Raw genomic sequence first — 288358 nt, 5'->3', positions numbered from 1 at the left:
TGCTGAGACATGTTTGTTTAAAGTATTGCCTGTCTGTTCTTCCTCCCCCAGGTCGTCTGATGTTCCACCTCCTCCATATCAAGATTTCACGGATGTGTTCAGTAAAGCTTCTGCTGATATCCTTCCTCCTCATAGAGAATGGGACTGTCCGATTGATCTCGTTCCAGGGAAGGTTCCACCTCGAGGCCGAACTTATCCGTTGTCTCTGCCTGAGACGCATTCTATGGAGGAATATATTAAAGAGAACCTAGCAAAGGGGTTCATTCGACCTTCTTCTTCTCCAGCCGGCGCAGGCTTCTTTTTTGTAAAAAAGAAAGATGGTGGTCTGCGGCCGTGCATCGACTACAGAGGTTTGAACGACATTACCATCAAGAACCGTTATCCTTTACCCCTGATTACTGAGCTCTTTGACAGAGTTAGCGGAGCTACCATCTTTACAAAGCTGGACTTGCGAGGTGCATACAATCTCATCCGGATCCGTGAGGGTGACGAGTGGAAGACCGCCTTTAACACCCGTGACGGACATTATGAGTACCTCGTCATGCCCTTCGGATTGAGCAATGCTCCAGCTGTCTTCCAGCATTTTGTCAATGAGATCTTCAGAGACATTCTATACCGTCATGTCGTGGTCTATCTAGACGATATCCTCATTTTTGCCAACGATTTAGAGGAACATCGTTTTTGGGTTAAAGAGGTTCTGTCCCGTCTCCGTGTCAATCATCTCTATTGCAAATTAGAAAAATGCGTCTTTGAAGTCAAGTCCATTCCGTTTCTAGGGTACATTGTGTCCGGTTCCGGACTAGAGATGGATCCTGAGAAACTACAAGCAATCCAAAATTGGCCGGTACCCTTAACCCTCAAAGGGGTCCAGAGGTTCTTAGGGTTCACCAACTATTACCGAAAGTTTATACGAGACTTTTCCACCATTGTGGCGCCTATTACTGCTTTCACTAAGAAGGGTGCTAACCCGTCCAAGTGGTCTGAAGAAGCCATGCAAGCATTTCATCTTTTAAAACAAAGGTTCATCTCTGCGCCTGTTCTGAAACAGCCTGACATCGACTCTCCTTTCATCTTAGAGGTGGATGCCTCCTCCGTTGGAGTAGGAGCGGTGTTATCTCAGAGGGCTAAAGATGGCCATTTACACCCTTGCAGTTTCTTCTCCCGGAAGTTCTCCCCAGCTGAGCGCAACTATGCCATTGGCGACCAGGAGTTGCTAGCCATCAAGCTCGCTCTAGAAGAGTGGAGGTATCTGTTGGAGGGAGCTTCTCATTCAATCACCATAGTTACAGACCACAAGAACCTTTTATACCTGAAGGGCGCACAATGTCTCAACCCTCGTCAGGCCAGATGGGCACTTTTCTTTTCCAGGTTCGACTTTAAACTCCAGTTCTGTCCGGGCTCTCAGAATCGCAAGGCCGATGCCCTTTCCCGCTCATGGGAGCAAGAAAATGAGTCAGAGTCTTCAGACAAGCATCCTATTATAAATCCGTTGGCATTCTCCACGGTAGGGATGGACTCTACGCCCCCATCAGGGAAAAGTTTTGTGAAGCCGATGCTAAGGAAGAAGCTCATGCATTGGGCCCATGCTTCCCGTTTTGCCGGACATACAGGTATCCAAAAAACCCTGGAGTTTATCTCTAGGTCCTATTGGTGGCCAACTCTGAAAAAGGACGTCTTGGAGTTTATTGCATCTTGCCCAAAGTGTGCCCAACATAAAGTATCCCGCCAGTCGCCTGCGGGGCAACTGGTTCCACTATCCGTTCCCCGTCGACCATGGACCCACTTGTCGATGGATTTCATTACAGACTTACCCATGTGCAACAAGTTCAATACCATCTGGGTGGTAGTTGACCGGTTCACCAAGATGGCACACTTCATTCCTCTCACCGGTCTTCCGTCAGCTTCCAAGTTGGCTCAAGTATTCATACAAGAGATCTTCCGACTCCACGGTCTTCCTGAAGAAATTATCTCAGATCGAGGAGTTCAATTCACAGCCAAATTCTGGCGAAGTTTATGTCAAGTCCTCCAAGTCAAGCTAAAGTTTTCCACGGCTTACCATCCTCAGACCAATGGTCAAACCGAGAGGGTGAATCAGGACTTGGAGGCCTTCCTCCGCATCTATGTGTCCTCCTCTCAAGATGACTGGGTTCAATTACTTCCCTGGGCCGAGTTCTGTCATAACAACCAGTATCATTCTTCATCTGCTTCAACCCCATTCTTCACTAACTTTGGATTCCACCCTAAAGTCCCTGAGTTCCAACCGCTTCCAGCAACTTCTGTTCCCGCAGTGGATATCACCTTGCATCAGTTTGCCAATATCTGGAAGAGCGTACGATCAGCTCTGCTCAAGGCATCGTTCAGGTACAAGAAGTTTGCGGATAAGAAGCGTCGAGCAGTTCCTGCTCTCAAGGTGGGTGATCGGGTATGGTTACCCACGAAGAATTTGAGGTTAAGAGTTCCCAGTATGAAGTTTGCACCTCGCTATATCGGTCCTTTCAAGATTGAACAAGTCATCAATCCTGTTGCTTACAGACTCCAGTTGCCTCCCTTCTTAAAAATACCCAGGACATTCCATGTTTCCCTGTTGAAACCGCTGATCTTGAATCGGTTTCATTCCTCACTTCCTCCAACTCCGAAAGTCCAAACTCAACGAGGCGTTGAGTATGAAGTGGCCAAGATCCTGGACTCACGTCACCGTTACGGTCAACTACAATATCTTATTGACTGGAAGGGTTATGGTCCTGAGGAACGTTCATGGACCAATGCTTCTGATGTCCATGCTCCTGCCTTGGTCCGGAGATTCCATTCCAAGTTTCCTCAAAAGCCAAAGAAGTGTCCTGGGGCCACTCCTAAAGGGGGGGGGGTGCTGTCACGATCCGGGTATCTGGACGCCATTTCTTACCCATCAGATGCCTCCTAAGGCTGGCTCAGCGCTCCAGGACCGGATCCCATCTGTTATCCTGATGTGTACATTCCTGTATCCTCTCCTGTCACTCTGGGACGCTGTAACAGTAAACGCCATATTACACCTGGCATGGCGTCTCCCGCGGCCTCCGCCGCCGTCCCTGAACTTCTGCATGCAGAGTGTCTGAGTGGCGATTACGTCAGCCGCGGCCTCCGCTGTGTCCGCGTGGTTGGATGTGCATCTGTCAGCCTGGCGCCTCCTGTCTCCGGTGGCCGGCGCCGCCATTACTGTTTTCATTACCACATGGATTACAAACCAAACTTCCCTCCAAGTGTCTGCATGGGCGCAGCCATCTTGGATTCTGTCAGCTGATCATTTCCACCAATCTGTTCTCAGTATTGATAATCTGCATAATTGCCTAGCCAATCCCTTCCTTGCTGCAGGTATAAATACACTGTGCCTGAGCAAGGAAGGCGTCAGTGCTTTGGTTGTCAAACCTAGTTCCTGTTTGTCTCTCTCCTGTGATTGTCTTCCAGGTTCCAGCTCCTGTCTCAAGACTTCCACCATAGAGACCCGCACTAGCATTCCACCTGCGGTGTAGCCTGACTCTCCAATCCATTGTGGATTCATCTGTTTCCAGCTACAACATTACCTGCTTCCAGCTCAGCTTCCAGCAGAGTACAGCTTCCCTTAAAGGGCCGGTGTCCTTTCTACACTTTACCACTCTCCACCGGTATTATTATTTCTCCGCTCTCAAGTTCTACATTTCAGTTCATATTTCATCGCTCCCAAGTTCATTTATTATTTAACTGGTTCCAGCCAGTATCCACTCCGTGCTAACAACAGTCTGGTTCCAGCCAGTATCCACAGCAGCTGTTTTATCTTCAGCAACCCAGCTTTTCCTGGAACACCAGCTGGCACAATCCTGGGTTATCTCCATTGCTACAGTCGGGCCTGGTAAGGACTTTCCATCTAGAAGATCATAAGAACTATCTCACACTACCAGTGCCCTGTGGCTCCTGCCATCCTGTAGTACCCAGGAACTGTATTTATTCTTTGCTGACTTTTACGTTTTCTTTTACTGCTGCTGTGTTGCGGAGTTGTCATAATAAACATCATTGACTTTTATCCAAGTTGACGTGGTCACGCCTTCGGGCAGTTATTATTCATGTTACTTACATGTCCAGGGGTCTGATACAACCTCCCAGGTTCCGGTACATCTCAGCCCCTACAACTGAGGCTGCCTCCCGTCAGCTCAGGCCCTCAGTTGTGACAGACTTCAAGGAGTAGGTGAGTTAAACCTTTTAAATCCCAACCTTTACGTATATGCAGTTACCAGGACACCTGCCGGAAAGTGAGTATGCCTGTGTGACTTCAAGGAGTAGGTGAGTTTAACCTTTGAAATCCCAGAGGTCAGGTAATTAAAGTTGCCAAGACCCCCACCGGAAGGTGATTATGCTTGTCTGACTTTAAGAAATAGGTGAGTTAAACCTTTTAAATCCCATCCTTTAGCTATATGCAGTTACCAGGATGCCCGCACCGGAAGATAAGTATGCATGTCTGACTTCAAAGAGTAGGTGAATTAAACCTTTTGAATTCCAGCCTCCAGGTAAGTGGAGGTGCCAAAATCCCCACCAGAAGGTGAGTATTCCTGTGGGACTTCAAGTAGTAGGTGAGTATAATATTTCAAATCCCAGATTTAAGGTATATGCAGCTACTAGGACCCCTGTCGGATGGTGAGAATGCCTGTCTGTCTTTAAGGAGTAGTTGAGATAAACCTTTTAAATCTCAGCCTTTAGGTATATGCAGTTACCAGGAGATGCACCAGAACTTGACTATTCCTGTGTGACTTCAAGGAATAGGTGAGTTTAACCTTTTAAATTCCAGCCTACAGGTAAGTGAAGTTGACAGGAACCCCGCCGGAAGGTAAGTATGCATGCCTGACTTCAAGGAGTAGGTGAGTTAAACCTTTTAAATTCCAGCCTTTATGTATATGCAGTTACTAGGACCCCTGCCGGAGCGTGAGTATGCATTTCTGACTTCAAGGAGTAGGTGAGTTTAACCTTTTAAAGTCCAGCTGTCAGGTAAGTGAAGTTCTCAAGACCCCGGACGGACGGCGAGTATGCATGCCTGACTTCAAGGAGTAGGTGAGTTAAACCTTTTAAGTACCAACCTTAAGGTACTGTATATGCAGTTACCAGGAAACCCGCCGTAAGGTGAGTGTTGATGTGTGACTTCAAGGAGTAGGTGAGTTTAACCTTTTAAATTCCAGCCGTTAGTTAAGTGAAGTTGCCGTGACCCTCGCCGGAAGATGAGTATTCTTGTCTGACTTTAAGCAGTAGGTGAGTTAAAGCTTTTAAATCCCAGCCTTTAGGTATATGCAGTTACAAGGACGCCCTCCAGAAGGTGAGTATTCCTGTCTGACTTCATGGACAAGTTAAACCTTTTAAATCTCAGGCCGGATTGATGGTGGGTATCCCCTATCATCAGAGGTACTTCCCTCACCACCCTCCTTTTTGGATGACAACACTCCCTTTATCTTTGGTGCATCAGAGAGGAGAGTGATCTGCATCAATAAGATCTGGTCTCTAGGGTCCTCACTCTCCCTCCCCAACACTATATTCCCTGGGAACTTCACTTCCATCACCTCTGGTGCATCTGGACAGTGGCTTACCTCCCCCTCCCCCAATTTGAGTGACATAAGTCCCTCTACTTCTGAGATATCACTGGTTAACACAATCTGCATCACCAGGCATGCATCAGGAAACCTGGCAGGGCTAGTCAGTGGCTGGGGCTCATCTTCTACACTTAACCACTGGACCGAATTTGGCTGCAGGGGAGCAGTGAGTATCTGTAATTCTTCTCCATGTGCTCCCCCCGCAAAAGCCTCTACCCCCTCCCTTGGGTCTGAAATGTCTTCTACACCCTCAATTGATAATTGCTGGGCCTGCACTAGCATAGTAAACTGGACAGCTGGTTCAGGTACCACTGGCAGACTAGACCTCACCTGCAGTGGTGAGTCCTCAGCCCTTATCAGCTCCTTGGTACCCTTGACACCAACATCTTCTTGGTACTGGCATTCATTCACCAGTTCCTCATCTTCCATCTCTGAAAATGGAAAGCTTGGAAGCTGCACTTCTCCCAGGTCTATTGCTGTATTAAGCAGATCATGACTCTGGGTCTTGTCCTCTGTGTGTGTGTGGTGCATGGAGCACTCCCACCACAGGCACCTTAGCTGACTGGTTAGTCCTTTGTAAAGGAAAGCTATAACTCAGCTGTTCCTGATATATTCCTTGCATAGGGTAGCACAGGGTAGCATTCACTGCACTTACCCGCACTGTATGGTCCAGACTCAATGTACACCTATCTGCCTCCTGGAGTGATCCAACACACCTTGCTCCCTGGTCTGTTCACGCCACTTTATAGTGGATTCCATCAACCGACTGCTCGAGCTCTCCATCCTCTGACCCAGTCGCTGGCTTGGCAAATCTCCTCCATGCAAAATGTCAGACACCAGGTTGCGTTGCTGGCCCATTTCCTGGGGCACATCCTGATAGGACAGGGGAGTCTGTAGAGTATTGGACACTGTAGGATTGTTTTCTGGTAATCCCAGCATCTCCTTTATTACCTGCATCCGATCCTCGGGTGTCGCGCCATCTCCCAGCGCTTCTAGATGGGCCTGTAATACCTCCGGTGTCCTTTCAAACTTTTCTCCAACCATCCCCTCTCCAAGGGCTTTCAGACGGGGTTGTACTAACCCTTGGGATCCCACCTCCAATCCTCTGCTCTCCCTGCGGTTACTGGCATCGAATGTCCCAGCTGAAGGTCTCAACCATTTCGTCACTTGTTTCTCCTCATCTTACTCCTCCGAATCCTTCTCCTCATCACAAGGGTGTTCTGGATCCCATTGCAGCAATTTTGCAATTAGGGATTTCTTTACATCTGTTGTGGTCACCTTAATACCTCGCGCTCGACAGACCATATTCAGGAATCTCTTGTTGAGGTTTTTGTACACCTCTGTTTCTGCCTCCATACTGCTGACTTTCCAAATGTACCAACAACTTTTCAGCAAGATACCTGGCTACTGTGTGCCAAACTGTTTACAAGGCTCTTAGGTGCCCTCCGCTGACACCTCTCGCAGCCTTACCCAGGGTAAACTGGGACTGAGTGACCCCACTGCTTGCCACCAATTGTGAGGATACGGATTCTCAGATCACTCAGGTAAACAGTTTAGTAAAGTGGCAAATGCCCTTTATTGTAAATATACACACACAGTACACAATAACATTATTAATTACAAGCCAGGATGGTATCTTACTTACTAAGTCCCCACAGTAGTTCAGAATTACAGTTTCCTGAGGATACCTACCAGCAGTAGTTCTGTGTCCATAATGCATCCAGACATAATCCTTACTCAGCACACTGGAAGCACTATCCTACCAGTTACTTTCAGAAGCAATACACCTCATTCCTCTCAGGTCAAAAACTCCACTCCACTGTCCCAATAGCCCCTGTTTGCTATTATAAGACCTTTGTCTTTTCTAAGATAAGGCGACACCCCCAGAACAGTTTCAGATCAGACCTACTTTCACATGTCCAGGCATGTTCCCTAGGCCACAATAGATGTTAACTAAATGAACCTTACTTAATTAATCTGATTGTGTGGCCTGGAATCCATAGTGTGGGGAAGAATGAGGGGGGTGTATGGCCTGACATCTGAGACTGGCTGTATCTACCCTACAGCAAACACACAGGTTATCTGAGCCGTCACATGGGGGGAACATTATTTTACAAACTATAACACAGTAACCAATACATTCATATATATATATATATATACACACACACACACACACACACACACACACACACACACACACACACACACACACACGTCTTGTACATTCTGTACAAAACATCAGGATAGAGATATTATTCCCTGATAAACACAAACACATATAACAGAGGGATTATGTTTCACAATAATATGTGATGTCCATTTCTACAGTTCTATTGGGAATCCAGGCAGCATGCTGTGTGGGTGATAAGAGAGTTCTTTCCTGCCCCTTTGCACTTACGCACTGAATCCAGAAACAGGCTGGCAAAAAGTACTCCTCATGAGCCAGCTGAGTCTGTTACAGCCAAGACCCTCTCCGGAAGGTGAGTATGCTTGTCTGACTTCAAGGAGTAGGTGAGTTAAACCTTTTAAATCCCAGCCTTTATGTATATGCAGTTAAAAGGAAGCCTGCCAGAAGGTGAGTATGCCTGTGTGACATCAAGGAGTAGGTGAGTTTAACCTTTTATTTCCCAGCCTTCAGGTAAGTAAAGTTGGCAAGACCACAGCTGGAAGGTGAGTATGCTTTAAGGAGTTGGTGAGTTCTAACCTTTTAATTGCCTGCCTTTGGGTAAGTGTGTTAGTGAAGTTCTAAATCAAAGCCGAAAGTGAGTATGCCCATTTTACTTCAAGGAGTAGGTGAGTTAAACCTTTTAATTCCAGCCTTTACGTACATGCAGTTACCAGGACGCCCTTCTGGAAGATGAGTATTCCTGTGTGACTTCAAGGATTAGGTGAGTTAAACCTTTTAAATTCCAGCCTTCATGTAAGTGAAGATGCCAAAACCTCCATCAGAAGTTAAGTAAGCCTGTCTGACTTGAAGAAGTAGGTAAGTTAAACCTTTAAAATCACAGCCTTTAGATATATGCAGTTACCAGGATGCCCGTCCTGGAAGATAAGTATTCCTGTGTGACTTCAAGGAGTAGGTGAGTTAAACCTTTTAAATTCCAGCTTTTAGGTATATGCAGTTACCAGGACGCTCGACGGAATGTGACTATTCCTCTGTGACTTCAAGGAATAGGTGAGTTTAACCTTCTAAATTCCAATGTACAGGTAAGTGAAGTTGCCAAGAACACCACCGGAAGGTGAGTATATATGCCTGACTTCAAGGAGTTGGTGAGATAAACCTTTTAAATTCCAGCCTTTAGGTATATGCAGTTACCAGGACCCCTGCTGGAAGGTGAGTATGCATGCCTGACTTCAAGGAGTAGGTGAGTTTAACCTTTTAAATTGCAGCCTTCAGCTAAGTGAAGTTCTCAAGACCCCAGCCTTCAGGTAAGTGATGTTGCCAGGACCCCCACCAGAAGTGCGAATGCATGCCTTACTTCAAGAAGTAGGTGAAATAAACCTTTTAAATTCCAGCCTCCAGGTAAGTGGGTTTGCCAAGATCCCCTCCAGAAGGTGAGAATGCATGCCTAACTTCAATGAGTTGATGAATTAAAACTTTTAAATTCCAGCCCTCAGGTAAGTGAAGTTGCCAAGACCACCACCGTAAGGTGAGTATGCCTGTCTGACTTCAAGGAGTAGGTGAGTTAAAACTTTTAAATCCCAGTTTTTAGGTATATGCAGTTACCAGGAAGCCCGCCAGAAGGTGAGTTTTCCTGTGTGTCTTCAAGGAGTAGGTGATTTAAACTTTTTAAATTCAAGCCTTCAGGTAAGTGAAGTTGCCAAGACCATCGTCGTAAGGTGAGTATGCCTGTCTGACTTCAAGGAGTAGGTGAATTAAACCTTTTAAGTACAAACCTTTAGGTATATGCAGTTCCCTGGAAGCCCGCCGGAAGGTGAGTATTCCTATGTGACTTCAAGGAGTGGGAGAGTTTAACCTTTTAAATTCCAGCCTCCAGATAAGTGGAGTTGCCAAGTTCCCCACTGGAAGGTGAGTATTCCTGTGTGACTTCAAGGAGTAGGTGAGTTAAACCTTTTAAATCCCAGCCTTTAGGTATATGCAGTTACCAGGATGCTCAACGGAATGTGACTATTCCTCTATGACTTCAAGGAATAGGTGAGTTTAACCTTCCTAATTCCAACGTACAGGTAAGTGAAGTTGCCAAGAACCCCGCCAGAAGGTGAGTATACATGCATGACTTTAAGAAGTAGGTGAGTTTAACCTTTTAAATCCCAGCATTCAGGTAATTAAAGTTGCCAAGACCCCCACTAGAAGGTGAGTATGCTTGTATGACTTTAAGAAGTACATAAGTTAAACCTTTTAAATCCCAGCCTTTAGGTATATGCAGTTACCAGGATGCTCACACTGGATGATATGTAAGCATGTCTGACTTCAAAGAGTAGGTGAATTACATTTTTAAACTTCCAGCCTCCAGGTAAGTGGAGTTTTTTATACTTTTTTTTAATATGTTTTATACTTCCTTAACTTTTTGTATTTTAAACACTTAACATGACACTTTTTTTCAAGTATTGATTTAAATCATAAATTTTTTTTCTTGTAATCTCAACTATATGATCCAGAACTGTGAGCTTCCAGTCAGAAGTGTCCATGTGGGGGCATGGCCAAACATTCTAAGGTGCTGGACTTAGGCTCTAGTCTCTCTTGAGGCATGGGATTGATTCCCACTGCTGCAATTATGATTTTGCTTATAAAACATCAGTCAGAGATGGCAAAGTGATTTTCTCCACTAATAAGAAAATCAATAATAATGTCCTTTCTCCTCAATATCTGGTCGATATGATCCAGAAGCATGAAATAAAATTCAATACACAAAGTGGAAAGCTGCTCAATCAGATTGTAATGTCACTCAGGTGCTAAAAGGGGAGGGGTAATTCTGTGTAGGAAAAAAACTGTGTTCCCTAATGCACACCGAGTGAATAATATTTCTACATAATAATAGTCAGATAATACGGAGATCTTAGTTGCGTATATCTGCAGATATAGGGTTAAGCCCCCAGGCCGATCGACAAGGCTTCTCCGTCACTGGGGGTCCCTAATACTAGGTATGGGCCGGGGGTGCAGGACCCCACGATGTCGGCACAGGTCGGCCACCCCAGGTCAGCACACAGGTGAAAATTAATAGGGGTTAATAAGAAGCACAGAAGTGCTATGTAAGTGGTGTGATTAAAATAATATATACAAAGTGATAGGAAAAATAATAAGTGTTAATAAAGTGTTAGGGTGTGCCGACCTGAAGCAGCCCAGCCATACCGACACAGGGGCCACCGCACCCCACACCCACCCCATAAATAATTACAAATATATCTGGGTTAAATTCCCAGTGTAAGGCCACATGGTAATGGCACCTACAGCATCTGAGAGCCAGCTTACCTGGGGATACCCCTGGCTTCCCCTATGGCACTTCTGGAGTCAGCAATCCCTCCTAATGCTGACCCATTTATGCCTCTCTCATTTTAGCACCTGAGTGACATTACAATCTGATTGAGCAGCTTTCCACTTTGTGTATTGTATATAGAGAGGCATGGATTCAAGGAAAAGGGGAGAAGGGAACACAATCCTCCGCACTGGACTCTAATTCAATTAGTAATGCTAATGATAATCTAATATGATTCCCCAATTTTATTATTATAAATCAATTGACAATGATATGTGGGGGTGCCGCCATAGACAATGGGCTAGAAGAGAAACAATGGAAAGAAAAGGATTGTCTCTTTGTTGGCGCACTATAAGAAGAAGAATGAGTATTTAAAATTTAACTTTTAATTCCATATGGATAAAATACCTGACAATGTGAAAAATCATGAGACAAAATTACAAACATTACACAACAATAATAAAAGAATAACAGATCCTACTATGTGTCTTTATTGTGTCCATATAATTTATAATGCTTGACTGTGTGCAACTATAGTCAGAGCCTGACCACACGTAAATAACTGCTCATGTAAACCCTCATTCATTCAGGTATCTTTATTAATTACAATTTAAAAGGAGGGGTATAATACTGTGATCAGCAGTCCTTACTCATTAAGGTTTAAGGCTTTATTCCATGCTCATATTTATGCATGTGTGAAAGGAACCAAGTTATGTCAACTCTACATACAGTGATACTCAGTAGTTATTGCTCAAAATCCCGCAATTATGGCTCATGTATGGCTTTATCGTATAATTATTAGGTTGCTGTCTTATAGCATTACAGTGAATCGTGATTATAGTGATACAATCCTAGGGCTGCTTCTCTGTCTATTGGTTACACTCAGTGACCTGACAAGAGTATTTATGTATCAAAGATGTATTTCCACCATAAAGATAAATATAAGTGTCAGCTATCCGCTGTGTCTATTTATAACACAGAATTCCCACAGTCTAAGTACTATGCTGGCTAAATTTCAGGGGGATTCATTTGTATCTCCCACTTGTGGCTGTTCTATTGGTGTCTCAAAAGATAGCACCAGTAGTTAATTTTATAGCCTAGCCACATTCATTACAACAGTTATCACTTAGACTGCAGGTTTCCATACACTTTGTTAAGTCGTCACCAGTAGACCATCATGTCTATTTATTATATATAATATCCTGCTATAATATGATCCTGAAGCTGCTCCTCTGTATATCGATTACACTCTGTAGCCTAATCAGAGATACGCTTCCTACCTTAAGGATAAGTGTCAGCTGTCCGCTGTATATATATAACACAAAATTTCACACAGCCTGAATGTTCTACTAACTCGATTTATCTAGGTGGTTCAATGGTATCTTTCTCTTATGGTTGTGCTATTGCCCTCTCATAAAATAGCAGTAATAAATAATTTTCATAGCATCACTACATTCATTGTAACAGTTGTCACTTGAACTGCAGGTCTCTATTCGATTTATTAAGATGTCCCTGATTATCCTGCTATAATGCAATCCTAAAGCTACCCCTCTGTCTGGTGGTTACACTCAGTAACCTGATCAGAGGTGTGCTTCCACCATGAAGATAAATATCAGTTGTCCGCTGTGTATACTTATGGCACAAAATTTCCCACAGTCTGAATGTTCTGCTAACCAATTTTATCGGGTTGGTTAACTTGTATCTTACCCTTGTGGTTGTTCTATTGCTCTCTCACAGAATAGCAACAGTATCTTTCATATTATTGTTACATACATTGTAACAGTTGCCACTTAAACTGCAGGTCTCTATTCACTTTATTGAGATGTCCCTGGTAAACTGCCGTATTTATTTATTATGTATGGTATCCTGCAAAAAATATACACAGCCGCGTTTGAAGATAATATCCGACAATTGGGCCACACTAGCTCTCACTGTTGAGTAGGTATAAATGATCTGCTGTGTGCATTAATTACACACCTTCCCCATAGTATATGACATAATGTGCTTGCGTGCTATGCTGGTCTAATTTGACCACATGCGTTCTTGCTAATCAGCTCAGGATTGAAATTCTACCTCTAGGGTAATGTAGCTATTCAGTTAATGACTCAGTATATCTGTGTGTATATTATTTATTTCCAAGTTTTATTGCTCATATAATATACACCTTATAGCTCACCTCACCTCTATCTCAGAGGATCTGACTGCTATTGAGTGAGCGTGAGCTGTTCACTATATTTGCTGATCATACAGAGTTCCCTCAGTCATTAAAAAAACTATATCTGCCTGATGGACTGATTGAATTGGATCAGGTTTGTTCTATCTGATAAGCTTCAGGTCCAGTTCTATCATATACTGAGCACAATGGCCCCCCTATTAAATGAACGTAAACCTGTAATCACCTATCAGTGATCTTTCATCCCATCCATGAGCTTGATTATATCATATACACACTGCACCTAATGGCTAAGAATTCTTATGGTAGATTTAGCTCTATGCACACATTTTTTAAAAACATTCATTAAACTATTATTGACACATAGCAAGTGAGCTGGCGTCCTGGCGCCGCTCTGAAACGCCCACGTGCACGTTTCACTTTCGCTTCATCAGGGCCCTGATGAAGCGAAAGTGAAACGTGCACGTGGGCGTTTCAGAGCGGCGCCAGGACGCCAGCTCACTTGCTATGTGTCAATAATAGTTTAATGAATGTTTTTAAAAAATGTGTGCATAGAGCTAAATCTACCATAAGAATTCTTAGCCATTAGGTGCAGTGTGTATATGATATAATCAAGCTCATGGATGGGATGAAAGATCACTGATAGGTGATTACAGGTTTACGTTCATTTAATAGGGGGGCCATTGTGCTCAGTATATGATAGAACTGGACCTGAAGCTTATCAGATAGAACAAACCTGATCCAATTCAATCAGTCCATCAGGCAGATATAGTTTTTTTAATGACTGAGGGAACTCTGTATGATCAGCAAATATAGTGAACAGCTCACGCTCACTCAATAGCAGTCAGATCCTCTGAGATAGAGGTGAGGTGAGCTATAAGGTGTATATTATATGAGCAATAAAACTTGGAAATAAATAATATACACACAGATATACTGAGTCATTAACTGAATAGCTACATTACCCTAGAGGTAGAATTTCAATCCTGAGCTGATTAGCAAGAACGCATGTGGTCAAATTAGACCAGCATAGCACGCAAGCACATTATGTCATATACTATGGGGAAGGTGTGTAATTAATGCACACAGCAGATCATTTATACCTACTCAACAGTGAGAGCTAGTGTGGCCCAATTGTCGGATATTATCTTCAAACGCGGCTGTGTATATTTTTTGCAGGATACCATACATAATAAATAAATACGGCAGTTTACCAGGGACATCTCAATAAAGTGAATAGAGACCTGCAGTTTAAGTGGCAACTGTTACAATGTATGTAACAATAATATGAAAGATACTGTTGCTATTCTGTGAGAGAGCAATAGAACAACCACAAGGGTAAGATACAAGTTAACCAACCCAATAAAATTGGTTAGCAGAACATTCAGACTGTGGGAAATTTTGTGCCATAAGTATACACAGCGGACAACTGATATTTATCTTCATGGTGGAAGCACACCTCTGATCAGGTTACTGAGTGTAACCACCAGACAGAGGGGTAGCTTTAGGATTGCATTATAGCAGGATAATCAGGGACATCTTAATAAATCGAATAGAGACCTGCAGTTCAAGTGACAACTGTTACAATGAATGTAGTGATGCTATGAAAATTATTTATTACTGCTATTTTATGAGAGGGCAATAGCACAACCATAAGAGAAAGATACCATTGAACCACCTAGATAAATCGAGTTAGTAGAACATTCAGGCTGTGTGAAATTTTGTGTTATATATATACAGCGGACAGCTGACACTTATCCTTAAGGTAGGAAGCGTATCTCTGATTAGGCTACAGAGTGTAATCGATATACAGAGGAGCAGCTTCAGGATCATATTATAGCAGGATATTATATATAATAAATAGACATGATGGTCTACTGGTGACGACTTAACAAAGTGTATGGAAACCTGCAGTCTAAGTGATAACTGTTGTAATGAATGTGGCTAGGCTATAAAATTAACTACTGGTGCTATCTTTTGAGACACCAATAGAACAGCCACAAGTGGGAGATACAAATGAATCCCCCTGAAATTTAGCCAGCATAGTACTTAGACTGTGGGAATTCTGTGTTATAAATAGACACAGCGGATAGCTGACACTTATATTTATCTTTATGGTGGAAATACATCTTTGATACATAAATACTCTTGTCAGGTCACTGAGTGTAACCAATAGACAGAGAAGCAGCCCTAGGATTGTATCACTATAATCACGATTCACTGTAATGCTATAAGACAGCAACCTAATAATTATACGATAAAGCCATACATGAGCCATAATTGCGGGATTTTGAGCAATAACTACTGAGTATCACTGTATGTAGAGTTGACATAACTTGGTTCCTTTCACACATGCATAAATATGAGCATGGAATAAAGCCTTAAACCTTAATGAGTAAGGACTGCTGATCACAGTATTATACCCCTCCTTTTAAATTGTAATTAATAAAGATACCTGAATGAATGAGGGTTTACATGAGCAGTTATTTACGTGTGGTCAGGCTCTGACTATAGTTGCACACAGTCAAGCATTATAAATTATATGGACACAATAAAGACACATAGTAGGATCTGTTATTCTTTTATTATTGTTGTGTAATGTTTGTAATTTTGTCTCATGATTTTTCACATTGTCAGGTATTTTATCCATATGGAATTAAAAGTTAAATTTTAAATACTCATTCTTCTTCTTATAGTGCGCCAACAAAGAGACAATCCTTTTCTTTCCATTGTTTCTCTATATAGAGAGGCATAAATGGGTCAGCATTAGGAGGGATTGCTGACTCCAGAAGTGCCATAGGGGAAGCCAGGGGTATCCCCAGGTAAGCTGGCTCTCAGATGCTGTAGGTGCCATTACCATGTGGCCTTACACTGGGAATTTAACCCAGATATATTTGTAATTATTTATGGGGTGGGTGTGGGGTGTGGTGGCCCCTGTGTCGGTATGGCTGGGCTGCTTCAGGTCGGCACACCCTAACACTTTATTAACACTTATTATTTTTCCTATCACTTTGTATATATTATTTTAATCACACCACTTACATAGCACTTCTGTGCTTCTTATTAACCCCTATTAATTTTCACCTGTGTGCTGACCTGGGGTGGCCGACCTGTGCCGACATCGTGGGGTCCTGTACCCCCGGCCCATACCTAGTATTAGGGACCCCCAGTGACGGAGAAGCCTTGTCGATCGGCCTGGGGGCTTAACCCTATATCTGCATATATATACGCAACTAAGATCTCCGTATTATCTGACTATTATTATGTAGAAATATTATTCACTCGGTGTGCATTAGGGAACACAGTTTTTTTCCTACACAGAATTACCCCTCCCCTTTTAGCACCTGAGTGACATTACAATCTGATTGAGCAGCTTTCCACTTTGTGTATTGTATATAGAGAGGCATAAATGGGTCAGCATTAGGAGGGATTGCTGACTCCAGAAGTGCCATAGGGGAAGCCAGGGGTATCCCCAGGTAAGCTGGCTCTCAGATGCTGTAGGTGCCATTACCATGTGGCCTTACACTGGGAATTTAACCCAGATATATTTGTAATTATTTATGGGGTGGGTGTGGGGTGCGGTGGCCCCTGTGTCGGTATGGCTGGGCTGCTTCAGGTCGGCACACCCTTTCACTTTATTAACACTTATTATTTTTCCTATCACTTTGTATATATTATTTTAATCACACCACTTACATAGCACTTCTGTGCTTCTTATTAACCCCTATTAATTTTCACCTGTGTGCTGACCTGGGGTGGCCGACCTGTGCCGACATCGTGGGGTCCTGCACCCCCGGCCCATACCTAGTATTAGGGACCCCCAGTGACGGAGAAGCCTTGTCGATCGGCCTGGGGGCTTAACCCTATATCTGCAGATATACGCAACTAAGATCTCCGTATTATCTGACTATTATTATGTAGAAATATTATTCACTCGGTGTGCATTAGGGAACACAGTTTTTTTCCTACACAGAATTACCCCTCCCCTTTTAGCACCTGAGTGACATTACAATCTGATTGAGCAGCTTTCCACTTTGTGTATTGTATATAGAGAGGCATAAATGGGTCAGCATTAGGAGGGATTGCTGACTCCAGGAGTGCCATAGGGGAAGCCAGGGGTATCCCCAGGTAAGCTGGCTCTCAGATGCTGTAGGTGCCATTACCATGTGGCCTTACACTGGGAATTTAACCCAGATATATTTGTAATTATTTAAGGGGTGGGTGTGGGGTGCGGTGGCCCCTGTGTCGGTATGGCTGGGCTGCTTCAGGTCGGCACACCCTAATACTTTATTAACACTTATTATTTTTCCTATCACTTTGTATATATTATTTTAATCACACCACTTACATAGCACTTCTGTGCTTCTTATTAACCCCTATTAATTTTCACCTGTGTGCTGACCTGGGGTGGCCGACCTGTGCCGACATCATGGGGTCCTGCACCCCCGGCCCATACCTAGTATTAGGGACCCCCAGTGACGGAGAAGCCTTGTCGATTGGCCTGGGGGCTTAACCCTATATCTGCAGATATACGCAACTAAGATCTCCGTATTATCTGACTATTATTATGTAGAAATATTATTCACTCGGTGTGCATTAGGGAACACAGTTTTTTTCCTACACAGAATTACCCCTCCCCTTTTAGCACCTGAGTGACATTACAATCTGATTGAGCAGCTTTCCACTTTGTGTATTGTATATAGAGAGGCATAAATGGGTCAGCATTAGGAGGGATTGCTGACTCCAGAAGTGCCATAGGGGAAGCCAGGGGTATCCCCAGGTAAGCTGGCTCTCAGATGCTGTAGGTGCCATTACCATGTGGCCTTACACTGGGAATTTAACCCAGATATATTTGTAATTATTTATGGGGTGGGTGTGGGGTGCGGTGGCCCCTGTGTCGGTATGGCTGGGCTGCTTCAGGTCGGCACACCCTAACACTTTATTAACACTTATTATTTTTCCTATCACTTTGTATATATTATTTTAATCACACCACTTACATAGCACTTCTGTGCTTCTTATTAACCCCTATTAATTTTCACCTGTGTGCTGACCTGGGGTGGCCGACCTGTGCCGACATCATGGGGTCCTGCACCCCCGGCCCATACCTAGTATTAGGGACCCCCAGTGACGGAGAAGCCTTGTCGATCGGCCTGGGGGCTTAACCCTATATCTGCAGATATACGCAACTAAGATCTCCGTATTATCTGACTATTATTATGTAGAAATATTATTCACTCGGTGTGCATTAGGGAACACAGTTTTTTTCCTACACAGAATTACCCCTCCCCTTTTAGCACCTGAGTGACATTACAATCTGATTGAGCAGCTTTCCACTTTGTGTATTGTATATAGAGAGGCATAAATGGGTCAGCATTAGGAGGGATTGCTGACTCCAGAAGTGCCATAGGGGAAGCCAGGGGTATCCCCAGGTAAGCTGGCTCTCAGATGCTGTAGGTGTGTCAGATTGTGTTTTGGCTGTGTCCCCGGAGGGGGCGCTAGTGGGTCAGTGGAGGCAGCTGGGAGAAAACAAGGAGGCTGGATAACGTTCCTGCGCATGAGCGCAATGATATTTATTAGCAGATGATATAAACAGAATGGCAGCAGAAATAATAATAACAAATGGAAATGTCAATCACACAGCGTAATAGCTGAAAGTCTATGGCAACAGGATGACAGATGACTGGAGAAATAATAACCGGTAATATGATAAACAGAAGAACAGGTGCTTGTAAAGATGATTCTGGTTTGGAAACCAGTGCAGGTTTAAAACAGGAAACTTTGGCAGTAAGGTGTTGAATGGCAAACCTGGTAGCAGAGGCAGGAGTCTGACTATCCACAGTGCAGGTGGTGAAGCACTGACAGCAGCAAGCTGTATCACAGGTGGAGGAATGGAACACACCTGGAGTCAGTCTCAACTGCAAGGCTGAAGCACACAAGGTGGTGATGAGTGTGAAGCCTGTTTGAAGTTGCAGGTATTGCTGGGCCTTGAAGTTCCACGGAGCTGTGCAGAGTAACCAGGAGTACAAGTCTTTCAGTAGAGAGCCAGGAACACGGAAGGAACAGGTACAGATCCTTTCACATGGGTCGCAGGAGTGACACAAAGTCCAGGATGCCTGCAGACTGATCCTGCAGTCTCTTATGTACCCCTTGGTGCACAGGCATTGGATGAGTGAGGGAAAGTGGGTGCGGCCAAGCACCGGATTGGCCGCTGTATGCTGGTTGTTGTGAACTGTCATGGCGGCGCCCATGCCGCGGCCTAGCGGGAACGCGGCGTGCTACACGCCTGCTGTCTCAGGAGCGCTCCCAGGCCCGTGATGGCGTCCAGAGGCAGGGACACGGACGACAGGTGACCGCAGGGAGCCAGGACGGAGTCCGCAGCGGCGGACGGATGTCAGCTTGGTGAGTCGATTCCTGACAGTACCCCCCCCTTTAAGGGTGGACACCGAACACCCACGTGGCTTAGATGGATGAGTGCTGTGGAAGACACGGACCAACCTTGGAGCATGGACATCCGATGAATTTACCCAACTTCTCTCCTCTGGGCCATAACCGGACCAATCGACCAGGTACTGGAGACGTCCATACCGGCAACGAGAGTCCAGAATTTTGCCAATCTCGAATTCCACGCCCCGCTGAGTTCGAATTTTGGGGCCAACTGGAAGAGCACTCTGAAAACGGTTCAGGACTAGAGGTCTGAGGAGAGAAACATGAAAAGCGTTAGGTATTCGAAGAGAAGATGGTAACTTCAGTTTGTAGGCCACAGGGTTGATGACTCTTTCAACAGGGAAAGGACCAATGAAACGGGGTGCAAACTTCATGGACGGAACCCTAAGACGGAGGTTACGGGTTGACAGCCAAACCTTGTCCCCAGGTTTCAGATTAGGAACCGCACGTCTCTTGCGGTCGGCAAAGTACTTGTACCGGCTGGAAGCCTTTTTGAGAGACACGTGAATCTTCCTCCAAATTAATGAGAACTGAGTCAGAGCAGTAGTGGCAGCAGGAACATCCATATGAGGGAGTTCTTGGAAGTCTGGAACACGGGGATGTTGCCCATATACTGCGAAGAATGGTGTTGTTTCAGTAGCAGTATGATAGCGGAAGTTGTGGGCAAACTCGGCCCATGGGAGCAGATCGAACCAGTCATCCTGGGAAGATGAAACATACAATCTTAAAAACGTCTCAAGTTCTTGATTAACCCTCTCTGTCTGCCCATTCGTCTGAGGATGGTACGATGACGAAAACTTCAGCTTGACTTGCATGGCAGAACAGAGGGCCCTCCAAAACCTCGCTACAAACTGTACCCCCCGGTCGGATATTATTTCCGAGGGTAGACCATGTAAGCGGAAAATCTCCCGTAGGAAGATTTGGGCAAGTTTCGGGGCAGAAGGGAGACCCTGGAGAGGAACAAAATGAGCCATCTTGGTGAATCTGTCCACTACAACCCAGATGGTATTGTATCCTTGAGAAGGAGGAAGGTCGGTGATAAAATCCATGGACAGGTGTGACCAGGGACGACTAGGAACAGACAATGGTTGTAACTGACCTGCTGGAGACTGACGAGGAGTCTTATGCTGCACACACTTAGGACAGGATGCCACGAAATCCTTGATGTCAGCCTTCATCTTAGGCCACCAGTACGTCTCGGAGAGAAACTTGAAGGTCTTCAGGACACCAGGATGACCGGTGAACTTGGATTGATGAGCCCAAGATAGCAACTTGGGACGGAGTTCTGGGGAAACAAAAGTCTTACCAGGAGGAGGAGCTGGGGAGACTTGAGATGCAGCGAACACCACTGGACTCAGGATGGAATGAGGCACTGAGTCAGGCGTTTCCTCTTCGGATTCCATAGATCGGGATAAAGCGTCAGCTTTAACATTCTGCGAACCTGGGCGGAAATGAAGCTTAAAATTAAAACGTGAGAAAAACATAGCCCACCTGGACTGGCGAGGATTAAGGCACTGAGCTGCCTTTAAGTATAGCAGGTTTTTATGATCCGTGTAGATGTTGAACGGATGTTTGGCCCCTTCTAGGAGGTATCTCCATTCCTCGAGAGCCAGCTTGATCGCCAGTAGTTCTTGGTCTCCAACGGAGTAGTTAGCTTCTGCAGGAAGGAATTTGCGAGAATAAAATCCACAAGGGTGGACTTTCCCATCGGTTCCCTTCTGGGAGAGAACAGCTCCAACCCCAACTGTAGAGGCGTCCACCTCCAACTCGAACGGTCTGTTTACATCTGGCTGAGACAGAACTGGAGCAGACATAAAGGCCAGTTTGATCTTCTGGAAGGCTGCTAAGGCTTCTTCTGACCAGTTGGAATGGTTTGCCCCTTTCCGAGTCAGGTTGGTAATAGGAGCGATGAGAGTGGAGAATCCCCGAATAAATTTCCTATAGTAGTTGGCAAAACCCAGGAACCGCTGGATAGACTTGAGAGAATTTGGAATGGACCAATTGGCAATAGCTTCCAATTTTGTCGGGTCCATCTGAAGATCCGATCCGGAAATTATATAACCCAGGAAGGGTATAGAGGGAACTTCAAAGGTGCATTTAGAAAGTTTACCGTAGAGCCGGTTCTCACGAAGACGTTGGAGGACTTCACGGACTTGTAGACGATGAGATGGCAGGTCTTGGGAGAAGATGAGGATATCATCCAAGTAAACAACGAGGTACTTATACAGGACATCACGAAAGATTTCGTTCACAAAGTGTTGGAACACTGCTGGAGCATTACTCAACCCAAATGGCATTACCAGGTATTCGTAATGGCCATCTCGAGTGTTAAAAGCTGTCTTCCACTCGTCACCACTCCGGATTCTGATGAGATTGTAGGCACCGCGGAGATCTAACTTGGTGAAGATGCGGGCTCCTTTAACTCTGTCAAATAATTCGGTAATGAGTGGTAATGGATAACTATTTTTAATGGTAATGTCATTGAGACCCCGGTAGTCAATGCATGGACGCAGTCCTCCATCCTTCTTTTTAACAAAGAAGAAACCTGCACCAGCGGGTGATGATGAAGGGCGGATGAATCCCTTTTGTAGATTCTCCCTGATATATTCACTCATCGCCTCGGTTTCAGGAACAGACAACGGGTAGGTGCGCCCCCTAGGTGGCTTCTTGCCAGGAAGGAGATCGATGGGACAATCCCACTCCCTATGGGGCGGTAGGACGTCAGCGGCCTTCTCACTGAAGACATCTGAGAAATCTTGATAAACTGCTGGGAGACTTGACTGTGTCTTAACTTCGGTAGACTTTATGGGACACACTTGGGCTAAACAGGACTGATGGCAATGTGAACCCCATGAGGTAAGCTGCAACGTTGACCAGTCAAACTGTGGATTATGTAGCTGGAGCCAGGGCATGCCCAAGACGATCTCCTGGGTGGCTTGAGGGATGACTAAGAACTTAATCAGTTCAGAGTGTAGGAATCCAACTCCCAGAACCACTGGGGCAGTTTGATGAGAAATATTCCCCTTGGAGATTCGACTACCATCCACAGCGGTAATATAAACTGGACAGGAAAGTTCACATATAGGTAAGCAAAATTTATTTACCGCAGCTTGGGTGATGAAGTTACCTGCAGCTCCACAGTCCACTAATGCTGATGCGGACTGGAGCCCAACTGAAGTCTCTAACGTCACAGGAAGGATAAGGTCTTGATTAGAAGGAGCTTGACTAAAAGATCCCAACTTGACTCCTCCTTTACAAGTCAGGATCTGGCGTTTCCCGAACGCACTGTGCAGGAGTTAATCTGATGGCCCGCAGCCGCACAGTACAGACAGAGTCTCTCACGCATTCTTCTTGCCCGCTCTTCAGGAGTTAGGCAGGACCTATTTACCTGCATAGGCTCGTCAGAAGAAGGAGACTGGAACTGTACTGAAGGTATCATCCTTGATCTGCGTGGCTCACTCCGAGCGCGTTCATTATTGCGTTCGCGGATGCGAGAGTCCAACTTAATGCACAAGGAAATCAATTCAGACAATTGTACAGGAAGGTCGCGGGTCGCCAGTTCATCTTTGATCCGGTCAGAAAGTCCATGCCAGAAAGCTGCTACCAGGGCCTGATTATTCCACTGAATCTCTGCGGCCAACGTCTGGAACTGAATGACATATTGTCCCATGCTTCGGGTACCTTGACGAAGTTGAATCAGGTCAGCGGAAGCTGATGTTGCACGACCCGGCTCGTCAAAGATCCGTCTGAAGGTTGACACGAAGTCTGTGTAGTTGTTAATCAGAGGGTCAGCACGTTCCCACAGAGGAGACACCCAGCTCAGAGCAGATCCAGAAAGTAAGGAGATGATGTAGGCAACCTTGGATCTTGGCGTGGGGAAATTATGTGGCAACAACTCAAACTGGATTTCACATTGGTTGAGAAACCCGCGACATAACTTTGGACTGCCATCATACTTGCTTGGCACGGGCAGGTGCAGACGTGACACTGGAGCTGATGCAGCCGGCATAGAGGAACTCACAGCACTGGCAGGTGCTGGAGTAACAGGAACAGTAGGAGTGAGTACACTAGGCAGGGATTGCTGTAGTGTATCTATCCGGGAGGACATCCCTTGCAGGAATTGAAACATCTGCTGCTGCGCAGCCTCTTGACCATCCAGACGGGAGACCAGATTTTGCAAGGCCTCTGACCCCACACTCCGTCCACCATCCGAGTCCATCGATCCTGGACTTACTGTCAGATTGTGTTTTGGCTGTGTCCCCGGAGGGGGCGCTAGTGGGTCAGTGGAGGCAGCTGGGAGAAAACAAGGAGGCTGGATAACGTTCCTGCGCATGAGCGCAATGATATTTATTAGCAGATGATATAAACAGAATGGCAGCAGAAATAATAATAACAAATGGAAATGTCAATCACACAGCGTAATAGCTGAAAGTCTATGGCAACAGGATGACAGATGACTGGAGAAATAATAACCGGTAATATGATAAACAGAAGAACAGGTGCTTGTAAAGATGATTCTGGTTTGGAAACCAGTGCAGGTTTAAAACAGGAAACTTTGGCAGTAAGGTGTTGAATGGCAAACCTGGTAGCAGAGGCAGGAGTCTGACTATCCACAGTGCAGGTGGTGAAGCACTGACAGCAGCAAGCTGTATCACAGGTGGAGGAATGGAACACACCTGGAGTCAGTCTCAACTGCAAGGCTGAAGCACACAAGGTGGTGATGAGTGTGAAGCCTGTTTGAAGTTGCAGGTATTGCTGGGCCTTGAAGTTCCACGGAGCTGTGCAGAGTAACCAGGAGTACAAGTCTTTCAGTAGAGAGCCAGGAACACGGAAGGAACAGGTACAGATCCTTTCACATGGGTCGCAGGAGTGACACAAAGTCCAGGATGCCTGCAGACTGATCCTGCAGTCTCTTATGTACCCCTTGGTGCACAGGCATTGGATGAGTGAGGGAAAGTGGGTGCGGCCAAGCACCGGATTGGCCGCTGTATGCTGGTTGTTGTGAACTGTCATGGCGGCGCCCATGCCGCGGCCTAGCGGGAACGCGGCGTGCTACACGCCTGCTGTCTCAGGAGCGCTCCCAGGCCCGTGATGGCGTCCAGAGGCAGGGACACGGACGACAGGTGACCGCAGGGAGCCAGGACGGAGTCCGCAGCGGCGGACGGATGTCAGCTTGGTGAGTCGATTCCTGACAAGGTGCCATTACCATGTGGCCTTACACTGGGAATTTAACCCAGATATATTTGTAATTATTTATGGGGTGGGTGTGGGGTGCGGTGGCCCCTGTGTCGGTATGGCTGGGCTGCTTCAGGTCGGCACACCCTAATACTTTATTAACACTTATTATTTTTCCTATCACTTTGTATATATTATTTTAATCACACCACTTACATAGCACTTCTGTGCTTCTTATTAACCCCTATTAATTTTCACCTGTGTGCTGACCTGGGGTGGCCGACCTGTGCCGACATTGTGGGGTCCTGCACCCCCGGCCCATACCTAGTATTAGGGACCCCTAGTGACGGAGAAGCCTTGTCGATCGGCCTGGGGGCTTAACCCTATATCTGCAGATATACGCAACTAAGATCTCCGTATTATCTGACTATTATTATGTAGAAATATTATTCACTCGGTGTGCATTAGGGAACACAGTTTTTTTCCTACATGAAATAAAATTCAGCAGTGTCTAAGGTGCTGGATTAAGGTTCCAGATACTTTGGAGGTATTGGTTCAAAACCTACTGCCGCCATAATTATTTTTCCTAAGAAAAAATAAGTCATTGCTGTCAAAGTGTTTTTCTCTACTAAACAGCAAATCAATAATAAAAAAATCCTTTCTCATTAATATTTTATGTCAATTAATGTACTTTTTTAACCTTCCAAAACGTTTTGTACATAATTTAAACACTTTTGGTATGACACTTTTTTTTAAGTATTGATTTAAAAAAATGTTTTTACTGTAATCTGAGCTATATGACCAAGATCTGTGAGCTAAGAGTGTCCATGTGGTACAATGGCCGAGCGGTCTAAGGCCACTAAGCTGCTAAAATAAAATATTGGTAGGTTGAAAAGTTCATCATCTGCCCTAGATTTTAAAAGATTTTATTATAATTTCAAAAGTATTCTCAAACTTTAAAAATAATATGTATAATAATAAACTATGAGTTACAGAGTCAAGATAGTCATGTGGTAGCATGGCAGAGCTGTCTAAGGCGCTGGATTAAGGCTTCAGTCTCTGTGGAGGGGTTGTTTCGAATCCCACTGCTACCATAATTATTTTCAAGAGAAAACGACAGTCATTGATGTCAAAGTCGTTTTTCTCCACTAAACTGCAAATCAATAATAAAAAATTCTTTCTTATTAATATTGTCTGGTAATTTTGTACTTTTTTATACTTCCTTAACTTTTTGTATTTTAAACACTTAACATGACACTTTTTTCAAGTATTGATTTAAAACAACAATTTTTTTTACCTGTAATCTCAACTATATGATCCAGAACTGTGAGCTTTCAGTGAGAAGTGTCCATGTGTTGGCATGGCCAAGCATTATGAGGTGCTGGACTTAGGCTTCATTATTTCCTGAGGCATGGAATTGATTCCCACTGCTGCAATAATGATTTTGCTTTTAAAATATCAGTCAGAGATGGCAAAGTGATTTTCTCCACTAATAAGAAAATCAATAATAATGAAGTCCTTTCTCCTCAATATCTGGTCGATATGATCCAGATGCATGAGCTAAAATTCAGCAGTGTCTAAGGTGCTGGATTAAGGTTCCAGTTTCTTTGGAGGCATTGGTTAAAAACCTACTGCCGCCTTAATTATTTTTCCTAAGAAAAAATAAGTCATTGATGTCAAAGTCTACTAAACAGAAATTCAATAATAAAAAAATCCTTTCTCATTAATATTTTATGTCAATGTATGTACTTTTTTAACCTTCCAAAACGTTTTGTACATAATTTAAACACTTTTGGTATGACACTTCTTTTTAAGTATTGATTTATAATTTTTTTACTGTAATCTGAGCTATATGACCCAGATCTCTGGGCTAAGAGTGTCCATGTGGTACCATGGCCGAGAGGTCTACGGCCACTAAACTGCTAAAATAATATATTGGTAGGTTGAAAAGTTCATCATCTGCCCATGATTTTAAAACAGTTTATTATAATTTCAAGAGTCTTCTCAAAACGTAAAAATAATATGTATAATAATAAACTATGAGCTACGGAGTCAATTTAGACATGTGGTAACATGGCCGAGCGGTCTAAGGTGCTGGATTAAGGCTCCAGTCTCTTTGGTGGCGTGGTATCAAATCCCACTGCTGCCATAATTATTTTCAAGAGAAAACAACAGTCATTGATGTCAAAGTCATTTTTCTCCACTGAACAGCAAATCAATAATAAAAAAATATTTCTTATTAATATTGTCTGCTAATTTTGTACCTTTTTATACTTCCTTAACTTTTTGTATTTTAAACACTTAACATGACACTTTTATCAAGTACTGATTTAAAACAACAATTTTTTCCCTGTACTCTCAAATATATGATCCAAAACTGTGAGCTTTCAGTCAGAAGTGTCCATGTGTTGGCATGGCCAAGCATTCTGAGGTGCTGGACTTAGGCTTCATTATTTCCTGAGGCATGGAATTGATTCCCACTGCTGCAATAATGATTTTGCTTTTAAAATATCAGTCAGAGATGGCAAAGTGATTTTCTCCACTAATAAGAAAATCAATAATAATAAAGTCCTTTCTCCTCAATATCTGGTCGATATGATCCAGATGCATGAGCTAAAATTCAGCAGTGTCTAAGGTGCTGGATTAAGGTTCCAGATTCTTTGGAGGCATCGGTTCAAAACCTGCTGCCGCCATAATTATTTTCAAGAGAAAACGACAGTCATTGATGTCAAAGTCGTTTTTCTCCACTAAACAGCAAATCCAAAATAAAAAATCTTTCTTATTAATATTGTCTGCTAATGTTTGTACATTTTTATACATCCTTAACTTTTTGTATTTTAAACACTTAACATGACACTTTTTTTCAAGTATTGATTTAAATCAACAATTTTTTTCCTGTAATCTTAACTATATGATCCAGAACTGTGAGCTTTCAGTCAGAAGTGTCCATATGGTGGCATGGCCAAGCATTCTAAGGTGCTGGACTTAGGCTTCATTCTATCCTGAGGCATGGGATTGATTCCCACTGCTGCAATAATGATTTTGCTAATAAAACATCAGTCAGAGATGGCAAAGTGATTTTCTCCACTAATAAGAAAATCAATAATAATAAAGTCCTTTCTCCTCAATATCTGGTCGATATGATCCAGATGCATGAGCTAAAATTCAGCAGTGTCTATGGTGCTGAATTAAGGTTCCAGTTTCTTTGGAGGCATTGTTTCAAAACCTACTGCCACCATAATTATTTTTCCTAAGAAAAAATATGTCATTGATGTCAAAGTGTTTTTCTCTACTAAACACCAAATCAATAATAAAAAAAAAATCCTTACTCATTAATATTTTATGTCAATTTTTGTACTTTTTTAACCTTCCAAAACGTTTTGTACATAATTTAAAAACTTTTGGTATGATACTTCTTTTGAAGTATTGATTTAAAAAAAATGTTTTTACTGTAATCTGAGCTATATAACCCAGATCTGTGAGCTAAGAGTGTCCATGTGGTAACATGGCCAAGCGGTCTAAGGCCACTAAGCTGGTAAAATAAAATATTGTTAGGTTGAAAAGTTCATCATCTGCCCTAGATTTTAAAACAGTTTATTATAATTTCAAGAGTCTTCTCAAACTTTTAAAATAATATGTATAATAATAAACTATGAGTTACAGAGCCAAGTTAAACATGTGGTAGCATGGCAGAGTAGTCTAAAGCACTGGATTAATGCTTCAGTCTCTTCGGAGGTGTGGGTTCAAATCCCATTGCTGCTATAACTATTTTCAAGAGAAAACGACAGTAATCGATGTCAAAGTCGTTTTTCTCCTCTAAACAGCAGATCAATAATAAAAAAATACTTCTTATTAATATTGTCTTCTAATTTTGTACCTTTTTATACTTCCTTAACTTTTTGTATTTTAAACACTTAACATGACACTTTTTTCAAGTATTGATTTAAAACAAAAATTTTTCCCCTGTACTCTCAACTATATGATCCAGAACTGTGAGCTTTCAGTCAGAAGTGTCCATGTGGTGGCATGGCCAAGCATTCTGAGGTGCTGGACTTAGGCTTCATTCTTTCCTGAGGCATGGAATTGATTCCCACTGCTGCAATAATGATTTTGCTTTTAAAATATCAGTCAGAGATGGCAAAGTGATTTTCTCCACTAATAAGAAAATCAATAATAATAAAGTCCTTTCTCCTCAATATCTGGTCGATATGATCCAGATGCATGAGCTAAAATTCAGCAGTGTCTAAGGTGCTGGATTAAGGTTCCAGATTCTTTGGAGGCATCGTTTCAAAACCTGCTACCGCCATAATTATTTTCAAGAGAAAACGACAGTCATTGATGTCAAAGTCGTTTTTCTCCACTAAACAGCAAATCCAAAATAAAAAATCTTTCTTATTAATATTGTCTGCTAATTTTTGTACATTTTTATACATCCTTAACTTTTTGTATTTTAAACACTTAACATGACACTTTTTTTCAAGTATTGATTTAAATCAACAATTTTTTTCTTGTAATCTCAACTATATGATCCAGAACTGTGAGCTTTCAGTCAGAAGTGTCCATATGGTGGCATGGCCAAGCATTCTAAGGTGCTGGACTTAGGCTTCATTCTTTCCTGAGGCATGGGATTGATTCCCACTGCTGCAATATTGATTTTGCTAATAAAACATCAGTCAGAGATGGAAAAGTGATTTTCTCCAATAATAAGAAAATCAATAATAATAAAGTCCTTTCTCCTCAATATCTGGTCGATATGATCCAGATGCATGAGCTAAAATTCAGCAGTGTCTATGGTGCTGGAGTAAGGTTCCAGTTTCTTTGGAGGCATTGTTTCAAAACCTACTGCCACCATAATTATTTTTCCTAAGAAAAAATATGTCATTGATGTCAAAGTGTTTTTCTCTACTAAACAGCAAATCAATAATAAAAAAAATCCTTACTCATTAATATTTTATGTCAATTTATGTACTTTTTTAACCTTCCAAAACGTTTTGTACATAATTTAAAAACTTTTGGTATGACACTTCTTTTGAAGTATTGATTTAAAAAAAATGTTTTTACTGTAATCTGAGCTATATGACCCAGATCTGTGAGCTAAGAGTGTCCATGTGGTAACATGGCCGAGCGGTCTAAGGCCACTAAGCTGGTAAAATAAAATATTGTTAGGTTGAAAAGTTCATCATCTGCCCTAGATTTTAAAACAGTTTATTATAATTTCAAGAGTCTTCTCAAACTTTTAAAATAATATATATAATAATAAACTATGAGTTACAGAGCCAAGTTAAACATGTGGTAGCATGGCAGAGCAGTCTAAAGCACTGGATTAATGCTTCAGTCTCTTCGGAGGTGTGGGTTCAAATCCCATTGCTGCTATAACTATTTTCAAGAGAAAACGACAGTAATCGATGTCAAAGTCGTTTTTTCTCCTCTAAACAGCAGATCAATAATAAAAAAAATACTTCTTATTAATATTGTCTTCTAATTTTGTAGCTTTTTATACTTCCTTAACTTTTTGTATTTTAAACACTTAACATGACACTTTTTTCAAGTATTGATTTAAAACAAAAAAAATTTCCCTGTACTCTCAACTATATGATCCAGAACTGTGTGCTTTCAGTCAGAAGTGTCCATGTGGTGGCATGGCCAAGCATTCTGAGGTGCTGGACTTAGGCTTCATTATTTCCTGAGGCATGGAATTGATTCCCACTGCTGCAATAATGATTTTGCTTTTAAAATATCATTCAGAGATGGCAAAGTGATTTTCTCCACTAATAAGAAAATCAATAATAATAAAGTCCTTTCTCCTCAATATCTGGTCGATATGATCCAGATGCATGAGCTAAAATTCAGCAGTGTCTAAGGTGCTGGATTAAGGTTCCAGATTCTTTGGAGGCATCGTTTCAAAACCTGCTGCCGCCATAATTATTTTCAAGAGAAAACGACAGTCATTGATGTCAAAGTCGTTTTTCTCCACTAAACAGCAAATCCAAAATAAAAAATCTTTCTTATTAATATTGTCTGCTAATTTTTGTACATTTTTATACATCCTTAACTTTTTGTATTTTAAACACTTAACATGACACTCTTTTTCAAGTATTGATTTAAATCAACAATTTTTTTCTTGTAATCTCAACTATATGATCCAGAACTGTGAGCTTTCAGTCAGAAGTGTCCATATGGTGGCATGGCCAAGCATTCTAAGGTGCTGGACTTAGGCTTCATTCTTTCCTGAGGCATGGGATTGATTCCCACTGCTGCAATATTGATTTTGCTAATAAAACATCAGTCAGAGATGGAAAAGTGATTTTCTCCAATAATAAGAAAATCAATAATAATAAAGTCCTTTCTCCTCAATATCTGGTCGATATGATCCAGATGCATGAGCTAAAATTCAGCAGTGTCTATGGTGCTGGATTAAGGTTCCAGTTTCTTTGGAGGCATTGTTTCAAAACCTACTGCCACCATAATTATTTTTCCTAAGAAAAAATATGTCATTGATGTCAAAGTGTTTTTCTCTACTAAACAGCAAATCAAAATAAAAAAATCCTTACTCATTAATATTTTATGTCAATTTATGTACTTTTTTAACCTTCCAAAACGTTTTGTACATAATTTAAAAACTTTTGGTATGACACTTCTTTTTAAGTATTGATTTAAAAAAAATGTTTTTACTGTAAGCTGAGCTATATGACCCAGATCTGTGAGCTAAGAGTGTCCATGTGGTAACATGGCCGAGCGGTCTAAGGCCACTAAGCTGCTAAAATAAAATATTGGTAGGTTGAAAAGTTCATCATCTGCCCTAGATTTTAAAACAGTTTATTATCATTTCAAGAGTCTTCTCAAACTTTTAAAATAATATGTATAATAATAAACTATGAGTTACAGAGCCAAGTTAAACATGTGGTAGCATGGCAGAGCGGTCTAAAGCACTGGATTAAAGCTTCCGTCTCTTTGGAGTTGTGGGTTCAAATCCCATTGCTGCTATAACTATTTTCAAGAGGAAACGACAGTCATTGATGTCAAAGTCGTTTTTCTCCACTAAACAGCATATCCAAAATAAAAAAAATCTTTCTTATTAATATTGTCTGCTAATTTTTGTACATTTTTATACATCCTTAACTTTTTGTATTTTAAACACTTAACATGACACTTTTTTTCAAGTATTGATTTAAATCAACAATTTTTTTCTTGTAATCTCAACTATATGATCCAGAACTGTGAGCTTTCAGTCAGAAGTGTCCATATGGTGGCATGGCCAAGCATTCTAAGGTGCTGGACTTAGGCTTCATTCTTTCCTGAGGCATGGGAGTGATTCCCACTGCTGCAATATTGATTTTGCTAATAAAACATCAGTCAGAGATGGAAAAGTGATTTTCTCCAATAATAAGAAAATCAATAATAATAAAGTCCTTTCTCCTCAATATCTGGTCGATATGATCCAGATGCATGAGCTAAAATTCAGCAGTGTCTATGGTGCTGGATTAAGGTTCCAGTTTCTTTGGAGGCATTGTTTCAAAACCTACTGCCACCATAATTATTTTTCCTAAGAAAAAATATGTCATTGATGTCAAAGTGTTTTTCTCTACTAAACAGCAAATCAATAATAAAAAAAATCCTTACTCATTAATATTTTATGTCAATTTATGTACTTTTTTAACCTTCCAAAACATTTTGTACATAATTTAAAAACTTTTGGTATGACACTTCTTTTGAAGTATTGATTTAAAAAAAATGTTTTTACTGTAATCTGAGCTATATGACCCAGATCTGTGAGCTAAGAGTGTCCATGTGGTAACATGGCCGAGCGGTCTAAGGCCACTAAGCTGGTAAAATAAAATATTGTTAGGTTGAAAAGTTCATCATCTGCCCTAGATTTTAAAACAGTTTATTATAATTTCAAGAGTCTTCTCAAACTTTTAAAATAATATATATAATAATAAACTATGAGTTACAGAGCCAAGTTAAACATGTGGTAGCATGGCAGAGCAGTCTAAAGCACTGGATTAATGCTTCAGTCTCTTCGGAGGTGTGGGTTCAAATCCCATTGCTGCTATAACTATTTTCAAGAGAAAACGACAGTAATCGATGTCAAAGTCGTTTTTCTCCTCTAAACAGCAGATCAATAATAAAAAAATACTTCTTATTAATATTGTCTTCTAATTTTGTAGCTTTTTATACTTCCTTAACTTTTTGTATTTTAAACACTTAACATGACACTTTTTTCAAGTATTGATTTAAAACAAAAAAATTTTCCCTGTACTCTCAACTATATGATCCAGAACTGTGAGCTTTCAGTCAGAAGTGTCCATGTGGTGGCATGGCCAAGCATTCTGAGGTGCTGGACTTAGGCTTCATTATTTCCTGAGGCATGGAATTGATTCCCACTGCTGCAATAATGATTTTGCTTTTAAAATATCATTCAGAGATGGCAAAGTGATTTTCTCCACTAATAAGAAAATCAATAATAATAAAGTCCTTTCTCCTCAATATCTGGTCGATATGATCCAGATGCATGAGCTAAAATTCAGCAGTGTCTAAGGTGCTGGATTAAGGTTCCAGATTCTTTGGAGGCATCGGTTCAAAACCTGCTGCCGCCATAATTATTTTCAAGAGAAAACGTCAGTCATTGATGTCAAAGTCGTTTTTCTCCACTAAACAGCAAATCCAAAATAAAAAATCTTTCTTATTAATATTGTCTGCTAATTTTTGTACATTTTTATACATCCTTAACTTTTTGTATTTTAAACACTTAACATGACACTCTTTTTCAAGTATTGATTTAAATCAACAATTTTTTTCTTGTAATCTCAACTATATGATCCAGAACTGTGAGCTTTCAGTCAGAAGTGTCCATATGGTGGCATGGCCAAGCATTCTAAGGTGCTGGACTTAGGCTTCATTCTTTCCTGAGGCATGGGATTGATTCCCACTGCTGCAATATTGATTTTGCTAATAAAACATCAGTCAGAGATGGCAAAGTGATTTTCTCCAATAATAAGAAAATCAATAATAATAAAGTCCTTTCTCCTCAATATCTGGTCGATATGATCCAGATGCATGAGCTAAAATTCAGCAGTGTCTATGGTGCTGGATTAAGGTTCCAGTTTCTTTGGAGGCATTGTTTCAAAACCTACTGCCACCATAATTATTTTTCCTAAGAAAAAATATGTCATTGATGTCAAAGTGTTTTTCTCTACTAAACAGCAAATCAAAATAAAAAAATCCTTACTCATTAATATTTTATGTCAATTTATGTACTTTTTTAACCTTCCAAAACGTTTTGTACATAATTTAAAAACTTTTGGTATGACACTTCTTTTTAAGTATTGATTTAAAAAAAATGTTTTTACTGTAAGCTGAGCTATATGACCCAGATCTGTGAGCTAAGAGTGTCCATGTGGTAACATGGCCGAGCGGTCTAAGGCCACTAAGCTGCTAAAATAAAATATTGGTAGGTTGAAAAGTTCATCATCTGCCCTAGATTTTAAAACAGTTTATTATCATTTCAAGAGTCTTCTCAAACTTTTAAAATAATATGTATAATAATAAACTATGAGTTACAGAGCCAAGTTAAACATGTGGTAGCATGGCAGAGCGGTCTAAAGCACTGGATTAAAGCTTCCGTCTCTTTGGAGTTGTGGGTTCAAATCCCATTGCTGCTATAACTATTTTCAAGAGGAAACAACAGTCATTGATGTCAAAGTCGTTTTTCTCCACTAAACAGCATATCCAAAATAAAAAAAATCTTTCTTATTAATATTGTCTGCTAATTTTGTACCTTTTTATACTTCCTTAACTTTTTGTATTTTAAACACTTAACATGACACTTTTTTCAAGTATTGATTTAAAACAACATTTTTTCCCCCTGTACTCTCAACTATATGATCCAGAACTGTGAGCTTTCAGTCAGAAGTGTCCATGTGGTGGCATGGCCAAGCATTCTGAGGTGCTGGACTTAGGCTTCATTATTTCCTGAGGCATGGAATTGATTCCCACTGCTGCAATAATGATTTTGCTTTTAAAATATCAGTCAGAGATGGCAAAGTGATTTTCTCCACTAATAAGAAAATCAATAATAAAGTCCTTTCTCCTCAATATCTGGTAGATATGATCCAGATGCATGAGCTAAAATTCAACACTGTCTAAGGTGCTGGATTAAGGTTCCAGATTCTTTGGAGGCATCGGTTCAAAACCTGCTGCCGCCATAATTATTTTCAAGAGAAAACGACAGTCATTGATGTCAAAGTTGTTTTTCTCCACTAAACAGCAAATCCAAAATAAAAAATCTTTCTTATTAATATTGTCTGCTAATTTTTGTACATTTTTATACATCCTTAACTTTTTGTATTTTAAACACTTAACATGACACTTTTTTCAAGTATTGATTTAAATCAACAATTTTTTTCTTGTAATCTCAACTATATGATCCAGAACTGTGAGCTTTCAGTCAGAAGTGTCCATGTGGTGACATGGTCAAGCACTCTAAGGTGCTGGGCTTAGGCTCCAGTCTCTTCTGAGGCATGGGATCAATTACCACTGCTGCAATCATGATTTTGCTAATAAAACATCAGTCAGAGATGGCAAAGTGATTTTCTCCAGTAATAAGAAAATCAATAATAATAAAGTCCTTTCTCCTCAATATCTGGTCGATATGATCCAGATGCATGAGCTAAAATTCAGCAGTGTCTAAGGTGCTGGATTAAGGTTCCAGTTTCTTTGGAGGCATTGGTTCAAAACCTACTGCCGCCATAATTATTTTTCCTAAGAAAAAATATGTCATTGATGTCAAAGTGTTTTTCTCTACTAAACAGCAAATCAATAATAAAAAAAATCCTTTCTCATTAATATTTTATGTCAATTTATTTACTTTTTTAACCTTCCAAAACATTTTGTACATAATTTATAAACACTTTTGGTATGACACTTCTTTTTAAGTATTGATTTAACAAAATGTTTTTACTGTAATCTGTGCTATATGACCCAGATCTGTGAGCTAAGAGTGTCCTTGTGGTACCATGGCTGAGCGGTCTAAGGCCACTAAACTGCTAAAATGAAATATTGGTAGGTTGAAAAGTTCATCATCTGCCCTAGATTTTAAAACAGTTTATTATAATTTCAAGAGTCTTCTCAAACTTTAAAAATAATATGTATAATAATAAAATATGAGCTACAGAGACAAGTTAGACATGTGGTAGCATGGTTGATCGGTCTAAGGTGCTGGATTAAGGCCCCAGTCTCTTCGGAGGCGTAGGTTCAAATCCCAGTGCTGCCATAATTATTTTCAAGAGAAAACGACAGTAATCGATGTCAAAGTCGTTTTTCTAATCTAAAAAGCAGATCAATAATAAAAAATACTTCTTATTAATATTGTCTGCTAATTTTGTACCTTTTTATACTTCCTTAACTTTGTGTATTTTAAACACTTAACATGACACTTTTTTCAAGTATTGATTTAAAACAACATTTTTTCCCCTGTACTCTCAACTATATGATCCAGAACTGTGAGCTTTCAGTTAGAAGTGTCCATGTGGTGGCATGGCCAAGCATTCTGAGGTGCTGGACTTAGGCTTCATTATTTCCTGAGGCATGGAATTGATTCCCACTGCTGCAATAATGATTTTGCTTTTAAAATATCAGTCAGAGATGGCAAAGTGATTTTCTCCACTAATAAGAAAATCAATAATAATAAAGTCCTTTCTCCTCAATATCTGGTCGATATGATCCAGATGCATGAGCTAAAATTCAGCAGTGTCTAAGGTGCTGGATTAAGGTTCCAGATTCTTTGGAGGCATCGGTTCAAAACCTGCTGCCGCCATAATTATTTTCAAGAGAAAACGACAGTCATTGATGTCAAAGTCGTTTTTCTCCACTAAACAGCAAATCCAAAATAAAAAATCTTTCTTATTAATATTGTCTGCTAATTTTTGTACATTTTTATACATCCTTAACTTTTTGTATTTTAAACACTTAACATGATACTTTTTTTCAAGTATTGATTTAAATCAACAATTTTTTTCTTGTAATCTCAACTATATGATCCAGAACTGTGAGCTTTCAGTCAGAAGTGTCCATGTGGTGGCATGGCCAAGCATTCTAAGGTGCTGGACTTAGGCTTCATTCTTTCCTGAGGCATGGGATTGATTCCCACTGCTGCAATATTGATTTTGCTAATAAAACATCAGTCAGAGATGGAAAAGTGATTTTCTCCAATAATAAGAAAATCAATAATAATAAAGTCCTTTCTCCTCAATATCTGGTCGATATGATCCAGATGCATGAGCTAAAATTCAGCAGTGTCTATGGTGCTGGATTAAGGTTCCAGTTTCTTTGGAGGCATTGTTTCAAAACCTACTGCCACCATAATTATTTTTCCTAAGAAAAAATATGTCATTGATGTCAAAGTGTTTTTCTCTACTAAACAGCAAATCAATAATAAAAAAAATCCTTACTCATTAATATTTTATGTCAATTTATGTACTTTTTTAACCTTCCAAAACGTTTTGTACATAATTTAAAAACTTTTGGTATGACACTTCTTTTGAAGTATTGATTTAAAAAAAATGTTTTTACTGTAATCTGAGCTATATGACCCAGATCTGTGAGCTAAGAGTGTCCATGTGGTAACATGGCCGAGCGGTCTAAGGCCACTAAGCTGGTAAAATAAAATATTGGTAGGTTGAAAAGTTCATCATCTGCCCTAGATTTTAAAACAGTTTATTATAATTTCAAGAGTCTTCTCAAACTTTAAAAATAATATGTATAATAATAAACTATGAGTTACAGAGCCAAGTTAAACATCTGGTAGCATGGCAGAGCAGTCTAAAGCACTGGATTAATGCTTCAGTCTCTTCGGAGGTGTGGGTTCAAATCCCATTGCTGCTATAACTATTTTCAAGAGGAAACGACAGTCATTGATGTCAAAGTTGTTTTTCTCCACAAAACAGCATATCCAAAATAAAAAAAAATATTTCTTATTAATATTGTCTGCTAATTTTGTACCTTTTTATACTTCCTTAACTTTTTGTATTTGAAACACTTAACATGACACTTTTTTCAAGTATTGATTTAAAACAACATTTTTTCCCCTGTACTCTCAACTATATGATCCAGAACTGTGAGCTTTCAGTTAGAAGTGTCCATGTGGTGGCATGGCCAAGCATTCTGAGGTGCTGGACTTAGGCTTCATTATTTCCTGAGGCATGGAATTGATTCCCACTGCTGCAATAATGATTTTGCTTTTAAAATATCAGTCAGAGATGGCAAAGTGATTTTCTCCACTAATAAGAAAATCAATAATAATAAAGTCCTTTCTCCTCAATATCTGGTTGATATGATCCAGATGCATGAGCTAAAATTCAGCAGTGTCTAAGGTGCTGGATTAAGGTTCCAGTTTCTTTGGAGGCATTGGTTCAAAACCTGCTGCCGCCATAATTATATTCAAGAGAAAACGACAGTCATTGATGTCAAAGTCGTTTTTCTCCACTAAACAGCAAATCCAAAATAAAAAATCTTTCTTATTAATATTGTATGCTAATTTTTGTACCTTTTTATACATCCTTGACTCTTTGTATTTTAAACACTTAACATGACACTTTTTTCCAGTATTGATTTAAATCAACTATTTTTTTCCTTGTAATCTCAACTATATGATCCAGAACTGTGAGCTTTCAGTCAGAAGTGTCCATGTGGTGACATGGCCAATCATTCTAAAGTGTTGGACTTTTGGCTCCAGTCTCTCCTGAGGCATGGGGTCGATTCCCACTGCTGCAATTATGATTTTGCTAATAAAACATCAGTCAGAGATGGCAAAGTGATTTTCTCCACTAATAAGAAAATCAATAATAATAAAGTAATTTCTCCTCAATATCTGGACGATATGATCCAGATGCATGAAATAAAATTCAACACTGTCTAAGGTGCTGGATTAAGGTTCCAGTTTCTTTGGAGGCATTGGTTCAAAACCTACTGCCGCCATAATTATTTTTCCTAAGAAAAAATAAGTAATTGATGTCAAAGTGTTTTTCTCTACTAAACAGCAAATCAATAATAAAAAAATCCTTTCTCATTAATATTTTCTGTCAATTAATGTACTTTTTTAACCTTCCAAAACATTTTGTACATAATTTAAACACTTTTGGTATGACACTTCTTTTTAAGTATTGATTTAAAAAATGTTTTTACTGTAGTCTGAGCTATATGACCCAGATCTGAGAGCTAAGAGTGTCTATGTGGTACCATGGCCGAGCGGTCTAAGGCCACTAAGCTGCTAAAATAAAATATTGGTAGGTTGAAAAGTTCATCATCTTCCCTAGATTTTAAAACAGTTTATTATAATTTCAAGAGTCTTCATAAACTTTTAAAATAATATTATAATAATAAACTATGAGTTACACAGTCAAGTTAGATATGTGGTAGCATGGCTGAGCAGTCTAAGGCACTGGATTAAGGCTCCAGTCTCTTTGGTGGCTTGGGTTTCAAATCCCACTGCTGCCATAATTATTTTCAAGAGAAAACGACAGTCATTGATGTCAAAGTCGTTTTTCTCCACTAAACAGCAAATCCAAAATAAAAAATCTTTCTTATTAATATTGTATGCTAATTTTTGTACCTTTTTATACATCCTTGACTTTTTGTATTTTAAACACTTAATATGACACTTTTTTCCAGTATTGATTTAAATCATCAATTTTTTTTCTTGTAATCTCAACTATATGATCCAGAACTGTGAGCTTTAAGTCAGAAGTGTCCATGTGGTGAGATGGCCAAGCATTCTAAGGTGTTGGACTTAAGCTCCAGTCTCTTTTGAGTCATGTGATCGATTCCCACTGCTGCAATAATGATTTTGCTAATAAAACATCAGTAAGAGATGGCAAAGTGATTTTCTCCACTAATAAGAAAATCAATAATAATAAAGTCCTTTCTCCTCAATATCTGGTCGATATGATCCGGATGCATGAGCTAAAATTCAGCAGTGTCTATGGAGCTGGATTAAGGTTCCAGTTTCTTTGGAGGCATTGTTTCAATTCCTACTGCCGCCATAATTATTTTTCCTAAGAAAAAATAAGTCATTGATGTCAAAGTATTTTTCTATACTAAACAGCAAATCAATAATAAAAAAAATCCTTTCTCATTAATATTTTATGTCAATTTATTTACTTTTTTAACCTTCCAAAACATTTTGTACATAATTTATAAATACTTTTGGTATGACACTTCTTTTTAAGTATTGATTTAACAAAATGTTTTTACTGTAATCTGTGCTATATGACCCAGATCTGTGAGCTAAGAGTGTCCTTGTGGTACCATGGCTGAGCGGTCTAAGGCCACTAAGCTGCTAAAATAAAATATTGGTAGGTTGAAAAGTTCATCATCTGCCCTAGATTTTAAAACAGTTTATTATAATTTCAAGAGTCTTCTCAAACTTTAAAAATAATGTGTATAATAAGAAAATATGAGCTACAGAGACAAGTTAGACATGTGGTAGCATGGTTGATCGGTCTAAGGTGCTAGATTAAGGCCCCAGTCTCTTCGGAGGTGTAGGTTCAAATCCCAGTGCTGCCATAATTATTTTCAAGAGAAAACAACAGTAATCGATGTCAAAGTCGTTTTTCTCCTCTAAACAGCAGATCAATAATAAAAAAATACTTCTTATTAATAATGTCTGCTAATTTTGTACCTTTTTATACTTCCTTAACTTTTTGTATTTTAAACACTTAACATGACACTTTTTTCAAGTATTGATTTAAAACAAAAAATTTTTCCCTGTACTCTCAACTATATGATCAAGAACTGTGAGCTTTCAGTCAGAAGTGTCCATGTGGTGGCATGGCCAAGCATTCTGAGGTGCTGGACTTAGGCTTCATTATTTCCTGAGGCATGGAATTGATTCCCACTGCTGCAATAATGATTTTGCTTTTAAAATATCAGTCAGAGATGGCAAAGTGATTTTCTCCACTAATAAGAAAATCAATAATAAAGTCCTTTCTCCTCAATATCTGGTAGATATGATCCAGATGCATGAGCTAAAATTCAACACTGTCTAAGGTGCTGGATTAAGGTTCCAGATTCTTTGGAGGCATCGGTTCAAAACCTGCTGCCGCCATAATTATTTTCAAGAGAAAACGACAGTCATTGATGTCAAAGTTGTTTTTCTCCACTAAACAGCAAATCCAAAATAAAAAATCTTTCTTATTAATATTGTCTGCTAATTTTTGTACATTTTTATACATCCTTAACTTTTTGTATTTTAAACACTTAACATGACACTTTTTTCAAGTATTGATTTAAATCAACAATTTTTTTCTTGTAATCTCAACTATATGATCCAGAACTGTGAGCTTTCAGTCAGAAGTGTCCATGTGGTGACATGGTCAAGCACTCTAAGGTGCTGGGCTTAGGCTCCAGTCTCTTCTGAGGCATGGGATCAATTACCACTGCTGCAATCATGATTTTGCTAATAAAACATCAGTCAGAGATGGCAAAGTGATTTTCTCCAGTAATAAGAAAATCAATAATAATAAAGTCCTTTCTCCTCAATATCTGGTCGATATGATCCAGATGCATGAGCTAAAATTCAGCAGTGTCTAAGGTGCTGGATTAAGGTTCCAGTTTCTTTGGAGGCATTGGTTCAAAACCTACTGCCGCCATAATTATTTTTCCTAAGAAAAAATATGTCATTGATGTCAAAGTGTTTTTCTCTACTAAACAGCAAATCAATAATAAAAAAAATCCTTTCTCATTAATATTTTATGTCAATTTATTTACTTTTTTAACCTTCCAAAACATTTTGTACATAATTTATAAACACTTTTGGTATGACACTTCTTTTTAAGTATTGATTTAACAAAATGTTTTTACTGTAATCTGTGCTATATGACCCAGATCTGTGAGCTAAGAGTGTCCTTGTGGTACCATGGCTGAGCGGTCTAAGGCCACTAAACTGCTAAAATGAAATATTGGTAGGTTGAAAAGTTCATCATCTGCCCTAGATTTTAAAACAGTTTATTATCATTTCAAGAGTCTTCTCAAACTTTAAAAATAATATGTATAATAATAAAATATGAGCTACAGAGACAAGTTAGACATGTGGTAGCATGGTTGATCGGTCTAAGGTGCTGGATTAAGGCCCCAGTCTCTTCGGAGGCGTAGGTTCAAATCCCAGTGCTGCCATAATTATTTTCAAGAGAAAACGACAGTAATCGATGTCAAAGTCGTTTTTCTAATCTAAAAAGCAGATCAATAATAAAAAATACTTCTTATTAATATTGTCTGCTAATTTTGTACCTTTTTATACTTCCTTAACTTTGTGTATTTTAAACACTTAACATGACACTTTTTTCAAGTATTGATTTAAAACAACAATTTTTTCCCTGTACTCTCAACTATATGATCCAGAACTGTGAGCTTTCAGTCAGAAGTGTCCATGTGGTGGCATGGCCAAGCATTTTGAGGTGCTGGACTTAGGCTTCATTATTTCCTGAGGCATGGAATTGATTCCCACTGCTGCAATAATGATTTTGCTTTTAAAATATCAGTCAGAGATGGCAAAGTGATTTTCTCCACTAATAAGAAAATCAATAATAATAAAGTCCTTTCTCCTCAATATCTGGTCGATATGATCCAGATGCATGAGCTAAAATTCAGCAGTGTCTAAGGTGCTGGATTAAGGTTCCAGATTCTTTGGAGGCATCGGTTCAAAACCTGCTGCCGCCATAATTATTTTCAAGAGAAAACGACAGTCATTGATGTCAAAGTCGTTTTTCTCCACTAAACAGCAAATCCAAAATAAAAAATCTTTCTTATTAATATTGTCTGCTAATTTTTGTACATTTTTATACATCCTTAACTTTTTGTATTTTAAACACTTAACATGATACTTTTTTTCAAGTATTGATTTAAATCAACAATTTTTTTCTTGTAATCTCAACTATATGATCCAGAACTGTGAGCTTTCAGTCAGAAGTGTCCATGTGGTGGCATGGCCAAACATTCTAAGGTGCTGGACTTAGGCTTCATTCTTTCCTGAGGCATGGGATTGATTCCCACTGCTGCAATATTGATTTTGCTAATAAAACATCAGTCAGAGATGGAAAAGTGATTTTCTCCAATAATAAGAAAATCAATAATAATAAAGTCCTTTCTCCTCAATATCTGGTCGATATGATCCAGATGCATGAGCTAAAATTCAGCAGTGTCTATGGTGCTGGATTAAGGTTCCAGTTTCTTTGGAGGCATTGTTTCAAAACCTACTGCCACCATAATTATTTTTCCTAAGAAAAAATATGTCATTGATGTCAAAGTGTTTTTCTCTACTAAACAGCAAATCAATAATAAAAAAAATCCTTACTCATTAATATTTTATGTCAATTTATGTACTTTTTTAACCTTCCAAAACGTTTTGTACATAATTTAAAAACTTTTGGTATGACACTTCTTTTGAAGTATTGATTTAAAAAAAATGTTTTTACTGTAATCTGAGCTATATGACCCAGATCTGTGAGCTAAGAGTGTCCATGTGGTAACATGGCCGAGCGGTCTAAGGCCACTAAGCTGGTAAAATAAAATATTGGTAGGTTGAAAAGTTCATCATCTGCCCTAGATTTTAAAACAGTTTATTATAATTTCAAGAGTCTTCTCAAACTTTTAAAATAATATGTATAATAATAAACTATGAGTTACAGAGCCAAGTTAAACATCTGGTAGCATGGCAGAGCAGTCTAAAGCACTGGATTAATGCTTCAGTCTCTTCGGAGGTGTGGGTTCAAATCCCATTGCTGCTATAACTATTTTCAAGAGGAAACGACAGTCATTGATGTCAAAGTTGTTTTTCTCCACAAAACAGCATATCCAAAATAAAAAAAAATATTTCTTATTAATATTGTCTGCTAATTTTGTACCTTTTTATACTTCCTTAACTTTTTGTATTTGAAACACTTAACATGACACTTTTTTCAAGTATTGATTTAAAACAACATTTTTTCCCCTGTACTCTCAACTATATGATCCAGAACTGTGAGCTTTCAGTTAGAAGTGTCCATGTGGTGGCATGGCCAAGCATTCTGAGGTGCTGGACTTAGGCTTCATTATTTCCTGAGGCATGGAATTGATTCCCACTGCTGCAATAATGATTTTGCTTTTAAAATATCAGTCAGAGATGGCAAAGTGATTTTCTCCACTAATAAGAAAATCAATAATAATAAAGTCCTTTCTCCTCAATATCTGGTTGATATGATCCAGATGCATGAGCTAAAATTCAGCAGTGTCTAAGGTGCTGGATTAAGGTTCCAGTTTCTTTGGAGGCATTGGTTCAAAACCTGCTGCCGCCATAATTATATTCAAGAGAAAACGACAGTCATTGATGTCAAAGTCGTTTTTCTCCACTAAACAGCAAATCCAAAATAAAAAATCTTTCTTATTAATATTGTATGCTAATTTTTGTACCTTTTTATACATCCTTGACTCTTTGTATTTTAAACACTTAACATGACACTTTTTTCCAGTATTGATTTAAATCAACTATTTTTTTCCTTGTAATCTCAACTATATGATCCAGAACTGTGAGCTTTCAGTCAGAAGTGTCCATGTGGTGACATGGCCAATCATTCTAAAGTGTTGGACTTTTGGCTCCAGTCTCTCCTGAGGCATGGGGTCGATTCCCACTGCTGCAATTATGATTTTGCTAATAAAACATCAGTCAGAGATGGCAAAGTGATTTTCTCCACTAATAAGAAAATCAATAATAATAAAGTAATTTCTCCTCAATATCTGGACGATATGATCCAGATGCATGAAATAAAATTCAACACTGTCTAAGGTGCTGGATTAAGGTTCCAGTTTCTTTGGAGGCATTGGTTCAAAACCTACTGCCGCCATAATTATTTTTCCTAAGAAAAAATAAGTAATTGATGTCAAAGTGTTTTTCTCTACTAAACAGCAAATCAATAATAAAAAAATCCTTTCTCATTAATATTTTCTGTCAATTAATGTACTTTTTTAACCTTCCAAAACATTTTGTACATAATTTAAACACTTTTGGTATGACACTTCTTTTTAAGTATTGATTTAAAAAATGTTTTTACTGTAGTCTGAGCTATATGACCCAGATCTGAGAGCTAAGAGTGTCTATGTGGTACCATGGCCGAGCGGTCTAAGGCCACTAAGCTGCTAAAATAAAATATTGGTAGGTTGAAAAGTTCATCATCTTCCCTAGATTTTAAAACAGTTTATTATAATTTCAAGAGTCTTCATAAACTTTTAAAATAATATTATAATAATAAACTATGAGTTACACAGTCAAGTTAGCTATGTGGTAGCATGGCTGAGCAGTCTAAGGCACTGGATTAAGGCTCCAGTCTCTTTGGTGGCTTGGGTTTCAAATCCCACTGCTGCCATAATTATTTTCAAGAGAAAACGACAGTCATTGATGTCAAAGTCGTTTTTCTCCACTAAACAGCAAATCCAAAATAAAAAATCTTTCTTATTAATATTGTATGCTAATTTTTGTACCTTTTTATACATCCTTGACTTTTTGTATTTTAAACACTTAATATGACACTTTTTTCCAGTATTGATTTAAATCATCAATTTTTTTTCTTGTAATCTCAACTATATGATCCAGAACTGTGAGCTTTAAGTCAGAAGTGTCCATGTGGTGAGATGGCCAAGCATTCTAAGGTGTTGGACTTAAGCTCCAGTCTCTTTTGAGTCATGTGATCGATTCCCACTGCTGCAATAATGATTTTGCTAATAAAACATCAGTAAGAGATGGCAAAGTGATTTTCTCCACTAATAAGAAAATCAATAATAATAAAGTCCTTTCTCCTCAATATCTGGTCGATATGATCCGGATGCATGAGCTAAAATTCAGCAGTGTCTATGGAGCTGGATTAAGGTTCCAGTTTCTTTGGAGGCATTGTTTCAATTCCTACTGCCGCCATAATTATTTTTCCTAAGAAAAAATAAGTCATTGATGTCAAAGTATTTTTCTATACTAAACAGCAAATCAATAATAAAAAAAATCCTTTCTCATTAATATTTTATGTCAATTTATTTACTTTTTTAACCTTCCAAAACATTTTGTACATAATTTATAAATACTTTTGGTATGACACTTCTTTTTAAGTATTGATTTAACAAAATGTTTTTACTGTAATCTGTGCTATATGACCCAGATCTGTGAGCTAAGAGTGTCCTTGTGGTACCATGGCTGAGCGGTCTAAGGCCACTAAGCTGCTAAAATAAAATATTGGTAGGTTGAAAAGTTCATCATCTGCCCTAGATTTTAAAACAGTTTATTATAATTTCAAGAGTCTTCTCAAACTTTAAAAATAATGTGTATAATAAGAAAATATGAGCTACAGAGACAAGTTAGACATGTGGTAGCATGGTTGATCGGTCTAAGGTGCTAGATTAAGGCCCCAGTCTCTTCGGAGGTGTAGGTTCAAATCCCAGTGCTGCCATAATTATTTTCAAGAGAAAACAACAGTAATCGATGTCAAAGTCGTTTTTCTCCTCTAAACAGCAGATCAATAATAAAAAAATACTTCTTATTAATAATGTCTGCTAATTTTGTACCTTTTATACTTCCTTAACTTTTTGTATTTTAAACACTTAACATGACACTTTTTTCAAGTATTGATTTAAAACAAAAAATTTTTCCCTGTACTCTCAACTATATGATCAAGAACTGTGAGCTTTCAGTCAGAAGTGTCCATGTGGTGGCATGGCCAAGCATTCTGAGGTGCTGGACTTAGGCTTCATTATTTCCTGAGGCATGGAATTGATTCCCACTGCTGCAATAATGATTTTGCTTTTAAAATATCAGTCAGAGATGGCAAAGTGATTTTCTCCACTAATAAGAAAATCAATAATAAAGTCCTTTCTCCTCAATATCTGGTAGATATGATCCAGATGCATGAGCTAAAATTCAACACTGTCTAAGGTGCTGGATTAAGGTTCCAGATTCTTTGGAGGCATCGGTTCAAAACCTGCTGCCGCCATAATTATTTTCAAGAGAAAACGACAGTCATTGATGTCAAAGTTGTTTTTCTCCACTAAACAGCAAATCCAAAATAAAAAATCTTTCTTATTAATATTGTCTGCTAATTTTTGTACATTTTTATACATCCTTAACTTTTTGTATTTTAAACACTTAACATGACACTTTTTTCAAGTATTGATTTAAATCAACAATTTTTTTCTTGTAATCTCAACTATATGATCCAGAACTGTGAGCTTTCAGTCAGAAGTGTCCATGTGGTGACATGGTCAAGCACTCTAAGGTGCTGGGCTTAGGCTCCAGTCTCTTCTGAGGCATGGGATCAATTACCACTGCTGCAATCATGATTTTGCTAATAAAACATCAGTCAGAGATGGCAAAGTGATTTTCTCCAGTAATAAGAAAATCAATAATAATAAAGTCCTTTCTCCTCAATATCTGGTCGATATGATCCAGATGCATGAGCTAAAATTCAGCAGTCTAAGGTGCTGGATTAAGGTTCCAGTTTCTTTGGAGGCATTGGTTCAAAACCTACTGCCGCCATAATTATTTTTCCTAAGAAAAAATATGTCATTGATGTCAAAGTGTTTTTCTCTACTAAACAGCAAATCAATAATAAAAAAAATCCTTTCTCATTAATATTTTATGTCAATTTATTTACTTTTTTAACCTTCCAAAACATTTTGTACATAATTTATAAACACTTTTGGTATGACACTTCTTTTTAAGTATTGATTTAACAAAATGTTTTTACTGTAATCTGTGCTATATGACCCAGATCTGTGAGCTAAGAGTGTCCTTGTGGTACCATGGCTGAGCGGTCTAAGGCCACTAAACTGCTAAAATGAAATATTGGTAGGTTGAAAAGTTCATCATCTGCCCTAGATTTTAAAACAGTTTATTATAATTTCAAGAGTCTTCTCAAACTTTAAAAATAATATGTATAATAATAAAATATGAGCTACAGAGACAAGTTAGACATGTGGTAGCATGGTTGATCGGTCTAAGGTGCTGGATTAAGGCCCCAGTCTCTTCGGAGGCGTAGGTTCAAATCCCAGTGCTGCCATAATTATTTTCAAGAGAAAACGACAGTAATCGATGTCAAAGTCGTTTTTCTAATCTAAAAAGCAGATCAATAATAAAAAATACTTCTTATTAATATTGTCTGCTAATTTTGTACCTTTTTATACTTCCTTAACTTTGTGTATTTTAAACACTTAACATGACACTTTTTTCAAGTATTGATTTAAAACAACAATTTTTTCCCTGTACTCTCAACTATATGATCCAGAACTGTGAGCTTTCAGTCAGAAGTGTCCATGTGGTGGCATGGCCAAGCATTCTGAGGTGCTGGACTTAGGCTTCATTATTTCCTGAGGCATGGAATTGATTCCCACTGCTGCAATAATGATTTTGCTTTTAAAATATCAGTCAGAGATGGCAAAGTGATTTTCTCCACTAATAAGAAAATCAATAATAATAAAGTCCTTTCTCCTCAATATCTGGTCGATATGATCCAGATGCATGAGCTAAAATTCAGCAGTGTCTAAGGTGCTGGATTAAGGTTCCAGATTCTTTGGAGGCATCGGTTCAAAACCTGCTGCCGCCATAATTATTTTCAAGAGAAAACGACAGTCATTGATGTCAAAGTCGTTTTTCTCCACTAAACAGCAAATCCAAAATAAAAAATCTTTCTTATTAATATTGTCTGCTAATTTTTGTACATTTTTATACATCCTTAACTTTTTGTATTTTAAACACTTAACATGATACTTTTTTTCAAGTATTGATTTAAATCAACAATTTTTTTCTTGTAATCTCAACTATATGATCCAGAACTGTGAGCTTTCAGTCAGAAGTGTCCATGTGGTGGCATGGCCAAGCATTCTAAGGTGCTGGACTTAGGCTTCATTCTTTCCTGAGGCATGGGATTGATTCCCACTGCTGCAATATTGATTTTGCTAATAAAACATCAGTCAGAGATGGAAAAGTGATTTTCTCCAATAATAAGAAAATCAATAATAATAAAGTCCTTTCTCCTCAATATCTGGTCGATATGATCCAGATGCATGAGCTAAAATTCAGCAGTGTCTATGGTGCTGGATTAAGGTTCCAGTTTCTTTGGAGGCATTGTTTCAAAACCTACTGCCACCATAATTATTTTTCCTAAGAAAAAATATGTCATTGATGTCAAAGTGTTTTTCTCTACTAAACAGCAAATCAATAATAAAAAAAATCCTTACTCATTAATATTTTATGTCAATTTATGTACTTTTTTAACCTTCCAAAACGTTTTGTACATAATTTAAAAACTTTTGGTATGACACTTCTTTTGAAGTATTGATTTAAAAAAAATGTTTTTACTGTAATCTGAGCTATATGACCCAGATCTGTGAGCTAAGAGTGTCCATGTGGTAACATGGCCGAGCGGTCTAAGGCCACTAAGCTGGTAAAATAAAATATTGGTAGGTTGAAAAGTTCATCATCTGCCCTAGATTTTAAAACAGTTTATTATAATTTCAAGAGTCTTCTCAAACTTTTAAAATAATATGTATAATAATAAACTATGAGTTACAGAGCCAAGTTAAACATCTGGTAGCATGGCAGAGCAGTCTAAAGCACTGGATTAATGCTTCAGTCTCTTCGGAGGTGTGGGTTCAAATCCCATTGCTGCTATAACTATTTTCAAGAGGAAACGACAGTTATTGATGTCAAAGTTGTTTTTCTCCACAAAACAGCATATCCAAAATAAAAAAAAATATTTCTTATTAATATTGTCTGCTAATTTTGTACCTTTTTATACTTCCTTAACTTTTTGTATTTGAAACACTTAACATGACACTTTTTTCAAGTATTGATTTAAAACAACATTTTTTCCCCTGTACTCTCAACTATATGATCCAGAACTGTGAGCTTTCAGTTAGAAGTGTCCATGTGGTGGCATGGCCAAGCATTCTGAGGTGCTGGACTTAGGCTTCATTATTTCCTGAGGCATGGAATTGATTCCCACTGCTGCAATAATGATTTTGCTTTTAAAATATCAGTCAGAGATGGCAAAGTGATTTTCTCCACTAATAAGAAAATCAATAATAATAAAGTCCTTTCTCCTCAATATCTGGTTGATATGATCCAGATGCATGAGCTAAAATTCAGCAGTGTCTAAGGTGCTGGATTAAGGTTCCAGTTTCTTTGGAGGCATTGGTTCAAAACCTGCTGCCGCCATAATTATATTCAAGAGAAAACGACAGTCATTGATGTCAAAGTCGTTTTTCTCCACTAAACAGCAAATCCAAAATAAAAAATCTTTCTTATTAATATTGTATGCTAATTTTTGTACCTTTTTATACATCCTTGACTCTTTGTATTTTAAACACTTAACATGACACTTTTTTCCAGTATTGATTTAAATCAACTATTTTTTTCCTTGTAATCTCAACTATATGATCCAGAACTGTGAGCTTTCAGTCAGAAGTGTCCATGTGGTGACATGGCCAATCATTCTAAAGTGTTGGACTTTTGGCTCCAGTCTCTCCTGAGGCATGGGGTCGATTCCCACTGCTGCAATTATGATTTTGCTAATAAAACATCAGTCAGAGATGGCAAAGTGATTTTCTCCACTAATAAGAAAATCAATAATAATAAAGTAATTTCTCCTCAATATCTGGACGATATGATCCAGATGCATGAAATAAAATTCAACACTGTCTAAGGTGCTGGATTAAGGTTCCAGTTTCTTTGGAGGCATTGGTTCAAAACCTACTGCCGCCATAATTATTTTTCCTAATAAAAAATAAGTAATTGATGTCAAAGTGTTTTTCTCTACTAAACAGCAAATCAATAATAAAAAAATCCTTTCTCATTAATATTTTCTGTCAATTAATGTACTTTTTTAACCTTCCAAAACATTTTGTACATAATTTAAACACTTTTGGTATGACACTTCTTTTTAAGTATTGATTTAAAAAATGTTTTTACTGTAGTCTGAGCTATATGACCCAGATCTGAGAGCTAAGAGTGTCTATGTGGTACCATGGCCGAGCGGTCTAAGGCCACTAAGCTGCTAAAATAAAATATTGGTAGGTTGAAAAGTTCATCATCTTCCCTAGATTTTAAAACAGTTTATTATAATTTCAAGAGTCTTCATAAACTTTTAAAATAATATTATAATAATAAACTATGAGTTACACAGTCAAGTTAGATATGTGGTAGCATGGCTGAGCAGTCTAAGGCACTGGATTAAGGCTCCAGTCTCTTTGGTGGCTTGGGTTTCAAATCCCACTGCTGCCATAATTATTTTCAAGAGAAAACGACAGTCATTGATGTCAAAGTCGTTTTTCTCCACTAAACAGCAAATCCAAAATAAAAAATCTTTCTTATTAATATTGTATGCTAATTTTTGAACCTTTTTATACATCCTTGACTTTTTGTATTTTAAACACTTAATATGACACTTTTTTCCAGTATTGATTTAAATCATCAATTTTTTTTCTTGTAATCTCAACTATATGATCCAGAACTGTGAGCTTTAAGTCAGAAGTGTCCATGTGGTGAGATGGCCAAGCATTCTAAGGTGTTGGACTTAAGCTCCAGTCTCTTTTGAGTCATGTGATCGATTCCCACTGCTGCAATAATGATTTTGCTAATAAAACATCAGTAAGAGATGGCAAAGTGATTTTCTCCACTAATAAGAAAATCAATAATAATAAAGTCCTTTCTCCTCAATATCTGGTCGATATGATCCGGATGCATGAGCTAAAATTCAGCAGTGTCTATGGTGCTGGATTAAGGTTCCAGTTTCTTTGGAGGCATTGTTTCAATACCTACTGCCGCCATAATTATTTTTCCTAAGAAAAAATAAGTCATTGATGTCAAAGTATTTTTCTATACTAAACAGCAAATCAATAATAAAAAAAATCCTTTCTCATTAATATTTTATGTCAATTTATTTACTTTTTTAACCTTCCAAAACATTTTGTACATAATTTATAAATACTTTTGGTATGACACTTCTTTTTAAGTATTGATTTAACAAAATGTTTTTACTGTAATCTGTGCTATATGACCCAGATCTGTGAGCTAAGAGTGTCCTTGTGGTACCATGGCCGAGCGGTCTAAGGCCACTAAGCTGCTAAAATAAAATATTGGTAGGTTGAAAAGTTCATCATCTGCCCTAGATTTTAAAACAGTTTATTATAATTTCAAGAGTCTTCTCAAACTTTAAAAATAATGTGTATAATAAGAAAATATGAGCTACAGAGACAAGTTAGACATGTGGTAGCATGGTTGAACGGTCTAAGGTGCTAGATTAAGGCCCCAGTCTCTTCGGAGGTGTAGGTTCAAATCCCAGTGCTGCCATAATTATTTTCAAGAGAAAACAACAGTAATCGATGTCAAAGTCGTTTTTCTCCTCTAAACAGCAGATCAATAATAAAAAAATACTTCTTATTAATAATGTCTGCTAATTTTGTACCTTTTTATACTTCCTTAACTTTTTGTATTTTAAACACTTAACATGACACTTTTTTCAAGTATTGATTTAAAACAAAAAATTTTTCCCTGTACTCTCAACTATATGATCAAGAACTGTGAGCTTTCAGTCAGAAGTGTCCATGTGGTGGCATGGCCAAGCATTCTGAGGTGCTGGACTTAGGCTTCATTATTTCCTGAGGCATGGAATTGATTCCCACTGCTGCAATAATGATTTTGCTTTTAAAATATCAGTCAGAGATGGCAAAGTGATTTTCTCCACTAATAAGAAAATCAATAATAATAAAGTCCTTTCTCCTCAATATCTGGTCGTTATGATCCAGATGTATGAACTAAAATTCAGCACTGTCTAAGGTGCTGGATTAAGGTTCCAGTTTCTTTGGAGGCATTGTTTCAAAACCTACTGCCACCATAATTATTTTTCCTAAGAAAAAATATGTCATTGATGTCAAAGTGTTTTTCTCTACTAAACAGCAAATCAATAATAAAAAAATCCTTACTCATTAATATTTTATGTCAATTTATGTACTTCTTTAACCTTCCAAAACGTTTTGTACATAATTTAAAAACTTTTGGTATGACACTTCTTTTTAAGTATTGATTTTAAAAAATTGTTTTTACTGTAAGCTGAGCTATATGACCCAGATCTGTGAGCTAAGAGTGTCATTGTGGTAACATGGCCAAGCGGTCTAAGGCCACTAAGCTGCTAAAATAAAATATTGGTAGGTTGAAAAGTTCATCATCTGCCCTAGATTTTAAAACAGTTTATTATCATTTTAAGAGTCTTCTCAAACCTTTAAAATAATATGTATAATAATAAACTATGAGTTACAGTGCCAAGTTAAATATGTGGTAGCATGGCAGAGCGGTCTAAAGCACTGGATTAAAGCTTCCGTCTCTTCGGAGTTGTGGGTTCAAATCCCATTGCTGCTATAACTATTTTCAAGAGGAAACGACAGTCATTGATGTCAAAGTCGTTTTTCTCCACTAAACAGCATATCCAAAATAAAAAAAATATTTCTTATTAATATTGTCTGCTAATTTTGTACCTTTTTATACTTCCTTAACTTTTTGTATTTTAAACACTTAACATGACACTTTTTTCAAGTATTGATTTAAAACAACAATTTTTTTTACCTGTACTCTCAACTATATGAGCCAGAACTGTGAGCTTTCAGTTAGAAGTGTCCATGTGGTGGCATGGCCAAGCATTCTGAGGTGCTGGACTTAGGCTTCATTATTTCCTGAGGCATGGAATTGATTCCCACTGCTGCAATAATGATTTTGCTTTTAAAATATCAGTCAGAGATGGCAAAGTGATTTTCTCCACTAATAAGAAAATCAATAATAATAAAGTCCTTTCTCCTCAATATCTGGTTGATATGATCCAGATGCATGAGCTAAAATTCAGCAGTGTCTAAGGTGCTAGATTAAGGTTCCAGTTTCTTTGGAGGCATTGGTTCAAAACCTGCTGCCGCCATAATTATTTTCAAGAGAAAATGACAGTGATTGATGTCAAAGTCGTTTTTCTCCACTAAACAGCAAATCCAAAATAAAAAATATTTCTTATTAATATTGTCTGCTAATTTTTGTACCTTTTTATACATCCTTGACTTTTTGTATTTTAAACACTTAACATGACACTTTTTTCCAGTATTGATTTAAATCAACAATTTTTTTCTTGTAATCTCAACTATATGATCCAGAACTGTGAGCTTTCAGTCAGAAGTGTCCATGTGGTAACATGGCCAATCATTCTAAAGTGTTGGACTTTGGCTCCAGTCTCTCCTGAGGCATGGTATCGATTCCCACTGCTGCAATTATGATTTTGCTAATAAAACATCAGTCAGAGATGGCAAAGTGATTTTCTCCAGTAATAAGAAAATCAATAATAATAAAGTCCTTTCTCCTCAATATCTGGTCGATATGATCCAGATGCATGAAATAAAATTCAACACTGTCTAAGGTGCTGGATTAAGGTTCCAGTTTCTTTGGAGGCATTGGTTCAAAACCTACTGCCGCCATAATTATTTTTCCTAAGAAAAAATAAGTAATTGATGTCAAAGTGTTTTTCTCTACTAAACAGCAAATCAATAATAAAAAAAATCCTTTCTCATTAATATTTTCTGTCAATTTATGTACTTTTTTAACCTTCCAAAACATTTTGTACATAATTTAAACACTTTTGGTATGACACTTCTTTTTAAGTATTGATTTAAAAAATGTTTTTACTGTAAGCTGAGCTATATGACCCTGATCTGAGAGCTAAGAGTGTATATGTGGTACCATGGCCGAGCAGTCTAAGGCCACTAAGCTGCTAAAATAAAATATTGGTAGGTTGAAAAGTTCATCATCTTCCCTAGATTTTAAAACAGTTTATTATAATTTCAAGAGTCTTCTTAAACTTTAAAAATAATATTATAATAATAAACTATGAGTTACAGAGTCAAGTTAGATATGTGGTAGCATGGCTGAGCGGTCTAAGGCACTGGATTAAGGCTCCAGTCTCTTTGGTGGCTTGGGTTTCAAATCCCACTGCTGCCATAATTATTTTCAAGAGAAAACGACAGTCATTGATGTCAAAGTCGTTTTTCTCCACTAAACAGCAAATCCAAAATAAAAAAATCTTTCTTATTAATATTGTCTGCTAATTTTGTACCTTTTTATACTTCCTTAACTGTTTGTATTTTAAACACTTAATATGACACTTTTTTCCAGTATTGATTTAAATCAACAAATTTTTTCTTGTAATCTCAACTATATGATCCAGAACTGTGAGCTTTCAGCCAGAGGTGTCCATGTGGTGACATGGTAAAGCATTCTAAGGTGCTGGGCTTAGGCTCCAGTCTCTTTTGAGTCATGTGATCGATTCCCACTGCTGCAATAATGATTTTGCTAATAAAACATCAGTCAGAGATGGCAAAGTGATTTTCTCCACTAATAAGAAAATCAATAATAATAAAGTCCTTTCTCCTCAATATCTGGTCGATATGATCCAGATGCATGAGCTAAAATTCAGCAGTGTCTAAGGTGCTGGATTAAGGTTCCAGTTTCTTTGGAGGCATTGGTTCAAAACCTACTGCCGCCATAATTATTTTTCCTAAGAAAAAATAAGTCATTGATGTCAAAGTGCTTTTCTCTACTAAACAGCAAATCAATAATAAAAAAAATCCTTTCTCATTAATATTTTATGTCAATTTATTTACTTTTTTAACCTTCCAAAACGTTTTGTACATAATTTATAAACACTTTTGGTATGACACTTCTTTTTAAGTATTGATTTAACAAAATGTTTTTACTGTAATCTGTGCTATATGACCCAGATCTGTGAGCTAAGAGTGTCATTGTGGTACCATGGCTGAGCGGTCTAAGGCCACTAAGCTGCTAAAATAAAATATTGGTAGGTTGAAAAGTTCATCATCTGCCCTAGATTTTAAAACAGTTTATTATAATTTCAAGAGTCTTCTCAAACTTTAAAAATAATGTGTATAATAATAAAATATGAGCTACAGAGACAAGTTAGACATGTGGTAGCATGGTTGATCGGTCTAAGGTGCTAGATTAAGGCCCCAGTCTCTTCGGAGGCGTAGGTTCAAATCACAGTGCTGCCATAATTATTTTCAAGAGAAAACAACAGTATTCGATGTCAAAGTCGTTTTTCTCCTCTAAACAGCAGATCAATAATAATAAAATACTTCTTAATAATATTGTCTGCTAATTTTGTACCTTTTTATACATCCTTAACTTTTTGTATTTTAAACACTTAACATGACACTTTTTTCAAGTATTAATTTAAAACAACAATTTTTTTCCTGTAATCTTTTCTATATGATCCAGAACTGTGAGCTTTTAGTCAGAAGTGTCCATATGGTGGAATGGCCAAGCATTCTAAGGTGCTGGACTTAGGCTTCATTCTATCCTGAGGCATGGGATTGATTCCCACTGCTGCAATAATGAATTTGCTAATAAAACATCAGTCAGAGATGGCAAAGTGATTTTCTCCACTAATAAGAAAATCAATAATAATGAAGTCCTTTCTCCTCAATATCTGGTCGATATGATCCAGATGCATGAGCTAAAATTCAGCAGTGTCTATGATGCTGGATTAAGGTTCCAGTTTCTTTGGAGGCATTGTTTCAAAACCTACTGCCACCATAATTATTTTTCCTAAGAAAAAATATGTCATTGATGTCAAAGTGTTTTTCTCTACTAAACAGCAAATCAATAATAAAAAAAAAATCCTTACTCATTAATATTTTATGTCAATTTATGTACTTTTTTAACCTTCCAAAACGTTTTGTACATCATTTTAAAACTTTTGGTATGACCCTTCTATTTAAGTATTGATTTAACAAAATGTTTTTACTGTAATCTGTGCTATATGACCCAGATCTGTGAGCTAAGAGTGTCATTGTGGTACCATGGCCGAGCGGTCTAAGGCCACTAAGCTGCTAAAATAAAATATTGGTAGGTTGAAAAGTTCATCATCTGCCCTAGATTTTAAAACAGTTTATTATAATTTCAAGAGTCTTCTCAAACTTTTAAAATAATATGTATAATAATAAACTATGAGTTACAGAGCCAAGTTAAACATGTGGTAGCATGGCAGAGCGGTCTAAAGCACTGGATTAAAGCTTCAGTCTCTTTGGATGTGTGGGTTCAAATCCCATTGCTGCTATAACTATTTTCAAGAGGAAACGACAGTCATTGATGTCAAAGTTGTTTTTCTCCACTAAACAGCATATCCAAAATAAAAAAAATATTTCTTATTAATATTGTCTGCTAATTTTGTACCTTTTTATACTTCCTTAACTTTTTGTATTTTAAACACTTAACATGACACTTTTTTCAAGTATTGATTTAAAACAACAATTTTTTCCCCTGTACTCGCAACTATATGATCCAGAACTGTGAGCTTTTAGTCAGAAGTGTCCATGTGGTGGCATGGGCAAGCATTCTGAGGTGCTGGACTTAGGCTTCATTATTTCCTGAGGCATGGAATTGATTCCCACTGCTGCAATAATGATTTTGCTTTTAAAATATCAGTCAGAGATGGCAAAGTGATTTTCTCCACTAATAAGAAAATCAATAATAATAAAGTCCTTTCTCCTCAATATCTGGTCGATATGATCCAGATGCATGAGCTAAAATTCAGCACTGTCTAAGGTCCTGGATTAAGGTTCCAGTTTCTTTGGAGGCATTGGTTCAAAACCTGCTGCCGCCATAATTATTTTCAAGAGAAAACGACAGTCATTGATGTCAAAGTCGTTATTCTCCACTAAACAGCAAATCCAAAATAAAAAATATTTCTTATTAATATTGTCTGCTAATTTTTGTACCTTTTTATACATCCTTAACTTTTTGTATTTTAAACACTTAACATGACACTTTTTTCAAGTATTGATTTAAATCAACAAATTTTTTCTTGTAATCTCAACTATATGATCCAGAACTGTGAGCTTTCAGCCAGAGGTGTCCATGTGGTGACATGGTAAAGCATTCTAAGGTGCTGGGCTTAGGCTCCAGTCTCTTTTGAGTCATGTGATCGATTCCCACTGCTGCAATAATGATTTTGCTAATAAAACATCAGTCAGAGATGGCAAAGTGATTTTCTCCACTAATAAGAAAATCAATAATAATAAAGTCCTTTCTCCTCAATATCGTGTCGATATGATCCAGATGCATGAGCTAAAATTCAGCAGTGTCTAAGGTGCTGGATTAAGGTTCCAGTTTCTTTGGAGGCATTGGTTCAAAACCTACTGCCGCCATAATTATTTTTCCTAATAAAAAATAAGTCATTGATGTCAAAGTGCTTTTCTCTACTAAACAGCAAATCAATAATAAAAAAAATCCTTTCTCATTAATATTTTATGTCAATTTATTTACTTTTTTAACCTTCCAAAACGTTTTGTACATAATTTATAAACACTTTTGGTATGACACTTCTTTTTAAGTATTGATTTAACAAAATGTTTTTACTGTAATCTGTGCTATATGACCCAGATCTGTGAGCTAAGCGTGTCATTGTGGTACCATGGCTGAGCGGTCTAAGGCCACTAAGCTGCTAAAATAAAATATTGGTAGGTTGAAAAGTTCATCATCTGCCCTAGATTTTAAAACAGTTTATTATAATTTCAAGAGTCTTCTCAAACTTTAAAAATAATGTGTGTAATAATAAAATATGAGCTACAGAGACAAGTTAGACATGTGGTAGCATGGTTGATCGGTCTAAGGTGCTAGATTAAGGCCCCAGTCTCTTCGGAGGCGTAGGTTCAAATCACAGTGCTGCCATAATTATTTTCAAGAGAAAACAACAGTATTCGATGTCAAAGTCGTTTTTCTCCTCTAAACAGCAGATCAATAATAATAAAATACTTCTTAATAATATTGTCTGCTAATTTTGTACCTTTTTATACATCCTTAACTTTTTGTATTTTAAACACTTAACATGACACTTTTTTCAAGTATTAATTTAAAACAACAATTTTTTTCCTGTAATCTTTTCTATATGATCCAGAACTGTGAGCTTTTAGTCAGAAGTGTCCATATGGTGGAATGGCCAAGCATTCTAAGGTGCTGGACTTAGGCTTCATTCTATCCTGAGGCATGGGATTGATTCCCACTGCTGCAATAATGAATTTGCTAATAAAACATCAGTCAGAGATGGCAAAGTGATTTTCTCCACTAATAAGAAAATCAATAATAATGAAGTCCTTTCTCCTCAATATCTGGTCGATATGATCCAGATGCATGAGCTAAAATTCAGCAGTGTCTATGATGCTGGATTAAGGTTCCAGTTTCTTTGGAGGCATTGTTTCAAAACCTACTGCCACCATAATTATTTTTCCTAAGAAAAAATATGTCATTGATGTCAAAGTGTTTTTCTCTACTAAACAGCAAATCAATAATAAAAAAAAATCCTTACTCATTAATATTTTATGTCAATTTATGTACTTTTTTAACCTTCCAAAACGTTTTGTACATCATTTTAAAACTTTTGGTATGACCCTTCTATTTAAGTATTGATTTAACAAAATGTTTTTACTGTAATCTGTGCTATATGACCCAGATCTGTGAGCTAAGAGTGTCATTGTGGTACCATGGCCGAGCGGTCTAAGGCCACTAAGCTGCTAAAATAAAATATTGGTAGGTTGAAAAGTTCATCATCTGCCCTAGATTTTAAAACAGTTTATTATAATTTCAAGAGTCTTCTCAAACTTTTAAAATAATATGTATAATAATAAACTATGAGTTACAGAGCCAAGTTAAACATGTGGTAGCATGGCAGAGCGGTCTAAAGCACTGGATTAAAGCTTCAGTCTCTTTGGATGTGTGGGTTCAAATCCCATTGCTGCTATAACTATTTTCAAGAGGAAACGACAGTCATTGATGTCAAAGTTGTTTTTCTCCACTAAACAGCATATCCAAAATAAAAAAAATATTTCTTATTAATATTGTCTGCTAATTTTGTACCTTTTTATACTTCCTTAACTTTTTGTATTTTAAACACTTAACATGACACTTTTTTCAAGTATTGATTTAAAACAACAATTTTTCCCCCTGTACTCGCAACTATATGATCCAGAACTGTGAGCTTTTAGTCAGAAGTGTCCATGTGGTGGCATGGGCAAGCATTCTGAGGTGCTGGACTTAGGCTTCATTATTTCCTGAGGCATGGAATTGATTCCCACTGCTGCAATAATGATTTTGCTTTTAAAATATCAGTCAGAGATGGCAAAGTGATTTTCTCCACTAATAAGAAAATCAATAATAATAAAGTCCTTTCTCCTCAATATCTGGTCGATATGATCCAGATGCATGAGCTAAAATTCAGCACTGTCTAAGGTCCTGGATTAAGGTTCCAGTTTCTTTGGAGGCATTGGTTCAAAACCTGCTGCCGCCATAATTATTTTCAAGAGAAAACGACAGTCATTGATGTCAAAGTCGTTTTTCTCCACTAAACAGCAAATCCAAAATAAAAAATATTTCTTATTAATATTGTCTGCTAATTTTTGTACCTTTTTATACTTCCTTAACTTTTTGTATTTTAAACACTTAACATGACACTTTTTTCAAGTATTGATTTAAATCAACAATTTTTTTCTTGTAATCTCAACTATATGATCCAGAACTGTGAGTTTTCAGCCAGAAGTGTCCATGTGGTGACATGGTAAAGCATTCTAAGGTGCTGGGCTTAGGCTCCAGTCTCTTTTGAGTCATGTGATCGATTCCCACTGCTGCAATAATGATTTTGCTAATAAAACATCAGTCAGAGATGGCAAAGTGATTTTCTCCACTAATAAGAAAATCAATAATAATAAAGTCCTTTCTCCTCAATATCTGGTCGATATGATCCAGATGCATGAGCTAAAATTCAGCAGTGTCTAAGGTGCTGGATTAAGGTTCCAGTTTCTTTGGAGGCATTGGTTCAAAACCTACTGCCGCCATAATTATTTTTCCTAAGAAAAAATAAGTCATTGATGTCAAAGTGTTTTTCTCTACTAAACAGCAAATCAATAATAAAAAAAATCCTTTCTCATTAATATTTTATGTCAATTTATTTACTTTTTTAACCTTCCAAAACGTTTTGTACATAATTTATAAACACTTTTGGTATGACACTTCTTTTTAAATATTGATTTAACAAAATGTTTTTACTGTAATCTGTGCTATATGACCCAGATCTGTGAGCTAAGAGTGTCCTTGTGGTACCATGGCTGAGCGGTCTAAGGCCACTAAGCTGCTAAAATAAAATATTGTTAGGTTGAAAAGTTCATCATCTGCCCTAGATTTTAAAACAGTTTATTATAATTTCAAGAGTCTTCTCAAACTTTAAAAATAATGTGTATAATAATAAAATATGAGCTACAGAGACAAGTTAGACATGTGGTAGCATGGTTGATCGGTCTAAGGTGCTGGATTAAGGCCCCAGTCTCTTCGGAGGCGTAGGTTCAAATCCCAGTGCTGCCATAATTATTTTCAAGAGAAAACGACAGTATTCGATGTAAAAGTCGTTTTTCTCCTCTAAACAGCAGATCAATAATAATAATAAAATACTTCTTAATAATATTGTCTGCTAATTTTGTACCTTTTTATACATCCTTAACTTTTTGTATTTTAAACACTTAACATGACACTTTTTTCAAGTATTAATTTAAAACAACAATTTTTTTCCTGTAATCTTAACTATATGACCCAGAACTGTGAGCTTTTAGTCAGAAGTGTCCATATGGTGGCATGGCCAAGCATTCTAAGGTGCTGGACTTAGGCTTCATTCTATCCTGAGGCATGGGATTGATTCCCACTGCTGCAATAATGATTTTGCTAATAAAACATCAGTCAGAGATGGCAAAGTGATTTTCTCCACTAATAAGAAAATCAATAATAATGAAGTCCTTTCTCCTCAATATCTGGTCGATATGATCCAGATGCATGAGCTAAAATTCAGCAGTGTCTATGATGCTGGATTAAGGTTCCAGTTTCTTTGGAGGCATTGTTTCAAAACCTACTGCCACCATAATTATTTTTCCTAAGAAAAAATATGTCATTGATGTCAAAGTGTTTTTCTCTACTAAACAGCAAATCAATAATAAAAAAAAATCCTTACTCATTAATATTTTATGTCAATTTATGTACTTTTTTAACCTTCCAAAACGTTTTGTACATAATTTAAAAACTTTTGGTATGACCCTTCTTTTTAAGTATTGATTTAAAAAAAAAGTTTTTTCTGTAATCTGAGCTATATGACCCAGATCTGTGAGCTAAGAGTGTCCATGTGGTAACATGGCCGAGCGGTCTAAGGCCACTAAGCTGCTAAAATAAAATATTGGTAGGTTGAAAAGTTCATCATCTGCCCTAGATTTTAAAACAGTTTATTATAATTTCAAGAGTCTTCTCAAACTTATAAAATAATATGTATAATAATAAACTATGAGTTACAGAGCCAAGTTAAACATGTGGTAGCATGGCAGAGCGGTCTAAAGCACTGGATTAAAGCTTCAGTCTCTTTGGAGGTGTGGGTTCAAATCCCATTGCTTCTATAACTATTTTCAAGAGGAAATGACAGTCATTGATGTCAAAGTCGTTTTTCTCCACTAAACAGCATATCCAAAAAAAAAAATATATATATTTCTTATTAATATTGTCTGCTAATTTTGTACCTTTTTATACTTCCTTAACTTTTTGTATTTTAAACACTTAACATGACACTTTTTTCAAGTATTGATTTAAAACAACAATTTTTTCCCCTGTACTCTCAACTATATGATCCAGAACTGTGAGCTTTCAGTCAGAAGTGTCCATGTGGTGGCATGGGCAAGCATTCTGAGGTGCTGGACTTAGGCTTCATTATTTCCTGAGGCATGGAATTGATTCCCACTGCTGCAATAATGATTTTGCTTTTAAAATATCAGTCAGAGATGGCAAAGTGATTTTCTCCACTAATAAGAAAATCAATAATAATAAAGTCCTTTCTCCTCAATATCTGGTCGATATGATCCAGATGCATGAGCTAAAATTCAGCAGTGTCTAATGTGCTGGATTAAGGTTTCAGTTTCTTTGGAGGCATTGGTTCAAATCCTGCTGCCGCCATAATTATTTTCAAGAGAAAACGACAGTCATTGATGTCATAGTCATTTTTCTCCACTAAACAGCAAATCCAAAATAAAAAATATTTCTTATTAATATTGTCTGCTAATTTTTGTACCTTTTTATACATCCTTAACTTTTTGTATTTTAAACACTTAACATGACACTTTTTTCAAGTATTGATTTAAATCAACAATTTTTTTTCTTGTAATCTTAACTATATGATCCAGAACTGTGAGCTTTCAGTCAGAAGTGTCCATGTGGTGACATGGTCAAGCATTCTAAGGTGCTGGGCTTAGGCTCCAGTCTCTTTTGAGTCATGTGATCTATTCCCACTGCTGCAATAATGATTTTGCTAATAAAACATCAGTCAGAGATGGCAAAGTGATTTTCTCCACTAATAAGAAAATCAATAATAATAAATCAATAATAATAAAGTCCTTTCTCCTCAATATCTGGTCGATGAGCTAAAATTCAGCAGTGTCTAAGGTGCTGGATTAAGGTTCCAGTTTCTTTGGAGGCATTGGTTCAAAACCTACTGCCGCCATAATTATTTTTCCTAAGAAAAAATAAGTCATTGATGTCAAAGTGTTTTTCTATACTAAACAGCAAATCAATAAAAAAAAAATCCTTTCTCATTAATATTTTATGTCAATTTATTTACTTTTTTAACCTTCCAAAACATTTTGTACATAATTTATAAACACTTTTGGTATGACACTTCTTTTTAAGTATTGATTTAACAAAATGTTTTTACTGTAATCTGAGCTATATGACCCAGATCTCTGAGCTAAGAGTGTCCTTGTGGTACCATGGCTGAGCGGTCTAAGGCCACTAAGCTGCTAAAATAAAATATTGGTAGGTTGAAAAGTTCATCATCTGCCCTAGATTTTAAAACAGTTTATTATAATTTCAAGAGTCTTCTCAAACTTAAAAAATAATATGTATAATAATAAAATATGAGCTACAGAGACAAGTTAGACATGTGGTAGCATGGTTGATCGGTCTAAGGTGCTGGATTAAGGCCCCAGTCTCTTCGGAGGCGTAGGTTCAAATCCCAGTGCTGCCATAATTATTTTCAAGAGAAAACAACAGTAATCGATGTCAAAGTCGTTTTTCTCCTCTAAACAGTAGATCAATAATAAAAAAATACTTCTTATTAATATTGTCTGCTAATTTTGTACCTTTTTATACTTCCTTAACTTTTTGTATTTTAAACACTTAACATGACACTTTTTTCAAGTATTAATTTAAAACAACAATTTTTTTCCTGTAATCTTAACTATATGATCCAGAACTGTGAGCTTTCAGTCAGAAGTGTCCATGTGGTGACATGGCCAAGCATTCTAAGATGTTGGACTTAGACTCCAGTCTCTCCTGAGGCATGGGATCAATTCCCACTGCTGCAATTATGATTTTGCTAATAAAACATCAGTCAGAGATGGCAAAGTGATTTTCTCCACTAATAAGAAAATCAATAATAATAAAGTCCTTTCTCCTCAATATCTGGTCGATATGATCCAGATGCATGAGCTAAAATTCAGCAGTGTCTAAGGTGCTGGATTAAGGTTCCAGTTTCTTTGGAGGCATTGGTTCAAAACCTACTGCCGCCATAATTATTTTTCCTAAGAAAAAATATGTCATTGATGTCAAAGTGTTTTTCTCTACTAAACAGCAAATCAATAATAAAAAAAATCCTTTCTCATTAATATTTTATGTCAATTTATTTACTTTTTTAACCTTCCAAAACATTTTGTACATAATTTATAAACACTTTTGGTATGACACTTCTTTTTAAGTATTGATTTAACAAAATGTTTTTACTGTAATCTGTGCTATATGACCCAGATCTGTGAGCTAAGAGTGTCCTTGTGGTACCATGGCTGAGCGGTCTAAGGCCACTAAACTGCTAAAATGAAATATTGGTAGGTTGAAAAGTTCATCATCTGCCCTAGATTTTAAAACAGTTTATTATAATTTCAAGAGTCTTCTCAAACTTTAAAAATAATATGTATAATAATAAAATATGAGCTACAGAGACAAGTTAGACATGTGGTAGCATGGTTGATCGGTCTAAGGTGCTGGATTAAGGCCCCAGTCTCTTCGGAGGCGTAGGTTCAAATCCCAGTGCTGCCATAATTATTTTCAAGAGAAAACGACAGTTTTCGATGTCAAAGTCGTTTTTCTCCTCTAAACAGCAGATCAATAATAATAAAATACTTCTTAATAATATTGTCTGCTAATTTTGTACCTTTTTATACATCCTTAACTTTTTGTATTTTGAACACTTAACATGACACTTTTTTCAAGTATTAATTTAAAACAACAATTTTTTTCCTGTAATCTTAACTATATGATCCAGAACTGTGAGCTTTCAGTCAGAAGTGTCCATATGGTGGCATGGCCAAGCATTCTAAGGTGCTGGACTTAGGCTTCATTCTATCCTGAGGCATGGGATTGATTCCCACTGCTGCAATAATGATTTTGCTAATAAAACATCAGTCAGAGATGGCAAAGTGATTTTCTCCACTAATAAGAAAATCAATAATAATGAAGTCCTTTCTCCTCAATATCTGGTCGATATGATCCAGATGCATGAGCTAAAATTCAGCAGTGTCTATGATGCTGGATTAAGGTTCCAGTTTCTTTGGAGGCATTGTTTCAAAACCTACTGCCACCATAATTATTTTTCCTAAGAAAAAATATGTCATTGATGTCAAAGTGTTTTTCTCTACTAAACAGCAAATCAATAATAAAAAAAAATCCTTACTCATTAATATTTTATGTCAATTTATGTACTTTTTTAACCTTCCAAAACGTTTTGTACATAATTTAAAAACTTTTGGTATGACCCTTCTTTTTAAGTATTGATTTAAAAAAAATGTTTTTTTTCTGTAATCTGAGCTATATGACCCAGATCTGTGAGCTAAGAGTGTCCATGTGGTAACATGGCCGAGCGGTCTAAGGCCACTAAGCTGCTAAAATAAAATATTGGTAGGTTGAAAAGTTCATCATCTGCCCTAGATTTTAAAACAGTTTATTATAATTTCAAGAGTCTTCTCAAACTGTTAAAATAATATGTATAATAATAAACTATGAGTTACAGAGCCAAGTTAAACATGTGGTAGCATGGCAGAGCGGTCTAAAGCACTGGATTAAAGCTTCAGTCTCTTTGGAGGTGTGGGTTCAAATCCCATTGCTGCTATAACTATTTTCAAGAGGAAACGACAGTCATTGATGTCAAAGTCGTTTTTCTCCACAAAACAGCATATCCAAAAAAAAAAAAATTCTTATTAATATTGTCTGCTAATTTTGTACCTTTTTATACTTCCTTAACTTTTTGTATTTTAAACACTAAACATGACACTTTTTTCAAGTATTGATTTAAAACAACAATTTTTTCCGCTGTACTCTCAACTATATGATCCAGAACTGTGAGCTTTCAGTCAGAAGTGTCCATGTGGTGGCATGGGCAAGCATTCTGAGGTGCTGGACTTAGGCTTCATTATTTCCTGAGGCATGGAATTGATTCCCACTGCTGCAATAATGATTTTGCTTTTAAAATATCAGTCAGAGATGGCAAAGTGATTTTCTCCACTAATAAGAAAATCAATAATAATAAAGTCCTTTCTCCTCAATATCTGGTCGATATGATCCAGATGCATGAGCTAAAATTCAGCAGTGTCTAAGGTGCTGGATTAAGGTTTCAGTTTCTTTGGAGGCATTGGTTCAAATCCTGCTGCCGCCATAATTATTTTCAAGAGAAAACGACAGTCATTGATGTCAAAGTCGTTTTTCTCCACTAAACAGCAAATCCAAAATAAAACATCTTTCTTATTAATATTGTCTGCTAATTTTTGTACCTTTTTATACATCCTTCACTTTTTGTATTTTAAACACTTAACATGACACTTTTTTCAAGTATTGATTTAAATCAACAATTTTTTTTCTTGTAATCTCAACTATATGATCCAGAACTGTGAGCTTTCAGTCAGAAGTGTCCATGTGGTGAAATGGTCAAGCATTCTAAGGTGCTGGACTTAGGCTCCAGTCTCTTTTGAGTCATGTGATCTATTCCCACTGCTGCAATAATGATTTTGCTAATAAAACATCAGTCAGAGATGGCAAAGTGATTTTCTCCACTAATAAGAAAATCAATAATAATAAAGTCCTTTCTCCTCAATATCTGGTCGATATGATCCAGATGCATGAGCTAAAATTCAGCAGTGTCTAAGGTGCTGGATTAAAGTTCCAGTTTCTTTGGAGGCATTGGTTCAAAACCTACTGCCGCCATAATTATTTTTCCTAAGAAAAAATAAGTAATTGATGTCAAAGTGTTTTTCTATACTAAACAGCAAATCAATAATAAAAAAAATCCTTTCTCATTAATATTTTATGTCAATTTATTTACTTTTTTAACCTTCCAAAACATTTTGTACATAATTTATAAACACTTTTGGTATGACACTTCTTTTTAAGTATTGATTTAACAAAATGTTTTTACTGTAATCTGAGCTATATGACCCAGATCTCTGAGCTAAGAGTGTCCTTGTGGTACCATGGCTGAGCGGTCTAAGGCCACTAAGCTGCTAAAATAAAATATTGGTAGGTTTAAAAGTTCATCATCTGCCCTAGATTTTAAAACAGTTTATTATAATTTCAAGTCTTCTCAAACTTTTAAAATAATATGTATAATAATAAACTATGAGTTACAGAGACAAGTTAAACATGTGGTAGCATGGCAGAGTGGTCGAAAGCACTGGATTAATGCTTCAGTCTCTTCGGAGGTGTGGGTTCAAATCCCATTGCTGCTATAACTATTTTCAAGAGAAAACGACAGTAATCGATGTCAAAGTCTTTTTTCTCCTCTAAACAGCAGATCAATAATAAAAAAATACTTCTTATTTATATTGTCTTCTAATTTTGTACCTTTTTATACTTCCTTAACTTTTTGTATTTTAAACACTTAACATGACACTATTTTCAAGTATTGATTTAAAACAACATTTTTTTCCCTGTACTCTCAACTATATGATCCAGAACTGTGAGCTTTCAGTCAGAAGTGTCCATGTGGTGGCATGGCCAAGCATTCTGAGGTGCTGGACTCAGGCTTCATTATTTCCTGAGCCATGGAATTGATTACCACTGCTGCAATAATGATTTTGCTTTTAAAATATCAGTCAGAGATGGCAAAGTGATTTTCTCCACTAATAAGAAAATCAATAATAATAAAGTCCTTTCTCCTCAATATCTGGTCGATATGATCTAAATGCAAGAGCTAAAATTCAGCAGTGTCTATGGTGCTAGATTAAGGTTCCAGTTTCTTTGGGGGCATTGTTTCAAAACCTACTGCCACCATAATTATTTTTCCTAAGAAAAAATATGTCATTGATGTCAAAGTGTTTTTCTCTACTAAACAGCAAATCAATAATAAAAAAAATCCTTACTCATTAATATTTTATGTCAATTTATGTACTTTTTTTACCATCCAAAACATTTTGTACATAATTTAAACACTTTTGGTATGACACTTCTTTTGAAGTATTGATTTAACAAAATGTTTTTACTGTAATCTGAGCTATATGACCCAGATCTGAGAGCTAAGAGTGTCCATGTGGTACCATGGCCGAGCAGTCTAAGGCCACTAAGCTGCTAAAATAAAATATTGGTAGGTTGAAAAGTTCATCATCTGCCCTAGATTTTAATACAGTTTATTATAATTTCAAGAGTTTTCTCAAACTTTAAAAAAAATATGTATAATAATAAACTATGAGTTACAGAGACAAGTTAGAAATGTGGTAGCATGGCAGAGCGGTCTAAAGCACTGAATTAAAGCTTCAGTCTCTTCGGAGGTGTGGGTTCAAATCCCATTGCTGTCATAATTATTTTCAAGAGAAAACGACAGTCATTGATGTCAAAGTCGTTTTTCTCCACTAAACAGCAAAACCAAAATAAAAAATGATTTCTTATTAATATTGTCTGCTAATTTTGTACCTTTTTATACTTACTCAACTTTTTGTATTTTAAACACTTAACATGACACTTTTTTCAAGTATTGATTTAAAACAACAATTTTTTTCTTGTAATCTCAACTATATGATCCAGAACTGTGAGCTTTCAGTCAGCAGTCAGAGATGGCAAAGTGATTTTCTCCACTAATAAGAAAATCAATAATAATAAAGTCCTTTCTCCTCAATATCTGGTCGATATGATCCAGATGCATGAGCTAAAATTCAGCAGTGTCTAAGGTCCTGGATTAAGGTTCCAGTTTCTTTGGAGGCATTGGTTCAAAACCTGCTGCCGCCATAATTATTTTCAAGAGAAAACGACAGTCATTGATGTCAAAGTCGTTTTTCTCCACTAAACAGCAAATCCAAAATAAAAAATATTTCTTATTAATATTGTCTGCTAATTTTTGTACCTTTTTATACATCCTTAACTTTTTGTATTTTAAACACTTAACATGACACTTTTTTCAAGTATTGATTTAAATCAACACATTTTTTCTTGTAATCTCAACTATATGATCCAGAACTGTGAGCTTTCAGTCAGAAGTGTCCATGTGGTGACATGGTCAAGCATTCTAAGGTGCTGGGCTTAGGCTCCAGTCTCTTTTGAGTCATGTGATCGATTCCCACTGCTGCAATAATGATTTTGCTAATAAAACATCAGTCAGATATGGCAAAGTGATTTTCTCCACTAATAAGAAAATCAATAATAATAAAGTCCTTTCTCCTCAATATCTGGTCGATATGATCCAGATGCATGAGCTAAAATTCAGCAGTGTCTAAGGTGCTGGATTAAGGTTCCAGTTTCTTTGGAGGCATTGGTTCAAAACCTACTGCCGCCATAATTATTTTTCCTAAGAAAAAAGAAGTCATTGATGTCAAAGTGTTTTTCTCTACTAAACAGCAAATCAATAATAAAAAAAAATCCTTTCTCATTAATATTTAATGTCAATATATTTACTTTTTTAACCTTCCAAAACGTTTTGTACATAATTTATAAACACTTTTGGTATGACACTTCTTTTTAAGTATTGATTTAACAAAATGTTTTTACTGTAATCTGTGCTATATGACCCAGATCTGTGAGCTAAGAGTGTCCTTGTGGTACCATGGCTGAGCGGTCTAAGGCCACTAAGCTGCTAAAATAAAATATTGGTAGGTTGAAAAGTTCATCATCTGCCCTAGATTTTAAAACAGTTTATTATAATTTCAAGAGTCTTCTCAAACTTTAAAAATAATGTGTATAATAATAAAATATGAGCTACAGAGACAAGTTAGACATGTGGTAGCATGGTTGATCGGTCTAAGGTGCTGGATTAAGGCCCCAGTCTCTTCGGAGGCGTAGGTTCAAATCCCAGTGCTGCCATAATTATTTTCAAGAGAAAACGACAGTATTCGATGTCAAAGTCGTTTTTCTCCTCTAAACAGCAGATCAATAATAATAAAATACTTCTTAATAATATTGTCTGCTAATTTTGTACCTTTTTATACATCCTTAACTTTTTGTATTTTAAACACTTAACATGACACTTTTTTCAAGTATTAATTTAAAACAACAGTTTTTTTCCTGTAATCTTAACTATATGATCCAGAACTGTGAGCTTTTAGTCAGAAGTGTCCATATGGTGGCATGGCCAAGCATTCTAAGGTGCTGGACTTAGGCTTCATTCTATCCTGAGGCATGGATTGATTCCCACTGCTGCAATAATGATTTTGCTAATAAAACATCAGTCAGAGATGGCAAAGTGATTTTCTCCACTAATAAGAAAATCAATAATAATAAAGTCCTTTCTCCTCAATATCTGGTCGATATGATCCAGATGCATGAGCTAAAATTCAGCAGTGTCTATGATGCTGGATTAAGGTTCCAGTTTCTTTGGAGGCATTGTTTCAAAACCTACTGCCACCATAATTATTTTTCCTAAGAAAAAATATGTCATTGATGTCAAAGTGTTTTTCTCTACTAAACAGCAAATCAATAATAAAAAAAATCCTTACTCATTAATATTTTATGTCAATCTATGTACTTTTTTTACCATCCAAAACATTTTGTACATAATTTAAACACTTTTGGTATGACACTTCTTTTGAAGTATTGATTTAACAAAATGTTTTTACTGTAATCTGAGCTATATGACCCAGATCTGAGAGCTAAGAGTGTCCATGTGGTACCATGGCCGAGCGGTCTAAGGCCACTAAGCTGCTAAAATAAAATATTGGTAGGTTGAAAAGTTCATCATCTGCCCTAGATTTTAATACAGTTTATTATAATTTCAAGAGTTTTCTCAAACTTTAAAAATAATATGTATAATAATAAACTATGAGTTACAGAGACAAGTTAGAAATGTGGTAGCATGGCAGAGCGGTCTAAAGCACTGGATTAAAGCTTCAGTCTCTTCGGAGGTGTGGGTTCAAATCCCATTGCTGCCATAATTATTTTCAAGAGAAAACGACAGTCATTGATGTCAAAGTCGTTTTTCTCCACTAAACAGCAAAACCAAAATAAAAAATGATTTCTTATTAATATTGTCTGCTAATTTTGTAACTTTTTATACTTACTCAACTTTTTGTATTTTAAACACTTAACATGACACTTTTTTCAAGTATTGATTTAAAACAACAATTTTTTTCTTGTAATCTCAACTATATGATCCAGAACTGTGAGCTTTCAGTTAGCAGTCAGAGATGGCAAAGTGATTTTCTCCACTAATAAGAAAATCAATAATAATAAAGTCCTTTCTCCTCAATATCTGGTCGATATGATCCAGATGCATGAGCTAAAATTCAGCAGTGTCTAAGGTCCTGGATTAAGGTTCCAGTTTCTTTGGAGGCATTGGTTCAAAACCTGCTGCCGCCATAATTATTTTCAAGAGAAAACGACAGTCATTGATGTCAAAGTCGTTTTTCTCCACTAAACAGCAAATCCAAAATAAAAAATATTTCTTATTAATATTGTCTGCTAATTTTTGTACCTTTTTATACATCCTTAACTTTTTGTATTTTAAACACTTAACATGACACTTTTTTCAAGTATTGATTTAAATCAACAAATTTTTACTTGTAATCTCAACTATATGATCCAGAACTGTGAGCTTTCAGTCAGAAGTGTCCATGTGGTGACATGGTCAAGCATTCTAAGGTGCTGGGCTTAGGCCCCAGTCTCTTTTGAGTCATGTGATCGATTCCCACTGCTGCAATAATGATTTTGCTAATAAAACATCAGTCAGAGATGGCAAAGTGATTTTCTCCACTAATAAGAAAATCAATAATAATAAAGTCCTATCTCCTCAATATCTGGTCGATATGATCCAGATGCATGAGCTAAAATTCAGCAGTGTCTAAGGTGCTGGATTAAGGTTCCAGTTTCTTTGGAGGCATTGGTTCAAAACCTACTGCCGCCATAATTATTTTTCCTAAGAAAAAAGAAGTCATTGATGTCAAAGTGTTTTTCTCTACTAAACAGCAAATCAATAATAAAAAAAATCCTTTCTCATTAATATTTAATGTCAATATATTTACTTTTTTAACCTTCCAAAACGTTTTGTACATAATTTATAAACACTTTTGGTATGACACTTCTTTCTAAGTATTGATTTAACAAAATGTTTTTACTGTAATCTGTGCTATATGACCCAGATCTGTGAGCTAAGAGTGTCCTTGTGGTACCATGGCTGAGCGGTCTAAGGCCACTAAGCTGCTAAAATAAAATATTGGTAGGTTGAAAAGTTCATCATCTGCCCTAGATTTTAAAACAGTTTATTATAATTTCAAGAGTCTTCTCAAACTTTAAAAATAATGTGTATAATAATAAAATATGAGCTACAGAGACAAGTTAGACATGTGGTAGCATGGTTGATCGGTCTAAGGTGCTGGATTAAGGCCCCAGTCTCTTTGGAGGCGTAGGTTCAAATCCCAGTGCTGCCATAATTATTTTCAAGAGAAAACGACAGTATTCGATGTCAAAGTCGTTTTTCTCCTCTAAACAGCAGATCAATAATAATAAAATACTTCTTAATAATATTGTCTGCTAATTTTGTACCTTTTTATACATCCTTAACTTTTTGTATTTTAAACACTTAACATGACACTTTTTTCAAGTATTAATTTAAAACAACAATTTTTTTCCTGTAATCTTAACTATATGATCCAGAACTGTGAGCTTTTAGTCAGAAGTGTCCATATGGTGGCATGGCCAAGCATTCTAAGGTGCTGGACTTAGGCTTCATTCTATCCTGAGGCATGGATTGATTCCCACTGCTGCAATAATGATTTTGCTAATAAAACATCAGTCAGAGATGGCAAAGTGATTTTCTCCACTAATAAGAAAATCAATAATAATAAAGTCCTTTCTCCTCAATATCTGGTCGATATGATCCAGATGCATGAGCTAAAATTCAGCAGTGTCTATGATGCTGGATTAAGGTTCCAGTTTCTTTGGAGGCATTGTTTCAAAACCTACTGCCACCATAATTATTTTTCCTAAGAAAAAATATGTCATTGATGTCAAAGTGTTTTTCTCTACTAAACAGCAAATCAATAATTAAAAAAAATCCTTACTCATTAATATTTTATGTCAATTTATGTACTTTTTTAACCTTCCAAAACGTTTTGTACATAATTTAAAAACTTTTGGTATGACCCTTCTTTTTAAGTATTGATTTAAAAAAATGTTTTTTCTGTAATCTGAGCTATATGACCCAGATCTGTGAGCTAAGAGTGTCCATGTGGTAACATGGCCGAGCGGTCTAAGGCCACTAAGCTGCTAAAATAAAATATTGGTAGGTTGAAAAGTTCATAATCTGCCCTAGATTTTAAAACAGTTTATTATAATTTCAAGAGTCTTCTCAAACTTTTAAAATAATATGTATAATAATAAACTATGAGTTACAGAGCCAAGTTAAACATGTGGTAGCATGGCAGAGCGGTCTAAAGCACTGGATTAAAGCTTCAGTCTCTTTGGAGGTGTGGGTTCAAATCCCATTGCTGCTATAACTATTTTCAAGAGGAAACGACAGTCATTGATGTCAAAGTCGTTTTTCTCCACTAAACAGCATATCCAAAAAAAAAAAAAAATCTTATTAATATTGTCTGCTAATTTTGTACCTTTTTATACTTCCTTAACTTTTTGTATTTTAAACACTTAACATGACACTTTTTTCAAGTATTGATTCAAAACAACAATTTTTTCCCCTGTACTCTCAACTATATGATCCAGAACTGTGAGCTTTCAGTCAGAAGTGTCCATATGGTGGCATGGGCAAGCATTCTGAGGTGCTGGACTTAGGCTTCATTATTTCCTGAGGCATGAAATTGATTCCCACTGCTGCAATAATGATTTTGCTTTTAAAATATCAGTCAGAGATGGCAAAGTGATTTTCTCCACTAATAAGAAAATCAATAATAATAAAGTCCTTTCTCCTCAATATCTGGTCGATATGATCCAGATGCATGAGCTAAAATTCAGCAGTGTCTAAGGTGCTGGATTAAGGTTTCAGTTTCTTTGGAGGCATTGGTTCAAATCCTGCTGCCGCCATAATTATTTTCAAGAGAAAACGACAGTCATTGATGTCATAGTCGTTTTTCTCCACTAAACAGCAAATCCAAAATAAAAAATCTTTCTCATTAATATTGTCTGCTAATTTTGTACCTTTTTATACATCCTTAACTTTTTGTATTTTTAACACTTAACATGACACTTTTTTCAAGTATTAATTTAAAACAACAATTTTTTCCCTGTAATCTTAACTATATGATCCAGAACTGTGAGCTTTCAGTCAGAAGTGTTCATATGGTGGCATGGCCAAGCATTCTAAGGTGCTGGACTTAGGCTTCATTCTATCCTGAGGCATGGCATTGATTCCCACTGCTGCAATAATGATTTTGCTAATAAAACATCAGTCAAAGATGGCAAAGTGATTTTCTCCACTAATAAGAAAATCAATAATAATGAAGTCCTTTCTCCTCAATATCTGGTCGATATGATCCAGATGCATGAGCTAAAATTCAGCAGTGTCTATGATGCTGGATTAAGGTTCCAGTTTCTTTGGAGGCATTGTTTCAAAACCTACTGCCACCATAATTATTTTTCCTAAGAAAAAATATGTCATTGATGTCAAAGTGTTTTTCTCTACTAAACAGCAAATCAATAATAATAAAAATCCTTTCTCATTAATATTTTATGTCAATTTATGTACTTTTTTAACCTTCCAAAACGTTTTGTACATAATTTAAAAACTTTTGGTATGACCCTTCTTTTTAAGTATTGATTTAAAAAAATGTTTTTTCTGTAATCTGAGCTATATGACCCAGATCTGTGAGCTAAGAGTGTCCATGTGGTAACATGGCCGAGCGGTCTAAGGCCACTAAGCTGCTAAAATAAAATATTGGTAGGTTGAAAAGTTCATCATCTGCCCTAGATTTTAAAACAGTTTATTATAATTTCAAGAGTCTTCTCAAACTTTTAAAATAATATGTATAATAATAAACTATGAGTTACAGAGCCAAGTTAAACATGTGGTAGCATGGCAGAGCGGTCTAAAGCACTGGATTAAAGCCTCAGTCTCTTTGGAGGTGTTGGTTCAAATCCCATTGCTGCTATAACTATTTTCAAGAGGAAACGACAGTCATTGATGTCAAAGTCGTTTTTCTCCACTAAACAGCATATCCAAAAAAAAAAAATTCTTATTAATATTGTCTGCTAATTTTCAAGTATTGATTTAAAACAACAATTTTTTCCCCTGTACTCTCAACTATATGATCCAGAACTGTGAGCTTTCAGTCAGAAGTGTCCATGTGGTGGCATGGGCAAGCATTCTGAGGTGCTGGACTTATGCTTCATTATTTCCTGAGGCATGGAATTGATTCCCACTGCTGCAATAATGATTTTGCTTTTAAAATATCAGTCAGAGATGGCAAAGTGATTTTCTCCACTAATAAGAAAATCAATAATAATAAAGTCCTTTCTCCTCAATATCTGGTCGATATGATCCAGATGCATGAGCTAAAATTCAGCAGTGTCTAAGGTCCTGGATTAAGGTTCCAGTTTCTTTGGAGGCATTGGTTCAAAACCTGCTGCCGCCATAATTATTTTCAAGAGAAAACGACAGTCATTGATGTCAAAGTCGTTTTTCTCCACTAAACAGCAAATCCAAAATAAAAAATATTTCTTATTAATATTGTCTGCTAATTTTTGTACCTTTTTATACATCCTTAACTTTTTGTATTTTAAACACTTAACATGACACTTTTTTCAAGTATTGATTTAAATCAACAATTTTTTTTCTTGTAATCTCAACTATATGATCCAGAACTGTGAGCTTTCAGTCAGAAGTGTCCATGTGGTGACATGGTAAAGCATTCTAAGGTGCAGCGCTTAGGCTCCAGTCTCTTTTGAGTCATGTGATCGATTCCCACTGCTGCAATAATGATTTTGCTAATAAAACATCAGTCAGAGATGGCAAAGTGATTTTCTCCACTAATAAGAAAATCAATAATAATAAAGTCCTTTCTCCTCAATATCTGGTCGATATGATCCAGATGCATGAGCTAAAATTCAGCAGTGTCTAAGGTGCTGGATTAAGGTTCCAGTTTCTTTGGAGGCATTGTTTCAAAACCTACTGCCACCATAATTATTTTTCCTAAGAAAAAATATGTCATTGATGTCAAAGTGTTTTTCTCTACTAAACAGCAAATCAATAATAAAAAAAAATCCTTACTCATTAATATTTTATGTCAATTTATGTACTTTTTTAACCTTCCAAAACGTTTTGTACATAATTTATAAACACTTTTGGTATGACACTTCTTTTTAAGTATTGTTTTAACAATAATGTTTTTACTGTAATCTGTGCTATATGACCCAGATCTGTGAGCTAAGAGTGTCCATGTGATACCATGGCTGAGCGGTCTAAGGCCACTAAGCTGCTAAAATAAAATATTGGTAGGTTGAAAAGTTCATCATCTGCCCTAGATTTTAAAACAGTTTATTATAATTTCAAGAGTCTTCTCAAACTTTAAAAATAATGTGTATAATAATAAAATATGAGCTACAGAGACAAGTTAGACATGTGGTAGCATGGTTGATCGGTCTAAGGTGCTGGATTAAGGCCCCAGTCTCTTCGGAGGCGTAGGTTCAAATCCCAGTGCTGCCATAATTATTTTCAAGAGAAAACGACAGTATTCGATGTCAAAGTCGTTTTTCTCCTCTAAACAGCAGATCAATAATAATAAAATACTTCTTAATAATATTGTCTGCTAATTTTGTACCTTTTTATACATCCTTCACTTTTTGTATTTTAAACACTTAACATGACACTTTTTTCAAGTATTAATTTAAAACAACAATTTTTTTCCTGTAATCTTAACTATATGATCCAGAACTGTGAGCTTTCAGTCAGAAGTGTTCATATGGTGGCATGGCCAAGCATTCTAAGGTGCTGGATTTAGGCTTCATTCTATCCTGAGGCATGGGATTGATTCCCACTGCTGCAATAATGATTTTGCTAATAAAACATCAGTCAGAGATGGCAAAGTGATTTTCTCCACTAATAAGAAAATCAATAATAATGAAGTCCTTTCTCCTCAATATCTGGTCGATATGATCCAGATGCATGAGCTAAAATTCAGCAGTGTCTATGATGCTGGATTAAGGTTCCAGTTTCTTTGGAGGCATTGTTTCAAAACCTACTGCCACCATAATTATTTTTCCTAAGAAAAAATATGTCATTGATGTCAAAGTGTTTTTCTCTACTAAACAGCAAATCAATAATAAAAAAAAATCCTTACTCATTAATATTTTATGTCAATTTATGTACTTTTTTAACCTTCCAAAACGTTTTGTACATAATTTAAAAACTTTTGGTATGACCCTTCTTTTTAAGTATTGATTTAAAAAAAATGTTTTTTTCTGTAATCTGAGCTATATGACCCAGATCTGTGAGCTAAGAGTGTCCATGTGGTAACATGGCCGAGCGGTCTAAGGCCACTAAGCTGCTAAAATAAAATATTGGTAGGTTGAAAAGTTCATCATCTGCCCTAGATTTTAAAACAGTTTATTATAATTTCAAGAGTCTTCTCAAACTTTTAAAATAATATGTATAATAATAAACTATGAGTTACAGAGCCAAGTTAAACATGTGGTAGCATGGCAGAGCGGTCTAAAGCACTGGATTAAAGCTTCAGTCTCTTTGGAGGTGTGGGTTCAAATCCCATTGCTGCTATAACTATTTTCAAGAGGAAACGACAGTCATTGATGTCAAAGTCGTTTTTCTCCACTAAACAGCATATCCAAAAAAAAAAAATTCTTATTAATATTGTCTGCTAATTTTGTACCTTTTTATACTTCCTTAACTTTTTGTATTTTAAACACTTAACTTGACACTTTTTTCAAGTATTGATTTAAAACAACAATTTTTTCCCCTGTACTCTCAACTATATGATCCAGAACAGTGAGCTTTCAGTCAGAAGTGTCCATGTGGTGGCATGGGCAAGCATTCTGAGGTGCTGGACTTAGGCTTCATTATTTCCTGAGGCATGGAATTGATTCCCACTGCTGCAATAATGATTTTGCTTTTAAAATATCAGTCAGAGATGGCAAAGTGATTTTCTCCACTAATAAGAAAATCAATAATAATAAAGTCCTTTCTCCTCAATATCTGGTCGATATGATCCAGATGCATGAGCTAAAATTCAGCAGTGTCTAAGGTGCTGGATTAAGGTTTCAGTTTCTTTGGAGGCATTGGTTCAAATCCTGCTGCCGCCATAATTATTTTCAAGAGAAAACGACAGTCATTGATGTCATAGTCGTTTTTCTCCACTAAACAGCAAATCCAAAATAAAAAATCTTTCTTATTAATATTGTCTGCTAATTTTTGTACATTTTTATACATCCTTAACTTTTTGTATTTTAAACACTTAACATGACACTTTTTTCAAGTATTGATTTAAATCAACAATTTTTTTTCTTGTAATCTCAACTATATGATCCAGAACTGTGAGCTTTCAGTCAGAAGTGTCCATGTGGTGACATGGTCAAGCATTCTAAGGTGCTGGGCTTAGGCTCCAGTCTCTTTTGAGTCATGTGATCGATTCACGCTGCTGCAATAATGATTTTGCTAATAAAACATCAGTCAGAGATGGCAAAGTGATTTTCTCCACTAATAATAAAATCAATAATAATAAAGTCCTTTCTCCTCAATATCTGGTCGATATGATCCAGATGCATGAGCTAAAATTCAGCAGTGTCTAAGGTGCTGGATTAAGGTTCCAGTTTCTTTGGAGGCATTGGTTCAAAACCTACTGCCGCCATAATTATTTTTCCTAAGAAAAAATAAGTCATTGATGTCAAAGTGTTTTTCTCTACTAAACAGCAAATCAATAATAAAAAAAATCCTTTCTCATTAATATTTTATGTCAATTTATTTACTTTTTTAACCTTCCAAAACGTTTTGTACATAATTTATAAACACTTTTGGTATGACACTTCTTTTTAAGTATTGTTTTAACAATAATGTTTTTACTGTAATCTGTGCTATATGACCCAGATCTGTGAGCTAAGAGTGTCCTTGTGGTACCATGGCTGAGCGGTCTAAGGCCACTAAGCTGCTAAAATAAAATATTGGTAGGTTGAAAAGTTCATCATCTGCCCTAGATTTTAAAAAAGTTTATTATAATTTCAAGAGTCTTCTCAAACTTTAAAAATAATGTGTATAATAATAAAATATGAGCTACAGAGACAAGTTAGACATGTGATAGCATGGTTGATCGGTCTAAGGTGCTGGATTAAGGCCCCAGTCTCTTCGGAGGTGTAGGTTCAAATCCCAGTGCTGCCATAATTATTTTCAAGAGAAAACGACAGTATTCGATGTCAAAGTCGTTTTTCTCCTCTAAACAGCAGATCAATAATAATAAAATACTTCTTAATAATATTGTCTGCTAATTTTGTACCTTTTTATACATCCTTAACTTTTTGTATTTTTAACACTTAACATGACACTTTTTTCAAGTATTAATTTAAAACAACAATTTTTTTCCTGTAATCTTAACTATATGATCCAGAACTGTGAGCTTTCAGTCAGAAGTGTTCATATGGTGGCATGGCCAAGCATTCTAAGGTGCTGGACTTAGGCTTCATTCTATCCTGAGGCATGGGATTGATTCCCACTGCTGCAATAATGATTTTGCTAATAAAACATCAGTCAAAGATGGCAAAGTGATTTTCTCCACTAATAAGAAAATCAATAATAATGAAGTCCTTTCTCCTCAATATCTGGTCGATATGATCCAGATGCATGAGCTAAAATTCAGCAGTGTCTATGATGCTGGATTAAGGTTCCAGTTTCTTTGGAGGCATTGTTTCAAAACCTACTGCCACCATAATTATTTTTCCTAAGAAAAAATATGTCATTGATGTCAAAGTGTTTTTCTCTACTAAACAGCAAATCAATAATAAAAAAAATCCTTTCTCATTAATATTTTATGTCAATTTATGTACTTTTTTAACCTTCCAAAACGTTTTGTACATAATTTAAAAACTTTTGGTATGACCCTTCTTTTTAAGTATTGATTTAAAAAAATGTTTTTTCTGTAATCTGAGCTATATGACCCAGATCTGTGAGCTAAGAGTGTCCATGTGGTAACATGGCCGAGCGGTCTAAGGCCACTAAGCTGCTAAAATAAAATATTGGTAGGTTGAAAAGTTCATCATCTGCCCTAGATTTTAAAACAGTTTATTATAATTTCAAGAGTCTTCTCAAACTTTTAAAATAATATGTATAATAATAAACTATGAGTTACAGAGCCAAGTTAAACATGTGGTAGCATGGCAGAGCGGTCTAAAGCACTGGATTAAAGCTTCAGTCTCTTTGGAGGTGTTGGTTCAAATCCCATTGCTGCTATAACTATTTTCAAGAGGAAACGACAGTCATTGATGTCAAAGTCGTTTTTCTCCACTAAACAGCATATCCAAAAAAAAAAAATTCTTATTAATATTGTCTGCTAATTTTCAAGTATTGATTTAAAACAACAATTTTTTCCCCTGTACTCTCAACTATATGATCCAGAACTGTGAGCTTTCAGTCAGAAGTGTCCATGTGGTGACATGGTCAAGCATTCTAAGGTGCAGCGCTTAGGCTCCAGTCTCTTTTGAGTCATGTGATCGATTCCCACTGCTGCAATAATGATTTTGCTAATAAAACATCAGTCAGAGATGGCAAAGTGATTTTCTCCACTAATAAGAAAATCAATAATAATAAAGTCCTTTCTCCTCAATATCTGGTCGATATGATCCAGATGCATGAGCTAAAATTCAGCAGTGTCTAAGGTGCTGGATTAAGGTTCCAGTTTCTTTGGAGGCATTGTTTCAAAACCTACTGCCACCATAATTATTTTTCCTAAGAAAAAATATGTCATTGATGTCAAAGTGTTTTTCTCTACTAAACAGCAAATCAATAATAAAAAAAAATCCTTACTCATTAATATTTTATGTCAATTTATGTACTTTTTTAACCTTCCAAAACGTTTTGTACATAATTTAAAAACTTTTGGTATGACCCTTCTTTTTAAGTATTGATTTAAAAAAAATGTTTTTTTTTCTGTAATCTGAGCTATATGACCCAGATCTGTGAGCTAAGAGTGTCCATGTGGTAACATGGCCGAGCGGTCTAAGGCCACTAAGCTGCTAAAATAAAATATTGGTAGGTTGAAAAGTTCATCATCTGCCCTAGATTTTAAAACAGTTTATTATAATTTCAAGAGTCTTCTCAAACTTTTAAAATAATATGTATAATAATAAACTATGAGTTACAGAGCCAAGTTAAACATGTGGTAGCATGGCAGAGCGGTCTAAAGCACTGGATTAAAGCTTCAGTCTCTTTGGAGGTGTGGGTTCAAATCCCATTGCTGCTATAACTATTTTCAAGAGGAAACGACAGTCATTGATGTCAAAGTCGTTTTTCTCCACTAAACAGCATATCCAAAAAAAAAAAAATTCTTATTAATATTGTCTGCTAATTTTGTACCTTTTTATACTTCCTTAACTTTTTGTATTTTAAACACTTAACTTGACACTTTTTTCAAGTATTGATTTAAAACAACAATTTTTTCCCCTGTACTCTCAACTATATGATCCAGAACTGTGAGCTTTCAGTCAGAAGTGTCCATGTGGTGGCATGGGCAAGCATTCTGAGGTGCTGGACTTAGGCTTCATTATTTCCTGAGGCATGGAATTGATTCCCACTGCTGCAATAATGATTTTGCTTTTAAAATATCAGTCAGAGATGGCAAAGTGATTTTCTCCACTAATAAGAAAATCAATAATAATAAAGTCCTTTCTCCTCAATATCTGGTCGATATGATCCAGATGCATGAGCTAAAATTCAGCAGTGTCTAAGGTGCTGGATTAAGGTTTCAGTTTCTTTGGAGGCATTGGTTCAAATCCTGCTGCCGCCATAATTATTTTCAAGAGAAAACGACAGTCATTGATGTCATAGTCGTTTTTCTCCACTAAACAGCAAATCCAAAATAAAAAATCTTTCTTATTAATATTGTCTGCTAATTTTTGTACATTTTTATACATCCTTAACTTTTTGTATTTTAAACACTTAACATGACACTTTTTTCAAGTATTGATTTAAATCAACAATTTTTTTTCTTGTAATCTCAACTATATGATCCAGAACTGTGAGCTTTCAGTCAGAAGTGTCCATGTGGTGACATGGTCAAGCATTCTAAGGTGCTGGGCTTAGGCTCCAGTCTCTTTTGAGTCATGTGATCGATTCACGCTGCTGCAATAATGATTTTGCTAATAAAACATCAGTCAGAGATGGCAAAGTGATTTTCTCCACTAATAATAAAATCAATAATAATAAAGTCCTTTCTCCTCAATATCTGGTCGATATGATCCAGATGCATGAGCTAAAATTCAGCAGTGTCTAAGGTGCTGGATTAAGGTTCCAGTTTCTTTGGAGGCATTGGTTCAAAACCTACTGCCGCCATAATTATTTTTCCTAAGAAAAAATAAGTCATTGATGTCAAAGTGTTTTTCTCTACTAAACAGCAAATCAATAATAAAAAAAATCCTTTCTCATTAATATTTTATGTCAATTTATTTACTTTTTTAACCTTCCAAAACGTTTTGTACATAATTTATAAACACTTTTGGTATGACACTTCTTTTTAAGTATTGTTTTAACAATAATGTTTTTACTGTAATCTGTGCTATATGACCCAGATCTGTGAGCTAAGAGTGTCCTTGTGGTACCATGGCTGAGCGGTCTAAGGCCACTAAGCTGCTAAAATAAAATATTGGTAGGTTGAAAAGTTCATCATCTGCCCTAGATTTTAAAACAGTTTATTATAATTTCAAGAGTCTTCTCAAACTTTAAAAATAATGTGTATAATAATAAAATATGAGCTACAGAGACAAGTTAGACATGTGGTAGCATGGTTGATCGGTCTAAGGTGCTGGATTAAGGCCCCAGTCTCTTCGGAGGCGTAGGTTCAAATCCCAGTGCTGCCATAACTATTTTCAAGAGAAAACGACAGTATTCGATGTCAAAGTCGTTTTTCTCCTCTAAACAGCAGATCAATAATAATAAAATACTTCTTAATAATATTGTCTGCTAATTTTGTACCTTTTTATACATCCTTAACTTTTTGTATTTTTAACACTTAACATGACACTTTTTTCAAGTATTAATTTAAAACAACAATTTTTTTCCTGTAATCTTAACTATATGATCCAGAACTGTGAGCTTTCAGTCAGAAGTGTTCATATGGTGGCATGGCCAAGCATTCTAAGGTGCTGGACTTAGGCTTCATTCTATCCTGAGGCATGGGATTGATTCCCACTGCTGCAATAATGATTTTGCTAATAAAACATCAGTCAAAGATGGCAAAGTGATTTTCTCCACTAATAAGAAAATCAATAATAATGAAGTCCTTTCTCCTCAATATCTGGTCGATATGATCCAGATGCATGAGCTAAAATTCAGCAGTGTCTATGATGCTGGATTAAGGTTCCAGTTTCTTTGGAGGCATTGTTTCAAAACCTACTGCCACCATAATTATTTTTCCTAAGAAAAAATATGTCATTGATGTCAAAGTGTTTTTCTCTACTAAACAGCAAATCAATAATAAAAAAAATCCTTTCTCATTAATATTTTATGTCAATTTATGTACTTTTTTAACCTTCCAAAACGTTTTGTACATAATTTAAAAACTTTTGGTATGACCCTTCTTTTTAAGTATTGATTTAAAAAAATGTTTTTTCTGTAATCTGAGCTATATGACCCAGATCTGTGAGCTAAGAGTGTCCATGTGGTAACATGGCCGAGCGGTCTAAGGCCACTAAGCTGCTAAAATAAAATATTGGTAGGTTGAAAAGTTCATCATCTGCCCTAGATTTTAAAACAGTTTATTATAATTTCAAGAGTCTTCTCAAACTTTTAAAATAATATGTATAATAATAAACTATGAGTTACAGAGCCAAGTTAAACATGTGGTAGCATGGCAGAGCGGTCTAAAGCACTGGATTAAAGCTTCAGTCTCTTTGGAGGTGTTGGTTCAAATCCCATTGCTGCTATAACTATTTTCAAGAGGAAACGACAGTCATTGATGTCAAAGTCGTTTTTCTCCACTAAACAGCATATCCAAAAAAAAAAAATTCTTATTAATATTGTCTGCTAATTTTCAAGTATTGATTTAAAACAACAATTTTTTCCCCTGTACTCTCAACTATATGATCCAGAACTGTGAGCTTTCAGTCAGAAGTGTCCATGTGGTGACATGGTCAAGCATTCTAAGGTGCAGCGCTTAGGCTCCAGTCTCTTTTGAGTCATGTGATCGATTCCCACTGCTGCAATAATGATTTTGCTAATAAAACATCAGTCAGAGATGGCAAAGTGATTTTCTCCACTAATAAGAAAATCAATAATAATAAAGTCCTTTCTCCTCAATATCTGGTCGATATGATCCAGATGCATGAGCTAAAATTCAGCAGTGTCTAAGGTGCTGGATTAAGGTTCCAGTTTCTTTGGAGGCATTGTTTCAAAACCTACTGCCACCATAATTATTTTTCCTAAGAAAAAATATGTCATTGATGTCAAAGTGTTTTTCTCTACTAAACAGCAAATCAATAATAAAAAAAAATCCTTACTCATTAATATTTTATGTCAATTTATGTACTTTTTTAACCTTCCAAAACGTTTTGTACATAATTTATAAACACTTTTGGTATGACACTTCTTTTTAAGTATTGTTTTAACAATAATGTTTTTACTGTAATCTGTGCTATATGACCCAGATCTGTGAGCTAAGAGTGTCCATGTGATACCATGGCTGAGCGGTCTAAGGCCACTAAGCTGCTAAAATAAAATATTGGTAGGTTGAAAAGTTCATCATCTGCCCTAGATTTTAAAAAAGTTTATTTTAATTTCAAGAGTCTTCTCAAACTTTAAAAATAATGTGTATAATAATAAAATATGAGCTACAGAGACAAGTTAGACATGTGGTAGCATGGTTGATCGGTCTAAGGTGCTGGATTAAGGCCCCAGTCTCTTCGGAGGCGTAGGTTCAAATCCCAGTGCTGCCATAATTATTTTCAAGAGAAAACGACAGTATTCGATGTCAAAGTCGTTTTTCTCCTCTAAACAGCAGATCAATAATAATAAAATACTTCTTAATAATATTGTCTGCTAATTTTGTACCTTTTTATACATCCTTCACTTTTTGTATTTTAAACACTTAACATGACACTTTTTTCAAGTATTAATTTAAAACAACAATTTTTTTCCTGTAATCTTAACTATATGATCCAGAACTGTGAGCTTTCAGTCAGAAGTGTTCATATGGTGGCATGGCCAAGCATTCTAAGGTGCTGGATTTAGGCTTCATTCTATCCTGAGGCATGGGATTGATTCCCACTGCTGCAATAATGATTTTGCTAATAAAACATCAGTCAGAGATGGCAAAGTGATTTTCTCCACTAATAAGAAAATCAATAATAATGAAGTCCTTTCTCCTCAATATCTGGTCGATATGATCCAGATGCATGAGCTAAAATTCAGCAGTGTCTATGATGCTGGATTAAGGTTCCAGTTTCTTTGGAGGCATTGTTTCAAAACCTACTGCCACCATAATTATTTTTCCTAAGAAAAAATATGTCATTGATGTCAAAGTGTTTTTCTCTACTAAACAGCAAATCAATAATAAAAAAAAATCCTTACTCAATAATATTTTATGTCAATTTATGTACTTTTTTAACCTTCCAAAACGTTTTGTACATAATTTAAAAACTTTTGGTATGACCCTTCTTTTTAAGTATTGATTTAAAAAAAATGTTTTTTTCTGTAATCTGAGCTATATGACCCAGATCTGTGAGCTAAGAGTGTCCATGTGGTAACATGGCCGAGCGGTCTAAGGCCACTAAGCTGCTAAAATAAAATATTGGTAGGTTGAAAAGTTCATCATCTGCCCTAGATTTTAAAACAGTTTATTATAATTTCAAGAGTCTTCTCAAACTTTTAAAATAATATGTATAATAATAAACTATGAGTTACAGAGCCAAGTTAAACATGTGGTAGCATGGCAGAGCGGTCTAAAGCACTGGATTAAAGCTTCAGTCTCTTTGGAGGTGTGGGTTCAAATCCCATTGGTGCTATAACTATTTTCAAGAGGAAACGACAGTCATTGATGTCAAAGTCGTTTTTCTCCACTAAACAGCATATCCAAAAAAAAATAATTCTTATTAATATTGTCTGCTAATTTTGTACCTTTTTATACTTCCTTAACTTTTTGTATTTTAAACACTTAACATGACACTTTTTTCAAGTATTGATTTAAAACAACAATTTTTTCCCCTGTACTCTCAACTATATGATCCAGAACTGTGAGCTTTCAGTCAGAAGTGTCCATGTGGTGGCATGGGCAAGCATTCTGAGGGGCTGGACTTAGGCTTCATTATTTCCTGAGGCATGGAATTGATTCCCACTGCTGCAATAATGATTTTGCTTTTAAAATATCAGTCAGAGATGGCAAAGTGATTTTCTCCACTAATAAGAAAATCAATAATAATAAAGTCATTTCTCCTCAATATCTGGTCGATATGATCCAGATGCATGAGCTAAAATTCAGCAGTGTCTAAGGTGCTGGATTAAGGTTTCAGTTTCTTTGGAGGCATTGGTTCAAATCCTGCTGCCGCCATAATTATTTTCAAGAGAAAACGACAGTCATTGATGTCATAGTCGTTTTTCTCCACTAAACAGCAAATCCAAAATAAAAAATCTTTCTTATTAATATTGTCTGCTAATTTTTGTACATTTTTATACATCCTTAACTTTTTGTATTTTAAACACTTAACATGACACTTTTTTCAAGTATTGATTTAAATCAACAATTTTTTTTCTTGTAATCTCAACTATATGATCCAGAACTGTGAGCTTTCAGTCAGAAGTGTCCATGTGGTGACATGGTCAAGCATTCTAAGGTGCTGGGCTTAGGCTCCAGTCTCTTTTGAGTCATGTGATCAATTCACGCTGCTGCAATAATGATTTTGCTAATAAAACATCAGTCAGAGATGGCAAAGTGATTTTCTCCACTAATAATAAAATCAATAACAATAAAGTCCTTTCTCCTCAATATCTGGTCGATATGATCCAGATGCATGAGCTAAAATTCAGCAGTGTCTAAGGTGCTGGATTAAGGTTCCAGTTTCTTTGGAGGCATTGGTTCAAAACCTACTGCCGCCATAATTATTTTTCCTAAGAAAAAATAAGTCATTGATGTCAAAGTGTTTTTCTCTACTAAACAGCAAATCAATAATAAAAAAAATCCTTTCTCATTAATATTTTATGTCAATTTATTAACTTTTTTAACTTTCCAAAACGTTTTGTACATAATTTATAAACACTTTTGGTATGACCCTTCTTTTTAAGTATTGATTTAACAAAATGTTTTTACTGTAATCTGTGCTATATGACCCAGATCTGTGAGCTAAGAGTGTCCTTGTGGTACCATGGCTGAGCGGTCTAAGGCCACTAAGCTGCTAAAATAAAATATTGGTAGGTTGAAAAGTTCATCATCTGCCCTAGATTTTAAAACAGTTTATTATAATTTCAAGAGTCTTCTCAAACTTTAAAAATAATGTGTATAATAATAAAATATGAGCTACAGAGACAAGTTAGACATGTGGTAGCATGGTTGATCGGTCTAAGGTGCTGGATTAAGGCCACAGTCTCTTCGGAGGCGTAGGTTCAAATCCCAGTGCTGCCATAATTATTTTCAAGAGAAAACGACAGTATTCGATGTCAAAGTCGTTTTTCTCCTCTAAACAGCAGATCAATAATAATAAAATACTTCTTAATAATATTGTCTGCTAATTTTGTACCTTTTTATACATCCTTAACTTTTTGTATTTTAAACACTTAACATGACACTTTTTTCAAGTATTAATTTAAAACAACAATTTTTTTCCTGTAATCTTAACTATATGATCCAGAACTGTGAGCTTTCAGTCAGAAGTGTTCATATGGTGGCATGGCCAAGCATTCTAAGGTGCTGGACTTAGGCTTCATTCTATCCTGAGGCATGGGATTGATTCCCACTGCTGCAATAATGATTTTGCTAATAAAACATCAGTCAGAGATGGCAAAGTGATTTTCTCCACTAATAAGAAAATCAATAATAATAAAGTCCTTTCTCCTCAATATCTGGTCGATATGATCCAGATGCATGAGCTAAAATTCAGCAGTGTCTATGATGCTGGATTAAGGTTCCAGTTTCTTTGGAGGCATTGTTTCAAAACCTACTGCCACCATAATTATTTTTCCTAAGAAAAAATATGTCATTGATGTCAAAGTGTTTTTCTCTACTAAACAGCAAATCAATAATAAAAAAAAATCCTTACTCATTAATATTTTATGTCAATTTATTTACTTTTTTAACCTTCCAAAACGTTTTGTACATAATTTAAAAACTTTTGGTATGACCCTTCTTTTTAAGTATTGATTTAAAAAAAAATTTTTTTTTCTGTAATCTGAGCTATATGACCCAGATCTGTGAGCTAAGAGTGTCCATGTGGTAACATGGCCGAGCGGTCTAAGGCCACTAAGCTGCTAAAATAAAATATTGGTAGGTTGAAAAGTTCATCATCTGTCCTAGATTTTAAAACAGTTTATTATAATTTCAAGAGTCTTCTCAAACTTTTAAAATAATATGTATAATAATAAACTATGAGTTACAGAGCCAAGTTAAACATGTGGTACAGTAGCATGGCAGAGCGGTCTAAAGCACTGGATTAAAGCTTCAGTCTCTTTGGAGGTGTGGGTTCAAATCCCATTGCTGCTATAACTATTTTCAAGAGGAAACGACAGTCATTGATGTCAAAGTCGTTTTTCTCCACTAAACAGCATATCCAAAAAAAAAAAAAAATTCTTATTAATATTGTCTGCTAATTTTGTACCTTTTTATACTTCCTTAACTTTTTGTATTTTAAACACTTAACATGACACTTTTTTCAAGTATTGATTTAAAACAACAATTATTTTCCCTGTACTCTCAACTATATGATCCAGAACTGTGAGCTTTCAGTCAGAAGTGTCCATGTGGTGGCATGGGCAAGCATTCTGAGGTGCTGGACTTAGGCTTCATTATTTCCTGAGGCATGGAATTGATTCCCACTGCTGCAATAATGATTTTGCTTTTAAAATATCAGTCAGAGATGGCAAAGTGATTTTCTCCACTAATAAGAAAATCAATAATAATAAAGTCCTTTCTCCTCAATATCTGGTCGATATGATCCAGATGCATGAGCTAAAATTCAGCAGTGTCTAAGGTGCTGGATTAAGGTTTCAGTTTCTTTGGAGGCATTGGTTCAAATCCTGCTGCCGCCATAATTATTTTCAAGAGAAAACGACAGTCATTGATGTCAAAGTTGTTTTTCTCCACTAAACAGCAAATCCAAAATAAAAAATCTTTCTTATTAATATTGTCTGCTAATTTTTGTACATTTTTATACATCCTTCCCTTTTTGTATTTTAAACACTTAACATGACACTTTTTTCAAGTATTGATTTAAATCAACAATTTTTTTTCTTGTAATCTCAACTATATGATCCAGAACTGTGAGCTTTCAGTCAGAAGTGTCCATGTGGTGAAATGGTCAAGCATTCTAAGGTGCTGGGCTTAGGCTCCAGTCTCTTTTGAGTCATGTGATCTATTCCCACTGCTGCAATAATGATTTTGCTAATAAAACATCAGTCAGAGATGGCAAAGTGATTTTCTCCACTAATAAGAAAATCAATAATAATAAAGTCCATTCTCCTCAATATCTGGTCGATATGATCCAGATGCATGAGCTAAAATTCAGCAGTGTCTAAAGTGCTGGATTAAGGTTCCAGTTTCTTTGGAGGCATTGGTTCAAAACCTACTGCCGCCATAATTATTTTTCCTAAGAAAAAATAAGTCATTGATGTCAAAGTGTTTTTCTATACTAAACAGCAAATCAATAATAAAAAAAATCCTTTCTCATTAATATTTTATGTCAATTTATTTACTTTTTTAACCTTCCAAAACATTTTGTACATAATTTATAAACACTTTTGGTATGACACTTCTTTTTAAGTATTGATTTAACAAAATGTTTTTACTGTAATCTGAGCTATATGACCCAGATCTCTGAGCTAAGAGTGTCCTTGTGGTACCATGGCTGAGCGGTCTAAGGCCACTAAGCTGCTAAAATAAAATATTGGTTGGTTGAAAAGTTCATCATCTGCCCTAGATTTTAAAACAGTTTATTATAATTTCAAGAGTCTTCTCAAACTTAAAAAACAATATGTATAATAATAAAATATGAGCTACAGAGACAAGTTAGACATGTGGTAGTATGGTTGATCGGTCTAAGGTGCTGGATTAAGGCCCCAGTCTCTTTGGAGGCGTAGGTTCAAATCCCAGTGCTGCCACAATTATTTTCAAGAGAAAACAACAGTAATCGATGTCAAAGTCATTTTTCTACTCTAAACAGCAGATCAATAATAAAAAAATACTTCTTATTAATATTGTCTGCTAATTTTGTACCTTTTTATACTTCCTTAACTTTTTGTATTTTAAACACTTAACATGACACTTTTTTCAAGTATTAATTTAAAACAACAATTTTTTTCCTGTAATCTTAACTATATGATCCAGAACTGTGAGCTTTCAGTCAGAAGTGTCCATGTGGTGACATGGCCAAGCATTCTAAGATGTTGGACTTAGGCTCCAGTCTCTCCTGAGGCATGGGATCAATTCCCACTGCTGCAATTATGATTTTGCTAATAAAACATCAGTCAGAGATGGCAAAGTGATTTTCTTCACTAATAAGAAAATCAATAATAAAGTCCTTTCTCCTCAATATCTGGTCGATATGATCCAGATGCATGAGCTAAAATTCAGCAGTGTCTATGGTGCTGGATTAAGGTTCCTGTTTCTTTGGAGGCATTGTTTCAAAACCTACTGCCACCATAATTATTTTTCCTAAGAAAAAATATGTCATTGATGTCAAAGTGTTTTTCTCTACTAAACAGCAAATCAATAATAAAAAAATTCTTACTCATTAATATTTTATGTCAATTTATGTACTTTTTTAACCTTCCAAAACGTTTTGTACATAATTTAAAAACTTTTGGTATGACACTTCTTTTTAAGTATTGATTTAAAAAAATTTTTTTAACTGTAATCTGAGCTATATGACCCAGATCTGTGAGCTAAGAGTGTCCATGTGGTAACATGGCCGAGCGGTCTAAGGCCACTAAGCTGCTAAAATAAAATATTGGTAGGTTTAAAAGTTCATCATCTGCCCTAGATTTTAAAACAGTTTATTATAATTTCAAGTCTTCTCAAACTTTTAAAATAATATGTATAATAATAAACTATGAGTTACAGAGACAAGTTAAACATGTGGTAGCATGGCAGAGCGGTCTAAAGCACTGAATTAATGCTTCAGTCTCTTTGGAGGTGTGGGTTCAAATCCCATTGCTGCTCTAACTATTTTCAAGAGAAAACGGCAGTAATCGATGTCAAAGTCTTTTTTCTCCTCTAAACAGCAGATTAATAATAAAAAAATACTTCTTATTAATATTGTCTTCTAATTTTGTACCTTTTTATACTTCCTTAACTTTTTGTATTTTAAACACTTAACATGACACTATTTTCAAGTATTGATTTAAAACAACATTTTTTCCCTGTACTCTCAACTATATGATCTAGAACTGTGAGCTTTCAGTCAGAAGTGTCCATGTGGTGGCATGGCCAAGCATTCTGAGGTGCTGGACTCAGGCTTCATTATTTCCTGAGGCATGTTATTGATTCCCACTGCTGCAATAATGATTTTGCTTTTAAAATATCAGTCAGAGATGGCAAAGTGATTTTCTCCACTAATAAGAAAATCAATAATAATAAAGTCCTTTCTCCTCAATATCTGGTCGATATGATCTAGATGCATGAGCTAAAATTCAGCAGTGTCTATGGTGCTAGATTAAGGTTCCAGTTTCTTTGGGGGCATTGTTTCAAAACCTACTGCCACCATAATTATTTTTCCTAAGAAAAAATATGTCATTGATGTCAAAGTGTTTTTCTCTACTAAACAGCAAATCAATAATAAAAAAAATCCTTACTCATTAATATTTTATGTCAATTTATGTACTTTTTTAACCATCCAAAACATTTTGTACATAATTTAAACACTTTTGGTATGACACTTCTTTTGAAGTATTGATTTAAAAAAATGTTTTTACTGTAATCTGAGCTATATGACCCAGATCTGAGAGCTAAGAGTGTACATGTGGTACCATGGCCGAGCGGTCTAAGGCCACTAAGCTGCTAAAATAAAATATTGGTAGGTTGAAAAGTTCATCATCTGCCCTAGATTTTAATACAGTTTATTATTATTTCAAGAGTCTTCTCAAACTTTAAAAATAATATGTATAATAATAAACTATGAGTTACAGAGACAAGTTAGAAATGTGGTAGCATGGCAGAGCGGTCTAAAGCACTGGATTAAAGCTTCAGTCTCTTCGGAGGTGTGGGTTCAAATCCCATTGCTGCCATAATTATTTTCAAGAGAAAACAACAGTCATTGATGTCAAAGTCGTTTTTCTCCACTAAACAGCAAAACCAAAATAAAAAATGATTTCTTATTAATATTGTCTGCTAATTTTGTACCTTTTTATACTTACTCAACTTTTTGTATTTTAAACACTTAACATGACACTTTTTTCAAGTATTGATTTAAAACAACAATTTTTTTCTTGTAATCTCAACTATATGATCCAGAACTGTGAGCTTTCAGTCAGCAGTCAGAGATGGCAAAGTGATTTTCTCCACTAATAAGAAAATCAATAATAATAAAGTCCTTTCTCCTCAATATCTAGTTGATATGATGCAGATGCATGAGCTAAAATTCAGCAGTGTCTAAGGTGCTGGATTAAGGTTCCAGTTTCTTAGGAGGCATTGATTCAAAACCTACTGTGGCCATAATTACTTTTCCTAAGAAAAAAGAAGTCATTGATGTCAAAGTGTTTTTCTCTGCTAAACAGCAAATCAATAATTAAAAAAATCCTATCTCATTAATATTTTATGTCAATTTATGTACTTTTTTTAACCTTCCAAAACGTTTTGTACATAATTTAAACACTTTTGGTATGACACTTCTTTTTAAGTATTGATTTAAAAAAATGTTTTTACTGTAATCTGAGCTGTATGACCCAGATCTGTGAGCTAAGAGTGTCCATGGAGTACCATGGCCGAGCGGTCTAAGGCCACTAAGATGCTAAAATAAAATATTGGTAAGTTGAAAAGTTCATCATCTGCCCTAGATTTTAAAACAGTTTATTATAATTTCAAAAGTCTTCTCAAACTTTAAAAATAATATGTATAATAATAAACTATGATCTACGGAGTCAAGTTAGACATGTGGTAGCATGGCCGAGTGGTCTAAAGCGCTGGATTAAGGCTTCAGTCTCTTCAGAGTCGTGGGTTCAAATCCTACTGCTCCCATAATTCTTTTCAAGAGAAAACGACAGTCGTTGATGTCAAATTTGTTTTTCTCCACTAAACAGCAAATCAAATGTAAAAAAAATATTTCTTATTAATATTGTCTGCTAATTTTGTACCTTTTTATAATTTCTTAACTTTTTGTATTTTAAACACTTAACATGACACTTTTTTTCAAGTATTGATTTAAAACAACGTTTTTTTCCCTATAATCTCAACTATATGATCCAGAACAGTGAGCTTTCAGTCAGAGGTGTCCATGTGGTGGCATGGCCAAGCATTCTAAAGTGCTGGAATTAAGCTCCAGTCTCTGCTGAGGCATGGGATCGATTCCCACTGCTGCAATTATGATTTTGCTAATAAAACATCAGTCAGAGATGGCAAAGTGATTTTCCCCACTAATAAAAAAATCAATAATAATAAAGTCCTTTCTCCTCAATATCTGGTCGATATGATCCAGATGCATGAACTAAAATTCAGCACTGTCTAAGGTGCTGGATTAAGGTTCCAGTTTCTTTGGATGCATTGGTACAAAACCTACTGCCGCCATAATTATTTTTCCTAAGAAAAAATAAGTCATTGATGTCAAAGTGTTTTTCTCTGCTAAACAGCAAATCAATAAATAAAAAAATCCTTACTCATTAATATTTTATGTCAATTAATGAACTTTTTTAACCTTCCAAAACGTTTTGTACATAATTTAAACACTTTTGGTATGACACTTCTTTTTAAGTATTGATTTAACAAAATGTTTTTACTGTAATCTGAGCTATATGACCCAGATCTCTGAGCTAAGAGTGTCCTTGTGGTACCATGGCTGAGCGGTCTAAGGCCACTAAGCTGCTAAAATAAAATATTGGTTGGTTGAAAAGTTCATCATCTGCCCTAGATTTTAAAACAGTTTATTATAATTTCAAGAGTCTTCTCAAACTTTTAAAATAATATGTATAATAATAAACTATGAGTTACAGAGCCAAGTTAAACATGTGGTAGCATGGCAGAGCGGTCTAAAGCACTGGATTAAAGCTTCAGTCTCTTTGGAGGTGTTGGTTCAAATCCCATTGCTGCTATAACTATTTTCAAGAGGAAACGACAGTCATTGATGTCAAAGTCGTTTTTCTCCACTAAACAGCATATCCAAAAAAAAAAAATTCTTATTAATATTGTCTGCTAATTTTCAAGTATTGATTTAAAACAACAATTTTTTCCCCTGTACTCTCAACTATATGATCCAGAACTGTGAGCTTTCAGTCAGAAGTGTCCATGTGGTGACATGGTCAAGCATTCTAAGGTGCAGCGCTTAGGCTCCAGTCTCTTTTGAGTCATGTGATCGATTCCCACTGCTGCAATAATGATTTTGCTAATAAAACATCAGTCAGAGATGGCAAAGTGATTTTCTCCACTAATAAGAAAATCAATAATAATAAAGTCCTTTCTCCTCAATATCTGGTCGATATGATCCAGATGCATGAGCTAAAATTCAGCAGTGTCTAAGGTGCTGGATTAAGGTTCCAGTTTCTTTGGAGGCATTGTTTCAAAACCTACTGCCACCATAATTATTTTTCCTAAGAAAAAATATGTCATTGATGTCAAAGTGTTTTTCTCTACTAAACAGCAAATCAATAATAAAAAAAAATCCTTACTCATTAATATTTTATGTCAATTTATGTACTTTTTTAACCTTCCAAAACGTTTTGTACATAATTTATAAACACTTTTGGTATGACACTTCTTTTTAAGTATTGTTTTAACAATAATGTTTTTACTGTAATCTGTGCTATATGACCCAGATCTGTGAGCTAAGAGTGTCCATGTGATACCATGGCTGAGCGGTCTAAGGCCACTAAGCTGCTAAAATAAAATATTGGTAGGTTGAAAAGTTCATCATCTGCCCTAGATTTTAAAAAAGTTTATTTTAATTTCAAGAGTCTTCTCAAACTTTAAAAATAATGTGTATAATAATAAAATATGAGCTACAGAGACAAGTTAGACATGTGGTAGCATGGTTGATCGGTCTAAGGTGCTGGATTAAGGCCCCAGTCTCTTCGGAGGCGTAGGTTCAAATCCCAGTGCTGCCATAATTATTTTCAAGAGAAAACGACAGTATTCGATGTCAAAGTCGTTTTTCTCCTCTAAACAGCAGATCAATAATAATAAAATACTTCTTAATAATATTGTCTGCTAATTTTGTACCTTTTTATACATCCTTCACTTTTTGTATTTTAAACACTTAACATGACACTTTTTTCAAGTATTAATTTAAAACAACAATTTTTTTCCTGTAATCTTAACTATATGATCCAGAACTGTGAGCTTTCAGTCAGAAGTGTTCATATGGTGGCATGGCCAAGCATTCTAAGGTGCTGGATTTAGGCTTCATTCTATCCTGAGGCATGGGATTGATTCCCACTGCTGCAATAATGATTTTGCTAATAAAACATCAGTCAGAGATGGCAAAGTGATTTTCTCCACTAATAAGAAAATCAATAATAATGAAGTCCTTTCTCCTCAATATCTGGTCGATATGATCCAGATGCATGAGCTAAAATTCAGCAGTGTCTATGATGCTGGATTAAGGTTCCAGTTTCTTTGGAGGCATTGTTTCAAAACCTACTGCCACCATAATTATTTTTCCTAAGAAAAAATATGTCATTGATGTCAAAGTGTTTTTCTCTACTAAACAGCAAATCAATAATAAAAAAAAATCCTTACTCAATAATATTTTATGTCAATTTATGTACTTTTTTAACCTTCCAAAACGTTTTGTACATAATTTAAAAACTTTTGGTATGACCCTTCTTTTTAAGTATTGATTTAAAAAAAATGTTTTTTTCTGTAATCTGAGCTATATGACCCAGATCTGTGAGCTAAGAGTGTCCATGTGGTAACATGGCCGAGCGGTCTAAGGCCACTAAGCTGCTAAAATAAAATATTGGTAGGTTGAAAAGTTCATCATCTGCCCTAGATTTTAAAACAGTTTATTATAATTTCAAGAGTCTTCTCAAACTTTTAAAATAATATGTATAATAATAAACTATGAGTTACAGAGCCAAGTTAAACATGTGGTAGCATGGCAGAGCGGTCTAAAGCACTGGATTAAAGCTTCAGTCTCTTTGGAGGTGTGGGTTCAAATCCCATTGGTGCTATAACTATTTTCAAGAGGAAACGACAGTCATTGATGTCAAAGTCGTTTTTCTCCACTAAACAGCATATCCAAAAAAAAAAAATTCTTATTAATATTGTCTGCTAATTTTGTACCTTTTTATACTTCCTTAACTTTTTGTATTTTAAACACTTAACATGACACTTTTTTCAAGTATTGATTTAAAACAACAATTTTTTCCCCTGTACTCTCAACTATATGATCCAGAACTGTGAGCTTTCAGTCAGAAGTGTCCATGTGGTGGCATGGGCAAGCATTCTGAGGGGCTGGACTTAGGCTTCATTATTTCCTGAGGCATGGAATTGATTCCCACTGCTGCAATAATGATTTTGCTTTTAAAATATCAGTCAGAGATGGCAAAGTGATTTTCTCCACTAATAAGAAAATCAATAATAATAAAGTCATTTCTCCTCAATATCTGGTCGATATGATCCAGATGCATGAGCTAAAATTCAGCAGTGTCTAAGGTGCTGGATTAAGGTTTCAGTTTCTTTGGAGGCATTGGTTCAAATCCTGCTGCCGCCATAATTATTTTCAAGAGAAAACGACAGTCATTGATGTCATAGTCGTTTTTCTCCACTAAACAGCAAATCCAAAATAAAAAATCTTTCTTATTAATATTGTCTGCTAATTTTTGTACATTTTTATACATCCTTAACTTTTTGTATTTTAAACACTTAACATGACACTTTTTTCAAGTATTGATTTAAATCAACAATTTTTTTTCTTGTAATCTCAACTATATGATCCAGAACTGTGAGCTTTCAGTCAGAAGTGTCCATGTGGTGACATGGTCAAGCATTCTAAGGTGCTGGGCTTAGGCTCCAGTCTCTTTTGAGTCATGTGATCAATTCACGCTGCTGCAATAATGATTTTGCTAATAAAACATCAGTCAGAGATGGCAAAGTGATTTTCTCCACTAATAATAAAATCAATAACAATAAAGTCCTTTCTCCTCAATATCTGGTCGATATGATCCAGATGCATGAGCTAAAATTCAGCAGTGTCTAAGGTGCTGGATTAAGGTTCCAGTTTCTTTGGAGGCATTGGTTCAAAACCTACTGCCGCCATAATTATTTTTCCTAAGAAAAAATAAGTCATTGATGTCAAAGTGTTTTTCTCTACTAAACAGCAAATCAATAATAAAAAAAATCCTTTCTCATTAATATTTTATGTCAATTTATTAACTTTTTTAACTTTCCAAAACGTTTTGTACATAATTTATAAACACTTTTGGTATGACCCTTCTTTTTAAGTATTGATTTAACAAAATGTTTTTACTGTAATCTGTGCTATATGACCCAGATCTGTGAGCTAAGAGTGTCCTTGTGGTACCATGGCTGAGCGGTCTAAGGCCACTAAGCTGCTAAAATAAAATATTGGTAGGTTGAAAAGTTCATCATCTGCCCTAGATTTTAAAACAGTTTATTATAATTTCAAGAGTCTTCTCAAACTTTAAAAATAATGTGTATAATAATAAAATATGAGCTACAGAGACAAGTTAGACATGTGGTAGCATGGTTGATCGGTCTAAGGTGCTGGATTAAGGCCACAGTCTCTTCGGAGGCGTAGGTTCAAATCCCAGTGCTGCCATAATTATTTTCAAGAGAAAACGACAGTATTCGATGTCAAAGTCGTTTTTCTCCTCTAAACAGCAGATCAATAATAATAAAATACTTCTTAATAATATTGTCTGCTAATTTTGTACCTTTTTATACATCCTTAACTTTTTGTATTTTAAACACTTAACATGACACTTTTTTCAAGTATTAATTTAAAACAACAATTTTTTTCCTGTAATCTTAACTATATGATCCAGAACTGTGAGCTTTCAGTCAGAAGTGTTCATATGGTGGCATGGCCAAGCATTCTAAGGTGCTGGACTTAGGCTTCATTCTATCCTGAGGCATGGGATTGATTCCCACTGCTGCAATAATGATTTTGCTAATAAAACATCAGTCAGAGATGGCAAAGTGATTTTCTCCACTAATAAGAAAATCAATAATAATAAAGTACTTTCTCCTCAATATCTGGTCGATATGATCCAGATGCATGAGCTAAAATTCAGCAGTGTCTATGATGCTGGATTAAGGTTCCAGTTTCTTTGGAGGCATTGTTTCAAAACCTACTGCCACCATAATTATTTTTCCTAAGAAAAAATATGTCATTGATGTCAAAGTGTTTTTCTCTACTAAACAGCAAATCAATAATAAAAAAAAATCCTTACTCATTAATATTTTATGTCAATTTATGTACTTTTTTAACCTTCCAAAACGTTTTGTACATAATTTAAAAACTTTTGGTATGACCCTTCTTTTTAAGTATTGATTTAAAAAAAAAATTTTTTTTCTGTAATCTGAGCTATATGACCCAGATCTGTGAGCTAAGAGTGTCCATGTGGTAACATGGCCGAGCGGTCTAAGGCCACTAAGCTGCTAAAATAAAATATTGGTAGGTTGAAAAGTTCATCATCTGTCCTAGATTTTAAAACAGTTTATTATAATTTCAAGAGTCTTCTCAAACTTTTAAAATAATATGTATAATAATAAACTATGAGTTACAGAGCCAAGTTAAACATGTGGTACAGTAGCATGGCAGAGCGGTCTAAAGCACTGGATTAAAGCTTCAGTCTCTTTGGAGGTGTGGGTTCAAATCCCATTGCTGCTATAACTATTTTCAAGAGGAAACGACAGTCATTGATGTCAAAGTCGTTTTTCTCCACTAAACAGCATATCCAAAAAAAAAAAAAAAATTCTTATTAATATTGTCTGCTAATTTTGTACCTTTTTATACTTCCTTAACTTTTTGTATTTTAAACACTTAACATGACACTTTTTTCAAGTATTGATTTAAAACAACAATTATTTTCCCTGTACTCTCAACTATATGATCCAGAACTGTGAGCTTTCAGTCAGAAGTGTCCATGTGGTGGCATGGGCAAGCATTCTGAGGTGCTGGACTTAGGCTTCATTATTTCCTGAGGCATGGAATTGATTCCCACTGCTGCAATAATGATTTTGCTTTTAAAATATCAGTCAGAGATGGCAAAGTGATTTTCTCCACTAATAAGAAAATCAATAATAATAAAGTCCTTTCTCCTCAATATCTGGTCGATATGATCCAGATGCATGAGCTAAAATTCAGCAGTGTCTAAGGTGCTGGATTAAGGTTTCAGTTTCTTTGGAGGCATTGGTTCAAATCCTGCTGCCGCCATAATTATTTTCAAGAGAAAACGACAGTCATTGATGTCAAAGTTGTTTTTCTCCACTAAACAGCAAATCCAAAATAAAAAATCTTTCTTATTAATATTGTCTGCTAATTTTTGTACATTTTTATACATCCTTCCCTTTTTGTATTTTAAACACTTAACATGACACTTTTTTCAAGTATTGATTTAAATCAACAATTTTTTTTCTTGTAATCTCAACTATATGATCCAGAACTGTGAGCTTTCAGTCAGAAGTGTCCATGTGGTGACATGGCCAAGCATTCTAAGATGTTGGACTTAGGCTCCAGTCTCTCCTGAGGCATGGGATCAATTCCCACTGCTGCAATTATGATTTTGCTAATAAAACATCAGTCAGAGATGGCAAAGTGATTTTCTTCACTAATAAGAAAATCAATAATAAAGTCCTTTCTCCTCAATATCTGGTCGATATGATCCAGATGCATGAGCTAAAATTCAGCAGTGTCTATGGTGCTGGATTAAGGTTCCTGTTTCTTTGGAGGCATTGTTTCAAAACCTACTGCCACCATAATTATTTTTCCTAAGAAAAAATATGTCATTGATGTCAAAGTGTTTTTCTCTACTAAACAGCAAATCAATAATAAAAAAATTCTTACTCATTAATATTTTATGTCAATTTATGTACTTTTTTAACCTTCCAAAACGTTTTGTACATAATTTAAAAACTTTTGGTATGACACTTCTTTTTAAGTATTGATTTAAAAAATTTTTTTTAACTGTAATCTGAGCTATATGACCCAGATCTGTGAGCTAAGAGTGTCCATGTGGTAACATGGCCGAGCGGTCTAAGGCCACTAAGCTGCTAAAATAAAATATTGGTAGGTTTAAAAGTTCATCATCTGCCCTAGATTTTAAAACAGTTTATTATAATTTCAAGTCTTCTCAAACTTTTAAAATAATATGTATAATAATAAACTATGAGTTACAGAGACAAGTTAAACATGTGGTAGCATGGCAGAGCGGTCTAAAGCACTGAATTAATGCTTCAGTCTCTTTGGAGGTGTGGGTTCAAATCCCATTGCTGCTCTAACTATTTTCAAGAGAAAATGACAGTAATCGATGTCAAAGTCTTTTTTCTCCTCTAAACAGCAGATTAATAATAAAAAAATACTTCTTATTAATATTGTCTTCTAATTTTGTACCTTTTTATACTTCCTTAACTTTTTGTATTTTAAACACTTAACATGACACTATTTTCAAGTATTGATTTAAAACAACATTTTTTCCCTGTACTCTCAACTATATGATCTAGAACTGTGAGCTTTCAGTCAGAAGTGTCCATGTGGTGGCATGGCCAAGCATTCTGAGGTGCTGGACTCAGGCTTCATTATTTCCTGAGGCATGTTATTGATTCCCACTGCTGCAATAATGATTTTGCTTTTAAAATATCAGTCAGAGATGGCAAAGTGATTTTCTCCACTAATAAGAAAATCAATAATAATAAAGTCCTTTCTCCTCAATATCTGGTCGATATGATCTAGATGCATGAGCTAAAATTCAGCAGTGTCTATGGTGCTAGATTAAGGTTCCAGTTTCTTTGGGGGCATTGTTTCAAAACCTACTGCCACCATAATTATTTTTCCTAAGAAAAAATATGTCATTGATGTCAAAGTGTTTTTCTCTACTAAACAGCAAATCAATAATAAAAAAAATCCTTACTCATTAATATTTTATGTCAATTTATGTACTTTTTTAACCATCCAAAACATTTTGTACATAATTTAAACACTTTTGGTATGACACTTCTTTTGAAGTATTGATTTAAAAAAATGTTTTTACTGTAATCTGAGCTATATGACCCAGATCTGAGAGCTAAGAGTGTACATGTGGTACCATGGCCGAGCGGTCTAAGGCCACTAAGCTGCTAAAATAAAATATTGGTAGGTTGAAAAGTTCATCATCTGCCCTAGATTTTAATACAGTTTATTATTATTTCAAGAGTCTTCTCAAACTTTAAAAATAATATGTATAATAATAAACTATGAGTTACAGAGACAAGTTAGAAATGTGGTAGCATGGCAGAGCGGTCTAAAGCACTGGATTAAAGCTTCAGTCTCTTCGGAGGTGTGGGTTCAAATCCCATTGCTGCCATAATTATTTTCAAGAGAAAACAACAGTCATTGATGTCAAAGTCGTTTTTCTCCACTAAACAGCAAAACCAAAATAAAAAATGATTTCTTATTAATATTGTCTGCTAATTTTGTACCTTTTTATACTTACTCAACTTTTTGTATTTTAAACACTTAACATGACACTTTTTTCAAGTATTGATTTAAAACAACAATTTTTTTCTTGTAATCTCAACTATATGATCCAGAACTGTGAGCTTTCAGTCAGCAGTCAGAGATGGCAAAGTGATTTTCTCCACTAATAAGAAAATCAATAATAATAAAGTCCTTTCTCCTCAATATCTAGTTGATATGATGCAGATGCATGAGCTAAAATTCAGCAGTGTCTAAGGTGCTGGATTAAGGTTCCAGTTTCTTAGGAGGCATTGATTCAAAACCTACTGTGGCCATAATTACTTTTCCTAAGAAAAAAGAAGTCATTGATGTCAAAGTGTTTTTCTCTGCTAAACAGCAAATCAATAATTAAAAAAATCCTATCTCATTAATATTTTATGTCAATTTATGTACTTTTTTTAACCTTCCAAAACGTTTTGTACATAATTTAAACACTTTTGGTATGACACTTCTTTTTAAGTATTGATTTAAAAAAATGTTTTTACTGTAATCTGAGCTGTATGACCCAGATCTGTGAGCTAAGAGTGTCCATGGAGTACCATGGCCGAGCGGTCTAAGGCCACTAAGATGCTAAAATAAAATATTGGTAAGTTGAAAAGTTCATCATCTGCCCTAGATTTTAAAACAGTTTATTATAATTTCAAAAGTCTTCTCAAACTTTAAAAATAATATGTATAATAATAAACTATGATCTACGGAGTCAAGTTAGACATGTGGTAGCATGGCCGAGTGGTCTAAAGCGCTGGATTAAGGCTCCAGTCTCTTCAGAGTCGTGGGTTCAAATCCTACTGCTCCCATAATTCTTTTCAAGAGAAAACGACAGTCGTTGATGTCAAATTTGTTTTTCTCCACTAAACAGCAAATCAAATGTAAAAAAAATATTTCTTATTAATATTGTCTGCTAATTTTGTACCTTTTTATAATTTCTTAACTTTTTGTATTTTAAACACTTAACATGACACTTTTTTTCAAGTATTGTTTTAAAACAACGTTTTTTTCCCTATAATCTCAACTATATGATCCAGAACAGTGAGCTTTCAGTCAGAGGTGTCCATGTGGTGGCATGGCCAAGCATTCTAAAGTGCTGGAATTAAGCTCCAGTCTCTGCTGAGGCATGGGATCGATTCCCACTGCTGCAATTATGATTTTGCTAATAAAACATCAGTCAGAGATGGCAAAGTGATTTTCCCCACTAATAAAAAAATCAATAATAATAAAGTCCTTTCTCCTCAATATCTGGTCGATATGATCCAGATGCATGAACTAAAATTCAGCACTGTCTAAGGTGCTGGATTAAGGTTCCAGTTTCTTTGGATGCATTGGTACAAAACCTACTGCCGCCATAATTATTTTTCCTAAGAAAAAATAAGTCATTGATGTCAAAGTGTTTTTCTCTGCTAAACAGCAAATCAATAAATAAAAAAATCCTTACTCATTAATATTTTATGTCAATTAATGAACTTTTTTAACCTTCCAAAACGTTTTGTACATAATTTAAACACTTTTGGTATGACACTTCTTTTTAAGTATTGATTTAAAAAAAATGTTTTTACTGTAATCTGAGCTATATGACCCAGATCTGTGAGCTAAGAGTGTCTATGTGGTACCATGGCCGAGCGGTCTAAGGCCACTAAACTGCTAGAATAAAATAATGGTAAGTTGAACAGTTCATCATCTGCCTTAGATTTTAAAACAGTTTCTTATAATTTCAAGTCTTCTCAAACTTTAAATATGATATGTATAATAATAAACTATAATCTACGGAGTCAAGTTAGACATGTGGTAGCATGGCTGAGCGGTCTAAGGCGCTGGATTAAGGCACTAGTCTCTTCGGAGGCGTTGGTTCAAATCCCATTGCTGCAATAATTCTTTTAAGAGAAAACGACAGTCATTGATGTCATAGTCGTTTTTCTCCACTAAACAGTAATTCAATAATACAAAATTCTTTCTTATTAATATTGTCTGCTAATTTTGTACCTTTTTACACTTCCTTAACTTTTTGTATTTTAAAGACATGACATGACACTTTTTTTCAAGTATTGATTTAAAACAATTTTTTTTTCTATAATCTCAACTATATGATCCAGAAAAGTGAGCTTTCAGTCAGAAGTGTCCATGTGGTGGCATGGCCAAGCAATCTGGGGTGCTAGACTTAGGCTCCAGTCTCTGCTGAGGCATGGAATTGATTCCCACTGCTGCAATCATGGTTTTGCTAATAAAACATGAGTCAGAGATGGCAAAGTGATTTTCTCCACTTTTAAGAAAATCAATAATAATAAAGTCCTTTCTCCTCAATATCTGGTCGATATGGTCCAGATGCATGAGCTAAAATTCAGCACTGTCTAAGGTGCTGGATTAAGGTTCCAGTTTCTTTGGAGACATTGGTACAAAACCTACTGCCGCCATAATTATTTTTCCTAAGAAAAAATAAGTCATTGACGTCAAAGTGTTTTTCTCTGCTAAACAGTAAATCAATAATTAAAAAAATCCTTTCTCATTAATAATTTATGTTAATTTATGTACTTTTTTTAACCTTCCAAAACGTTTTGTACATAATTTAAAAACTTTTGGTAAAACACTTCTTTTTAAGTATTGATTTAAAAAAATGTTTTTACTGTAATCTGAGCTTTATGACCCAGATCTGTGAGCTAAGAGTGTCCATGGAGTACCATGGCCGAGCGGTCTAAGGCCACTAAGATGCTAAAATAAAATATTGGTAAGTTGAAAAGTTAATCATCTGCCCTAGATTTTAAAACAGTTTATTATAATTTCAAGAGTCTTCTCAAACTTTAAAAATAATATGTATAATAATAAACTATGATCTACAGAGTCAAATTATACATGTGGTAGCATGGCCGAGCGGTCTAATACGCTGGATTAAATCTCCAGTCTCTTTGGAGGCGTGGGTTCAAATCCCACTGCTGCCATAATTCTTTTCAAGAGAAAACGACAGTCATTGATGTCAAATTCGTTTTTCTCCACTAAACAGCAAATCAAATATAAAAAATGATTTCTTATTAATATTGTCTGCTAATTTTGTACCTTTTTATACTTCCTTAACTTTTTGTATTTTAACACTTAACATGACACTTTTTTTCAAGTATTGTTTTAAAACAATTTTTTTCCTATAATCTCAACTATTTGATCCAGAACAGTGAGCTTTCAGTCAGAAGTGTCCATGTGGTGACATGGCCAAGCATTCTAAGGTGCTGGACTTAGGCTCCAGTCTCTGCTGAGGCATGGGATCGATTCCCACTGCTGCAATTATGATTTCGCTAATAAAACATCAGTCAGAGATGGCAAAGTGATTTTCTCCACTAATAAGAAAATCAATAATAATAAAGTCCTTTCTCCTCAATATCTGGTCGATATGGTCCAGATGCATGAGCTAAAATTCAGCACTGTCTAAGGTGCTGGATTAAGGTTCCAGTTTCTTTGGAGACATTGGTACAAAACCTACTGCCGCCATAATTATTTTTCCTAAGAAAAAATAAGTCATTGACGTCAAAGTGTTTTTCTCTGCTAAACAGCAAATCAATAATTAAAAAAATCCTTTCTCATTAATAATTTATGTTAATTTATGTACTTTTTTTAACCTTCCAAAACGTTTTGTACATAATTTAAACACTTTTGGTATGACTCTTCTTTTTAAGTATTGATTTAAAAAAATGTTTTTACTGTAATCTGAGCTATATGACCCAGATCTGTGAGCTAAGTGTGTCCATGTGGTACTATGGCCGAACGGTCTAAGGCCACTAAGCTGCTTTAATAAAATATTGGTAAATTGAAATGTTTATCATCTGCCCTAGATTTTAAAACAGTTTATTAAAATTTCAAGAGTCTTCTCAAACTTTAAAAATAATATGTATAATAATAAACTATGATCTACGGAGTCAAGTTAGGCATGTGGTAGCAAGGCTGAGCAGTCTAAGGCACTGGATTAAGGCTCCAGTCTCTTCAGAGGCGTGTGTTCAAATCCCATTGCTGCCATAATTCTTTTCAAGAGAAAACGACAGTCATTGATGTCAAATTTCATTTTTCTCCACTTAAACAGCAAATCAAATATAAAAAATTATTTCTTTTTAATATTGTCTGCTAATTTTGTACCTTTTTATACTTCCTTAACTTTTTGTATTTTAAACACTTAACATGACACTTTTTTTCAAGTATTGATTTAAAACAATTTTTTTCCCTATAATCTCAACTATATGATCCAGAACAGTGAGCTTTCAGTCAGAAGTGTCCATGTGGTGGCATGGCCAAGCATTCTAAGGTGCTGAAATTAGGCTCCAGGTTTTGCTGAGGCATGGGATCAATTCCCACTGCTGCAATTATGATTTTGCTAATAAAACATCAGTCAGAGATGGCAAAGTGATTTTATTCACTAAATAAGAAAATCAATAATAATAAAGTCCTTTCTCCTCAATATCTGGTCGATATGATCCAGATGCATGAACTAAAATTCAGCACTGTCTAAGGTGCTAGATTATGGTTCCAGTTTCTTTGGAGGCATTGGTAAAAAACCTACTGCCACCATAATTATTTTTCCTAAGAAAAAAATAAGTCATTGATGTCAATGTGTTTTTCTCTGCTAAACAGCAAATCAATAATTAAAAAAATCCTTTCTCATTAATATTTTATGTCAATTTATGTACTTTTTTTAACCTTCCAAAACGTTTTGTTAATAATTTAAATACTTTTGGTATGACACTTCTTTCTAAGTATTGATTTAAAAAAAATGTTTTTACTGTAATCTGAGCTATATGACCCAGATCTGTGAGCTAAGAGTGTCCATGGGGTAGCATGGCTGAGCGGTATAAGGCCACTAAGCTGCTAAAATAAAATATTGGTAACTTGAAAAGTTCATCATCTGCCCTAGATTTTAAAACAGTTTATTATAATATCAAGAGTCTTCTCAAACTTTAAAAATAATATGTATAATAATAAACTATGATCTACTGAGTCAAGTTAGCCTTGTGGTAGCAAGGCCGAGCGGTCTAAGGCACTGGATTAAAGCTCCAGTCTCTTCGGAGGCGTGGGTTCAAATCCTACTGTTGCCATAATTCTTTTCAAGAGAAAACGACAGTCGTTGATGTCAAATTTGTTTTTCTCCACTAAACAGCAAATCAAATATAAAAAAATTCTTTCTTATTAATATTGTCTGCTAATTTTGTACCTTTTTATACTTTCTTAACTTTTTGTATTTTAAACACTTAACATGACACTTTTTTTCAAGTATTGATTTAAAAAAAACGTTTTTTTCCCTATAATCTCAACTATATGATCCAGAACAGTGAGCTTTCAGTCAGAAGTGTCCATGTGGTGGCATGGCCAAGCATTCTAAGGTGCTGGTATTAAGCTCCAGTCTCTGCTGAGGCATGGGATCGATTCCCACTGCTGCAATCATGGTTTTGCTAATAAAACATCAGTCAGAGATGGCAAAGTGATTTTCTCTACTAATAAGAAAATCAATAATAATAAAGTCCTTTCTCCTCAATATCTGGTAGATATGATCCTAAATTTCTAATTCTAATTTCTAATTCCTAAATGAACTAAAATTCAGCACTGTCTAATGTGCTGGATTAAGGTTCCAGTTTCTTTGGAGGCATTGGTACAAAACCTACTGCCGCCATAATTATTTTTCCTAAGAAAAAATAAGTCATTGATGTCAAAGTGTTTTTCTCTGCTAAACAGCAAATCAATAATTAAAAAAATCCTTTCTCATTAATATTTTATGTCAATTTATGTACTTTTTTAACCTTCCAAAATGTTTTGTACATAATTTAAACACTTTTGATATGACACTTCTTTTTAAGTATTGATTTAAAAAAAATGTTTTTACTGTAATCTGAGCTATATGACCCAGATCTGTGAGCTAAGAGTGTCCATGTGGTACCATGGCCGAGCGGTCTAAGGCCACTAAGCTGCTAAAATAAAATATTGGTAAATTGAACAGTTCATCATCTGCCCTAGATTTTAAATCTGTTTCTTAAAATTTCAAGTGTCTTCTCAAACTTTAAAAATGATATGTATAATAATAAACTATGATCTACGGAGGAAAGATAGACATGTGGTAGCATGGCTGAGCGGTCTAAGGTGCTGGATTAAGGCTCTAGTCTCTTCAGAGTCATGTGTTCAAATCCCACTGCTGCCATAATTGTTTTCAAGAGAAAGCGACAGTCATTGATGTCAAATTCGTTTTTCTCCACTAAACAGCCAATCATATATAAAAAATTATTTCTTATTAATATTGTCTGCTAATTTTGTACCTTTTTATACTTCCTTAACTTTTTGTATTTTAAACACTTAACATGACACTTTTTTTCAAGTATTGATTTAAAACAAAATTTTGTTTCCTATAATCTCAACTATATGATCCAGAACAGTGAGCTTTCAGTCAGAAGTGTCCATGTGGTGGCATGGCCAAGCATTCTAAGGTGCTGAAATTAGGCTCCAGGTTTTGCTGAGGCATGGGATCAATTCCCACTGCTGCAATTATGATTTTGCTAATAAAACATCAGTCAGAGATGGCAAAGTGATTTTATTCACTAAATAAGAAAATCAATAATAATAAAGTCCTTTCTCCTTAATATCTGGTCGATATGATCCAGATGCATGAACTAAAATTCAGCACTGTCTAAGGTGCTAGATTATGGTTCCAGTTTCTTTGGAGGCATTGGTAAAAAACCTACTGCCACCATAATTATTTTTCCTAAGAAAAAAATAAGTCATTGATGTCAATGTGTTTTTCTCTGCTAAACAGCAAATCAATATTTAAAAAAATCCTTTCTCATTAATATTTTATGTCAATTTATGTACTTTTTTTTAACCTTCCAAAACGTTTTGTACATAATTTTAAATACTTTTGGTATGACACATCTTTCTAAGTATTGATTTAAAAAAAATGTTTTTACTGTAATCTGAGCTATATGACCCAGATCTGTGAGCTAAGAGTGTCCATGGGGTACCATGGCTGAGCGGTATAAGGCCACTAAGCTGCTAAAATAAAATATTGGTAACTTGAAAAGTTCATCATCTGCCCTAGATTTTAAAACAGTTTATTATAATATCAAGAGTCTTCTCAAACTTTAAAAATAATATGTATAATAATAAACTATGATCTACTGAGTCAAGTTATCCTTGTGGTAGCAAGGCCGAGCGGTCTAAGGCACTGGATTAAGGCTCCAGTCTCTTCGGAGGCGTGGGTTCAAATCCTACTGTTGCCATAATTCTTTTCAAGAGAAAACGACAGTCGTTGATGTCAAATTTGTTTTTCTCCACTAAACAGCAAATCAAATAAAAAAATATTCTTTCTTATTAATATTGTCTGCTAATTTTGTACCTTTTTATACTTTCTTAACTTTTTGTATTTTAAACACTTAACATGACACTTTTTTCAAGTATTGATTTAAAAAAACGTTTTTTCCCTATAATCTCAACTATATGATCCAGAACAGTGAGCTTTCAGTCAGAAGTGTCCATGTGGTGGCATGGCCAAGCATTCTAAGGTGCTGGAATTAAGCTCCAGTCTCTGCTGAGGCATGGGATCAATTCCCACTGCTGCAATTATGATTTTGCTAATAAAACATCAGTCAGAGATGGCAAAGTGATTTTCTCCACTAATAAAAAAATCAATAATAATAAAGTCCTTTCTCCTCAATATCTGGTCGATATGATCCAGATGCATGAACTAAAATTCAGCACTGCCTAAGGTGCTGGATTAAGGTTCCAGTTTCTTTGGATGCATTGGTACAAAACCTACTGCAGCCATAATTATTTTTCCTAAGAAAAAATAAGTCATTGATGTCAAAGTGTTTTTCTCTGCTAAACAGCAAATCAATAATTAAAAAAATCCTTTCTCATTAATATTTTATGTCAATTTATGTACTTTTTTAACCTTCCAAAATGTTTTGTACATAATTTAAACACTTTTGATATGACACTTCTTTTTAAGTATTGATTTAAAAAAAATGTTTTTACTGTAATCTGAGCTATATGACCCAGATCTGTGAGCTAAGAGTGTCCATGTGGTACCATGGCCGAGCGGTCTAAGGCCACTAAGCTGCTAAAATAAAATATTGGTAAATTGAACAGTTCATCATCTGCCCTAGATTTTAAAACAGTTTCTTAAAATTTCAAGTGTCTTCTCAAACTTTAAAAATGATATGTATAATAATAAACTATGATCTACGGAGACAAGATAGGCATGTGGTAGCATGGCTGAGCGGTCTAAGGTGCTGTATTAAGGCTCTAGTCTCTTCAGAGGCATGTGTTCAAATCCCACTGCTGCCATAATTGTTTTCAAGAGAAAGCGACAGTCATTGATGTCAAATTCGTTTTTCTCCACTAAACAGCAAATCATATATAAAAAATTATTTCTTATTAATATTGTCTGCTAATTTTGTACCTTTTTATACTTCCTTAACTTTTTGTATTTTAAACACTTAACATGACACTTTTTTTCAAGTATTGATTTAAAACAAAATTTTGTTTCCTATAATCTCAACTATATGATCCAGAACAGTGAGCTTTCAGTCAGAAGTGTCCATGTGGTGGCATGGCCAAGCATTCTAAGGTGCTGAAGTTAGGCTCCAGGTTTTGCTGAGGCATGGGATCAATTCCCACTGCTGCAATTATGATTTTGCTAATAAAACATCAGTCAGAGATGGCAAAGTGATTTTATTCACTAAATAAGAAAATCAATTATAATAAAGTCCTTTCTCCTCAATATCTGGTCGATATGATCCAGATGCATGAACTAAAATTCAGCACTGTCTAAGGTGCTAGATTATGGTTCCAGTTTCTTTGGAGGCATTGGTAAAAAACCTACTGCCACCATAATTATTTTTCCTAAGAAAAAAATAAGTCATTGATGTCAATGTGTTTTTCTCTGCTAAACAGCAAATCAATAATTAAAAAAATCCTTTCTCATTAATATTTTATGTCAATTTATGTACTTTTTTTAACCTTCCAAAACGTTTTGTTAATAATTTAAATACTTTTGGTATGACACTTCTTTCTAAGTATTGATTTAAAAAAATGTTTTTACTGTAATCTGAGCTATATGACCCAGATCTGTGAGCTAAGAGTGTCCATGTGGTACCATGGCCGAGCGGTCTAAGGCCACTAAGCTGCTAAAATAAAATATTGGTAAATTGAACAGTTCATCATCTGCCCTAGATTTTAAAACAGTTTCTTAAAATTTCAAGTGTCTTCTCAAACTTTAAAAATGATATGTATAATAATAAACTATGATCTACGGAGACAAGATAGGCATGTGGTAGCATGGCTGAGCGGTCTAAGGTGCTGTATTAAGGCTCTAGTCTCTTCAGAGGCATGTGTTCAAATCCCACTGCTGCCATAATTGTTTTCAAGAGAAAGCGACAGTCATTGATGTCAAATTCGTTTTTCTCCACTAAACAGCCAATCATAAATAAAAAATTATTTCTTATTAATATTGTCTGCTAATTTTGTACCTTTTTATACTTCCTTAACTTTTTGTATTTTAAACACTTAACATGACACTTTTTTTCAAGTATTGATTTAAAACAAAATTTTGTTTCCTATAATCTCAACTATATGATCCAGAACAGTGAGCTTTCAGTCAGAAGTGTCCATGTGGTGGCATGGCCAAGCATTCTAAGGTGCTGAAATTAGGCTCCAGGTTTTGCTGAGGCATGGGATCAATTCCCACTGCTGCAATTATGATTTTGCTAATAAAACATCAGTCAGAGATGGCAAAGTGATTTTATTCACTAAATAAGAAAATCAATTATAATAAAGTCCTTTCTCCTCAATATCTGGTCGATATGATCCAGATGCATGAACTAAAATTCAGCACTGTCTAGGTGCTAGATTATGGTTCCAGTTTCTTTGGAGGCATTGGTAAAAAACCTACTGCCACCATAATTATTTTTCCTAAGAAAAAAATAAGTCATTGATGTCAATGTGTTTTTCTCTGCTAAACAGCAAATCAATAATTAAAAAAATCCTTTCTCATTAATATTTTATGTCAATTTATGTACTTTTTTTAACCTTCCAAAACGTTTTGTTAATAATTTAAATACTTTTGGTATGACACTTCTTTCTAAGTATTGATTTAAAAAAATGTTTTTACTGTAATCTGAGCTATATGACCCAGATCTGTGAGCTAAGAGTGTCCATGGGGTACCATGGCTGAGCGGTATAAGGCCACTAAGCTGCTAAAATAAAATATTGGTAACTTGAAAAGTTCATCATCTGCCCTAGATTTTAAAACAGTTTATTATAATATCAAGAGTCTTCTCAAACTTTAAAAATAATATGTATAATAATAAACTATGATCTACTGAGTCAAGTTAGCCTTGTGGTAGCAAGGCCGAGCGGTCTAAGGCACTGGATTAAAGCTCCAGTCTCTTCGGAGGCATGGGTTCAAATCCTACTGTTGCCATAATTCTTTTCAAGAGAAAACGACAGTCGTTGATGTCAAATTTGTTTTTCTCCACTAAACAGCAAATCAAATATAAAAAAATTCTTTCTTATTAATATTGTCTGCTAATTTTGTACCTTTTTATACTTTCTTAACTTTTTTTATTTTAAACACTTAACATGACACTTTTTTTCAAGTATTGATTTAAAAAAACGTTTTTTTCCCTATAATCTCAACTATATGATCCAGAACAGTGAGCTTTCAGTCAGAAGAGTCCATGTGGTGGCATGGCCAAGCATTCTAAGGTGCTGGAATTAAGCTCCAGTCTCTGCTGAGGCATGTGATCGATTCCTACTGCTGCAATCATGGTTTTGCTAATAAAACATCAGTCAGAGATGGCTAAGTGATTTTCTCTACTAATAAGAAAATCAATAATAATAAAGTCCTTTCTCCTCAATATCTGGTAGATATGATCCAGATGCATGAACTAAAATTCAGCACTGTCTAAGGTGCTGGATTAAGGTTCCAGTTTCTTTGGAGGCATTGGTACAAAACCTACTGCCGCCATAATTATTTTTCCTAAGAAAAAATAAGTCATTGATGTCAAAGTGTTTTTCTCTGCTAAACAGCAAATTAATAATTAAAAAAATCCTTTCTCATTAATATTTTATGTCAATTTATGTACTTTTTTAAACTTCCAAAATGTTTTGTACATAATTTAAACACTTTTGATATGACACTGCTTTTTAAGTATTGATTTAAAAAAAATGTTTTTACTGTAATCTGAGCTATATGACCCAGATCTGTGAGCTAAGAGTGTCCATGTGGTACCATGGCCGAGCGGTCTAAGGCCACTAAGCTGCTAAAATAAAATATTGGTAAATTGAACAGTTCATCATCTGCCCTAGATTTTAAAACAGTTTCTTAAAATTTCAAGTGTCTTCTCAAACTTTAAAAATGATATGTATAATAATAAACTATGATCTACGGAAGCAAGAGAGGCATGTGGTAGCATGGCTGAGCGGTCTAAGGTGCTGGATTAAGGCTCTAGTCTCTTCAGAGTCATGTGTTCAAATCCCACTGCTGCCATAATTGTTTTCAAGAGAAAGCGACAGTCATTGATGTCAAATTCATTTTTCTCCACTAAACAGCAAATCATATATAAAAAAATTATTTCTTATTAATATTGTCTGCTAATTTTGTACCTTTTTATACTTCCTTAACTTTTTGTATTTTAAACACTTAACATGACACTTTTTTTCAAGTATTGATTTAAAACAAAATTTTGTTTCCTATAATCTCAACTATATGATCCAGAACAGTGAGCGTTCAGTCAGAAGTGTCCATGTGGTGGCATGGCCAAGCATTCTAAGGTGCTGAAATTAGGCTCCAGGTTTTGCTGAGGCATGGGATCAATTCCCACTGCTGCAATTATGATTTTGCTAATAAAACATCAGTCAGAGATGGCAAAGTGATTTTATTCACTAAATAAGAAAATCAATAATAATAAAGTCCTTTCTCCTCAATATCTGGTCGATATGATCCAGATGCATGAACTAAAATTCAGCACTGTCTAAGGTGCTAGATTATGGTTCCAGTTTCTTTGGAGGCATTGGTAAAAAACCTACTGCCACCATAATTATTTTTCCTAAGAAAAAAATAAGTCATTGATGTCAATGTGTTTTTCTCTGCTAAACAGCAAATCAATAATTAAAAAAATCCTTTCTCATTAATATTTTATGTCAATTTATGTACTTTTTTTAACCTTCCAAAACGTTTTGTACATAATTTAAATACTTTTGGTATGACACTTCTTTCTAAGTATTGATTTAAAAAAAATGTTTTTACTGTAATCTGAGCTATATGACCCAGATCTGTGAGCTAAGAGTGTCCATGGGGTACCATGGCTGAGCGGTATAAGGCCACTAAGCTGCTAAAATAAAATATTGGTAACTTGAAAAGTTCATCATCTGCCCTAGATTTTAAAACAGTTTATTATAATATCAAGAGTCTTCTCAAACTTTAAAAATAATATGTATAATAATAAACTATGATCTACTGAATCAAGTTAGCCTTGTGGTAGCAAGGCCGAGTGGTCTAAGGCACTAGATTAAGGCTCCAGTCTCTTTGGAGGCGTGGGTTCAAATCCTACTGTTGCCATAATTCTTTTCAAGAGAAAACGACAGTCGTTGATGTCAAATTTGTTTTTCACCACTAAACAGCAAATCAAATATAAAAAAATTCTTTCTTATTAATATTGTCTGCTAATTTTGTACCTTTTTATACTTTCTTAACTTTTTGTATTTTAAACACTTAACATGACACTTTTTTTCAAGTATTGATTTAAAAAAACGTTTTTTTCCCTCTAATCTCAACTATATGATCCAGAACAGTGAGCTTTCAGTAAGAAGTGTCCATGTGGTGGCATGGCCAAGCATTCTAAGGTGCTGGAATTAAGCTCCAGTCTCTGCTGAGGCATGGGGTCAATTCCCACTGCTGCAATTATGATTTTGCTAATAAAACATCAGTCAGAGATGGCAAAGTGATTTTCTCCACTAATAAAAAAATCAATAATAATAAAGTCCTTTCTCCTCAATATCTGGTCAATATGATCCAGATGCATGAACTAAAATTCAGCACTGTCTAAGGTGCTGGATTAAGGTTCCAGTTTCTTTGGATGCATTGGTACAAAACCTATTGCAGCCATAATTATTTTTCCTAAGAAAAAATAAGTCATTGATGTCAAAGTGTTTTTCTCTGCTAAACAGCAAATCAATAATTAAAAAAATCCTTTCTCATTAATATTTTATGTCAATTTATGTACTTTTTTTAACCTTCCAAAACGTTTTGTACATAATTTAAACACTTTTGGTATGACACTTCTTTTTAAGTATTGATTTAAAAAAATTGTTTTTACTGTAATCTGAGCTATATGACCCAGATCTGTGAGCTAAGAGTGTCTATGTGGTACCATGGCCGAGCGGTCTAAGGCCACTAAACTGCTAGAATAAAATAATGGTAAGTTGAACAGTTCATCATCTGCCTTAGATTTTAAAACAGTTTCTTATAATTTCAAGAGTCTTCTCAAACTTTAAATATGATATGTATAATAATAAACTATAATCTACGGAATCAAGTTAGACATGTGGTAGCATGGCTGAGCGGTCTAAGGCGCTGGATTAAGGCTCTAGTCTCTTCGGAGGCGTTGGTTCAAATCCCATTGCTGCAATAATTCTTTCAAGAGAAAACGACAGTCATTGACGTCAAAGTCGTTTTTCTCCACTAAACAGTAAATCAATAATACAAAATTATTTCTTATTAATATTGTCTGATAATTTTGTACCTTTTTACACTTCCTTAACTTTTTGTATTTTAAACACTTAACATGACACTTTTTTTCAAGTATTGATTTAAAACAATTTTTTTTTCTATAATCTCAACTATATGATCCAGAAAAGTGAGCATTCAGTCAGAAGTGTCCATGTGGTGGCATGGCCAAGCATTCTAAGGTGCTGGACTTAGGCTCATGTTTCTGCTGAGGCATGGGATCGATTCCCACTGCTGCAATCATGGTTTTGCTAATAAAACATCAGTCAGAGATGGCAAAGTGATTTTCTCCACTAATAAGAAAATCAATAATAATAAAGTCCTTTCTCCTCAATATCTGGTCGATATGATCCAGATGCATGAACTAAAATTCAGCACTGTCTAAGGTGCTGGATTAAGGTTCCAGTTTCTTTGGAGGTATTGGTACAAAACCTACTGCCGCCATAATTATTTCTACAAAGAAAAAATAAGTCATTGATGTCAAAGTGTTTTTCTCTGCTAAACAGCAAATCAATAATTAAAAAAATCCTTTCTCATTAATAATTTATGTTAATTTATGTACTTTTTTTAATCTTCCAAAACGTTTTGTACATAATTTAAACACTTTTGATATGACACTTCTTTTTAAGTATTGATTTAAAAAAAATGTTTTTACTGTAATCTGAGCTATATGACCCAGATCTATGAGCTAAGAGTGTCCATGTGGTACCATGGCCGAGCGGTCTAAGGCCACTAAGCTGCTAAAATAAAATATTGGTAAATTGAACAGTTCATAATCTGCCCTAGATTTTAAAACAGTTTCTTATAATTTCAAGAGTCTTCTCAAACTTTAAAAATGATATGTATAATAATAAACTATGATCTACGGAGTCAAGTTAGGCATGTGGTAGCATGGCTGAGCGGTCTAAGGTGCTGGATTAAGGCTCCAGTCTCTTCAGAGGCGTGTGTTCAAATCCCACTGCTGCCATAATTATTTTCAAGAGAAAACGACAGTCATTGATGTCAAATTCGTTTTTCTCCACTAAACAGCAAATGAAATATAAAAAAACTCTTTCTTATTAATATTGGCTTCTTATTTTGTACATTTTTATACTTCCTTAACTTTTTGTATTTTAAACACTTAACATGACACTTTTTTTCAAGTATTGATTTAAAACAAACATTTTTTTGCTATAATCTTAACTATATGATCCAGAACTGTGAGCTTTCAGTCAGAAGTGTCCATGTGGTGGCATGGCCAAGCATTCTAAGGTGCTGGATTTAGGCTCCAGTCTCTGCTGAGGCATGGGATAGATTCCCACTGCTGCAATTATGATTTTGCTAATAAAGCATCAGTCAGAGATGGCAAAGTGATTTTCTCCACTAATAAGAAAATCAATAATAATAAAGTCCTTTCTCCTCAATATCTGGTCGATATGGTCCAGATGTATGAGCTAAAATTCAGCACTGTCTAAGGTGCTGGATTAAGGTTCCAGTTTCTTTGGAGGCATTGGTACAAAACCTACTGCCGCCATAATTATTTTTCCTAAGAAAAAATAAGTCATTGACGTCAAAGTGTTTTTCTCTGCTAAACAGCAAATCAATAATTAAAAAAGTCCTTTCTCATTAATCATTTATGTTAATTTATGTACTTTTTTTTAACCTTCCAAAACGTTTTGTACATAATTTAAACACTTTTGGTATGACTCTTCTTTTTAAGAATTGATTTTAAAAAAAATGTTTTTACTGTAATCTGAGCTATATAACCCAGATCTGTGAGCTAAGAGTGTCCATGTGGTACCATGGCCGAGCGGTCTAAGGCCACTAAGCTGCTAAAATAAAATATTGGCAAATTGAAAAGTTCATCATCTGCCCTAGATTTTAAAATAGTTTATTAAAATTTCAAGAGTCTTCTCAAACTTTAGAAATAATATGTATAATAATAAACTATGATCTACATGGTCAAGTTAGGCATGTGGTAGCATGGCTGAGCAGTTTAATGCGCTGGATTAAGGCTCCAGTCTCTTCGGAGGCATGTGTTCAAATCCCACTGCTGCCATAATTCTTTTCAAGAGAAAACGACAGTCATTGATGTCAAATTAGTTTTTCTCCACTAAACAGCAAATCAAATATAAAAAATTATTTCTTATTAATATTGTCTGCTAATTTTGTACCGTTTTATACTTCCTTAACTTTTTGTATTTTAAACACTTAACATGACACTTTTTTTCAAGTATTGATTTAAAACAAACATTTTTTTTATAATCTCAACTATATGATCCAGAACAGTGAGCTTTCAGTCAGAAGTGTCCATGTGGTGGCATGGCCAAGCATTCTAAGGTGCTGGACTTAGGCTCCAGTTTCTGCTGAGGCATGGGATCGATTCCCATTGCTGCAATCATGGTTTTGCTAATAAAACATCAGTCAGAGATGGCAAAGTGATTTTCTCCACTAATAAGAAAATCAATAATAATAAAGTCCTTTCTCCTCAATATCTGGTAGATATGATCCAGATGCATGAACTAAAATTCAGCACTGTCTAAGGTGCTGGATTAAGGTTCCAGTTTCTTTGGAGGCATTGGTACAAAACCTACTGCCGCCATAATTATTTCTACAAAGAAAAAATAAGTCATTGATGTCAAAGTGTTTTTCTCTGCTAAACAGCAAATCAATAATTAAAAAAATCCTTTCTCATTAATAATTTATGTTAATTTATGTACTTTTTTTAATCTTCCAAAACGTTTTGTACATAATTTAAACACTTTTGATATGACACTTCTTTTTAAGTATTGATTTAAAAAAAAATGTTTTTACTGTAATCTGAGCTATATGACCCAGATCTGTGAGCTAAAAGTGTCCATGTGGTACCATGGCCGAGCGGTCTAAGGCCACTAAACTGCTAAAATAAAATATTGGTAAATTGAACAGATCATAGTCTGCCCTAGATTTTAAAACAGTTTCTTATAATTTCAAGAGTCTTCTCAAACTTTAAAAATTATATGTATAATAATAAATTATGATCTACGGAGTCAAGTTAGGCATGTGGTAGCATGGCTGAGCGGTCTAAGGTGCTGGATTAAGGCTCCAGTCTCTTCAGAGGCGTGTGTGCAAATCCCACTGCTGCCATAATTATTTTCAAGAGAAAACAACAGTCATTGATGTCAAATTCGTTTTTCTCCACTAAACAGCAAATGAAATATAAAAAAACTCTTTCTTATTAATATTGGCTGCTAATTTTGTACCTTTTTATACTTCCTTAACTTTTTGTATTTTAAACACTTAACATGACACTTTTTTTCAAGTATTGATTTAAAACAAACATTTTTTTGCTATAATCTTAACTATATAATCCAGAACTGTGAGCTTTCAGTCAGAAGTGTCCATGTGGTGGCATGGCCAAGCATTCTAAGGTGCTGGACTTAGGCTCCAGTTTCTGCTGAGGCATGGGATCGATTCCCATTGCTGCAATCATGGTTTTGCTAATAAAACATCAGTCAGAGATGGCAAAGTGATTTTCTCCACTAATAAGAAAATCAATAATAATAAAGTCCTTTCTCCTCAATATCTGGTCGATATGATCCAGATGCATGAACTAAAATTCAGCACTGTCTAAGGTGTTGGATTAAGGTTCCAGTTTCTTTGGAGGCATTGGTACAAAACCTACTGCCGCCATAATTATTTCTACAAAGAAAAAACAAGTCATTGATGTCAAAGTGTTTTTCTCTGCTAAACAGCAAATCAATAATTAAAAAAATCCTTTCTCATTAATAATTTATGTTAATTTATGTACTTTTTTTAACCTTCCAAAACGTTTTGTACATAATTTAAACACTTTTGGTATGACTCTTCTTTTTAAGTATTGATTTTAAAAAAATGTGTTTACTGTAATCTGAGCTATATGACCCAGACCTTTGAGCTAAGAGTGTCCATGTGGTACTATGGCCGAGCGGTCTAAGGCCACTAAGCTGCTAAAATAAAATATTGGTAAGTTGAAAAGTTCATCATCTGCCCTAGATTTTAAAACAGTTTATTAAAATTTCAAGTCTTCTCAAACTTTAAAAATAATATATATAATAATAAACTATGATCTACGGAGTCAAGTTAGGCATGTGGTTGCATGGCTAAGCGGTCTAAGGCTCTGGATAAAGGCTCCAGTCTCTTCGTAGGCGTGTGTTCAAATCCCACTGCTGCCATAATTCTTTTCAAGAGAAAACGACAGTCATTGATGTCAAATTCGTTTTTCTCCACTAAACAGCAAATCAAATATAAAAAATTCTTTCTTATTAATATTGTCTGTTAATTTTGTACCTTTTTATACTTCCTTAACTTTTTGTATTTTAAACACTTAACATGACACTTTTTTTCAAGTATTGATTTAAAACAAACATTTTTTTGCTATAATCTCAACTATATGATCCAGAACTGTGAGCTTTCAGTCAGAAGTGTCCATGTGGTGGCATGGCCAAGCATTCTAAGGTGCTGGACTTAGGCTCCAGTCTCTGCTGAGGCATGGGATAGATTCCCACTGCTGCAATTATGATTTTGCTAATAAAGCATCAGTCAGAGATGGCAACGTGATTTTCTCCACTAATAAGAAAATCAATAATAATAAAGTCCTTTCTCCTTAATATCTGGTCGATATGGTCCAGATGTATGAGCTAAAATTCAGCACTGTCTAAGGTGCTGGATTAAGGTTCCAGTTTCTTTGTAGGCATTGGTACAAAACCTACTGCCGCCATAATTATTTTTCCTAAGAAAAAATAAGTCATTGACGTCAAAGTGTTTTTCTCTGCTAAACAGCAAATCAATAATTAAAAAAAATCCTTTCTCATTAATAATTTATGTTAATTTATGTACTTTTTTTAACCTTCCAAAACATTTTGTACATAATTTAAACACTTTTGGTATGACTCTTCTTTTTAAGTATTGATTTAAAAAAAATGTTTTTACTGTAATCTGAGCTATATGACCCAGATCTGTAAGCTAAGAGTGTCCATGTGGTACCATGGCCGAGCGGTCTAAGGCCACTAAGCTGCTAAAATAAAATATTGGTAAATTGAACAGTTCATAATCTGCCCTAGATTTTAAAACAGTTTCTTATAATTTCAAGAGTCTTCTCAAACTTTAAAAATGATATGTATAATAATAAACTATGATCTACGGAGTCAAGTTAGGCATGTGGTAGCATGGCTGAGCGGTCTAAGGTGCTGGATTAAGGCTCCAGTCTCTTCAGAGGCGTGTGTTCAAATCCCACTGCTGCCATAATTATTTTCAAGAGAAAACGACAGTCATTGATGTCAAATTCGTTTTTCTCCACTAAACAGCAAATCAAATATAAAAAAACTCTTTCTTATTAATATTGGCTGCTAATTTTGTACCTTTTTATACTTCCTTAACTTTTTGTATTTTAAACACTTAACATGACACTTTTTTTCAAGTATTGATTTAAAACAAAAATTTTTTTTTCCTATAATCTCAACTATATGATCCAGAACAGTGAGCTTTCAGTCAGAAGTGTCCATGTGGTGGTATGGCCAAGAATTCTAAAGTGCTGGACTTAGGCTGCAGTCTCTGCTGAGGCATGGAATCAATTCCCACTGCTGCAATCATGATTTTGCTAATAAAACATCAGTCAGAGATGGCAAAGTGATTTTCTCCACTAATAAGAAAATCAATAATAATAAAGTCCTTTCTCCTCAATATCTGGTCGATATGGTCCAGATGCATGAGCTAAAATTCAGCACTGTCTAAAGTGCTGGATTAAGGTTCCAGTTTCTTTGGAGGCATTGGTACAAAACCTACTGCCGCCATAATTATTTTTCCTAAGAAAAAATAAGCCATTGATGTCAAAGTGTTTTTCTCTGCTAAACAGCAAATCAATAATAAAAAAAAAATCCTTTCTCATTAATAATTTATGTTAATTTATGTACTTTTTTTAACCTTCCAAAATGTTTTGTACATAATTTAAACACTTTTGGTATGACTCTTCTTTTTAAGTATTGATTTAAAAAATTTTTTTTACTGTAATCTGAGCTATATGACCCAGATCTGTGAGCTAAGAGTGTCCATGTGGTACCATGGCCGAGCGGTCCAAGGCCACTAAGCTGCTAAAATAAAATATTGGCAAATTAAAAAGTTCATCATCTGCCCTAGATTTTAAAATAGTTTATTAAAATTTCAAGAGTCTTCTCAAACTTTAGAAATAATATGTATAATAATAAACTATGATCTACGGAGTCAAGTTAGGCATGTGGTAGCATGGCTGAGCGGTCTAAGGTGCTGGATTAAGGCTCCAGTCTCTTCAGAGGCGTGTGTTCAAATCCCACTGCTGCGATAATTATTTTCAAGAGAAAACGACAGTCATTGATGTCAAATTCGTTTTACTCCACTAAACAGCAAATGAAATATAAAAAAACTCTTTCTTATTAATATTGGCTGCTAATTTTGTACCTTTTTATACTTCCTTAACTTTTTGTATTTTAAACACTTAACATGACACTTTTTTTCAAGTATTGATTTAAAACAAATTTTTTTCCCCCTATAATCTCAACTATATGATCCAGAACAGTGAGCTTTCAGTCAGAAGTGTCCATGTGGTGGTATGGCCAAGAATTCTAAAGTGCTGGACTTAGGCTGCAGTCTCTGCTGAGGCATGGGATCAATTCCCACTGCGGCAATCATGACTTTGCTAATAAAACTTCAGTCAGAGATGGCAAAGTGATTTTCTCCACTAATAAGAAAATCAATAATAATAAAGTCCTTTCTCCTCAATATCTGGTCGATATGATCCAGATGCATGAACTAAAATTCAGCTCTGTCTAAAGTGCTGGATTAAGGTTCCAGTTTCTTTGGAGGCATTGGTTCAAAACCTACTGCCGCCATAATTATTTTTCCTAAGAAATAATAAGTCATTGATGTCAAAGTGTATTTCTCCGCTAAACAGCAAATCAATAATTAAAAAAAATGTTTTTACTGTAATCTGAGTTATATGACCCAGATCTGTAAGCTAAGAGTGTCCATGTGGTACCATGGCCGAGCGGTCTAAGGCCACTAAGCTGCTAAAATAAAATATTGGTAAATTGAACAGTTCATAATCTGCCCTAGATTTTAAAACAGTTTCTTATAATTTCAAGTCTTCTCAAACTTTAAAAATGATATGTATAATAATAAACTATGATCTATGGAGTCAAGTTAGGCATGTGGTAGCATGGCTGAGCGGTCTAAGGTGCTGGATTAAGGCTCCAGTCTCTTCAGAGGCATGTGTTCAAATCCCACTGCTGCCATAATTATTTTCAAGAGAAAACGACAGTCATTGATGTCAAATTCGTTTTTCTCCACTAAACAGCAAATCAAATGTAAAAAAAACTCTTTCTTATTAATATTGGCTGCTAATTTTGTACCTTTTTATACTTCCTTAACTTTTTGTATTTTAAACACTTAACATGACACTTTTTTTCAAGTATTGATTTAAAACAATTTTTTTTTTTCCTATAATCTCAACTATATGATCCAGAACAGTGAGCTTTCAGTCAGAAGTGTCCATGTGGTGGTATGGCCAAGAATTCTAAAGTGCTGGACTTAGGCTGCAGTCTCTGCTGAGGCATGGGATCAATTCCCACTGCTGCAATCATGATTTTGCTAATAAAACATCAGTCAGAGATGGCAAAGTGATTTTCTCCACTAATAAGAAAATCAATAATAATAAAGTCCTTTCTCCTCAATATCTGGTCGATATGATCCAGATGCATGAACTAAAATTCAGCTCTGTATAAAGTGCTGGATTAAGGTTCCAGTTTCTTTGGAGGCATTGGTTCAAAACCTACTGCCACCATAATTATTTTTCCTAAGAAATAATAAGTCATTGATGTCAAAGTGTTTTTCTCTGCTAAACAGCAAATCAATAATTAAAAAAATCCTTTCTCATTAATCATTTATGTTAATATATATATATTTTTTAACCTTCCAAAACGTTTTGTACATAATTTAAACACTTTTGGTATGACACTTCTTTTTAAGAATTGATTTAAAAAAAATGTTTTTACTGTAATCTGAGCTATATGACCCAGATCTGTGAGCTAAGAGTGTCCATGTGGTACCATGGCCGAGCGGTCTAAGGCCACTAAGCTGCTAAAATAAAATATTGGCAAATTGAAAAGGTCATCATCTGCCCTAGATTTTAAAATAGTTTATTAAAATTTCAAGAGTCTTCTCAAACTTTAGAAATAATATGTATAATAATAATCTATGATCTACGGAGTCAAGTTAGGCATGTGGTAGCATGGCTGAGCGGTCTAAGGTGCTGGATTAAGGCTCCAGTCTCTTCAGATGCGTGTGTTCAAATCCCACTGCTGCCATAATTATTTTCAAGAGAAAACGACAGTCATTGATGTCAAATTCGTTTTTCTCCACTGAACAGCAAATCAAATATAAAAAAACTCTTTCTTATTAATATTGGCTGCTAATTTTGTACCTTTTTATACTTCCTTAACTTTTTGTATTTTAAACACTTAACATGACACTTTTTTTCAAGTATTGATTTAAAACAATTTTTTTTTCCTATAATCTCAACTATATGATCCAGAACAGTAAGCTTTCAGTCAGAAGTGTCCATGTGGTGGCATGGCCAAGCATTCTAAGGTGCTGGACTTAGGCTCCAGTCTCTGCTGAGGCATGGGACAGATTCCCACTGCTGCAATTAAGATTTTGCTAATAAAACATCAGTCAGAGATGGCAAAGTGATTTTCTCCACTAATAAGAAAATCAGTAATAATAAAGTCCTTTCTCCTCAATATCTGGTCGATATGATCCAGATGCATGAACTAAAATTCAGCTCAGTCTAAAGTGCTGGATTAAGGTTCCAGTTTCTTTGGAGGCATTGGTTCAAAACCTACTGCCACCATAATTATTTTTCCTAAGAAATAATAAGTCATTGATGTCAAAGTGTATTTCTCCGCTAAACAGCAAATCAATAATTAAAAAAATCCTTTCTCATTAATAATTTATGTTAATTTATGTACTTTTTTTAACCTTCCAAAACGTTTTGTACATAATTTAAACACTTTTGTAATGAATCTTCTTTTTAAGTATTGATTTAAAAAAAATTATTTTACTGTAATCTGAGTTATATGACCCAGATCTGTGAGCTAAGAGTGTCCATGTGGTACCATGGCCGAGCGGTCTAAGGCCACTAAGCTGCTAAAATAAAATATTGGCAAATTGAAAAGGTCATCATCTGCCCTAGATTTTAAAATAGTTTATTAAAATTTCAAGAGTCTTCTCAAACTTTAGAAATAATATGTATAATAATAAACTATGATCTACGGAGTCAAGTTAGGCATGTGGTAGCATGGCTGAGCAGTCTAAAGTGCTGGATTAAGGCTCCAGTCTCTTCGGAGGCATGTGTTCAAATCCTACTGCTGCCATAATTCTTTTCAAGAGAAAACGACAGTTATTGATGTCAAATTCGTTTTTCTCCACTAAACAGCAAATCTAATATAAAAAATTATTTCTTATTAATATTGTCTGCTAATTTTGTACCGTTTTATACTTCCTTAACTTTTTGTATTTTAAACACTTAACATGACACTTTTTTTCAAGTATTGATTTAAAACAAAATTATTATTTTTTACAATCTCAACTATATGATCCAGAACAGTGAGCTTTAATCAGAAGTGTCAATGTGGTGGCATGGCCAAGCATTCTGAGGTGCTGGACTTAGGCTCCAGTCTCTGCTGAGGCATGGGATCGATTCCCACTGCTGCAATCATGGTTTTGCTAATAAAACATCAGTCAGAGATGGCAAAGTGATTTTCTCCACTAATAAGAAAATCAATAATAATAAAGTCCTTTCTCCTCAATATCTGGTCGATATGATCCAGATGCATGAACTAAAATTCAGCACTGTCTAAGGTGCTGGATTAAGGTTCCAGTTTCTTTGGATGCATTGGTACAAAACCTACTGCCGCCATAATTATTTCTACAAAGAAAAAATAAGTCATTGATGTCAAAGTGTTTTTCTCTGCTAAACAGCAAATCAATAATTTAAAAAATCCTTTCTCATTAATATTTTATGTCAATTTATGTACTTTTTTTAACCTTCCAAAATGTTTTGTACATAATTTAAACTCTTTTGATATGACACTTCTTTTTAAGTATTTATTTAAAAAAATGTTTTTACTGTAATCTGAGCTATATGACCCAGATCTGTGAGCTAAGAGTGTCCATGTGGTACCATGGCCGAGCGGTCTAAGGCCACTAAGCTGCTAAAATAAAATATTGGTAAATTGAACAGTTCATAATCAGCCCTAGATTTTAAAACAGTTTCTTATAATTTCAAGTCTTCTCAAACTTTAAAAATGATATGTATAATAATAAACTATGATCTACGGAGTCAAGTCAGGCATGTGGTAGCATGGATGAGCAGTCTAAGGTGCTGGATTAAGGCTCCAGTCTCTTCAGAGGTGTGTGTTCAAATCCCACTGCTGCCATAATTATTTTCAAGAGAAAACGACAGTCATTGATGTCAAATTCGTTTTTCTCCACTAAACAGAATATCAAATATTAAAAAAAATCTTTATTATTAATATTGACTGCTAATTTTGTACCTTTTTATACTTCCTTAACTTTTTGTATTTTAAACACTTAACATGACACTTTTTTTTAAGTATTGATTTAAAACAATTTTTTTTCCCTATAATCTCAACTATATGATCCAGAACAGTGAGCTTTCAGTCAGAAGTGTCCATGTGGTGGCATGGCCAAGAATTCTAAAGTGCTGGACTTAGGCTGCAGTCTCTGCTGAGGCATGGGATCAATTCCCACTGCTGCAATCATGATTTTGCTAATAAAACATCAGTCAGAGATGGCAAAGTGATTTTCTCCACTAATAAGAAAATCAATAATAATAAAGTCCTTTCTCCTCAATATCTGGTCGATATGATCCAGATGCATGAACTAAAATTCTGCTCTGTCTAAAGTGCTGGATTAAGGTTCCAGTTTCTTTGGAGGCATTGGTATAAAACCTACTGCCGCCATAATTATTTTTCCTAAGAAAAAATAAGTCATTGACGTCAAAGTGTTTTTCTCTGCTAAACAGCAAATCAATAATTAAAGAAAAAATCCTTTCTCATTAATAATTTATGTTAATTTATGTACTTTTTTTAACCTTCCAAAACGTTTTGTACATAATTTAAACACTTTTGGTATGACTCTTCTTTTTAAGTATTGATTTAAAAAAAATGTTTTTACTGTAATCTGAGCTATATGACCCAGATCTGTAAGCTAAGAGTGTCCATGTGGTACCATGGCCGAGCGGTCTAAGGCCACTAAGCTGCTAAAATAAAATATTGGCAAATTGAAAAGTTCATCATCTGCCCTAGATTTTAAAATAGTTTATTAAAATTTCAAGAGTCTTCTCAAACTTTAGAAATAATATGTATAATAATAAACTATGATCTACGGACACAAGTTAGGCATGTGGTAGCATGGCTGAGAGGTCTAAGGTGCTGGATTAAAGCTCCAGTCTCTTAAGAGGCGTGTGTTCAAATCCCACTGCTGCCATAATTCTTTTCAAGAGAAAACGACAGTCATTGATGTCAAATTCGGTTTTCTCCACTAAACAGCAAATCAAATATAAAAAAATATTTCTTATTAATATTGTCTGCTAATATTGTACCGTTTTATACTTCCTTAACTTTTTGTATTTTAAACACTTAACATGACACTTTTTTTCAAGTATTGATTTAAAACAAATTTTTTTTTTTATAATTTCAACTATATGATCCAGAACAGTGAGCTTTCAGTCAGAAGTGTCCATGTAGTGGCATGGCCAAGCATTCTAAGGTGCTGGATTTAGGCTCCAGTCTCTGCTGAGGCATGGGATCGATTCCCACTGCTGCAATCATGGTTTTGCTAATAAAACATCAGTCAGAGATGGTAAAGTGATTTTCTCCACTAATAAAAAAATCAATAATAATAAAGTCCTTTCTCCTCAATATCTGGTCGATATGATCCAGATGCATGAACTAAAATTCAGCACTGTCTAAGGTGCTGGATTAAGGTTCCAGTTTCTTTGGAGGCATTGGTACAAAACCTACTGCCACCATAATTATTTTTCCAAAGAAAAAATAAGTCATTGATGTCAAAGTGTTTTTCTCTGCTAAACAGCAATTCAATAATTAAAAAAATCCTTTTTCATTAATAATTTATGTTAATTAATGTATTTTTTTAATCTTCCAAAACGTTTTGTACATAATTTAAACACTTTTGATATGACACTTATTTTTAAGTATTGATTTAAAAAAAATGTTTTTACTGTAATCTGAGCTATATGACCCAGATCTGTGAGCTAAGAGTGTCCATGTGGTACCATGGCCGAGCGGTCTAAGGCCACTAAGCTGCTAAAATAAAATATTGGTAAATTGAACAGTTCATAATCTGCCCTAGATTTTAAAACAGTTTATTAAAATTTCAAGAGTCTTCTCAAACTTTAAAAATAATATGTATAATAATAAACTATGATCTACAGAGTCAAGTTGGGCATGTGGTAGCATGGCTGAGCAGTCTAAGTCTCTGGATTAAGGATCCAGTCTCTTCGGAGGCGTGTGTTCACATCCCACTGCTGCCATAATTCTTTTCAAGAGAAAACGACAGTCATTGATGTCAAATTCGTTTTTCTCCACTGAACAGCAAATCAAATATAAAAAATTCTTTCTTATTAATATTGTCTGCTAATTTTGTACCTTTTTATACTTCCTTAACTTTTTGTATTTTAAACACTTAACATGACACTTTTTTTCAAGTATTGATTTAAAACAAACATTTTTTTGCTATAATCTCAACTATATGATCCAGAACTGTGAGCTTTCAGTCAGAAGTGTCCATGTGGTGGCATGGCCAAGCATTCTATGGTGCTGGACTTAGGCTCCAGTCTCTGCTGAGGCATGGGATCAATTCCCACTGCTGCAATCATGATTTTGCTAATAAAACATCAGTCAGAGATGGCAAAGTGATTTTCTCCACTAATAAGAAAATCAATAAAAATAAAGTCCTTTCTCCTCAATATCTGGTTGATATGATCCAGATGCATGAACTAAAATTCAGCTATGTCTAAAGTGCTGGATTAAGGTTCCAGTTTCTTTGGAGGCATTGGTTCAAAACCTACTGCCGCCATAATTATTTTTCCTAAGAAATAATAAGTCATTGATGTCAAAGTGTTTTTCTCTGCTAAACAGCAAATCAATAATTAAAAAAAATCCTTTCTCATTAATAATTTATGTTAATTTATGTACTTTTTTAACCTTCCAAAACGTTTTGTACATAATTTAAACACTTTTGGTATGACTCTTCTTTTTAAGTATTGATTTAAAAAAAATGATTTTACTGTAATCTGAGTTATATGACCCAGATCTGTGAGCTAAGAGTGTCTATGTGGTACCATGGCCGAGCGGTCTAAGGCCACTAAGCTGCTAAAATAAAATATTGGTAAATTGAAAAGTTCATCATCTGCCCTAGATTTTAAAACAGTTTATTAAAATTTCAAGAGTCTTCTCAAACTTTAAAAAATATTATGTATAATAATAAACTATGATCTACGGAGTTAAGTTAGGCATGTGGTAGCATGGCTGAGCGGTCTAAGGCTCTGGATTAAGGCTCCAGTCTCTTCGGAGACGTGTGTTCAAATCCCACTGCTGCCATAATTCTTTTCAAGAGAAAACGACAGTCATTGATGTCAAATTCGTTTTTCTCCACTAAACAGCAAATCAAATATAAAAAAATTATTTCTTATTAATATTGTCTGCTAATTTTGTACCTTTTTATACTTCCTTAACTTTTTGTATTTTAAACACTTAACATGACACTTTTTTTCAAGTATTGATTTAAAACAAACATTTTCTGCTATAATCTCAACTATATGATCCAGAACTGTGAGCTTTCAGTAAGAAGTGTCCATGTGGTGGCATGGCCAAGCATTCTAAGGTGCTGGACTTAGGCTCCAGTCTCTGCTGAGGCATGGGATAGATTCCCACTGCTGCAATTAAGATTTTGCTAATAAAACATCAGTCAGAGATGGCAAAGTGATTTTCTCCACTAATAAGAAAATCAGTAATAATAAAGTCCTTTCTCCTCAATATCTGGTCGATATGGTCCAGATGTATGAGCTAAAATTCAGCACTGTCTAAGGTGCTGGATTAAGGTTCCAGTTTCTTTGGAGGCATTGGTACAAAACCTACTGCCACCATAATTATTTTTCCAAAGAAAAAATAAGTCATTGATGTCAAAGTGTTTTTCTCTGCTAAACAGCAATTCAATAATTAAAAAAATCCTTTTTCATTAATAATTTATGTTAATTAATGTATTTTTTTAATCTTCCAAAACGTTTTGTACATAATTTTAACCTTCCAAAACGTTTTGTACATAATTTAAACACTTTTGGTATGACTCTTCTTTTTAAGTATTGATTTTAAAAAAATGATTTTACTGTAATCTGAGTTATATGACCCAGATCTGTGAGCTAAGAGTGTCTATGTGGTACAATGGCCGAGCGGTCTAAGGCCACTTAGCTGCTAAAATAAAATATTGGTAAATTGAACAGTTCATAATCAGCCCTAGATTTTAAAACAGTTTCTTATAATTTCAAGAGTCTTCTCAAACTTTAAAAATGATATGTATAATAATAAACTATGATCTACGGAGTCAAGTTAGGCATGTGGTAGCATGGCTGAGCAGTCTAAGGCTCTGAATTAAGGCTCCAGTCTCTTTGTAGGCGTGTGGTCAAATCCCACTGCTGCCATAATTCTTTTCAAGAAAAAACGACAGTCATTGATGTCAAATTCGTTTTTTTCCACTAAACAGCAAATCAAATATAAAAAATTATTTCTTATTAATATTGTCTGCTAATTTTGTACCTTTTTATACTTCCTTAACTTTTTGTATTTTAAACACTTAACATGACACTTTTTTTCAAGTATTGATTTAAAACAAACATTTTTTTGCTATAATCTCAACTATATGATCCAGAACTGTGAGCTTTCAGTAAGAAGTGTCCATGTGGTGGCATGGCCAAGCATTCTAAGGTGCTGGACTTAGGCTCCAGTCTCTGCTGAGGCATGGGATAGATTCACACTGCTGCAATTAAGATTTTGCTAATAAAGCATCAGTCAGAGATGGCAAAGTGATTTTCTCCACTAATAAGAAAATCAATAATAATAAAGTCCTTTCTCCTTAATATCTGGTCGATATGGTCCAGATGTATGAGCTAAAATTCAGCACTGTCTAAGGTGCTGGATTAAGGTTCCAGTTTCTTTGGAGGCATTGGTACAAAACCTACTGCCGCCATAATTATTTTTCCTAAGAAAAAATAAGTCATTGACGTCAAAGTGCTTTTCTCTGCTAAACAGCAAATCAATAATTAAAAAAAATCCTTTCTCATTAATAATTTATGTTAATTTATGTACTTTTTTTAACCTTCCAAAACGTTTTGTACATAATTTAAACACTTTTGGTATGACTCTTCTTTTTAAGTATTGATTTAAAAAAAATGTTTTTACTGTAATCTGAGCTATATGACCCAGATCTGTAAGCTAAGAGTGTCCATGTGGTACCATGGCCGAGCGGTCTAAGGCCACTAAGCTGCTAAAATAAAATATTGGTAAATTGAACAGTTCATAATCTGCCCTAGATTTTAAAACAGTTTCTTATAATTTCAAGAGTCTTCTCAAACTTTAAAAATGATATGTATAATAATAAACTATGATCTACGGAGTCAAGTTAGGCATGTGGTAGCATGGCTGAGCGGTCTAAGGTGCTGGATTAAGGCTCCAGTCTCTTCAGAGGCGTGTGTTCAAATCCCACTGCTGCCATAATTATTTTCAAGAGAAAACGACAGTCATTGATGTCAAATTCGTTTTTCTCCACTAAACAGCAAATCAAATATAAAAAAAAATCTTTCTTATTAATATTGGCTGCTAATTTTGTATCTTTTTATACTTCCTTAACTTTTTGTATTTTAAACACTTAACATGACACTTTTTTTCAAGTATTGATTTAAAACAATTTTTTTTTCCTATAATCTCAACTATATGATCCAGAACAGTGAGCTTTTAGTCAGAAGTGTCCATGTGGTGGTATGGCCAAGAATTCTAAAGTGCTGTACTTAGGCTGCAGTCTCTGCTGAGGCATGGGATCAATTCCCACTGCTGCAATCATGATTTTGCTAATAAAACATCAGTCAGAGATGGCAAAGTGATTTTCTCCACTAATAAGAAAATCAATAATAATAAAGTCCTTTCTCCTCAATATCTAGTCGATATGGTCCAGATGTATGAGCTAAAATTCAGCACTGTCTAAGGTGCTGGATTAAGGTTCCAGTTTCTTTGGAGGCATTGGTACAAAACCTACTGCCACCATAATTATTTTTCCAAAGAAAAAATAAGTCATTGATGTCAAAGTGTTTTTCTCTGCTAAACAGCAATTCAATAATTAAAAAAATCCTTTTTCATTAATAATTTATGTTAATTAATGTATTTTTTTAATCTTCCAAAACGTTTTGTACATAATTTTAACCTTCCAAAACGTTTTGTACATAATTTAAACACTTTTGGTATGACTCTTCTTATTAAGTATTGATTTAAAAATTTTTTATTTTACTGTAATCTGAGTTATATGACCCAGATCTGTGAGCTGAGTGTCTATGTGGTACAATGGCCGAGCGGTCTAAGGCCACTTAGCTGCTAAAATAAAATATTGGTAAATTGAACAGTTCATAATCAGCCCTAGATTTTAAAACAGTTTCTTATAATTTCAAGAGTCTTCTCAAACTTTAAAAATGATATGTATAATAATAAACTATGATCTACGGAGTCAAGTTAGGCATGTGGTAGCATGGATGAGCGGTCTAAGGTGCTGGATTAAGGCTCCAGTCTCTTCAGAGGCGTGTGTTCAAATCCCACTGCTGCCATAATTATTTTCAAGAGAAAACGACAGTCATTGATGTCAAATTCGTTTTTCTCCACTAAACAGAATATCAAATATAAAAAAAAATCTTTCTTATTAATATTGACTGCTAATTTTGTACCTTTTTATACTTCCTTAACTTTTTGTATTTTAAAAACTTAACATGACACTTTTTTTCAAGTATTGATTTAAAACAATTTTTTTCCCTATAATCTCAACTATATGATCCAGAACAGTGAGCTTTCAGTCAGAAGTGTCCATGTGGTGGCATGGCCAAGAATTCTAAAGTGCTGGACTTAGGCTGCAGTCTCTGCTGAGGCATGGGATCAATTCCCACTGCTGCAATCATGATTTTGCTAATAAAACATCAGTCAGAGATGGCAAAGTGATTTTCTCCACTAATAAGAAAATCAATAATAATAAAGTCCTTTCTCCTCAATATCTGGTCGATATGATCCAGATGCATGAACTAAAATTCAGCTCTGTCTAAAGTGCTGGATTAAGGTTCCAGTTTCTTTGGAGGCATTGGTTCAAAACCTACTGCCGCCATAATTATTTTTCCTAAGAAATAATAAGTCATTGATGTCAAAGTGTATTTCTCCGCTAAACAGCAAATCAATAATTAAAAAAATCCTTTCTCATTAATAATTTATGTTAATTTATGTACTTTTTTTAACCTTCCAAACATTTTGTACATAATTTAAACACTTTTGTAATGACTCTTCTTTTTAAGTATTGATTTAAAAAAAATGATTTTACTGTAATCTGAGTTATATGACCCAGATCTGTGAGCTAAGAGTGTCCATGTGGTACCATGGCCGAGCGGTATAAGGCCACTAAGCTGCTAAAATAAAATATTGGTAAGTTGAAAAGTTCATCATCTGCCCTAGATTTTAAAACAGTTTATTAAAATTTCAAGTCTTCTCAAACTTTAAAAATAATATGTATAATAATAAACTGTGATCTACGGAGTCAAGTTAGGCATGTGGTAGCATGGCTGAGCAGTCTAAGGCTCTGAATTAAGGCTCCAGTCTCTTTGTAGGCGTGTGGTCAAATCCCACTGCTGCCATAATTCTTTTCAAGAAAAAACGACAGTCATTGATGTCAAATTCGTTTTTTTTCCACTAAACAGCAAATCAAATATAAACAATTATTTCTTATTAATATTGTCTGCTAATTTTGTACCTTTTTATACTTCCTTAACTTTTTGTATTTTAAACACTTAACATGACACTTTTTTTCAAGTATTGATTTAAAACAAACATTTTTTTGCTATAATCTCAACTATATGATCCAGAACTGTGAGCTTTCAGTCAGAAGTGTCCATGTGGTGGCATGGCCAAGCATTCTTAGGTGCTGGACTTAGGCTCCAGTCTCTGCTGAGGCATGGGATAGATTCCCACTGCTGCAATTATGATTTTGCTAATAAAGCATCAGTCAGAGATGGCAAAGTGATTTTCTCCACTAATAAGAAAATCAATAATAATAAAGTCCTTTCTCCTTAATATCTGGTCGATATGGTCCAGATGTATGAGCTAAAATTCAGCACTGTCTAAGGTGCTGGATTAAGGTTCCAGTTTCTTTGGAGGCATTGGTACAAAACCTACTGCCGCCATAATTATTTTTCCTAAGAAAAAATAAGTCATTGACGTCAAAGTGTTTTTCTCTGCTAAACAGCAAATCAATAATTAAAAAAAATCCTTTCTCATTAATAATTTATGTTAATTTATGTACTTTTTTTAACCTTCCAAAACGTTTTGTACATAATTTAAACACTTTTGGTATGACTCTTCTTTTTAAGTATTGATTTAAAAAAAATGTTTTTACTGTAATCTGAGCTATATGACCCAGATCTGTAAGCTAAGAGTGTCCATGTGGTACCATGGCCGAGCGGTCTAAGGCCACTAAGATGCTAAAATAAAATATTGGTAAATTGAACAGTTCATAATCTGCCCTAGATTTTAAAACAGTTTCTTATAATTTCAAGAGTCTTCTCAAACTTTAAAAATGATATGTATAATAATAAACTATGATCTACGGAGTCAAGTTAGGCATGTGGTAGCATGGCTGAGCGGTCTAAGGTGCTGGATTAAGGCTCCAGTCTCTTCAGAGGTGTGTGTTCAAATCCCACTGCTGCCATAATTATTTTCAAGAGAAAACGACAGTCATTGATGTCAAATTCGTTTTTCTCCACTAAACAGCAAATCAAATATAAAAAAAATCTTTCTTATTAATATTGGCTGCTAATTTTGTATCTTTTTATACTTCCTTAACTTTTTGTATTTTAAACACTTAACATGACACTTTTTTTCAAGTATTGATTTAAAACAAAATTTTTTTTTCCTATAATCTCAACTATATGATCCAGAACAGTGAGTTTTCAGTCAGAAGTGTCCATGTGGTGGTATGGCCAAGAATTCTAGAGTGCTGTACTTAGGCTGCAGTCTCTGCTGAGGCATGGGATCAATTCCCACTGCTGCAATCATGATTTTGCTAATAAAACATCAGTCAGAGATGGCAAAGTGATTTTCTCCACTAATAAGAAAATCAATAATAATAAAGTCCTTTCTTCTCAATATCTAGTCGATATGGTCCAGATGCATGAGCTGAAATTCAGCACTGTCTAAAGTGCTGGATTAAGGTTCCAGTTTCTTTGGAGGCATTGGTACAAAACCTACTGCCGCCATAATTATTTTTCCTAAGAAAAAATAAGTCATTGATGTCAAAGTGTTTTTCTCTGCTAAACAGCAAATCAATAATAAAAAAAAATCCTTTCTCATTAATAATTTATGTTAATTTATGTACTTTTTTTAACCTTCCAAAACGTTTTGAACATAATTTAAACACTTTTGGTATGACTCTTCTTTTTAAGTATTGATTTAAAAAAATGTTTTACTGTAATCTGAGCTATATGACCCAGATCTGTGAGCTAAGAGTGTCCATGTGGTACCATGGCCGAGCGGTCCAAGGCCACTAAGCTGCTAAAATAAAATATTGGCAAATTGAAAAGTTCATCATCTGCCCTAGATTTTAAAATAGTTTATTAAAATTTCAGAAGTCTTCTCAAACTTTAGAAATAATATGTATAATAATAAACTATGATCTACGGAGTCAAGTTAGGCATGTGGTAGCATGGCTGAGCGGTCTAAGGTGCTGGGTTAAGGCTCCAGTCTCTTCAGAGGCGTGTGTTCAAATCCAACTGCTGCCGTAATTCTTTTCAAGAGAAAACGACAGTCATTGATGTCAAATTCGGTTTTCTCCACTAAACAGCAAATCAAATATAAAACATTTTTTTTTATTAATATTGTCTGCTAATTTTGTACCGTTTTATACTTCCTTAACTTTTTGTATTTTAAACACTTAACATGACACTTTTTTTCAAGTATTGATTTAAAACAAACATTTTTTTGCTATAATCTCAACTATATGATCCAGAACTGTGAGCTTTCAGTAAGAAGTGTCCATGTGGTGGCATGGCCAAGCATTCTATGGTGCTGGACTTAGGCTCCAGTCTCTGCTGAGGCATGGGATCAATTCCCACTGCTGCAATCATGATTTTGCTAATAAAACATCAGTCAGAGATGGCAAAGTGATTTTCTCCACTAATAAGAAAATCAATAATAATAAAGTCCTTTCTCCTCAATATCTGGTTGATATGATCCAGATGCATGAACTAAAATTCAGCTCTGTCTAAAGTGCTGGATTAAGGTTCCAGTTTCTTTGGAGGCATTGGTTCAAAACCTACTGCCGCCATAATTATTTTTCCTAAGAAATAATAAGTCATTGATGTCAAAGTGTTTTTCTCTGCTAAACAGCAAATCAATAATTAAAAAAATCCTTTCTCATTAATAATTTATGTTAATTTATGTACTTTTTTTAACCTTCCAAAACGTTTTGTACATAATTTAAACACTTTTGGTATGACTCTTCTTTTTAAGTATTGATTTAAAAAAAATTATTTTACTGTAATCTGAGTTATATGACCCAGATCTGTGAGCTAAGAGTGTCTATGTGGTACCATGGCCGAGCGGTCTAAGGCCACTAAGCTGCTAAAATAAAATATTGGTAAATTGAAAAGTTCATCATCTGCCCTAGATTTTAAAACAGTTTATTAAAATTTCAAGAGTCTTCTCAAACTTTAAAAATATTATGTATAATAATAAACTATGATCTACGGAGTCAAGTTAGGCATGTGGTAGCATGGCTGAGCGGTCTAAGGCTCTGGATTAAGGCTCCAGTCTCTTCGGAGACGTGTGTTCAAATCCCACTGCTGCCATAATTCTTTTCAAGAGAAAACGACAGTCATTGATGTCAAATTCGTTTTTCTCCACTAAACAGCAAATCAAATATAAAAAAATTATTTCTTATTAATATTGTCTGCTAATTTTGTACCTTTTTATACTTCCTTAACTTTTTGTATTTTAAACACTTAACATGACACTTTTTTTCAAGTATTGATTTAAAACAAAAATTTTTTGCTATAATCTCAACTATATGATCCAGAACTGTGAGCTTTCAGTAAGAAGTGTCCATGTGGTGGCATGGCTAAGCATTCTAAGGTGCTGGACTTAGGCTCCAGTCTCTGCTGAGGCATGGGATAGATTCCCACTGCTGCAATTAAGATTTTGCTAATAAAACATCAGTCAGAGATGGCAAAGTGATTTTCTCCACTAATAAGAAAATCAGTAATAATAAAGTCCTTTCTCCTCAATATCTGGTCGATATGGTCCAGATGTATGAGCTAAAATTCAGCACTGTCTAAGGTGCTGGATTAAGGTTCCAGTTTCTTTGAAGGCATTGGTACAAAACCTACTGCCACCATAATTATTTTTCCAAAGAAAAAATAAGTCATTGATGTCAAAGTGTTTTTCTCTGCTAAACAGCAATTCAATAATTAAAAAAATCCTTTTTCATTAATAATTTATGTTAATTAATGTATTTTTTTAATCTTCCAAAACGTTTTGTACATAATTTTAACCTTCCAAAACGTTTTGTACATAATTTAAACACTTTTGGTATGACTCTTCTTTTTAAGTATTGATTTAAAAAAAATGATTTTACTGTAATCTGAGTTATATGACCCAGATCTGTGAGCTAAGAGTGTCTATGTGGTACAATGGCCGAGCGGTCTAAGGCCACTTAGCTGCTAAAATAAAATATTGGTAAATTGAAAAGTTCATCATCTGCCCTAGATTTTAAAACAGTTTATTAAAATTTCAAGAGTCTTCTCAAACTTTAAAAATAATATGTATAATAATAAACTATGATCTACGGAGTCAAGTTAGGCATGTGGTAGCATGGCTGAGCGGTCTAAGGCTCTGGATTAAGGCTCCAGTCTCTTCGTAGGCGTGTGTTCAAATCCCACTGCTGCCATATTTCTTTTCAAGAGAAAACGACAGTCATTGATGTCAAATTTGTTTTTCTCCACTAAACAGCAAATCAAATATAAAAAATTATTTCTTATTAATATTGTCTGCTAATTTTGTACCTTTCTATACTTCCTTAACTTTTTGTATTTTAAACACTTAACATGACACTTTTTTTCAAGTATTGATTTAAAACAAACATTTTTTTGCTATAATCTCAACTATATGATCCAGAACTGTGAGCTTTCAGTCAGAAGTGTCCATGTGGTGGCATGGCCAAGCATTCTAAGGTGCTGGACTTAGGCTCCAGTCTCTGCTGAGGCATGGGATAGATTCCCACTGCTGCAATTAAGATTTTGCTAATAAAACATCAGTCAGAGATGGCAAAGTGATTTTCTCCACTAATAAGAAAATCAATAATAATAAAGTCCTTTCTCCTCAATATCTGGTCGATATGGTCCAAATGTATGAGCTAAAATTCAGCACTGTCTAAGGTGCTGGATTAAGGTTCCAGTTTCTTTGGATGCATTGGTACAAAACCTACTGCCGCCATAATTATTTCTACAAAGAAAAAATAAGTCATTGATGTCAAAGTGTTTTTCTCTGCTAAACAGCAAATCAATAATTTAAAAAATCCTTTCTCATTAATATTTTATGTCAATTTATGTACTTTTTTTTAACCTTCCAAAATGTTTTGTACATAATTTAAACTCTTTTGATATGACACTTCTTTTTAAGTATTGATTTAAAAAAATGTTTTTACTGTAATCTGAGCTATATGACCCAGATCTGTGAGCTAAGAGTGTCCATGTGGTACCATGGCCGAGCGGTCTAAGGCCACTAAGCTGCTAAAATAAAATATTGGTAAATTGAACAGTTCATAATCAGCCCTAGATTTTAAAACAGTTTCTTATAATTTCAAGTCTTCTCAAACTTTAAAAATGATATGTATAATAATAAACTATGATCTACGGAGTCAAGTCAGGCATGTGGTAGCATGGATGAGCAGTCTAAGGTGCTGGATTAAGGCTCCAGTCTCTTCAGAGGCGTGTGTTCAAATCCCACTGCTGCCATAATTATTTTCAAGAGAAAACGACAGTCATTGATGTCAAATTCGTTTTTCTCCACTAAACAGAATATCAAATATTAAAAAAAATCTTTATTATTAATATTGACTGCTAATTTTGTACCTTTTTATACTTCCTTAACTTTTTGTATTTTAAACACTTAACATGACACTTTTTTTAAGTATTGATTTAAAACAATTTTTTTCCCTATAATCTCAACTATATGATCCAGAACAGTGAGCTTTCAGTCAGAAGTGTCCATGTGGTGGCATGGCCAAGAATTCTAAAGTGCTGGACTTAGGCTGCAGTCTCTGCTGAGGCATGGGATCAATTCCCACTGCTGCAATCATGATTTTGCTAATAAAACATCAGTCAGAGATGGCAAAGTGATTTTCTCCACTAATAAGAAAATCAATAATAATAAAGTCCTTTCTCCTCAATATCTGGTCGATATGATCCAGATGCATGAACTAAAATTCTGCTCTGTCTAAAGTGCTGGATTAAGGTTCCAGTTTCTTTGGAGGCATTGGTACAAAACCTACTGCCGCCATAATTATTTTTCCTAAGAAAAAATAAGTCATTGACGTCAAAGTGTTTTTCTCTGCTAAACAGCAAATCAATAATTAAAGAAAAAATCCTTTCTCATTAATAATTTATGTTAATTTATGTACTTTTTTTAACCTTCCAAAACGTTTTGTACATAATTTAAACACTTTTGGTATGACTCTTCTTTTTAAGTATTGATTTAAAAAAAATGTTTTTACTGTAATCTGAGCAATATGAACCAGATCTGTGAGCTAAGAGTGTCCATGTGGTACCATGGCCGAGCGGTCTAAGGCCACTAAGCTGCTAAAATAAAATATTGGTAAATTGAACAGTTCATAATCTGCCCTAGATTTTAAAACAGTTTATTCAAATTTCAAGAGTCTTCTCAAACTTTAGAAATAATATGTATAATAATAAACTATGATCTACGGACTCAAGTTAGGCATGTGGTAGCATGGCTGAGAGGTCTAAGGTGCTGGATTAAGGCTCCAGTCTCTTCAGAGGCGTGTGTTCAAATCCCACTGCTGCCATAATTCTTTTCAAGAGAAAACGACAGTCATTGATGTCAAATTCGGTTTTCTCCACTAAACAGCAAATCAAATATAAAAAAAATATTTCTTATTAATATTGTCTGCTAATATTGTACCGTTTTATACTTCCTTAACTTTTTGTATTTTAAACACTTAACATGACACTTTTTTTCAAGTATTGATTTAAAACAAATTTTTTTTTTTATAATTTCAACTATATGATCCAGAACAGTGAGCTTTCAGTCAGAAGTGTCCATGTAGTGGCATGGCCAAGCATTCTAAGGTGCTGGATTTAGGCTCCAGTCTCTGCTGAGGCATGGGATCGATTCCCACTGCTGCAATCATGGTTTTGCTAATAAAACATCAGTCAGAGATGGTAAAGTGATTTTCTCCACTAATAAAAAAATCAATAATAATAAAGTCCTTTCTCCTCAATATCTGGTCGATATGATCCAGATGCATGAACTAAAATTCAGCACTGTCTAAGGTGCTGGATTAAGGTTCCAGTTTCTTTGGAGGCATTGGTACAAAACCTACTGCCACCATAATTATTTTTCCAAAGAAAAAATAAGTCATTGATGTCAAAGTGTTTTTCTCTGCTAAACAGCAATTCAATAATTAAAAAAATCCTTTTTCATTAATAATTTATGTTAATTAATGTATTTTTTTAATCTTCCAAAACGTTTTGTACATAATTTAAACACTTTTGATATGACACTTATTTTTAAGTATTGATTTAAAAAAAAATGTTTTTACTGTAATCTGAGCTATATGACCCAGATCTGTGAGCTAAGAGTGTCCATGTGGTACCATGGCCGAGCGGTCTAAGGCCACTAAGCTGCTAAAATAAAATATTGGTAAATTGAACAGTTCATAATCTGCCCTAGATTTTAAAACAGTTTATTAAAATTTCAAGAGTCTTCTCAAACTTTAAAAATAATATGTATAATAATAAACTATGATCTACGGAGTCAAGTTGGGCATGTGGTAGCATGGCTGAGCAGTCTAAGTCTCTGGATTAAGGATCCAGTCTCTTCGGAGACATGTGTTCAAATCCCACTGCTGCCATAGTTCTTTTCAAGAGAAAACGACAGTCATTGATGTCAAATTCGTTTTTCTCCACTGAACAGCAAATCAAATATAAAAAATTCTTTCTTATTAATATTGTCTGCTAATTTTGTACCTTTTTATACTTCCTTAACTTTTTGTATTTTAAACACTTAACATGACACTTTTTTTCAAGTATTGATTTAAAACAAACATTTTTTTGCTATAATCTCAACTATATGATCCAGAACTGTGAGCTTTCAGTCAGAAGTGTCCATGTGGTGGCATGGCCAAGCATTCTATGGTGCTGGATTTAGGCTCCAGTCTCTGCTGAGGCATGGGATCAATTCCCACTGCTGCAATCATGATTTTGCTAATAAAACATCAGTCAGAGATGGCAAAGTGATTTTCTCCACTAATAAGAAAATCAATAAAAATAAAGTCCTTTCTCCTCAATATCTGGTTGATATGATCCAGATGCATGAACTAAAATTCAGCTCTGTCTAAAGTGCTGGATTAAGGTTCCAGTTTCTTTGGAGGCATTGGTTCAAAACCTACTGCCGCCATAATTATTTTTCCTAAGAAATAATAAGTCATTGATGTCAAAGTGTTTTTCTCTGCTAAACAGCAAATCAATAATTAAAGAAAAAATCCTTTCTCATTAATAATTTATGTTAATTTATGTACTTTTTTTAACCTTCCAAAACGTTTTGTACATAATTTAAACACTTTTGGTATGACTCTTCTTTTTAAGTATTGATTTAAAAAAAATGTTTTTACTGTAATCTGAGCAATATGAACCAGATCTGTGAGCTAAGAGTGTCCATGTGGTACCATGGCCGAGCGGTCTAAGGCCACTAAGCTGCTAAAATAAAATATTGGTAAATTGAACAGTTCATAATCTGCCCTAGATTTTAAAACAGTTTATTAAAATTTCAAGAGTCTTCTCAAACTTTAGAAATAATATGTATAATAATAAACTATGATCTACGGAGTCAAGTTAGGCATGTGGTAGCATGGCTGAGCGGTCTAAGGCTCTGGATTAAGGCTCCAGTCTCTTCGGAGACGTGTGTTCAAATCCCACTGCTGCCATAATTCTTTTCAAGAGAAAACGACAGTCATTGATGTCAAATTCGTTTTTCTCCACTAAACAGCAAATCAAATAAAAAAAAATTATTTCTTATTAATATTGTCTGCTAATTTTGTACCTTTTTATACTTCCTTAACTTTTTGTATTTTAAACACTTAACATGACACTTTTTTTCAAGTATTGATTTAAAACAAACATTTTCTGCTATAATCTCAACTATATGATCCAGAACTGTGAGCTTTCAGTAAGAAGTGTCCATGTGGTGGCATGGCCAAGCATTCTAAGGTGCTGGACTTAGGCTCCAGTCTCTGCTGAGGCATGGGATAGATTCCCACTGCTGCAATTAAGATTTTGCTAATAAAACATCAGTCAGAGATGGCAAAGTGATTTTCTCCACTAATAAGAAAATCAGTAATAATAAAGTCCTTTCTCCTCAATATCTGGTCGATATGGTCCAGATGTATGAGCTAAAATTCAGCACTGTCTAAGGTGCTGGATTAAGGTTCCAGTTTCTTTGGAGGCATTGGTACAAAACCTACTGCCACCATAATTATTTTTCCAAAGAAAAAATAAGTCATTGATGTCAAAGTGTTTTTCTCTGCTAAACAGCAATTCAATAATTAAAAAAATCCTTTTTCATTAATAATTTATGTTAATTAATGTATTTTTTTAATCTTCCAAAACGTTTTGTACATAATTTTAACCTTCCAAAACGTTTTGTACATAATTTAAACACTTTTGGTATGACTCTTCTTTTTAAGTATTGATTTAAAAAAAATGATTTTACTGTAATCTGAGTTATATGACCCAGATCTGTGAGCTAAGAGTGTCTATGTGGTACAATGGCCGAGCGGTCTAAGGCCACTTAGCTGCTAAAATAAAATATTGGTAAATTGAACAGTTCATAATCAGCCCTAGATTTTAAAACAGTTTCTTATAATTTCAAGAGTCTTCTCAAACTTTAAAAATGATATGTATAATAATAAACTATGATCTACGGAGTCAAGTTAGGCATGTGGTAGCATGGCTGAGCAGTCTAAGGCTCTGAATTAAGGCTCCAGTCTCTTTGTAGGCGTGTGGTCAAATCCCACTGCTGCCATAATTCTTTTCAAGAAAAAACGACAGTCATTGATGTCAAATTCGTTTTTTTCCACTAAACAGCAAATCAAATATAAAAAATTATTTCTTATTAATATTGTCTGCTAATTTTGTACCTTTTTATACTTCCTTAACTTTTTGTATTTTAAACACTTAACATGACACTTTTTTTCAAGTATTGATTTAAAAAAAAAAATTTTTTTTTGCTATAATCTCAACTATATGATCCAGAACTGTGAGCTTTCAGTAAGAAGTGTCCATGTGGTGGCATGGCCAAGCATTCTAAGGTGCTGGACTTAGGCTCCAGTCTCTGCTGAGGCATGGGATAGATTCACACTGCTGCAATTAAGATTTTGCTAATAAAGCATCAGTCAGAGATGGCAAAGTGATTTTCTCCACTAATAAGAAAATCAATAATAAGAAAGTCCTTTCTCCTTAATATCTGGTCGATATGGTCCAGATGTATGAGCTAAAATTCAGCACTGTCTAAGGTGCTGGATTAAGGTTCCAGTTTCTTTGGAGGCATTGGTACAAAACCTACTGCCGCCATAATTATTTTTCCTAAGAAAAAATAAGTCATTGACGTCAAAGTGTTTTTCTCTGCTAAACAGCAAATCAATAATTAAAAAAAATCCTTTCTCATTAATAATTTATGTTAATTTATGTACTTTTTTTAACCTTCCAAAACGTTTTGTACATAATTTAAACACTTTTGGTATGACTCTTCTTTTTAAGTATTGATTTAAAAAAAATGTTTTTACTGTAAACTGAGCTATATGACCCAGATCTGTGAGCTAAGAGTGTCCATGTGGTACCATGGCCGAGCGGTCTAAGGCCACTAAGCTGCTAAAATAAAATATTGGTAAATTGAACAGTTCATAATCTGCCCTAGATTTTAAAACAGTTTCTTATAATTTCAAGAGTCTTCTCAAACTTTAAAAATGATATGTATAATAATAAACTATGATCTACGGAGTCAAGTTAGGCATGTGGTAGCATGGCTGAGCGGTCTAAGGTGCTGGATTAAGGCTCCAGTCTCTTCAGAGGCGTGTGTTCAAATCCCACTGCTGCCATAATTATTTTCAAGAGAAAACGACAGTCATTGATGTCAAATTCGTTTTTCTCCACTAAACAGCAAATCAAATATAAAAAAAAATCTTTCTTATTAATATTGGCTGCTAATTTTGTATCTTTTTATACTTCCTTAACTTTTTGCATTTTAAACACTTAACATGACACTTTTTTTTAAGTATTGATTTAAAACAATTTTTTTTTCCTATAATCTCAACTATATGATCCAGAACAGTGAGCTTTCAGTCAGAAGTGTCCATGTGGTGGTATGGCCAAGAATTCTAAAGTGCTGTACTTAGGCTGCAGTCTCTGCTGAGGCATGGGATCAATTCCCACTGCTGCAATCATGATTTTGCTAATAAAACATCAGTCAGAGATGGCAAAGTGATTTTCTCCACTAATAAGAAAATCAATAATAATAAAGTCCTTTCTCCTCAATATCTAGTCGATATGGTCCAGATGTATGAGCTAAAATTCAGCACTGTCTAAGGTGCTGGATTAAGGTTCCAGTTTCTTTGGAGGCATTGGTACAAAACCTACTGCCACCATAATTATTTTTCCAAAGAAAAAATAAGTCATTGATGTCAAAGTGTTTTTCTCTGCTAAACAGCAATTCAATAATTAAAAAAATCCTTTTTCATTAATAATTTATGTTAATTAATGTATTTTTTTAATCTTCCAAAACGTTTTGTACATAATTTTAACCTTCCAAAACGTTTTGTACATAATTTAAACACTTTTGGTATGACTCTTCTTATTAAGTATTGATTTAAAAATTTTTTATTTTACTGTAATCTGAGTTATATGACCCAGATCTGTGAGCTGAGTGTCTATGTGGTACAATGGCCGAGCGGTCTAAGGCCACTTAGCTGCTAAAATAAAATATTGGTAAATTGAACAGTTCATAATCAGCCCTAGATTTTAAAACAGTTTCTTATAATTTCAAGAGTCTTCTCAAACTTTAAAAATGATATGTATAATAATAAACTATGATCTACGGAGTCAAGTTAGGCATGTGGTAGCATGGATGAGCGGTCTAAGGTGCTGGATTAAGGCTCCAGTCTCTTCAGAGGCGTGTGTTCAAATCCCACTGCTGCCATAATTATTTTCAAGAGAAAACGACAGTCATTGATGTCAAATTCGTTTTTCTCCACTAAACAGAATATCAAATATAAAAAAAAATCTTTCTTATTAATATTGACTGCTAATTTTGTACCTTTTTATACTTCCTTAACTTTTTGTATTTTAAAAACTTAACATGACACTTTTTTTCAAGTATTGATTTAAAACAATTTTTTTTCCTATAATCTCAACTATATGATCCAGAACAGTGAGCTTTCAGTCAGAAGTGTCCATGTGGTGGCATGGCCAAGAATTCTAAAGTGCTGGACTTAGGCTGCATTCTCTGCTGAGGCATGGGATCAATTCCCACTGCTGCAATCATGATTTTGCTAATAAAACATCAGTCAGAGATGGCAAAGTGATTTTCTCCACTAATAAGAAAATCAATAATAATAAAGTCCTTTCTCCTCAATATCTGGTCGATATGATCCAGATGCATGAACTAAAATTCAGCTCTGTCTAAAGTGCTGGATTAAGGTTCCAGTTTCTTTGGAGGCATTGGTTCAAAACCTACTGCCGCCATAATTATTTTTCCTAAGAAATAATAAGTCATTGATGTCAAAGTGTATTTCTCCGCTAAACAGCAAATCAATAATTAAAAAAATCCTTTCTCATTAATAATTTATGTTAATTTATGTACTTTTTTTAACCTTCCAAACATTTTGTACATAATTTAAACACTTTTGTAATGACTCTTCTTTTTAAGTATTGATTTAAAAAAAATGTTTTTACTGTAATCTGAGTTATATGACCCAGATCTGTGAGCTAAGAGTGTCCATGTGGTACCATGGCCGAGCGGTATAAGGCCACTAAGCTGCTAAAATAAAATATTGGTAAGTTGAAAAGTTCATCATCTGCCCTAGATTTTAAAACAGTTTATTAAAATTTCAAGTCTTCTCAAACTTTAAAAATAATATGTATAATAATAAACTGTGATCTACGGAGTCAAGTTAGGCATGTGGTAGCATGGCTGAGCAGTCTAAGGCTCTGAATTAAGGCTCCAGTCTCTTTGTAGGCGTGTGGTCAAATCCCACTGCTGCCATAATTCTTTTCAAGAAAAAACGACAGTCATTGATGTCAAATTCGTTTTTTTCCACTAAACAGCAAATCAAATATAAACAATTATTTCTTATTAATATTGTCTGCTAATTTTGTACCTTTTTATACTTCCTTAACTTTTTGTATTTTAAACACTTAACATGACACTTTTTTTCAAGTATTGATTTAAAACAAACATTTTTTTGCTATAATCTCAACTATATGATCCAGAACTGTGAGCTTTCAGTCAGAAGTGTCCATGTGGTGGCATGGCCAAGCATTCTTAGGTGCTGGACTTAGGCTCCAGTCTCTGCTGAGGCATGGGATAGATTCCCACTGCTGCAATTATGATTTTGCTAATAAAGCATCAGTCAGAGATGGCAAAGTGATTTTCTCCACTAATAAGAAAATCAATAATAATAAAGTCCTTTCTCCTTAATATCTGGTCGATATGGTCCAGATGTATGAGCTAAAATTCAGCACTGTCTAAGGTGCTGGATTAAGGTTCCAGTTTCTTTGGAGGCATTGGTACAAAACCTACTGCCGCCATAATTATTTTTCCTAAGAAAAAATAAGTCATTGACGTCAAAGTGTTTTTCTCTGCTAAACAGCAAATCAATAATTAAAAAAAATCCTTTCTCATTAATAATTTATGTTAATTTATGTACTTTTTTTAACCTTCCAAAACGTTTTGTACATAACTTAAACACTTTTGGTATGACTCTTCTTTTTAAGTATTGATTTAAAAAAAATGTTTTTACTGTAATCTGAGCTATATGACCCAGATCTGTAAGCTAAGAGTGTCCATGTGGTACCATGGCCGAGCGGTCTAAGGCCACTAAGATGCTAAAATAAAATATTGGTAAATTGAACAGTTCATAATCTGCCCTAGATTTTAAAACAGTTTCTTATAATTTCAAGAGTCTTCTCAAACTTTAAAAATGATATGTATAATAATAAACTATGATCTACGGAGTCAAGTTAGGCATGTGGTAGCATGGCTGAGCGGTCTAAGGTGCTGGATTAAGGCTCCAGTCTCTTCAGAGGTGTGTGTTCAAATCCCACTGCTGCCATAATTATTTTCAAGAGAAAACGACAGTCATTGATGTCAAATTCGTTTTTCTCCACTAAACAGCAAATCAAATATAAAAAAAATATTTCTTATTAATATTGGCTGCTAATTTTGTATCTTTTTATACTTCCTTAACTTTTTGTATTTTAAACACTTAACATGACACTTTTTTTCAAGTATTGATTTAAAACAATTTTTTTTTTCCTATAATCTCAACTATATGATCCAGAACAGTGAGTTTTCAGTCAGAAGTGTCCATGTGGTGGTATGGCCAAGAATTCTAGAGTGCTGTACTTAGGCTGCAGTCTCTGCTGAGGCATGGGATCAATTCCCACTGCTGCAATCATGATTTTGCTAATAAAACATCAGTCAGAGATGGCAAAGTGATTTTCTCCACTAATAAGAAAATCAATAATAATAAAGTCCTTTCTTCTCAATATCTAGTCGTTATGGTCCAGATGCATGAGCTGAAATTCAGCACTGTCTAAAGTGCCGGATTAAGGTTCCAGTTTCTTTGGAGGCATTGGTATAAAACCTACTGCCGCCATAATTATTTTTCCTAAGAAAAAATAAGTCATTGATGTCAAAGTGTTTTTCTCTGCTAAACAGCAAATCAATAATAAAAAAAAATCCTTTCTCATTAATAATTTATGTTAATTTATGTACTTTTTTTAACCTTCCAAAACGTTTTGAACATAATTTAAACACTTTTGGTATGACTCTTCTTTTTAAGTATTGATTTAAAAAAATGTTTTACTGTAATCTGAGCTATATGACCCAGATCTGTGAGCTAAGAGTGTCCATGTGGTACCATGGCCGAGCGGTCCAAGGCCACTAAGCTGCTAAAATAAAATATTGGCAAATTGAAAAGTTCATCATCTGCCCTAGATTTTAAAATAGTTTATTAAAATTTCAGAAGTCTTCTCAAACTTTAGAAATAATATGTATAATAATAAACTATGATCTACGGAGTCAAGTTAGGCATGTGGTAGCATGGCTGAGCGGTCTAAGGTGCTGGATTAAGGCTCCAGTCTCTTCAGAGGCGTGTGTTCAAATCCAACTGCTGCCATAATTCTTTTCAAGAGAAAACGACAGTCATTGATGTCAAATTCGGTTTTCTCCACTAAACAGCAAATCAAATATAAAACATTTTTTTTTATTAATATTGTCTGCTAATTTTGTACCGTTTTATACTTCCTTAACTTTTTGTATTTTAAACACTTAACATGACACTTTTTTTCAAGTATTGATTTAAAACAAACATTTTTTTGCTATAATCTGAACTATATGATCCAGAACTGTGAGCTTTCAGTAAGAAGTGTCCATGTGGTGGCATGGCCAAGCATTCTATGGTGCTGGACTTAGGCTCCAGTCTCTGCTGAGGCATGGGATCAATTCCCACTGCTGCAATCATGATTTTGCTAATAAAACATCAGTCAGAGATGGCAAAGTGATTTTCTCCACTAATAAGAAAATCAATAATAATAAAGTCCTTTCTCCTCAATATCTGGTTGATATGATCCAGATGCATGAACTAAAATTCAGCTCTGTCTAAAGTGCTGGATTAAGGTTCCAGTTTCTTTGGAGGCATTGGTTCAAAACCTACTGCCGCCATAATTATTTTTCCTAAGAAATAATAAGTCATTGATGTCAAAGTGTTTTTCTCTGCTAAACAGCAAATCAATAATTAAAAAAATCCTTTCTCATTAATAATTTATGTTAATTTATGTACTTTTTTTAACCTTCCAAAACGTTTTGTACATAATTTAAACACTTTTGGTATGACTCTTCTTTTTAAGTATTGATTTAAAAAAAAATATTTTACTGTAATCTGAGTTATATGACCCAGATCTGTGAGCTAAGAGTGTCTATGTGGTACCATGGCCGAGCGGTCTAAGGCCACTAAGCTGCTAAAATAAAATATTGGTAAATTGAAAAGTTCATCATCTGCCCTAGATTTTAAAACAGTTTATTAAAATTTCAAGAGTCTTCTCAAACTTTAAAAATATTATGTATAATAATAAACTATGATCTACGGAGTCAAGTTAGGCATGTGGTAGCATGGCTGAGCGGTCTAAGGCTCTGGATTAAGGCTCCAGTCTTTTCGGAGACGTGTGTTCAAATCCCACTGCTGCCATAATTCTTTTCAAGAGAAAACGACAGTCATTGATGTCAAATTCGTTTTTCTCCACTAAACAGCAAATCAAATATAAAAAAATTATTTCTTATTAATATTGTCTGCTAATTTTGTACCTTTTTATACTTCCTTAACTTTTTGTATTTTAAACACTTAACATGACACTTTTTTTCAAGTATTGATTTAAAACAAACATTTTTTGCTATAATCTCAACTATATGATCCAGAACTGTGAGCTTTCAGTAGGAAGTGTCCATGTGGTGGCATGGCTAAGCATTCTAAGGTGCTGGACTTAGGCTCCAGTCTCTGCTGAGGCATGGGATAGATTCCCACTGCTGCAATTAAGATTTTGCTAATAAAACATCAGTCAGAGATGGCAAAGTGATTTTCTCCACTAATAAGAAAATCAGTAATAATAAAGTCCTTTCTCCTCAATATCTGGTCGATATGGTCCAGATGTATGAGCTAAAATTCAGCACTGTCTAAGGTGCTGGATTAAGGTTCCAGTTTCTTTGAAGGCATTGGTACAAAACCTACTGCCACCATAATTATTTTTCCAAAGAAAAAATAAGTCATTGATGTCAAAGTGTTTTTCTCTGCTAAACAGCAATTCAATAATTAAAAAAATCCTTTTTCATTAATAATTTATGTTAATTAATGTATTTTTTTAATCTTCCAAAACGTTTTGTACATAATTTTAACCTTCCAAAACGTTTTGTACATAATTTAAACACTTTTGGTATGACTCTTCTTTTTAAGTATTGATTTAAAAAAAATGATTTTACTGTAATCTGAGTTATATGACCCAGATCTGTGAGCTAAGAGTGTCTATGTGGTACAATGGCCGAGCGGTCTAAGGCCACTTAGCTGCTAAAATAAAATATTGGTAAATTGAAAAGTTCATCATCTGCCCTAGATTTTAAAACAGTTTATTAAAATTTCAAGAGTCTTCTCAAACTTTAAAAATAATATGTATAATAATAAACTATGATCTACGGAGTCAAGTTAGGCATGTGGTAGCATGGCTGAGCAGTCTAAGGCTCTGGATTAAGGCTCCAGTCTCTTCGTAGGCGTGTGTTCAAATCCCACTGCTGCCATATTTCTTTTCAAGAGAAAACGACAGTCATTGATGTCAAATTTGTTTTTCTCCACTAAACAGCAAATCAAATATAAAAAATTATTTCTTATTAATATTGTCTGCTAATTTTGTACCTTTCTATACTTCCTTAACTTTTTGTATTTTAAACACTTAACATGACACTTTTTTTCAAGTATTGATTTAAAACAAACATTTTTTTGCTATAATCTCAACTATATGATCCAGAACTGTGAGCTTTCAGTCAGAAGTGTCCATGTGGTGGCATGGCCAAGCATTCTAAGGTGCTGGACTTAGGCTCCAGTCTCTGCTGAGGCATGGGATAGATTCCCACTGCTGCTTTTAAGATTTTGCTAATAAAACATCAGTCAGAGATGGCAAAGTGATTTTCTCCACTAATAAGAAAATCAATAATAATAAAGTCCTTTCTCCTCAATATCTGGTCGATATGGTCCAGATGTATGAGCTAAAATTCAGCACTGTCTAAGGTGCTGGATTAAGGTTCCAGTTTCTTTGGAGGCATTGGTACAAAACCTACTGCCGCCATAATTATTTCTACAAAGAAAAAATAAGTCATTGATGTCAGTGTTTTTCTCTGCTAAACAGCAAATCAATAATAAAAAAAATCCTTTCTCATTAATAATTTATGTTAATTTATGTACTTTTTTTAATCTTCCAAAACGTTTTGTACATAATTTAAACACTTTTGATATGACACTTCTTTTTAAGTATTGATTTTAAAAAAATGTTTTTACTGTAATCTGAGCTATGACCCAGATCTGTGAGCTAAGAGTGTCCATGTGGTACCATGGCAGAGCGGTCTAAGGCCACTAAGCTGCTAAAATAAAATATTGGTAAATTGAACAGTTCATAATATGCCCTAGATTTTAAAACAGTTTCTTATAATTTCAAGAGTCTTCTCAAACTTTAAAAATGATATGTATAATAATAAACTATGATCTACGGAGTCAATTAGGCATGTGGTAGCATGGCTGAGCCGTCTAAGGCTCTGTATTAAGGCTCCAGTCTCTTCGGAGGCGTGTGTTCACATCCCACTGCTGCCATAAATCTTTTCAAGAGAAAACGACAGTCATTGATGTCAAATTCGTTTTTCTCCACTAAACAGCAAATCAAATATAAAAAACTCTTTCTTATTAATATTGGCAGCTAATTTTGTACCTTTTTATACTTCTTAAACTTTTTGTATTTTAAACACTTAACATGACACTTTTTTTCAAGTATTGATTTAAAACAATTTTTTTTTCCCCTATAATCTCAACTATATGATCCAGAACAGTGAGCTTTCAGTCAGAAGTGTTCATGTGGTGGCATGGCCAAGAATTCTAAAATGCTGGACTTAGGCTGCAGTCTCTGCTGGGGCATGGGTTCAATTCCCACTGCTGCAATCATGTTTTTTCTAATAAAACATCAGTCAGAGATGGCAAAGTGATTTTCTCCACTAATAAGAAAATCAATAATAATAAAGTCCTTTCTCCTCAATATCTGGTCGATATGATCCAGATGCATGAACTAAAATTCAGCTCTGTCTAAAGTGCTGGATTAAGGTTCCAGTTTCTTTGGAGGCATTGGTTCAAAACCTACTGCCGCCATAATTATTTTTCCTAAGAAATAATAAGTCATTGATGTCAAAGTGTATTTCTCCGCTAAACAGCAAATCAATACTTAAAAAAATCCTTTCTCATTAATAATTTATGTTAATTTATGTACTTTTTTTAACCTTCCAAAACGTTTTGTACATAATTTAAACACTTTTGGTATGACTCTTCTTTTTAAGTATTGATTTAAAAAAAATTATTTTACTGTAATCTGAGTTATATGACCCAGATCTGTGAGCTAAGAATGTCCATGTGGTACCATGGCCGAGCGGTCTAAGGCCACTAAGCTGCTAAAATAAAATATTTGTAAGTTGAAAAGTTCATCATCTGCCCTAGATTTTAAAACAGTTTATTAAAATTTCAAGAGTCTTCTCAAACTTTAAAAATAATATGTATAATAATAAACTATGATCTACGGAGTCAAGTTAGGCATGTGGTAGCATGGCTGAGCCGTCTAAGGCTCTGTATTAAGGATCCAGTCTCTTCAGAGGCGTGTGTTCAAATCCCACTGCTGCCATAATTCTTTTCAAGAGAAAACGACAGTCATTGATGTCAAATTCGTTTTTCTCCACTAAACAGCAAATCAAATATAAAAAATTATTTCTTATTAATATTGTCTGCTAATTTTGTACCTTTTATACTTCCTTAACTTTTTGTATTTTAAACACTTAACATGACACTTTTTTTCAAGTATTGATTTAAAACAAAAAATGTTTTGCTATAATCTCAACCATATGATCCAGAACTGTGAGCTTTCAGTAAGAAGTGTCCATGTGGTGGCATGGCCAAGCATTCTAAGGTGCTGGACTTAGGCTCCATTCTCTGCTGAGGCATGGGATTGATTCCCACTGCTGCAATTATGATTTTGCTAATAAAACATCAGTCAGAGATGGCAAAGTGATTTTCTCCACTAATAAGAAACTCAATAATAATAAAGTCCTTTCTCCTCAATATCTGGTCGATAAGGTCCAGATGCATGAGCTAAAATTCAGCACTGTCTAAGGTGCTGGATTAAGGTTCCAGTTTCTTTGGAGGCATTGGTATAAAACCTACTGCCGCCATAATTATTTTTCCTAAGAAAAAATAAGTCATTGATGTCAAAGTGTTTTTCTCTGCTAAACAGCAAATCAATAATTAAAAAAATCTTTTCTCATTAATAATTTATGTTAATTTATGTACTTTTTTTAACCTTCCAAAACGTTTTGTACATAATTTAAACACTTTTGGTATGACTCTTCTTTTTAAGTATTGATTTAAAAAAAATGTTTTTACTGTAATCTGAGCTATATGACCCAGATCTGTGAGCTAAGAGTGTCCAAGTGGTACCATGGCCGAGCGGTCTAAGGCCACTAAGCTGCTAAAATAAAATATTGGTAAGTTGAAAAGTTCATCATCTGCCCTAGATTTTAAAACAGTTTATTATAATTTCAAGAGTCTTCTCAAACTTTAAAAATAATATGTATAATAATAAACTATGATCTACGGAGTCGAATTAGACATGTGGTAGCATGGCCGAGCGGTCTAGGGCGCTGGATTAAGGCTCTAGTCTCTTTGTAGGCGTGGGTTCAAATCCCACTGCTGACATAATTCTTTTCAAGAGAAAACGACAGTCATTGATGTCAAAGATGTTTTTCTCCACTAAACAGTAAATCAATAATACAAAATTATTTCTTATTAATATTGTCTGCTAATTTTGTACCGTTTTATACTTCCTTAACTTTTTGTATTTTAAACACTTAACATGACACTTTTTTTCAAGTATTGATTTAAAACAAAAAATGTTTTTGCTATAATCTCAACTATATGATCCAGAACAGTGAGCTTCCAGTCAGAAGTGTCCATGTGGTGGCATGGCCAAGCATTCTAAGGTGCTGGACTTAGGCTCCAGTCTCTGCTGAGGCATGGGATCTATTCCCACTGCTGCAATCATGGTTTTGCTAATAAAACATGAGTCAGAGATGGCAAAGTGATTTTCTCCACTAATAAGAAAATCAATAATAATAAAGTCCTTTCTCCTCAATATCTGGTCGATATGATCCAGATGCATGAACTAAAATTCAGCACTGTCTAAGGTGCTGGATTAAGGTTCCAGTTTCTTTGGAGGCATTGGTACAAAACCTAGTGCTGCCATAATTATTTTTCCAAAGAAAAAATAAGTCATTGATGTCAAAGTGTTTTTCTCTGCTAAACAGCAAATCATTAATTAAAAAAATCCTTTCTCATTAATATTTTATGTCAATTTATGTACTTTTTTTTAACCTTCCAAAATGTTTTGTACATAATTTAAACTCTTTTGATATGACACTTCTTTTTAAGTATTGATTTAAAAAAAATGTTTTTACTGTAAACTGAGCTATATGACCCAGATCTGTGAGCTAAGAGTGTCCATGTGGTACCATGGCCGAGCGGTCTAAGGCCACTAAGCTGCTAAAATAAAATATTGGTAAATTGAAAAGTTCATCATCTGCCCTAGATTTTAAAACAGTTTATTAAAATTTCAAGAGTCTTCTCAAACTTTAAAAATATTATGTATAATAATAAACTATGATCTACGGAGTCAAGTTAGGCATGTGGTAGCATGGCTGAGCGGTCTAAGGCTCTGGATTAAGGCTCCAGTCTCTTCGGAGACGTGTGTTCAAATCCCACTGCTGCCATAATTCTTTTCAAGAGAAAACGACAGTCATTGATGTCAAATTCGTTTTTCTCCACTAAACAGCAAATCAAATATAAAAAAATTATTTCTTATTAATATTGTCTGCTAATTTTGTACCTTTTTATACTTCCTTAACTTTTTGTATTTTAAACACTTAACATGACACTTTTTTTCAAGTATTGATTTAAAACAAACATTTTTTTGCTATAATCTCAACTATATGATCCAGAACTGTGAGCTTTCAGTAAGAAGTGTCCATGTGGTGGCATGGCCAAGCATTCTAAGGTGCTGGGCTTAGGCTCCAGTCTCTGGTGAGGCATGGGATAGATTCCCACTGCTGCAATTAAGATTTTGCTAATAAAACATCAGTCAGAGATGGCAAAGTGATTTTCTCCACTAATAAGAAAATCAGTAATAATAAAGTCCTTTCTCCTCAATATCTGGTCGATATGGTCCAGATGTATGAGCTAAAATTCAGCACTGTCTAAGGTGCTGGATTAAGGTTCAAGTTTCTTTGGAGGCATTGGTACAAAACCTACTGCCACCATAATTATTTTTCCAAAGAAAAAATAAGTCATTGATGTCAAAGTGTTTTTCTCTGCTAAACAGCAATTCAATAATTAAAAAAATCCTTTTTCATTAATAATTTATGTTAATTAATGTATTTTTTTAATCTTCCAAAACGTTTTGTACATAATTTTAACCTTCCAAAACGTTTTGTACATAATTTAAACACTTTTGGTATGACTCTTCTTTTTAAGTATTGATTTAAAAAAAATGATTTTACTGTAATCTGAGTTATATGACCCAGATCTGTGAGCTAAGAGTGTCTATGTGGTACAATGGCCGAGCGGTCTAAGGCCACTTAGCTGCTAAAATAAAATATTGGTAAATTGAAAAGTTCATCATCTGCCCTAGATTTTAAAACAGTTTATTAAAATTTCAAGAGTCTTCTCAAACTTTAAAAATAATATGTATAATAATAAACTATGATCTACGGAGTCAAGTTAGGCATGTGGTAGCATGGCTGAGCGGTCTAAGGCTCTGGATTAAGGCTCCAGTCTATTCGTAGGCGTGTGTTCAAATCCCACTGCTGCCATAATTCTTTTCAAGAGAAAGCGACAGTCATTGATGTCAAATTCGTTTTTCTCCACTAAACAGCAAATCAAATATAAAAAATTATTTCTTATTAATATTGTCTGCTAATTTTGTACCTTTTTATACTTCCTTAACTTTTTGTATTTTAAACACTTAACATGACATTTTTTTTCAAGTATTGATTTAAAACAAACATTTTTTTGCTATAATCTCAACTATATGATCCAGAACTGTGAGCTTTCAGTCAGAAGTGTCCATGTGGTGGCATGGCCAAGCATTCTAAGGTGCTGGACTTAGGCTCCAGTCTCTGCTGAGGCATGGGATAGATTCCCACTGCTGCAATTAAGATTTTGTTAATAAAACATCAGTCAGAGATGGCAAAGTGATTTTCTCCACTAATAAGAAAATCAATAATAATAAAGTCCTTTCTCCTCAATATCTGGTCGATATGGTCCAGATGTATGAGCTAAAATTCAGCACTGTCTAAGGTGCTGGATTAAGGTTCCAGTTTCTTTGGAGGCATTGGTACAAAACCTACTGCCACCATAATTATTTCTACAAAGAAAAAATAAGTCATTGATGTCAAAGTGTTTTTCTCTGCTAAACAGCAAATCAATAATTAAAAAAATCCTTTCTCATTAATAATTTATGTTAATTTATGTACTTTTTTTAACCTTCCAAAACGTTTTGTACATAATTTAAACACTTTTGGTATGACTCTTCTTTTTAAGTATTGATTTAAAAAAAATGATTTTACTGTAATCTGAGTTATATGACCCAGATCTGTGAGCTAAGAGTGTCTATGTGGTACCATGGCCGAGCGGTCTAAGGCCACTAAGCTGCTAAAATAAAATATTGGTAAATTGAAAAGTTCATCATCTGCCCTAGATTTTAAAACAGTTTATTAAAATTTCAAGAGTCTTCTCAAACTTTAAAAATATTATGTATAATAATAAACTATGATCTACGGAGTCAAGTTAGGCATGTGGTAGCATGGCTGAGCGGTCTAAGGCTCTGGATTAAGGCTCCAGTCTCTTCGGAGGCGTGTGTTCAAATCCCACTGCTGCCATAATTCTTTTCAAGAGAAAACGACAGTCATTGATGTCAAATTCGTTTTTCTCCACTAAACAGCAAATCAAATATAAAAAAATTATTTCTTATTAATATTGTCTGCTAATTTTGTACCTTTTTATACTTCCTTAACTTTTTGTATTTTAAACACTTAACATGACACTTTTTTTCAAGTATTGATTTAAAACAAACATTTTTTGCTATAATCTCAACTATATGATCCAGAACAGTAAGCTTTCAGTAAGAAGTGTCCATGTGGTGGCATGGCCAAGCATTCTATGGTGCTGGACTTAGGCTCCAGTCTCTGCTGAGGAATGCGATAGATTCCCACTGCTGCAATTAAGATTTTGCTAATAAAACATCAGTCAGAGATGGCAAAGTGATTTTCTCCACTAATAAGAAAATCAATAATAATAAAGTCCTTTCTCCTCAATATCAGGTCGATATGGTCCAGATGTATGAGCTAAAATTCAGCACTGTCTAAGGTGCTGGATTAAGGTTCTAGTTTCTTTGGAGGCATTGGTGCAAAACCTACTGCCGCCATAATTATTTCTACAAAGAAAAAATAAATTATTGATGTCAAAGTGTTTTTCTCTGCTAAACAGCAAATCAATAATTAAAAAAATCCTTTCTCATTAATATTTTATGTCAATTTATGTACTTTTTTTTAACCTTCCAAAATGTTTTGTACATAATTTAAACTCTTTTGATATGACACTTCTTTTTAAGTATTGATTTAAAAAAAATGTTTTTACTGTAAACTGAGCTATATGACCCAGATCTGTGAGCTAAGAGTGTCCATGTGGTACCATGGCCGAGCGGTCTAAGGCCACTAAGCTGCTAAAATAAAATATTGGTAAATTGAACAGTTCATAATCTGCCCTAGATTTTAAAACAGTTTCTTATAATTTCAATAGTCTTCTCAAACTTTAAAAATTATATGTATAATAATAAACTATGATCTACGGAGTCAAGTTAGGCATGTGGTAGCATGGCTGAGCGGTCTAAGTCTCCGTATTAAGGCTCCAGTCTCTTCGGAGGCGTGTGTTCACATCCCACTGCTGCCATAATTCTTTTCAAGAGAAAACGACAGTCATTGATGTCAAATTCGTTTTTCTCCACTAAACAGCATATCAAATCTAAAAAATTCTTTCTTATTAATATTGTCTGCTAATTTTGTACCTTTTTATACTTCCTTAACTTTTTGTATTTTAAACACTTAACATGACACTTTTTTTCAAGTATTGATTTAAAACAAACATTTTTTTGCTATAATCTCAACTATATGATCCAGAACTGTGAGCTTTCAGTAAGAAGTGTCCATGTGGTGGCATGACCAAGCATTCTATGGTGCTGGACTTAGGCTCCAGTCTCTGCTGAGGCATGGGATCAATTCCCACTGCTGCAATCATGATTTTGCTAATAAAACATCAGTCAGAGATGGCAAAGTGATTTTCTCCACTAATAAGAAAATCAATAATAATAAAGTCCTTTCTCCTCAATATCTGGTTGATATGATCCAGATGCATGAACTAAAATTCAGCTCTGTCTAAAGTGCTGGATTAAGGTTCCAGTTTCTTTGGAGGCATTGGTTCAAAACCTACTGCCGCCATAATTATTTTTCCTAAGAAATAATAAGTCATTGATGTCAAAGTGTTTTTCTCTGCTAAACAGCAAATCAATAATTAAAAAAATCCTTTCTCATTAATAATTTATGTTAATTTATGTACTTTTTTTAACCTTCCAAAACGTTTTGTACATAATTTAAACACTTTTGGTATGACTCTTCTTTTTAAGTATTGATTTAAAAAAAAATGATTTTACTGTAATCTGAGTTATATGACCCAGATCTGTGAGCTAAGAGTGTCTATGTGGTACCATGGCCGAGCGGTCTAAGGCCACTAAGCTGCTAAAATAAAATATTGGTAAATTGAAAAGTTCATCATCTGCCCTAGATTTTAAAACAGTTTATTAAAATTTCAAGAGTCTTCTCAAACTTTAAAAATATTATGTATAATAATAAACTATGATCTACGGAGTCAAGTTAGGCATGTGGTAGCATGGCTGAGCGGTCTAAGGCTCTGGATTAAGGCTCCAGTCTCTTCGGAGACGTGTGTTCAAATCCCACTGCTGCCATAATTCTTTTCAAGAGAAAACGACAGTCATTGATGTCAAATTCGTTTTTCTCCACTAAACAGCAAATCAAATATAAAAAAATTATTTCTTATTAATATTGTCTGCTAATTTTGTACCTTTTTATACTTCCTTAACTTTTTGTATTTTAAACACTTAACATGACACTTTTTTTTCAAGTATTGATTTAAAACAAACATTTTTTTGCTATAATCTCAACTATATGATCCAGAACTGTGAGCTTTCAGTCAGAAGTGTCCATGTGGTGGCATGGCCAAGCATTCTAAGGTGCTGGACTTAGGCTCCAGTCTCTGCTGAGGCATGGGATAGATTCCCACTGCTGCAATTAAGATTTTGCTAATAAAACATCAGTCAGAGATGGCAAAGTGATTTTCTCCACTAATAAGAAAATCAATAATAATAAAGTCCTTTCTCCTCAATATCTGGTCGATATGGTCCAGATGTATGAGCTAAAATTCAGCACTGTCTAAGGTGCTGGATTAAGGTTCCAGTTTCTTTGGAGGCATTGGTACAAAACCTACTGCCGCCATAATTATTTCTACAAAGAAAAAATAAGTCATTGATGTCAGTGTTTTTCTCTGCTAAACAGCAAATCAATAATTAAAAAAATCCTTTCTCATTAATAATTTATGTTAATTTATGTACTTTTTTTAATCTTCCAAAACGTTTTGTACATAATTTAAACACTTTTGATATGACACTTCTTTTTAAGTATTGATTTTAAAAAAATGTTTTTACTGTAATCTGAGCTATGACCCAGATCTGTGAGCTAAGAGTGTCCATGTGGTACCATGGCAGAGCGGTCTAAGGCCACTAAGCTGCTAAAATAAAATATTGGTAAATTGAACAGTTCATAATATGCCCTAGATTTTAAAACAGTTTCTTATAATTTCAAGAGTCTTCTCAAACTTTAAAAATGATATGTATAATAATAAACTATGATCTACGGAGTCAATTAGGCATGTGGTAGCATGGCTGAGCGGTCTAAGGTGCTGGATTAAGGCTCCAGTCTCTTCAGAGGTGTGTGTTCAAATCCCACTGCTGCCATAATTCTTTTCAAGAGAAAACGACAGTCATTGATGTCAAATTCGTTTTTCTCCACTAAACAGCAAATCAAATATAAAAAACTCTTTCTTATTAATATTGGCAGCTAATTTTGTACCTTTTTATACTTCTTTAACTTTTTGTATTTTAAACACTTAACATGACACTTTTTTTCAAGTATTGATTTAAAACATTTTTTTTTTCCCCTATAATCTCAACTATATGATCCAGAACAGTGAGCTTTCAGTCAGAAGTGTTCATGTGGTGGCATGGCCAAGAATTCTAAAATGCTGGACTTAGGCTGCAGTCTCTGCTGGGGCATGGGTTCAATTCCCACTGCTGCAATCATGTTTTTTCTAATAAAACATCAGTCAGAGATGGCAAAGTGATTTTCTCCACTAATAAGAAAATCAATAATAATAAAGTCCTTTCTCCTCAATATCTGGTCGATATGATCCAGATGCATGAACTAAAATTCAGCTCTGTCTAAAGTGCTGGATTAAGGTTCCAGTTTCTTTGGAGGCATTGGTTCAAAACCTACTGCCGCCATAATTATTTTTCCTAAGAAATAATAAGTCATTGATGTCAAAGTGTATTTCTCCGCTAAACAGCAAATCAATACTTAAAAAAATCCTTTCTCATTAATAATTTATGTTAATTTATGTACTTTTTTTAACCTTCCAAAACGTTTTGTACATAATTTAAACACTTTTGGTATGACTCTTCTTTTTAAGTATTGATTTAAAAAAATATTATTTTACTGTAATCTGAGTTATATGACCCAGATCTGTGAGCTAAGAATGTCCATGTGGTACCATGGCCGAGCGGTCTAAGGCCACTAAGCTGCTAAAATAAAATATTTGTAAGTTGAAAAGTTCATCATCTGCCCTAGATTTTAAAACAGTTTATTAAAATTTCAAGAGTCTTCTCAAACTTTAAAAATAATATGTATAATAATAAACTATGATCTACGGAGTCAAGTTAGGCATGTGGTAGCATGGCTGAGCCGTCTAAGGCTCTGTATTAAGGATCCAGTCTCTTCAGAGGCGTGTGTTCAAATCCCACTGCTGCCATAATTCTTTTCAAGAGAAAACGACAGTCATTGATGTCAAATTCGTTTTTCTCCACTAAACAGCAAATCAAATATAAAAAATTATTTCTTATTAATATTGTCTGCTAATTTTGTACCTTTTATACTTCCTTAACTTTTTGTATTTTAAACACTTAACATGACACTTTTTTTCAAGTATTGATTTAAAACAAAAAATGTTTTGCTATAATCTCAACCATATGATCCAGAACTGTGAGCTTTCAGTAAGAAGTGTCCATGTGGTGGCATGGCCAAGCATTCTAAGGTGCTGGACTTAGGCTCCATTCTCTGCTGAGGCATGGGATTGATTCCCACTGCTGCAATTATGATTTTGCTAATAAAACATCAGTCAGAGATGGCAAAGTGATTTTCTCCACTAATAAGAAACTCAATAATAATAAAGTCCTTTCTCCTCAATATCTGGTCGATAAGGTCCAGATGCATGAGCTAAAATTCAGCACTGTCTAAGGTGCTGGATTAAGGTTCCAGTTTCTTTGGAGGCATTGGTATAAAACCTACTGCCGCCATAATTATTTTTCCTAAGAAAAAATAAGTCATTGATGTCAAAGTGTTTTTCTCTGCTAAACAGCAAATCAATAATTAAAAAAATCTTTTCTCATTAATAATTTATGTTAATTTATGTACTTTTTTTAACCTTCCAAAACGTTTTGTACATAATTTAAACACTTTTGGTATGACTCTTCTTTTTAAGTATTGATTTAAAAAAAATGTTTTTACTGTAATCTGAGCTATATGACCCAGATCTGTGAGCTAAGAGTGTCCAAGTGGTACCATGGCCGAGCGGTCTAAGGCCACTAAGCTGCTAAAATAAAATATTGGTAAGTTGAAAAGTTCATCATCTGCCCTAGATTTTAAAACAGTTTATTATAATTTCAAGAGTCTTCTCAAACTTTAAAAATAATATGTATAATAATAAACTATGATCTACGGAGTCGAATTAGATATGTGGTAGCATGGCCGAGCGGTCTAGGGCGCTGGATTAAGGCTCTAGTCTCTTTGTAGGCGTGGGTTCAAATCCCACTGCTGACATAATTCTTTTCAAGAGAAAACGACAGTCATTGATGTCAAAGATGTTTTTCTCCACTAAACAGTAAATCAATAATACAAAATTATTTCTTATTAATATTGTCTGCTAATTTTGTACCGTTTTATACTTCCTTAACTTTTTGTATTTTAAACACTTAACATGACACTTTTTTTCAAGTATTGATTTAAAACAAAAAATGTTTTCCTATAATATCAACTATATGATCCAGAACAGTGAGCATCCAGTCAGAAGTGTCCATGTGGTGGCATGGCCAAGCATTCTAAGGTGCTGGACTTAGGCTCCAGTCTCTGCTGAGGCATGGGATCTATTCCCACTGCTGCAATCATGGTTTTGCTAATAAAACATGAGTCAGAGATGGCAAAGTGATTTTCTCCACTAATAAGAAAATCAATAATAATAAAGTCCTTTCTCCTCAATATCTGGTCGATATGATCCAGATGCATGAACTAAAATTCAGCACTGTCTAAGGTGCTGGATTAAGGTTCCAGTTTCTTTGGAGGCATTGGTACAAAACCTAGTGCCGCCATAATTATTTTTCCAAAGAAAAAATAAGTCATTGATGTCAAAGTGTTTTTCTCTGCTAAACAGCAAATCAATAATTAAAAAAATCCTTTCTCATTAATATTTTATGTCAATTTATGTACTTTTTTTTAACCTTCCAAAATGTTTTGTACATAATTTAAACTCTTTTGATATGACACTTCTTTTTAAGTATTGATTTAAAAAAAATGTTTTTACTGTAAACTGAGCTATATGACCCAGATCTGTGAGCTAAGAGTGTCCATGTGGTACCATGGCCGAGCGGTCTAAGGCCACTAAGCTGCTAAAATAAAATATTGGTAAATTGAACAGTTCATAATCTGCCCTAGATTTTAAAACAGTTTCTTATAATTTCAATAGTCTTCTCAAACTTTAAAAATTATATGTATAATAATAAACTATGATCTACGGAGTCAAGTTAGGCATGTGGTAGCATGGCTGAGCGGTCTAAGTCTCCGTATTAAGGCTCCAGTCTCTTCGGAGGCGTGTGTTCACATCCCACTGCTGCCATAATTCTTTTCAAGAGAAAACGACAGTCATTGATGTCAAATTCGTTTTTCTCCACTAAACAGCATATCAAATCTAAAAAATTCTTTCTTATTAATATTGTCTGCTAATTTTGTACCTTTTTATACTTCCTTAACTTTTTGTATTTTAAACACTTAACATGACACTTTTTTTCAAGTATTGATTTAAAACAAACATTTTTTTGCTATAATCTCAACTATATGATCCAGAACTGTGAGCTTTCAGTAAGAAGTGTCCATGTGGTGGCATGACCAAGCATTCTATGGTGCTGGACTTAGGCTCCAGTCTCTGCTGAGGCATGGGATCAATTCCCACTGCTGCAATCATGATTTTGCTAATAAAACATCAGTCAGAGATGGCAAAGTGATTTTCTCCACTAATAAGAAAATCAATAATAATAAAGTCCTTTCTCCTCAATATCTGGTTGATATGATCCAGATGCATGAACTAAAATTCAGCTCTGTCTAAAGTGCTGGATTAAGGTTCCAGTTTCTTTGGAGGCATTGGTTCAAAACCTACTGCCGCCATAATTATTTTTCCTAAGAAATAATAAGTCATTGATGTCAAAGTGTTTTTCTCTGCTAAACAGCAAATCAATAATTAAAAAAAATCCTTTCTCATTAATAATTTATGTTAATTTATGTACTTTTTTTAACCTTCCAAAACGTTTTGTACATAATTTAAACACTTTTGGTATGACTCTTCTTTTTAAGTATTGATTTAAAAAAAAATGATTTTACTGTAATCTGAGTTATATGACCCAGATCTGTGAGCTAAGAGTGTCTATGTGGTACCATGGCCGAGCGGTCTAAGGCCACTAAGCTGCTAAAATAAAATATTGGTAAATTGAAAAGTTCATCATCTGCCCTAGATTTTAAAACAGTTTATTAAAATTTCAAGAGTCTTCTCAAACTTTAAAAATATTATGTATAATAATAAACTATGATCTACGGAGTCAAGTTAGGCATGTGGTAGCATGGCTGAGCGGTCTAAGGCTCTGGATTAAGGCTCCAGTCTCTTCGGAGACGTGTGTTCAAATCCCACTGCTGCCATAATTCTTTTCAAGAGAAAACGACAGTCATTGATGTCAAATTCGTTTTTCTCCACTAAACAGCAAATCAAATATAAAAAAATTATTTCTTATTAATATTGTCTGCTAATTTTGTAACTTTTTATACTTCCTTAACTTTTTGTATTTTAAACACTTAACATGACACTTTTTTTCAAGTATTGATTTAAAACAAACATTTTTTTGCTATAATCTCTACTATATGATCCAGAACTGTGAGCTTTCAGTAAGAAGTGTCCATGTGGTGGCATGGCCAAGCATTCTAAGGTGCTGGGCTTAGGCTCCAGTCTCTGGTGAGGCATGGGATAGATTCCCACTGCTGCAATTAAGATTTTGCTAATAAAACATCAGTCAGAGATGGCAAAGTGATTTTCTCCACTAATAAGAAAATCAGTAATAATAAAGTCCTTTCTCCTCAATATCTGGTCGATATGGTCCAGATGTATGAGCTAAAATTCAGCACTGTCTAAGGTGCTGGATTAAGGTTCAAGTTTCTTTGGAGGCATTGGTACAAAACCTACTGCCACCATAATTATTTTTCCAAAGAAAAAATAAGTCATTGATGTCAAAGTGTTTTTCTCTGCTAAACAGCAATTCAATAATTAAAAAAATCCTTTTTCATTAATAATTTATGTTAATTAATGTATTTTTTTAATCTTCCAAAACGTTTTGTACATAATTTTAACCTTCCAAAACGTTTTGTACATAATTTAAACACTTTTGGTATGACTCTTCTTTTTAAGTATTGATTTAAAAAAAATGATTTTACTGTAATCTGAGTTATATGACCCAGATCTGTGAGCTAAGAGTGTCTATGTGGTACAATGGCCGAGCGGTCTAAGGCCACTTAGCTGCTAAAATAAAATATTGGTAAATTGAAAAGTTCATCATCTGCCCTAGATTTTAAAACAGTTTATTAAAATTTCAAGAGTCTTCTCAAACTTTAAAAATAATATGTATAATAATAAACTATGATCTACGGAGTCAAGTTAGGCATGTGGTAGCATGGCTGAGCGGTCTAAGGCTCTGGATTAAGGCTCCAGTCTATTCGTAGGCGTGTGTTCAAATCCCACTGCTGCCATAATTCTTTTCAAGAGAAAGCGACAGTCATTGATGTCAAATTCGTTTTTCTCCACTAAACAGCAAATCAAATATAAAAAATTATTTCTTATTAATATTGTCTGCTAATTTTGTACCTTTTTATACTTCCTTAACTTTTTGTATTTTAAACACTTAACATGACATTTTTTTTCAAGTATTGATTTAAAACAAACATTTTTTTGCTATAATCTCAACTATATGATCCAGAACTGTGAGCTTTCAGTCAGAAGTGTCCATGTGGTGGCATGGCCAAGCATTCTAAGGTGCTGGACTTAGGCTCCAGTCTCTGCTGAGGCATGGGATAGATTCCCACTGCTGCAATTAAGATTTTGTTAATAAAACATCAGTCAGAGATGGCAAAGTGATTTTCTCCACTAATAAGAAAATCAATAATAATAAAGTCCTTTCTCCTCAATATCTGGTCGATATGGTCCAGATGTATGAGCTAAAATTCAGCACTGTCTAAGGTGCTGGATTAAGGTTCCAGTTTCTTTGGAGGCATTGGTACAAAACCTACTGCCACCATAATTATTTCTACAAAGAAAAAATAAGTCATTGATGTCAAAGTGTTTTTCTCTGCTAAACAGCAAATCAATAATTAAAAAAATCCTTTCTCATTAATAATTTATGTTAATTTATGTACTTTTTTTAACCTTCCAAAACGTTTTGTACATAATTTAAACACTTTTGGTATGACTCTTCTTTTTAAGTATTGATTTAAAAAAAATGATTTTACTGTAATCTGAGTTATATGACCCAGATCTGTGAGCTAAGAGTGTCTATGTGGTACCATGGCCGAGCGGTCTAAGGCCACTAAGCTGCTAAAATAAAATATTGGTAAATTGAAAAGTTCATCATCTGCCCTAGATTTTAAAACAGTTTATTAAAATTTCAAGAGTCTTCTCAAACTTTAAAAATATTATGTATAATAATAAACTATGATCTACGGAGTCAAGTTAGGCATGTGGTAGCATGGCTGAGCGGTCTAAGGCTCTGGATTAAGGCTCCAGTCTCTTCGGAGGCGTGTGTTCAAATCCCACTGCTGCCATAATTCTTTTCAAGAGAAAACGACAGTCATTGATGTCAAATTCGTTTTTCTCCACTAAACAGCAAATCAAATATAAAAAAATTATTTCTTATTAATATTGTCTGCTAATTTTGTACCTTTTTATACTTCCTTAACTTTTTGTATTTTAAACACTTAACATGACACTTTTTTTCAAGTATTGATTTAAAACAAACATTTTTTGCTATAATCTCAACTATATGATCCAGAACAGTAAGCTTTCAGTAAGAAGTGTCCATGTGGTGGCATGGCCAAGCATTCTATGGTGCTGGACTTAGGCTCCAGTCTCTGCTGAGGAATGCGATAGATTCCCACTGCTGCAATTAAGATTTTGCTAATAAAACATCAGTCAGAGATGGCAAAGTGATTTTCTCCACTAATAAGAAAATCAATAATAATAAAGTCCTTTCTCCTCAATATCAGGTCGATATGGTCCAGATGTATGAGCTAAAATTCAGCACTGTCTAAGGTGCTGGATTAACGTTCTAGTTTCTTTGGAGGCATTGGTGCAAAACCTACTGCCGCCATAATTATTTCTACAAAGAAAAAATAAATTATTGATGTCAAAGTGTTTTTCTCTGCTAAACAGCAAATCAATAATTAAAAAAATCCTTTCTCATTAATAATTTATGTTAATTTATGTACTTTTTTTAATCTTCCAAAACGTTTTGTACATAATTTAAACACTTTTGATATGACACTTCTTTTTAAGTATTGATTTAAAAAAAATGTTTTTACTGTAATCTGAGCTATGACCCAGATCTGTGAGCTAAGAGTGTCCATGTGGTACCATGGCCAAGCGGTCTAAGGCCACTAAGCTGCTAAAATAAAATATTGGTAAATTGAACAGTTCATAATATGCCCTAGATTTTAAAACAGTTTCTTATAATTTCAAGAGTCTTCTCAAACTTTAAAAATGATATGTATAATAATAAACTATGATCTACAGAGTCAAGTTAGGCATGTGGTAGCATGGCTGAGCGGTCTAAGGTGCTGGATTAAGGCTCCAGTCTCTTCAGAGGTGTGTGTTCAAATCCCACTGCTGCCATAATTCTTTTCAAGAGAAAACGACAGTCATTGATGTCAAATTCGTTTTTCTCCACTAAACAGCAAATCAAATATAAAAAACTCTTTCTTATTAATATTGGCAGCTAATTTTGTACCTTTTTATACTTCTTTAACTTTTTGTATTTTAAACACTTAACATGACACTTTTTTTCAAGTATTGATTTAAAACAATTTTTTTTTCCCCTATAATCTCAACTATATGATCCAGAACAGTGAGCTTTCAGTCAGAAGTGTTCATGTGGTGGCATGGCCAAGAATTCTAAAATGCTGGACTTAGGCTGCAGTCTCTGCTGGGGCATGGGTTCAATTCCCACTGCTGCAATCATGTTTTTTCTAATAAAACATCAGTCAGAGATGGCAAAGTGATTTTCTCCACTAATAAGAAAATCAATAATAATAAAGTCCTTTCTCCTCAATATCTGGTCGATATGATCCAGATGCATGAACTAAAATTCAGCTCTGTCTAAAGTGCTGGATTAAGGTTCCAGTTTCTTTGGAGGCATTGGTTCAAAACCTACTGCCGCCATAATTATTTTTCCTAAGAAATAATAAGTCATTGATGTCAAAGTGTATTTCTCCGCTAAACAGCAAATCAATACTTAAAAAAATCCTTTCTCATTAATAATTTATGTTAATTTATGTACTTTTTTTAACCTTCCAAAACGTTTTGTACATAATTTAAACACTTTTGGTATGACTCTTCTTTTTAAGTATTGATTTAAAAAAAAATGATTTTACTGTAATCTGAGTTATATGACCCAGATCTGTGAGCTAAGAGTGTCTATGTGGTACCATGGCCGAGCGGTCTAAGGCCACTAAGCTGCTAAAATAAAATATTGGTAAATTGAAAAGTTCATCATCTGCCCTAGATTTTAAAACAGTTTATTAAAATTTCAAGAGTCTTCTCAAACTTTAAAAATATTATGTATAATAATAAACTATGATCTACGGAGTCAAGTTAGGCATGTGGTAGCATGGCTGAGCGGTCTAAGGCTCTGGATTAAGGCTCCAGTCTCTTCGGAGACGTGTGTTCAAATCCCACTGCTGCCATAATTCTTTTCAAGAGAAAACGACAGTCATTGATGTCAAATTCGTTTTTCTCCACTAAACAGCAAATCAAATATAAAAAAATTATTTCTTATTAATATTGTCTGCTAATTTTGTACCTTTTTATACTTCCTTAACTTTTTGTATTTTAAACACTTAACATGACACTTTTTTTCAAGTATTGATTTAAAACAAACATTTTTTTGCTATAATCTCAACTATATGATCCAGAACTGTGAGCTTTCAGTAAGAAGTGTCCATGTGGTGGCATGGCCAAGCATTCTAAGGTGCTGGGCTTAGGCTCCAGTCTCTGGTGAGGCATGGGATAGATTCCCACTGCTGCAATTAAGATTTTGCTAATAAAACATCAGTCAGAGATGGCAAAGTGATTTTCTCCACTAATAAGAAAATCAGTAATAATAAAGTCCTTTCTCCTCAATATCTGGTCGATATGGTCCAGATGTATGAGCTAAAATTCAGCACTGTCTAAGGTGCTGGATTAAGGTTCAAGTTTCTTTGGAGGCATTGGTACAAAACCTACTGCCACCATAATTATTTTTCCAAAGAAAAAATAAGTCATTGATGTCAAAGTGTTTTTCTCTGCTAAACAGCAATTCAATAATTAAAAAAATCCTTTTTCATTAATAATTTATGTTAATTAATGTATTTTTTTAATCTTCCAAAACGTTTTGTACATAATTTTAACCTTCCAAAACGTTTTGTACATAATTTAAACACTTTTGGTATGACTCTTCTTTTTAAGTATTGATTTAAAAAAAATGATTTTACTGTAATCTGAGTTATATGACCCAGATCTGTGAGCTAAGAGTGTCTATGTGGTACAATGGCCGAGCGGTCTAAGGCCACTTAGCTGCTAAAATAAAATATTGGTAAATTGAAAAGTTCATCATCTGCCCTAGATTTTAAAACAGTTTATTAAAATTTCAAGAGTCTTCTCAAACTTTAAAAATAATATGTATAATAATAAACTATGATCTACGGAGTCAAGTTAGGCATGTGGTAGCATGGCTGAGCGGTCTAAGGCTCTGGATTAAGGCTCCAGTCTATTCGTAGGCGTGTGTTCAAATCCCACTGCTGCCATAATTCTTTTCAAGAGAAAGCGACAGTCATTGATGTCAAATTCGTTTTTCTCCACTAAACAGCAAATCAAATATAAAAAATTATTTCTTATTAATATTGTCTGCTAATTTTGTACCTTTTTATACTTCCTTAACTTTTTGTATTTTAAACACTTAACATGACATTTTTTTTCAAGTATTGATTTAAAACAAACATTTTTTTGCTATAATCTCAACTATATGATCCAGAACTGTGAGCTTTCAGTCAGAAGTGTCCATGTGGTGGCATGGCCAAGCATTCTAAGGTGCTGGACTTAGGCTCCAGTCTCTGCTGAGGCATGGGATAGATTCCCACTGCTGCAATTAAGATTTTGTTAATAAAACATCAGTCAGAGATGGCAAAGTGATTTTCTCCACTAATAAGAAAATCAATAATAATAAAGTCCTTTCTCCTCAATATCTGGTCGATATGGTCCAGATGTATGAGCTAAAATTCAGCACTGTCTAAGGTGCTGGATTAAGGTTCCAGTTTCTTTGGAGGCATTGGTACAAAACCTACTGCCACCATAATTATTTCTACAAAGAAAAAATAAATCATTGATGTCAAAGTGTTTTTCTCTGCTAAACAGCAAATCAATAATTAAAAAAATCCTTTCTCATTAATAATTTATGTTAATTTATGTACTTTTTTTAACCTTCCAAAACGTTTTGTACATAATTTAAACACTTTTGGTATGACTCTTCTTTTTAAGTATTGATTTAAAAAAAATGATTTTACTGTAATCTGAGTTATATGACCCAGATCTGTGAGCTAAGAGTGTCTATGTGGTACCATGGCCGAGCGGTCTAAGGCCACTAAGCTGCTAAAATAAAATATTGGTAAATTGAAAAGTTCATCATCTGCCCTAGATTTTAAAACAGTTTATTAAAATTTCAAGAGTCTTCTCAAACTTTAAAAATATTATGTATAATAATAAACTATGATCTACGGAGTCAAGTTAGGCATGTGGTAGCATGGCTGAGCGGTCTAAGCCTCTGGATTAAGGCTCCAGTCTCTTCGGAGGCGTGTGTTCAAATCCCACTGCTGCCATAATTCTTTTCAAGAGAAAACGACAGTCATTGATGTCAAATTCGTTTTTCTCCACTAAACAGCAAATCAAATATAAAAAAATTATTTCTTATTAATATTGTCTGCTAATTTTGTACCTTTTTATACTTCCTTAACTTTTTGTATTTTAAACACTTAACATGACACTTTTTTTCAAGTATTGATTTAAAACAAACATTTTTTGCTATAATCTCAACTATATGATCCAGAACAGTAAGCTTTCAGTAAGAAGTGTCCATGTGGTGGCATGGCCAAGCATTCTATGGTGCTGGACTTAGGCTCCAGTCTCTGCTGAGGAATGCGATAGATTCCCACTGCTGCAATTAAGATTTTGCTAATAAAACATCAGTCAGAGATGGCAAAGTGATTTTCTCCACTAATAAGAAAATCAATAATAATAAAGTCCTTTCTCCTCAATATCAGGTCGATATGGTCCAGATGTATGAGCTAAAATTCAGCACTGTCTAAGGTGCTGGATTAAGGTTCTAGTTTCTTTGGAGGCATTGGTGCAAAACCTACTGCCGCCATAATTATTTCTACAAAGAAAAAATAAATTATTGATGTCAAAGTGTTTTTCTCTGCTAAACAGCAAATCAATAATTAAAAAAATCCTTTCTCATTAATAATTTATGTTAATTTATGTACTTTTTTTAATCTTCCAAAACGTTTTGTACATAATTTAAACACTTTTGATATGACACTTCTTTTTAAGTATTGATTTAAAAAAAATGTTTTTACTGTAATCTGAGCTATGACCCAGATCTGTGAGCTAAGAGTGTCCATGTGGTACCATGGCCAAGCGGTCTAAGGCCACTAAGCTGCTAAAATAAAATATTGGTAAATTGAACAGTTCATAATATGCCCTAGATTTTAAAACAGTTTCTTATAATTTCAAGAGTCTTCTCAAACTTTAAAAATGATATGTATAATAATAAACTATGATCTACAGAGTCAAGTTAGGCATGTGGTAGCATGGCTGAGCGGTCTAAGGTGCTGGATTAAGGCTCCAGTCTCTTCAGAGGTGTGTGTTCAAATCCCACTGCTGCCATAATTCTTTTCAAGAGAAAACGACAGTCATTGATGTCAAATTCGTTTTTCTCCACTAAACAGCAAATCAAATATAAAAAACTCTTTCTTATTAATATTGGCAGCTAATTTTGTACCTTTTTATACTTCTTTAACTTTTTGTATTTTAAACACTTAACATGACACTTTTTTTCAAGTATTGATTTAAAACAATTTTTTTTTCCCCTATAATCTCAACTATATGATCCAGAACAGTGAGCTTTCAGTCAGAAGTGTTCATGTGGTGGCATGGCCAAGAATTCTAAAATGCTGGACTTAGGCTGCAGTCTCTGCTGGGGCATGGGTTCAATTCCCACTGCTGCAATCATGTTTTTTCTAATAAAACATCAGTCAGAGATGGCAAAGTGATTTTCTCCACTAATAAGAAAATCAATAATAATAAAGTCCTTTCTCCTCAATATCTGGTCGATATGATCCAGATGCATGAACTAAAATTCAGCTCTGTCTAAAGTGCTGGATTAAGGTTCCAGTTTCTTTGGAGGCATTGGTTCAAAACCTACTGCCGCCATAATTATTTTTCCTAAGAAATAATAAGTCATTGATGTCAAAGTGTATTTCTCCGCTAAACAGCAAATCAATACTTAAAAAAATCCTTTCTCATTAATAATTTATGTTAATTTATGTACTTTTTTTAACCTTCCAAAACGTTTTGTACATAATTTAAACACTTTTGGTATGACTCTTCTTTTTAAGTATTGATTTAAAAAAAAATGATTTTACTGTAATCTGAGTTATATGACCCAGATCTGTGAGCTAAGAGTGTCTATGTGGTACCATGGCCGAGCGGTCTAAGGCCACTAAGCTGCTAAAATAAAATATTGGTAAATTGAAAAGTTCATCATCTGCCCTAGATTTTAAAACAGTTTATTAAAATTTCAAGAGTCTTCTCAAACTTTAAAAATATTATGTATAATAATAAACTATGATCTACGGAGTCAAGTTAGGCATGTGGTAGCATGGCTGAGCGGTCTAAGGCTCTGGATTAAGGCTCCAGTCTCTTCAGAGGTGTGTGTTCAAATCCCACTGCTGCCATAATTCTTTTCAAGAGAAAACGACAGTCATTGATGTCAAATTCGTTTTTCTCCACTAAACAGCAAATCAAATATAAAAAAATTATTTCTTATTAATATTGTCTGCTAATTTTGTACCTTTTTATACTTCCTTAACTTTTTGTATTTTAAACACTTAACATGACACTTTTTTTTCAAGTATTGATTTAAAACAAACATTTTTTTGCTATAATCTCAACTATATGATCCAGAACTGTGAGCTTTCAGTCAGAAGTGTCCATGTGGTGGCATGGCCAAGCATTCTAAGGTGCTGGACTTAGGCTCCAGTCTCTGCTGAGGCATGGGATAGATTCCCACTGCTGCAATTAAGATTTTGCTAATAAAACATCAGTCAGAGATGGCAAAGTGATTTTCTCCACTAATAAGAAAATCAATAATAATAAAGTCCTTTCTCCTCAATATCTGGTCGATATGGTCCAGATGTATGAGCTAAAATTCAGCACTGTCTAAGGTGCTGGATTAAGGTTCCAGTTTCTTTGGAGGCATTGGTACAAAACCTACTGCCGCCATAATTATTTCTACAAAGAAAAAATAAGTCATTGATGTCAGTGTTTTTCTCTGCTAAACAGCAAATCAATAATTAAAAAAATCCTTTCTCATTAATAATTTATGTTAATTTATGTACTTTTTTTAATCTTCCAAAACGTTTTGTACATAATTTAAACACTTTTGATATGACACTTCTTTTTAAGTATTGATTTTAAAAAAATGTTTTTACTGTAATCTGAGCTATGACCCAGATCTGTGAGCTAAGAGTATCCATGTGGTACCATGGCAGAGCGGTCTAAGGCCACTAAGCTGCTAAAATAAAATATTGGTAAATTGAACAGTTCATAATATGCCCTAGATTTTAAAACAGTTTCTTATAATTTCAAGAGTCTTCTCAAACTTTAAAAATGATATGTATAATAATAAACTATGATCTACGGAGTCAATTAGGCATGTGGTAGCATGGCTGAGCGGTCTAAGGTGCTGGATTAAGGCTCCAGTCTCTTCAGAGGTGTGTGTTCAAATCCCACTGCTGCCATAATTCTTTTCAAGAGAAACCGACAGTCATTGATGTCAAATTCGTTTTTCTCCACTAAACAGCAAATCAAATATAAAAAACTTTCTTATTAATATTGGCAGCTAATTTTGTACCTTTTTATACTTCTTTAACTTTTTGTATTTTAAACACTTAACATGACACTTTTTTTCAAGTATTGATTTAAAACAATTTTTTTTCCCTATAATCTCAACTATATGATCCAGAACAGTGAGCTTTCAGTCAGAAGTGTTCATGTGGTGGCATGGCCAAGAATTCTAAAATGCTGGACTTAGGCTGCAGTCTCTGCTGGGGCATGGGTTCAATTCCCACTGCTGCAATCATGTTTTTTCTAATAAAACATCAGTCAGAGATGGCAAAGTGATTTTCTCCACTAATAAGAAAATCAATAATAATAAAGTCCTTTCTCCTCAATATCTGGTCGATATGATCCAGATGCATGAACTAAAATTCAGCTCTGTCTAAAGTGCTGGATTAAGGTTCCAGTTTCTTTGGAGGCATTGGTTCAAAACCTACTGCCGCCATAATTATTTTTCCTAAGAAATAATAAGTCATTGATGTCAAAGTGTATTTCTCCGCTAAACAGCAAATCAATACTTAAAAAAATCCTTTCTCATTAATAATTTATGTTAATTTATGTACTTTTTTTAACCTTCCAAAACGTTTTGTACATAATTTAAACACTTTTGGTATGACTCTTCTTTTTAAGTATTGATTTAAAAAAAATTATTTTACTGTAATCTGAGTTATATGACCCAGATCTGTGAGCTAAGAATGTCCATGTGGTACCATGGCCGAGCGGTCTAAGGCCACTAAGCTGCTAAAATAAAATATTTGTAAGTTGAAAAGTTCATCATCTGCCCTAGATTTTAAAACAGTTTATTAAAATTTCAAGAGTCTTCTCAAACTTTAAAAATAATATGTATAATAATAAACTATGATCTACGGAGTCAAGTTAGGCATGTGGTAGCATGGCTGAGCCGTCTAAGGCTCTGTATTAAGGATCCAGTCTCTTCAGAGGCGTGTGTTCAAATCCCACTGCTGCCATAATTCTTTTCAAGAGAAAACGACAGTCATTGATGTCAAATTCGTTTTTCTCCACTAAACAGCAAATCAAATATAAAAAATTATTTCTTATTAATATTGTCTGCTAATTTTGTACCTTTTATACTTCCTTAACTTTTTGTATTTTAAACACTTAACATGACACTTTTTTTCAAGTATTGATTTAAAACAAAAAATGTTTTGCTATAATCTCAACCATATGATCCAGAACTGTGAGCTTTCAGTAAGAAGTGTCCATGTGGTGGCATGGCCAAGCATTCTAAGGTGCTGGACTTAGGCTCCATTCTCTGCTGAGGCATGGGATTGATTCCCACTGCTGCAATTATGATTTTGCTAATAAAACATCAGTCAGAGATGGCAAAGTGATTTTCTCCACTAATAAGAAACTCAATAATAATAAAGTCCTTTCTCCTCAATATCTGGTCGATAAGGTCCAGATGCATGAGCTAAAATTCAGCACTGTCTAAGGTGCTGGATTAAGGTTCCAGTTTCTTTGGAGGCATTGGTATAAAACCTACTGCCGCCATAATTATTTTTCCTAAGAAAAAATAAGTCATTGATGTCAAAGTGTTTTTCTCTGCTAAACAGCAAATCAATAATTAAAAAAATCTTTTCTCATTAATAATTTATGTTAATTTATGTACTTTTTTTAACCTTCCAAAACGTTTTGTACATAATTTAAACACTTTTGGTATGACTCTTCTTTTTAAGTATTGATTTAAAAAAAATGTTTTTACTGTAATCTGAGCTATATGACCCAGATCTGTGAGCTAAGAGTGTCCAAGTGGTACCATGGCCGAGCGGTCTAAGGCCACTAAGCTGCTAAAATAAAATATTGGTAAGTTGAAAAGTTCATCATCTGCCCTAGATTTTAAAACAGTTTATTATAATTTCAAGAGTCTTCTCAAACTTTAAAAATAATATGTATAATAATAAACTATGATCTACGGAGTCGAATTAGACATGTGGTAGCATGGCCGAGCGGTCTAGGGCGCTGGATTAAGGCTCTAGTCTCTTTGTAGGCGTGGGTTCAAATCCCACTGCTGACATAATTCTTTTCAAGAGAAAACGACAGTCATTGATGTCAAAGATGTTTTTCTCCACTAAACAGTAAATCAATAATACAAAATTATTTCTTATTAATATTGTCTGCTAATTTTGTACCGTTTTATACTTCCTTAACTTTTTGTATTTTAAACACTTAACATGACACTTTTTTTCAAGTATTGATTTAAAACAAAAAATGTTTTCCTATAATATCAACTATATGATCCAGAACAGTGAGCTTCCAGTCAGAAGTGTCCATGTGGTGGCATGGCCAAGCATTCTAAGGTGCTGGACTTAGGCTCCAGTCTCTGCTGAGGCATGGGATCTATTCCCACTGCTGCAATCATGGTTTTGCTAATAAAACATGAGTCAGAGATGGCAAAGTGATTTTCTCCACTAATAAGAAAATCAATAATAATAAAGTCCTTTCTCCTCAATATCTGGTCGATATGATCCAGATGCATGAACTAAAATTCAGCACTGTCTAAGGTGCTGGATTAAGGTTCCAGTTTCTTTGGAGGCATTGGTACAAAACCTAGTGCCGCCATAATTATTTTTCCAAAGAAAAAATAAGTCATTGATGTCAAAGTGTTTTTCTCTGCTAAACAGCAAATCAATAATTAAAAAAATCCTTTCTCATTAATATTTTATGTCAATTTATGTACTTTTTTTTAACCTTCCAAAATGTTTTGTACATAATTTAAACTCTTTTGATATGACACTTCTTTTTAAGTATTGATTTAAAAAAAATGTTTTTACTGTAAACTGAGCTATATGACCCAGATCTGTGAGCTAAGAGTGTCCATGTGGTACCATGGCCGAGCGGTCTAAGGCCACTAAGCTGCTAAAATAAAATATTGGTAAATTGAACAGTTCATAATCTGCCCTAGATTTTAAAACAGTTTCTTATAATTTCAATAGTCTTCTCAAACTTTAAAAATTATATGTATAATAATAAACTATGATCTACGGAGTCAAGTTAGGCATGTGGTAGCATGGCTGAGCGGTCTAAGTCTCCGTATTAAGGCTCCAGTCTCTTCGGAGGCGTGTGTTCACATCCCACTGCTGCCATAATTCTTTTCAAGAGAAAACGACAGTCATTGATGTCAAATTCGTTTTTCTCCACTAAACAGCATATCAAATCTAAAAAATTCTTTCTTATTAATATTGTCTGCTAATTTTGTACCTTTTTATACTTCCTTAACTTTTTGTATTTTAAACACTTAACATGACACTTTTTTTCAAGTATTGATTTAAAACAAACATTTTTTTGCTATAATCTCAACTATATGATCCAGAACTGTGAGCTTTCAGTAAGAAGTGTCCATGTGGTGGCATGACCAAGCATTCTATGGTGCTGGACTTAGGCTCCAGTCTCTGCTGAGGCATGGGATCAATTCCCACTGCTGCAATCATGATTTTGCTAATAAAACATCAGTCAGAGATGGCAAAGTGATTTTCTCCACTAATAAGAAAATCAATAATAATAAAGTCCTTTCTCCTCAATATCTGGTTGATATGATCCAGATGCATGAACTAAAATTCAGCTCTGTCTAAAGTGCTGGATTAAGGTTCCAGTTTCTTTGGAGGCATTGGTTCAAAACCTACTGCCGCCATAATTATTTTTCCTAAGAAATAATAAGTCATTAATGTCAAAGTGTTTTTCTCTGCTAAACAGCAAATCAATAATTAAAAAAATCCTTTCTCATTAATAATTTATGTTAATTTATGTACTTTTTTTAACCTTCCAAAACGTTTTGTACATAATTTAAACACTTTTGGTATGACTCTTCTTTTTAAGTATTGATTTAAAAAAAAATGATTTTACTGTAATCTGAGTTATATGACCCAGATCTGTGAGCTAAGAGTGTCTATGTGGTACCATGGCCGAGCTGTCTAAGGCCACTAAGCTGCTAAAATAAAATATTGGTAAATTGAAAAGTTCATCATCTGCCCTAGATTTTAAAACAGTTTATTAAAATTTCAAGAGTCTTCTCAAACTTTAAAAATATTATGTATAATAATAAACTATGATCTACGGAGTCAAGTTAGGCATGTGGTAGCATGGCTGAGCGGTCTAAGGCTCTGGATTAAGGCTCCAGTCTCTTCGGAGACGTGTGTTCAAATCCCACTGCTGCCATAATTCTTTTCAAGAGAAAACGACAGTCATTGATGTCAAATTCGTTTTTCTCCACTAAACAGCAAATCAAATATAAAAAAATTATTTCTTATTAATATTGTCTGCTAATTTTGTACCTTTTTATACTTCCTTAACTTTTTGTATTTTAAACACTTAACATGACACTTTTTTTCAAGTATTGATTTAAAACAAACATTTTTTGCTATAATCTCAACTATATGATCCAGAACTGTGAGCTTTCAGTAAGAAGTGTCCATGTGGTGGCATGGCCAAGCATTCTAAGGTGCTGGGCTTAGGCTCCAGTCTCTGGTGAGGCATGGGATAGATTCCCACTGCTGCAATTAAGATTTTGCTAATAAAACATCAGTCAGAGATGGCAAAGTGATTTTCTCCACTAATAAGAAAATCAGTAATAATAAAGTCCTTTCTCCTCAATATCTGGTCGATATGGTCCAGATGTATGAGCTAAAATTCAGCACTGTCTAAGGTGCTGGATTAAGGTTCAAGTTTCTTTGGAGGCATTGGTACAAAACCTACTGCCACCATAATTATTTTTCCAAAGAAAAAATAAGTCATTGATGTCAAAGTGTTTTTCTCTGCTAAACAGCAATTCAATAATTAAAAAAATCCTTTTTCATTAATAATTTATGTTAATTAATGTATTTTTTTAATCTTCCAAAACGTTTTGTACATAATTTTAACCTTCCAAAACGTTTTGTACATAATTTAAACACTTTTGGTATGACTCTTCTTTTTAAGTATTGATTTAAAAAAAATGATTTTACTGTAATCTGAGTTATATGACCCAGATCTGTGAGCTAAGAGTGTCTATGTGGTACAATGGCCGAGCGGTCTAAGGCCACTTAGCTGCTAAAATAAAATATTGGTAAATTGAAAAGTTCATCATCTGCCCTAGATTTTAAAACAGTTTATTAAAATTTCAAGAGTCTTCTCAAACTTTAAAAATAATATGTATAATAATAAACTATGATCTACGGAGTCAAGTTAGGCATGTGGTAGCATGGCTGAGCGGTCTAAGGCTCTGGATTAAGGCTCCAGTCTATTCGTAGGCGTGTGTTCAAATCCCACTGCTGCCATAATTCTTTTCAAGAGAAAGCGACAGTCATTGATGTCAAATTCGTTTTTCTCCACTAAACAGCAAATCAAATATAAAAAATTATTTCTTATTAATATTGTCTGCTAATTTTGTACCTTTTTATACTTCCTTAACTTTTTGTATTTTAAACACTTAACATGACATTTTTTTTCAAGTATTGATTTAAAACAAACATTTTTTTGCTATAATCTCAACTATATGATCCAGAACTGTGAGCTTTCAGTCAGAAGTGTCCATGTGGTGGCATGGCCAAGCATTCTAAGGTGCTGGACTTAGGCTCCAGTCTCTGCTGAGGCATGGGATAGATTCCCACTGCTGCAATTAAGATTTTGTTAATAAAACATCAGTCAGAGATGGCAAAGTGATTTTCTCCACTAATAAGAAAATCAATAATAATAAAGTCCTTTCTCCTCAATATCTGGTCGATATGGTCCAGATGTATGAGCTAAAATTCAGCACTGTCTAAAGTGCTGGATTAAGGTTCCAGTTTTTTTGGAGGCATTGGTACAAAACCTACTGCCACCATAATTATTTCTACAAAGAAAAAATAAGTCATTGATGTCAAAGTGTTTTTCTCTGCTAAACAGCAAATCAATAATTAAAAAAATCCTTTCTCATTAATAATTTATGTTAATTTATGTACTTTTTTTAACCTTCCAAAACGTTTTGTACATAATTTAAACACTTTTGGTATGACTCTTCTTTTTAAGTATTGATTTAAAAAAAATGATTTTACTGTAATCTGAGTTATATGACCCAGATCTGTGAGCTAAGAGTGTCTATGTGGTACCATGGCCGAGCGGTCTAAGGCCACTAAGCTGCTAAAATAAAATATTGGTAAATTGAAAAGTTCATCATCTGCCCTAGATTTTAAAACAGTTTATTAAAATTTCAAGAGTCTTCTCAAACTTTAAAAATATTATGTATAATAATAAACTATGATCTACGGAGTCAAGTTAGGCATGTGGTAGCATGGCTGAGCGGTTTAAGGCTCCAGTCTCTTCGGAGGCGTGTGTTCAAATCCCACTGCTGCCATAATTCTTTTCAAGAGAAAACGACAGTCATTGATGTCAAATTCGTTTTTCTCCACTAAACAGCAAATCAAATATAAAAAAAATTATTTCTTATTAATATTGTCTGCTAATTTTGTACCTTTTTATACTTCCTTAACTTTTTGTATTTTAAACACTTAACATGACACTTTTTTTCAAGTATTGATTTAAAACAAACATTTTTTGCTATAATCTCAACTATATGATCCAGAACAGTAAGCTTTCAGTAAGAAGTGTCCATGTGGTGGCATGGCCAAGCATTCTATGGTGCTGGACTTAGGCTCCAGTCTCTGCTGAGGAATGCGATAGATTCCCACTGCTGCAATTAAGATTTTGCTAATAAAACATCAGTCAGAGATGGCAAAGTGATTTTCTCCACTAATAAGAAAATCAATAATAATAAAGTCCTTTCTCCTCAATATCAGGTCGATATGGTCCAGATGTATGAGCTAAAATTCAGCACTGTCTAAGGTGCTGGATTAAGGTTCTAGTTTCTTTGGAGGCATTGGTGCAAAACCTACTGCCGCCATAATTATTTCTACAAAGAAAAAATAAATTATTGATGTCAAAGTGTTTTTCTCTGCTAAACAGCAAATCAATAATTAAAAAAATCCTTTCTCATTAATAATTTATGTTAATTTATGTACTTTTTTTAATCTTCCAAAACGTTTTGTACATAATTTAAACACTTTTGATATGACACTTCTTTTTAAGTATTGATTTAAAAAAAATGTTTTTACTGTAATCTGAGCTATGACCCAGATCTGTGAGCTAAGAGTGTCCATGTGGTACCATGGCCAAGCGGTCTAAGGCCACTAAGCTGCTAAAATAAAATATTGGTAAATTGAACAGTTCATAATATGCCCTAGATTTTAAAACAGTTTCTTATAATTTCAAGAGTCTTCTCAAACTTTAAAAATGATATGTATAATAATAAACTATGATCTACAGAGTCAAGTTAGGCATGTGGTAGCATGGCTGAGCGGTCTAAGGTGCTGGATTAAGGCTCCAGTCTCTTCAGAGGTGTGTGTTCAAATCCCACTGCTGCCATAATTCTTTTCAAGAGAAAACGACAGTCATTGATGTCAAATTCGTTTTTCTCCACTAAACAGCAAATCAAATATAAAAAACTCTTTCTTATTAATATTGGCTGCTAATTTTGTACCTTTTTATACTTCCTTAACTTTTTGTATTTTAAACACTTAACATGACACTTTTTTTCAAGTATTGATTTAAAACAAAATTTTTTTTCCCTATAATCTCAACTATATGATCCAGAACAGTGAGCTTTCAGTCAGAAGTGTCCATGTGGTGGCATGGCCAAGAATTCTAAAGTGCTGGATTTAGGTTGCAGTCTCTGCTGAGGCATGGGATCAATTCCCACTGCTGCAATCATGATTTTTCTAATAAAACATCAGTCAGAGATGGCAAAGTGATTTTCTCCACTAATAAGAAAATCAATAATAATAAAGTCCTTTCTCCTCAATATCTGGTCGATATGATCCAGATGCATGAACTAAAATTCAGCTCTGTCTAAAGTGCTGGATTAAGGTTCCAGTTTCTTTGGAGGCATTGGTTCAAAACCTACTGCCGCCATAATTATTTTTCCTAAGAAATAATAAGTCATTGATGTCAAAGTGTATTTCTCCGCTAAACAGCAAATCAATACTTAAAAAAATCCTTTCTCATTAATAATTTATGTTAATTTATGTACTTTTTTTAACCTTCCAAAACGTTTTGTACATAATTTAAACACTTTTGGTATGACTCTTCTTTTTAAGTATTGATTTAAAAAAAATTATTTTACTGTAATCTGAGTTATATGACCAAGATCTGTGAGCTAAGAGTGTCCATGTGGTACCATGGCCGAGCGGTCTAAGGCCACTAAGCTGCTAAAATAAAATATTTGTAAGTTGAAAAGTTCATCATCTGCCCTAGATTTTAAAACAGTTTATTAAAATTTCAAGAGTCTTCTCAAACTTTAAAAATAATATGTATAATAATAAACTATGATCTACGGAGTCAAGTTAGGCATGTGGTAGCATGGCTGAGCGGTCTAAGGCTCTGTATTAAGGATCCAGTCTCTTCGGAGGCGTGTGTTCAAATCCCACTGCTGCCATAATTCTTTTCAAGAGAAAACGACAGTCATTGATGTCAAATTCGTTTTTCTCCACTAAACAGCAAATCAAATATAAAAAATTATTTCTTATTAATATTGTCTGCTAATTTTGTACCTTTTTATACTTCCTTAACTTTTTGTATTTTAAACACTTAACATGACACTTTTTTTCAAGTATTGATTTAAAACAAATTTTTTTTTGCTATAATCTCAACTATATGATCCAGAACTGTGAGCTTTCAGTAAGAAGTGTCCATGTGGTGGCATGGCCAAGCATTCTAAGGTGCTTGGCTTAGGCTCCAGTCTCTGCTGAGGCATGGGATTGATTCCCACTGCTGCAATTATGATTTTGCTAATAAAACATCAGTCAGAGATGGCAAAGTGATTTTCTCCACTAATAAGAAAATCAATTATAATAAAGTCCTTTCTCCTCAATATCTGGTCGATAAGGTCCAGATGCATGAGCTAAAATTCAGCACTGTCTAAGGTGCTGGATTAAGGTTCCAGTTTCTTTGGAGGTATTGGTATAAAACCTACTGCCGCCATAATTATTTTTCCTAAGAAAAAATAAGTTATTGATGTCAAAGTGTTTTTCTCTGCTAAACAGCAAATCAATAATTAAAAAAATCTTTTCTCATTAATAATTTATGTTAATTTATGTACTTTTTTTAACCTTCCAAAACGTTTTGTACATAATTTAAACACTTTTGGTATGACTCTTCTTTTTAAGTATTGATTTAAAAAAAATGTTTTTACTGTAATCTGAGTTATATGACCCAGATCTGTGAGCTAAGAGTGTCCAAGTGGTACCATGGCCGAGCGGTCTAAGGCCACTAAGCTGCTAAAATAAAATATTGGTAAGTTGAAAAATTCATCATCTGCCCTAGATTTTAAAACAGTTTATTATAATTTCAAGAGTCTTCTCAAACTTTAAAAATAATATGTATAATAATAAACTATGATCTACGGAGTCAAATTAGACATGTGGTAGCATGGCCGAGCGGTCTAGGGAGCTGGATTAAGGCTCTAGTCTCTTTGGAGGCGTGGGTTCAAATCCCACTGCTGACATAATTATTTTCAAGAGAAAACGACAGTCATTGATGTCAAAGATGTTTTTCTCCACTAAACAGTAAATCAATAATACAAAATTATTTCTTATTAATATTGTCTGCTAATTTTGTACCGTTTTATACTTCCTTAACTTTTTGTATTTTAAACACTTAACATGACACTTTTTTTCAAGTATTGATTTAAAACAAAAAATGTTTTCCTATAATATCAACTATATGATCCAGAACAGTGAGCTTCCAGTCAGAAGTGTCCATGTGGTGGCATGGCCAAGCATTCTAAGGTGCTGGACTTAGGCTCCAGTCTCTGCTGAGGCATGGGATCGATTCCCACTGCTGCAATCATGGTTTTGCTAATAAAACATGAGTCAGAGATGGCAAAGTGATTTTCTCCACTAATAAGAAGATCAATAATAATAAAGTCCTTTCTCCTCAATATCTGGTCGATATGATCCAGATGCATGAACTAAAATTCAGCACTGTCTAAGGTGCTGGATTAAGGTTCCAGTTTCTTTGGAGGCATTGGTACAAAATCTACTGCCGCCATAATTATTTTTCCAAAGAAAAAATAAGTCATTGATGTCAAAGTGTTTTTCTCTGCTAAACAGCAAATCAATAATTAAAAAAATCCTTTCTCATTAATATTTTATGTCAATTTATGTACTTTTTTTTAACCTTCCAAAATGTTTTGTACATAATTTAAACTCTTTTGATATGACACTTCTTTTTAAGTATTGATTTAAAAAATTTTTTTTTACTGTAAACTGAGCTATATGACCCAGATCTGTGAGCTAAGAGTGTCCATGTGGTACCATGGCCGAGCGGTCTAAGGCCACTAAGCTGCTAAAATAAAATATTGGTAAATTGAACAGTTCATAATCTGCCCTAGATTTTAAAACAGTTTCTTATAATTTCAATAGTCTTCTCAAACTTTAAAAATTATATGTATAATAATAAACTATGATCTACGGAGTCAAGTTAGGCATGTGGTAGCATGGCTGAGCGGTCTAAGGCTCTGTATTAAGGCTCCAGTCTCTTCGGAGGCGTGTGTTCACATCCCACTGCTGCCATAAATCTTTTCAAGAGAAAACGACAGTCATTGATGTCAAATTCGTTTTTCTCCACTAAACAGCAAATCAAATCTAAAAAATTCTTTCTTATTAATATTGTCTGCTAATTTTGTACCTTTTTATACTTCCTTAACTTTTTGTATTTTAAACACTTAACATGACACTTTTTTTCAGGTATTGATTTAAAACAAATTTTTTTTTTCCTATAATCTCAACTATATGATCCAGAACTGTGAGCTTTCAGTCAGAAGTGTCCATGTGGTGGCATGGCCAAGCATTCTAAGGTGCTGGACTTAGGCTCCAGTCTCTGCTGAGGAATGGGATAGATTCCCACTGCTGCAATTATGATTTTGCTAATAAAACATCAGTCAGAGATGGCAAAGTGATTTTCTCCACTAATAAGAAAATCAATAATAATAAAGTCCTTTCTCCTCAATATCTGGTCGATATGGTCCAGATGCATGAGATAAAATTCAGCACTGTCCAAAGTGCTGGATTAAGGTTCCAGTTTCTTTGGAGGCATTTGTACAAAACCTACTGCCGCCATAATTATTTTTCCTAAGAAAAAAATAAGTCATTGATGTCAAAGTGTTTTTCTCTGCTAAACAGCAAATCAATAATTAAAAAAATCCTTTCTCATTTATAATTTATGTTAATTTATGTACTTTTTTTAACCTTCCAAAACGTTTTGTACATAATTTAAACACTTTTGGTATGACTCTTCTTTTTAAGTATTGATTTAAAAAAAATGTTTTTACTGTAATCTGAGCTATATGACCCAGATCTGTGAGCTAAGAGTGTCCAAGTGGTACCATGGCCGAGCGGTCTAAGGCCACTAAGCTGCTAAAATAAAATATTAGTAAGTTGAAAAGTTCATCATCTGCCCTAGATTTTAAAACAGTTTATTATAATTTCAAGAGTCTTTTCAAACTTTAAAAATAATATGTATAATAATAAACTATGATCTACGGAGTCAAATTAGACATGTGGTAGCATGGCCGAGCGGTCTAGGGCGCTGGTTTAAGGCTCTATTCTCTTTAGAGGCGTGGGTTCAAATCCCACTGCTGCCATAATTATTTTCAAGAGAAAACGACAGTCATTGATGTCAAATTCATTTTTGACCACTAAACAGCAAATCAAATATAAAAAAACTCTTTCTTATTAATATTGGCTGCTAATTTTGTACCTTTTTATACTTCCTTAACTTTTTGTATTTTAAACACTTAACATGACACTTTTTTTCAAGTATTGATTTAATCAAATTTATTTTTTCCTATAATCTCAACTATATGATCCAGAACTGTGAGCTCTCAGTCAGAAGTGTCCATGTGGTGGCATGGACAAGCATTCTAAGGTGCTGGACTTAGGCTCCAGTCTCTGCTGAGGCATGGGATAGATTCCCACTGCTGCAATTATGATTTTGCTAATAAAACATCAGTCAGAGATGGCAAAGTGATTTTCTCCACTAATAAGAAAATCAATAATAATAAAGTCCTTTCTCCTCAATATCTGGTCGATATGGTCCAGATGCATGAGCTAAAATTCAGCACTGTCTAAGGTGCTGGATTAAGGTTCCAGTTTCTTTGGAGGCATTGGTACAAAACCTACTGCCGCCATAATTATTTTTCCTAAGAAAAAATAAGTCATTGATGTCAAAGTATTTTTCTCTGCTAAACAGCAAATCAATAATTAAAAAAATCCTTTCTCATTAATAATTTATGTTCATTTATGTACTTTTTTTAACCTTCCAAAAAGTTTTGTACATAATTTAAACACTTTTGGTATGACTCTTCTTTTTAAGTATTGATTTTAAAAAAATGTGTTTACTGTAATCTGAGCTATATGACCCAGATCTGTGAGCTAAGAGTGTCCATATGGTACCATGGTCGAGCGGTCTAAGGCCACTAAGCTGCTAAAATAAAATATTGGTAAGTTGAACAGTTCATCATCTACCCTAGATTTTAAAACAGTTTCTTATAATTTCAAGAGTCTTCTCAAACTTTAAAAATGATATGTATAATAATAAACTATGATCTACGGAAGGAAGTTAGGCATGTGGTAGCGTGGCTGAGCGGTCTAAGGAGCTAGATTAAGGCTCCAGTTTCTTCGGAGGCGTGTGTTCAAATCCCACTGCTGCCATAATTGTTTTCAAGAGAAAACGACAGTAATTGATGTCTATTCGTTTTTCTCCACTAAACAGCAAATCATATATAAAAAATTATTTCTTATTAATATTGTCTGCTAATTTTGTACCTTTTTATACTTCCTTAACTTTTTGTATTTTAAACACTTAACATGACACTTTTTTTCAAGTATTGTTTTAAAAAAAATTTTCCCCTATAATCTCAACTATTTTATCCAGAACTGTGAGCTTTCAGTAAGAAGTGTCCATGTGGTGGCATGGCCAAGCATTCAAAGGTGCTGGACTTAGGCTCCAGTCTCTGCTGAGGCATGGGATCGATTCCCACTGTTGCAATTATGATTTTGCTAATATAACATCAGTCAGAGATGGCAAAGTGATTTTCTCCACTAATAAGAAAATCAATAATAATAAAGTCCTTTCTCCTCAATATCTGGTCGATATGGTCCAGATGCATGAGCTAAAATTTAGCACTGTCTAAGGTGCTGGATTAAGGTTCCAGTTTCTTTGGAGGCATTTGTACAAAACCTACTGCCGCCATAATTATTTTTCCTAAGAAAAAAATAAGTCATTGATGTCAAAGTGTTTTTCTCTGCTAAACAGCAAATCAATAATTAAAAAAATCCTTTCTCATTTATAATTTATGTTAATTTATGTACTTTTTTTAACCTTCCAAAACATTTTGTACATAATTTAAACACTTTTGGTATGACTCTTCTTTTTAAGTATTGATTTAAAAAAAATGTGTTTACTGTAATCTGAGCTATATGACCCAGATCTGTGAGCTAAGAGTGTCCATATGGTACCATGGCCGAGCGGTCTAAGGCCACTAAGCTGCTAAAATAAAATATTGGTAAGTTGAAAAGTTTATCATCTGCCCTAGATTTTAAACAGTTTATTAAAATTTCAAGAGTCTTCACAAACTTTAAAAATAATATGTATAAAATTATATTATGATCTACGGAGTCAGGTTAGGCATGTGGTAGCATGGCTGAGCAGTCTAAGGCGCTGGGTTAAGGCTCCAGTCTCTTTGAAGGCATGTGTTCAAATCCCACTGATGCCATAATACTTTTCAAGAGAAAACGACTGTCATTGATGTCAAATTTGTTATTCTCCACTAAACAGCAAATCAAATATAAAAGATTCTTTCTTACTAATATTGTCTGCTAATTTTGTACCGTTTTATACTTCCTTAACTTTTTGTATTTTAAACACTTAACATGACACTTTTTTTCAAGTATTGTTTTAAAACAATTGTTTTCCCTATAAGCTCAACTATTTGATCCAGAACTGTGAGCTTTCCGTAAGACGTGTCCATGTGGTGGCATGGCCAAGCATTCTAAGGTGCTGGACTTAGGCTCCAGTCTCTGCTGAGGCATGGTATCGATTCCCACTGCTGCAATTATGATTTTGCTAATATAACATAAGTCAGAGATGGCAAAGTGATTTTCTCCACTAATAAGAAAATCAATAATAGTAAAGTCCTTTCTCCTCAATATCTGGTCGATATTGTCCAGATGCATGAGCTAAAATTCAGCACTATCTAAGGTGCTGGATTAAGGTTCCAGTTTCTTTGGAGGCATTGGTACAAAACCTACTGCCGCCATAATTATTTTTCCTAAGAAATAATAAGTCATTGATGTCAAAGTGTTTTTCTCTGCTAAACAGCAAATCAATAATTAAAAAAATCCTTTCTCATTAATAATATATGTTAATTTATGTACTTTTTTTAACCTTCCAAAACGTTTTGTACATAATTTAAACACTTTTGATATGACACTTCTTTTTAAGTATTGATTTTAAAAAAATGTGTTTACTGTAATCTGAGCTATATGACCCAGATCTGTGAGCTAAGAGTGTCCATGTGGTACCATGGCCGAGCGGTCTAAGGCCACTAAGCTGCTAAAATAAAATATTGGTAAATTGAAAAGTTTATCATCTGCCCTAGATTTTAAACAGTTTATTAAAATTTCAAGAGTCTTCTCAAACTTTAAAAATGATATGTATAATAATAAACTATGATCTATGGAGTGAAGTTAGGCATGTGTTAGCGTGGCTGAGCGGTCTAAGAAGCTGGATTAAAGCTCCAGTTTCTTCGGAGGCGTGTGTTCAAATCCCACTGCTGCCATAATTGTTTTCAAAAGAAAACGACAGTCATTGATGTCAATTCGTTTTTCTCCACTAAACAGCAAATCATATATAAAAAATTATTTCTTATTAATATTGTCTGCTAATTTTGTACCTTTTTATACTTCCTTATCTTTTTGTATTTTAAACACTTAACATGACACTTTTTTTCAAGTATTGTTTTAAAACAATTTTTTCCCTATAATCTCAACTATTTTATCCAGAACTGTGAGCTTTCAGTAAGAAGTGTCCATGTGGTGGCATGGCCAAGCATTCTAAGGTGCTGGACTTAGGCTCCAGTCTCTGCTGAGGCATGGGATTGATTCCCACTGCTGCAATCATGGTTTTGCTAATAAAACATCAGTCAGAGATGGCAAAGTGATTTTCTCCACTAATAAGAAAATCAATAATAATAAAGTCCTTTCTCCTCAATATCTGGTCGATATGGTCCAGATGCATGAGCTAAAATTCAGCACTGTCTAAGGTGCTGGATTAAGGTTCCAGTTTCTTTGGAGGCATTGGTACAAAACCTTCTACCGCCATAATTATTTTTCCTAAGAAAAATTAAGTCATTGATGCCAAAGTGTTTTTCTCTGCTAAACAGCAAATCAATAATTAAAAAAATCCTTTCTCATTAATAATTTATGTTAATTTATGTACTTTTTTTAACCTTCCAAAACGTCTTGTACATAATTTAAACACTTTTGGTATGACTCTTTTTTAAGTATTGATTTAAAAAAAATGTTTTTACTGTAATCTGAGCTATATGACCCAGATCTGTGAGCTAAGAGTGTCCATGTGGTACCATGGCCGAGCGGTCTAAGGCCACTAAGCTGCTAAAATAAAATATTGGTAAGTTGAAAAGTTCATCATCTGCCCTAGATTTTAAAACAGTTTATTATAATTTCAAGAGTCTTCTCAAACTTTAAAAATAATATGTATAATAATAAACTATGATCTAAGGCAGGGCTGGCCAAACCGGTCCTCGAGATCTACCAACAGTTCATGTTTTCCAGTCCTCCTGGAGATGTGTAGAATTGTCAGTTAGGAATGAATGCAGCACATCTTAATTAGTAATGACTACACCTGTGCACCCGCTAGGTGGTCTGGAAAATGTGAACTGTTAGTAGATCTTGAGGACTGGTTTGGCCAGCCCTGATCTAAGGAGTCAAATTAGACATGTGGTAGCATGGCTGAGCGGTCTAGGGCGCTGGAGTAAGGCTCTAGTCTCTTTGGAGGTGTGGGTTAAAATCCCACTGCTGCCATAATTCTTTTCAAGAGAAAACGACAGTCATTGACGTCAAAGACGTTTTTCTCCACTAAACAGTAAATCAATAATACAAAATTATTTCTTATTAATATTGTCTGCTAATTTTGTACCTTTTTATACTTCCTTAACTTTTTGTATTTTAAACACTTAACATGACACTTTTTTTCAAGTATTGATTTAAAACAATTTTTTTCCTATAATCTCAACTATTTGATCCAGAAATGTCAGCTTTCAGTAAGAAGTGTCCATGTGGTGGCATGGCCAAGCATTCTAAGATGCTGGACTTATGCTCCAGTCTCTGCTGAGGCATGGGATCGATTCCCACTGCTGCAATTATGATTTTGCTAATATAACATCAGTCAGAGATGGCAAAGTGATTTTCTCCACTAATAAGAAAATCAATAATAATAAAGTCCTTTCTCCTCAATATCTGGTCGATATGGTCCTGATGCATGAGCTAAAATTCAGCACTGTCTAAGGTGCTGGATTAAGGTTCCAGTTTCTTTGGAGGCATTGGTACAAAACCTACTGCCGCCATAATTATTTTTCCTAAGAAAAATTAAGTAATTGATGTCAAAGTGTTTTTCTCTGCTAAACAGCAAATCAATAATTAAAAAAATCCTTTCTCATTAATAATTTATGTTCATTTATGTACTTTTTTAACTTTCCAAAACGTTTTGTACATAATTTAAACACTTTTGGTATGACTCTTCTTTTTAAGTATTGATTTAAAACAAATGTTTTTACTGTAATCTGAGCTATATGACCCAGAGCTGTGAGTTAAGAGTGTCCATGTGGTACCATGGCCGAGCAGTCTAAGGCCACTAAACTGCTAAAATAAAAAATTGGTAAGTTGAAAAGTTCATCATCTGCCCTAGATTTTAAAACAGTTTATTATAATTTCAAGAGTCTACTCAAACTTTAAAAATAATATGTATAATAATAAACTATGATCTACGGAGTCAAGTTAAACATGTGGTAGCATGGCCGAGCGGTCTAAGGAGCTGGATTAAGGCTCTGGTCTCTTCGGAGGTGTGGGTTCAAATCCCACTGCTGCCATAATTCTTTTCAAGAGAAAACGACAGTCATTGATGTCAAAGTCGTTTTTCTCCACTAAACAGTAAATCAATAATACAAAATTATTTCTTTTTAATATTGTCTGCTAATTTTGTACCTTTTTATACTTCCTTAACTTTTTGTATTTTAAACACTTAACATGACATTTTTTATCAAGTATTGATTTAAAACTATTTTTTTCCCCCTATAATCTCAACTATATGATCCAGAACAGTGAGCTTTCAGTCAGAAGTGTCCATGTAGTGGCATGGCCAAGCATTCTAAGGTGCTGGACTTAGGCTCCAGTCTCTGCTGAGGCATGGTATCGATTCCCACTGCTGCAATTATGATTTTGCTAATATAACATAAGTCAGAGATGGCAAAGTGATTTTCTCCACTAATAAGAAAATCAATAATAGTAAAGTCCTTTCTCCTCAATATCTGGTCGATATTGTCCAGATGCATGAGCTAAAATTCAGCACTATCTAAGGTGCTGGATTAAGGTTCCAGTTTCTTTGGAGGCATTGGTACAAAACCTACTGCCGCCATAATTATTTTTCCTAAGAAATAATAAGTCATTGATGTCAAAGTGTTTTTCTCTGCTAAACAGCAAATCAATAATTAAAAAAATCCTTTCTCATTAATAATTTATGTTAATTTATGTACTTTTTTTAACCTTCCAAAACGTTTTGTACATAATTTAAACACTTTTGATATGACACTTCTTTTTAAGTATTGATTTAAAAAAAATGTGTTTACTGTAATCTGAGCTATATGACCCAGATCTGTGAGCTAAGAGTGTCCATGTGGTACCATGGATGAGCGGTCTAAGGCCACTAAGCTGCTAAAATAAAATATTGGTAAATTGAAAAGTTTATCATCTGCCCTAGATTTTAAACAGTTTATTAAAATTTCAAGAGTCTTCTCAAACTTTAAAAATGATATGTATAATAATAAACTATGATCTATGGAGTGAAGTTAGGCATGTGTTAGCGTGGCTGAGCGGTCTAAGAAGCTGGATTAAAGCTCCAGTTTCTTCGGAGGCGTGTGTTCAAATCCCACTGCTGCCATAATTGTTTTCAAAAGAAAACGACAGTCATTGATGTCAATTCGTTTTTCTCCACTAAACAGCAAATCATATATAAAAAATTATTTCTTATTAATATTGTCTGCTAATTTTGTACCTTTTTATACTTCCTTATCTTTTTGTATTTTAAACACTTAACATGACACTTTTTTTCAAGTATTGTTTTAAAACAATTTTTTCCCTATAATCTCAACTATTTTATCCAGAACTGTGAGCTTTCAGTAAGACGTGTCCATGTGGTGGCATGGCCAAGCATTCTAAGGTGCTGGACTTAGGCTCCAGTCTCTGCTGAGGCATGGGATTGATTCCCACTGCTGCAATCATGGTTTTGCTAATAAAACATCAGTCAGAGATGGCAAAGTGATTTTCTCCACTAATAAGAAAATCAATAATAATAAAGTCCTTTCTCCTCAATATCTGGTCGATATGGTCCAGATGCATGAGCTAAAATTCAGCACTGTCTAAGGTGCTGCATTAAGGTTCCAGTTTCTTTGGAGGCATTGGTACAAAACCTTCTACCGCCATAATTATTTTTCCTAAGAAAAATTAAGTCATTGATGCCAAAGTGTTTTTCTCTGCTAAACAGCAAATCAATAATTAAAAAAATCCTTTCTCATGAATAATTTATGTTAATTTATGTACTTTTTTTAACCTTCCAAAACGTCTTGTACATAATTTAAACACTTTTGGTATGACTCTTCTTTTTAAGTATTGATTTAAAAAAAATGTTTTTACTGTAATCTGAGCTATATGACCCAGATCTGTGAGCTAAGAGTGTCCATGTGGTACCATGGCCGAGCGGTCTAAGGCCACTAAGCTGCTAAAATAAAATATTGGTAAGTTGAAAAGTTCATCATCTGCCCTAGATTTTAAAACAGTTTATTATAATTTCAAGAGTCTTCTCAAACGTTAAAAATAATATGTATAATTATAAACTATGATCTACGGAGTCAAGTTAGACATGTGGTAGCATAGCCGAGCGGTCTAAGGCGCTGGATTAAGGCTCTAGTCTCTTCGGAGGTGTGGGTTCAAATCCCACTGCTACCATAATTCTTTTCAAGAGAAAACGACAGTCATTGACGTCAAATTCGTTTTTCTCCACTAAACAGCAAATCATATATAAAAAAATTATTTCTTATTAATATTGTCTGCTAATTTTGTACCTTTTTATACTTCCTTAACTTTTTGAATTTTAAACACTTAACATGACACTTTTTTTCAAGTATTGTTTTAAAACAATTTTTTTCCCTATAATCTCAACTATATGATCCAGAACTGTGAGCATTCAGTAAGAAGTGTCCATGTGGTGGCATGGCCAAGCATTCTAAAGTGCTGGACTTAGGCTCCAGTCTCTGCTGAGGAATGGGATCGATTCCCACTGCTGCAATTATGATTTTGCTAATATAACATCAGTCAGAGATGGCAAAGTGATTTTCTCCACTAATAAGAAAATCAATAATAAGAAAGTCCTTTCTCCTCAATATCTGGTCGATATGGTCCAGATGCATGAGCTAAAATTCAGCACTGTCTAAGGTGCTGGATTAAGGTTCCAGTTTCTTTGGAGGCATTGGTACAAAACCTACTGCCGCCATAATTATTTTTCCTAAGAAAAAATAAGTCATTGACGTCAAAGTGTTTTTCTCTGCTAAACAGCAAATCAATAATTAAAAAAATCCTTTCTCATTAATAATTTATGTTAATTTATGTACTTTTTTTAACCTTCCAAAACGTTTTGTACATAAATTAAACAATTTTGGTATGACTCTACTTTTTAAGTATTGATTTAAAAAAATGTTTTTACTGTAATCTGAGCTATATGACCCAGATCTGTGAGCTAAGAGTGTCCATGTGGTACCATGGCCGAGCGGTCTAAGGCCACTAAGCTGCTAAAATAAAATATTGGTAAATTGAAAAGTTCATTATCTACCCTAGATTTTAAAACAGTTTATTATAATTTCAAGAGTCTTCTCAAACTTTAAAAATAATATGTATAATAATAAACTATGATCTAAGGCAGGGCTGGCCAAACCGGTCCTCGAGATCTACCAACAGTTCATGTTTTCCAGTCCTCCTGGAGATTTGTAGAATTGTCAGTTAGGAATGAATGCAGCACATCTTAATTAGTAATGACTACACCTGTGCACCCGCTAGGTGGTCTGGAAAATGTGAACTGTTAGTAGATCTTGAGGACTGGTTTGGCCAGCCCTGATCTAAGGAGTCAAATTAGACATGTGGTAGCATGGCTGAGCGGTCTAGGGCGCTGGATTAAGGCTCTAGTCTCTTTGGAGGTGTGGGTTAAAATCCCACTGCTGCCATAATTCTTTTCAAGAGAAAACGACAGTCATTGACGTCAAAGACGTTTTTCTCCACTAAACAGTAAATCAATAATACAAAATTATTTCTTATTAATATTGTCTGCTAATTTTGTACCTTTTTATACTTCCTTAACTTTTTGTATTTTAAACACTTAACATGACACTTTTTTTCAAGTATTGATTTAAAACAATTTTTTTTCCTATAATCTCAACTATATGATCCAGAACAGTGAGCTTTCAGTCAGAAGTGTCCATGTGGTGGCATGGCCAAGCATTCAAAGGTGCTGAACTTAGGCTCCAGTCTCTGCTGAGGCATGGGATCGATTCCCACTGCTGCAATCATGGTTTTGCTAATAAAACATCAGTCAGAGATGGCAAAGTGATTTTCTCCACTAATAAGAAAATCAATAATAATAAAGTCCTTTCTCCTCAATATCTGGAAGATATGGTCCAGATGCGTGAGCTAAAATTCAGCACTGTCTAAGGTGCTGGATTAAGGTTCCAGTTTCTTTGGAGGCATTGGTACAAAACCTACTGCCGCCATAATTATTTTTCCTAAGAAAAAATAAGTCATTGATGTCAAAGTGTTTTTCTCTGCTAAACAGCAAATCAATAATTAAAAAAATCCTTTCTCATTAATATTTTATGTCAATTTATGTACTTTTTTTAACCTTCCAAAATGTTTTGTACATAATTTAAACACTTTTGGTATGACTCTTCTTTTTAAGTATTGATTTAAAAAAAATGTTTTTACTGTAATCTGAGCTATATGACCCAGATCTGTGAGCTAAGAGTGTCCATATGGTACCATGGTCTAAGGCCACTAAGCTGCTAAAATAAAATATTGGTAAATTGAACAGTTCATCATCTGCCCTAGATTTTAAAACAGTTTCTTATAATTTCAAGAGTCTTCTCAAACTTTAAAAATGATATGTATAATAATAAACTATGATCAACGGAGTCAAGTTGGGCATGTGGTAGCGTGGCTGAGCGGTCTAAGGTGCTGGATTAAGACTCCAGTCTCTTCAGAGGCGTGTGTTCAAATCCCACTGCTGCCATAAATGTTTTCAAGAGAAAACGACAGTCATTGATGTCAAATTCGTATTTCTCCACTAAACAGCAAATCATATATAAAAAATTATTTCTTATTAATATTGCCTGCTAATTTTGTACCTTTTTATACTTCCTTAACTTTTTGAATTTTAAACACTTAACATGACACTTTTTTTCAAGTATTGTTTTAAAACAATTTTTTTCCCTATAATCTCAACTATATGATCCAGAACTGTGAGCATTCAGTAAGAAGTGTCCATGTGGTGGCATGGCCAAGTATTCTAAGGTGCTGGACTTAGGCTCCAGTCTCTGCTGAGGAATGGGATCGATTCCCACTGCTGCAATTATGATTTTGCTAATATAACATCAGTCAGAGATGGCAAAGTGATTTTCTCCACTAATAAGAAAATCAATAATAATAAAGTCCTTTCTCCTCAATATCTGGTCGATATGGTCCAGATGCATGAGCTAAAATTCAGCACTGTCTAAGGTGCTGGATTAAGGTTCCAGTTTCTTTGGAGGCATTGGTACAAAACCTACTGCCGCCATAATTATTTTTCCTAAGAAAAAATAAGTCATTGACGTCAAAGTGTTTTTCTCTGCTAAACAGCAAATCAATAATTAAAAAAATCCTTTCTCATTAATAATTTATGTTAATTTATGTACTTTTTTTAACCTTCCAAAACGTTTTGTACATAAATTAAACAATTTTGGTATGACTCTACTTTTTAAGTATTGATTTAAAAAAATGTTTTTACTGTAATCTGAGCTATATGACCCTGATCTGTGAGCTAAGAGTGTCCATGTGGTACCATGGCCGAGCGGTCTAAAGCCACTAAGCTGCTAAAATAAAATATTGGTAAATTGAAAAGTTCATTATCTACCCTAGATTTTAAAACAGTTTATTATAATTTCAAGAGTCTTCTCAAACTTTAAAAATAATATGTATAATAATAAACTATGATCTAAGGCAGGGCTGGCCAAACCGGTCCTCGAGATCTACCAACAGTTCATGTTTTCCAGTCCTCCTGGAGATTTGTAGAATTGTCAGTTAGGAATGAATGCAGCACATCTTAATTAGTAATGACTACACCTGTGCACCCGCTAGGTGGTCTGGAAAATGTGAACTGTTAGTAGATCTTGAGGACTGGTTTGGCCAGCCCTGATCTAAGGCGTCAAATTAGACATGTGGTAGCATGGCTGAGCGGTCTAGGGCGCTGGATTAAGGCTCTAGTCTCTTTGGAGGTGTGGGTTAAAATCCCACTGCTGCCATAATTCTTTTCAAGAGAAAACGACAGTCATTGACGTCAAAGACGTTTTTCTCCACTAAACAGTAAATCAATAATACAAAATTATTTCTTATTAATATTGTCTGCTAATTTTGTACCTTTTTATACTTCCTTAACTTTTTGTATTTTAAACACTTAACATGACACTTTTTTTCAAGTATTGATTTAAAACAATTTTTTTCCTATAATCTCAACTATTTGATCCAGAAATGTCAGCTTTCAGTCAGAAGTGTCCATGTGGTGGCATGGCCAAGCATTCTAAGATGCTGGACTTATGCTCCAGTCTCTGCTGAGGCATGGGATCGATTCCCACTGCTGCAATTATGATTTTGCTAATATAACATCAGTCAGAGATGGCAAAGTGATTTTCTCCACTAATAAGAAAATCAATAATAATAAAGTCCTTTCTCCTCAATATCTGGTCGATATGGTCCTGATGCATGAGCTAAAATTCAGCACTGTCTAAGGTGCTGGATTAAGGTTCCAGTTTCTTTGGAGGCATTGGTACAAAACCTACTGCCGCCATAATTATTTTTCCTAAGAAAAATTAAGTAATTGATGTCAAAGTGTTTTTCTCTGCTAAACAGCAAATCAATAATTAAAAAAATCCTTTCTCATTAATAATTTATGTTCATTTATGTACTTTTTTAACTTTCCAAAACGTTTTGTACATAATTTAAACACTTTTGGTATGACTCTTCTTTTTAAGTATTGATTTAAAACAAATGTTTTTACTGTAATCTGAGCTGTATGACCCAGAGCTGTGAGTTAAGAGTGTCCATGTGGTACCATGGCCGAGCAGTCTAAGGCCACTAAGCTGCTAAAATAAAATATTGGTAAGTTGAAAAGTTCATCATCTGCCCTAGATTTTAAAACAGTTTATTATAATTTCAAGAGTCTTCTCAAACTTTAAAAATAATATGTATAATAATAAACTATGATCTACGGAGTCAAGTTAGACATGTGGTAGCATGGCCGAGCGGTCTAAGGAGCTGGATTAAGGCTCTGGTCTCTTCGGAGGTGTGGGTTCAAATCCCACTGCTGCCATAATTCTTTTCAAGAGAAAACGACAGTCATTGATGTCAAAGTCGTTTTTCTCCACTAAACAGTAAATCAATAATACAAAATTATTTCTTTTTAATATTGTCTGCTAATTTTGTACCTTTTTATACTTCCTTAACTTTTTGTATTTTAAACACTTAACATGACATTTTTTATCAAGTATTGATTTAAAACTATTTTTTCCCCCCTATAATCTCAACTATATGATCCAGAACAGTGAGCTTTCAGTCAGAAGTGTCCATGTAGTGGCATGGCCAAGCATTCTAAGGTGCTGGACTTAGGCTCCAGTCTCTGCTGAGGCATGGTATCGATTCCCACTGCTGCAATTATGATTTTGCTAATATAACATAAGTCAGAGATGGCAAAGTGATTTTCTCCACAAATAAGAAAATCAATAATAGTAAAGTCCTTTCTCCTCAATATCTGGTCGATATTGTCCAGATGCATGAGCTAAAATTCAGCACTATCTAAGGTGCTGGATTAAGGTTCCAGTTTCTTTGGAGGCATTGGTACAAAACCTACTGCCGCCATAATTATTTTTCCTAAGAAATAATAAGTCATTGATGTCAAAGTGTTTTTCTCTGCTAAACAGCAAATCAATAATTAAAAAAATCCTTTCTCATTAATAATTTATGTTAATTTATGTACTTTTTTTAACCTTCCAAAACGTTTTGTACATAATTTAAACACTTTTGATATGACACTTCTTTTTAAGTATTGATTTTAAAAAAATGTGTTTACTGTAATCTGAGCTATATGACCCAGATCTGTGAGCTAAGAGTGTCCATGTGGTACCATGGATGAGCGGTCTAAGGCCACTAAGCTGCTAAAATAAAATATTGGTAAATTGAAAAGTTTATCATCTGCCCTAGATTTTAAAACAGTTTATTAAAATTTCAAGAGTCTTCTCAAACTTTAAAAATGATATGTATAATAATAAACTATGATCTATGGAGTGAAGTTAGGCATGTGTTAGCGTGGCTGAGCGGTCTAAGAAGCTGGATTAAAGCTCCAGTTTCTTCGGAGGCGTGTGTTCAAATCCCACTGCTGCCATAATTGTTTTCAAAAGAAAACGACAGTCATTGATGTCAATTCGTTTTTCTCCACTAAACAGCAAATCATATATAAAAAATTATTTCTTATTAATATTGTCTGCTAATTTTGTACCTTTTTATACTTCCTTATCTTTTTGTATTTTAAACACTTAACATGACACTTTTTTTCAAGTATTGTTTTAAAACAATTTTTTCCCTATAATCTCAACTATTTTATCCAGAACTGTGAGCTTTCAGTAAGACGTGTCCATGTGGTGGCATGGCCAAGCATTCTAAGGTGCTGGACTTAGGCTCCAGTCTCTGCTGAGGCATGGGATTGATTCCCACTGCTGCAATCATGGTTTTGCTAATAAAACATCAGTCAGAGATGGCAAAGTGATTTTCTCCACTAATAAGAAAATCAATAATAATAAAGTCCTTTCTCCTCAATATCTGGTCGATATGGTCCAGATGCATGAGCTAAAATTCAGCACTGTCTAAGGTGCTGCATTAAGGTTCCAGTTTCTTTGGAGGCATTGGTACAAAACCTTCTACCGCCATAATTATTTTTCCTAAGAAAAATTAAGTCATTGATGCCAAAGTGTTTTTCTCTGCTAAACAGCAAATCAATAATTAAAAAAAATCCTTTCTCATTAATAATTTATGTTAATTTATGTACTTTTTTTAACCTTCCAAAACGTCTTGTACATAATTTAAACACTTTTGGTATGACTCTTCTTTTTAAGTATTGATTTAAAAAAAATGTTTTTACTGTAATCTGAGCTATATGACCCAGATCTGTGAGCTAAGAGTGTCCATGTGGTACCATGGCCGAGCGGTCTAAGGCCACTAAGCTGCTAAAATAAAATATTGGTAAGTTGAAAAGTTCATCATCTGCCCTAGATTTTAAAACAGTTTATTATAATTTCAAGAGTCTTCTCAAACGTTAAAAATAATATGTATAATAATAAACTATGATCTACGGAGTCAAGTTAGACATGTGGTAGCATAGCCGAGCGGTCTAAGGCGCTGGATTAAGGCTCTAGTCTCTTCGGAGGTGTGGGTTCAAATCCCACTGCTACCATAATTCTTTTCAAGAGAAAACGACAGTCATTGACGTCAAATTCGTTTTTCTCCACTAAACAGCAAATCATATATAAAAAATTATTTCTTATTAATATTGTCTGCTAATTTTGTACCTTTTTATACTTCCTTAACTTTTTGAATTTTAAACACTTAACATGACACTTTTTTTCAAGTATTGTTTTAAAACAATTTTTTTCCCTATAATCTCAACTATATGATCCAGAACTGTGAGCATTCAGTAAGAAGTGTCCATGTGGTGGCATGGCCAAGCATTCTAAAGTGCTGGACTTAGGCTCCAGTCTCTGCTGAGGAATGGGATCGATTCCCACTGCTGCAATTATGATTTTGCTAATATAACATCAGTCAGAGATGGCAAAGTGATTTTCTCCACTAATAAGAAAATCAATAATAAGAAAGTCCTTTCTCCTCAATATCTGGTCGATATGGTCCAGATGCATGAGCTAAAATTCAGCACTGTCTAAGGTGCTGGATTAAGGTTCCAGTTTCTTTGGAGGCATTGGTACAAAACCTACTGCCGCCATAATTATTTTTCCTAAGAAAAAATAAGTCATTGACGTCAAAGTGTTTTTCTCTGCTAAACAGCAAATCAATAATTAAAAAAATCCTTTCTCATTAATAATTTATGTTAATTTATGTACTTTTTTTAACCTTCCAAAACGTTTTGTACATAAATTAAACAATTTTGGTATGACTCTACTTTTTAAGTATTGATTTAAAAAAATGTTTTTACTGTAATCTGAGCTATATGACCCAGATCTGTGAGCTAAGAGTGTCCATGTGGTACCATGGCCGAGCGGTCTAAGGCCACTAAGCTGCTAAAATAAAATATTGGTAAATTGAAAAGTTCATTATCTACCCTAGATTTTAAAACAGTTTATTATAATTTCAAGAGTCTTCTCAAACTTTAAAAATAATATGTATAATAATAAACTATGATCTAAGGCAGGGCTGGCCAAACCGGTCCTCGAGATCTACCAACAGTTCATGTTTTCCAGTCCTCCTGGAGATTTGTAGAATTGTCAGTTAGGAATGAATGCAGCACATCTTAATTAGTAATGACTACACCTGTGCACCCGCTAGGTGGTCTGGAAAATGTGAACTGTTAGTAGATCTTGAGGACTGGTTTGGCCAGCCCTGATCTAAGGAGTCAAATTAGACATGTGGTAGCATGGCTGAGCGGTCTAGGGCGCTGGATTAAGGCTCTAGTCTCTTTGGAGGTGTGGGTTAAAATCCCACTGCTGCCATAATTCTTTTCAAGAGAAAACGACAGTCATTGACGTCAAAGACGTTTTTCTCCACTAAACAGTAAATCAATAATACAAAATTATTTCTTATTAATATTGTCTGCTAATTTTGTACCTTTTTATACTTCCTTAACTTTTTGTATTTTAAACACTTAACATGACACTTTTTTTCAAGTATTGATTTAAAACAATTTTTTTTCCTATAATCTCAACTATATGATCCAGAACAGTGAGCTTTCAGTCAGAAGTGTCCATGTGGTGGCATGGCCAAGCATTCAAAGGTGCTGAACTTAGGCTCCAGTCTCTGCTGAGGCATGGGATCGATTCCCACTGCTGCAATCATGGTTTTGCTAATAAAACATCAGTCAGAGATGGCAAAGTGATTTTCTCCACTAATAAGAAAATCAATAATAATAAAGTCCTTTCTCCTCAATATCTGGAAGATATGGTCCAGATGCGTGAGCTAAAATTCAGCACTGTCTAAGGTGCTGGATTAAGGTTCCAGTTTCTTTGGAGGCATTGGTACAAAACCTACTGCCGCCATAATTATTTTTCCTAAGAAAAAATAAGTCATTGATGTCAAAGTGTTTTTCTCTGCTAAACAGCAAATCAATAATTAAAAAAATCCTTTCTCATTAATATTTTATGTCAATTTATGTACTTTTTTTAACCTTCCAAAATGTTTTGTACATAATTTAAACACTTTTGGTATGACTCTTCTTTTTAAATATTGATTTAAAAAAAATGTTTTTACTGTAATCTGAGCTATATGACCCAGATCTGTGAGCTAAGAGTGTCCATATGGTACCATGGTCTAAGGCCACTAAGCTGCTAAAATAAAATATTGGTAAATTGAACAGTTCATCATCTGCCCTAGATTTTAAAACAGTTTCTTATAATTTCAAGAGTCTTCTCAAACTTTAAAAATGATATGTATAATAATAAACTATGATCAACGGAGTCAAGTTGGGCATGTGGTAGCGTGGCTGAGCGGTCTAAGGTGCTGGATTAAGACTCCAGTCTCTTCAGAGGCGTGTGTTCAAATCCCACTGCTGCCATAAATGTTTTCAAGAGAAAACGACAGTCATTGATGTCAAATTCGTATTTCTCCACTAAACAGCAAATCATATATAAAAAATTATTTCTTATTAATATTGCCTGCTAATTTTGTACCTTTTTATACTTCCTTAACTTTTTGAATTTTAAACACTTAACATGACACTTTTTTTCAAGTATTGTTTTAAAACAATTTTTTTCCCTATAATCTCAACTATATGATCCAGAACTGTGAGCATTCAGTAAGAAGTGTCCATGTGGTGGCATGGCCAAGTATTCTAAGGTGCTGGACTTAGGCTCCAGTCTCTGCTGAGGAATGGGATCGATTCCCACTGCTGCAATTATGATTTTGCTAATATAACATCAGTCAGAGATGGCAAAGTGATTTTCTCCACTAATAAGAAAATCAATAATAATAAAGTCCTTTCTCCTCAATATCTGGTCGATATGGTCCAGATGCATGAGCTAAAATTCAGCACTGTCTAAGGTGCTGGATTAAGGTTCCAGTTTCTTTGGAGGCATTGGTACAAAACCTACTGCCGCCATAATTATTTTTCCTAAGAAAAAATAAGTCATTGACGTCAAAGTGTTTTTCTCTGCTAAACAGCAAATCAATAATTAAAAAAATCCTTTCTCATTAATAATTTATGTTAATTTATGTACTTTTTTTAACCTTCCAAAACGTTTTGTACATAAATTAAACAATTTTGGTATGACTCTACTTTTTAAGTATTGATTTAAAAAAATGTTTTTACTGTAATCTGAGCTATATGACCCTGATCTGTGAGCTAAGAGTGTCCATGTGGTACCATGGCCGAGCGGTCTAAGGCCACTAAGCTGCTAAAATAAAATATTGGTAAATTGAAAAGTTCATTATCTACCCTAGATTTTAAAACAGTTTATTATAATTTCAAGAGTCTTCTCAAACTTTAAAAATAATATGTATAATAATAAACTATGATCTAAGGCAGGGCTGGCCAAACCGGTCCTCGAGATCTACCAACAGTTCATGTTTTCCAGTCCTCCTGGAGATTTGTAGAATTGTCAGTTAGGAATGAATGCAGCACATCTTAATTAGTAATGACTACACCTGTGCACCCGCTAGGTGGTCTGGAAAATGTGAACTGTTAGTAGATCTTGAGGACTGGTTTGGCCAGCCCTGATCTAAGGCGTCAAATTAGACATGTGGTAGCATGGCTGAGCGGTCTAGGGCGCTGGATTAAGGCTCTAGTCTCTTTGGAGGTGTGGGTTAAAATCCCACTGCTGCCATAATTCTTTTCAAGAGAAAACGACAGTCATTGACGTCAAAGACGTTTTTCTCCACTAAACAGTAAATCAATAATACAAAATTATTTCTTATTAATATTGTCTGCTAATTTTGTACCTTTTTATACTTCCTTAACTTTTTGTATTTTAAACACTTAACATGACACTTTTTTTCAAGTATTGATTTAAAACAATTTTTTTCCTATAATCTCAACTATTTGATCCAGAAATGTCAGCTTTCAGTCAGAAGTGTCCATGTGGTGGCATGGCCAAGCATTCTAAGATGCTGGACTTATGCTCCAGTCTCTGCTGAGGCATGGGATCGATTCCCACTGCTGCAATTATGATTTTGCTAATATAACATCAGTCAGAGATGGCAAAGTGATTTTCTCCACTAATAAGAAAATCAATAATAATAAAGTCCTTTCTCCTCAATATCTGGTCGATATGGTCCTGATGCATGAGCTAAAATTCAGCACTGTCTAAGGTGCTGGATTAAGGTTCCAGTTTCTTTGGAGGCATTGGTACAAAACCTACTGCCGCCATAATTATTTTTCCTAAGAAAAATTAAGTAATTGATGTCAAAGTGTTTTTCTCTGCTAAACAGCAAATCAATAATTAAAAAAATCCTTTCTCATTAATAATTTATGTTCATTTATGTACTTTTTTAACTTTCCAAAACGTTTTGTACATAATTTAAACACTTTTGGTATGACTCTTCTTTTTAAGTATTGATTTAAAACAAATGTTTTTACTGTAATCTGAGCTATATGACCCAGAGCTGTGAGTTAAGAGTGTCCATGTGGTACCATGGCCGAGCAGTCTAAGGCCACTAAGCTGCTAAAATAAAATATTGGTAAGTTGAAAAGTTCATCATCTGCCCTAGATTTTAAAACAGTTTATTATAATTTCAAGAGTCTTCTCAAACTTTAAAAATAATATGTATAATAATAAACTATGATCTACGGAGTCAAGTTAGACATGTGGTAGCATGGCCGAGCGGTCTAAGGAGCTGGATTAAGGCTCTGGTCTCTTCGGAGGTGTGGGTTCAAATCCCACTGCTGCCATAATTCTTTTCAAGAGAAAACGACAGTCATTGATGTCAAAGTCGTTTTTCTCCACTAAACAGTAAATCAATAATACAAAATTATTTCTTTTTAATATTGTCTGCTAATTTTGTACCTTTTTATACTTCCTTAACTTTTTGTATTTTAAACACTTAACATGACATTTTTTATCAAGTATTGATTTAAAACTATTTTTTCCCCCCTATAATCTCAACTATATGATCCAGAACAGTGAGCTTTCAGTCAGAAGTGTCCATGTAGTGGCATGGCCAAGCATTCTAAGGTGCTGGACTTAGGCTCCAGTCTCTGCTGAGGCATGGTATCGATTCCCACTGCTGCAATTATGATTTTGCTAATATAACATAAGTCAGAGATGGCAAAGTGATTTTCTCCACTAATAAGAAAATCAATAATAGTAAAGTCCTTTCTCCTCAATATCTGGTCGATATTGTCCAGATGCATGAGCTAAAATTCAGCACTATCTAAGGTGCTGGATTAAGGTTCCAGTTTCTTTGGAGGCATTGGTACAAAACCTACTGCCGCCATAATTATTTTTCCTAAGAAATAATAAGTCATTGATGTCAAAGTGTTTTTCTCTGCTAAACAGCAAATCAATAATTAAAAAAATCCTTTCTCATTAATAATTTATGTTAATTTATGTACTTTTTTTAACCTTCCAAAACGTTTTGTACATAATTTAAACACTTTTGATATGACACTTCTTTTTAAGTATTGATTTTAAAAAAATGTGTTTACTGTAATCTGAGCTATATGACCCAGATCTGTGAGCTAAGAGTGTCCATGTGGTACCATGGATGAGCGGTCTAAGGCCACTAAGCTGCTAAAATAAAATATTGGTAAATTGAAAAGTTTATCATCTGCCCTAGATTTTAAAACAGTTTATTAAAATTTCAAGAGTCTTCTCAAACTTTAAAAATGATATGTATAATAATAAACTATGATCTATGGAGTGAAGTTAGGCATGTGTTAGCGTGGCTGAGCGGTCTAAGAAGCTGGATTAAAGCTCCAGTTTCTTCGGAGGCGTGTGTTCAAATCCCACTGCTGCCATAATTGTTTTCAAAAGAAAACGACAGTCATTGATGTCAATTCGTTTTTCTCCACTAAACAGCAAATCATATATAAAAAATTATTTCTTATTAATATTGTCTGCTAATTTTGTACCTTTTTATACTTCCTTATCTTTTTGTATTTTAAACACTTAACATGACACTTTTTTTCAAGTATTGTTTTAAAACAATTTTTTCCCTATAATCTCAACTATTTTATCCAGAACTGTGAGCTTTCAGTAAGACGTGTCCATGTGGTGGCATGGCCAAGCATTCTAAGGTGCTGGACTTAGGCTCCAGTCTCTGCTGAGGCATGGGATTGATTCCCACTGCTGCAATCATGGTTTTGCTAATAAAACATCAGTCAGAGATGGCAAAGTGATTTTCTCCACTAATAAGAAAATCAATAATAATAAAGTCCTTTCTCCTCAATATCTGGTCGATATGGTCCAGATGCATGAGCTAAAATTCAGCACTGTCTAAGGTGCTGCATTAAGGTTCCAGTTTCTTTGGAGGCATTGGTACAAAACCTTCTACCGCCATAATTATTTTTCCTAAGAAAAATTAAGTCATTGATGCCAAAGTGTTTTTCTCTGCTAAACAGCAAATCAATAATTAAAAAAAATCCTTTCTCATTAATAATTTATGTTAATTTATGTACTTTTTTTAACCTTCCAAAACGTCTTGTACATAATTTAAACACTTTTGGTATGACTCTTCTTTTTAAGTATTGATTTAAAAAAAATGTTTTTACTGTAATCTGAGCTATATGACCCAGATCTGTGAGCTAAGAGTGTCCATGTGGTACCATGGCCGAGCGGTCTAAGGCCACTAAGCTGCTAAAATAAAATATTGGTAAGTTGAAAAGTTCATCATCTGCCCTAGATTTTAAAACAGTTTATTATAATTTCAAGAGTCTTCTCAAACGTTAAAAATAATATGTATAATAATAAACTATGATCTACGGAGTCAAGTTAGACATGTGGTAGCATAGCCGAGCGGTCTAAGGCGCTGGATTAAGGCTCTAGTCTCTTCGGAGGTGTGGGTTCAAATCCCACTGCTACCATAATTCTTTTCAAGAGAAAACGACAGTCATTGACGTCAAATTCGTTTTTCTCCACTAAACAGCAAATCATATATAAAAAATTATTTCTTATTAATATTGTCTGCTAATTTTGTACCTTTTTATACTTCCTTAACTTTTTGAATTTTAAACACTTAACATGACACTTTTTTTCAAGTATTGTTTTAAAAAAATTTTTTCCCTATAATCTCAACTATATGATCCAGAACTGTGAGCATTCAGTAAGAAGTGTCCATGTGGTGGCATGGCCAAGCATTCTAAAGTGCTGGACTTAGGCTCCAGTCTCTGCTGAGGAATGGGATCGATTCCCACTGCTGCAATTATGATTTTGCTAATATAACATCAGTCAGAGATGGCAAAGTGATTTTCTCCACTAATAAGAAAATCAATAATAAGAAAGTCCTTTCTCCTCAATATCTGGTCGATATGGTCCAGATGCATGAGCTAAAATTCAGCACTGTCTAAGGTGCTGGATTAAGGTTCCAGTTTCTTTGGAGGCATTGGTACAAAACCTACTGCCGCCATAATTATTTTTCCTAAGAAAAAATAAGTCATTGACGTCAAAGTGTTTTTCTCTGCTAAACAGCAAATCAATAATTAAAAAAATCCTTTCTCATTAATAATTTATGTTAATTTATGTACTTTTTTTAACCTTCCAAAACGTTTTGTACATAAATTAAACAATTTTGGTATGACTCTACTTTTTAAGTATTGATTTAAAAAAATGTTTTTACTGTAATCTGAGCTATATGACCCAGATCTGTGAGCTAAGAGTGTCCATGTGGTACCATGGCCGAGCGGTCTAAGGCCACTAAGCTGCTAAAATAAAATATTGGTAAATTGAAAAGTTCATTATCTACCCTAGATTTTAAAACAGTTTATTATAATTTCAAGAGTCTTCTCAAACTTTAAAAATAATATGTATAATAATAAACTATGATCTAAGGCAGGGCTGGCCAAACCGGTCCTCGAGATCTACCAACAGTTCATGTTTTCCAGTCCTCCTGGAGATTTGTAGAATTGTCAGTTAGGAATGAATGCAGCACATCTTAATTAGTAATGACTACACCTGTGCACCCGCTAGGTGGTCTGGAAAATGTGAACTGTTAGTAGATCTTGAGGACTGGTTTGGCCAGCCCTGATCTAAGGAGTCAAATTAGACATGAGGTAGCATGGCTGAGCGGTCTAGGGCGCTGGATTAAGGCTCTAGTCTCTTTGGAGGTGTGGGTTAAAATCCCACTGCTGCCATAATTCTTTTCAAGAGAAAACGACAGTCATTGACGTCAAAGACGTTTTTCTCCACTAAACAGTAAATCAATAATACAAAATTATTTCTTATTAATATTGTCTGCTAATTTTGTACCTTTTTATACTTCCTTAACTTTTTGTATTTTAAACACTTAACATGACACTTTTTTTCAAGTATTGATTTAAAACAATTTTTTTTCCTATAATCTCAACTATATGATCCAGAACAGTGAGCTTTCAGTCAGAAGTGTCCATGTGGTGGCATGGCCAAGCATTCAAAGGTGCTGAACTTAGGCTCCAGTCTCTGCTGAGGCATGGGATCGATTCCCACTGCTGCAATCATGGTTTTGCTAATAAAACATCAGTCAGAGATGGCAAAGTGATTTTCTCCACTAATAAGAAAATCAATAATAATAAAGTCCTTTCTCCTCAATATCTGGAAGATATGGTCCAGATGCGTGAGCTAAAATTCAGCACTGTCTAAGGTGCTGGATTAAGGTTCCAGTTTCTTTGGAGGCATTGGTACAAAACCTACTGCCGCCATAATTATTTTTCCTAAGAAAAAATAAGTCATTGATGTCAAAGTGTTTTTCTCTGCTAAACAGCAAATCAATAATTAAAAAAATCCTTTCTCATTAATATTTTATGTCAATTTATGTACTTTTTTTAACCTTCCAAAATGTTTTGTACATAATTTAAACACTTTTGGTATGACTCTTCTTTTTAAGTATTGATTTAAAAAAAATGTTTTTACTGTAATCTGAGCTATATGACCCAGATCTGTGAGCTAAGAGTGTCCATATGGTACCATGGTCTAAGGCCACTAAGCTGCTAAAATAAAATATTGGTAAATTGAACAGTTCATCATCTGCCCTAGATTTTAAAACAGTTTCTTATAATTTCAAGAGTCTTCTCAAACTTTAAAAATGATATGTATAATAATAAACTATGATCAACGGAGTCAAGTTGGGCATGTGGTAGCGTGGCTGAGCGGTCTAAGGTGCTGGATTAAGACTCCAGTCTCTTCAGAGGCGTGTGTTCAAATCCCACTGCTGCCATAAATGTTTTCAAGAGAAAACGACAGTCATTGATGTCAAATTCGTATTTCTCCACTAAACAGCAAATCATATATAAAAAATTATTTCTTATTAATATTGTCTGCTAATTTTGTACCTTTTTATACTTCCTTAACTTTTTGAATTTTAAACACTTAACATGACACTTTTTTTCAAGTATTGTTTTAAAACAATTTTTTTCCCTATAATCTCAACTATATGATCCAGAACTGTGAGCATTCAGTAAGAAGTGTCCATGTGGTGGCATGGCCAAGTATTCTAAGGTGCTGGACTTAGGCTCCAGTCTCTGCTGAGGAATGGGATCGATTCCCACTGCTGCAATTATGATTTTGCTAATATAACATCAGTCAGAGATGGCAAAGTGATTTTCTCCACTAATAAGAAAATCAATAATAGTAAAGTCCTTTCTCCTCAATATCTGGTCGATATGGTCCAGATGCATGAGCTAAAATTCAGCACTGTCTAAGGTGCTGGATTAAGGTTCCAGTTTCTTTGGAGGCATTGGTACAAAACCTACTGCCGCCATAATTATTTTTCCTAAGAAAAAATAAGTCATTGACGTCAAAATGTTTTTCTCTGCTAAACAGCAAAACAATAATTAAAAAAATCCTTTCTCATTAATAATTTATGTTAATTTATGTACTTTTTTTAACCTTCCAAAACGTTTTGTACATAAATTAAACAATTTTGGTATGACTCTACTTTTTAAGTATTGATTTAAAAAAATGTTTTTACTGTAATCTGAGCTATATGACCCTGATCTGTGAGCTAAGAGTGTCCATGTGGTACCATGGCCGAGCGGTCTAAGGCCACTAAGCTGCTAAAATAAAATATTGGTAAATTGAAAAGTTCATTATCTACCCTAGATTTTAAAACAGTTTATTATAATTTCAAGAGTCTTCTCAAACTTTAAAAATAATATGTATAATAATAAACTATGATCTACGGAGTCAAGTTAGACATGTGGTAGCATGGCCGAGCGGTCTAAGGAGCTGGATTAAGGCTCTGGTCTCTTCGGAGGTGTGGGTTCAAATCCCACTGCTGCCATAATTCTTTTCAAGAGAAAACGACAGTCATTGATGTCAAAGTCGTTTTTCTCCACTAAACAGTAAATCAATAATACAAAATTATTTCTTTTTAATATTGTCTGCTAATTTTGTACCTTTTTATACTTCCTTAACTTTTTGTATTTTAAACACTTAACATGACATTTTTTATCAAGTATTGATTTAAAACTATTTTTTTCCCCCTATAATCTCAACTATATGATCCAGAACAGTGAGCTTTCAGTCAGAAGTGTCCATGTAGTGGCATGGCCAAGCATTCTAAGATGCTGGACATAAGCTCCAGTCTCTGCTGAGGCATGGGATCGATTCCCACTGCTGCAATCATGGTTTTGCTAATAAAACATCAGTCAGAGATGGAAAAGTGATTTTCTCCACTAATAAGAAAATCAATAATAATCAATAATCAATAATAATAAAGTCTTTTCTCCTCAATATCTGGAAGATATGGTCCAGATGCATGAGCTAAAATTCAGCACTGTCTAAGGTGCTGGATTAAGGTTCCAGTTTCTTTGGAGGCATTGGTACAAAAGCTACTGCCGCCATAATTATTTTTCCTAAGAAAAAATAAGTCATTGATGTCAAAGTGTTTTTCTCTGCTAAACAGCAAATCAATAATTAAAAAAATCCTTTCTCATTAATAATTTATGTTAATTAATGTACTTTTTTTAACCTTCCAAAACGTTTTGTACATAATTTAAACACTTTTGGTATGACTCTTCTTTTTAAGTATTGATTTCTATTCCATGTAGATGAAGGCCTAACAGGAGGCTTTAAAATTTTCTCTCTAGTGTCCTTAGTTTGAAAGAAAAATGCAAAGGTACAAAACAGCTTTTCCTTGCCCATAACTTTCTTTTGCAACGAGATACACATTGGTAAATTCAGGGCTATTCCGTGTAGATGAAGGCCTAACAGGCGGCTTTAAAATTTTCTCTCTAGTGTCCTTAGTTTGGGAGAAAAATGCAAAGGTACAAGACAGCTTTTCCTTGCCCATATCTTCCTTTTGCAAGGAGATACACACTGGTAAATTGAGGGTTATGCAGTGTAGATGAAGGCCTAACAGGATGCTTTAAAATTTTCTCTCTAGTGTCCTTAGTTTGGGAGAAAAATGCAAAGGTACAAGACAGCTTTTCCTTGCCTATATCTTCCTTTTGCAAGGAGATACACACTGGTAAATTGAGGGTTATCCAGTGTAGATGAAGGCCTAACAGGAGGCTTTAAAATTTTCTCTCTAGTGTCCTTAGTTTGGGAGAAAAATGCAAAGGTACAAGACAGCTTTTCCTAGCCCATATCTTCCTTTTGCAAGGAGATACACACTGGAAAATTTAGGGTTATGCAGTGTAGATGAAGGCCTAACAGGAGGCTTTAAAATTTTATCTCTAGTGTCCTTAGTTTGGGAGAAAAATGCAAAGGTACAAGACAGCTTTTCCTTTCCCATATCTTCCTTTTGCAAGGAGATACACATTGGTAAATTCAGGGCTATTCCGTGTAGATGAAGGCCTAACAGGAGGCTTTAAAATTTTCTCTCTAGTGTCCTTAGTTTGGGAGAAAAATGCAAAGGTACAAAACAGCTTTTCCTTGCCCATATCTTCCTTTTGCAAGGAGATACACATTGGTAAATTCAGGGCTATTCCGTGTAGATGAAGGCCTAACAGGAGGCTTTAAAATTTTCTCTCTAGTGTCCTTAGTTTGGGAGAAAAATGCAAAGGTACAAGACAGCTTTTCCTTGCCCATATCTTCCTTTTGCAAGGAGATACACACTGGTAAATTGAGGGTTATGCAGTGCAGATGAAGGCCTAACAGGAGGCTTTAACATTTTCTCTCTAGTGTCCTTAGACTGGGAGAAAAATGCAAAGGTACAAAACTGCTTTTCCTTGCCCATATCTTCCTTTTGCAAGGAGATACACACTGGTAAATTGAGGGTTATGCAGTGTAGATGAAGGCCTAACAGCAGGCTTTCAAATTTTCTCTCTAGTGTCCTTAGTTTGGGAGAAAAATGCAAAGGTACAAAACAGCTTTTCCTTGCCCATATCTTCCTTTTGCAAGGAGATACACATTGGTAAATTCAGGGCTATTCCGTGTAGATGAAGGCCTAACAGGAGGCTTTAAAATTTTCTCTCTAGTGTCCTTAGTTTGGGAGAAAAATGCAAAGGTACAAACCAGCTTTTCCTTGCCCATATCTTCCTTTTGCAAGGAGATACACATTGGTAAATTCAGGTCTATTCCGTGTAGATGAAGGCCTAAAAGGAGGCTTTAAAATTTTCTCTCTAGTGTCCTTAGTTTGGGAGAAAAATGCAAAGGTACAAGACAGCTTTTCCTTGCCCATATCTTCCTTTTGCAAGGAGATACACACTGGTAAATTGAGGGTTATGCAGTGTAGATGAAGGCCTAACAGCAGGCTTTCAAATTTTCTCTCTAGTGTCCTTAGTTTGGGAGAAAAATGCAAAGGTACAAGACAGCTTTTCCTTGCCCATATCTTCCTTTTGCAAGGAGATACACACTGGTAAATTCAGGGTTATGCTGTGTAGATGAAGGCCTAACAGGAGGCTTTAAAATTTTCTCTCTAGTGTCCTTAGTTTGGGAGAAAAATGCAAAGGTAAAAGACAGCTTTTCCTTTCCCATATCTTCCTTTTGCAAGGAGATACACATTGGTAAATTCACGGCTATTCCGTGTAGATGAAGGCCTAACAGGAGGCTTTAAAATTTTCTCTCTAGTGTCCTTAGTTTGGGAGAAAAATGCAAAGGTACAAAACAGCTTTTCCTTGCCCATATCTTCCTTTTGCAAGGAGATACACATTGGTAAATTCAGGGCTATTCCGTGTAGATGAAGGCCTAACAGGAGGCTTTAAAATTTTCTCTCTAGTGTCCTTAGTTTGGGAGAAAAATGCAAAGGTACAAGACAGCTTTTCCTTGCCCATATCTTCCTTTTGCAAGGAGATACACACTGGTAAATTGAGGGTTATGCAGTGCAGATGAAGGCCTAACAGGAGGCTTTAACATTTTCTCTCTAGTGTCCTTAGACTGGGAGAAAAATGCAAAGGTACAAAACTGCTTTTCCTTGCCCATATCTTCCTTTTGCAAGGAGATACACACTGGTAAATTGAGGGTTATGCAGTGTAGATGAAGGCCTAACAGCAGGCTTTCAAATTTTCTCTCTAGTGTCCTTAGTTTGGGAGAAAAATGCAAAGGTACAAACCAGCTTTTCCTTGCCCATATCTTCCTTTTGCAAGGAGATACACACTGGTAAATTGAGGGTTATGCTGTGTAGATGAAGGCCTAACAGGAGGCTTTAAAATTTTCTCTCTAGTGTCCTTAGTTTGGGAGAAAAATGCAAAGGTAAAAGACAGCTTTTCCTTTCCCATATCTTCCTTTTGCAAGGAGATACACATTGGTAAATTCAGGGCTATTCCGTGTAGATGAAGGCCTAACAGGAGGCTTTAAAATTTTCTCTCTAGTGTCCTTAGTTTGGGAGAAAAATGCAAAGGTACAAGACAGCTTTTCCTTGCCCATATCTTCCTTTTGCAAGGAGATACACACTGGTAAATTGAGGGTTATGCAGTGTAGATGAAGGCCTAACAGGATGCTTTAAAATTTTCTCTCTAGTGTCCTTAGTTTGGGAGAAAAATGCAAAGGTACAAGACAGCTTTTCCTTGCCTATATCTTCCTTTTGCAAGGAGATACACACTGGTAAATTGAGGGTTATCCAGTGTAGATGAAGGCCTAACAGGAGGCTTTAAAATTTTCTCTCTAGTGTCCTTAGTTTGGGAGAAAAATGCAAAGGTACAAGACAGCTTTTCCTAGCCCATATCTTCCTTTTGCAAGGAGATACACACTGGAAAATTTAGGGTTATGCAGTGTAGATGAAGGCCTAACAGGAGGCTTTAAAATTTTATCTCTAGTGTCCTTAGTTTGGGAGAAAAATGCAAAGGTACAAGACAGCTTTTCCTTTCCCATATCTTCCTTTTGCAAGGAGATACACATTGGTAAATTCAGGGCTATTCCGTGTAGATGAAGGCCTAACAGGAGGCTTTAAAATTTTCTCTCTAGTGTCCTTAGTTTGGGAGAAAAATGCAAAGGTACAAAACAGCTTTTCCTTGCCCATATCTTCCTTTTGCAAGGAGATACACATTGGTAAATTCAGGGCTATTCCGTGTAGATGAAGGCCTAACAGGAGGCTTTAAAATTTTCTCTCTAGTGTCCTTAGTTTGGGAGAAAAATGCAAAGGTACAAGACAGCTTTTCCTTGCCCATATCTTCCTTTTGCAAGGAGATACACACTGGTAAATTGAGGGTTATGCAGTGCAGATGAAGGCCTAACAGGAGGCTTTAACATTTTCTCTCTAGTGTCCTTAGACTGGGAGAAAAATGCAAAGGTACAAAACTGCTTTTCCTTGCCCATATCTTCCTTTTGCAAGGAGATACACACTGGTAAATTGAGGGTTATGCAGTGTAGATGAAGGCCTAACAGCAGGCTTTCAAATTTTCTCTCTAGTGTCCTTAGTTTGGGAGAAAAATGCAAAGGTACAAGACAGCTTTTCCTTGCCCATATCTTCCTTTTGCAAGGAGATACACACTGGTAAATTCAGGGTTATGCTGTGTAGATGAAGGCCTAACAGGAGGCTTTAAAATTTTCTCTCTAGTGTCCTTAGTTTGGGAGAAAAATGCAAAGGTACAAACCAGCTTTTCCTTGCCCATATCTTCCTTTTGCAAGGAGATACACATTGGTAAATTCAGGTCTATTCCGTGTAGATGAAGGCCTAAAAGGAGGCTTTAAAATTTTCTCTCTAGTGTCCTTAGTTTGGGAGAAAAATGCAAAGGTACAAGACAGCTTTTCCTTGCCCATATCTTCCTTTTGCAAGGAGATACACACTGGTAAATTCAGGGTTATGCTGTGTAGATGAAGGCCTAACAGGAGGCTTTAAAATTTTCTCTCTAGTGTCCTTAGTTTGGGAGAAAAATGCAAAGGTACAAACCAGCTTTTCCTTGCCCATATCTTCCTTTTGCAAGGAGATACACACTGGTAAATTGAGGGTTATGCTGTGTAGATGAAGGCCTAACAGGAGGCTTTAAAATTTTCTCTCTAGTGTCCTTAGTTTGGGAGAAAAATGCAAAGGTAAAAGACAGCTTTTCCTTTCCCATATCTTCCTTTTGCAAGGAGATACACATTGGTAAATTCAGGGCTATTCCGTGTAGATGAAGGCCTAACAGGAGGCTTTAAAATTTTCTCTCTAGTGTCCTTAGTTTGGGAGAAAAATGCAAAGGTACAAGACAGCTTTTCCTTGCCCATATCTTCCTTTTGCAAGGAGATACACACTGGTAAATTGAGGGTTATGCAGTGTAGATGAAGGCCTAACAGGATGCTTTAAAATTTTCTCTCTAGTGTCCTTAGTTTGGGAGAAAAATGCAAAGGTACAAGACAGCTTTTCCTTGCCTATATCTTCCTTTTGCAAGGAGATACACACTGGTAAATTGAGGGTTATCCAGTGTAGATGAAGGCCTAACAGGAGGCTTTAAAATTTTCTCTCTAGTGTCCTTAGTTTGGGAGAAAAATGCAAAGGTACAAGACAGCTTTTCCTAGCCCATATCTTCCTTTTGCAAGGAGATACACACTGGAAAATTTAGGGTTATGCAGTGTAGATGAAGGCCTAACAGGAGGCTTTAAAATTTTATCTCTAGTGTCCTTAGTTTGGGAGAAAAATGCAAAGGTACAAGACAGCTTTTCCTTTCCCATATCTTCCTTTTGCAAGGAGATACACATTGGTAAATTCAGGGCTATTCCGTGTAGATGAAGGCCTAACAGGAGGCTTTAAAATTTTCTCTCTAGTGTCCTTAGTTTGGGAGAAAAATGCAAAGGTACAAAACAGCTTTTCCTTGCCCATATCTTCCTTTTGCAAGGAGATACACATTGGTAAATTCAGGGCTATTCCGTGTAGATGAAGGCCTAACAGGAGGCTTTAAAATTTTCTCTCTAGTGTCCTTAGTTTGGGAGAAAAATGCAAAGGTACAAGACAGCTTTTCCTTGCCCATATCTTCCTTTTGCAAGGAGATACACACTGGTAAATTGAGGGTTATGCAGTGCAGATGAAGGCCTAACAGGAGGCTTTAACATTTTCTCTCTAGTGTCCTTAGACTGGGAGAAAAATGCAAAGGTACAAAACTGCTTTTCCTTGCCCATATCTTCCTTTTGCAAGGAGATACACACTGGTAAATTGAGGGTTATGCAGTGTAGATGAAGGCCTAACAGCAGGCTTTCAAATTTTCTCTCTAGTGTCCTTAGTTTGGGAGAAAAATGCAAAGGTACAAGACAGCTTTTCCTTGCCCATATCTTCCTTTTGCAAGGAGATACACACTGGTAAATTCAGGGTTATGCTGTGTAGATGAAGGCCTAACAGGAGGCTTTAAAATTTTCTCTCTAGTGTCCTTAGTTTGGGAGAAAAATGCAAAGGTACAAACCAGCTTTTCCTTGCCCATATCTTCCTTTTGCAAGGAGATACACATTGGTAAATTCAGGTCTATTCCGTGTAGATGAAGGCCTAAAAGGAGGCTTTAAAATTTTCTCTCTAGTGTCCTTAGTTTGGGAGAAAAATGCAAAGGTACAAGACAGCTTTTCCTTGCCCATATCTTCCTTTTGCAAGGAGATACACACTGGTAAATTGAGGGTTATGCAGTGTAGATGAAGGCCTAACAGCAGGCTTTCAAATTTTCTCTCTAGTGTCCTTAGTTTGGGAGAAAAATGCAAAGGTACAAGACAGCTTTTCCTTGCCCATATCTTCCTTTTGCAAGGAGATACACACTGGTAAATTCAGGGTTATGCTGTGTAGATGAAGGCCTAACAGGAGGCTTTAAAATTTTCTCTCTAGTGTCCTTAGTTTGGGAGAAAAATGCAAAGGTAAAAGACAGCTTTTCCTTTCCCATATCTTCCTTTTGCAAGGAGATACACATTGGTAAATTCACGGCTATTCCGTGTAGATGAAGGCCTAACAGGAGGCTTTAAAATTTTCTCTCTAGTGTCCTTAGTTTGGGAGAAAAATGCAAAGGTACAAAACAGCTTTTCCTTGCCCATATCTTCCTTTTGCAAGGAGATACACATTGGTAAATTCAGGGCTATTCCGTGTAGATGAAGGCCTAACAGGAGGCTTTAAAATTTTCTCTCTAGTGTCCTTAGTTTGGGAGAAAAATGCAAAGGTACAAGACAGCTTTTCCTTGCCCATATCTTCCTTTTGCAAGGAGATACACACTGGTAAATTGAGGGTTATGCAGTGCAGATAAAGGCCTAACAGGAGGCTTTAACATTTTCTCTCTAGTGTCCTTAGACTGGGAGAAAAATGCAAAGGTACAAAACTGCTTTTCCTTGCCCATATCTTCCTTTTGCAAGGAGATACACACTGGTAAATTGAGGGTTATGCAGTGTAGATGAAGGCCTAACAGCAGGCTTTCAAATTTTCTCTCTAGTGTCCTTAGTTTGGGAGATAAATGCAAAGGTACAAGACAGCTTTTCCTTGCCCATATCTTCCTTTTGCAAGGAGATACACACTGGTAAATTCAGGGTTATGCTGTGTAGATGAAGGCCTAACAGGAGGCTTTAAAATTTTCTCTCTAGTGTCCTTAGTTTGGGAGAAAAATGCAAAGGTACAAACCAGCTTTTCCTTGCCCATATCTTCCTTTTGCAAGGAGATACACACTGGTAAATTGAGGGTTATGCTGTGTAGATGAAGGCCTAACAGGAGGCTTTAAAATTTTCTCTCTAGTGTCCTTAGTTTGGGAGAAAAATGCAAAGGTAAAAGACAGCTTTTCCTTTCCCATATCTTCCTTTTGCAAGGAGATACACATTGGTAAATTCAGGGCTATTCCGTGTAGATGAAGGCCTAACAGGAGGCTTTAAAATTTTCTCTCTAGTGTCCTTAGTTTGGGAGAAAAATGCAAAGGTACAAAACAGCTTTTCCTTGCCCATATCTTCCTTTTGCAAGGAGATACACATTGGTAAATTCAGGGCTATTCCATGTAGATGAAGGCCTAACAGGAGGCTTTAAAATTTTCTCTCTAGTGTCCTTAGTTTGGGAGAAAAATGCAAAGGTACAAGACAGCTTTTCCTTGCCCATATCTTCCTTTTGCAAGGAGATACACACTGGTAAATTGAGGGTTATGCAGTGCAGATGAAGGCCTAACAGGAGGCTTTAACATTTTCTCTCTAGTGTCCTTAGATTGGGAGAAAAATGCAAAGGTACAAAACTGCTTTTCCTTGCCCATATCTTCCTTTTGCAAGGAGATACACACTGGTAAATTGAGGGTTATGCAGTGCAGATGAAGGCCTAACAGGAGGCTTTAACATTTTCTCTCTAGTGTCCTTAGACTGGGAGAAAAATGCAAAGGTACAAAACTGCTTTTCCTTGCCCATATCTTCCTTTTGCAAGGAGATACACACTGGTAAATTGAGGGTTATGCAGTGTAGATGAAGGCCTAACAGCAGGCTTTCAAATTTTCTCTCTAGTGTCCTTAGTTTGGGAGAAAAATGCAAAGGTACAAGACAGCTTTTCCTTGCCCATATCTTCCTTTTGCAAGGAGATACACACTGGTAAATTCAGGGTTATGCTGTGTAGATGAAGGCCTAACAGGAGGCTTTAAAATTTTCTCTCTAGTGTCCTTAGTTTGGGAGAAAAATGCAAAGGTACAAACCAGCTTTTCCTTGCCCATATCTTCCTTTTGCAAGGAGATACACATTGGTAAATTCAGGTCTATTCCGTGTAGATGAAGGCCTAAAAGGAGGCTTTAAAATTTTCTCTCTAGTGTCCTTAGTTTGGGAGAAAAATGCAAAGGTACAAGACAGCTTTTCCTTGCCCATATCTTCCTTTTGCAAGGAGATACACACTGGTAAATTGAGGGTTATGCAGTGTAGATGAAGGCCTAACAGCAGGCTTTCAAATTTTCTCTCTAGTGTCCTTAGTTTGGGAGAAAAATGCAAAGGTACAAGACAGCTTTTCCTTGCCCATATCTTCCTTTTGCAAGGAGATACACACTGGTAAATTCAGGGTTATGCTGTGTAGATGAAGGCCTAACAGGAGGCTTTAAAATTTTCTCTCTAGTGTCCTTAGTTTGGGAGAAAAATGCAAAGGTAAAAGACAGCTTTTCCTTTCCCATATCTTCCTTTTGCAAGGAGATACACATTGGTAAATTCAGGGCTATTCCGTGTAGATGAAGGCCTAACAGGAGGCTTTAAAATTTTCTCTCTAGTGTCCTTAGTTTGGGAGAAAAATGCAAAGGTACAAAACAGCTTTTCCTTGCCCATATCTTCCTTTTGCAAGGAGATACACATTGGTAAATTCAGGGCTATTCCATGTAGATGAAGGCCTAACAGGAGGCTTTAAAATTTTCTCTCTAGTGTCCTTAGTTTGGGAGAAAAATGCAAAGGTACAAGACAGCTTTTCCTTGCCCATATCTTCCTTTTGCAAGGAGATACACACTGGTAAATTGAGGGTTATGCAGTGCAGATGAAGGCCTAACAGGAGGCTTTAACATTTTCTCTCTAGTGTCCTTAGATTGGGAGAAAAATGCAAAGGTACAAAACTGCTTTTCCTTGCCCATATCTTCCTTTTGCAAGGAGATACACACTGGTAAATTGAGGGTTATGCAGTGTAGACGAAGGCCTAACAGGAGGCTTTTAAATTTTCTCTCTAGTGTCCTTAGTTTGGGAGAAAAATGCAAAGGTACAAACCAGCTTTTCCTTGCCCATATCTTCCTTTTGCAAGGAGATACACACTGGAAAATTTAGGGTTATGCAGTGTAGATGAAGGCCTAACAGGAGGCTTTAAAATTTTCTCTCTAGTGTCCTTAGTTTGGGAGAAAAATGCAAAGGTACAAGACAGCTTTTCCTTTCCCATATCTTGCTTTTGCAAGGAGATACACATTGGTAAATTCAGGGCTATTCCGTGTAGATGAAGGCCTAACAGGAGGCTTTAAAATTTTCTCTCTAGTGTCCTTAGTTTGGGAGAAAAATGCAAAGGTACAAAACAGCTTTTCCTTGCCCATATCTTCCTTTTGCAAGGAGATACACATTGGTAAATTCAGGGCTATTCCGTGTAGATGAAGGCCTAACAGGAGGCTTTAAAATTTTCTCTCTAGGGTCCTTAGTTTGGGAGAAAAATGCAAAGGTACAAGACAGCTTTTCCTTGCCCATATCTTCCTTTTGCAAGGAGATACACACTGGTAAATTGAGGGTTATGCAGTGCAGATGAAGGCCTAGCAGGAGGCTTTAACATTTTCTCTCTAGTGTCCTTAGACTGGGAGAAAAATGCAAAGGTACAAAACTGCTTTTCCTTGCCCATATGTTCCTTTTGCAAGGAGATACACACTGGTAAATTGAGGGTTATGCAGTGTAGATGAAGGCCTAACAGCAGGCTTTCAAATTTTCTCTCTAGTGTCCTTAGTTTGGGAGAAAAATGCAAAGGTACAAGACAGCTTTTCCTTGCCCATATCTTCCTTTTGCAAGGAGATACACACTGGTAAATTCAGGGTTATGCTGTGTAGATGAAGGCCTAACAGGAGGCTTTAAAATTTTCTCTCTAGTGTCCTTAGTTTGGGAGAAAAATGCAAAGGTAAAAGACAGCTTTTCCTTTCCCATATCTTCCTTTTGCAAGGAGATACACATTGGTAAATTCAGGGCTATTCCGTGTAGATGAAGGCCTAACAGGAGGCTTTAAAATTTTCTCTCTAGTGTCCTTAGTTTGGGAGAAAAATGCAAAGGTACAAAACAGCTTTTCCTTGCCCATATCTTCCTTTTGCAAGGAGATACACATTGGTAAATTCAGGGCTATTCCATGTAGATGAAGGCCTAACAAGAGGCTTTAAAATTTTCTCTCTAGTGTCCTTAGTTTGGGAGAAAAATGCAAAGGTACAAGACAGCTTTTCCTTGCCCATATCTTCCTTTTGCAAGGAGATACACACTGGTAAATTGAGGGTTATGCAGTGCAGATGAAGGCCTAACAGGAGGCTTTAACATTTTCTCTCTAGTGTCCTTAGATTGGGAGAAAAATGCAAAGGTACAAAACTGCTTTTCCTTGCCCATATCTTCCTTTTGCAAGGAGATACACACTGGTAAATTGAGGGTTATGCAGTGTAGACGAAGGCCTAACAGGAGGCTTTTAAATTTTCTCTCTAGTGTCCTTAGTTTGGGAGAAAAATGCAAAGGTACAAACCAGCTTTTCCTTGCCCCTATCTTCCTTTTGCAAGGAGATACACATTGGTAAATTCAGGTCTATTCCGTGTAGATGAAGGCCTAAAAGGAGGCTTTAAAATTTTCTCTCTAGTTTCCTTAGTTTGGGAGAAAAATGCAAAGGTACAAAACAGCTTTTCCTTGCCCATATCTTCCTTTTGCAAGGAGATACACATTGGTAAATTCAGGGCTATTCCGTGTAGATGAAGGCCAAACAGGCGTCTTTAAAATTTTCTCTCTAGTGTCCTTAGTTTGGGAGAAAAATGCAAAGGTACAAGACAGCTTTTCCTTGCCCATATCTTCCTTTTGCAAGGAGATACACATTGCTAAATTCAGGGCTATTCCGTGTAGATGAAGGCCTAACAGGAGGTTTCAAAATTTTCTCTCTAGTGTCCTTAGTTTGGGAGAAAAATGCAAAGGTACAAGACAGCTTTTCCTTGCCCATATCTTCCTTTTGCAAGGAGATACACACTGGTAAATTGAGGGTTATGCAGTGTAGATGAAGGCCTAACAGCAGGCTTTCAAATTTTCTCTCTAGTGTCCTTAGTTTGGGAGAAAAATGCAAAGGTACAAGACAGCTTTTCCTTGCCCATATCTTCCTTTTGCAAGGAGATACACACTGGTAAATTCAGGGTTATGCTGTGTAGATGAAGGCCTAACAGGAGGCTTTAAAATTTTCTCTCTAGTGTCCTTAGTTTGGGAGAAAAATGCAAAGGTAAAAGACAGCTTTTCCTTTCCCATATCTTCCTTTTGCAAGGAGATACACATTGGTAAATTCAGGGCTATTCCGTGTAGATGAAGGCCTAACAGGAGGCTTTAAAATTTTCTCTCTAGTGTCCTTAGTTTGGGAGAAAAATGCAAAGGTACAAAACAGCTTTTCCTTGCCCATATCTTCCTTTTGCAAGGAGATACACATTGGTAAATTCAGGGCTATTCCGTGTAGATGAAGGCCTAACAGGAGGCTTTAAAATTTTCTCTCTAGTGTCCTTAGTTTGGGAGAAAAATGCAAAGGTACAAGACAGCTTTTCCTTGCCCATATCTTCCTTTTGCAAGGAGATACACACTGGTAAATTGAGGGTTATGCAGTGTAGATGAAGGCCTAACAGCAGGCTTTCAAATTTTCTCTCTAGTGTCCTTAGTTTGGGAGATAAATGCAAAGGTACAAGACAGCTTTTCCTTGCCCATATCTTCCTTTTGCAAGGAGATACACACTGGTAAATTCAGGGTTATGCTGTGTAGATGAAGGCCTAACAGGAGGCTTTAAAATTTTCTCTCTAGTGTCCTTAGTTTGGGAGAAAAATGCAAAGGTACAAACCAGCTTTTCCTTGCCCATATCTTCCTTTTGCAAGGAGATACACACTGGTAAATTGAGGGTTATGCTGTGTAGATGAAGGCCTAACAGGAGGCTTTAAAATTTTCTCTCTAGTGTCCTTAGTTTGGGAGAAAAATGCAAAGGTAAAAGACAGCTTTTCCTTTCCCATATCTTCCTTTTGCAAGGAGATACACATTGGTAAATTCAGGGCTATTCCGTGTAGATGAAGGCCTAACAGGAGGCTTTAAAATTTTCTCTCTAGTGTCCTTAGTTTGGGAGAAAAATGCAAAGGTACAAAACAGCTTTTCCTTGCCCATATCTTCCTTTTGCAAGGAGATACACATTGGTAAATTCAGGACTATTCCATGTAGATGAAGGCCTAACAGGAGGCTTTAAAATTTTCTCTCTAGTGTCCTTAGTTTGGGAGAAAAATGCAAAGGTACAAGACAGCTTTTCCTTGCCCATATCTTCCTTTTGCAAGGAGATACACACTGGTAAATTGAGGGTTATGCAGTGCAGATGAAGGCCTAACAGGAGGCTTTAACATTTTCTCTCTAGTGTCCTTAGACTGGGAGAAAAATGCAAAGGTACAAAACTGCTTTTCCTTGCCCATATCTTCCTTTTGCAAGGAGATACACACTGGTAAATTGAGGGTTATGCAGTGTAGATGAAGGCCTAACAGCAGGCTTTCAAATTTTCTCTCTAGTGTCCTTAGTTTGGGAGAAAAATGCAAAGGTACAAGACAGCTTTTCCTTGCCCATATCTTCCTTTTGCAAGGAGATACACACTGGTAAATTCAGGGTTATGCTGTGTAGATGAAGGCCTAACAGGAGGCTTTAAAATTTTCTCTCTAGTGTCCTTAGTTTGGGAGAAAAATGCAAAGGTACAAACCAGCTTTTCCTTGCCCATATCTTCCTTTTGCAAGGAGATACACATTGGTAAATTCAGGTCTATTCCGTGTAGATGAAGGCCTAAAAGGAGGCTTTAAAATTTTCTCTCTAGTGTCCTTAGTTTGGGAGAAAAATGCAAAGGTACAAGACAGCTTTTCCTTGCCCATATCTTCCTTTTGCAAGGAGATACACACTGGTAAATTCAGGGTTATGCAGTGTAGATGAAGGCCTAACAGCAGGCTTTCAAATTTTCTCTCTAGTGTCCTTAGTTTGGGAGAAAAATGCAAAGGTACAAGACAGCTTTTCCTTGCCCATATCTTCCTTTTGTAAGGAGATACACACTGGTAAATTCAGGGTTATGCTGTGTAGATGAAGGCCTAACAGGAGGCTTTAAAATTTTCTCTCTAGTGTCCTTAGTTTGGGAGAAAAATGCAAAGGTAAAAGACAGCTTTTCCTTTCCCATATCTTCCTTTTGCAAGGAGATACACATTGGTAAATTCAGGGCTATTCCGTGTAGATGAAGGCCTAACAGGAGGCTTTAAAATTTTCTCTCTAGTGTCCTTAGTTTGGGAGAAAAATGCAAAGGTACAAAACAGCTTTTCCTTGCCCATATCTTCCTTTTGCAAGGAGATACACATTGGTAAATTCAGGGCTATTCCATGTAGATGAAGGCCTAACAGGAGGCTTTAAAATTTTCTCTCTAGTGTCCTTAGTTTGGGAGAAAAATGCAAAGGTACAAGACAGCTTTTCCTTGCCCATATCTTCCTTTTGCAATGAGATACACACTGGTAAATTGAGGGTTATGCAGTGCAGATGAAGGCCTAACAGGAGGCTTTAACATTTTCTCTCTAGTGTCCTTAGATTGGGAGAAAAATGCAAAGGTACAAAACTGCTTTTCCTTGCCCATATCTTCCTTTTGCAAGGAGATACACACTGGTAAATTGAGGGTTATGCAGTGTAGACGAAGGCCTAACAGGAGGCTTTTAAATTTTCTCTCTAGTGTCCTTAGTTTGGGAGAAAAATGCAAAGGTACAAACCAGCTTTTCCTTGCCCATATCTTCCTTTTGCAAGGAGATACACACTGGAAAATTTAGGGTTATGCAGTGTAGATGAAGGCCTAACAGGAGGCTTTAAAATTTTCTCTCTAGTGTCCTTAGTTTGGGAGAAAAATGCAAAGGTACAAGACAGCTTTTCCTTTCCCATATCTTGCTTTTGCAAGGAGATACACATTGGTAAATTCAGGGCTATTCCGTGTAGATGAAGGCCTAACAGGAGGCTTTAAAATTTTCTCTCTAGTGTCCTTAGTTTGGGAGAAAAATGCAAAGGTACAAAACAGCTTTTCCTTGCCCATATCTTCCTTTTGCAAGGAGATACACATTGGTAAATTCAGGGCTATTCCGTGTAGATGAAGGCCTAACAGGAGGCTTTAAAATTTTCTCTCTAGGGTCCTTAGTTTGGGAGAAAAATGCAAAGGTACAAGACAGCTTTTCCTTGCCCATATCTTCCTTTTGCAAGGAGATACACACTGGTAAATTGAGGGTTATGCAGTGCAGATGAAGGCCTAGCAGGAGGCTTTAACATTTTCTCTCTAGTGTCCTTAGACTGGGAGAAAAATGCAAAGGTACAAAACTGCTTTTCCTTGCCCATATCTTCCTTTTGCAAGGAGATACACACTGGTAAATTCAGGGCTATTCCGTGTAGATGAAGGCCTAACAGCAGGCTTTCAAATTTTCTCTCTAGTGTCCTTAGTTTGGGAGAAAAATGCAAAGGTACAAGACAGCTTTTCCTTGCCCATATCTTCCTTTTGCAAGGAGATACACACTGGTAAATTCAGGGTTATGCTGTGTAGATGAAGGCCTAACAGGAGGCTTTAAAATTTTCTCTCTAGTGTCCTTAGTTTGGGAGAAAAATGCAAAGGTAAAAGACAGCTTTTCCTTTCCCATATCTTCCTTTTGCAAGGAGATACACATTGGTAAATTCAGGGCTATTCCGTGTAGATGAAGGCCTAACAGGAGGCTTTAAAATTTTCTCTCTAGTGTCCTTAGTTTGGGAGAAAAATGCAAAGGTACAAAACAGCTTTTCCTTGCCCATATCTTCCTTTTGCAAGGAGATACACATTGGTAAATTCAGGGCTATTCCATGTAGATGAAGGCCTAACAAGAGGCTTTAAAATTTTCTCTCTAGTGTCCTTAGTTTGGGAGAAAAATGCAAAGGTACAAGACAGCTTTTCCTTGCCCATATCTTCCTTTTGCAAGGAGATACACACTGGTAAATTGAGGGTTATGCAGTGCAGATGAAGGCCTAACAGGAGGCTTTAACATTTTCTCTCTAGTGTCCTTAGATTGGGAGAAAAATGCAAAGGTACAAAACTGCTTTTCCTTGCCCATATCTTCCTTTTGCAAGGAGATACACACTGGTAAATTGAGGGTTATGCAGTGTAGACGAAGGCCTAACAGGAGGCTTTTACATTTTCTCTCTAGTGTCCTTAGTTTGGGAGAAAAATGCAAAGGTACAAACCAGCTTTTCCTTGCCCCTATCTTCCTTTTGCAAGGAGATACACATTGGTAAATTCAGGTCTATTCCGTGTAGATGAAGGCCTAAAAGGAGGCTTTAAAATTTTCTCTCTAGTGTCCTTAGTTTGGGAGAAAAATGCAAAGGTACAAAACAGCTTTTCCTTGCCCATATCTTCCTTTTGCAAGGAGATACACATTGGTAAATTCAGGGCTATTCCGTGTAGATGAAGGCCAAACAGGCGTCTTTAAAATTTTCTCTCTAGTGTCCTTAGTTTGGGAGAAAAATGCAAAGGTACAAGACAGCTTTTCCTTGCCCATATCTTCCTTTTGCAAGGAGATACACATTGCTAAATTCAGGGCTATTCCGTGTAGATGAAGGCCTAACAGGAGGTTTCAAAATTTTCTTTCTAGTGTCCTTAGTTTGGGAGAAAAATGCAAAGGTACAAGACAGCTTTTCCTTGCCCATATCTTCCTTTTGCAAGGAGATACACACTGGTAAATTCAGGGTTATGCTGTGTAGATGAAGGCCTAACAGGAGGCTTTAAAATTTTCTCTCTAGTGTCCTTAGTTTGGGAGAAAAATGCAAAGGTAAAAGACAGCTTTTCCTTTCCCATATCTTCCTTTTGCAAGGAGATACACATTGGTAAATTCAGGGCTATTCCATGTAGATGAAGGCCTAACAGGAGGCTTTAAAAATTTCTCTCTAGTGTCCTTAGTTTGGGAGAAAAATGCAAAGGTACAAGACAGCTTTTCCTTGCCCATATCTTCCTTTTGCAAGAAGATACACACTGGTAAATTGAGGGTTATGCAGTGCAGATGAAGGCCTAACAGGAGGCTTTAACATTTTCTCTCTAGTGTCCTTAGATTGGGAGAAAAATGCAAAGGTACAAAACTGCTTTTCCTTGCCCATATCTTCCTTTTGCAAGGAGATACACACTGGTAAATTGAGGGTTATGCAGTGTAGACGAAGGCCTAACAGGAGGCTTTAAAATTTTCTCTCTAGTGTCCTTAGTTTGGGAGAAAAATGCAAAGGTACAAACCAGCTTTTCCTTGCCCATATCTTCCTTTTGCAAGGAGATACACACTGGAAAATTTAGGGTTATGCAGTGTAGATGAAGGCCTAACAGGAGGCTTTAAAATTTTCTCTCTAGTGTCCTTAGTTTGGGAGAAAAATGCAAAGGTACAAGACAGCTTTTCCTTTCCCATATCTTGCTTTTGCAAGGAGATACACATTGGTAAATTCAGGGCTATTCCGTGTAGATGAAGGCCTAACAGGAGGCTTTAAAATTTTCTCTCTAGTGTCCTTAGTTTGGGAGAAAAATGCAAAGGTACAAAACAGCTTTTCCTTGCCCATATCTTCCTTTTGCAAGGAGATACACATTGGTAAATTCAGGGCTATTCCGTGTAGATGAAGGCCTAACAGGAGGCTTTAAAATGTTCTCTCTAGTGTCCTTAGTTTGGGAGAAAAATGCAAAGGTACAAGACAGCTTTTCCTTGCCCATATCTTCCTTTTGCAAGGAGATACACACTGGTAAATTGAGGGCTATGCAGTGCAGATGAAGGCCTAGCAGGAGGCTTTAACATTTTCTCTCTAGTGTCCTTAGACTGGGAGAAAAATGCAAAGGTACAAAACTGCTTTTCCTTGCCCATATGTTCCTTTTGCAAGGAGATACACACTGGTAAATTGAGGGTTATGCAGTGTAGATGAAGGCCTAACAGCAGGCTTTCAAATTTTCTCTCTAGTGTCCTTAGTTTGGGAGAAAAATGCAAAGGTACAAGACAGCTTTTCCTTGCCCATATCTTCCTTTTGCAAGGAGATACACACTGGTAAATTCAGGGTTATTCTGTGTAGATGAAGGCCTAACAGGAGGCTTTAAAATTTTCTCTCTAGTGTCCTTAGTTTGGGAGAAAAATGCAAAGGTAAAAGACAGCTTTTCCTTTCCCATATCTTCCTTTTGCAAGGAGATACACATTGGTAAATTCAGGGCTATTCCGTGTAGATGAAGGCCTAACAGGAGGCTTTAAAATTTTCTCTCTAGTGTCCTTAGTTTGGGAGAAAAATGCAAAGGTACAAAACAGCTTTTCCTTGCCCATATCTTCCTTTTGCAAGGAGATACACATTGGTAAATTCAGGGCTATTCCATGTAGATGAAGGCCTAACAAGAGGCTTTAAAATTTTCTCTCTAGTGTCCTTAGTTTGGGAGAAAAATGCAAAGGTACAAGACAGCTTTTCCTTGCCCATATCTTCCTTTTGCAAGGAGATACACACTGGTAAATTGAGAGTTATGCAGTGCAGATTAAGGCCTAACAGGAGGCTTTAACATTTTCTCTCTAGTGTCCTTAGATTGGGAGAAAAATGCAAAGGTACAAAACTGCTTTTCCTTGCCCATATCTTCCTTTTGCAAGGAGATACACACTGGTAAATTGAGGGTTATGCAGTGTAGACGAAGGCCTAACAGGAGTCTTTTAAATTTTCTCTCTAGTGTCCTTAGTTTGGGAGAAAAATGCAAAGGTACAAACCAGCTTTTCCTTGCCCATATCTTCCTTTTGCAAGAAGATACACATTGGTAAATTCAGGTCTATTCCGTGTAGATGAAGGCCTAAAAGGAGGCTTTAAAATTTTCTCTCTAGTGTCCTTAGTTTGGGAGAAAAATGCAAAGGTACAAAACAGCTTTTCCTTGCCCATATCTTCCTTTTGCAAGGAGATACACATTGGTAAATTCAGGGCTATTCCGTGTAGATGAAGGCCTAACAGGCGTCTTTAAAATTTTCTCTCTAGTGTCCTTAGTTTGGGAGAAAAATGCAAAGGTACAAGACAGCTTTTCCTTGCCCATATCTTCCTTTTGCAAGGAGATACACATTGCTAAATTCAGGGCTATTCCGTGTAGATGAAGGCCTAACAGGAGGTTTCAAAATTTTCTTTCTAGTGTCCTTAGTTTGGGAGAAAAATGCAAAGGTACAAGACAGCTTTTCTTAAAGCCTCCTGTTAGGGCTTCATCTACACGGCATAGCCCTGAATTTTCCAATGCGCAGCTCTCTGCAAAAGAGAGATATTGGCAAGAAAAATCTGTCTTGTACCTTTGCATTTTTCTCCCAAACGAAGGACACTAGAAAGAAAATTTTAAAGCCTCCTGTTAGGGCTTCATCTACACGGCATAGCCCTGAATTTTCCAATGCGTAGCTCTTTGCAAAAGAGAGATATTGGCAAGGAAAAGCTGTCTTGTACCTTTGCATTTTTCTCCCAAACGAAGGACACTAGAATGAAAATTTTAAAGCCTCCTGTTAGGGCTTCATCTACACGGTATAGCCCTGAATTTTCCAATGCGTAGCTCTTTGCAAAAGAGAGATATTGGCAAGGAAAAGCTGTCTTGTACCTTTGCATTTTTCTCCCAAACGAAGGACACTAGAAAGAAAATTTTAAAGCCTCCTGTTAGGCCATCATCTACACGGCATAGCCCTGAATTTTCCAATGCGTAGCTCTTTGCAAAAGAGAGATATTGGCAAGGAAAAGCTGTCTTGTACCTTTGCATTTTTCTCCCAAACGAAGGACACTAGAATGAAAATTTTAAAGCCTCCTGTTAGGGCTTCATCTACACGGCATAGCCCTGAATTTTCCAATGCGTAGCTCTTTGCAAAAGAGAGATATTGGCAAGGAAAAGCTGTCTTGTACCTTTGCATTTTTCTCCCAAACGAAGGACACTAGAATGAAAATTTTAAAGCCTCCTGTTAGGGCTTCATCTACACGGCATAGCCCTGAATTTTCCAATGCGTAGCTCTTTGCAAAAGAGAGATATTGGCAAGGAAAAGCTGTCTTGTACCTTTGGATTTTTCTCCCAAACGAAGGACACTAGAATGAAAATTTTAAAGCCTCCTGTTAGGGCTTCATCTACACGGTATAGCCCTGAATTTTCCAATGCGTAGCTCTTTGCAAAAGAGAGATATTGGCAAGGAAAAGCTGTCTTGTACCTTTGCATTTTTCTCCCAAACGAAGGACACTAGAATGAAAATTTTAAAGCCTCCTGTTAGGGCTTCATCTACACGGCATAGCCCTGAATTTTCCAATGCGTAGCTCTTTGCAAAAGAGAGATATTGGCAAGGAAAAGCTGTCTTGTACCTTTGCATTTTTCTCCCAAACGAAGGACACTAGAATGAAAATTTTAAAGCCTCCTGTTAGGGCTTCATCTACACGGTATAGCCCTGAATTTTCCAATGCGTAGCTCTTTGCAAAAGAGAGATATTGGCAAGGAAAAGCTGTCTTGTACCTTTGCATTTTTCTCCCAAACGAAGGACACTAGAAAGAAAATTTTAAAGCCTCCTGTTAGGCCATCATCTACACGGCATAGCCCTGAATTTTCCAATGCGTAGCTCTTTGCAAAAGAGAGATATTGGCAAGGAAAAGCTGTCTTGTACCTTTGCATTTTTCTCCCAAACGAAGGACACTAGAATGAAAATTTTAAAGCCTCCTGTTAGGGCTTCATCTACACGGCATAGCCCTGAATTTTCCAATGCGTAGCTCTTTGCAAAAGAGAGATATTGGCAAGGAAAAGCTGTCTTGTACCTTTGGATTTTTCTCCCAAACGAAGGACACTAGAATGAAAATTTTAAAGCCTCCTGTTAGGGCTTCATCTACACGGCATAGCCCTGAATTTTCCAATGCGTAGCTCTTTGCAAAAGAGAGATATTGGCAAGGAAAAGCTGTCTTGTACCTTTGGATTTTTCTCCCAAACGAAGGACACTAGAATGAAAATTTTAAAGCCTCCTGTTAGGGCTTCATCTACACGGTATAGCCCTGAATTTTCCAATGCGTAGCTCTTTGCAAAAGAGAGATATTGGCAAGGAAAAGCTGTCTTGTACCTTTGCATTTTTCTCCCAAACGAAGGACACTAGAATGAAAATTTTAAAGCCTCCTGTTAGGGCTTCATCTACACGGCATAGCCCTGAATTTTCCAATGCGTAGCTCTTTGCAAAAGAGAGATATTGGCAAGGAAAAGCTGTCTTGTACCTTTGCATTTTTCTCCCAAACGAAGGACACTAGAAAGAAAATTTTAAAGCCTCCTGTTAGGCCATCATCTACACGGCATAGCCTTGAATTTTCCAAAGCGTAGCTCTTTGCAAAAGAGAGATATTGGCAAGGAAAAGCTGTCTTGTACCTTTGCATTTTTCTCCCAAACGAAGGACACTAGAAAGAAAATTTTAAAGCCTCCTGTTAGTGCTTCATCTACACGGTATAGCCCTGAATTTTCCAAAGCGTAGCTTTTTGCAAAAGAGAGATATTGGCAAGGAAAAGCTGTCTTGTACCTTTGCATTTTTTTCCCAAACGAAGGACACTAGAATTAAAATTTTAAAGCCTCCTGTTAGGCCATCATCTACACGGCATAGCCCTGAATTTTCCAATGCGCAGCTCTTTGCAAAAGAGAGATATCGGCAAGGAAAAGCTGTCTTGTACCTTTGCATTTTTCTCCCAAACGAAGGACACTAGAAAGAAAATTTTAAAGCCTCCTGTTAGGCCATCATCTAAACGGCATAGCCCTGAATTTTGCAATGCGCAGCTCTCTGCAAAAGAGAGATATTGGCAAGGAAAAGCTGTCTTGTACCTTTGCATTTTTCTCCCAAACGAAGGACACTAGAATGAAAATTTTAAAGCCTCCTGTTAGGGCTTCAACTACACAGTATAGCCCTGAATTTTCCAATGCGTAGCTCTTTGCAAAAGAGAGATATTGGCAAGGAAAAGCTGTCTTGTACCTTTGCATTTTTCTCCCAAATGAAGGACACTAGAAAGAAAATTTTAAAGCCTCCTGTTAGGCCATCATCTACACGGCATAGCTCTGAATTTTCCAATGCGCAGCTCTCTGCAAAAGAGAGATATTGGCAAGGAAAAGCTGTCTTGTACCTTATCATTTTTCTCCCAAACGAAGGACACTAGAAAGAAAATTTTAAAGCCTCCTGTTAGGCCATCATCTACACGGCATAGCCCTGAATTTTCCAATGCGCAGCTCTCTGCAAAAGAGAGATATTGGCAAGGAAAAGCTGTCTTGTACCTTTGCATTTTTCTCCCAAACGAAGGACACTAGAATGAAAATTTTAAAGCCTCCTGTTAGGGCTTCATCTACACGGTATAACCCTGAATTTTCCAATGCGTAGCTCTTTGCAAAAGAGAGATATTGGCAAGGAAAAGCTGTCTTGTACCTTTGCATTTTTCTCCCAAACGAAGGACACTAGAAAGAAAATTTTAAAGCCTCCTGTTAGGCCATCATCTACACGGCATAGCCCTGAATTTTCCAATGCGCAGCTCTCTGCAAAAGAGAGATATTGGCAAGGAAAAGCTGTCTTGTACCTTTGCATTTTTCTCCCACACGAAGGACACTAGAAAGAAAATTTTAAAGCCTCCTGTTAGGCCATCATCTACACGGCATAGCCCTGAATTTTCCAATGCGTAGCTCTTTGCAAAAGAGAGATATTGGCAAGGAAAAGCTGTCTTGTACCTTTGCATTTTTCTCCCAAACGAAGGACACTAGAATTAAAATTTTAAAGCCTCCTGTTAGGGCTTCATCTACACGGCATAGCCCTGAATTTTCCAATGCGTAGCTCTTTGCAAAAGAGAGATATTGGCAAGGAAAAGCTGTCTTGTACCTTTGCATTTTTCTCCCAAACGAAGGACACTAGAATGAAAATTTTAAAGCCTCCTGTTAGGGCTTCATCTACACGGTATAGCCCTGAATTTTCCAATGCGTAGCTCTTTGCAAAAGAGAGATATTGGCAAGGAAAAGCTTTCTTGTACCTTTGCATTTTTCTCCCAAACGAAGGACACTAGAAAGAAAATTTTAAAGCCTCCTGTTAGGCCATCATCTACACGGCATGGCCCTGAATTTTCCAATGCGCAGCTCTCTGCAAAAGAGAGATATTGGCAAGGAAAAGCTGTCTTGTACCTTTGCATTTTTCTCCCAAACGAAGGACACTAGAATGAAAATTTTAAAGCCTCCTGTTAGGGCTTCATCTACACGGCATAGCCCTGAATTTTCCAATGCGTAGCTCTTTGCAAAAGAGAGATATTGGCAAGGAAAAGCTGTCTTGTACCTTTGCATTTTTCTCCCAAACGAAGGACACTAGAATGAAAATTTTAAAGCCTCCTGTTAGGGCTTCATCTACACGGCATAGCCCTGAATTTTCCAATGCGTAGCTCTTTGCAAAAGAGAGATATTGGCAAGGAAAAGCTGTCTTGTACCTTTGCATTTTTCTCACAAACAAAGGACACTAGAAATAAAATTTTAAAGCCTCCTGTTAGGCCATCATCTACACGGCATAGCCCTGAATTTTCCAATGCGTAGATCTTTGCAAAAGAGAGATATTGGCAAGGAAAAGCTGTCTTGTACCTTTGCATTTTTCTCCCAAACGAAGGACACTAGAATTAAAATTTTAAAGCCTCCTGTTAGGCCATCATCTACACGGCATAGCCCTGAATTTTCCAATGCGCAGCTCTCTGCAAAAGAGAGATATTGGCAAGGAAAAGCTGTCTTGTACCTTTGCATTTTTCTCCCAAATGAAGGGCACTAGATAGAAAATTTTAAAGCCTCCTGTTAGGCCATCATCTACAGGGCATAGCCCTGAATTTTCCAATGCGCAGCTCTCTGCAAAAGAGAGATATTGGCAAGGATAATCTGTCTTGTACCTTTGCATTTTTCTCCCAAACGAAGGACACTAGAAAGAAAATTTTAAAGCCTCCTGTTAGGCCATCATCTACACGGCATAGCCCTGAATTTTCCAATGCGTAGCTCTTTGCAAAAGAGAGATATTGGCAAGGAAAAGCTGTCTTGTACCTTTGCATTTTTCTCCCAAACGAAGGACACTAGAATGAAAATTTTAAAGCCTCCTGTTAGGGCTTCATCTACACGGCATAGCCCTGAATTTTCCAATGCGTAGCTCTTTGCAAAAGAGAGATATTGGCAAGGAAAAGCTGTCTTGTACCTTTGCATTTTTCTCCCAAACGAAGGACACTAGAATGAAAATTTTAAAGCCTCCTGTTAGGGCTTCATCTACACGGCATAGCCCTGAATTTTCCAATGCGTAGCTCTTTGCAAAAGAGAGATATTGGCAAGGAAAAGCTGTCTTGTACCTTTGGATTTTTCTCCCAAACGAAGGACACTAGAATGAAAATTTTAAAGCCTCCTGTTAGGGCTTCATCTACACGGTATAGCCCTGAATTTTCCAATGCGTAGCTCTTTGCAAAAGAGAGATATTGGCAAGGAAAAGCTGTCTTGTACCTTTGCATTTTTCTCACAAACGAAGGACACTAGAATGAAAATTTTAAAGCCTCCTGTTAGGGCTTCATCTACACGGCATAGCCCTGAATTTTCCAATGCGTAGCTCTTTGCAAAAGAGAGATATTGGCAAGGAAAAGCTGTCTTGTACCTTTGCATTTTTCTCCCAAACGAAGGACACTAGAAAGAAAATTTTAAAGCCTCCTGTTAGGCCATCATCTACACGGCATAGCCTTGAATTTTCCAAAGCGTAGCTCTTTGCAAAAGAGAGATATTGGCAAGGAAAAGCTGTCTTGTACCTTTGCATTTTTCTCCCAAACGAAGGACACTAGAAAGAAAATTTTAAAGCCTCCTGTTAGTGCTTCATCTACACGGTATAGCCCTGAATTTTCCAAAGCGTAGCTTTTTGCAAAAGAGAGATATTGGCAAGGAAAAGCTGTCTTGTACCTTTGCATTTTTTTCCCAAACGAAGGACACTAGAATTAAAATTTTAAAGCCTCCTGTTAGGCCATCATCTACACGGCATAGCCCTGAATTTTCCAATGCGCAGCTCTTTGCAAAAGAGAGATATCGGCAAGGAAAAGCTGTCTTGTACCTTTGCATTTTTCTCCCAAACGAAGGACACTAGAAAGAAAATTTTAAAGCCTCCTGTTAGGCCATCATCTAAACGGCATAGCCCTGAATTTTGCAATGCGCAGCTCTCTGCAAAAGAGAGATATTGGCAAGGAAAAGCTGTCTTGTACCTTTGCATTTTTCTCCCAAACGAAGGACACTAGAATGAAAATTTTAAAGCCTCCTGTTAGGGCTTCAACTACACAGTATAGCCCTGAATTTTCCAATGCGTAGCTCTTTGCAAAAGAGAGATATTGGCAAGGAAAAGCTGTCTTGTACCTTTGCATTTTTCTCCCAAATGAAGGACACTAGAAAGAAAATTTTAAAGCCTCCTGTTAGGCCATCATCTACACGGCATAGCTCTGAATTTTCCAATGCGCAGCTCTTTGCAAAAGAGAGATATTGGCAAGGAAAAGCTGTCTTGTACCTTTGCATTTTTCTCCCAAACGAAGGACACTAGAAAGAAAATTTTAAAGCCTCCTGTTAGGCCATCATCTACACGGCATGGCCCTGAATTTTCCAATGCGCAGCTCTCTGCAAAAGAGAGATATTGGCAAGGAAAAGCTGTCTTGTACCTTTGCATTTTTCTCCCAAACGAAGGACACTAGAATGAAAATTTTAAAGCCTCCTGTTAGGGCTTCATCTACACGGCATAGCCCTGAATTTTCCAATGCGTAGCTCTTTGCAAAAGAGAGATATTGGCAAGGAAAAGCTGTCTTGTACCTTTGCATTTTTCTCCCAAACGAAGGACACTAGAATGAAAATTTTAAAGCCTCCTGTTAGGGCTTCATCTACACGGCATAGCCCTGAATTTTCCAATGCGTAGCTCTTTGCAAAAGAGAGATATTGGCAAGGAAAAGCTGTCTTGTACCTTTGCATTTTTCTCACAAACAAAGGACACTAGAAATAAAATTTTAAAGCCTCCTGTTAGGCCATCATCTACACGGCATAGCCCTGAATTTTCCAATGCGTAGATCTTTGCAAAAGAGAGATATTGGCAAGGAAAAGCTGTCTTGTACCTTTGCATTTTTCTCCCAAACGAAGGACACTAGAATTAAAATTTTAAAGCCTCCTGTTAGGCCATCATCTACACGGCATAGCCCTGAATTTTCCAATGCGCAGCTCTCTGCAAAAGAGAGATATTGGCAAGGAAAAGCTGTCTTGTACCTTTGCATTTTTCTCCCAAATGAAGGGCACTAGAAAGAAAATTTTAAAGCCTCCTGTTAGGCCATCATCTACAGGGCATAGCCCTGAATTTTCCAATGCGCAGCTCTCTGCAAAAGAGAGATATTGGCAAGGATAATCTGTCTTGTACCTTTGCATTTTTCTCCCAAACGAAGGACACTAGAAAGAAAATTTTGAAGCCTCCTGTTAGACCATCATCTACACGGCATAGCCCTGAATTTTCCAATGCGCAGCTCTCTGCAAAAGAGAGATATTGGCAAGGAAAAGCTGTCTTGTACCTTTGCATTTCTCTCCCAAACGAAGGACACTAGAATGAAAATTTTAAAGCCTCCTGTTAGGGCTTCATCTACACGGTAAAGCCCTAAATTTTCCAATGCGTAGCTCTTTGCAAAAGAGAGATATTGGCAAGGAAAAGCTGTCTTGTACCTTTGCATTTTTCTCCCAAACGAAGGTCACTAGAATGAAAATTTTAAAGCCTCCTGTTAGTGCTTCATCTACACGGTATAGCCCTGAATTTTCCAATGCGTAGCTCTTTGCAAAAGAGAGATATTGGCAAGGAAAAGCTGTCTTGTACCTTTGCATTTTTCTCCCAAACGAAGGACACTAGAAAGAAAATTTTAAAGCCTCCTGTTAGTGCTTCATCTACACGGTATAGCCCTGAATTTTCCAAAGCGTAGCTCTTTGCAAAAGAGAGATATTGGCAAGGAAAAGCTGTCTTGTACCTTTGCATTTTTCTCCCAAACGAAGGACACTAGAATTAAAATTTTAAAGCCTCCTGTTAGGCCATCATCTACACGGCATAGCCCTGAATTTTCCAATGCGCAGCTCTTTGCAAAAGAGAGATATCGGCAAGGAAAAGCTGTCTTGTACCTTTGCATTTTTCTCCCAAACGAAGGACACTAGAAAGAAAATTTTAAAGCCTCCTGTTAGGCCATCATCTACACGGCATAGCCCTGAATTTTCCAATGCGCAGCTCTCTGCAAAAGAGAGATATTGGCAAGGAAAAGCTGTCTTGTACCTTTGCATTTTTCTCCCAAACGAAGGACACTAGAATGAAAATTTTAAAGCCTCCTGTTAGGGCTTCATCTACACGGCATAGCCCTGAATTTTCCAATGCGTAGCTCTTTGCAAAAGAGAGATATTGGCAAGGAAAAGCTGTCTTGTACCTTTGCATTTTTCTCCCAAATGAAGGACACTAGAAAGAAAATTTTAAAGCCTCCTGTTAGGCCATCATCTACACGGCATAGCCCTGAATTTTCCAATGCGCAGCTCTCTGCAAAAGAGAGATATTGGCAAGGAAAAGCTGTCTTGTACCTTTGCATTTTTCTCCCAAACGAAGGACACTAGAAAGAAAATTTTAAAGCCTCCTGTTAGGCCATCATCTACACGGCATAGCCCTGAATTTTCCAATGCGCAGCTCTCTGCAAAAGAGAGATATTGGCAAGGAAAAGCTGTCTTGTACCTTTGCATTTTTCTCCCAAACGAAGGACACTAGAATGAAAATTTTAAAGCCTCCTGTTAGGGCTTCATCTACACGGTATAACCCTGAATTTTCCAATGCGTAGCTCTTTGCAAAAGAGAGATATTGGCAAGGAAAAGCTGTCTTGTACCTTTGTATTTTTCTCCCAAACGAAGGACACTAGAAAGAAAATTTTAAAGCCTCCTGTTAGGCCATCATCTACACGGCATAGCCCTGAATTTTCCAATGCGTAGCTCTTTGCAAAAGAGAGATATTGGCAAGGAAAAGCTGTCTTGTACCTTTGTATTTTTCTCCCAAACGAAGGACACTAGAAAGAAAATTTTAAAGCCTCCTGTTAGGCCATCATCTACACGGCATAGCCCTGAATTTTCCAATGCGTAGCTCTTTGCAAAAGAGAGATATTGGCAAGGAAAAGCTGTCTTGTACCTTTGCATTTTTCTCCCAAACGAAGGACACTAGAATTAAAATTTTAAAGCCTCCTGTTAGGCCATCATCTACAGGGCATAGCCCTGAATTTTCCAATGCGCAGCTCTCTGCAAAAGAGAGATATTGGCAAGGATAATCTGTCTTGTACCTTTGCATTTTTCTCCCAAACGAAGGACACTAGAAAGAAAATATTGAAGCCTCCTGTTAGACCATCATCTACACGGCATAGCCCTGAATTTTCCAATGCGCAGCTCTCTGCAAAAGAGAGATATTGGCAAGGAAAAGCTGTCTTGTACCTTTGCATTTTTCTCCCAAACGAAGGACACTAGAATGAAAATTTTAAAGCCTCCTGTTAGGGCTTCATCTACACGGTAAAGCCCTAAATTTTCCAATGCGTAGCTCTTTGCAAAAGAGAGATATTGGCAAGGAAAAGCTGTCTTGTACCTTTGCATTTTTCTCCCAAACGAAGGTCACTAGAATGAAAATTTTAAAGCCTCCTGTTAGTGCTTCATCTACACGGTATAGCCCTGAATTTTCCAATGCGTAGCTCTTTGCAAAAGAGAGATATTGGCAAGGAAAAGCTGTCTTGTACCTTTGCATTTTTCTCCCAAACGAAGGACACTAGAAAGAAAATTTTAAAGCCTCCTGTTAGTGCTTCATCTACACGGTATAGCCCTGAATTTTCCAAAGCGTAGCTCTTTGCAAAAGAGAGATATTGGCAAGGAAAAGCTGTCTTGTACCTTTGCATTTTTCACCCAAACGAAGGACACTAGAATTAAAATTTTAAAGCCTCCTGTTAGGCCATCATCTACACGGCATAGCCCTGAATTTTCCAATGCGCAGCTCTTTGCAAAAGAGAGATATCGGCAAGGAAAAGCTGTCTTGTACCTTTGCATTTTTCTCCCAAACGAAGGACACTAGAAAGAAAATTTTAAAGCCTCCTGTTAGGCCATCATCTACACGGCATAGCCCTGAATTTTCCAATGCGCAGCTCTCTGCAAAAGAGAGATATTGGCAAGGAAAAGCTGTCTTGTACCTTTGCATTTTTCTCCCAAACGAAGGACACTAGAATGAAAATTTTAAAGCCTCCTGTTAGGGCTTCATCTACACGGCATAGCCCTGAATTTTCCAATGCGTAGCTCTTTGCAAAAGAGAGATATTGGCAAGGAAAAGCTGTATTGTACCTTTGCATTTTTCTCCCAAATGAAGGACACTAGAAAGAAAATTTTAAAGCCTCCTGTTAGGCCATCATCTACACGGCATAGCCCTGAATTTTCCAATGCGCAGCTCTCTGCAAAAGAGAGATATTGGCAAGGAAAAGCTGTCTTGTACCTTTGCATTTTTCTCCCAAACGAAGGACACTAGAAAGAAAATTTTAAAGCCTCCTGTTAGGCCATCATCTACACGGCATAGCCCTGAATTTTCCAATGCGCAGCTCTCTGCAAAAGAGAGATATTGGCAAGGAAAAGCTGTCTTGTACCTTTGCATTTTTCTCCCAAACGAAGGACACTAGAATGAAAATTTTAAAGCCTCCTGTTAGGGCTTCATCTACACGGTATAACCCTGAATTTTCCAATGCGTAGCTCTTTGCAAAAGAGAGATATTGGCAAGGAAAAGCTGTCTTGTACCTTTGTATTTTTCTCCCAAACGAAGGACACTAGAAAGAAAATTTTAAAGACTCCTGTTAGGCCATCATCTACACGGCATAGCCCTGAATTTTCCAATGCACAGCTCTCTGCAAAAGAGAGATATTGGCAAGGAAAAGCTGTCTTGTACCTTTGCATTTTTCTCCCACACGAAGGACACTAGAAAGAAAATTTTAAAGCCTCCCGTTAGGCCATCATCTACACGGCATAGCCCTGAATTTTCCAATGCGTAGCTCTTTGCAAAAGAGAGATATTGGCAAGGAAAAGCTGTCTTGTACCTTTGCATTTTTCTCCCAAACGAAGGACACTAGAATTAAAATTTTAAAGCCTCCTGTTAGGGCTTCATCTACACGGCATAGCCCTGAATTTTCCAATGCGTAGCTCTTTGCAAAAGAGAGATATTGGCAAGGAAAAGCTGTCTTGTACCTTTGCATTTTTCTCCCAAACGAAGGACACTAGAAAGAAAATTTTAAAGCCTCCTGTTAGTGCTTCATCTACACGGTATAGCCCTGAATTTTCCAAAGCGTAGCTTTTTGCAAAAGAGAGATATTGGCAAGGAAAAGCTGTCTTGTACCTTTGCATTTTTTTCCCAAACGAAGGACACTAGAATTAAAATTTTAAAGCCTCCTGTTAGGCCATCATCTACACGGCATAGCCCTGAATTTTCCAATGCGCAGCTCTTTGCAAAAGAGAGATATCGGCAAGGAAAAGCTGTCTTGTACCTTTGCATTTTTCTCCCAAACGAAGGACACTAGAAAGAAAATTTTAAAGCCTCCTGTTAGGCCATCATCTAAACGGCATAGCCCTGAATTTTGCAATGCGCAGCTCTCTGCAAAAGAGAGATATTGGCAAGGAAAAGCTGTCTTGTACCTTTGCATTTTTCTCCCAAACGAAGGACACTAGAATGAAAATTTTAAAGCCTCCTGTTAGGGCTTCAACTACACAGTATAGCCCTGAATTTTCCAATGCGTAGCTCTTTGCAAAAGAGAGATATTGGCAAGGAAAAGCTGTCTTGTACCTTTGCATTTTTCTCCCAAATTAAGGACATTAGAAAGAAAATTTTAAAGCCTCCTGTTAGGCCATCATCTACACGGCATAGCCCTGAATTTTCCAATGCGCAGCTCTCTGCAAAAGAGAGATATTGGCAAGGAAAAGCTGTCTTGTACCTTTGCATTTTTCTCCCAAACGAAGGACACTAGAAAGAAAATTTTAAAGCCTCCTGTTAGGCCATCATCTACACGGCATAGCCCTGAATTTTCCAATGCGCAGCTCTCTGCAAAAGAGAGATATTGGCAAGGAAAAGCTGTCTTGTACCTTTGCATTTTTCTCCCAAACGAAGGACACTAGAATGAAAATTTTAAAGCCTCCTGTTAGGGCTTCATCTACACGGTATAACCCTGAATTTTCCAATGCGTAGCTCTTTGCAAAAGAGAGATATTGGCAAGGAAAAGCTGTCTTGTACCTTTGCATTTTTCTCCCAAACGAAGGACACTAGAAAGAAAATTTTAAAGCCTCCTGTTAGGCCATCATCTACACGGCATAGCCCTGAATTTTCCAATGCGCAGCTCTCTGCAAAAGAGAGATATTGGCAAGGAAAAGCTGTCTTGTACCTTTGCATTTTTCTCCCACACGAAGGACACTAGAAAGACAATTTTAAAGCCTCCTGTTAGGCCATCATCTACACGGCATAGCCCTGAATTTTCCAATGCGTAGCTCTTTGCAAAAGAGAGATATTGGCAAGGAAAAGCTGTCTTGTACCTTTGCATTTTTCTCCCAAACGAAGGACACTAGAATTAAAATTTTAAAGCCTCCTGTTAGGGCTTCATCTACACGGCATAGCCCTGAATTTTCCAATGCGTAGCTCTTTGCAAAAGAGAGATATTGGCAAGGAAAAGCTGTCTTGTACCTTTGCATTTTTCTCCCAAACGAAGGACACTAGAATGAAAATTTTAAAGCCTCCTGTTAGGGCTTCATCTACACGGTATAGCCCTGAATTTTCCAATGCGTAGCTCTTTGCAAAAGAGAGATATTGGCAAGGAAAAGCTGTCTTGTACCTTTGCATTTTTCTCCCAAACGAAGGACACTAGAAAGAAAATTTTGAAGCCTCCTGTTAGACCATCATCTACACGGCATAGCCCTGAATTTTCCAATGCGCAGCTCTCTGCAAAAGAGAGATATTGGCAAGGAAAAGCTGTCTTGTACCTTTGCATTTTTCTCCCAAACGAAGGACACTAGAATCAAAATTTTAAAGCCTCCTGTTAGGGCTTCATCTACACGGTAAAGCCCTAAATTTTCCAATGCGTAGCTCTTTGCAAAAGAGAGATATTGGCAAGGAAAAGCTGTCTTGTACCTTTGCATTTTTCTCCCAAACGAAGGTCACTAGAATGAAAATTTTAAAGCCTCCTGTTAGTGCTTCATCTACACGGTATAGCCCTGAATTTTCCAATGCGTAGCTCTTTGCAAAAGAGAGATATTGGCAAGGAAAAGCTGTCTTGTACCTTTGCATTTTTCTCCCAAACGAAGGACACTAGAAAGAAAATTTTAAAGCCTCCTGTTAGTGCTTCATCTACACGGTATAGCCCTGAATTTTCCAAAGCGTAGCTCTTTGCAAAAGAGAGATATTGGCAAGGAAAAGCTGTCTTGTACCTTTGCATTTTTCTCCCAAACGAAGGACACTAGAATGAAAATTTTAAAGCCTCCTGTTAGGGCTTCATCTACACGGCATAGCCCTGAATTTTCCAATGCGTAGCTCTTTGCAAAAGAGAGATATTGGCAAGGAAAAGCTGTCTTGTACCTTTGCATTTTTCTCCCAAATGAAGGACACTAGAAAGAAAATTTTAAAGCCTCCTGTTAGGCCATCATCTACACGGCATAGCCCTGAATTTTCCAATGCGCAGCTCTCTGCAAAAGAGAGATATTGGCAAGGAAAAGCTGTCTTGTACCTTTGCATTTTTCTCCCAAACGAAGGACACTAGAAAGAAAATTTTAAAGCCTCCTGTTAGGCCATCATCTACACGGCATAGCCCTGAATTTTCCAATGCGCAGCTCTCTGCAAAAGAGAGATATTGGCAAGAAAAAGCTGTCTTGTACCTTTGCATTTTTCTCCCAAACGAAGGACACTAGAATGAAAATTTTAAAGCCTCCTGTTAGGGCTTCATCTACACGGTATAACCCTGAATTTTCCAATGCGTAGCTCTTTGCAAAAGAGAGATATTGGCAAGGAAAAGCTGTCTTGTACCTTTGTATTTTTCTCCCAAACGAAGGACACTAGAAAGAAAATTTTAAAGCCTCCTGTTAGGCCATCATCTACACGGCATAGCCCTGAATTTTCCAATGCGTAGCTCTTTGCAAAAGAGAGATATTGGCAAGGAAAAGCTGTCTTGTACCTTTGTATTTTTCTCCCAAACGAAGGACACTAGAAAGAAAATTTTAAAGCCTCCTGTTAGGCCATCATCTACACGGCATAGCCCTGAATTTTCCAATGCGTAGCTCTTTGCAAAAGAGAGATATTGGCAAGGAAAAGCTGTCTTGTACCTTTGCATTTTTCTCCCAAACGAAGGACACTAGAATTAAAATTTTAAAGCCTCCTGTTAGGCCATCATCTACAGGGCATAGCCCTGAATTTTCCAATGCGCAGCTCTCTGCAAAAGAGAGATATTGGCAAGGATAATCTGTCTTGTACCTTTGCATTTTTCTCCCAAACGAAGGACACTAGAAAGAAAATTTTGAAGCCTCCTGTTAGACCATCATCTACACGGCATAGCCCTGAATTTTCCAATGCGCAGCTCTCTGCAAAAGAGAGATATTGGCAAGGAAAAGCTGTCTTGTACCTTTGCATTTTTCTCCCAAACGAAGGACACTAGAATGAAAATTTTAAAGCCTCCTGTTAGGGCTTCATCTACACGGTAAAGCCCTAAATTTTCCAATGCGTAGCTCTTTGCAAAAGAGAGATATTGGCAAGGAAAAGCTGTCTTGTACCTTTGCATTTTTCTCCCAAACGAAGGTCACTAGAATGAAAATTTTAAAGCCTCCTGTTAGGCCATCATCTACATGGCATAGCCCTGAATTTTCCAATGCGCAGCTCTTTGCAAAAGAGAGATATCGGCAAGGAAAAGCTGTCTTGTACCTTTGCATTTTTCTCCCAAACGAAGGACACTAGAAAGAAAATTTTAAAGCCTCCTGTTAGGCCATCATCTACACGGCATAGCCCTGAATTTTCCAATGCGCAGCTCTCTGCAAAAGAGAGATATTGGCAAGGAAAAGCTGTCTTGTACCTTTGCATTTTTCTCCCAAACGAAGGACACTAGAATGAAAATTTTAAAGCCTCCTGTTAGGGCTTCATCTACACGGCATAGCCCTGAATTTTCCAATGCGTAGCTCTTTGCAAAAGAGAGATATTGGCAAGGAAAAGCTGTATTGTACCTTTGCATTTTTCTCCCAAATGAAGGACACTAGAAAGAAAATTTTAAAGCCTCCTGTTAGGCCATCATCTACACGGCATAGCCCTGAATTTTCCAATGCGCAGCTCTCTGCAAAAGAGAGATATTGGCAAGGAAAAGCTGTCTTGTACCTTTGCATTTTTCTCCCAAACGAAGGACACTAGAAAGAAAATTTTAAAGCCTCCTGTTAGGCCATCATCTACACGGCATAGCCCTGAATTTTCCAATGCGCAGCTCTCTGCAAAAGAGAGATATTGGCAAGGAAAAGCTGTCTTGTACCTTTGCATTTTTCTCCCAAACGAAGGACACTAGAATGAAAATTTTAAAGCCTCCTGTTAGGGCTTCATCTACACGGTATAACCCTGAATTTTCCAATGCGTAGCTCTTTGCAAAAGAGAGATATTGGCAAGGAAAAGCTGTCTTGTACCTTTGTATTTTTCTCCCAAACGAAGGACACTAGAAAGAAAATTTTAAAGACTCCTGTTAGGCCATCATCTACACGGCATAGCCCTGAATTTTCCAATGCACAGCTCTCTGCAAAAGAGAGATATTGGCAAGGAAAAGCTGTCTTGTACCTTTGCATTTTTCTCCCACACGAAGGACACTAGAAAGAAAATTTTAAAGCCTCCTGTTAGGCCATCATCTACACGGCATAGCCCTGAATTTTCCAATGCGTAGCTCTTTGCAAAAGAGAGATATTGGCAAGGAAAAGCTGTCTTGTACCTTTGCATTTTTCTCCCAAACGAAGGACACTAGAATTAAAATTTTAAAGCCTCCTGTTAGGGCTTCATCTACACGGCATAGCCCTGAATTTTCCAATGCGTAGCTCTTTGCAAAAGAGAGATATTGGCAAGGAAAAGCTGTCTTGTACCTTTGCATTTTTCTCCCAAACGAAGGACACTAGAAAGAAAATTTTAAAGCCTCCTGTTAGTGCTTCATCTACACGGTATAGCCCTGAATTTTCCAAAGCGTAGCTTTTTGCAAAAGAGAGATATTGGCAAGGAAAAGCTGTCTTGTACCTTTGCATTTTTTTCCCAAACGAAGGACACTAGAATTAAAATTTTAAAGCCTCCTGTTAGGCCATCATCTACACGGCATAGCCCTGAATTTTCCAATGCGCAGCTCTTTGCAAAAGAGAGATATCGGCAAGGAAAAGCTGTCTTGTACCTTTGCATTTTTCTCCCAAACGAAGGACACTAGAAAGAAAATTTTAAAGCCTCCTGTTAGGCCATCATCTAAACGGCATAGCCCTGAATTTTGCAATGCGCAGCTATCTGCAAAAGAGAGATATTGGCAAGGAAAAGCTGTCTTGTACCTTTGCATTTTTCTCCCAAACGAAGGACACTAGAATGAAAATTTTAAAGCCTCCTGTTAGGGCTTCAACTACACAGTATAGCCCTGAATTTTCCAATGCGTAGCTCTTTGCAAAAGAGAGATATTGGCAAGGAAAAGCTGTCTTGTACCTTTGCATTTTTCTCCCAAATTAAGGACACTAGAAAGAAAATTTTAAAGCCTCCTGTTAGGCCATCATCTACACGGCATAGCCCTGAATTTTCCAATGCGCAGCTCTCTGCAAAAGAGAGATATTGGCAAGGAAAAGCTGTCTTGTACCTTTGCATTTTTCTCCCAAACGAAGGACACTAGAGAGAAAATTTTAAAGCCTCCTGTTAGGCCATCATCTACACGGCATAGCCCTGAATTTTCCAATGCGCAGCTCTCTGCAAAAGAGAGATATTGGCAAGGAAAAGCTGTCTTGTACCTTTGCATTTTTCTCCCACACGAAGGACACTAGAAAGACAATTTTAAAGCCTCCTGTTAGGCCATCATCTACACGGCATAGCCCTGAATTTTCCAATGCGTAGCTCTTTGCAAAAGAGAGATATTGGCAAGGAAAAGCTGTCTTGTACCTTTGCATTTTTCTCCCAAACGAAGGACACTAGAATTAAAATTTTAAAGCCTCCTGTTAGGGCTTCATCTACACGGCATAGCCCTGAATTTTCCAATGCGTAGCTCTTTGCAAAAGAGAGATATTGGCAAGGAAAAGCTGTCTTGTACCTTTGCATTTTTCTCCCAAACTAAGGACACTAGAATGAAAATTTTAAAGCCTCCTGTTAGGGCTTCATCTACACGGTATAGCCCTGAATTTTCCAATGCGTAGCTCTTTGCAAAAGAGAGATATTGGCAAGGAAAAGCTGTCTTGTACCTTTGCATTTTTCTCCCAAACGAAGGACACTAGAAAGAAAATTTTAAAGCCTCCTGTTAGGCCATCATCTACACGGCATAGCCCTGAATTTTCCAATGCGCAGCTCTCTTCAAAAGAGAGATATTGGCAAGGAAAAGCTGTCTTGTACCTTTGCATTTTTCTCCCAAACGAAGGACACTAGAATGAAAATTTTAAAGCCTCCTGTTAGGGCTTCATCTACACGGCGTAGCCCTGAATTTTCCAATGCGTAGCTCTTTGCAAAAGAGAGATATTGGCAAGGAAAAGCTGTCTTGTACCTTTGCATTTTTCTCCCAAACGAAGGACACTAGAATGAAAATTTTAAAGCCTCCTGTTAGGGCTTCATCTACACGGCATAGCCCTGAATTTTCCAATGCGTAGCTCTTTGCAAAAGAGAGATATTGGCAAGGAAAAGCTGTCTTGTACCTTTGCATTTTTCTCCCAAACAAAGGACACTAGAAATAAAATTTTAAAGCCTCCTGTTAGGCCATCATCTACACGGCATAGCCCTGAATTTTCCAATGCGTAGATCTTTGCAAAAGAGAGATATTGGCAAGGAAAAGCTGTCTTGTACCTTTGCATTTTTCTCCCAAACGAAGGACACTAGAATTAAAATTTTAAAGCCTCCTGTTAGGCCATCATCTACACGGCATAGCCCTGAATTTTCCAATGCGCAGCTCTCTGCAAAAGAGAGATATTGGCAAGGAAAAGCTGTCTTGTACCTTTGCATTTTTCTCCGAAATGAAGGGCACTAGAAAGAAAATTTTAAAGCCTCCTGTTAGGCCATCATCTACAGGGCATAGCCCTGAATTTTCCAATGCGCAGCTCTCTGCAAAAGAGAGATATTGGCAAGGATAATCTGTCTTGTACCTTTGCATTTTTCTCCCAAACGAAGGACACTAGAAAGAAAATTTTGAAGCCTCCTGTTAGACCATCATCAACACGGCATAGCCCTGAATTTTCCAATGCGCAGCTCTCTGCAAAAGAGAGATATTGGCAAGGAAAAGCTGTCTTGTACCTTTGCATTTTTCTCCCAAACGAAGGACACTAGAATGAAAATTTTAAAGCCTCCTGTTAGGGCTTCATCTACACGGTAAAGCCCTAAATTTTCCAATGCGTAGCTCTTTGCAAAAGAGAGATATTGGCAAGGAAAAGCTGTCTTGTACCTTTGCATTTTTCTCCCAAACGAAGGTCACTAGAAAGAAAATTTTAAAGCCTCCTGTTAGGCCATCATCTAAACGGCATAGCCCTGAATTTTGCAATGCGCAGCTCTCTGCAAAAGAGAGATATTGGCAAGGAAAAGCTGTCTTGTACCTTTGCATTTTTCTCCCAAACGAAGGACACTAGAATGAAAATTTTAAAGCCTCCTGTTAGGGCTTCAACTACACAGTATAGCCCTGAATTTTCCAATGCGTAGCTCTTTGCAAAAGAGAGATATTGGCAAGGAAAAGCTGTCTTGTACCTTTGCATTTTTCTCCCAAATTAAGGACACTAGAAAGAAAATTTTAAAGCCTCCTGTTAGGCCATCATCTACACGGCATAGCCCTGAATTTTCCAATGCGCAGCTCTCTGCAAAAGAGAGATATTGGCAAGGAAAAGCTGTCTTGTACCTTTGCATTTTTCTCCCAAACGAAGGACACTAGAGAGAAAATTTTAAAGCCTCCTGTTAGGCCATCATCTACACGGCATAGCCCTGAATTTTCCAATGCGCAGCTCTCTGCAAAAGAGAGATATTGGCAAGGAAAAGCTGTCTTGTACCTTTGCATTTTTCTCCCACACGAAGGACACTAGAAAGACAATTTTAAAGCCTCCTGTTAGGCCATCATCTACACGGCATAGCCCTGAATTTTCCAATGCGTAGCTCTTTGCAAAAGAGAGATATTGGCAAGGAAAAGCTGTCTTGTACCTTTGCATTTTTCTCCCAAACGAAGGACACTAGAATTAAAATTTTAAAGCCTCCTGTTAGGGCTTCATCTACACGGCATAGCCCTGAATTTTCCAATGCGTAGCTCTTTGCAAAAGAGAGATATTGGCAAGGAAAAGCTGTCTTGTACCTTTGCATTTTTCTCCCAAACTAAGGACACTAGAATGAAAATTTTAAAGCCTCCTGTTAGGGCTTCATCTACACGGTATAGCCCTGAATTTTCCAATGCGTAGCTCTTTGCAAAAGAGAGATATTGGCAAGGAAAAGCTGTCTTGTACCTTTGCATTTTTCTCCCAAACGAAGGACACTAGAAAGAAAATTTTAAAGCCTCCTGTTAGGCCATCATCTACACGGCATAGCCCTGAATTTTCCAATGCGCAGCTCTCTTCAAAAGAGAGATATTGGCAAGGAAAAGCTGTCTTGTACCTTTGCATTTTTCTCCCAAACGAAGGACACTAGAATGAAAATTTTAATGCCTCCTGTTAGGGCTTCATCTACACGGCGTAGCCCTGAATTTTCCAATGCGTAGCTCTTTGCAAAAGAGAGATATTGGCAAGGAAAAGCTGTCTTGTACCTTTGCATTTTTCTCCCAAACGAAGGACACTAGAATGAAAATTTTAAAGCCTCCTGTTAGGGCTTCATCTACACGGCATAGCCCTGAATTTTCCAATGCGTAGCTCTTTGCAAAAGAGAGATATTGGCAAGGAAAAGCTGTCTTGTACCTTTGCATTTTTCTCCCAAACAAAGGACACTAGAAATAAAATTTTAAAGCCTCCTGTTAGGCCATCATCTACACGGCATAGCCCTGAATTTTCCAATGCGTAGATCTTTGCAAAAGAGAGATATTGGCAAGGAAAAGCTGTCTTGTACCTTTGCATTTTTCTCCCAAACGAAGGACACTAGAATTAAAATTTTAAAGCCTCCTGTTAGGCCATCATCTACACGGCATAGCCCTGAATTTTCCAATGCGCAGCTCTCTGCAAAAGAGAGATATTGGCAAGGAAAAGCTGTCTTGTACCTTTGCATTTTTCTCCGAAATGAAGGGCACTAGAAAGAAAATTTTAAAGCCTCCTGTTAGGCCATCATCTACAGGGCATAGCCCTGAATTTTCCAATGCGCAGCTCTCTGCAAAAGAGAGATATTGGCAAGGATAATCTGTCTTGTACCTTTGCATTTTTCTCCCAAACGAAGGACACTAGAAAGAAAATTTTGAAGCCTCCTGTTAGACCATCATCAACACGGCATAGCCCTGAATTTTCCAATGCGCAGCTCTCTGCAAAAGAGAGATATTGGCAAGGAAAAGCTGTCTTGTACCTTTGCATTTTTCTCCCAAACGAAGGACACTAGAATGAAAATTTTAAAGCCTCCTGTTAGGGCTTCATCTACACGGTAAAGCCCTAAATTTTCCAATGCGTAGCTCTTTGCAAAAGAGAGATATTGGCAAGGAAAAGCTGTCTTGTACCTTTGCATTTTTCTCCCAAACGAAGGTCACTAGAATGAAAATTTTAAAGCCTCCTGTTAGTGCTTCATCTACACGGTATAGCCCTGAATTTTCCAATGCGTAGCTCTTTGCAAAAGAGAGATATTGGCAAGGAAAAGCTGTCTTGTACCTTTGCATTTTTCTCCCAAACGAAGGACACTAGAAAGAAAATTTTAAAGCCTCCTGTTAGTGCTTCATCTACACGGTATAGCCCTGAATTTTCCAAAGCGTAGCTCTTTGCAAAAGAGAGATATTGGCAAGGAAAAGCTGTCTTGTACCTTTGCATTTTTCTCCCAAACGAAGGACACTAGAATTAAAATTTTAAAGCCTCCTGTTAGGCCATCATCTACACGGCATAGCCCTGAATTTTCCAATGCGCAGCTCTTTGCAAAAGAGAGATATCGGCAAGGAAAAGCTGTCTTGTACCTTTGCATTTTTCTCCCAAACGAAGGACACTAGAAAGAAAATTTTAAAGCCTCCTGTTAGGCCATCATCTACACGGCATAGCCCTGAATTTTCCAATGCGCAGCTCTCTGCAAAAGAGAGATATTGGCAAGGAAAAGCTGTCTTGTACCTTTGCATTTTTCTCCCAAACGAAGGACACTAGAATGAAAATTTTAAAGCCTCCTGTTAGGGCTTCATCTACACGGCATAGCCCTGAATTTTCCAATGCGTAGCTCTTTGCAAAAGAGAGATATTGGCAAGGAAAAGCTGTCTTGTACCTTTGCATTTTTCTCCCAAATGAAGGACACTAGAAAGAAAATTTTAAAGCCTCCTGTTAGGCCATCATCTACACGGCATAGCCCTGAATTTTCCAATGCGCAGCTCTCTGCAAAAGAGAGATATTGGCAAGGAAAAGCTGTCTTGTACCTTTGCATTTTTCTCCCAAACGAAGGACACTAGAAAGAAAATTTTAAAGCCTCCTGTTAGGCCATCATCTACACGGCATAGCCCTGAATTTTCCAATGCGCAGCTCTCTGCAAAAGAGAGATATTGGCAAGGAAAAGCTGTCTTGTACCTTTGCATTTTTCTCCCAAACGAAGGACACTAGAATGAAAATTTTAAAGCCTCCTGTTAGGGCTTCATCTACACGGTATAACCCTGAATTTTCCAATGCGTAGCTCTTTGCAAAAGAGAGATATTGGCAAGGAAAAGCTGTCTTGTACCTTTTTATTTTTCTCCCAAACGAAGGACACTAGAAAGAAAATTTTAAAGCCTCCTGTTAGGCCATCATCTACACGGCATAGCCCTGAATTTTCCAATGCGCAGCTCTCTGCAAAAGAGAGATATTGGCAAGGAAAAGCTGTCTTGTACCTTTGCATTTTTCTCCCACACGAAGGACACTAGAAAGAAAATTTTAAAGCCTCCTGTTAGGCCATCATCTACACGGCATAGCCCTGAATTTTCCAATGCGTAGCTCTTTGCAAAAGAGAGATATTGGCAAGGAAAAGCTGTCTTGTACCTTTGCATTTTTCTCCCAAACGAAGGACACTAGAATTAAAATTTTAAAGCCTCCTGTTAGGGCTTCATCTACACGGCATAGCCCTGAATTTTCCAATGCGTAGCTCTTTGCAAAAGAGAGATATTGGCAAGGAAAAGCTGTCTTGTACCTTTGCATTTTTCTCCCAAACGAAGGACACTAGAATTAAAATTTTAAAGCCTCCTGTTAGGCCATCATCTACACGGCATAGCCCTGAATTTTCCAATGCGTAGATCTTTGCAAAAGAGAGATATTGGCAAGGAAAAGCTGTCTTGTACCTTTGCATTTTTCTCCCAAACGAAGGACACTAGAATTAAAATTTTAAAGCCTCCTGTTAGGCCATCATCTACAGGGCATAGCCCTGAATTTTCCAATGCGCAGCTCTCTGCAAAAGAGAGATATTGGCAAGGATAATCTGTCTTGTACCTTTGCATTTTTCTCCCAAACGAAGGACACTAGAAAGAAAATTTTGAAGCCTCCTGTTAGACCATCATCTACACGGCATAGCCCTGAATTTTCCAATGCGCAGCTCTCTGCAAAAGAGAGATATTGGCAAGGAAAAGCTGTCTTGTACCTTTGCATTTTTCTCCCAAACGAAGGACACTAGAATGAAAATTTTAAAGCCTCCTGTTAGGGCTTCATCTACACGGTAAAGCCCTAAATTTTCCAATGCGTAGCTCTTTGCAAAAGAGAGATATTGGCAAGGAAAAGCTGTCTTGTACCTTTGCATTTTTCTCCCAAACGAAGGTCACTAGAATGAAAATTTTAAAGCCTCCTGTTAGTGCTTCATCTACACGGCATAGCCCTGAATTTTCCAATGCGTAGCTCTTTGCAAAAGAGAGATATTGGCAAGGAAAAGCTGTCTTGTACCTTTGCATTTTTCTCCCAAACGAAGGACACTAGAAAGAAAATTTTAAAGCCTCCTGTTAGTGCTTCATCTACACGGTATAGCCCTGAATTTTCCAAAGCGTAGCTCTTTGCAAAAGAGAGATATTGGCAAGGAAAAGCTGTCTTGTACCTTTGCATTTTTCTCCCAAACGAAGGACACTAGAATTAAAATTTTAAAGCCTCCTGTTAGGCCATCATCTACACGGCATAGCCCTGAATTTTCCAATGCGCAGCTCTTTGCAAAAGAGAGATATCGGCAAGGAAAAGCTGTCTTGTACCTTTGCATTTTTCTCCCAAACGAAGGACACTAGAAAGAAAATTTTAAAGCCTCCTGTTAGGCCATCATCTACACGGCATAGCCCTGAATTTTCCAATGCGCAGCTCTCTGCAAAAGAGAGATATTGGCAAGGAAAAGCTGTCTTGTACCTTTGCATTTTTCTCCCAAACGAAGGACACTAGAATGAAAATTTTAAAGCCTCCTGTTAGGGCTTCATCTACACGGCATAGCCCTGAATTTTCCAATGCGTAGCTCTTTGCAAAAGAGAGATATTGGCAAGGAAAAGCTGTCTTGTACCTTTGCATTTTTCTCCCAAATGAAGGACACTAGAAAGAAAATTTTAAAGCCTCCTGTTAGGCCATCATCTACACGGCATAGCCCTGAATTTTCCAATGCGCAGCTCTCTGCAAAAGAGAGATATTGGCAAGGAAAAGCTGTCTTGTACCTTTGCATTTTTCTCCCAAACGAAGGACACTAGAAAGAAAATTTTAAAGCCTCCTGTTAGGCCATCATCTACACGGCATAGCCCTGAATTTTCCAATGCGCAGCTCTCTGCAAAAGAGAGATATTGGCAAGGAAAAGCTGTCTTGTACCTTTGCATTTTTCTCCCACACGAAGGACACTAGAAAGACAATTTTAAAGCCTCCTGTTAGGCCATCATCTACACGGCATAGCCCTGAATTTTCCAATGCGTAGCTCTTTGCAAAAGAGAGATATTGGCAAGGAAAAGCTGTCTTGTACCTTTGCATTTTTCTCCCAAACGAAGGACACTAGAATTAAAATTTTAAAGCCTCCTGTTAGGGCTTCATCTACACGGCATAGCCCTGAATTTTCCAATGCGTAGCTCTTTGCAAAAGAGAGATATTGGCAAGGAAAAGCTGTCTTGTACCTTTGCATTTTTCTCCCAAACTAAGGACACTAGAATGAAAATTTTAAAGCCTCCTGTTAGGGCTTCATCTACACGGTATAGCCCTGAATTTTCCAATGCGTAGCTCTTTGCAAAAGAGAGATATTGGCAAGGAAAAGCTGTCTTGTACCTTTGCATTTTTCTCCCAAACGAAGGACACTAGAAAGAAAATTTTAAAGCCTCCTGTTAGGCCATCATCTACACGGCATAGCCCTGAATTTTCCAATGCGCAGCTCTCTTCAAAAGAGAGATATTGGCAAGGAAAAGCTGTCTTGTACCTTTGCATTTTTCTCCCAAACGAAGGACACTAGAATGAAAATTTTAAAGCCTCCTGTTAGGGCTTCATCTACACGGCGTAGCCCTGAATTTTCCAATGCGTAGCTCTTTGCAAAAGAGAGATATTGGCAAGGAAAAGCTGTCTTGTACCTTTGCATTTTTCTCCCAAACGAAGGACACTAGAATGAAAATTTTAAAGCCTCCTGTTAGGGCTTCATCTACACGGCATAGCCCTGAATTTTCCAATGCGTAGCTCTTTGCAAAAGAGAGATATTGGCAAGGAAAAGCTGTCTTGTACCTTTGCATTTTTCTCCCAAACAAAGGACACTAGAAATAAAATTTTAAAGCCTCCTGTTAGGCCATCATCTACACGGCATAGCCCTGAATTTTCCAATGCGTAGATCTTTGCAAAAGAGAGATATTGGCAAGGAAAAGCTGTCTTGTACCTTTGCATTTTTCTCCCAAACGAAGGACACTAGAATTAAAATTTTAAAGCCTCCTGTTAGGCCATCATCTACACGGCATAGCCCTGAATTTTCCAATGCGCAGCTCTCTGCAAAAGAGAGATATTGGCAAGGAAAAGCTGTCTTGTACCTTTGCATTTTTCTCCGAAATGAAGGGCACTAGAAAGAAAATTTTAAAGCCTCCTGTTAGGCCATCATCTACAGGGCATAGCCCTGAATTTTCCAATGCGCAGCTCTCTGCAAAAGAGAGATATTGGCAAGGATAATCTGTCTTGTACCTTTGCATTTTTCTCCCAAACGAAGGACACTAGAAAGAAAATTTTGAAGCCTCCTGTTAGACCATCATCAACACGGCATAGCCCTGAATTTTCCAATGCGCAGCTCTCTGCAAAAGAGAGATATTGGCAAGGAAAAGCTGTCTTGTACCTTTGCATTTTTCTCCCAAACGAAGGACACTAGAATGAAAATTTTAAAGCCTCCTGTTAGGGCTTCATCTACACGGTAAAGCCCTAAATTTTCCAATGCGTAGCTCTTTGCAAAAGAGAGATATTGGCAAGGAAAAGCTGTCTTGTACCTTTGCATTTTTCTCCCAAACGAAGGTCACTAGAAAGAAAATTTTAAAGCCTCCTGTTAGGCCATCATCTAAACGGCATAGCCCTGAATTTTGCAATGCGCAGCTCTCTGCAAAAGAGAGATATTGGCAAGGAAAAGCTGTCTTGTACCTTTGCATTTTTCTCCCAAACGAAGGACACTAGAATGAAAATTTTAAAGCCTCCTGTTAGGGCTTCAACTACACAGTATAGCCCTGAATTTTCCAATGCGTAGCTCTTTGCAAAAGAGAGATATTGGCAAGGAAAAGCTGTCTTGTACCTTTGCATTTTTCTCCCAAATTAAGGACACTAGAAAGAAAATTTTAAAGCCTCCTGTTAGGCCATCATCTACACGGCATAGCCCTGAATTTTCCAATGCGCAGCTCTCTGCAAAAGAGAGATATTGGCAAGGAAAAGCTGTCTTGTACCTTTGCATTTTTCTCCCAAACGAAGGACACTAGAGAGAAAATTTTAAAGCCTCCTGTTAGGCCATCATCTACACGGCATAGCCCTGAATTTTCCAATGCGCAGCTCTCTGCAAAAGAGAGATATTGGCAAGGAAAAGCTGTCTTGTACCTTTGCATTTTTCTCCCACACGAAGGACACTAGAAAGACAATTTTAAAGCCTCCTGTTAGGCCATCATCTACACGGCATAGCCCTGAATTTTCCAATGCGTAGCTCTTTGCAAAAGAGAGATATTGGCAAGGAAAAGCTGTCTTGTACCTTTGCATTTTTCTCCCAAACGAAGGACACTAGAATTAAAATTTTAAAGCCTCCTGTTAGGGCTTCATCTACACGGCATAGCCCTGAATTTTCCAATGCGTAGCTCTTTGCAAAAGAGAGATATTGGCAAGGAAAAGCTGTCTTGTACCTTTGCATTTTTCTCCCAAACTAAGGACACTAGAATGAAAATTTTAAAGCCTCCTGTTAGGGCTTCATCTACACGGTATAGCCCTGAATTTTCCAATGCGTAGCTCTTTGCAAAAGAGAGATATTGGCAAGGAAAAGCTGTCTTGTACCTTTGCATTTTTCTCCCAAACGAAGGACACTAGAAAGAAAATTTTAAAGCCTCCTGTTAGGCCATCATCTACACGGCATAGCCCTGAATTTTCCAATGCGCAGCTCTCTTCAAAAGAGAGATATTGGCAAGGAAAAGCTGTCTTGTACCTTTGCATTTTTCTCCCAAACGAAGGACACTAGAATGAAAATTTTAATGCCTCCTGTTAGGGCTTCATCTACACGGCGTAGCCCTGAATTTTCCAATGCGTAGCTCTTTGCAAAAGAGAGATATTGGCAAGGAAAAGCTGTCTTGTACCTTTGCATTTTTCTCCCAAACGAAGGACACTAGAATGAAAATTTTAAAGCCTCCTGTTAGGGCTTCATCTACACGGCATAGCCCTGAATTTTCCAATGCGTAGCTCTTTGCAAAAGAGAGATATTGGCAAGGAAAAGCTGTCTTGTACCTTTGCATTTTTCTCCCAAACAAAGGACACTAGAAATAAAATTTTAAAGCCTCCTGTTAGGCCATCATCTACACGGCATAGCCCTGAATTTTCCAATGCGTAGATCTTTGCAAAAGAGAGATATTGGCAAGGAAAAGCTGTCTTGTACCTTTGCATTTTTCTCCCAAACGAAGGACACTAGAATTAAAATTTTAAAGCCTCCTGTTAGGCCATCATCTACACGGCATAGCCCTGAATTTTCCAATGCGCAGCTCTCTGCAAAAGAGAGATATTGGCAAGGAAAAGCTGTCTTGTACCTTTGCATTTTTCTCCGAAATGAAGGGCACTAGAAAGAAAATTTTAAAGCCTCCTGTTAGGCCATCATCTACAGGGCATAGCCCTGAATTTTCCAATGCGCAGCTCTCTGCAAAAGAGAGATATTGGCAAGGATAATCTGTCTTGTACCTTTGCATTTTTCTCCCAAACGAAGGACACTAGAAAGAAAATTTTGAAGCCTCCTGTTAGACCATCATCAACACGGCATAGCCCTGAATTTTCCAATGCGCAGCTCTCTGCAAAAGAGAGATATTGGCAAGGAAAAGCTGTCTTGTACCTTTGCATTTTTCTCCCAAACGAAGGACACTAGAATGAAAATTTTAAAGCCTCCTGTTAGGGCTTCATCTACACGGTAAAGCCCTAAATTTTCCAATGCGTAGCTCTTTGCAAAAGAGAGATATTGGCAAGGAAAAGCTGTCTTGTACCTTTGCATTTTTCTCCCAAACGAAGGTCACTAGAATGAAAATTTTAAAGCCTCCTGTTAGTGCTTCATCTACACGGTATAGCCCTGAATTTTCCAATGCGTAGCTCTTTGCAAAAGAGAGATATTGGCAAGGAAAAGCTGTCTTGTACCTTTGCATTTTTCTCCCAAACGAAGGACACTAGAAAGAAAATTTTAAAGCCTCCTGTTAGTGCTTCATCTACACGGTATAGCCCTGAATTTTCCAAAGCGTAGCTCTTTGCAAAAGAGAGATATTGGCAAGGAAAAGCTGTCTTGTACCTTTGCATTTTTCTCCCAAACGAAGGACACTAGAATTAAAATTTTAAAGCCTCCTGTTAGGCCATCATCTACACGGCATAGCCCTGAATTTTCCAATGCGCAGCTCTTTGCAAAAGAGAGATATCGGCAAGGAAAAGCTGTCTTGTACCTTTGCATTTTTCTCCCAAACGAAGGACACTAGAAAGAAAATTTTAAAGCCTCCTGTTAGGCCATCATCTACACGGCATAGCCCTGAATTTTCCAATGCGCAGCTCTCTGCAAAAGAGAGATATTGGCAAGGAAAAGCTGTCTTGTACCTTTGCATTTTTCTCCCAAACGAAGGACACTAGAATGAAAATTTTAAAGCCTCCTGTTAGGGCTTCATCTACACGGCATAGCCCTGAATTTTCCAATGCGTAGCTCTTTGCAAAAGAGAGATATTGGCAAGGAAAAGCTGTCTTGTACCTTTGCATTTTTCTCCCAAATGAAGGACACTAGAAAGAAAATTTTAAAGCCTCCTGTTAGGCCATCATCTACACGGCATAGCCCTGAATTTTCCAATGCGCAGCTCTCTGCAAAAGAGAGATATTGGCAAGGAAAAGCTGTCTTGTACCTTTGCATTTTTCTCCCAAACGAAGGACACTAGAAAGAAAATTTTAAAGCCTCCTGTTAGGCCATCATCTACACGGCATAGCCCTGAATTTTCCAATGCGCAGCTCTCTGCAAAAGAGAGATATTGGCAAGGAAAAGCTGTCTTGTACCTTTGCATTTTTCTCCCAAACGAAGGACACTAGAATGAAAATTTTAAAGCCTCCTGTTAGGGCTTCATCTACACGGTATAACCCTGAATTTTCCAATGCGTAGCTCTTTGCAAAAGAGAGATATTGGCAAGGAAAAGCTGTCTTGTACCTTTTTATTTTTCTCCCAAACGAAGGACACTAGAAAGAAAATTTTAAAGCCTCCTGTTAGGCCATCATCTACACGGCATAGCCCTGAATTTTCCAATGCGCAGCTCTCTGCAAAAGAGAGATATTGGCAAGGAAAAGCTGTCTTGTACCTTTGCATTTTTCTCCCACACGAAGGACACTAGAAAGAAAATTTTAAAGCCTCCTGTTAGGCCATCATCTACACGGCATAGCCCTGAATTTTCCAATGCGTAGCTCTTTGCAAAAGAGAGATATTGGCAAGGAAAAGCTGTCTTGTACCTTTGCATTTTTCTCCCAAACGAAGGACACTAGAATTAAAATTTTAAAGCCTCCTGTTAGGGCTTCATCTACACGGCATAGCCCTGAATTTTCCAATGCGTAGCTCTTTGCAAAAGAGAGATATTGGCAAGGAAAAGCTGTCTTGTACCTTTGCATTTTTCTCCCAAACGAAGGACACTAGAATTAAAATTTTAAAGCCTCCTGTTAGGCCATCATCTACACGGCATAGCCCTGAATTTTCCAATGCGTAGATCTTTGCAAAAGAGAGATATTGGCAAGGAAAAGCTGTCTTGTACCTTTGCATTTTTCTCCCAAACGAAGGACACTAGAATTAAAATTTTAAAGCCTCCTGTTAGGCCATCATCTACAGGGCATAGCCCTGAATTTTCCAATGCGCAGCTCTCTGCAAAAGAGAGATATTGGCAAGGATAATCTGTCTTGTACCTTTGCATTTTTCTCCCAAACGAAGGACACTAGAAAGAAAATTTTGAAGCCTCCTGTTAGACCATCATCTACACGGCATAGCCCTGAATTTTCCAATGCGCAGCTCTCTGCAAAAGAGAGATATTGGCAAGGAAAAGCTGTCTTGTACCTTTGCATTTTTCTCCCAAACGAAGGACACTAGAATGAAAATTTTAAAGCCTCCTGTTAGGGCTTCATCTACACGGTAAAGCCCTAAATTTTCCAATGCGTAGCTCTTTGCAAAAGAGAGATATTGGCAAGGAAAAGCTGTCTTGTACCTTTGCATTTTTCTCCCAAACGAAGGTCACTAGAATGAAAATTTTAAAGCCTCCTGTTAGTGCTTCATCTACACGGCATAGCCCTGAATTTTCCAATGCGTAGCTCTTTGCAAAAGAGAGATATTGGCAAGGAAAAGCTGTCTTGTACCTTTGCATTTTTCTCCCAAACGAAGGACACTAGAAAGAAAATTTTAAAGCCTCCTGTTAGTGCTTCATCTACACGGTATAGCCCTGAATTTTCCAAAGCGTAGCTCTTTGCAAAAGAGAGATATTGGCAAGGAAAAGCTGTCTTGTACCTTTGCATTTTTCTCCCAAACGAAGGACACTAGAATTAAAATTTTAAAGCCTCCTGTTAGGCCATCATCTACACGGCATAGCCCTGAATTTTCCAATGCGCAGCTCTTTGCAAAAGAGAGATATCGGCAAGGAAAAGCTGTCTTGTACCTTTGCATTTTTCTCCCAAACGAAGGACACTAGAAAGAAAATTTTAAAGCCTCCTGTTAGGCCATCATCTACACGGCATAGCCCTGAATTTTCCAATGCGCAGCTCTCTGCAAAAGAGAGATATTGGCAAGGAAAAGCTGTCTTGTACCTTTGCATTTTTCTCCCAAACGAAGGACACTAGAATGAAAATTTTAAAGCCTCCTGTTAGGGCTTCATCTACACGGCATAGCCCTGAATTTTCCAATGCGTAGCTCTTTGCAAAAGAGAGATATTGGCAAGGAAAAGCTGTCTTGTACCTTTGCATTTTTCTCCCAAATGAAGGACACTAGAAAGAAAATTTTAAAGCCTCCTGTTAGGCCATCATCTACACGGCATAGCCCTGAATTTTCCAATGCGCAGCTCTCTGCAAAAGAGAGATATTGGCAAGGAAAAGCTGTCTTGTACCTTTGCATTTTTCTCCCAAACGAAGGACACTAGAAAGAAAATTTTAAAGCCTCCTGTTAGGCCATCATCTACACGGCATAGCCCTGAATTTTCCAATGCGCAGCTCTCTGCAAAAGAGAGATATTGGCAAGGAAAAGCTGTCTTGTACCTTTGCATTTTTCTCCCAAACGAAGGACACTAGAATGAAAATTTTAAAGCCTCCTGTTAGGGCTTCATCTACACGGTATAACCCTGAATTTTCCAATGCGTAGCTCTTTGCAAAAGAGAGATATTGGCAAGGAAAAGCTGTCTTGTACCTTTGTATTTTTCTCCCAAACGAAGGACACTAGAAAGAAAATTTTAAAGCCTCCTGTTAGGCCATCATCTACACGGCATAGCCCTGAATTTTCCAATGCGCAGCTCTTTGCAAAAGAGAGATATTGGCAAGGAAAAGCTGTCTTGTACCTTTGCATTTTTCTCCCAAACGAAGGACACTAGAATTAAAATTTTAAAGCCTCCTGTTAGGGCTTCATCTACACGGCATAGCCCTGAATTTTCCAATGCGTAGCTCTTTGCAAAAGAGAGATATTGGCAAGGAAAAGCTGTCTTGTACCTTTGCATTTTTCTCCCAAACGAAGGACACTAGAATTAAAATTTTAAAGCCTCCTGTTAGGCCATCATCTACACGGCATAGCCCTGAATTTTCCAATGCGTAGATCTTTGCAAAAGAGAGATATTGGTAAGGAAAAGCTGTCTTGTACCTTTGCATTTTTCTCCCAAACGAAGGACACTAGAATTAAAATTTTAAAGCCTCCTGTTAGGCCATCATCTACACGGCATAGCCCTGAATTTTCCAAAGCGCAGCTCTCTGCAAAAGAGAGATATTGGCAAGGAAAAGCTGTCTTGTACCTTTGCATTTTTCTCCCAAACGAAGGACACTAGAATTAAAATTTTAAAGCCTCCTGTTAGGGCTTCATCTACACGGTATAGCCCTGAATTTTCCAATGCGTAGCTCTTTGCAAAAGAGAGATATTGGCAAGGAAAAGCTGTCTTGTACCTTTGCATTTTTCTCCCAAACGAAGGACACTAGAAAGAAAATTTTAAAGCCTCCTGTTAGGCCATCATCTACACGGCATAGCCCTGAATTTTCCAATGCGCAGCTCTCTGCAAAAGAGAGATATTGGCAAGGAAAAGCTGTCTTGTACCTTTGCATTTTTCTCCCAAACGAAGGACACTAGAATGAAAATTTTAAAGCCTCCTGTTAGGGCTTCATCTACACGGTATAACCCTGAATTTTCCAATGCGTAGCTCTTTGCAAAAGAGAGATATTGGCAAGGAAAAGCTGTCTTGTACCTTTGCATTTTTCTCCCAAATGAAGGACACTAGAAAGAAAATTTTAAAGCCTCCTGTTAGGCCATCATCTACACGGCATAGCCCTGAATTTTCCAATGCGCAGCTCTCTGCAAAAGAGAGATATTGGCAAGGAAAAGCTGTCTTGTACCTTTGCATTTTTCTCCCAAACGAAGGACACTAGAAAGAAAATTTTAAAGCCTCCTGTTAGGCCATCATCTACACGGCATAGCCCTGCATTTTCCAATGCGCAGCTCTCTGCAAAAGAGAGATATTGGCAAGGAAAAGCTGTCTTGTACCTTTGCATTTTTCTCCCAAACGAAGGACACTAGAATGAAAATTTTAAAGCCTCCTGTTAGGGCTTCATCTACACGGTAAAGCCCTAAATTTTCCAATGCGTAGCTCTTTGCAAAAGAGAGATATTGGCAAGGAAAAGCTGTCTTGTACCTTTGCATTTTTCTCCCAAACGAAGGTAACTAGAATGAAAATTTTAAAGCCTCCTGTTAGTGCTTCATCTACACGGTATAGCCCTGAATTTTCCAATGCGTAGCTCTTTGCAAAAGAGAGATATTGGCAAGGAAAAGCTGTCTTGTACCTTTGCATTTTTCTCCCAAACGAAGGACACTAGAATGAAAATTTTAAAGCCTCCTGTTAGGGCTTCATCTACACGGTATAACCCTGAATTTTCCAATGCGTAGCTCTTTGCAAAAGAGAGATATTGGCAAGGAAAAGCTGTCTTGAACCTTTGCATTTTTCTCCCAAATGAAGGACACTAGAAAGAAAATTTTAAAGCCTCCTGTTAGGCCATCAGCTACACGGCATAGCCCTGAATTTTCCAATGCGCAGCTCTCTGCAAAAGAGAGATATTGGCAAGGATAATCTGTCTTGTACCTTTGCATTTTTCTCCCAAACGAAGGACACTAGAAAGAAAATTTTGAAGCCTCCTGTTAGACCATCATCTACACGGCATAGCCCTGAATTTTCCAATGCGCAGCTCTCTGCAAAAGAGAGATATTGGCAAGGAAAAGCTGTCTTGTACCTTTGCATTTTTCTCCCAAACGAAGGACACTAGAATGAAAATTTTAAAGCCTCCTGTTAGGGCTTCATCTACACGGTAAAGCCCTAAATTTTCCAATGCGTAGCTCTTTGCAAAAGAGAGATATTGGCAAGGAAAAGCTGTCTTGTACCTTTGCATTTTTCTCCCAAACGAAGGTCACTAGAATGAAAATTTTAAAGCCTCCTGTTAGTGCTTCATCTACACGGTATAGCCCTGAATTTTCCAATGCGTAGCTCTTTGCAAAAGAGAGATATTGGCAAGGAAAAGCTGTCTTGTACCTTTGCATTTTTCTCCCAAACGAAGGACACTAGAAAGAAAATTTTAAAGCCTCCTGTTAGTGCTTCATCTACACGGTATAGCCCTGAATTTTCCAAAGCGTAGCTCTTTGCAAAAGAGAGATATTGGCAAGGAAAAGCTGTCTTGTACCTTTGCATTTTTCTCCCAAACGAAGGACACTAGAATTAAAATTTTAAAGCCTCCTGTTAGGCCATCATCTACACGGCATAGCCCTGAATTTTCCAATGCGCAGCTCTTTGCAAAAGAGAGATATCGGCAAGGAAAAGCTGTCTTGTACCTTTGCATTTTTCTCCCAAACGAAGGACACTAGAAAGAAAATTTTAAAGCCTCCTGTTAGGCCATCATCTACACGGCATAGCCCTGAATTTTCCAATGCGCAGCTCTCTGCAAAAGAGAGATATTGGCAAGGAAAAGCTGTCTTGTACCTTTGCATTTTTCTCCCAAACGAAGGACACTAGAATGAAAATTTTAAAGCCTCCTGTTAGGGCTTCATCTACACGGCATAGCCCTGAATTTTCCAATGCGTAGCTCTTTGCAAAAGAGAGATATTGGCAAGGAAAAGCTGTCTTGTACCTTTGCATTTTTCTCCCAAATGAAGGACACTAGAAAGAAAATTTTAAAGCCTCCTGTTAGGCCATCATCTACACGGCATAGCCCTGAATTTTCCAATGCGCAGCTCTCTGCAAAAGAGAGATATTGGCAAGGAAAAGCTGTCTTGTACCTTTGCATTTTTCTCCCAAACGAAGGACACTAGAAAGAAAATTTTAAAGCCTCCTGTTAGGCCATCATCTACACGGCATAGCCCTGAATTTTCCAATGCGCAGCTCTCTGCAAAAGAGAGATATTGGCAAGGAAAAGCTGTCTTGTACCTTTGCATTTTTCTCCCAAACGAAGGACACTAGAATGAAAATTTTAAAGCCTCCTGTTAGGGCTTCATCTACACGGTATAACCCTGAATTTTCCAATGCGTAGCTCTTTGCAAAAGAGAGATATTGGCAAGGAAAAGCTGTCTTGTACCTTTGTATTTTTCTCCCAAACGAAGGACACTAGAAAGAAAATTTTAAAGCCTCCTGTTAGGCCATCATCTACACGGCATAGCCCTGAATTTTCCAATGCGTAGCTCTTTGCAAAAGAGAGATATTGGCAAGGAAAAGCTGTCTTGTACCTTTGCATTTTTCTCCCAAACGAAGGACACTAGAATTAAAATTTTAAAGCCTCCTGTTAGGCCATCATCTACAGGGCATAGCCCTGAATTTTCCAATGCGCAGCTCTCTGCAAAAGAGAGATATTGGCAAGGATAATCTGTCTTGTACCTTTGCATTTTTCTCCCAAACGAAGGACACTAGAAAGAAAATTTTGAAGCCTCCTGTTAGACCATCATCTACACGGCATAGCCCTGAATTTTCCAATGCGCAGCTCTCTGCAAAAGAGAGATATTGGCAAGGAAAAGCTGTCTTGTACCTTTGCATTTTTCTCCCAAACGAAGGACACTAGAATGAAAATTTTAAAGCCTCCTGTTAGGGCTTCATCTACACGGTAAAGCCCTAAATTTTCCAATGCGTAGCTCTTTGCAAAAGAGAGATATTGGCAAGGAAAAGCTGTCTTGTACCTTTGCATTTTTCTCCCAAACGAAGGTCACTAGAATGAAAATTTTAAAGCCTCCTGTTAGTGCTTCATCTACACGGTATAGCCCTGAATTTTCCAATGCGTAGCTCTTTGCAAAAGAGAGATATTGGCAAGGAAAAGCTGTCTTGTACCTTTGCATTTTTCTCCCAAACGAAGGACACTAGAAAGAAAATTTTAAAGCCTCCTGTTAGTGCTTCATCTACACGGTATAGCCCTGAATTTTCCAAAGCGTAGCTCTTTGCAAAAGAGAGATATTGGCAAGGAAAAGCTGTCTTGTACCTTTGCATTTTTCTCCCAAACGAAGGACACTAGAATTAAAATTTTAAAGCCTCCTGTTAGGCCATCATCTACACGGCATAGCCCTGAATTTTCCAATGCGCAGCTCTTTGCAAAAGAGAGATATCGGCAAGGAAAAGCTGTCTTGTACCTTTGCATTTTTCTCCCAAACGAAGGACACTAGAAAGAAAATTTTAAAGCCTCCTGTTAGGCCATCATCTACACGGCATAGCCCTGAATTTTCCAATGCGCAGCTCTCTGCAAAAGAGAGATATTGGCAAGGAAAAGCTGTCTTGTACCTTTGCATTTTTCTCCCAAACGAAGGACACTAGAATGAAAATTTTAAAGCCTCCTGTTAGGGCTTCATCTACACGGCATAGCCCTGAATTTTCCAATGCGTAGCTCTTTGCAAAAGAGAGATATTGGCAAGGAAAAGCTGTATTGTACCTTTGCATTTTTCTCCCAAATGAAGGACACTAGAAAGAAAATTTTAAAGCCTCCTGTTAGGCCATCATCTACACGGCATAGCCCTGAATTTTCCAATGCGCAGCTCTCTGCAAAAGAGAGATATTGGCAAGGAAAAGCTGTCTTGTACCTTTGCATTTTTCTCCCAAACGAAGGACACTAGAAAGAAAATTTTAAAGCCTCCTGTTAGGCCATCATCTACACGGCATAGCCCTGAATTTTCCAATGCGCAGCTCTCTGCAAAAGAGAGATATTGGCAAGGAAAAGCTGTCTTGTACCTTTGCATTTTTCTCCCAAACGAAGGACACTAGAATGAAAATTTTAAAGCCTCCTGTTAGGGCTTCATCTACACGGTATAACCCTGAATTTTCCAATGCGTAGCTCTTTGCAAAAGAGAGATATTGGCAAGGAAAAGCTGTCTTGTACCTTTGTATTTTTCTCCCAAACGAAGGACACTAGAAAGAAAATTTTAAAGACTCCTGTTAGGCCATCATCTACACGGCATAGCCCTGAATTTTCCAATGCACAGCTCTCTGCAAAAGAGAGATATTGGCAAGGAAAAGCTGTCTTGTACCTTTGCATTTTTCTCCCACACGAAGGACACTAGAAAGAAAATTTTAAAGCCTCCTGTTAGGCCATCATCTACACGGCATAGCCCTGAATTTTCCAATGCGTAGCTCTTTGCAAAAGAGAGATATTGGCAAGGAAAAGCTGTCTTGTACCTTTGCATTTTTCTCCCAAACGAAGGACACTAGAATTAAAATTTTAAAGCCTCCTGTTAGGGCTTCATCTACACGGCATAGCCCTGAATTTTCCAATGCGTAGCTCTTTGCAAAAGAGAGATATTGGCAAGGAAAAGCTGTCTTGTACCTTTGCATTTTTCTCCCAAACGAAGGACACTAGAAAGAAAATTTTAAAGCCTCCTGTTAGTGCTTCATCTACACGGTATAGCCCTGAATTTTCCAAAGCGTAGCTTTTTGCAAAAGAGAGATATTGGCAAGGAAAAGCTGTCTTGTACCTTTGCATTTTTTTCCCAAACGAAGGACACTAGAATTAAAATTTTAAAGCCTCCTGTTAGGCCATCATCTACACGGCATAGCCCTGAATTTTCCAATGCGCAGCTCTTTGCAAAAGAGAGATATCGGCAAGGAAAAGCTGTCTTGTACCTTTGCATTTTTCTCCCAAACGAAGGACACTAGAAAGAAAATTTTAAAGCCTCCTGTTAGGCCATCATCTAAACGGCATAGCCCTGAATTTTGCAATGCGCAGCTCTCTGCAAAAGAGAGATATTGGCAAGGAAAAGCTGTCTTGTACCTTTGCATTTTTCTCCCAAACGAAGGACACTAGAATGAAAATTTTAAAGCCTCCTGTTAGGGCTTCAACTACACAGTATAGCCCTGAATTTTCCAATGCGTAGCTCTTTGCAAAAGAGAGATATTGGCAAGGAAAAGCTGTCTTGTACCTTTGCATTTTTCTCCCAAATTAAGGACACTAGAAAGAAAATTTTAAAGCCTCCTGTTAGGCCATCATCTACACGGCATAGCCCTGAATTTTCCAATGCGCAGCTCTCTGCAAAAGAGAGATATTGGCAAGGAAAAGCTGTCTTGTACCTTTGCATTTTTCTCCCAAACGAAGGACACTAGAAAGAAAATTTTAAAGCCTCCTGTTAGGCCATCATCTACACGGCATAGCCCTGAATTTTCCAATGCGCAGCTCTCTGCAAAAGAGAGATATTGGCAAGGAAAAGCTGTCTTGTACCTTTGCATTTTTCTCCCAAACGAAGGACACTAGAATGAAAATTTTAAAGCCTCCTGTTAGGGCTTCATCTACACGGTATAACCCTGAATTTTCCAATGCGTAGCTCTTTGCAAAAGAGAGATATTGGCAAGGAAAAGCTGTCTTGTACCTTTGCATTTTTCTCCCAAACGAAGGACACTAGAAAGAAAATTTTAAAGCCTCCTGTTAGGCCATCATCTACACGGCATAGCCCTGAATTTTCCAATGCGCAGCTCTCTGCAAAAGAGAGATATTGGCAAGGAAAAGCTGTCTTGTACCTTTGCATTTTTCTCCCACACGAAGGACACTAGAAAGACAATTTTAAAGCCTCCTGTTAGGCCATCATCTACACGGCATAGCCCTGAATTTTCCAATGCGTAGCTCTTTGCAAAAGAGAGATATTGGCAAGGAAAAGCTGTCTTGTACCTTTGCATTTTTCTCCCAAACGAAGGACACTATAATTAAAATTTTAAAGCCTCCTGTTAGGGCTTCATCTACACGGCATAGCCCTGAATTTTCCAATGCGTAGCTCTTTGCAAAAGAGAGATATTGGCAAGGAAAAGCTGTCTTGTACCTTTGCATTTTTCTCCCAAACGAAGGACACTAGAATGAAAATTTTAAAGCCTCCTGTTAGGGCTTCATCTACACGGTATAGCCCTGAATTTTCCAATGCGTAGCTCTTTGCAAAAGAGAGATATTGGCAAGGAAAAGCTGTCTTGTACCTTTGCATTTTTCTCCCAAACGAAGGACACTAGAAAGAAAATTTTAAAGCCTCCTGTTAGGCCATCATCTACACGGCATAGCCCTGAATTTTCCAATGCGCAGCTCTCTTCAAAAGAGAGATATTGGCAAGGAAAAGCTGTCTTGTACCTTTGCATTTTTCTCCCAAACGAAGGACACTAGAATGAAAATTTTAAAGCCTCCTGTTAGGGCTTCATCTACACGGCATAGCCCTGAATTTTCCAATGCGTAGCTCTTTGCAAAAGAGAGATATTGGCAAGGAAAAGCTGTCTTGTACCTTTGCATTTTTCTCCCAAACGAAGGACACTAGAATGAAAATTTTAAAGCCTCCTGTTAGGGCTTCATCTACACGGCATAGCCCTGAATTTTCCAATGCGTAGCTCTTTGCAAAAGAGAGATATTGGCAAGGAAAAGCTGTCTTGTACCTTTGCATTTTTCTCCCAAACAAAGGACACTAGAAATAAAATTTTAAAGCCTCCTGTTAGGCCATCATCTACACGGCATAGCCCTGAATTTTCCAATGCGTAGATCTTTGCAAAAGAGAGATATTGGCAAGGAAAAGCTGTCTTGTACCTTTGCATTTTTCTCCCAAACGAAGGACACTAGAATTAAAATTTTAAAGCCTCCTGTTAGGCCATCATCTACACGGCATAGCCCTGAATTTTCCAATGCGCAGCTCTCTGCAAAAGAGAGATATTGGCAAGGAAAAGCTGTCTTGTACCTTTGCATTTTTCTCCGAAATGAAGGGCACTAGAAAGAAAATTTTAAAGCCTCCTGTTAGGCCATCATCTACAGGGCATAGCCCTGAATTTTCCAATGCGCAGCTCTCTGCAAAAGAGAGATATTGGCAAGGATAATCTGTCTTGTACCTTTGCATTTTTCTCCCAAACGAAGGACACTAGAAAGAAAATTTTGAAGCCTCCTGTTAGGCCATCATCTACACGGCATAGCCCTGAATTTTCCAATGCGTAGATCTTTGCAAAAGAGAGATATTGGCAAGGAAAAGCTGTCTTGTACCTTTGCATTTTTCTCCCAAACGAAGGACACTAGAATTAAAATTTTAAAGCCTCCTGTTAGGCCATCATCTACACGGCATAGCCCTGAATTTTCCAAAGCGCAGCTCTCTGCAAAAGAGAGATATTGGCAAGGAAAAGCTGTCTTGTACCTTTGCATTTTTCTCCCAAACGAAGGACACTAGAATTAAAATTTTAAAGCCTCCTGTTAGGGCTTCATCTACACGGTATAGCCCTGAATTTTCCAATGCGTAGCTCTTTGCAAAAGAGAGATATTGGCAAGGAAAAGCTGTCTTGTACCTTTGCATTTTTCTCCCAAACGAAGGACACTAGAAAGAAAATTTTAAAGCCTCCTGTTAGGCCATCATCTACACGGCATAGCCCTGAATTTTCCAATGCGCAGCTCTCTGCAAAAGAGAGATATTGGCAAGGAAAAGCTGTCTTGTACCTTTGCATTTTTCTCCCAAACGAAGGACACTAGAATGAAAATTTTAAAGCCTCCTGTTAGGGCTTCATCTACACGGTATAACCCTGAATTTTCCAATGCGTAGCTCTTTGCAAAAGAGAGATATTGGCAAGGAAAAGCTGTCTTGTACCTTTGCATATTTCTCCCAAATGAAGGACACTAGAAAGAAAATTTTAAAGCCTCCTGTTAGGCCATCATCTACACGGCATAGCCCTGAATTTTCCAATGCGCAGCTCTCTGCAAAAGAGAGATATTGGCAAGGAAAAGCTGTCTTGTACCTTTGCATTTTTCTCCCAAACGAAGGACACTAGAAAGAAAATTTTAAAGCCTCCTGTTAGGCCATCATCTACACGGCATAGCCCTGAATTTTCCAATGCGCAGCTCTCTGCAAAAGAGAGATATTGGCAAGGAAAAGCTGTCTTGTACCTTTGCATTTTTCTCCCAAACGAAGGACACTAGAATGAAAATTTTAAAGCCTCCTGTTAGGGCTTCATCTACACGGTAAAGCCCTAAATTTTCCAATGCGTAGCTCTTTGCAAAAGAGAGATATTGGCAAGGAAAAGCTGTCTTGTACCTTTGCATTTTTCTCCCAAACGAAGGTCACTAGAATGAAAATTTTAAAGCCTCCTGTTAGTGCTTCATCTACACGGTATAGCCCTGAATTTTCCAATGCGTAGCTCTTTGCAAAAGAGAGATATTGGCAAGGAAAAGCTGTCTTGTACCTTTGCATTTTTCTCCCAAACGAAGGACACTAGAATGAAAATTTTAAAGCCTCCTGTTAGGGCTTCATCTACACGGTATAACCCTGAATTTTCCAATGCGTAGCTCTTTGCAAAAGAGAGATATTGGCAAGGAAAAGCTGTCTTGAACCTTTGCATTTTTCTCCCAAATGAAGGACACTAGAAAGAAAATTTTAAAGCCTCCTGTTAGGCCATCATCTACACGGCATAGCCCTGAATTTTCCAATGCGCAGCTCTCTGCAAAAGAGAGATATTGGCAAGGATAATCTGTCTTGTACCTTTGCATTTTTCTCCCAAACGAAGGACACTAGAAAGAAAATTTTGAAGCCTCCTGTTAGACCATCATCTACACGGCATAGCCCTGAATTTTCCAATGCGCAGCTCTCTGCAAAAGAGAGATATTGGCAAGGAAAAGCTGTCTTGTACCTTTGCATTTTTCTCCCAAACGAAGGACACTAGAATGAAAATTTTAAAGCCTCCTGTTAGGGCTTCATCTACACGGTAAAGCCCTAAATTTTCCAATGCGTAGCTCTTTGCAAAATAGAGATATTGGCAAGGAAAAGCTGTCTTGTACCTTTGCATTTTTCTCCCAAACGAAGGTCACTAGAATGAAAATTTTAAAGCCTCCTGTTAGTGCTTCATCTACACGGTATAGCCCTGAATTTTCCAATGCGTAGCTCTTTGCAAAAGAGAGATATTGGCAAGGAAAAGCTGTCTTGTACCTTTGCATTTTTCTCCCAAACGAAGGACACTAGAAAGAAAATTTTAAAGCCTCCTGTTAGTGCTTCATCTACACGGTATAGCCCTGAATTTTCCAAAGCGTAGCTCTTTGCAAAAGAGAGATATTGGCAAGGAAAAGCTGTCTTGTACCTTTGCATTTTTCTCCCAAACGAAGGACACTAGAATTAAAATTTTAAAGCCTCCTGTTAGGCCATCATCTACACGGCATAGCCCTGAATTTTCCAATGCGCAGCTCTTTGCAAAAGAGAGATATCGGCAAGGAAAAGCTGTCTTGTACCTTTGCATTTTTCTCCCAAACGAAGGACACTAGAAAGAAAATTTTAAAGCCTCCTGTTAGGCCATCATCTACACGGCATAGCCCTGAATTTTCCAATGCGCAGCTCTCTGCAAAAGAGAGATATTGGCAAGGAAAAGCTGTCTTGTACCTTTGCATTTTTCTCCCAAACGAAGGACACTAGAATGAAAATTTTAAAGCCTCCTGTTAGGGCTTCATCTACACGGCATAGCCCTGAATTTTCCAATGCGTAGCTCTTTGCAAAAGAGAGATATTGGCAAGGAAAAGCTGTCTTGTACCTTTGCATTTTTCTCCCAAATGAAGGACACTAGAAAGAAAATTTTAAAGCCTCCTGTTAGGCCATCATCTACACGGCATAGCCCTGAATTTTCCAATGCGCAGCTCTCTGCAAAAGAGAGATATTGGCAAGGAAAAGCTGTCTTGTACCTTTGCATTTTTCTCCCAAACGAAGGACACTAGAAAGAAAATTTTAAAGCCTCCTGTTAGGCCATCATCTACACGGCATAGCCCTGAATTTTCCAATGCGCAGCTCTCTGCAAAAGAGAGATATTGGCAAGGAAAAGCTGTCTTGTACCTTTGCATTTTTCTCCCAAACGAAGGACACTAGAATGAAAATTTTAAAGCCTCCTGTTAGGGCTTCATCTACACGGTATAACCCTGAATTTTCCAATGCGTAGCTCTTTGCAAAAGAGAGATATTGGCAAGGAAAAGCTGTCTTGTACCTTTGTATTTTTCTCCCAAACGAAGGACACTAGAAAGAAAATTTTAAAGCCTCCTGTTAGGCCATCATCTACACGGCATAGCCCTGAATTTTCCAATGCGTAGCTCTTTGCAAAAGAGAGATATTGGCAAGGAAAAGCTGTCTTGTACCTTTGCATTTTTCTCCCAAACGAAGGACACTAGAATTAAAATTTTAAAGCCTCCTGTTAGGCCATCATCTACAGGGCATAGCCCTGAATTTTCCAATGCGCAGCTCTCTGCAAAAGAGAGATATTGGCAAGGATAATCTGTCTTGTACCTTTGCATTTTTCTCCCAAACGAAGGACACTAGAAAGAAAATTTTGAAGCCTCCTGTTAGACCATCATCTACACGGCATAGCCCTGAATTTTCCAATGCGCAGCTCTCTGCAAAAGAGAGATATTGGCAAGGAAAAGCTGTCTTGTACCTTTGCATTTTTCTCCCAAACGAAGGACACTAGAATGAAAATTTTAAAGCCTCCTGTTAGGGCTTCATCTACACGGTAAAGCCCTAAATTTTCCAATGCGTAGCTCTTTGCAAAAGAGAGATATTGGCAAGGAAAAGCTGTCTTGTACCTTTGCATTTTTCTCCCAAACGAAGGTCACTAGAATGAAAATTTTAAAGCCTCCTGTTAGTGCTTCATCTACACGGTATAGCCCTGAATTTTCCAATGCGTAGCTCTTTGCAAAAGAGAGATATTGGCAAGGAAAAGCTGTCTTGTACCTTTGCATTTTTCTCCCAAACGAAGGACACTAGAAAGAAAATTTTAAAGCCTCCTGTTAGTGCTTCATCTACACGGTATAGCCCTGAATTTTCCAAAGCGTAGCTCTTTGCAAAAGAGAGATATTGGCAAGGAAAAGCTGTCTTGTACCTTTGCATTTTTCTCCCAAACGAAGGACACTAGAATTAAAATTTTAAAGCCTCCTGTTAGGCCATCATCTACACGGCATAGCCCTGAATTTTCCAATGCGCAGCTCTTTGCAAAAGAGAGATATCGGCAAGGAAAAGCTGTCTTGTACCTTTGCATTTTTCTCCCAAACGAAGGACACTAGAAAGAAAATTTTAAAGCCTCCTGTTAGGCCATCATCTACACGGCATAGCCCTGAATTTTCCAATGCGCAGCTCTCTGCAAAAGAGAGATATTGGCAAGGAAAAGCTGTCTTGTACCTTTGCATTTTTCTCCCAAACGAAGGACACTAGAATGAAAATTTTAAAGCCTCCTGTTAGGGCTTCATCTACACGGCATAGCCCTGAATTTTCCAATGCGTAGCTCTTTGCAAAAGAGAGATATTGGCAAGGAAAAGCTGTATTGTACCTTTGCATTTTTCTCCCAAATGAAGGACACTAGAAAGAAAATTTTAAAGCCTCCTGTTAGGCCATCATCTACACGGCATAGCCCTGAATTTTCCAATGCGCAGCTCTCTGCAAAAGAGAGATATTGGCAAGGAAAAGCTGTCTTGTACCTTTGCATTTTTCTCCCAAACGAAGGACACTAGAAAGAAAATTTTAAAGCCTCCTGTTAGGCCATCATCTACACGGCATAGCCCTGAATTTTCCAATGCGCAGCTCTCTGCAAAAGAGAGATATTGGCAAGGAAAAGCTGTCTTGTACCTTTGCATTTTTCTCCCAAACGAAGGACACTAGAATGAAAATTTTAAAGCCTCCTGTTAGGGCTTCATCTACACGGTATAACCCTGAATTTTCCAATGCGTAGCTCTTTGCAAAAGAGAGATATTGGCAAGGAAAAGCTGTCTTGTACCTTTGTATTTTTCTCCCAAACGAAGGACACTAGAAAGAAAATTTTAAAGACTCCTGTTAGGCCATCATCTACACGGCATAGCCCTGAATTTTCCAATGCACAGCTCTCTGCAAAAGAGAGATATTGGCAAGGAAAAGCTGTCTTGTACCTTTGCATTTTTCTCCCACACGAAGGACACTAGAAAGAAAATTTTAAAGCCTCCTGTTAGGCCATCATCTACACGGCATAGCCCTGAATTTTCCAATGCGTAGCTCTTTGCAAAAGAGAGATATTGGCAAGGAAAAGCTGTCTTGTACCTTTGCATTTTTCTCCCAAACGAAGGACACTAGAATTAAAATTTTAAAGCCTCCTGTTAGGGCTTCATCTACACGGCATAGCCCTGAATTTTCCAATGCGTAGCTCTTTGCAAAAGAGAGATATTGGCAAGGAAAAGCTGTCTTGTACCTTTGCATTTTTCTCCCAAACGAAGGACACTAGAAAGAAAATTTTAAAGCCTCCTGTTAGTGCTTCATCTACACGGTATAGCCCTGAATTTTCCAAAGCGTAGCTTTTTGCAAAAGAGAGATATTGGCAAGGAAAAGCTGTCTTGTACCTTTGCATTTTTTTCCCAAACGAAGGACACTAGAATTAAAATTTTAAAGCCTCCTGTTAGGCCATCATCTACACGGCATAGCCCTGAATTTTCCAATGCGCAGCTCTTTGCAAAAGAGAGATATCGGCAAGGAAAAGCTGTCTTGTACCTTTGCATTTTTCTCCCAAACGAAGGACACTAGAAAGAAAATTTTAAAGCCTCCTGTTAGGCCATCATCTAAACGGCATAGCCCTGAATTTTGCAATGCGCAGCTCTCTGCAAAAGAGAGATATTGGCAAGGAAAAGCTGTCTTGTACCTTTGCATTTTTCTCCCAAACGAAGGACACTAGAATGAAAATTTTAAAGCCTCCTGTTAGGGCTTCAACTACACAGTATAGCCCTGAATTTTCCAATGCGTAGCTCTTTGCAAAAGAGAGATATTGGCAAGGAAAAGCTGTCTTGTACCTTTGCATTTTTCTCCCAAATTAAGGACACTAGAAAGAAAATTTTAAAGCCTCCTGTTAGGCCATCATCTACACGGCATAGCCCTGAATTTTCCAATGCGCAGCTCTCTGCAAAAGAGAGATATTGGCAAGGAAAAGCTGTCTTGTACCTTTGCATTTTTCTCCCAAACGAAGGACACTAGAAAGAAAATTTTAAAGCCTCCTGTTAGGCCATCATCTACACGGCATAGCCCTGAATTTTCCAATGCGCAGCTCTCTGCAAAAGAGAGATATTGGCAAGGAAAAGCTGTCTTGTACCTTTGCATTTTTCTCCCAAACGAAGGACACTAGAATGAAAATTTTAAAGCCTCCTGTTAGGGCTTCATCTACACGGTATAACCCTGAATTTTCCAATGCGTAGCTCTTTGCAAAAGAGAGATATTGGCAAGGAAAAGCTGTCTTGTACCTTTGCATTTTTCTCCCAAACGAAGGACACTAGAAAGAAAATTTTAAAGCCTCCTGTTAGGCCATCATCTACACGGCATAGCCCTGAATTTTCCAATGCGCAGCTCTCTGCAAAAGAGAGATATTGGCAAGGAAAAGCTGTCTTGTACCTTTGCATTTTTCTCCCACACGAAGGACACTAGAAAGACAATTTTAAAGCCTCCTGTTAGGCCATCATCTACACGGCATAGCCCTGAATTTTCCAATGCGTAGCTCTTTGCAAAAGAGAGATATTGGCAAGGAAAAGCTGTCTTGTACCTTTGCATTTTTCTCCCAAACGAAGGACACTATAATTAAAATTTTAAAGCCTCCTGTTAGGGCTTCATCTACACGGCATAGCCCTGAATTTTCCAATGCGTAGCTCTTTGCAAAAGAGAGATATTGGCAAGGAAAAGCTGTCTTGTACCTTTGCATTTTTCTCCCAAACGAAGGACACTAGAATGAAAATTTTAAAGCCTCCTGTTAGGGCTTCATCTACACGGTATAGCCCTGAATTTTCCAATGCGTAGCTCTTTGCAAAAGAGAGATATTGGCAAGGAAAAGCTGTCTTGTACCTTTGCATTTTTCTCCCAAACGAAGGACACTAGAAAGAAAATTTTAAAGCCTCCTGTTAGGCCATCATCTACACGGCATAGCCCTGAATTTTCCAATGCGCAGCTCTCTTCAAAAGAGAGATATTGGCAAGGAAAAGCTGTCTTGTACCTTTGCATTTTTCTCCCAAACGAAGGACACTAGAATGAAAATTTTAAAGCCTCCTGTTAGGGCTTCATCTACACGGCATAGCCCTGAATTTTCCAATGCGTAGCTCTTTGCAAAAGAGAGATATTGGCAAGGAAAAGCTGTCTTGTACCTTTGCATTTTTCTCCCAAACGAAGGACACTAGAATGAAAATTTTAAAGCCTCCTGTTAGGGCTTCATCTACACGGCATAGCCCTGAATTTTCCAATGCGTAGCTCTTTGCAAAAGAGAGATATTGGCAAGGAAAAGCTGTCTTGTACCTTTGCATTTTTCTCCCAAACAAAGGACACTAGAAATAAAATTTTAAAGCCTCCTGTTAGGCCATCATCTACACGGCATAGCCCTGAATTTTCCAATGCGTAGATCTTTGCAAAAGAGAGATATTGGCAAGGAAAAGCTGTCTTGTACCTTTGCATTTTTCTCCCAAACGAAGGACACTAGAATTAAAATTTTAAAGCCTCCTGTTAGGCCATCATCTACACGGCATAGCCCTGAATTTTCCAATGCGCAGCTCTCTGCAAAAGAGAGATATTGGCAAGGAAAAGCTGTCTTGTACCTTTGCATTTTTCTCCGAAATGAAGGGCACTAGAAAGAAAATTTTAAAGCCTCCTGTTAGGCCATCATCTACAGGGCATAGCCCTGAATTTTCCAATGCGCAGCTCTCTGCAAAAGAGAGATATTGGCAAGGATAATCTGTCTTGTACCTTTGCATTTTTCTCCCAAACGAAGGACACTAGAAAGAAAATTTTGAAGCCTCCTGTTAGACCATCATCAACACGGCATAGCCCTGAATTTTCCAATGCGCAGCTCTTTGCAAAAGAGAGATATCGGCAAGGAAAAGCTGTCTTGTACCTTTGCATTTTTCTCCCAAACGAAGGACACTAGAATGAAAATTTTAAAGCCTCCTGTTAGGGCTTCATCTACACGGTATAACCCTGAATTTTCCAATGCGTAGCTCTTTGCAAAAGAGAGATATTGGCAAGGAAAAGCTGTCTTGTACCTTTGCATTTTTCTCCCAAACGAAGGACACTAGAAAGAAAATTTTAAAGCCTCCTGTTAGGCCATCATCTACACGGCATAGCCCTGAATTTTCCAATGCGCAGCTCTCTGCAAAAGAGAGATATTGGCAAGGAAAAGCTGTCTTGTACCTTTGCATTTTTCTCCCACACGAAGGACACTAGAAAGACAATTTTAAAGCCTCCTGTTAGGCCATCATCTACACGGCATAGCCCTGAATTTTCCAATGCGTAGCTCTTTGCAAAAGATAGATATTGGCAAGGAAAAGCTGTCTTGTACCTTTGCATTTTTCTCCCAAACGAAGGACACTATAATTAAAATTTTAAAGCCTCCTGTTAGGGCTTCATCTACACGGCATAGCCCTGAATTTTCCAATGCGTAGCTCTTTGCAAAAGAGAGATATTGGCAAGGAAAAGCTGTCTTGTACCTTTGCATTTTTCTCCCAAACGAAGGACACTAGAATGAAAATTTTAAAGCCTCCTGTTAGGGCTTCATCTACACGGTATAGCCCTGAATTTTCCAATGCGTAGCTCTTTGCAAAAGAGAGATATTGGCAAGGAAAAGCTGTCTTGTACCTTTGCATTTTTCTCCCAAACGAAGGACACTAGAAAGAAAATTTTAAAGCCTCCTGTTAGGCCATCATCTACACGGCATAGCCCTGAATTTTCCAATGCGCAGCTCTCTTCAAAAGAGAGATATTGGCAAGGAAAAGCTGTCTTGTACCTTTGCATTTTTCTCCCAAACGAAGGACACTAGAATGAAAATTTTAAAGCCTCCTGTTAGGGCTTCATCTACACGGCATAGCCCTGAATTTTCCAATGCGTAGCTCTTTGCAAAAGAGAGATATTGGCAAGGAAAAGCTGTCTTGTACCTTTGCATTTTTCTCCCAAACGAAGGACACTAGAATGAAAATTTTAAAGCCTCCTGTTAGGGCTTCATCTACACGGCATAGCCCTGAATTTTCCAATGCGTAGCTCTTTGCAAAAGAGAGATATTGGCAAGGAAAAGCTGTCTTGTACCTTTGCATTTTTCTCCCAAACAAAGGACACTAGAAATAAAATTTTAAAGCCTCCTGTTAGGCCATCATCTACACGGCATAGCCCTGAATTTTCCAATGCGTAGATCTTTGCAAAAGAGAGATATTGGCAAGGAAAAGCTGTCTTGTACCTTTGCATTTTTCTCCCAAACGAAGGACACTAGAATTAAAATTTTAAAGCCTCCTGTTAGGCCATCATCTACACGGCATAGCCCTGAATTTTCCAATGCGCAGCTCTCTGCAAAAGAGAGATATTGGCAAGGAAAAGCTGTCTTGTACCTTTGCATTTTTCTCCGAAATGAAGGGCACTAGAAAGAAAATTTTAAAGCCTCCTGTTAGGCCATCATCTACAGGGCATAGCCCTGAATTTTCCAATGCGCAGCTCTCTGCAAAAGAGAGATATTGGCAAGGATAATCTGTCTTGTACCTTTGCATTTTTCTCCCAAACGAAGGACACTAGAAAGAAAATTTTGAAGCCTCCTGTTAGACCATCATCAACACGGCATAGCCCTGAATTTTCCAATGCGCAGCTCTTTGCAAAAGAGAGATATCGGCAAGGAAAAGCTGTCTTGTACCTTTGCATTTTTCTCCCAAACGAAGGACACTAGAAAGAAAATTTTAAAGCCTCCTGTTAGGCCATCATCTACACGGCATAGCCCTGAATTTTCCAATGCGCAGCTCTCTGCAAAAGAGAGATATTGGCAAGGAAAAGCTGTCTTGTACCTTTGCATTTTTCTCCCAAACGAAGGACACTAGAATGAAAATTTTAAAGCCTCCTGTTAGGGCTTCATCTACACGGCATAGCCCTGAATTTTCCAATGCGTAGCTCTTTGCAAAAGAGAGATATTGGCAAGGAAAAGCTGTCTTGTACCTTTGCATTTTTCTCCCAAATGAAGGACACTAGAAAGAAAATTTTAAAGCCTCCTGTTAGGCCATCATCTACACGGCATAGCCCTGAATTTTCCAATGCGCAGCTCTCTGCAAAAGAGAGATATTGGCAAGGAAAAGCTGTCTTGTACCTTTGCATTTTTCTCCCAAACGAAGGACACTAGAAAGAAAATTTTAAAGCCTCCTGTTAGGCCATCATCTACACGGCATAGCCCTGAATTTTCCAATGCGCAGCTCTCTGCAAAAGAGAGATATTGGCAAGGAAAAGCTGTCTTGTACCTTTGCATTTTTCTCCCAAACGAAGGACACTAGAATGAAAATTTTAAAGCCTCCTGTTAGGGCTTCATCTACACGGTATAACCCTGAATTTTCCAATGCGTAGCTCTTTGCAAAAGAGAGATATTGGCAAGGAAAAGCTGTCTTGTACCTTTGTATTTTTCTCCCAAACGAAGGACACTAGAAATAAAATTTTAAAGCCTCCTGTTAGGCCATCATCTACACGGCATAGCCCTGAATTTTCCAATGCGTAGCTCTTTGCAAAAGAGAGATATTGGCAAGGAAAAGCTGTCTTGTACCTTTGCATTTTTCTCCCAAACGAAGGACACTAGAATTAAAATTTTAAAGCCTCCTGTTAGGCCATCATCTACAGGACATAGCCCTGAATTTTCCAATGCGCAGCTCTCTGCAAAAGAGAGATATTGGCAAGGATAATCTGTCTTGTACCTTTGCATTTTTCTCCCAAACGAAGGACACTAGAAAGAAAATTTTGAAGCCTCCTGTTAGACCATCATCTACACGGCATAGCCCTGAATTTTCCAATGCGCAGCTCTCTGCAAAAGAGAGATATTGGCAAGGAAAAGCTGTCTTGTACCTTTGCATTTTTCTCCCAAACGAAGGACACTAGAATGAAAATTTTAAAGCCTCCTGTTAGGGCTTCATCTACACGGTAAAGCCCTAAATTTTCCAATGCGTAGCTCTTTGCAAAAGAGAGATATTGGCAAGGAAAAGCTGTCTTGTACCTTTGCATTTTTCTCCCAAACGAAGGTCACTAGAATGAAAATTTTAAAGCCTCCTGTTAGTGCTTCATCTACACGGTATAGCCCTGAATTTTCCAATGCGTAGCTCTTTGCAAAAGAGAGATATTGGCAAGGAAAAGCTGTCTTGTACCTTTGCATTTTTCTCCCAAACGAAGGACACTAGAATTAAAATTTTAAAGCCTCCTGTTAGGGCTTCATCTACACGGCATAGCCCTGAATTTTCCAATGCGTAGATCTTTGCAAAAGAGAGATATTGGCAAGGAAAAGCTGTCTTGTACCTTTGCATTTTTCTCCCAAACGAAGGACACTAGAATTAAAATTTTAAAGCCTCCTGTTAGGCCATCATCTACACGGCATAGCCCTGAATTTTCCAATGCGCAGCTCTCTGCAAAAGAGAGATATTGGCAAGGAAAAGCTGTCTTGTACCTTTGCATTTTTCTCCGAAATGAAGGGCACTAGAAAGAAAATTTTAAAGCCTCCTGTTAGGCCATCATCTACAGGGCATAGCCCTGAATTTTCCAATGCGCAGCTCTCTGCAAAAGAGAGATATTGGCAAGGATAATCTGTCTTGTACCTTTGCATTTTTCTCCCAAACGAAGGACACTAGAAAGAAAATTTTGAAGCCTCCTGTTAGACCATCATCAACACGGCATAGCCCTGAATTTTCCAATGCGCAGCTCTTTGCAAAAGAGAGATATCGGCAAGGAAAAGCTGTCTTGTACCTTTGCATTTTTCTCCCAAACGAAGGACACTAGAAAGAAAATTTTAAAGCCTCCTGTTAGGCCATCATCTACACGGCATAGCCCTGAATTTTCCAATGCGCAGCTCTCTGCAAAAGAGAGATATTGGCAAGGAAAAGCTGTCTTGTACCTTTGCATTTTTCTCCCAAACGAAGGACACTAGAATGAAAATTTTAAAGCCTCCTGTTAGGGCTTCATCTACACGGCATAGCCCTGAATTTTCCAATGCGTAGCTCTTTGCAAAAGAGAGATATTGGCAAGGAAAAGCTGTCTTGTACCTTTGCATTTTTCTCCCAAATGAAGGACACTAGAAAGAAAATTTTAAAGCCTCCTGTTAGGCCATCATCTACACGGCATAGCCCTGAATTTTCCAATGCGCAGCTCTCTGCAAAAGAGAGATATTGGCAAGGAAAAGCTGTCTTGTACCTTTGCATTTTTCTCCCAAACGAAGGACACTAGAAAGAAAATTTTAAAGCCTCCTGTTAGGCCATCATCTACACGGCATAGCCCTGAATTTTCCAATGCGCAGCTCTCTGCAAAAGAGAGATATTGGCAAGGAAAAGCTGTCTTGTACCTTTGCATTTTTCTCCCAAACGAAGGACACTAGAATGAAAATTTTAAAGCCTCCTGTTAGGGCTTCATCTACACGGTATAACCCTGAATTTTCCAATGCGTAGCTCTTTGCAAAAGAGAGATATTGGCAAGGAAAAGCTGTCTTGTACCTTTGTATTTTTCTCCCAAACGAAGGACACTAGAAAGAAAATTTTAAAGCCTCCTGTTAGGCCATCATCTACACGGCATAGCCCTGAATTTTCCAATGCGTAGCTCTTTGCAAAAGAGAGATATTGGCAAGGAAAAGCTGTCTTGTACCTTTGCATTTTTCTCCCAAACGAAGGACACTAGAATTAAAATTTTAAAGCCTCCTGTTAGGCCATCATCTACAGGGCATAGCCCTGAATTTTCCAATGCGCAGCTCTCTGCAAAAGAGAGATATTGGCAAGGATAATCTGTCTTGTACCTTTGCATTTTTCTCCCAAACGAAGGACACTAGAAAGAAAATTTTGAAGCCTCCTGTTAGACCATCATCTACACGGCATAGCCCTGAATTTTCCAATGCGCAGCTCTCTGCAAAAGAGAGATATTGGCAAGGAAAAGCTGTCTTGTACCTTTGCATTTTTCTCCCAAACGAAGGACACTAGAATGAAAATTTTAAAGCCTCCTGTTAGGGCTTCATCTACACGGTAAAGCCCTAAATTTTCCAATGCGTAGCTCTTTGCAAAAGAGAGATATTGGCAAGGAAAAGCTGTCTTGTACCTTTGCATTTTTCTCCCAAACGAAGGACACTAGAAAGAAAATTTTAAAGCCTCCTGTTAGTGCTTCATCTACACGGTATAGCCCTGAATTTTCCAAAGCGTAGCTCTTTGCAAAAGAGAGATATTGGCAAGGAAAAGCTGTCTTGTACCTTTGCATTTTTCTCCCAAACGAAGGACACTAGAATTAAAATTTTAAAGCCTCCTGTTAGGCCATCATCTACACGGCATAGCCCTGAATTTTCCAATGCGCAGCTCTTTGCAAAAGAGAGATATCGGCAAGGAAAAGCTGTCTTGTACCTTTGCATTTTTCTCCCAAACGAAGGACACTAGAAAGAAAATTTTAAAGCCTCCTGTTAGGCCATCATCTACACGGCATAGCCCTGAATTTTCCAATGCGCAGCTCTCTGCAAAAGAGAGATATTGGCAAGGAAAAGCTGTCTTGTACCTTTGCATTTTTCTCCCAAACGAAGGACACTAGAATGAAAATTTTAAAGCCTCCTGTTAGGGCTTCATCTACACGGCATAGCCCTGAATTTTCCAATGCGTAGCTCTTTGCAAAAGAGAGATATTGGCAAGGAAAAGCTGTATTGTACCTTTGCATTTTTCTCCCAAATGAAGGACACTAGAAAGAAAATTTTAAAGCCTCCTGTTAGGCCATCATCTACACGGCATAGCCCTGAATTTTCCAATGCGCAGCTCTCTGCAAAAGAGAGATATTGGCAAGGAAAAGCTGTCTTGTACCTTTGCATTTTTCTCCCAAACGAAGGACACTAGAAAGAAAATTTTAAAGCCTCCTGTTAGGCCATCATCTACACGGCATAGCCCTGAATTTTCCAATGCGCAGCTCTCTGCAAAAGAGAGATATTGGCAAGGAAAAGCTGTCTTGTACCTTTGCATTTTTCTCCCAAACGAAGGACACTAGAATGAAAATTTTAAAGCCTCCTGTTAGGGCTTCATCTACACGGTATAACCCTGAATTTTCCAATGCGTAGCTCTTTGCAAAAGAGAGATATTGGCAAGGAAAAGCTGTCTTGTACCTTTGTATTTTTCTCCCAAACGAAGGACACTAGAAAGAAAATTTTAAAGACTCCTGTTAGGCCATCATCTACACGGCATAGCCCTGAATTTTCCAATGCACAGCTCTCTGCAAAAGAGAGATATTGGCAAGGAAAAGCTGTCTTGTACCTTTGCATTTTTCTCCCACACGAAGGACACTAGAAAGAAAATTTTAAAGCCTCCTGTTAGGCCATCATCTACACGGCATAGCCCTGAATTTTCCAATGCGTAGCTCTTTGCAAAAGAGAGATATTGGCAAGGAAAAGCTGTCTTGTACCTTTGCATTTTTCTCCCAAACGAAGGACACTAGAATTAAAATTTTAAAGCCTCCTGTTAGGGCTTCATCTACACGGCATAGCCCTGAATTTTCCAATGCGTAGCTCTTTGCAAAAGAGAGATATTGGCAAGGAAAAGCTGTCTTGTACCTTTGCATTTTTCTCCCAAACGAAGGACACTAGAAAGAAAATTTTAAAGCCTCCTGTTAGTGCTTCATCTACACGGTATAGCCCTGAATTTTCCAAAGCGTAGCTTTTTGCAAAAGAGAGATATTGGCAAGGAAAAGCTGTCTTGTACCTTTGCATTTTTTTCCCAAACGAAGGACACTAGAATTAAAATTTTAAAGCCTCCTGTTAGGCCATCATCTACACGGCATAGCCCTGAATTTTCCAATGCGCAGCTCTTTGCAAAAGAGAGATATCGGCAAGGAAAAGCTGTCTTGTACCTTTGCATTTTTCTCCCAAACGAAGGACACTAGAAAGAAAATTTTAAAGCCTCCTGTTAGGCCATCATCTAAACGGCATAGCCCTGAATTTTGCAATGCGCAGCTCTCTGCAAAAGAGAGATATTGGCAAGGAAAAGCTGTCTTGTACCTTTGCATTTTTCTCCCAAACGAAGGACACTAGAATGAAAATTTTAAAGCCTCCTGTTAGGGCTTCAACTACACAGTATAGCCCTGAATTTTCCAATGCGTAGCTCTTTGCAAAAGAGAGATATTGGCAAGGAAAAGCTGTCTTGTACCTTTGCATTTTTCTCCCAAATTAAGGACACTAGAAAGAAAATTTTAAAGCCTCCTGTTAGGCCATCATCTACACGGCATAGCCCTGAATTTTCCAATGCGCAGCTCTCTGCAAAAGAGAGATATTGGCAAGGAAAAGCTGTCTTGTACCTTTGCATTTTTCTCCCAAACGAAGGACACTAGAAAGAAAATTTTAAAGCCTCCTGTTAGGCCATCATCTACACGGCATAGCCCTGAATTTTCCAATGCGCAGCTCTCTGCAAAAGAGAGATATTGGCAAGGAAAAGCTGTCTTGTACCTTTGCATTTTTCTCCCAAACGAAGGACACTAGAATGAAAATTTTAAAGCCTCCTGTTAGGGCTTCATCTACACGGTATAACCCTGAATTTTCCAATGCGTAGCTCTTTGCAAAAGAGAGATATTGGCAAGGAAAAGCTGTCTTGTACCTTTGCATTTTTCTCCCAAACGAAGGACACTAGAAAGAAAATTTTAAAGCCTCCTGTTAGGCCATCATCTACACGGCATAGCCCTGAATTTTCCAATGCGCAGCTCTCTGCAAAAGAGAGATATTGGCAAGGAAAAGCTGTCTTGTACCTTTGCATTTTTCTCCCACACGAAGGACACTAGAAAGACAATTTTAAAGCCTCCTGTTAGGCCATCATCTACACGGCATAGCCCTGAATTTTCCAATGCGTAGCTCTTTGCAAAAGAGAGATATTGGCAAGGAAAAGCTGTCTTGTACCTTTGCATTTTTCTCCCAAACGAAGGACACTATAATTAAAATTTTAAAGCCTCCTGTTAGGGCTTCATCTACACAGCATAGCCCTGAATTTTCCAATGCGTAGCTCTTTGCAAAAGAGAGATATTGGCAAGGAAAAGCTGTCTTGTACCTTTGCATTTTTCTCCCAAACGAAGGACACTAGAATGAAAATTTTAAAGCCTCCTGTTAGGGCTTCATCTACACGGTATAGCCCTGAATTTTCCAATGCGTAGCTCTTTGCAAAAGAGAGATATTGGCAAGGAAAAGCTGTCTTGTACCTTTGCATTTTTCTCCCAAACGAAGGACACTAGAAAGAAAATTTTAAAGCCTCCTGTTAGGCCATCATCTACACGGCATAGCCCTGAATTTTCCAATGCGCAGCTCTCTTCAAAAGAGAGATATTGGCAAGGAAAAGCTGTCTTGTACCTTTGCATTTTTCTCCCAAACGAAGGACACTAGAATGAAAATTTTAAAGCCTCCTGTTAGGGCTTCATCTACACGGCATAGCCCTGAATTTTCCAATGCGTAGCTCTTTGCAAAAGAGAGATATTGGCAAGGAAAAGCTGTCTTGTACCTTTGCATTTTTCTCCCAAACGAAGGACACTAGAATGAAAATTTTAAAGCCTCCTGTTAGGGCTTCATCTACACGGCATAGCCCTGAATTTTCCAATGCGTAGCTCTTTGCAAAAGAGAGATATTGGCAAGGAAAAGCTGTCTTGTACCTTTGCATTTTTCTCCCAAACAAAGGACACTAGAAATAAAATTTTAAAGCCTCCTGTTAGGCCATCATCTACACGGCATAGCCCTGAATTTTCCAATGCGTAGATCTTTGCAAAAGAGAGATATTGGCAAGGAAAAGCTGTCTTGTACCTTTGCATTTTTCTCCCAAACGAAGGACACTAGAATTAAAATTTTAAAGCCTCCTGTTAGGCCATCATCTACACGGCATAGCCCTGAATTTTCCAATGCGCAGCTCTCTGCAAAAGAGAGATATTGGCAAGGAAAAGCTGTCTTGTACCTTTGCATTTTTCTCCGAAATGAAGGGCACTAGAAAGAAAATTTTAAAGCCTCCTGTTAGGCCATCATCTACAGGGCATAGCCCTGAATTTTCCAATGCGCAGCTCTCTGCAAAAGAGAGATATTGGCAAGGATAATCTGTCTTGTACCTTTGCATTTTTCTCCCAAACGAAGGACACTAGAAAGAAAATTTTGAAGCCTCCTGTTAGACCATCATCAACACGGCATAGCCCTGAATTTTCCAATGCGCAGCTCTCTGCAAAAGAGAGATATTGGCAAGGAAAAGCTGTCTTGTACCTTTGCATTTTTCTCCCAAACGAAGGACACTAGAATGAAAATTTTAAAGCCTCCTGTTAGGGCTTCATCTACACGGTAAAGCCCTAAATTTTCCAATGCGTAGCTCTTTGCAAAAGAGAGATATTGGCAAGGAAAAGCTATCTTGTACCTTTGCATTTTTCTCCCAAACGAAGGTCACTAGAATGAAAATTTTAAAGCCTCCTGTTAGGGCTTCATCTACACGGTATAGCCCTGAATTTTCCAATGCGTAGCTCTTTGCAAAAGAGAGATATTGGCAAGGAAAAGCTGTCTTGTACCTTTGCATTTTTCTCCCAAACGAAGGACACTAGAAAGAAAATTTTAAAGCCTCCTGTTAGTGCTTCATCTACACGGTATAGCCCTGAATTTTCCAAAGCGTAGCTCTTTGCAAAAGAGAGATATTGGCAAGGAAAAGCTGTCTTGTACCTTTGCATTTTTCTCCCAAACGAAGGACACTAGAATTAAAATTTTAAAGCCTCCTGTTAGGCCATCATCTACACGGCATAGCCCTGAATTTTCCAATGCGCAGCTCTTTGCAAAAGAGAGATATCGGCAAGGAAAAGCTGTCTTGTACCTTTGCATTTTTCTCCCAAACGAAGGACACTAGAAAGAAAATTTTAAAGCCTCCTGTTAGGCCATCATCTACACGGCATAGCCCTGAATTTTCCAATGCGCAGCTCTCTGCAAAAGAGAGATATTGGCAAGGAAAAGCTGTCTTGTACCTTTGCATTTTTCTCCCAAACGAAGGACACTAGAATGAAAATTTTAAAGCCTCCTGTTAGGGCTTCATCTACACGGCATAGCCCTGAATTTTCCAATGCGTAGCTCTTTGCAAAAGAGAGATATTGGCAAGGAAAAGCTGTCTTGTACCTTTGCATTTTTCTCCCAAATGAAGGACACTAGAAAGAAAATTTTAAAGCCTCCTGTTAGGCCATCATCTACACGGCATAGCCCTGAATTTTCCAATGCGCAGCTCTCTGCAAAAGAGAGATATTGGCAAGGAAAAGCTGTCTTGTACCTTTGCATTTTTCTCCCAAACGAAGGACACTAGAAAGAAAATTTTAAAGCCTCCTGTTAGGCCATCATCTACACGGCATAGCCCTGAATTTTCCAATGCGCAGCTCTCTGCAAAAGAGAGATATTGGCAAGGAAAAGCTGTCTTGTACCTTTGCATTTTTCTCCCAAACGAAGGACACTAGAATGAAAATTTTAAAGCCTCCTGTTAGGGCTTCATCTACACGGTATAACCCTGAATTTTCCAATGCGTAGCTCTTTGCAAAAGAGAGATATTGGCAAGG

General features: G+C 36.4%; 37 non-coding genes across 37 annotated transcripts; all 37 read left to right on the top strand.

Moving 5' to 3' along the window:
- Nucleotides 1–105415: 105415 nt before the first annotated feature.
- Nucleotides 105416–105497, top strand: TRNAF-AAA (transfer RNA phenylalanine (anticodon AAA)). Its single transcript has one exon. It is a non-coding gene; the product is annotated as a tRNA-Phe (tRNA).
- Nucleotides 105498–107548: 2051 nt separating this feature from the next.
- On the top strand, nt 107549–107630 carry TRNAF-AAA (transfer RNA phenylalanine (anticodon AAA)). The gene has a single exon. It is a non-coding gene; the product is annotated as a tRNA-Phe (tRNA).
- A 2084-nt stretch (nt 107631–109714) lies between these two features.
- Nucleotides 109715–109796, top strand: TRNAL-AAG (transfer RNA leucine (anticodon AAG)). The gene has a single exon. It is a non-coding gene; the product is annotated as a tRNA-Leu (tRNA).
- Nucleotides 109797–117190: 7394 nt separating this feature from the next.
- Nucleotides 117191–117272, top strand: TRNAL-AAG (transfer RNA leucine (anticodon AAG)). Its single transcript has one exon. It is a non-coding gene; the product is annotated as a tRNA-Leu (tRNA).
- A 4192-nt stretch (nt 117273–121464) lies between these two features.
- On the top strand, nt 121465–121546 carry TRNAL-AAG (transfer RNA leucine (anticodon AAG)). Its single transcript has one exon. It is a non-coding gene; the product is annotated as a tRNA-Leu (tRNA).
- A 6215-nt stretch (nt 121547–127761) lies between these two features.
- TRNAF-AAA (transfer RNA phenylalanine (anticodon AAA)) lies at nt 127762–127843 on the top strand. The gene has a single exon. It is a non-coding gene; the product is annotated as a tRNA-Phe (tRNA).
- A 2053-nt stretch (nt 127844–129896) lies between these two features.
- On the top strand, nt 129897–129978 carry TRNAL-AAG (transfer RNA leucine (anticodon AAG)). The gene has a single exon. It is a non-coding gene; the product is annotated as a tRNA-Leu (tRNA).
- A 2084-nt stretch (nt 129979–132062) lies between these two features.
- TRNAL-AAG (transfer RNA leucine (anticodon AAG)) lies at nt 132063–132144 on the top strand. The gene has a single exon. It is a non-coding gene; the product is annotated as a tRNA-Leu (tRNA).
- Nucleotides 132145–135294: 3150 nt separating this feature from the next.
- Nucleotides 135295–135376, top strand: TRNAL-AAG (transfer RNA leucine (anticodon AAG)). Its single transcript has one exon. It is a non-coding gene; the product is annotated as a tRNA-Leu (tRNA).
- Nucleotides 135377–137431: 2055 nt separating this feature from the next.
- On the top strand, nt 137432–137513 carry TRNAL-AAG (transfer RNA leucine (anticodon AAG)). The gene has a single exon. It is a non-coding gene; the product is annotated as a tRNA-Leu (tRNA).
- A 3151-nt stretch (nt 137514–140664) lies between these two features.
- TRNAL-AAG (transfer RNA leucine (anticodon AAG)) lies at nt 140665–140746 on the top strand. Its single transcript has one exon. It is a non-coding gene; the product is annotated as a tRNA-Leu (tRNA).
- Nucleotides 140747–142803: 2057 nt separating this feature from the next.
- TRNAL-AAG (transfer RNA leucine (anticodon AAG)) lies at nt 142804–142885 on the top strand. The gene has a single exon. It is a non-coding gene; the product is annotated as a tRNA-Leu (tRNA).
- A 2087-nt stretch (nt 142886–144972) lies between these two features.
- On the top strand, nt 144973–145054 carry TRNAL-AAG (transfer RNA leucine (anticodon AAG)). The gene has a single exon. It is a non-coding gene; the product is annotated as a tRNA-Leu (tRNA).
- A 3149-nt stretch (nt 145055–148203) lies between these two features.
- TRNAL-AAG (transfer RNA leucine (anticodon AAG)) lies at nt 148204–148285 on the top strand. Its single transcript has one exon. It is a non-coding gene; the product is annotated as a tRNA-Leu (tRNA).
- A 7420-nt stretch (nt 148286–155705) lies between these two features.
- TRNAL-AAG (transfer RNA leucine (anticodon AAG)) lies at nt 155706–155787 on the top strand. Its single transcript has one exon. It is a non-coding gene; the product is annotated as a tRNA-Leu (tRNA).
- A 1016-nt stretch (nt 155788–156803) lies between these two features.
- TRNAL-AAG (transfer RNA leucine (anticodon AAG)) lies at nt 156804–156885 on the top strand. The gene has a single exon. It is a non-coding gene; the product is annotated as a tRNA-Leu (tRNA).
- A 986-nt stretch (nt 156886–157871) lies between these two features.
- Nucleotides 157872–157953, top strand: TRNAL-AAG (transfer RNA leucine (anticodon AAG)). Its single transcript has one exon. It is a non-coding gene; the product is annotated as a tRNA-Leu (tRNA).
- A 2056-nt stretch (nt 157954–160009) lies between these two features.
- On the top strand, nt 160010–160091 carry TRNAL-AAG (transfer RNA leucine (anticodon AAG)). Its single transcript has one exon. It is a non-coding gene; the product is annotated as a tRNA-Leu (tRNA).
- Nucleotides 160092–161074: 983 nt separating this feature from the next.
- Nucleotides 161075–161156, top strand: TRNAL-AAG (transfer RNA leucine (anticodon AAG)). Its single transcript has one exon. It is a non-coding gene; the product is annotated as a tRNA-Leu (tRNA).
- A 4194-nt stretch (nt 161157–165350) lies between these two features.
- TRNAL-AAG (transfer RNA leucine (anticodon AAG)) lies at nt 165351–165432 on the top strand. Its single transcript has one exon. It is a non-coding gene; the product is annotated as a tRNA-Leu (tRNA).
- Nucleotides 165433–166448: 1016 nt separating this feature from the next.
- On the top strand, nt 166449–166530 carry TRNAL-AAG (transfer RNA leucine (anticodon AAG)). Its single transcript has one exon. It is a non-coding gene; the product is annotated as a tRNA-Leu (tRNA).
- A 986-nt stretch (nt 166531–167516) lies between these two features.
- On the top strand, nt 167517–167598 carry TRNAL-AAG (transfer RNA leucine (anticodon AAG)). Its single transcript has one exon. It is a non-coding gene; the product is annotated as a tRNA-Leu (tRNA).
- Nucleotides 167599–168582: 984 nt separating this feature from the next.
- On the top strand, nt 168583–168664 carry TRNAL-AAG (transfer RNA leucine (anticodon AAG)). The gene has a single exon. It is a non-coding gene; the product is annotated as a tRNA-Leu (tRNA).
- A 988-nt stretch (nt 168665–169652) lies between these two features.
- TRNAL-AAG (transfer RNA leucine (anticodon AAG)) lies at nt 169653–169734 on the top strand. The gene has a single exon. It is a non-coding gene; the product is annotated as a tRNA-Leu (tRNA).
- Nucleotides 169735–170750: 1016 nt separating this feature from the next.
- On the top strand, nt 170751–170832 carry TRNAL-AAG (transfer RNA leucine (anticodon AAG)). Its single transcript has one exon. It is a non-coding gene; the product is annotated as a tRNA-Leu (tRNA).
- Nucleotides 170833–172884: 2052 nt separating this feature from the next.
- TRNAL-AAG (transfer RNA leucine (anticodon AAG)) lies at nt 172885–172966 on the top strand. Its single transcript has one exon. It is a non-coding gene; the product is annotated as a tRNA-Leu (tRNA).
- Nucleotides 172967–173954: 988 nt separating this feature from the next.
- Nucleotides 173955–174036, top strand: TRNAL-AAG (transfer RNA leucine (anticodon AAG)). Its single transcript has one exon. It is a non-coding gene; the product is annotated as a tRNA-Leu (tRNA).
- Nucleotides 174037–175019: 983 nt separating this feature from the next.
- TRNAL-AAG (transfer RNA leucine (anticodon AAG)) lies at nt 175020–175101 on the top strand. The gene has a single exon. It is a non-coding gene; the product is annotated as a tRNA-Leu (tRNA).
- A 4188-nt stretch (nt 175102–179289) lies between these two features.
- On the top strand, nt 179290–179371 carry TRNAL-AAG (transfer RNA leucine (anticodon AAG)). The gene has a single exon. It is a non-coding gene; the product is annotated as a tRNA-Leu (tRNA).
- A 1015-nt stretch (nt 179372–180386) lies between these two features.
- Nucleotides 180387–180468, top strand: TRNAL-AAG (transfer RNA leucine (anticodon AAG)). The gene has a single exon. It is a non-coding gene; the product is annotated as a tRNA-Leu (tRNA).
- Nucleotides 180469–182508: 2040 nt separating this feature from the next.
- TRNAL-AAG (transfer RNA leucine (anticodon AAG)) lies at nt 182509–182590 on the top strand. Its single transcript has one exon. It is a non-coding gene; the product is annotated as a tRNA-Leu (tRNA).
- Nucleotides 182591–194441: 11851 nt separating this feature from the next.
- On the top strand, nt 194442–194523 carry TRNAL-AAG (transfer RNA leucine (anticodon AAG)). The gene has a single exon. It is a non-coding gene; the product is annotated as a tRNA-Leu (tRNA).
- A 2244-nt stretch (nt 194524–196767) lies between these two features.
- TRNAL-AAG (transfer RNA leucine (anticodon AAG)) lies at nt 196768–196849 on the top strand. Its single transcript has one exon. It is a non-coding gene; the product is annotated as a tRNA-Leu (tRNA).
- Nucleotides 196850–201231: 4382 nt separating this feature from the next.
- Nucleotides 201232–201313, top strand: TRNAL-AAG (transfer RNA leucine (anticodon AAG)). The gene has a single exon. It is a non-coding gene; the product is annotated as a tRNA-Leu (tRNA).
- A 2243-nt stretch (nt 201314–203556) lies between these two features.
- Nucleotides 203557–203638, top strand: TRNAL-AAG (transfer RNA leucine (anticodon AAG)). Its single transcript has one exon. It is a non-coding gene; the product is annotated as a tRNA-Leu (tRNA).
- Nucleotides 203639–208020: 4382 nt separating this feature from the next.
- On the top strand, nt 208021–208102 carry TRNAL-AAG (transfer RNA leucine (anticodon AAG)). Its single transcript has one exon. It is a non-coding gene; the product is annotated as a tRNA-Leu (tRNA).
- Nucleotides 208103–210344: 2242 nt separating this feature from the next.
- On the top strand, nt 210345–210426 carry TRNAL-AAG (transfer RNA leucine (anticodon AAG)). The gene has a single exon. It is a non-coding gene; the product is annotated as a tRNA-Leu (tRNA).
- Nucleotides 210427–288358: the final 77932 nt, after the last annotated feature.

This window comes from Pseudophryne corroboree, chromosome 3 (genome assembly GCF_028390025.1).
Source record: "Pseudophryne corroboree isolate aPseCor3 chromosome 3, aPseCor3.hap2, whole genome shotgun sequence".
NCBI lineage: Eukaryota > Metazoa > Chordata > Amphibia > Anura > Myobatrachidae > Pseudophryne > Pseudophryne corroboree.
This window is presented reverse-complemented; position numbering and strand designations above follow the sequence as displayed.